The sequence below is a fragment of the Ranitomeya imitator genome, chromosome 4, assembly GCF_032444005.1.
Source record: "Ranitomeya imitator isolate aRanImi1 chromosome 4, aRanImi1.pri, whole genome shotgun sequence".
Classification (NCBI taxonomy): domain Eukaryota; kingdom Metazoa; phylum Chordata; class Amphibia; order Anura; family Dendrobatidae; genus Ranitomeya; species Ranitomeya imitator.
The window spans coordinates 252,032,111-252,320,468 of NC_091285.1; the positions used below are offsets into that span (position 1 = coordinate 252,032,111).

The window sequence follows — 288,358 nt, forward strand, 5'->3', positions numbered from 1 at the left end:
GTCTATAAGCTTCCTTTGGTGGATGAGAGTGGTACTGCGGCTTCTGAGTTTCCTTCCTCAGGTGATGAGGTTAAGTCGTTAGGTGCTGCTCTATTTAACTCCACCTGGTGCTTTGATCCTGGCCTCCAGTCAATGTTCTAGTATTGGTCTTGCTTCCTCCTGGATCGTTCCTGTGGCCTGTCTATCCTGCATAGCTAAGTTCTGCTTATGTTATTTTTGTTTGCTATATTTTCTGTCCAGCTTGCTATATTGGTTTTTTCTTGCTTGCTGGAAGCTCTGAGACGCAGAGGGAGCACCTCCGTACCGTTAGTCGGTGCGGAGGGTCTTTTTGCCCCTCTGCGTGGTTGTTTGTAGGTTTTTGTGTTGACCGCAAAGCTATCTTTCCTATCCTCGGTCTATTCAGTAAGTCGGGCCTCACTTTGCTAAATCTATTTCATCTCTGTGTTTGTATTTCATCTTAACTCACAGTCATTATATGTGGGGGGCTGCCTTTTCCTTTGGGGAATTTCTCTGAGGCAAGGTAGGCTTATTTTTCTATCTTCAGGGCTAGTTAGTTTCTCAGGCTGTGCCGAGTTGCATAGGGAGCGTTAGGCGCAATCCACGGCTACCTCTAGTGTGGTATGATAGGATTAGGGATTGCGGTCAGCAGAGTTTCCACGTCTCAGAGCTCGTCCTATGTTTTTGGTAAATGTCAGGTCACCTTGTGTGCTCTGAACTTCAAGGTCCATTGTGGTTCTGAATTACCTGTTCACAACAACATACATACACACACACACACATACACACACACATTCAGCTTTATATATTAGATAAGTTGGCCTCTTGTTGCTAAGTTAGGACAGAGGAGGAATCACCATTAATAAAATCCAATATTTGAAAAAAATGTTCATGCGGTTAGTGCTTGTAAAGTTTGACGTAAGTACATGGGGTCCATTGATGACGGAAGATCTGGCAGGAAAAGGTCCCTCTCCCACAGCCCCAGGAACAGGTTGGCATAAGCTGGGAACTTGCACGCCCCCTGACTTAGATGGTTCTCTGAAACGCGCATTGGGGCGGAGGCGCGCCCCCTGGACATCTAGACTGCACTCACTGACGGGTTTTATGCCGTTAATTTATTATATGTACCGCAGGGTATATTGTCCCGAAGGAGAGATTATGGTGGATTTTGTCACTTACTGAGTAGCAGCAGACTTTGCATTTGGATTCTGCCTCTCCAGGTCTTTTTGCAATATGTCTCCACTGTGACACATGATGGAGGCTATAAATCATTGTATGTCCATTATTAGATGCTCAGGGTACGCGCTTCTTTTGCCCAGCACTTTTATGGTTTATGGTTCTATATTTCACTTCATTTCACTAGTGTCTGTAGATTTTAACAATAAAGTTTGGTCATGTTTTGATATTTTGGACATCAGTATCATCTTTTTTTGGTGTGGATGTTATAAGCTATAGTGATGATAGGTCAGTTAGTCCTTTATGCATATGAGTACCGGATATAATAAATTGGATAGTGTGTACCATGAAGAAACGTCATATCAGCTGCTATTTAGATTGAACTGAAAAGCATGGCTACCTTCTTTTTTTTCTTTTTTCTCCCCCCCAGCCTCTGTTCCTAACTCGTAGGAGCCAATTTATTCCGTAGGCATGCAAAATATGGTTGCCATGACCCCAGGGACTTACCCTAACAGGTTCTTATAGGCTATAAAAGCTTCTGGAAACCAGGGGGCCATACCATGATGGTCACCCCTCCACACCAGGGGGCCACACCCGAGATAGTTACACCTCCACTAAATAACAATAAACAACATTAACTTGACTCTGAAAAAGAGAAGGGGAATTGAAGATTAAACCATTTTAAAAACTGCAACAAACAGCTCCACCATGCCACCCCTAGCCGCACCGCAACTGGCCCTGTGGGACTCAGCTGACTGTTGCAATACCAAAAATGTCCCGCTGAGACCTCTTTCAGTAAGGACCCATTTTCAATTGTAACAACAAACAGCTCCACCATGCCACCCCCAGCAGCACCACAACCGGCCCAGTGGGACTCAGCTGACTGTTGTCCATACCAAAGATGTCACACTGAGACCTCACTTAGAAGGGACCCATTTCCAATTTTAACACCCGCTTAACACCGATGGGAGTAACCCATCCCTGCAGTGGCCTCTCCCATCCTCCTTTGCTGTAAGCAACCTCCTTTAAAACCCCCCTCTTTTTCTGCCAACAGATAGATACACCTCAACACAAAGGGTCCATAACTGAGATGGTTACCCTTAGCGACCAAATTATAAGGAACTTCAAGGACCCACTAAAAAAGAAAAACAAATAATTGCTATTTTTTTTTTATTTCTAATTCAGTTCGTGAAACGTGTAAGATGTGGGATAAGTGAGGATGAAACAACATGTATGTACATATAAGTTAGAGTTTACAACCAAGGTATACAACAGGTTGATACTGGAAAATCTCCCATCATAAGGTCAGATATAGTCACATGATGGTCAATGCTGTGTTATATGCTATAACAATAAATGAGAAGAAGCCACCTGCTCCTCTACAGCAGTTACAAACAGACATGGCTTTGCTGTGTGTGAGGCAACTTGTAGCAGCCACATAAGGGAACATGGTGGCTACAAGAATTTCTGAGGTAATATTAATCCCATATATGATGTAGGAGCTGATGCTACACTAATACACGATGTCTGAGATGAATGTGCTCCTATCATCTGTAATGTGAGGTGATGACTCCAGTATTACACTCCCTGAGACTGCAGACATGAGGGATCATGGTGGCTACATGAATTTCTGAGATAATATTAATCCCATATATGATGTAGAAGCTGATGCTACACTAATACACGATGTCGGAGGTGAATGTGCTCCTATCATCTGTAATGTGAGGTAATGACTCCAGTATTACACTCCCTGACACTGCAGACATGAGGGAACATGGTGACTACATGAATTTCTGAGGTAATATTAATCCCATATATGATGTAGAAGCTGATGCTACACTAATGCACTATATCTGAGGTGAATGTGCTCCTATCAACTATAATGTGAGGTAATGACTCCAGTATTACACTCCCTGACACTGCAGACATGAGGGAACATGGTGGCTACATGAATTTCTGAGGTAATATTAATCCCATATATGATGTAGGAGCTGATACTACACTAATGCACTATATCTGAGGTGAATGTGCTCCTATCAACTATAATGTGAAGTGCTAACCCTAGTATTGCTGTTTTCTCCATTTCATCTGATGAAAGAAACAGGTAGAGATACAGATTCACTTTCTCTATATAAGCCCCCACCCCCTCACATAGAGACCAGCCCACACCCTCCTCTCAGAGAGAGACATAATTACCTCCCCTATATAAGCTCCACTCTCCTCACAGTAAAACGCCAGGCACAGACATACTGTGCTCCTTTGTCTTAAAGCAACATCACTCTTGCTTAAAATCTACACTGCTATACAAACAAAACTGCAGGAGTTAAAAGGTCCAACCCCTCCCAAAGTCATGTCCTCCTCCGCTTAGTGCTCAGGTGGTTTCTTTCCCACTCACTTCAGCTCTCTCTTCCTTTCTTCTCTCCTTCCTATCTCTCAATTTCTTTCCTTCCTTCCTTCTTTCTTTCTTTGTTTCTTACTCTCTGTCTTCTTTTTCATTTTCCTTAGTTTTGGAGAGGGAGGCTTATGCTATGAATAGATTTAAAAGAAGCTAGAAACATATGGTAGTTTTTCAAAGTGTTCTTTTTTCTTCTTTTTTCTTGCAGTACCTGAGGAGGGATGCAAAGCAGCTGCTCCTGTATTTGCAGTCAGGGACTGATGTTTATTTAGTGCTGAGCATTTAGCTTGGAGACAGGACATTTTTGTCAGCTGTTGAACAGGACAAGTAATCCTAATAAAACTTTATACACATTTTATTGCATATTTTTATTTTACTTTTTTTTTTTTACAAATATATTGGCAATGGTATACTTATATTAATGATTCCACCGACCCTGTGAACATCATCGATACTGGAGCCCAGGTAAGTTGGCATCTGTATGGATCATTGGTTTGGGCACTTCCTTGTATATGATTTGAAAAGAGGCCTAATGTAAATGCTTCGAAAGCACTAATCATAATCCATATACATTTGTCTGCTCTTGTATAAAGGCTTCTTTGTAAGAAATAGGGAAAACAATAGCTTGTGCTTTGTTTTAATAACAATAAAAATTACAGACCTCTCCGTTCTTTGTTGGTGGGAAACTTTGCACAATCGGTAGTGTGTCAAATACTTATCTTCCCCACTGTATGTATGAAAAAGGAATCAATGATGCCATCAACTGCAACATTTTCACTGCCGTTCAACCTAATCTGACTTAAGTAGAATGTTCCCATGGCACTGTATCTGTTAATACATGCTATGGAGTTGGCGGCAACTAGTACTGGCACTTATGCCAAAGCAGCAAAAGTAAGGTACAAGGTAATAGAGCTGCTTACAATATAACAATAGATTGCTGTAAAGATGCAGGTTTGCTTTCTCCAAATAATCAGAGTTGTAGATACTTCTCTATGTGACAGAAGCTAGTAACAGAATATTGATGTTCTTGGTAATTCTTTATGTATTGAGAATATACACTGGGGTTATAGGTTCAGTAGGAGCTGCCCATAACTGCTTGGTTTTTACATGTTCTTTTTTTTAGGTGTTCTAATTGTACAGGAGCTGAACTGAATGTGTTCTTTGTGCAGCACTACGTAGAATAAATATTCTATATGTATATTTACATATTTGACATTTTGTGCGGTATTGGTCAGCTTTTTCTATCATGCAGTGCAGATGTCTTATTTGGTACATTACCCATGAGGAAGGGCTGGGTTGGGTTGGCCGCCCTGGGCATAAGTGAGAAATCTGCTATGAATCACAGTAAGCAAGCCAGCATCTGCAGGACCAGCTCAAACCGCTCTTAACCCCTCCCATTCCTTCAGTAAGATCATTGTCAGCCCACTCCTCCTACGAAACATTTCAAACGTCAGTGAAATACTCTAGTGTATCCATTCATACTTCTAAAAAAAAAGACGTGAGTAGGAATCCCAGCATTTCTCAGGTAATCAGCTTGAGCTTATTTTTCTCCTCTTGTTACATGATGTGTGTTCAGATTTTAGCATATCACCTTTCCACGTATGCTTTCTCCTGTACTACACCATGGAATTAGTAATGTGTAGTGTAATGGCTTTTTTGCAGTCTTGGCCAATTGTTCTACAGGTTATTCAGGTTGCTTGTGTGCCTTTGGTGTTCCTTTGTTAAATATGTGGAATATGTAACTTGCATTAGATATCCAGACTGCCCTGACTCTGCTGGGAATTATCTGTGTCCTACATTATGGGGGTGGTGAGCGTCTTCCCTTCTGCCAGTGGAGAGGAATAAATGTGTCATTGTGACGTAGAGTAGTCTACACACTCTGCCTCGGTTATACCCAGGAGGTAGTGTAGTATGCAATTTGCTGACTGTATTAACCGAGAATTCATACACTACATGAGAACATCCAAACTACTGTAGATACAGAGCTACCTGCAAATGAGAACCTACAGAAAACATATATACATAAATAGGTGTAAATGAGAACCCATACATACCCGACTTCCTAAATTACACCTCATACATACATGACTATGTCTAAATCAGAATACATATATACCTATGTCTAAATTACAACTCACACCTAAAAGAGAACCTATAGATACATGACAACATCTGACTCAAAACCCATACATACCTGTCTAAATGAGAAATGCATACATACATGACTACATCTAAACTAGAAACGCATACATACATGACTACATCTATACCAGAAACGCATACATACATGACTACATCTAAACCAGAAACACATACATACATGACTACATCTAAACCAGAAAAGCATATATACATGACTACATCTAAACCACCTACTGTATCCTCACCCATCCTTTATAGATTGTGAGCCTTCGCGGGCAGGGTCCTCTCTCCTCCTGTACCAGTTATGACTTGTATTGTTTAAGATTATTGTACTTGTTTTTATTATGTATACCCCTCCTCACATGTAAAGCGCCATGGAATAAATGGCGCTATAACAATAAATAATAATAATAATAATAAACGCATACATACATGACTACATTTAAACCAGAAATGCATACATACATGACTACATCTAAACCAGAAATGCATACATACATGACTACATCTAAACCAGAAATGCATAAATACATGACTACATCTAAACTAGAAACGCATACATACATGACTACATCTAAACCAGAAATGCATACATACATGACTACATCTAAACCAGAAATGCATACATACATGACTACATCTAAACCAGAAACGCATAAATACATGACTACATCTAAACTAGAAACGCATACATACATGACTACTTCTAAACCAGAAATGCATACATACATGACTACATCTAAACCAGAAACGCATACATACATGACTACATCTAAGCCAGAAACACATACATACATGACTACATCTAAGCCAGAAACGCATACATACATGACTACATCTAAACCAGAAGCGCATACATACATGACTACATCTAAACCAGAAATGCATACATACATGACTACATCTAAATGAGAATCTATACATATAATAATAATAATAATAATAATAATTTTATTTATATAGCGCCAACATATTCCGCAGCGCTTTACAAATTATAGAGGGGACTTGTACAGACAATAGACATTACAGCATAACAGAAATCACAGTTCAAAATAGATACCAAGAGGAGTGAGGGCCCTGCTCGCAAGCTTACAATCTATAGGGGATAATCATTTATAAAAACACCTTCCTTCTTATCGGGCGCTATGAAACCTGTCAATCAAAGGAGAGGAGGTGGAGACTGAGAGAAATCAAGCAGGTGGGGAGGAGTATATAAAGGACTGGCTGCACCGTGAAGCACCGAGGAGTGGGACTTAGTTTGAACAGTCATCATGTACGGACAGAGACCCTTTACATAATAATTAAAAAAGTTTATTCCCACCTTATGTGTTGTGTGAGGCCGTTCTCCTTCCTTCACTATTGAGTTCTCTGTGTGCATTCAGGAGAGGGTTGTTAGTCATTTATCAGGCTAGGCTTGCTTCCCATGGCAGGGACAGAGCGCCGGCTGCCCTCCCGCGCCCAAGGCAAGGACAGAGCGCCGGCTGCCCTCCCGCGCCCAAGGCAAGGACAGAGCGCCGGCTGCCCTTCCGCGCCCAAGGCAAGGACAGAGCACCGGCTGCCTTCCCGCACCCAAGGCAAGGACAGAGCGCCGGCTGCCCTCCCGCGCCCAAGGCAAGGACAGAGCACCGGCTGCCTTCCCGCACCCAAGGCAAGGACAGAGCACCGGCTGCCTTCCCGCACCCAAGGCAAGGACAGAGCACCGGCTGCCCTCCCGCGCCCAAGGCAAGGACAGAGCGCCGGCTGCCTTCCCGCACCCAAGGCAAGGACAGAGCGCCGGCTGCCTTCCCGCACCCAAGGCAAGGACAGAGCGCCGGCTGCCTTCCCGCACCCAAGGCAAGGACAGAGCGCCGGCTGCCCTCCCGCACCCAAGGCAAAGACAGAGCGCCGGCTATACATACATTACCAAGTCTAAATGAAACATGCATACATACATGACTATGTCTAAATAAAAACCTATACCTATCTACTATATAATTGTCTAAGGGTCACTTCCGTCTGTCTGTCTGTCTGTCACGGATATTCATTGGTCGCGGCCTCCTTCTGTCATGGAAATCCAAGTCGCTGATTGGTCGTGGCAAAATGCCCACGACCAATCAGCGACGGGCACAGTCCGGTGGCAAAATGGCCGCTCCTTCCTTCCCGCAGTCAGTGCCTGCTCCATACTCCCCTCCAGTCAGCCACCACACAGGGTTAATGGCAGCGTTAACGGACCGTGTTATGCCACGGTGTAACGCGCTCCATTAACGCAGCTATTAACCCTGTGTGACCAACTTTTTACTATTGATGCTGCATATGCAGCATCAATAGTAAAAAGATCTAATGTTAAAAATAATAATAATAAAAAAAAGGTTATTCTCACCCTCCGAGGTCACGCGCTGTCCTCAGCAGTGCAAGCGGCAGGTTTCGGTGCCAAGGATGCTATGCGAGAAGGACCTGCCATGACATCACGGTCCTGCGCTCATACCAACCCTGGGACCGGAAGCTGTCGCATGCACCGCACACAGGTGACAGGACTTCAAGGGGCCTTCGGAAGGTGAGTATATGTTTATTTTTTATTTTAAGTCGTTTTTAACCACGCATATAGTGCCCACATTGCTATATACTACGTAGGCTCTGTTACATATTTCATGGGCTCCGTATTGCGCAAAAAATACGCCAATGAAAGTCTATGGGGGCGAGAAAAATACAAATTACACACGGACCAACAGTGTGACTTGCGAGAAATACGCAGCGGCGTTCTATAGAAAAGCCGGCAATTCAGTTCGGTGTACAGTAAAATCACACTGACAGGTTGGAATAGAATAGCTAAGATAAATGTCTACACATAGTATAGGGGTATATATATATATATATATATATTGTAGCATGGCTAAAGGGTGTGTAGTCGATGGGAGGTATGTGCCACATAAGTGCCTTGTTGCTGTAATGTAGCCCGGAATATTGCGTTGTTTTATATAACCATATGTTTGTGTTTCAGGACCTGTGGTGATGTCAGACCACATGGCTAATCATGTGATAGATTACTGGGTGTGGTTAGTCCTATATAAGACTGGCTAATCCTTTACACAGCAGATATGTGTGGAGGTGAAACCCTCTTGAGTGTGTTCGGCTTCAGGACTGAGCCGGATGAACTGGACACTTGTTTTCCTTTGCCTGAACCAAAGGCTATTTTGCTTTCTGTTGTTTTGCCACATGGTTTATGAAGCAATAAACCCAGTGAACTTTAAAGGAACACGTCTCCTGAGTGTCAGCCGTCGCAGCTGAGTGAGTGAAATCGCTACAATTGGTGGAGAATGCGGGCAGCGTTCCCAGCGGAGACGAGACGTGAGTTTATTTTTGAATGTCCTGGGTCAAGGCTGTTGCAAGCCAGCAAGCATTGCCGTAGAAAATGGAGGACCTGCTGAAACACTTGGTCCAGCAGGAGCAAAGGCAGCAAGAGACCAACAGGCTGTTGATGCAGCAGATACAACAGAGCCAGCAGCAGATACAACAGAGCCAGCAGGAGCAACGGCAGCAGATGCAGCAAAGCCAGCAGGAGCAACGGCAGCAGTTACAACAGAGCCAGCAGGAGCATCAGCAGCAGATGCAGCTTCTGGCAACCGCCATCCAGGGCAAGGCGAGCGCCCCAACTCCAGGTTTGGCTGATGACACCCACGTCCGGAAGACGGTAAGACGTGCATTGCAGAAAATGACTCCCGGGGATGATGTTGAGGCCTTCCTGACGGTGTTTGAGAGGGTCGCTGAGAGGGAAAAACTTCCGCCAGAGCAGTGGGCAGAGGTACTTGCGCCATACCTGACGGGAGAACCCCAGAAGGCGTACTATGATTTGACCTTGCAGGATGCCAAAGAGTATCACAAATTGAAAGCCGAGATTCTCGCACGTCTGGGGGTGACACTGACTGTCAGGGCACAGCGAGTTCACTCCTGGGGCTATCACCGGGACAAACCACCTCGTTCCCAAATGTTTGATCTGTTGCACCTGGTCCAGAAATGGCTGCAGCCAGAGACCTCTGCGCCTGCACAGATGGTAGAACGGGTGATGATGGATCGGTTTGTCCATTCCCTCCCGAGGCCTATACAGTCTTGGGTTGCCCAGGGTGATCCCCAGAATGCCGACGAGCTGATCGGACTGGTTGAGAGATACCAAGGGTTGGAAGGCTCCTTCGGGAGGCAGCCCATGCCGTACTGGGGGTCCCAGAGGGCAGCTGAGTCCCAAAAAGGGGTGGTGCGTCCAAGGTCACAAAGGGCGGGGGAGGTGGTGCCCAAGGTCCCCACGGGTGATGTTATTTGTTGGAGGTGCCACAAGCCAGGACATATAGCTGCCCGTTGTTCCCAAGCCACTGAGCAGATGGACTGCAGCATGGGACGCCGTTGTTCATACTATGCGTATCCAGTCTGTAGTGTGAACTCTCCATCCAACGAGGGACCTCAAGCGTGTCCCGTAAAGGTGAACGGTCGAGCAGTAACGGCACTGTTAGACTCGGGGAGCCTAGTGACCCTGGTGAGGGCCACTTTTCCTCTTCATCTGCTCCCAGGAAAGAAGGTCGGAGTGCGGTGCATACATGGTGATGCAAAGGACTACCCTATGGCCAGGGTGGACATTGAAACGGTATGTGGCACTGAATCCCACATAGTCGGCGTAGTTCAGGACTTGTTGCACCCTATAATTATTGGCCGGGATTTCTGTTTGTTTTGGGATTTGTGGGGAAAGGGTTCTGAGCTCCCTGGCAGGGAACCAGTGAACCCTGGAACGGTATCGCCACACCCAGAGGCAGACAGCTTTCCTTTTTGTGTTCTGGTTGGGGATGAGGAGGAAGTATCCCCTACATCTGACATTCTGGAGTTAGAGGTTACCGGTGAAAATTTTGGGACTGCCCAACATAGGGACCCCAATCTGAGGGAAGCCTTTAATAATGTCACAGTTATTGACGGGGTGGTACAGGAGCCGGGGGCAGACAAAAGATTTCCCCATTTTCTGTTGAGGGGGGAATTGTTGTACCGGGTCACAAAAATAAGGGAGGAGTTGGTAGAGCAGTTGATAGTGCCGGGTCCGTATAGACGGAAAGTGTTGGACATGGCCCATTCACACATCTTGGGTGGACACCTAGGGGTGGAAAAAACGCAGGAACGGGTTGTGCAGAGGTTCTATTGGCCTGGGTGTCACCGGGAAATAGTGAACTATTGCAGGTCCTGCCCTACATGTCAGCTAACTGCTCCTACTCCTCATTTCCGGAACCCCCTTGTGCCACTGCCCATTATTGAGGTACCGTTCGAGAGAATTGCCATGGACTTGGTCGGTCCCTTAGTTAAATCAGCTCGGGGCCATCAGTATATATTAGTCATCCTGGACTATGCCACACGCTATCCTGAGGCAATTCCCTTGAGGAATTCTTCCTCAAAGAGCATAGCCCGCGAGTTGGTCCATGTCTTTTCCCGGACAGGTCTGCCAAAGGAGATCCTGACTGACCAGGGTACACCTTTCATGAGCAAGGTGATGAGGGAGTTATGCAAAGCCCTGAAGATCTCCCAGTTGAGGACCTCGGTGTACCATCCCCAGTCAGATGGTCTTGTTGAGAGGTTTAACAAGACTCTAAAGAGCATGCTGAGAAAAGCTATAGAGAAAGACGGTAGAGACTGGGATTGTCTCTTACCCTATCTGATGTTTTCCATTCGTGAAGTTCCACAGGCCTCCACAGGGTTCTCACCGTTTGAGCTTCTATATGGCCGACATCCACGAGGACTCCTGGATATAGCCAAGGAAACCTGGGAAGCCGAAGTCACGCCCCACAGAAGCGTCATTGAGCATGTGGCCCTGATGCAGCAGAGGATTGCAAAGGTGATGCCTATCGTGAAAGAACACCTTCTCCAAGCACAAGAAGCTCAAGCCAGGGTCTACAACCGGTCTGCAAGAGTGAGGCAGTTCAATTCGGGAGACCGAGTTCTGGTGTTAGTTCCAACGGTGGAAAGCAAGTTCTTGGCCAAATGGCAAGGGCCATATGAGGTTGTCGAGAAACTTGGTGAGGTAAATTATAAAATTCACCAACCAGGAAGACGGAAACCATTCCAAGTTTACCATGTCAACCTCATCAAGCCATGGCAAGATAGAGAGCCGACAGTTACTCCGTCATTGTTAAGCAACCCAGAAGGTGAGGTTGGAGCGGTTACTATAGCAGAGACGCTATCGAAAACCCAGAAACAGCAGTGCCGGGAGTTACTCCAGGAAAACAGGGACCTGTTTTCAGAATTGCCAGGATACACGAAGGTCATAGAGCACGAGGTCCTAACAGAGCCCCATGTGCGGGTGAATGTGAAACCTTATCGTATTCCTGAGGCTCGTTGAGAAGTTATCTCCAAGGAAGTGGAGCGTATGTTGAGGCTTGGAGTCATTGAGGAATCCAAGAGCGGTTGGTCAAGCCCAATTGTCCTGGTCCCAAAACCTGATGGAGAGTGGAGGTTTTGCAACGACTATCGGAAGTTGAATGAGGTCTCCAAGTTCGACGCTTATCCCATGCCCCGTATTGATGAGCTCATCGAAAGGCTTGGGCACGCCAGATATATATCCACCTTGGATCTGACAAAGGGGTATTGGCAGATCCCCATGGCGCAGGAAGCCAAGGAGAAGACAGCCTTTTCGACACCTGATGGATGCTTCCAGTATGCCCGGATGCCGTTTGGCCTACAGGGAGCTCCGGCGACCTTCCAGAGGGCTATGGATAGAGTTCTTGCACCCCATAAGGCCTACGCTGCTGCGTACCTAGATGATATCGTCATCTTTAGCCCGGACTGGGAGAGTCATCTGGAGAAAGTCCAAGCGGTGTTGGATGCTATAAGAGAGGCCGGATTTACTATAAACCCAAAGAAGTGTGCCTTGGGTAAAGAAGAAGCTAAGTACCTTGGATACATAGTGGGTCACGAAGAAATAAAACCCCAAATCAGTAAAGTGGAGGCAATTCAAACGTGGCCAAAACCAGTTTCCAAGAAGCAAGTTAAAGCCTTCCTGGGAATCGTGGGATATTACAGGAGGTTCATCCCAAACTTCGCCACGATGGCTGCGCCTCTGACTGACCTGCTAAAAGGGACAAAACCAGTAATGGTTAAGTGGTCCGAAGAAACAGAGTCAGCCTTCCAAGAAATGAAAAACGCTTTGTGTAAGCAACCCGTTCTGATGGCCCCAAACTTCAAGAAAGAGTTTATTCTTCAGACAGATGCCTCAGATGTTGGGGTGGGAGCAGTCCTTTCCCAAGAACTACATGGGGAGGAGCATCCTGTTCTCTATCTGAGTAGGAAGCTGTCCTCATCTGAAAAGAACTACTCAGTCGTTGAGAAGGAGTGCTTGGCCATAAAATGGGCAGTGGACACATTACGGTACTATCTGCTGGGACGTAAATTTAGACTGATATCCGACCATGCCCCACTTAGGTGGATGAGGGAAACGAAGGGTAGAAATGCTAGGGTCACCCGTTGGTTCTTATCCCTGCAGGACTTCAGTTTCCATGTGGAACATCGGGCCGGAAAGCTGCACGGTAATGCGGATGCCCTATCAAGAATCCCTTGTTTAGTGGGAGAAAGTGCCAAGCCCCACGGCTTTAGGCAGAGGGGGGAGGTATGTAGCATGGCTAAAGGGTGTGTAGTCGATGGGAGGTATGTGCCACATAAGTGCCTTGTTGCTGTAATGTAGCCCGGAATATTGCGTTGTTTTATATAACCATATGTTTGTGTTTCAGGACCTGTGGTGATGTCAGACCACATGGCTAATCATGTGATAGATTACTGGGTGTGGTTAGTCCTATATAAGACTGGCTAATCCTTTACACAGCAGATATGTGTGGAGGTGAAACCCTCCTGAGTGTGTTCGGCTTCAGGACTGAGCCGGATGAACTGGACACTTGTTTTCCTTTGCCTGAACCAAAGGCTATTTTGCTTTCTGTTGTTTTGCCACATGGTTTATGAAGCAATAAACCCAGTGAACTTTAAAGGAACACGTCTCCTGAGTGTCAGCCGTCGCAGCTGAGTGAGTGAAATCGCTACAATATATATATATGTACCGTATATACTCGAGTATAAGCCGAGATTTTCAGCCCAAAATTTTGGGCTGAAAGTGCCCCTCTCGGCTTATACTTGAGTCACGGTGGGCGGCAGGGTCAGCGGGTGAGAGGGCGCTGAGGCATACTCACCTAGTCCCGGTGATCCTGACGCTCCCTCTGCCGTCCCACGGTCTTCGGTGCTGTAACTCTTCCCCTGTTCAGCGGTCACGTGGGACCGCTCATTAGAGAAATGAATATGCGGCTCCACCTCCCATAGGGGTGGAGCCGCATGTTCATTTCTCTAATCAGCGGTGCCGGTGACCGCTGATAGAGGAAGAGGCTGCGGCACCGAAGACCGTGTGACAGGCAGAGGGAGCGGGACGCCGGGAGCAGGTAAGTATGTAATATTCACCTGTCCCCGTTCCACACGCCGGGCGCTGCTCCATCTTCCCGGCGTCTCTCCGCTCTGACTGTGCAGGTCAGAGGGCGCGAAGATGCATATAGTGTGCGCGGTGCCCTCTGCCTGATCAGTCAGTCCGGAGAGACGCCGGGACCGGACGCTGGGAGCTGCAAGCAAGAGAGGTGAGTATGGCGTTTTTTTTTTATTGCAGCAGCAGCAATGGCAGAGCTTTCTATGGCACAGCTATGGGGCAATACTGAACGGCGCAGAGCACTATATGGCACAGCTATGGGGCAATAATGAATGGTGCAGAGCACTATATGGCAGCTATGGGGCAATAATGAACGGTGCAGAGCACTATATGGCACAGCTATGGGGCAATAATGAACGGTGCAGAGCACTATATGGCACAGCTATGGGGCAATAATGAACAGTGCAGAGCACTATATGGCACAGCTATGGGGCAATAATGAACGGCGCAGAGTACTATATGGCAGCTATGGGGCAATAATGAACGGTGCAGAGCACTATATGGCAGCTATGGGGCAATACTGAACGGCGCAGAGCACTATATGGCAGCTATGGGGCAATACTGAACGGCGCAGAGCACTATATGGCAGCTATGGGGCAATACTGAACAGCACAGAGCACTATATGGCAGCTATGGGGCAATAATGAACGGCGCAGAGCACTATATGGCATAGCTATGGGGCAATAATGAACGGTGCAGAGCACTATATCGCACAGCTATGGGGCAATAATGAACGGTGCAGAGCACTATATGGCACAGCTTTATATGGCACATCTATGGGGCAATAATGAATGGCGCAGAGCACTATATGGCACAGCTTTATATGGCACATCTATGGGGCAATAATGAACGGTGCAGAGCACTATATGGCACAGCTTTATATGGCACATCTATGGGGCAATGATGAACGGTGCAGAGCACTATATGGCACAACTTTATATGGCACATCTATGGGGCAATAATGAACAGTATGGAGAATTATATGTGGCACAGCTTTATATGGAGCATCTTCTGGGGCAATAATGAACGGTATGGACCATCTATTTTTATTTTTGAAATTCACCGGTAGCTGCTGCATTTCCTACCCTAGGCTTATACTCGAGTCAATAAGTTTTCCCAGTTTTTTGTGGCAAAATTAGGGGGGTCGGCTTATACTCGGGTCGGCTTATACTCGAGTATATACGGTATATTTATATATGTCAGTGAGACACATATATGTATATATATTAATATTTCATACAGCGCTAGATAGCTTAAAAGCCGGTAATTCAATTGCCGGCTTTTCCTATCTCCTTCGCAAACCCGACATGATATGAGACATGGTTTACATACATTAAACCACCTCATATCCCTTTTTTTTTTTTTTTTGCATATTCCACACTCACTATTAGGCTATGTTCACACGTTGCGTACTGTCCCTGCGGGTTCTCCCGCAGCGGATTTGATAAATCTGCAGGGCAAACCCGCTGCGGTTATCCCTGCATATTTATCGCGGTTTGTCCTGCGGGTTCCGCTGCGGGATTTTACCCCTACTATTGATGCTGCATATGCAGCAATATGCAGCATCAATAGTAATGTTAAAAATAATAAAATCATGATATACTCACCCTCTGACGTCCCGATCTCCTCGGCGCTGCAGGCGGCGGTCCGGTTCCAAAGATGCTGTGCGACCAGGACCTTCGTGACGTCACGGTCATGTGACCGCGACATCACCGCAGGTCCTGGTCGCATAGCAAACCTGAGACAGGACGGCCGCGCGCAGCGCTGAGACTTCAGAGGTGAGTATATCATTATTTTTTATTTTAATTCTTTTTTTTTTTCTCAAATATGGTTCCCGGGGCCTGGAGGAGAGTCTCCTCTCCTTCCTTCCCCCCCCCCCCCGAGTACCACCCGCACATTATCCGCTTACTTCCTGCAAGGTGGGCACAGCCCCATGCGGGAAGTAAGCGGATCAATGCATTTCTATGGATGCAGAATCGCTGCGATTCTGCACAAAGAAGTGACATGCTGCGGGTTTTTAACTGCTGCGTTTCTGCGCGTTTTTTCCCGCAGCATGTGCACAGCGGTTTGCGGTTCCCATTGGTTTACATGTAAATGTAAACGCAATGGAAACTGCAGCGGACCCCTAGCGGCAAAATCGCTGCGGTTCTGCGGTAAAAACCGCAACGTGTGAACATGGCCTTAATGTTAGTAGTGTGTATGTGCAAAATTTGGGCATTCTAGCTATTAAATTAAAGGGTTAAATCGCGGAAAAAATTGGCGTGGGCTCTGCTGTATGATATATTTATATATATATATATATATATATATATATATATAGACAGTATATATGTTGTTACGATTTTATGAGCACATGGATCCATTGTATGCCCGTATGTCCGTTTTGCAAGCCTGCGAGGAAATCTCGCCGTACGGATGCCATACGGATTACATACAGAGGATGCCATGCGCAAAATACGCTGACACACCCTGCCTACGGAGGAGATACGGATCACTGTTTTGGGGACTTTTCTGCGTATTACGGCCGTAAATAACGGACCGTATTTTTATACGCTGAGTGTGAGGCCGACCTTAGATTTGAATGTTTAAGTCTCATCCGAGACTCAGTAGAAAGTAGTGCATGCTGCGATTGTCTCATTCATCTGAACATCCCTAATAAATTACCATGGGTCAGTGTGCTGTCCGATTAAAAATCAGATATACTGTATATGACTGATATACCTGGCTACTTCTAAATCAGGACCCCTATATACATAATTGCCTTTCAATGTCATGAAATGATTCATTAACAAGAAGAAAAAAAAATGTTCGTAATTTCCAATTTGGCTTCATAAAATGCTGAAAAAATAAACTAATGATATGTATTGATTTTTGGCTCTATGTACTCTATGCATGATTTAGTTTGGGTGTAAATTGTAAAAAAAAAAAAAACCACACATTTCATTGTACAGTATGTTCCGCTTATGCAATATACAAGGAAATATGTGGCCATATGGCATCATCTAAACTGCTGTTCAGAGGTTGAGAACGGCATGAGAAATACCCCGAATCTGGTAATGCAGCTGTAATGAATTGAATGAAGTATGGCATGGCTTTGCTTGGTTAATCATACCCTTATGTAGGATAATCAAATACAGCTCTCAGACAGCATGCAAATGAGGCAACAGGACCAGATTGCATCAGAGATGAGAGCACAGCGAAAACCGCTCACCTCCTCATTTTCCGAAAGGTTCTGCTGTTGTGATTATTATATGAACTCAGCTCTACGATACTGATAAATGTCACTATATTGTTTCTATGGTGTCTTTAGTTCACCCTTAACTAATGTAATGTAATTAATAGTCTGATTAACTTTATTCAGTTAATCGCTGTAAAAGGAAAATCTAAAGTGCCAGATACAATCAATAACATATTAGCGTTCTATACAATTATTAATAACTCATTGAATGGGGAGCTATTCATGCTTCTTCTACTTAATATTTAGCAGGAGCTCGTTGATTACAGTTTTGAGCTTATAAACAACTATTTCTTTATGCTGTTTTTCACCATTTTATTGCAAAACTGTGCTCTGCCATCTTTTATCTCTTCCACATTAAGTTAACCCAAAGTTGCTTTTATATAAATAACATAATAAGCAGAGCGGTTACTGACTGTCCCCGTGTTCAGTGCCAGAGCTCCGCTGCCGCTCCAGTTTAGTGTTTTGGTTGCAGCTGTGAAGTCATGTTGACAGTTCACATCCCTGCTGCAGTCAATCACTGGGCTTGTTAACTTTTGCCATCTCCATCAATTTTTTCTGCGCACACAAAAAAAATTATATGTGTTTTTTCTAGCTTTTTTTGCTTGCATTTTACACCAATATAGTGGAATGGGTGAAAATAGCGGCAAAAACACTGAAAGAATCGAAATGCTGCGTCTTGGCACAACGCAGCAGGGTTCAAAACCCATGCGAAAAATAAACCCAGCATGGGCGTAAGATTTCAAAAATCTCAGTGACTAAAGAATATTGTAAAAGGCACCATATTTTAGGAACCAAATATGTTGCTGTGTATTTTAGGCACCAAATATGCCGCAGCATACTTTAGGCACCAAATATGCTGCTGTGTATTTTAGGCGCCAAATATGTCGCTGCGTATTTTAGGAACCAAATATACCGCTGCGCATTTTAAGCACCAAATATGTCACTGCGCATTTTAAGCACCAAATATGCCACTGCGCATTTTAAGCACCAAATATGCCACTGCGCATTTTAAGCACCAAATATGCCACTGCGCATTTTAAGCACCAAATATGCCACTGTGCATTTTAAGCACCAAATATGCCACTGTGCATTTTAAGCACCAAATATGCCACTGCGCATTTTAAGCAACAAATATGCCACTGCGCATTTTAAGCACCAAATATGCCACTGTGCATTTTAAGCACCAAATATGCCACTGCGCATTTTAAGCACCAAATATGCCACTGCGCATTTTAAGCACCAAATATGCCACTGCGTATTTTAAGCTCCAAATATGCCGCTGCGTAGTTTAGGCACCAAATATGCCGCTGCATATTTTAAGCACCAAATATGCCACTGCTTAGTTTAGGCGCCAAATATGCCACTGCATAGTTTAGACACCAAATATGCCGCTGCGTATTTTAGGCTCCAAATATGCCGCTGCGTATTTTAAGCATCAAATATGCCGCTGCATAGTTTAGGCGCCAAATATGCTGCTGCATATTTTAGGCACCAAATATGCTTCCACGCATTTTAGGCACCAAATATGACACTGCGTATTTTAGGTACCAAATATGCTGCTGCGTAGTTTAGGCCCCAAATATGCCGCTGCGTAGTTTAAGCACTAAATATGCTGCTGCGTATTTTAGGCTCCAAATATGCCGCTGCGTATTTTAAGCATCAAATATGCCGCTGCGTATTTTAGGCACCAAATATGCCACTGTGTAGTTTAGGTACCAAATATACCGCTGTATAGTTTAGGCACCAAATATGCCGCTGCATATGTTAGGTGCCAAATATGCCGCTGCATATTTTAAGCATCAAATATGCCGCTGCGTAGTTTAGGCACCAAATATGCCACTGTGTATTTTAGGCACCAAATATGCCGCTGTGTATTTTAGGTGCCAAATTATGCCGCTGCGTATTTTAAGCATCAAATAGGCCACTGCGTAGTTTAGGCACCAAATATGCCGCGGTGTAGTTTAGGCACCAAATATGCCGCTGCGTATTTTAAGCATCAAATATGCCACTGCGTATTTTAGGCACCAAATATGCCGCTGTGTAGTTTAGGCACCAAGTATGCCGCTGTGTAGTTTAGGCACCAAATATGCCGCTGCGTATTTTAGGCGCCAAATATGCCACTGCGTAGTTTAGGCACCAAATATGTTGCTGTGTATTTTAAGCGCCAAATATGCTGAGTAAAAAATGCTACAAAAACCCCATGTATAAACATACACTAAAAGGTAGGTCCACATGAGCATATAAAAAATTGCTCAGAGGTTCGTTCAGAAAAGTGGGATGACTTTTTTCTCACTTGTCGTTGGTGTGTAATCTGCGTGTAATCCTTTTTTTTTTTTTTTTTTTAAAGCAGCATCTTTTAATCATTTACAAGACCATTTACATAATTGTAATGTACCTGTAAAATCAGATGTTATATTGGATCTCTGTATAGCATCCAGTTTTTTTTCACATACTTGAGTGGATAAGCCTCATCCAATTTGTGGAACATACTAGTGCATACTGCAATTTTTTTCACACTCAAATTCCATCAGAGAAGAAAATGTGCACTGTCCTATTGAATAACATTGGTCCGAGTGCTGTCTGTTTTTTTTCACGGACAAAAATGCGGTCATGTGAACAAGCCTTAAGGGTTGCTGGGTTTAAGGTTGCGCCAAAAAGCCAATTTAGCCCAGATTAGATACAGCTCTATGGCAGGAGAGAGAACCTAATAACTGGGTGGAATTAAGCAAAGCAGTCACTTTGGTCCATTTACCAATTGAGGCCTATGGGGACATAAACATGTACTGTATGTAAGAAAGTTCTATCACTGCGTATGCTGAATGTATGTCACACATATTATGGGTATATGGGTATACAGCCATTACTCACTATCTTGCCACAAAGTAAGTCCTTGCCCAAGGGTTAGACATATTTTATAGACAGTGCATTTAATCAATGTACATGTCTTCAGTAGCATCAGTTGTAAAGGCATCCCAAGGATTGAAGTCACAGATGAAACGTTCCTCACTGATGATAATTACATGCTTTCTTCTGTAATTTTAAGAGGTGTATGTTTTGCTTAAGCAGGTATCAAAACTGCTTTATGTGATTTTTAAATCAGCAAGTTTATTACATGAGTACGAGCACTCTATCTGTTCTTGATGAGTAAAAAGATTGCGGATCAAGTTGATAAATGACAAGGTGCACAACATCTAAGCATCTTAAAAATAAGCTGTGTATTACTATGATTGACATCTTCAGGAAATCTAGTCAGTGCTTTCAGTCTTCAAAAACGCACATTAGTTAATTTTTTGTCAGCCAATAATATACTTTAAAGCTTAGAGATTTACAATATGTTCCTATCATGCAAGGTCTAGGATAGCATCAAGGTGAGAATTAATCGGATTAACATAACATTGTCAATATGGCTTGTAAGGACAAGTATAACATTTAGGTAGCAGCTATGGCTTCAAGCAAAAGGCACGGAGCAGCTCAAGATTTTCTACATCTATAGCCCATGTTGGCATGGAACAGTACAGAGAACGTCACAGTGTTCTTCCCTGCGAGGTATTGATAGAGATTGGCAAGTACTGACAAGCGCATAACTACCATAGTCACAGCGTGGTCTTGGAATCTGAGGGGCCCACCGACTCCAGCAAATACATCAGCTGAAGTGTATTGCTTCACACAGACCTATCGGGTCCGTGCACAGCAATACACGCTGCTGGCCAATCAGAGGCCATCAGCTGACATCGGTGTGCTTGTGACCGGGGGCGCATGGCAGTGACATCATGCGCTCCTGTCGCTTGCACTCTGAAGTCAGCTGCCTACTTCAGATTTATATATTTGCTTTAAATTTGTGAGTACACAGTAATAATAATAATCTTTATTTTTATATAGCGCTAACATATTCCGCAGCGCTTTACAGTTTGCACACATTATCATTGCTGTCCCCGATGGGGCTCACAATCTAAATTCCCTATCAGTATGTCTTTGGAATGTGGGAGGAAACCCGAGAACCCGGAGGAAACCCATGCAAACACGGAGAGAACATACAAACTCTTTGCAGATGTTGTCCTGAGTGGGATTAGAACCCAGGACCCCAGTGCTGCAAGGCCGCAGTGCTAACCACTGGATGACTATGGACTGTGCATTATACTGTATGTATGACTATGGGCTGTGCATTATACTGTATGGAGGACTATGTGTTGTGCATTATACTACATGGATGACTATGAGCTGTGCATTATACTGTATGGAGGACTATTGGCTGCACATTATACTGTATGGATAACTATGGGCTGTGCATTATACTACATGGATGACTATGGGCCATGCATTAGACTGTATGGAGGACTATGTGCTGTGCATTATACTACATGAATAACTATGGGCTGTGTATTATACTGTATGGAGGACTATTGGCTGCGCATTATACTGTATGGATAACTATGGGCTGTGCATTAGACTACATGGATGACCATGAGCTGTACATTATACTACGTAGATGAATATGGACTGTGAATAATGATGAGCGAATATACTCGTTACTCGAGATTTCCCGAGCACCCTCGGGTGTCCTGCGAGTATTTTTTAGTGCTCGGAGTTTTAGTTTTTAATGCCGCAGCTGATTGATTAACATCTGTTAGCCAGCATAAGTACATTTGGGGGTTCCCTAGCAACCAGGCAACCCCCACATGTACTTAAGCTGGCTAACAGATGTAAATCATTCAGCTGCGGCGCTTGGGGCTATTTAGTTTGGAAAAATGAAGACTAAAGGGTGATCTTATTTTAATGTATAAATATATGAGGGGACAGTACAAAGACCTTTCTGATGATCTTTTTAATCATAGACCTGAAACAGGGACAAGGGGACATCCTCTACGTTCGGAGGAAAAAAGGTTTAAGCATAATAACAGACGCGGATTCTTTACTGTAAGAGCAGTGAGACTATGGAACTCTCTGCCGTATGATGTTGTAATGAGTGATTCATTACTTAAATTTAAGAGGGGACTGGATACCTTTCTGGAAAAGTATAATGTTACAGGGTATATACACTAGATTCCTTGATAGGGCGTTGATCCAGGGAACTAGTCTGATTGCCGTATGTGGAGTCGGGAAGGAATTTTTTTCCCCAAGGTGGAGCTTACTTTTTACCACATGGTTTTTTTTGCCTTCCTCTGGATCAACATGTTAGGGCATGTTAGGTTAGGCTATGGGTTGAACTAGATGGACTTATAGTCTTCAACCTTAATAACTATGTAACTATGTAAAAACTAAAACTCAGAGCACTAAAAAATACTCGGAGGACACCCGAGCGTGCTCGGGAAATCTCGAGTAACAAGTATATTCACTCATCACTAGCTGTGAATTATACTACATGGATGACTATGGGCTGTGCATTATACTGTTTGTATGACTATGGGCTGTGCATTATACTGTTTGTATGACTATGGGCTGTGCATTATACTGTATGGAGGACTATGGGTTGTGCATTACAGTATACTACATGGATGACTATGGGCTGTGCATTATACTGTATGTATGACTATGTGCTGTGCAGTATACTGTATGGAGGACTATGGGCTGTGCATTATACTACATGGATGACTATGGGCTGTGCATTTTACTGTATGTATGACTATGGACTGTGCATTATACTGTATGGAGGACTATGGGTTGTGCATTATACTACAGTACATGGATGACTATGGGCTGTGCATTATACTGTATGTATGACTATTTGCTATGCAGTATACTGTATGGAGGACTATGGGCTGTGCATTATACTACATTGATGACTATGGGCTGTGTATTATACTGTATGGAGGACTATGGGTTGTGCATTATACTACATGGGTGACTATGGGCTATGCATTATACTGTATGTATGACTATGGGATGTGCATTATACTGTATGGAGGACAATGAGTTGTGCATTATACTACATAGATGAATATGGGCTGTAAATTATACTATAATGATGACTATGGGGGTGCATTATACTTTTTCTATGGAGCCCCATGACTTTTATGTATACCCCTGGTGAGTATAATGGTTTATTTTTTTTTATACTTTAAAGAATATCGGTAGAACAGGATAAAGGATATATATATATATATATATATATATATATATATATATATATATATATATATATATATATATAAAAGAAAAAAAGGAAAACAGCACACAAAAAAATAGAAAAAAGTGGGCTTTAATGCCTGGACGGCGTGGCAACATTTCGGATTTCCAATCCTTTTTCAAGCAAATTTCTATTTTTTTGTGTGCTGTTTTCCTTTTTTTCTTATATTATTGGAACCACTTAGATACTGGTTTGGAAAGCTTTGCACCGCAAGTTTGGTAATATGATGCTGTTCTAATTTTTTTCTTTATATATATATATATATATATATTGTAGATTGTGAGCCCTCGCGGGCAGGGTCCTCATTCCTCCTGTACCAGTTATGACTTGTATTGTTTAAGATTATTGTACTTGTTTATTATGTATACCCCTCCTCACATGTAAAGCGCCATGGAATAAATGGCGCTATAACAATAAATAATAATAATAATAATAATATATATATATATATATATATATATATATATATATATATATAATCATGGGGCAGTACAAATTGCACTGGAGGCCATCAGGCTCTACTTACGCAACTGGATGTGCAGGAAAAAAAATTTATGATTGTCTCTATTTCTATACCATCTCTTGATGACATGATTTAGAGATTTTAACCCCTTAAGCCCCGAGGGTGGTTTGCACGTTAATGACCGGGACAATTTTTACTATTCTGACCACTGTCCCTTTATGAGGTTATAACTCTGAAACACGTCAACGGATCTTGGCGATTCTGAGATTGTTTTCTCGTGACATATTCTAATTCATGATAGTTGTAACATTTCTTTGATATTACCTGCATTTATTTGTGAAAAAATGGAAATTTGGCGAAAATTTTGATAATTTTGCAATTTTCCAACTTTGAATTTTTATGCCCTTAAATCACAGAGATATGTCACCCAAAATACTTAATAAGTAAGATTTCCCACAAGTCTACTTTACATCAGAACAATTTTGGAAAAAACATTTTTCTTGTTAGGGAGTTATAAGGGTTAAAAGTTGACCAGCAATTTCTCATTTTTACAACAAAATTTACAAAACCATTTTTTTTAGAGACAACCTCACATTTGAAGTCACATTTAGGGGTCTATATAGCAAAAAATACCCAAACGTTACACCATTCTAAAAACTGCACCCCTCAAGCTGATCAAACCCACATTCAAGTTTATTAACCCTTCAGGTGCTTCACAAGAGCTAAAGCAATGTTGCAGGAAAAAATTTAAATTTAACTTTTTAGTCACGAAAACGATCTTTTAGCAACAATTTTTTTGTTTTCCCAAAGGTAACAGGAGATATTAGACGCAAAAGTTGTCCAATTTTTCCTGAGTATGCTGATACTCCATATGTGGGGGGGGGGAACCACTGTTTGGGCGCATGGCAGGGCTCGGAAGGGAAGGAGTGTTGTTTGATTTTTCCAACCTACAATTGGTTGGAATTGCGATCAGACTCCATGTTGCGTTTGACGAGCCCCTGATGTGCCTAATCAGTGGAAACCCCCCCAAAAGTGACCACATTTTGGAAATTAGACCCCCTAAGGAACTTATCTAGATGTGTTATGAGCACTTTGAACCTCCAGGGGCTTCACAGAAGTTTATAACGCCAAGGCGTGAAAATAAAAAAATCATATTTTTTCCACAAACATGATCGTTTAGTCCCCAATTTTTTATTTTCCCAAAGGTATCAGGAGAAATTGGACCCTAAAAGTTGTTGAACATTTTGTCCTGAGCACACTGATACCCATATGTGGGGGAAACCACTGTTTGGGCGCATGGCAGGGCTCGGAAGTGAAGGAGCACCATTTGATTTTTTCACAATAAAATTGGCTGGATTTGTGATCGGACGCCATGTTGTGTTTGATGAGCCCCTGATGTGCCTAAACAGTGGAAACCCCCCACAAGTGACCCTAATTTGGAAACTTGACCCACTAAGAAACTTGTCTACATGTGTGGTGAGAACTTTGAACCCCCAAGTGTTTCACTAAAGTTTATAACGCCCGGGTGTGAAAATAAAAAATCCTATTTTTTTTCCACAATAATTATCTTTTAGTCCCCGGTTTTTTTAATTTCCCAAGGGTAACAGGAGAAATTGGACAACCAATGTTGTTGTCCAATTTGTCCTGAGTATGCTGGTTCCCCACATGTGGGAGAAAACTACTGTTTGGGCACACATCAGGGCTCGGAAGGGAAGTAGTGACGTTTTGGAATGCAGGCTTTGATGGAATGTTCTGCGGCCATCATGTTCCGTTTGACGAGCCCCTGATGTGCCTAAACAGTGGAAACCACCCACAAGTGACCCCAATTTGGAAACTAGACCCCCTGAGGAACTTGTCTAGATGTGTGGTGAGAACTTTGAGCCCCCAAGTGTTTCACTAAAGTTTATAACGCCCTGGTGTGAAAATAAAAAATCCTATTTTTTACCCACAAAAATTATCTTGCAGTCCCCAATTTTTTAATTTCCCAAGGGTAACAGGAGAAATTGGACCACAAAAGTTGTTGTCCAATTTGTCCAGAGTTTGCTGGTACCCCATATGTGGGAAAAAACTGTTTGGGCACACGTTGGGGCTCGAAAGAGGAGTACTGACATTTTGAAATGCAGACTTTGATGGAATCGTCTGCGGGCGTCATGTTCCGTTTGCAGAGCCCCTGATGTGCCTAAATAGGAAAAAACCCACAAGTGACAACATTTTGGAAAGTAGACCCCCAAAGAACTTACATAGATGTGCCTCCTTTGGAATAAATCTGTATCCTGTAAATTAGTAGTGCATGGAGGTGTGGTACAATTTAAAGCAATCCTTCATACACAAGCCAGGTTTTTCGGGGCAGGTGTCGCATTGATAGATTGTGTCCTTGCGTATTCTCCTTTTGTAGCACACTCGGCACCTTTTATGCAGCTTACCTTTTCTTCCAGTTGGCGGGACCACCCCGGGAAAATCCTGACCTGGTACGATACGTGCACCTTCAGTTCCAGAAGAACTGGGGTCCGCTCCCTCCCTCGTGCCAAACATCAGGGCCTTAACAACTACTTCCTGGAATTGAAGGTACGACGTATCGGTGTTGCGTGCACATCGTGACAGCAGGAAAGCGTTGAGCATTGCCATTTGTACAATGTGCACAGACAGCTTTTTATACCACACTCTGGCCTTTCTCAAAGCACTGTATGGTTGGAGGAGTTGATCAAAGAGATCAACGCCCCCCATGTTTTTGTTGTACCCCAGTACACAGGTCGGTTGCTGACCTCTGTAGAGGTACCCCTTACAGTGCTGAGGGCACTGCCATCACCGTGTATGGTGGTCAATAGAAGGACATCTCTTTTGTCCTTGTACTTGACCACCAGCAGGTGGTCGCTACATTGGGCTTTGCTCTCACCTTTTCTGAGAGTCTGCCCAAGTAGCATCTTTGGGAGGCCTCTCTGATTTTTGCGGACAGTACAGCAGGCTGCGGTACCTCGTGCAGAGAGAAATTTGTAGAGTGGGATGCTGGTGTAAAAGTTATCGGTATAGAGGTGATAACCTTTATCCAGCAGTGGGTGCACCAAATCCCACACAATTTTCCAGCTCACTCACAGGGTGGAAGGACACTCAGGCGGTTCAATCCTGGTGTCCTTCCCTTCATACACTCTAAAGCTGTAGGTGTACCCGGAGGTACTCTCACACAGCTTGTAAAGTTCAATTCCATACCTGGCCCTCTTGCTGGGCAGGTATTGACGGAATCTGGGCCGCCCCATAAAATGAATTAAGGACTCATCCATGCAGATGTCCCTTGAGGCACATACACTTCAGCAAACTTTTTGTTGAAGTGTTCGATGACCGACCGAACTTTGAACAGACAGTCAAAGTTGGGGTCATCTCGTGCGGGACACCGTGCATTATCATTGTAATGCAGGAACTTATGGATGGCCTCAAAGCACGTCCAGGTCATGACCATTCAGAACACTGGAGTGTTATATAAAATATCAACACTCCAATATTGGCGAAGTTCAGGCTTCTTCAGGAACCCCATGTGGAGGACCAGGCCCCAAAACTGCATCATTTCAACTGCATCTACAGGAGACCAGTTAGAATATGATGAACCCGAGTTTTGGTCAAAAATTGCCGAGCATACAAGTTAGTTTGCTCCACCATGAGGTTAAAGAAAGCCTTAGAGAAAAAGACTTTGAAAAAGTCTAGTTCTGTGAGGCCGGTTGTGTCAACTTGATTCCTGATTCTGCCACAAAATCAGGAATCAGTGGCTCATAATTTTCGGGTGGCGAGGTCCATATGGGGTCCACAGTGGGGTGCGCTGGTTCGTCATCAGAAATGGTGGGAGCTTCATCATCTTTATCAATAATGGGCGCTGCCTCATCTTCTGTCTTGTGGCATCTGCGTGGTGGTTCTGTAGGGCCGGAGGAGAAAGATGAGGAGTGGGAAGAGGATCAGGAAGAATTGGAAAAATAAAGAAAAGTGGGCTCCTCTCCCTCGCTATCAGTGTCGGAGGCAAGGAAAGAATTTGTCTCCTCTGCTGAATAGTGCTGTTGGGACAAACGGGACGAACAGGACTTTTTATTGTTAGTATGGTGCTTGGGTGTACTTTATTGGTAACTATATGTAAGTGTGGGGGGATAGTGCTTGGTGCAAACTACTCTGAAAATGAAAAGCTAAAGGAAAAAAAAGCAAATAAGGAAAAAAAAATACCTGTGAAAGAAAAGTCTAAAACAGCAGGCCTAACTCTGATAATTGAACCATCACTTATCAAAGTTCGGCTGCTGCTGGGTGTGCGAACGGGAATGTGAAAAAAAACAGCAGGCACGAGAGCTCTGATAAGTGAACCACGTCACTTATCAAAGTTCAGCGGCTGCTGGGTGTGTAAACCAAGATGTGAAGAAAAAAAAGAAAACGGCAGGCACGAGAAGTGAACCGCGTCACTTATCAAAGTTCGGCGGCATAGTTGTGGTGAAAAAAAAAAGGAAAACGGCAGGCACAAGCTCAGATAAGTGAACTGCGTCACTTATCAAAGTTTGGCGGCTGCGGGATGGGTGTACGGAATTGGGCGAAGGGGGCTGAAGAAAAAAAAGCGAGCACGAGTGTTGATCGGTGAACTGTGTCACCAATCAATGCTCGGCGGCTGCTAAATGTGCGCATGGAGGTGGCGCAAAGAGGGATGGAGGAGATAAAAAGGGGGAAGGAGGGGACTAGGGGGTGAAGAGAGATCGGGTAGGGGCTGATAACACTTACATTTGCAGTCTCTCTTCTTTCTTCTGTCTTCTTTCTTTTTTTTCTAATACATTGATGCAGGGACTGTGGTGTTACAGGCTTCTGTAGCACCACAAGGCCCAGCAAGACTAGATTTCACTGTGTGACCGCTCTGCAGGAGTCATCAGCTAGAGTGGGGACCCCTGCAGAGCAGTCAGACAGGTCACCTGCAGGTGACAGACAGGTCACAGAGCGGTCACACCACTGCTGTGAGCTGTCATTGGTGGGATCGAATGATAACATCGATCCCACCAATTCCTGCAGGCCCTGGTGACCATGGCCACTGCCCTGGATCCCTCCGATCCTAGGCAGGACACAGCAAGGTCAGCAGCAGGGCACACAGCGGTCGTGCCAATCCGGGGGGGGGGGGGCTGTTGGTGCAAAGACCCTAGGATCGAGTACATCGATCGAGTACACCCTAGCCTTGGTCCTCATTGTTTCAGCCAACCTGATTGGCTGAAACAATGAGAAACACTGTAATTGGCTGTTCAGAATTCAACAGCCAATCACAGCGATCGAGAGCCCTGATGGGCGGAGCCAGGCCCTGGGATGCTGACGCCATCTTCCTCCAGGTAAGATGGTGCCAGAAATTTAATGCGATCACCGCGACTTAAGTTGCGATGTCGCATTAAACAGTAAGACGTACCATCCTGTCACTGGGAAGTACGTCATATGGGATTAAGGGGTTAATGCTACGAAACACTTATCACTATAAGGCCATGTTCATTTGGCATATTTAATATATAGGGACCACAATGACCTGACTGACTATAAGTCACCGACCCAAGCTTACAGCCGCATATTTGACTATTAGGCTGCCATCACACTAGCAGTATTTGGTCAGTACTTTACATCAGTATTTGTAAGTAGTGTTGAGCGATACCTTCCGATATCGGAAAGTATCGGTATCGGTTGGGACCGGCCGATATTCAAAAAATATCGGATATCGCCGATACCGATACCCGATCCCAATGCAAGTCAATGGGACCAAAATATCGGAATTAAAATAAACCCTTTCTTTCCTTGTAGGTTCATTCTACATCAAGGAAAACAACTAAGAATAATGTAGGATGTATTGTGGGAGGTGGCGGAGACATTAAAGGCAATGAGGTTTAGCCCAATCAAATAGAATAGCATGTTTTTGGTTTTTTTTAAGACGTTCGGAGTGAAAAAGATATTGAGTATGTAAATATTTTTTTATTTTGTCAGATATTGATGTTTCACTATTCCACGCCCTTCCCCTTCTTTTTTTTTCTTTTTTTTTTTTACTTTTCCCACACTTTCATCTTCATCATCATCAGCATCTTTGACATCAACTTCTTCTTCACCTTATTCATCTTCTTCTTCATCTTCTACCTATTTTTTTTTTATTACATTCTTCATATTCATTTTATTCAACTATTATTATTCTTCCTATTCTACATATTCTTTTTATTCCACTGTTATTATTCTTCCTATTCTACTTCTTCATCATATTCTCATTTGTGACAGGCATTCCCGTAGTTGTTATCTATAAAAGTTGGAAGATTACACCTTCCGTTCTGCCAGTCACAAAAGTTACATTTGTCCGCGTTCAGTTTGGCCTGCAGCATCAGGCTTTATCCAGGGGCACCACGAGGAGGAACGGACTCACCCCCATACACTGCTTAGTCTTCTTCTGCATATAATTTAGATAATATCTTTTGCTCTGATATTAAGTCTTATGCTTAATGTTCTTCTGCTCTTTGTTCTGCAGCCTCTTGTTCTTCTGCTTCTCGGTCTTCCATGTCGTCGTCTCCAGGGTCGTCATCTCCAGTGTCGTCATCTCCGCCGTCGTCGTCTCAGCCGTCGTCGTCTCCGCCGTCGTCGTCGTCGTCATCGGGGTGGTCTTCCGGGTCGTCGTCGTCGTCATCGGGGTGGTCTTCCGGGTCGTCAACTTTAGGGTCTTCAACTTGGAAATGTAGCAGAAGGTACAAGAAGGCTGAGAAAATGCCAAGAACCAGCTGATGGAACTGGAACTCGGATGGCTACCCGAAGGTTCAAGAGCCTATGGAACTACCGAGGACCAGCTGACGTTACTGGAACCCGGTTACTAAGCAGGAGGTACCCGTGCTAAAAAGCACTACCAAGGACCGCCTGACGTTGGCGGAACTCGGATACCCAGAAGGAGGCACCTAAGCCAAAGGCTCTGCCCGGAACCAGCTGACGGTACTGGAACCAGGATGGGGAGCAGAAGGTACAAGAGCAAAAGACACTGCCGAGAACCAGCTGACGGTACTGGAACCCGGATGGGTAGCCGAAGGTCCAAGAGCCAATGGAACTACCGAGGACCAGCTGACGTTACTGGAACCCGGTTACTAAGCAGGAGGTACCCGTGCCCGAAAGCACTACCAAGGACCACCTGACGTTGGTGGAACTTGGATACCCAGAAGGAGGCACCTAAGCCAAAGGCTCTGCCCGGAACCAGCTGACGGTACTGGAACCAGGATGGGGAGCAGAAGGTACAAGAGCAAACGACACTGCCGAGAACCAGCTGACGGTGCTGGAACCAGGTGGTGGACCTGAAGGTCCACAGGAGAGGAGAGAACAGCTAGGCCGCGAGGCAGCCGCAGTTACCGAACCCCAACAGTCCTACAGGGGGAGCTGGGCCTACTGGCACTACAGAACCAGCCTTGACTACCAGTTCACGCAGCCCACATAGGAAGCTCCTAAACTGGAGGCACCCTGGAGTTGGCTAACCCGACCGCACCACGACGGGGCAAGCATAGGCGTCTCAGTGAGCTTGACACAACCCGGAAACAGCTGGCGGTGCTGAAACCAGGCTTGGCACGAGGGAGTACCTGTGTCAAGAACACTGCCGAGAACCAGCTGGCGGTGCTGGAACCCAGATGCGTTGCCCCAGTGTGCAAGAGCCAATGGCACGACCGAGGACCAGCTGGCGGTGCTGGAACCCGGTTACTAAGCTGTAGGTGCCCGCGCTTAAAAGCACTACCAAGGACCGCCTGACGTTGGCGGAACTCGGACACCCAGGAGGAGGCACCTAAGCCAAAGGCTCGGCCTGGAACCAGCTGACGGTGCTGGAACCAGGTGGTGGACCTGAAGGTCCACAGGAGAGGAAAGAACAGCTAGGCCGCGAGGCAGCCGCAGTTACCGAACCCCAACAGTCCTACAGGGGGAGCTGGGCCTACTGGCACTACAGAACCAGCCTTGACTACCAGTTCACGCAGCCCACATAGGAAGCTCCTAAACTGGAGGCACCCTGGAGTTGGCTAACCCGACCGCACCACGACGGGGCAAGCATAGGCGTCTCAGTGAGCTTGACACAACCCGGAAACAGCTGGCGGTGCTGAAACCAGGCTTGGCACGAGGGAGTACCTGTGTCAAGAACACTGCCGAGAACCAGCTGGCGGTGCTGGAACCCAGATGCGTTGCCCCAGTGTGCAAGAGCCAATGGCACGACCGAGGACCAGCTGGCGGTGCTGGAACCCGGTTACTAAGCTGTAGGTGCCCGCGCTTAAAAGCACTACCAAGGACCGCCTGACGTTGGCGGAACTCGGATACCCAGGAGGAGGCACCTAAGCCAAAGGCTCGGCCTGGAACCAGCTGACGGTGCTGGAACCAGGTGGTGGACCCGAAGGCCCACAGGAGAGGAGAGAACAGCTAGGCCGCGAGGCAGCCGCAGTTACCGAACCCCAACAGTCCTACAGGGGGAGCTGGGCCTACTGGCACTACAGAACCAGCCTTGACTGCCAGTTCACGCAGCCCACATAGGAAGCTCCTAAACTGGAGGCACCCTGGAGTTGGCTAACCCGACCGCACCACGATGGGGCAAGCATAGGCGTCTCAGTGAGCTTGACACAACCCGAAAACAGCTGGCGGTGCTGAAACCAGGCTTGGCACGAGGGAGTACCTGTGTCAAGAACACTGCCGAGAACCAGCTGGCGGTGCTGGAACCCAGATGCGTTGCCCCATTGTGCAAGAGCCAATGGCACGACCGAGGACCAGCTGACGGTGCTGGAACACGGTTACTAAGCTGTAGGTGCCCGCGCTTAAAAGCACTACCAAGAACCGCCTGACGTTGGCGGAACTCGGATACCCAGGAGGAGGCACCTAAGCCAAAGGCTCGGCCCGGAACCAGCTGACGGTGCTGGAACCAGGTGGTGGACCTGAAGGCCCACAGGAGAGGAGAGAACAGCTAGGCCGCGAGGCAGCCGCAGTTACCGAACCCCAACAGTCCTACAGGGGGAGCTGGGCCTACTGGCACTACAGAACCAGCCTTGACTGCCAGTTCACGCAGCCCACATAGGAAGCTCCTAAACTGGAGGCACCCTGGAGTTGGCTAACCCGACCGCACCACGATGGGGCAAGCATAGGCGTCTCAGTGAGCTTGACACAACCCGGAAACAGCTGGCGGTGCTGAAACCAGGCTTGGCACGAGGGAGTACCTGTGTCAAGAACACTGCCGAGAACCAGCTGGCGGTGCTGGAACCCAGATGCGTTGCCCCATTGTGCAAGAGCCAATGGCACGACCGAGGACCAGCTGACGGTGCTGGAACACGGTTACTAAGCTGTAGGTGCCCGCGCTTAAAAGCACTACCAAGGACCGCCTGACGTTGGCGGAACTCGGATACCCAGGAGGAGGCACCTAAGCCAAAGGCTCGGCCCGGAACCAGCTGACGGTGCTGGAACCAGGTGGTGGACCCCAAGGCCCACAGGAGAGGAGAGAACAGCTAGGCCGCGAGGCAGCCGCAGTTACCGAACCCCAACAGTCCTACAGGGGGAGCTGGGCCTACTGGCACTACAGAACCAGCCTTGACTACCAGTTCATGCAGCCCACATAGGAAGCTCCTAAACTGGAGGCACCCTGGAGTTGGCTAACCCGACTGCAACACGACGGGGCAAACATAGGCGTCTCAGCGAGTTTGACACACCCCGGAAACAGCTGACGGTGCTGAAACCAGGTTTGGCACGAGGGAGTACCTGTGACAAAAACACTGCCGAGAACCAGCTGGCGGTGCTGGAACCCAGATGCGTTGCCCCAGTGTGCAAGAGCCAATGGCACGACCGAGGACCAGCTGACGGTGCTGGAACACGGTTACTAAGCTGTAGGTGCCCGCGCTTAAAAGCACTACCAAGGACCGCCTGACGTTGGCGGAACTCGGATACCCAGGAGGAGGCACCTAAGCCAAAGGCTCGGCCTGGAACCAGCTGACGGTGCTGGAACCAGGTGGTGGACCCCAAGGCCCACAGGAGAGGAGAGAACAGCTAGGCCGCGAGGCAGCCGCAGTTACCGAACCCCAACAGTCCTTCAGGGGGAGCTGGGCCTACTGGCACTACAGAACCAGCCTTGACTACCAGTTCACGCAGCCCACATAGGAAGCTCCTAAACTGGAGGCACCCTGGAGTTGGCTAACCCGACCGCACCACGACGGGGCAAGCATAGGCGTCTCAGCGAGCTTGACACAACCCGGAAACAGCTGACGGTGCTGAAACCAGGCTTGGCACGAGGGAGTACCTGTGACAAGAACACTGCCGAGAACCAGCTGGTGGTGCTGGAACCCAGATGCGTTGCCCCAGTGTGCAAGAGCCAATGGCACGACCGAGGACCAGCTGGCGGTGCTGGAACCCGGTTACTAAGCTGTAGGTGCCCGCGCTTAAAAGCACTACCAAGGACCGCCTGACGTTGGCGGAACTCGGATACCCAGGAGGAGGCACCTAAGCCAAAGGCTCGGCCTGGAACCAGCTGACGGTGCTGGAACCAGGTGGTGGACCTGAAGGTCCACAGGAGAGGAGAGAACAGCTAGGCCGCGAGGCAGCCGCAGTTACCGAACCCCAACAGTCCTACAGGGGGAGCTGGGCCTACTGGCACTACAGAACCAGCCTTGACTACCAGTTCACGCAGCCCACATAGGAAGCTCCTAAACTGGAGGCACCCTGGAGTTGGCTAACCCGACTGCAACACGACGGGGCAAACATAGGCGTCTCAGCGAGTTTGACACACCCCGGAAACAGCTGACGGTGCTGAAACCAGGTTTGGCACGAGGGAGTACCTGTGACAAAAACACTGCCGAGAACCAGCTGGCGGTGCTGGAACCCAGATGCGTTGCCCCAGTGTGCAAGAGCCAATGGCACGACCGAGGACCAGCTGACGGTGCTGGAACACGGTTACTAAGCTGTAGGTGCCCGCGCTTAAAAGCACTACCAAGGACCGCCTGACGTTGGCGGAACTCGGATACCCAGGAGGAGGCACCTAAGCCAAAGGCTCGGCCTGGAACCAGCTGACGGTGCTGGAACCAGGTGGTGGACCCCAAGGCCCACAGGAGAGGAGAGAACAGCTAGGCCGCGAGGCAGCCGCAGTTACCGAACCCCAACAGTCCTACAGGGGGAGCTGGGCCTACTGGCACTACAGAACCAGCCTTGACTACCAGTTCACGCAGCCCACATAAGAAGCTCCTAAACTGGAGGCACCCTGGAGTTGGCTAACCCGACCGCACCACGACGGGGCAAGCATAGGCGTCTCAGCGAGCTTCACACAACCCGAAAACAGCTGACGGTGCTGAAACCAGGCTTGGCACGAGGGAGTACCTGTGACAAGAACACTGCCGAGAACTAGCTGGCGGTGCTGGAACCCAGATGCGTTGCCCCAGTGTGCAAGAGCCAATGGCACGACCGAGGACCAGCTGGCGGTGCTGGAACCCGGTTACTAAGCTGTAGGTGCCCGCGCTTAAAAGCACTACCAAGGACCGCCTGACGTTGGCAGAACTCGGATACCCAGGAGGAGGCACCTAAGCCAAAGGCTCGGCCTGGAACCAGCTGATGGTGCTGGAACCAGGTGGTGGACCTGAAGGTCCACAGGAGAGGAGAGGACAGCTAGGCCGCGAGGCAGCCGCAGTTACCGAACCCCAACAGTCCTACAGAGGGAGCTGGGCCTACTGGCACTACAGAACCAGCCTTGACTGCCAGTTCACGCAGCCCACATAGGAAGCTCCTAAACTGGAGGCACCCTGGAGTTGGCTAACCCGACCGCACCACGACGGGGCAAGCATAGGCGTCTCAGTGAGCTTGACACAACCTGGAAACAGCTGGCGGTGCTGAAACCAGGCTTGGCACGAGGGAGTACCTGTGTCAAGAACACTGCCGAGAACCAGCTGGCGGTGCTGGAACCCAGATGCGTTGCCCCAGTGTGCAAGAGCCAATGGCACGACCGAGGACCAGCTGGCGGTGCTGGAACCCGGTTACTAAGCTGTAGGTGCCCGCGCTTAAAAGCACTACCAAGGACCGCCTGACGTTGGCAGAACTCGGATACCCAGGAGGAGGCACCTAAGCCAAAGGCTCGGCCTGGAACCAGCTGACGGTGCTGGAACCAGGTGGTGGACCCCAAGGCCCACAGGAGAGGAGAGAACAGCTAGGCCGCGAGGCAGCCGCAGTTACCGAACCCCAACAGTCCTACAGGGGGAGCTGGGCCTACTGGCACTACAGAACCAGCCTTGACTACCAGTTCACGCAGCCCACATAGGAAGCTCCTAAACTGGAGGCACCCTGGAGTTGGCTAACCCGACCGCACCACGACGGGGCAAGCATAGGCGTCTCAGTGAGCTTGACACAACCCGGAAACAGCTGACGGTGCTGAAACCAGGCTTGGCACGAGGGAGTACCTGTGACAAGAACACTGCCGAGAACCAGCTGGCGGTGCTGGAACCCAGATGCGTTGCCTATTAAAGATTGTCTTCCTAGAGCCCCAACTAGCGGTGTTGGAGCAGGGGGAGCAGAGTGTAGGCCGAAGCCTGCACTGGAGGCAGCTTTGTGTCTGCGTTGCGTTTGCAGGACACTTTGCCGGCTACACAGTGGGGGAACAGCTGGCGTTGCTGAACCCCACTAACACAATGGCGTGTGTTTTTCTCTGTGCAGCTAGCACTTGCGGTCAAAAACTAGCGATGTTAGAGCCCGTGTTGAAGCAGGAGGAGGAGGAGAGGAGCAGAGTGTAGGCCGAAGCCTATTTGAACCAATTTCAAAGGAAACCTTTAACCCCCCCTCAGGTGTTACAAAGTACAAGAGACACACCTTGTGCAGTATTAATGCTGCACAAGTGAAAGGTTGCTCTATTAATTTGTCTACTTGCACATGCTGAATGAAAGATGTACACAATTTAGCCCATTCTACAGTCAAACTGTAGTGGATGCGTGACTTGGCTTTTTAAGGAGACGCAGCACAGGTGTCCCAAATAACGCCTTGGTGCTTGGCGCAGCTTCCTGAGCGTTGTTATTTGCTGTACAGGAGTCTGCGCTCTTGTGTTATCCCTTGGCAATGCCCTGTTAGAGCTGCCCGTCTTATGACCTCATTTCATGTTGGCCGGTGCGGTTAACGATGGCCATAAATCCAAGACCCACAGTGCCTTTTCATAAAGTCACACTGCGGTGCTGTGATTCGTGGCCTTGAGCAGTAAATATTTTGGCCGCTCACACACGTCCTTACACCTGCTTCAGACTGGGCGGCCTCTGCTGATCCCTTCTCGCATGCCGCGGCCATGAGGCTGCACAGTCTGAAGAAGGCGGAAGGAGATGAGTTAAGACAGGTGAAGATATGCACTGCTCGTGCCCATCAATCACACCCTCGCAGTCAAAATAAGACAACGAGGAGCATTGTTTCAGGCAGGGCGGACGCACAGGCGCAACAAGCCAACCAATAATGAATGATGTCAGAAGACGGGAAGCGCTACCAAGGGGGTTGCTGCGTATCATTAGAAAGGAAAGTCACACCAGGAAAGTCACACCTCAGGGACAGTGGAATGGTCTCAATGAGACACATTTTGTACGTTTTGAGTTCCACGTGGGCAAGGACAAAAAGTCAGCCACCTTGTACAAATGCAGCAGTACTGCTGTACAAGGTGGCTGTTATACATAGAAACACCTGGGGGTGGGGGGCAGGCTCCCTTCAATTTCAGTTCATGTGCCTGCGTGGCGTTTGCAGGACACGTTGCCAGCTACACAGCAGGGGAACAGCTGGCGGTGCTGAACCCCACTAACACATTGGCTGGTGTTTTTCTCTGTGCAGCTAGCATGTCCGGGCAGAAACTGGCGTTGTTTGAGTCCAGGGTCAGCAGGAGGAGGAGAGGAGCAAAGTGTAGGCCGAAGCCTGCACTGGTGGCAGCTTTTGTTCAGTTGTGCCAGCGTGGCTTGTGCTGGACACGATGCCGACTAAACAGCAGGGGAACAGCTGGCGGTGCTGAACCCCACTAACACATTGGCTGGTGTTTTTCTCTGTGCAGCTAGCATGTCCGGGCAGAAACTGGCGTTGTTTGAGCCCAGGGTCAGCAGGAGGAGGAGAGGAGCAAAGTGTAGGCCGAAGCCTGCACTGGTGGCAGCTTTTGATCAGTTGTGCCAGCGTGGCTTGTGCTGGACACGATGCCAACTACACAGCAGGGGAACAGCTGGCGGTGCTGAACCCCACTAACACATTGGCTGGTGTTTTTCTCTGTGCAGCTAGCATGTCCGGGCAGAAACTGGCGTTGTTTGAGCCCAGGGTCAGCAGGAGGAGGAGAGGAGCAAAGTGTAGGCCGAAGCCTGCACTGGTGGCAGCTTTTGTTCTGTTGTGCCAGCGTGGCTTGTGCTGGACACGTTGCCGACTACACAGCAGGGGAACAGCTGGCGGTGCTGAACCCCACTAACACATTGACTGGTGTTTTTCTCTGTACAGCTAGCAGTTCCAGGCAAAAACTAGCGGTGTTTGAGCCCAGGGTCAGCAGGAGGAGTAGAGGAGCAGAGTGTAGGCCGAAGCCTAGTTGAACCAATTTCAAAGGTTACCTTTAACCCCCCCCTCAGGTGTTGCAAGGTACAAGAGCCACACCTTGAACAGCATTAATGATGCACAAGTCAAAGGTTGCTCTATTTAATTTTGCTCCTTGCACACGCTGAATTAAACACGTACACTATTTAGCCCATTATACTGTCAAACAGTAGTGGAGGCGTGACTAGTCTACTAGTCTTTTTAAGGAGACGCAGCACAGGTGTACAAATTTACACCTAGGTGCTGTGCGCAGATTCCTTACCGTTGTTATTTGCAGTACAGGAAACTGCGCTCTTGTGTTATCCCTTGGCAATACCCTGTTAGTGCAGGCCGTCTCATGACCTCATTTCATGTTGGCCGTTGCGGTTAACGATGGCCATAAATCCCAGACCCACAGTGGCTTTTCCTAAAGTCACACTGCGGTGCTGGGATTCGTGGCCTTGTGCAGTAAATATGTTCGCCGCTCACACATGTCCTTACACCTGCTTCAGACTGGGCGGCCTCAGCTGATCCCTTATCGCATGCCGCGGCCATGAGGCCGCACAGTCAGAAGAAGGCGGAAGGAGGGGAGTGAAGACAGGGGAACATATGCACTGCTCGTGCCCATCAATCACACCCTCGCAGTCAAAATATATGAGACAACGGGGGGCGTTGTGTCGGGCAGGGGGGACGCACAGGCACAGCCAGCCAACCAATGATGTCAGGAGACGGGCAGCGCTAACAATGGGGGTGCTGCGTGTCATTAAAAAGGAAAGTCACACCTCAGGGACATTGTAATGGTCTGTAATGAGACACATTTTGTACTTGTTGAGTTCCACGTGTGCAAGGAGAAAAAGTCAGCCACCTTGTACAAATGCAGCAGTACTGCTGTACAAGGTGGCTGTTATACATAGAAACACCTGGGGGGGTGGGGGGCAGGCTCCCTTCAATTTCAGTTCATGTGCCTGCGTGGCGTTTGCAGGACACGTTGCCAGCTACACAGCAGGGGAACAGCTGGCGGTGCTGAACCCCACTAACACATTGGCTGGTGTTTTTCTCTGTGCAGCTAGCATGTCCGGGCAGAAACTGGCAATGTTTGAGCCCAGGGTCAGCAGGAGGAGGAGAGGAGCAAAGTGTAGGCCGAAGCCTGCACTGGTGGCAGCTTTTGGTCAGTTGTGCCAGCGTGGCTTGTGCTGGACACGATGCCGACTACACAGCAGGGGAACAGCTGGCGGTGCTGAACCCCACTAACACATTGACTGGTGTTTTTCTCTGTGCAGCTAGCATGTCCGGGCAGAAACTGGCGGTGTTTGAGCCCGGGGTCAGCAGGAGGAGGAGAGGAGCAGAGTGTAGGCCGAAGCCTGCACTGGTGGCAGCTTTTGGTCGGTTGTGCCAGCGTGGCTTGTGCTGGACACGATGCCAACTACACAGCAGGGGAACAGCTGGCGGTGCTGAACCCCACGAACACATTGACTGGTGTTTTTCTCTGTACAGCTAGCAGTTCCGGGCAGAAACTAGCGGTGTTTGAGCCCAGGGTCAGCAGGAGGAGTAGAGGAGCAGAGTGTAGGCCGAAGCCTAGTTGAACCAATTTCAAAGGTTACCTTTAACCCCCCCTCAGGTGTTGCAAGGTACAAGAGCCACACCTTGAACAGCATTAATGATGCACAAGTCAAAGGTTGCTCTATTTAATTTTGCTCCTTGCACACGCTGAATAAAACACGTACACTATTTAGCCCATTATACTGTCAAACAGTAGTGGAGGCGTGACTACTAGTCTTTTTAAGGAGATTCAGCACAGGTGTCAAAATTTACACCTAGCTGCTGTGCGCAGATTCCTGAGCGTTGTTATTTGCTGTACAGGAGTCTGCGCTATTGGGATCCCTTGGCCATGCGCTGTGAGCGCTTCCTGTCTTCTGACCTCATTTAATGTCGGCCGTTACGGTTAGCGATGGACATGAATCCCAGACCCACAGTGTGTTTTCAAAAAATCACACTGCGTGGCTGGGATTCGTGGCCTTGTTCAGTAAATATGTTTGACGCTCACACATGTCCTTACACCTGCTTCAGACTGGGCGGCCTCATCTGATCCCTTATCGCCTGCCGCGGCCATGAGGACACCCAGTCTGAAGAAGGCGGAAGGAGATGAGTGAACACAGGCAAACATATGCACTGCACATGCCCATCAATCGCACCCTCGCTGTTCAAAAAAATAAGACACCGAGGGGCGTTGTTTCGAGCAGGACAGACGCACAGGCGCAGCCAGCTAACCAATGTTGTCAAAAGACGGGCAGCGCTAACAAGGGTGGTGCTGCGTATCATTAGAAAGGAAAGTCACACCTCAGGGACAGTGGAATGGTCTCAATGAGACACATTTTGTACGTGTTGAGTTCCACGTGGGCAAGGAGAAAGTCAGCCACCTTGTACAAATGCAGCAGTACTGCTGTACAAGGTGGCTGTTTTACATAGAAACACCTGGGGGTGGGGGGCAGGCTCCCTTCAATTTCAGTTCATGTGCCTGCGTGGCGTTTGCAGGTCACGTTGCAAGCTACACAGCAGGGGAACAGCTGGCGGTGCTGAACCCCACTGACACATTGACTGGTGTTTTTCTCTGTGCAGCTCGCATGTCCGGGCAAAAACTGGCGGTGTTAGAGCCCAGGGTCAGCAGGAGGAGGAGAGGAGCAATGTGTAGGCCGAAGCCTGCACTGGTGGCAGCTTTTGGTCAGTTGTGCCAGCGTGGCTTGTGCTGGACACGATGCCGGCTACACAGCGGGGGAACAGCTGGCGGTGCTGAACCCCACTAACACATTGGCTGGTGTTTTTCTCTGTGCAGCTAGCACTTCCGGGCAGAAACTGGCGGTGTTTGAGCCCAGGGTCAGCAGGAGGAGGAGAGGAGCAGAGTGTAGGCCGAAGCCTGCACTAGTGGCAGCTTTTGGTCAGTTGTGCCAGCGTGGCTTGTGCTGGACACGATGCCGACTACACAGCAGGGGAACAGCTGGCGGTGCTGAACCTCACTAACACATTGACTGGTGTTTTTCTCTGTGCAGCTAGCAGTTCCGGGCAAAAACTAGCGGTGTTTGAGCCCAGGGTCAGCAGGAGAGGAGCAGAGTGTAGGCCGAAGCCTAGTTGAACCAATTTCAAAGGTTACCTTTAACCCCCCTCAGGTGTTGCAAGGTACAAGAGCCACACCTTGTGCAGCATTAATGCTGCACAAGTAAAAGGTTGCTCTATTTGTTTTGCTCCTTGCACACGCTGACTAAAACACGTACACTATTTAGCCCATTATACTGTCAAACAGTTGTGGAGGCGTGACTTGTCTTTTTAAGGAGACGCAGCACAGGTGTCAAAATTTGCACCTAGGTACTGGGCGCAGATTCCTGAGCGTTGTTATTTGCTGTACAGGAGTCTGCGCTATTGTGATCCCTTGGCCATGCGCTGTGAGCGCTTCCTGTCTTCTGACCTCATTTCATTTCGGCCGTTGCGGTTAGCGATGGACATGAATCCCAGACCCACAGTGTGTTTTCAAAAAATCACACTGCGTGGCTGGGATTCGTGGCCTTGTGCAGTAAATAGGTTTGCCGCTTACACATGTCCTTACACCTGCTCCAGACTGGGCGGCCTCAGCTGATCCCTTATCGCCTACCACGGCCAGGAGGCCGCACAGTCTGAAGAAGGCGGAAGGAGATGAGTTAAGACAGGCGAACATATGCACTGCTCGTGCCCATAAACCACACCCTCGCTGACAAAATAAATATGACAACGAGGGGCGTTGTTTCTAGCAGGGCGGATGCACAGGCGCAGCCAGCTAACCATGATGACAAAAGACGGGAAACGCTACCAAGGGGGGTGCTGCGTATCATTAGAAAGGAAAGTCACACCTCAGGGACAGTGGAATGGTCTCAATGAGACACATTTTGTACGTGTTGAGTTCCACGTGGGCAAGGAGAAAAAGTCAGCCACCTTGTACAAATGCAGCAGTACTGCTGTACTAGGTGGCTGTTATACATAGAAACACCTGGGGGGGTGGGGCCAGGTTCCCTTTAATTTCAGTTCATGTGCCTGCGTGGCGTTTGCAGGTCACGTTGCCGGCTACACAGCAGGGGAACAGCTGGCGTTGCTGAACCCCACTAACACATTGGCTGGTGTTTTTCTCTGTGCAGCTAGCACTTCCGGGCAAAAAATAGCGGTGTTTGAGCCCAGGGTCAGCAGGAGGAGGAGAGGAGCAGAGTGTAGGCCGAAGCCTGCACTGGTGGCAGCTTTTGTTCTGTTGTGGCAGCGTGGCTTGTGCTGGACACGTTGCCGACTACACAGCAGGGGAACAGCTGGCGGTGCTGAACCCCACTGACATATCACCTAGTGTTTTTTCTGTGTAGACAACACTTCCAGGTGGCAACTCACAGTGTTGAAACCCAGGGAATCAAAGAGGAGCAGAGTGTAGGCCGAAGCCTGCAGTGGAGCAAGTTGAAAGGGAACCTTTAACCCCCCCCCAGGCGTTTGTTGCTGAAAGAGCCATCTTGTACAGCAGTAATACTGCACATGGAAAATGGTGGCTCCGAAAATTATGCTCCTTGCAAACGCTGAAGTACACACTCATATAATGTGTCCCCTCACACCGTCAAACCATCCCGGAAGTGGGACTTTCCTTTGTAATGTGACACAGCACAGCCGTCATTCCAACCCCCTTGGTGCCGGGCGCCACCTCCTCAACGTTGTTTGGTTCTGTCACGGAGCCCGCGCTGTAATGTTATCCCTTGGCCATGCACAGTTAGCGGTGCCCGTCTTCTGACATCATGTAGGTGTCAGGCTGGCAGTGCCTGTGCGTCCAAGCTGCCCGAGATCCAACCTTGCAGTGTCATCTAATGTAGTCCCACTGCGGGCCAGGGATCCATGGGCATGCGCAGTGCATATCATCGCCTCTCACTCTCCTCCTTCCTGCTTCTTCAGACTGTGCGGCGTCACGGCCGTGGCATGCTATTAGGGATCAGCTGACGCCGCCTAGTCTGAAGAAGCGTGAAGAAGGGGAGTGAGAGGCTAGTATATGCACTGCGCATGGCCATGGATACCAGGCCCACTGTGGGATCACATTAGACGAAACTGCGAGGTGGGATTTCGGGCAGCGTGGACGCACAGGCGCAGCCAGGACGACAACAAATGATGTCAGAGGACGGGCAGCGCAAACTGTGCATGGCCAAGGGATAACATAACAGCGCAGGGTCCATGACGGAATCAAACAACGCTAAGGAGGCAGCGCACGGTGCCAAGGGGGTAGCAATGACGGCTGTGCTGCGTCACATTACAAAGGAAAGTCCCACCTCCGGGACGGTTGGACGGTGTGAGGGGACACATTACATGAGTGTGTAGTTCAGCGTTTGCAAGGAGCATAATTTCAAGAGCGACCTTTCCCTTGTGCAGTATTAGTGCTGCACATGGTGGCTCTTTCAGTAACAAACGCCTAGGGGGGGGGGGGGACAGGTCCCCTTACATTTTAGTTGTGCCAGCGTGGCGGTCGCATGACACGTTGCCGGATACACAGCTGGGGATCAGCTGACGTTACTGAACCCCAATAACAGAGGAGCGACTGTTGACTGTGCACACAGCACTTCCAGGCACCAACTGGTGGTGTTAGAGCCCAGAGACAGCAGAAGGAGCAGATTGGAGGTATTGCCGCACACACAGCTGGGGATCAGCTGACGTTACTGAACCCCAATAACAGAGGAGCGACTGTTGACTGTGCACACAGCACTTCCAGGCACCAACTGGCGGTGTTAGAGCCCAGGGACAGCAGGAGGAGCAGATTGGAGGTATTGCCGCACACACAGCTGGGGATCAGCTGACGTTACTGAACCCCAATAACAGAGGAGCGACTGTTGACTGTGCACACAGCACTTCCAGGCACCAACTGGCGGTGTTAGAGCCCAGGGACAGCAGGAGGAGCAGATTGGAGGTATTGCCGCACACACAGCTGGGGATCAGCTGACGTTACTGAACCCCAATAACAGAGGAGCGACTGTTGACTGTGCACACAGCACTTCCAGGCACCAACTGGCGGTGTTAGAGCCCAGGGACAGCAGGAGGAGCAGAGGATCAGAGTGTAGGCCGAAGCCTGATTGGAGCAAGTTGAAAGGAAACCTTTAACCCCCCCCAAGACGTTTGTAGCTGAAAGAGCCATCTTGTGCAGCACTAAGGATGCAAAAGGAAAAGGTTGCTCTTTTAATTATGCTCTGTTGTGAATTCTGTGACTGAATTCACTCCTGTGGTCACAAGTGGTACTGCAGCTTCTGAGCTTCCTCCCTCAGGTGTTCTGGTGAGCTCGTTAACTGCTTCATTACTTAACTCCGCCTGATGCTGCTATCCTTGCTCCTTGTCAATGTTTCAGTGTTGGATCTGAGCTTCTCCTGATTGTTCCTGTGACCTGCTGCTCTGTATAGCTAAGTGCTTTTTGCTTTTTGTTGCTTTTTTTCTGTCCAGCTTGTCTTTTGTTTTGCTGGAAGCTCTGAGACGCAAAGGGTGTACCGCCGTGCCGTTAGTTCGGCACGGTGGGTTTTTTTTGCCCCCTTTGCGTGGTTTTGCTTTAGGGTTTTTTGTAGACTGCAAAGTTCGCTTTACTGTCCTCGCTCTGTCCTAGAATTTCGGGCCCCACTTTGCTGAATCTATTTCATCCCTACGTTTTGTCTTTTCATCTTACTCACAGTCATTATATGTGGGGGGCTGCCTTTTCCTTTGGGGAATTTCTCTGGGGCAAGTCAGGCCTATTTTTCTATCTTCAGGCTAGCTAGTTTCTTAGGCTGTGCCGAGTTGCCTAGGTAGTTGTTAGGCGCAATCCACAGCCGCTTTTAGTTGTGTTTAGGATAGGATCAGGTGTGCAGTCTACAGAGTTTCCACGTCTCAGAGCTCGTTCTTGTATTTTTGGGTATTTGTCAGATCACTGTGTGCGCTCTGATCGCTAAGCACACTGTGTTTCTGGATTGCCTTCATAACACCTGTCATTAGCAAACATAACAGTACAAGGAGCCCAAACTAATGATTCTCAATAGAGGGAAAGAAAAAGTTCTGACATCATTTTTTTTTTTTTTTTTTTCTGCTCTGTGTTCACTTTTTTTTTTTTCTCCTAGACATTTGGGTGATTCTGGACACAGGTGTGGACATGGATATTCAGGGTCTGTGCTCTTCAATGGATAATCTCGTTATAAATGTACAAAAGATTCAAGATACTATTGATCAGAAATCTATGTTAGAACCAAGAATTCCTATTCCTGATTTGTTTTTTGGAGATAGAACTAAGTTTCTAAGTTTCAAAAATAATTGTAAGCTATTTCTGGCCTTGAAACCTCATTCTTCTGGTAATCCTATTCAACAGGTTTTGATTATTATTTCTTTTTTGCGCGGCGACCCTCAAGACTGGGCATTTTCTCTTGCGCCAGGAGACCCTGCATTGAGTAGTGTCGATGCGTTTTTCCTGGCGCTCGGATTGCTGTACGATGAGCCTAATTCAGTGGATCAGGCTGAGAAAAATTTGCTGGCTTTGTGCCAGGGTCAGGATGATATAGAAGTATATTGTCAGAAATTTAGGAAATGGTCAGTACTCACTCAGTGGAATGAATCTGCGCTGGCAGCTTTGTTCAGAAAGGGTCTCTCTGAGGCTCTTAAGGATGTCATGGTGGGATTTCCTATGCCTGCTGGTTTGAATGAGTCTTTGTCTTTGGCCATTCAGATCGGTCGACGGTTGCGCGAGCGTAAATCTGTGCACCATTTGGCGGTACTGCCTGAGGTTAAACCTGAGCCTATGCAGTGCGATAGGACTATGACTAGAGTTGAACGGCAGGAATACAGACGTCTGAATGGTCTGTGTTTCTACTGTGGTGATTCCACTCATGCTATTTCTGATTGTCCTAAGCGCACTAAGCGGTCCGCTAGGTCTGCCGTCATTGGTACTGTACAGTCCAAATTCCTTCTGTCCATTACCTTGATATGCTCTTTGTCGTCGTTTTCTGTCATGGCGTTTGTGGATTCGGGCGCTGCCCTGAATCTGATGGATTTGGATTATGCTAAACGTTGTGGGTTTTTCTTGGAGCCTTTGCGGTGTCCTATTCCATTGAGAGGAATTGATGCTACACCTTTGGCCAAGAATAAACCTCAATACTGGGCCCAGCTGACCATGTGCATGGCTCCTGCACATCAGGAAGTTATTCGCTTTCTGGTGTTGCATAATCTGCATGATGTGGTCGTGTTGGGGTTGCCATGGCTACAAACCCATAATCCAGTATTGGATTGGAATTCCATGTCGGTATCCAGCTGGGGTTGTCAGGGGGTACATGGTGATGTTCCATTTTTGTCGATTTCGTCATCCACCCCTTCTGAGGTCCCAGAGTTCTTGTCTGATTATCAGGATGTATTTGAAGAGCCCAAGTCCGATGCTCTACCTCCACATAGGGATTGTGATTGTGCTATCAATTTGATTCCTGGTAGTAAATTCCCTAAAGGTCGATTATTTAATTTATCCGTGCCCGAACACGCCGCTATGCGCAGTTATGTGAAGGAATCCCTGGAGAAGGGACATATTCGCCCATCGTCATCACCACTGGGAGCAGGGTTCTTCTTTGTAGCCAAGAAGGATGGTTCGCTGAGACCGTGTATTGATTACCGCCTTCTTAATAAGATCACTGTTAAATTTCAGTATCCCTTGCCATTGTTATCTGACTTGTTTGCTCGGATTAAGGGGGCTAGTTGGTTCACTAAGATAGATCTTCGTGGTGCATATAATCTGGTGAGAATCAGGCAAGGAGATGAATGGAAAACTGCATTCAATACGCCCGAGGGTCATTTTGAGTATCTAGTGATGCCGTTCGGACTTGCCAATGCTCCATCTGTGTTTCAGTCTTTTATGCATGACATCTTCCGTGAGTATCTGGATAAATTCCTGATTGTTTACTTGGATGACATTTTGATCTTCTCAGATGATTGGGAGTCTCATGTGAAGCAGGTCAGAATGGTTTTTCAGGTCCTGCGTGCTAACTCTTTGTTTGTGAAGGGATCAAAGTGTCTCTTCGGTGTGCAGAAAGTTTCATTTTTGGGGTTCATCTTTACCCCTTCTACTATCGAGATGGATCCAGTTAAGGTCCAAGCCATCCAGGATTGGATTCAGCCGACATCTCTGAAAAGTCTGCAAAAGTTCCTGGGCTTTGCTAATTTTTATCGTCGCTTCATCTGTAATTTTTCTAGCATTGCCAAACCATTGACCGATTTGACCAAGAAGGGTGCTGATTTGGTTAATTGGTCTTCTGCTGCTGTGGAAGCTTTTCAGGAGTTGAAGCGTCGTTTTTGTTCTGCCCCTGTGTTGTGTCAGCCAGATGTTTCTCTTCTGTTCCAGGTCGAGGTTGATGCTTCTGAGATTGGAGCAGGGGCGGTTTTGTCACAGAGAGGTTCTGATTGCTCAGTGATGAAACCATGTGCTTTCTTTTCCAGGAAGTTTTCACCCGCTGAGCGTAATTATGATGTGGGCAATCGAGAGTTGCTGGCCATGAAGTGGGCATTCGAGGAGTGGCGTCATTGGCTTGAAGGAGCTAAGCATCGCGTGGTGGTATTGACTGATCATAAGAACTTGACTTATCTCGAGTCTGCCAAGCGCTTGAATCCTAGACAGGCCCGTTGGTCGTTATTTTTTGCCCGCTTCGACTTTGTGATTTCGTACCTTCCGGGCTCTAAAAATGTGAAGGCGGATGCTCTGTCTAGGAGTTTTGTGCCCGACTCTCCGGGTTTATCTGAGCCAGCGGGTATCCTCAAGGAAGGAGTCATTGTGTCTGCCATCTCCCCTGATTTGCGGCGGGTGCTGCAAAAATTTCAGGCGAATAAACCTGATCGTTGTCCAGCAGAGAAACTGTTCGTCCCTGATAGGTGGACTAATAAACTTATCTCTGAACTTCATTGTTCGGTGTTGGCTGGTCATCCTGGAATCTTTGGTACCAGAGAGTTAGTGGCTAGATCCTTCTGGTGGCCATCTCTGTCACGGGATGTACGTACTTTTGTGCAGTCCTGTGGGATTTGTGCTAGGGCTAAGCCCTGCTGTTCTCGTGCTGTGGGTTGCTTTTGCCCTTGCCGGTCCCAAAGAGGCCTTGGACACATATTTCGATGGATTTCATTTCTGACCTTCCCGTTTCTCAAAAGATGTCAGTCATTTGGGTGGTCTGTGATCGCTTTTCTAAAATGGTCCATCTGGTGCCCTTGGCTAAATTGCCTTCCTCCTCTGATTTGGTACCTTTGTTCTTTCAGCATGTGGTTCGGTTGCATGGCATTCCTGAGAATATTGTTTCTGACAGAGGTTCCCAGTTTGTTTCAAGGTTTTGGCGAGCCTTTTGTGGTAGGATGGGCATTGACCTATCCTTTTCCTCGGCTTTCCATCCTCAGACTAATGGCCAGACCGAACGAACTAATCAGACCTTGGAAACATATCTGAGATGTTTTGTTTCTGCAGACCAGGATGATTGGGTGTCCTTTTTGCCGTTGGCTGAGTTCGCCCTTAATAATCGGGCCAGCTCGGCTACCTTGGTTTTTCCATTTTTTTGCAATTCTGGGTTCCATCCTCGTTTCTCTTCAGGACAGGTTGAGTCTTCGGACTGTCCTGGTGTGGATTCTGTGGTGGATAGGTTGCAGCAGATCTGGACTCAGGTAGTGGACAATTTGATCTTGTCCCAGGAGAAAGCTCAACTTTTCGCTAATCGCAGACGCCGTGTGGGTCCCCGACTTCGTGTTGGGGATCTGGTTTGGTTATCTTCTCGTCATATTCCTATGAAGGTTTCCTCTCCTAAATTTAAACCTCATTTTATTGGTCCGTATAGGATTTCTGAGGTTCTCAATCCTGTGTCTTTTCGTTTGACCCTCCCAGACTCCTTTTCCATACATAATGTATTCCATAGGTCGTTGTTGCGGAGATACGTGGCACCTATGGTTCCATCTGTTGAGCCTCCTGCCCCGGTTTTGGTGGAGGGGGAATTGGAGTATATTGTGGAGAAGATTTTGGATTCTCGTGTTTCTAGACGGAAACTCCAGTATCTGGTTAAATGGAAGGGTTATGCTCAGGAAGATAATTCCTGGGTTTTTGCCTCTGATGTTCATGCTTCCGATCTTGTTCGTGCCTTTCATGCGGCTCATCCTGGTCGGCCTGGGGGCTCTGGTGAGGGTTCGGTGACCCCTCCTCAAGGGGGGGGTACTGTTGTGAATTCTGTGGCTGAATTCACTCCTGTGGTCACAAGTGGTACTGCAGCTTCTGAGCTTCCTCCCTCAGGTGTTCTGGTGAGCTCGTTAACTGCTTCATTACTTAACTCCGCCTGATGCTGCTATCCTTGCTCCTTGTCAATGTTTCAGTGTTGGATCTGAGCTTCTCCTGATTGTTCCTGTGACCTGCTGCTCTGTATAGCTAAGTGCTTTTTGCTTTTTGTTGCTTTTTTTCTGTCCAGCTTGTCTTTTGTTTTGCTGGAAGCTCTGAGACGCAAAGGGTGTACCGCCGTGCCGTTAGTTCGGCACGGTGGGTTTTTTTGCCCCCCTTTGCGTGGTTTTGCTTTAGGGTTTTTTGTAGACTGCAAAGTTTGCTTTACTGTCCTCGCTCTGTCCTAGAATTTCGGGCCCCACTTTGCTGAATCTATTTCATCCCTACGTTTTGTCTTTTCATCTTACTCACAGTCATTATATGTGGGGGGCTGCCTTTTCCTTTGGGGAATTTCTCTGGGGCAAGTCAGGCCTATTTTTCTATCTTCAGGCTAGCTAGTTTCTTAGGCTGTGCCGAGTTGCCTAGGTAGTTGTTAGGCGCAATCCACAGCCGCTTTTAGTTGTGTTTAGGATAGGATCAGGTGTGCAGTCTACAGAGTTTCCACGTCTCAGAGCTCGTTCTTGTATTTTTGGGTATTTGTCAGATCACTGTGTGCGCTCTGATCGCTAAGCACACTGTGTTTCTGGATTGCCTTCATAACACCTGTCATTAGCAAACATAACAATGCTCCTTGCAAACACCGAAGTAAACACTAAAAATGTGTCCCTTTATACCGTTAAACCGTTCCGGAGGTGCGAATTTCCTTCGTAATGGGACACAGCACAGCTGTCATTCCTATCCCCTTGATGCCGTGCGCTGCCTCCTCAGCGTTGTTTTAAGCTGTCACGGAGCCTGCGCTGTTCTGTTAGCCCTTGGCCATGCCCAATTAGCGCTGCCTGTCTTCTGACATAATTTGGTGTCAGGCTGTCAGTGCCTGTGCGTCCACGCTGCTCCAGATCCCACCTCGCAGTCTCGTCTAACGTAATCCCACTGCGGGCCTTGGAACCATGGGCATGCACAGTGCATAACCTCGACTCTCACTCCCCTCCTTCCCTCTTCTTCAGACTGTGCGGTGTCACGGCCGTGGCATGCTAGGGATCAGCTGACGGCGCACAGTCTAAAGAAGGCGGAGGGAAATGAGCGAGAGCCCGAGGGGAAGATATGCACTGCGCATGCCCATGGATCCCAGGCCCGCAGTGTGACTCAATCAGAAGACACTGCGAGGCGGGATCTCGGGCAGCGCGGCCGCACAGGCGCAGCCAGCCTGACACCAAATTATGTCAGAAGACAGGCAGCGCAAATAGGGCATGCCCAAGGGATAACAGAACAGCGCAGGCTCCGTGACAGCTTAAAACATCGCTGAGGAGGCAGCGCATGGCACCAAGGGGGTAGGAATGACGGCTGTGCTGCGTCACATTACGAAGGAAAGTCCCAGCTCCGGGACGGTATAACGGTATCAGTGAACACATTTTATAAGTGTTAAGTTCTGCGTGTGCAAAGAGCTAAAAAAAAAGAGCTACCTTTTCCTTGTGCAGCATTACTGCTGCACAAGATGGCTCTTTCAGTAACAAACGACGGGGGGGGGGGGGATGGGGACAGGTTCCCTTACATTTAGGTTGTTGTGCCAGCGTGGCGGTCGCAGGACACATTGCCGGCTACACAGCTGGGGATCAGCTGACGTTACTGAAACCCAATAACACTGGGTCGTATGTTTTTACTGTGCAGCCTGCACTTCTGAGCCGCAACTGGCGGTGTTGGAGCCCAGGAATAGCAGTTCAGGTGGTAGAAAGATGAACACAGCAGGAGACCTGGATGACACCCAATTACTTAATCAGGCAGAGGAGTGGCAAATTCCTGCGAGATCCAGGCCTGGTTCATTTTCAGGAAAGTAAGCCGGTCAACGTTATCGGAGGATAGTCGCATGCGACGGTCTGTTAGTACACCACCTGCGGCACTAAAGACACGTTCCGATAAGACACTAGCCGCAGGGCAAGCCAGCACCTCCAATGCATACTGGCTTAGCTCTGGCCATGTATCCAGCTTAGAGACCCAAAACTTGAACGGGGAAGAGCCGTCTGGGAGTACAGTAAGAGGGCAAGCCATGTAGTCTGTCACCATCTGACGGAACCGTTGCCTCCTGCTGACTGGAGCCGCCGGTGATGGTGTAGACATTTGGGGCGGGCACACAAAAGTGTGCCAGAGTTGTGCCATACTGGGCTTGCCTTGGGCAGAGGCACTGCTTCTGCTCCCTCTTTGGGCAGAGCCTCCCCCACTGCCTCGACGCACTGAGCTGCTTTGTAAAGCACTAGCAGAACTCCTCTCAGTTGGACAGGAGAAGATGATGGAATTCACCAGTGTGTCGTGGTACTCCCGCAATTTACGTTCCCGGGTCAACGCAGGGATGAGGTTTTGGACGTTGTCCCGGTAGCGAGGATCGAGGAGGGTGAACACCCAATAATCAGGCATGTTGAGAATGTGGTCGATGCGGCGGTCGTTTCTCAGGCACTGCAGCATGAAATCCACCATGTGCTGCAGAGTGCCAACTGGCCCAGAAACGCTGTCCCCTGCTTGAGACATGATCTCTGCCCGCTCGTCATCACCCCACCCTCGCTGTACACACTGACCACTGGACAATTGTGTCGCTCCCTCCTCTGGACGGAGCTCTTCCTCCTCCATTGACTCCTCCTCATCCTCCTCACAAATTGGCCCCTGCGTACCCCTTTGTGAGGAACCACGTGGCGCTGACTCTCCAGAAGCTGATGGAAAAGGTGACTCCTCATCCTCCACCTCTTCCACCACATCATCCCTTAACCCTTGCAAAGTTTGCTGAAGCAGGCAGATAAGGGGGACAGTCATGCTGACTAGTGCATCATCTGCACTTGCCATCCGCGTGGAATAATCAAAAGGACGCAAAACCTGTCAGACGTCCTTCATAGTGGCCCACTCTGTGGTTGTGAAGTCTGATCGGCGCTGACTGCGACTTCTTTGCACCTGATGCAGCTGGTACTCCATAACTGCTTGCTGCTGCTCACACAACCGCTCCAACATATGTAGCGTGGAATTCCACCGGGTAGGTAGGTCACATATGATGCGGTGTTCCGGAAGGTGGAATCGGCGCTGCAGAGCAGCAATGCGGGATCTGGCCAAGCTGGAACGCCGCAAGTGAGCACACTCTAGGCGGACCTTGTGCAGCAGGGCATCAAGATCCGGATAGTCCCTCAGAAAACTCTGCACAACCAAATTGAGCACATGTGCCAGACATGGGATGTGAGTGAGGTTGCCAAGGGCCAAAGCTGCCACCAGATTTCGGCCATTGTCACACACTACCATGCCTGGCTGGAGATTCGCTGGCAGTAACCACACATCGCTCTCCTGCTTGATGGCATTCCAGAGCTCCTGCGCTGTGTGGCTTCGATGCCCCAATGAAACTAGTTTCAAGACGGCCTGCTGACGTTTGGCCACGGCTGTGCTCATGTCGGTCATAGGTAAACGTTCACGGGTCCATGTGGAGGTGGACTGTGACGGATCCTGCAGAGAGGAATCAGAGGAACTGGTGTAAGAGGAGGAGTCGATGCGTACAGACTGGATTCCTGCAATCCTTGGAGTGGGCAGGACACGTCCTGCGCCACTCGCACGATCTGTACCTGGCTCAACAACATTAACCCAATGGGCAGTGAGGGAAACATATCGCCCCTGTCCATGCTGACTGGTCCACGCATCGGTGGTGAGGTGGACCTTGCTACTGACGGCGTTCAGTAGCGCATGTTTTATGTTTGCCTCAACATGCCTGTGCAGGGCAGGGACAGCCTGCCTGCTGAAGTAAAAGCGGCTGGGCACCTTGTACTGTGGGACTGCCAATGCCATCAAGTCACGGAAGCTGTCAGTCTCCACCAGCCTGAACGAGAGCATTTCCAGGGACAACAGTTTGGCAATGCCTGCATTCAGAGCCTGTGCTCGGGGATGGTTGGCCGAGAATGCCCGCCTTTTCTCCCATGCCTGGACTACCGATGGCTGTAGAGTAGACTGGGAGTGTGAGGATGACTGGGAAGGTGGTGCTGTGGGTGGAATTACACTAGGTCTCTGGACAACAGTGGAGGAAGAGGCAACACGAGATGAAGAGGTGGTAGCTGCCGCTGTTGGTTGGCCTACGTCTTCACTGTGTTTCTGTAACTCCACCGCGTGCCTGTTCCGCACATGTTTCCACATATTTGTGGTATTGAGGTTGCTGACACTTTTACCTCTTTTTACTTTCTGATGACACAGCTTGCATTTGACAAAACAAATGTCATCTGCAACTGTGTCAAAAAAGGACCAGGCACTGCAAGTCTTGGGAGCGCCCTTTTTGGCTTTGGAAAGAGACAGGTTCCTAACGGGTGCCAAAGTGGAGGCTACAGGCTCCGCAGTCTTCCCCCTCCCTCTCCCTCTTTGGCCCGTAAGGGGAAGCTCTTCCTCAGAGCTGCTCCCACCACCTTCCTGTTCCTCACGCCACGATGGGTCAAGGACCTCATCATCTCCACTACCCTCTGCCACCAACTGCTCCTCCTGGGTAGTCTCGGCAGCACAGTACGCATCAGAAAGCGGCACCTGAGTTTCATCATCAGATGCGTACTGCGCTGTGGTCACCGGAGGCACTGGCCCACCTGCCTCTTCAGAGTCAGAGAGATAAAGCTTTTGGGCATCACTGCACACTGCCTCTTCTTCCATTTCTCCAATGCTGCTTGGCTGGCCCCCTGTTTCCAAGCCAAGAGATTCAGAGAACAGAAGTAGAGACGGCTCCTGTCCTGGGGTCTCTGACTGCCTGGCCAATTTGGCAGGTGGTGAAGAGACAGATGGCTGCTCTCCAGTGCTCTGTGCCTGAGAGGATGTGGCACTAACTGAAGTCGATGCCGAGGCGTTAGCTGCCATCCACCCGACAACGGCTTCAATTTGGTCTTCACGTAGCAGCGGTGCACGGCGCTCTCCGACAAAGCTGCGCATGAAGGACTGTTCCCTGCTGAAACTGAGTGACGACGAGTCACCGGCGCACGCAGCAGGCACAGAATCACCACGTCCTCTCCCTGCTCCTCTCCCTGCTCCGCGCCCACGCCCACGTGCCTTACTCACTGCCCTCTTCATCTTGGTTGACAGATAAAGATAAGCAGAAAAGTACTAAGGCCTTAGTGTGCTTATTCCTGAAATGCTCCTCCTAACAGGTGTAAGAAACACTAATATTGTAAATTGTGGACTAAACTTTATTATTTTTCAAATGTGGCCTACACAAGTGTTAAGTTGTGTTTGGTGAACTTAACTTTTTTTTTGGTGCAGATCGGGCTACAGAGCTAGTTTAAATCACACGGAGACCGTGTAGACAGCCGTAAACGGCGCTGCAAGGCCAAAAACCCTCCTCTCGGTTATCCTATATAGTGTTTTTCCACTATTTAGCTGGATACGAGTGGAAAGACACTAATAGGAAATTTTTTTTTCAAATTTTAAACAGGCTGCACTATTTGAAAAAAAGTAAAATTTTTCTCAAGGTATGAGGCAGTAACGAACCCTGAGCTGAATCCAACCGGCTATGGCTGCACACAGACTACAGGGCGAGCTGGGCTCACACGGAGACCGTGCAGACAGCCGTAAACGGCGCTGCAAGGCCAAAAAAACCTCCTCTAGGTTATCCTATATAGTGTTTTTCCACTATTTAGCTGGATACGAGTGGAAAGACACTAATAGGAATTTTTTTTTTCAAATTTTAAACTGGCTGCACTATTTGAAAAAAAGGAAATTGTTTTTCAAGGTATGAGGCAGTAACGCACCCTGAGCTGAATCCAACCGGCTATGGCTGCACACAGACTACAGGGCGAGCTGCGCTCACACAGAGACCGTGCAGACAGCCGTAAACGGCGCTGCAAGGCCAAAAAACCCTCCTCTAGGTTATCCTATATTGTGTTTTTCCACTATTTAGCTGGATACGAGTGGAAAGACACTAATAGGAATTTTTGTTTTTCAAATTTTAAACAGGCTGCACTATTTGAAAAAAAGTAAAATTTTTCTCTAGGTATGAGCCAGTAACGAACCCTGAGCTGAATCCAACCGGCTATGGCTGCACACAGACTACAGGGCGAGCTGGGCTCACACGGAGACCGTGCAGACAGCCGTAAACGGCGCTGCAAGGCCAAAAAACCCTCCTCTAGGTTATCCTATATAGTGTTTTTCCACTATTTAGCTGGATACGAGTGGAAAGACACTAATAGGAATTTTTTTTTTTCAAATTTTAAACAGGCTGCACTATTTGAAAAAAAGTAAAATTTTTCTCAAGGTATGAGCCAGTAACGAACCCTGAGCTGAATCCAACCGGCTATGGCTGCACACAGACTACAGGGCGAGCTGGGCTCACACGGAGACCGTGCGGACAGCCGTAAACGGCGCTGCAAGGCCCAAAAAACCCCCTCTAGGTTATCCTATGTAGTGTTTTTCCACAATAGAGCTGGAGACTGGTGGAAAAACACTAATAGGAAATTTGAGAAAAAATGTGCAGCAGGCTGCACTAAGAGCAAAAAAGGACAACTGTGTGAGGCAGTGTGAACCCCCCCTGAGCTGAATACAACCGGGTATATGGCTGCACACAGACTACAGAGTGAGCTGCACACACACACACACAGAGACCTTGCAGAACGCTGTTAAAACAGCGCTGCAAGGCAAGAGCAAGGTGAACAGTGAAGAACACACAGCGTTTTGCTAAATTAGCCTTTGGAAAGGAAAATAAAGCAATTAGCTAGCTCGACTGGCCCTCAGTTAGAACACAGCGTCCTGTCCCTAACTGAAATCACAGCAGAGTGAGCGCAAAATGGCGGCAGCGTTTTTTATAGTGCAGAGTGACATCATTTCAGCAGCCAATCCAAGCCTTGCCAGTACTTACATGCCCACCATGCTAAACAGGATGTGCCCACACTTCCAATCATTCCTCATTGGCTGCTGCGTTCAGTTTGAATTCTGGGAACTTCCGATTCCGGTATCCGATACGCGGGAAGTATCGGAATTCGGTATCGGAATTCCGATACCGCAAATATCGGCCGATACCCGATACTTGCGGTATCGGAATGCTCAACACTATTTGTAAGCCAAAACCAGGAGTGGAACAAATAGAGGAAAAGTATAATAGAAACATATGCACCACTTCTGTATTTATGACCCACTCCTGGTTTTGGCTTGCAAATACTGATGTAAAAAACTGACCAAATACTGCTAGTGTGACGGCAGCCTTAAACTGTAAGTTCAGGTCTGGACAGTCACGGTCAGTCGGGACATTGTGGTTTATATACAGGCCGTGAAATGCGCCTGTCTAAACCTGGCCTAAATAGGAGACATTGATCTTCATAAAACTACTGATCGATAAAAATACATATTTAGCAGGCATATTTCAGACTTTTTCTTCTAACTAATTGTGAATATCAGCACTGGAGAATCCTTGACACTTATTTGGTCCTGACTTTCTTTCCAGCTAATCACTCGTTTACTGACACAAACCATGCACCTAAATACACAGACAGAAGCCATGCATCCTAAGGAGCAGATTTTCCACTCCATTTTAGCTTTGTATTGTTGTTATGGCTAGATGCCAAAAACTAATATCTTTAGTCCCTCGCTAGCTGTCATTGCAAGGTCAATCATGTAAGGTATTCAGGTTAATGGTAGTGTGCCTTGTCCTGTCTGTACTGTGGTATAATGACTACTCAACAGTTGCATTCTACATAACAATTCATCTTTTAGAGGTGTTTCCCTGTGACATGCTTTGGTATATTACATGTCTTAATAGTATGGTCGATGGGATCCTTGCAGGCTGCAGCTGTGCATTGTCAACATTGGGGTAAATAAGGGATATAAGATCGCTAAGTGAGCATTATAAGGTCATTAACCCCTTCCTGACACTAGACGTACTGGTATGTCCAATTTAGGGTACCTGTCTTTGATGTGGGCTCAGGAGGTAAGCCTGCATATTTCCCTATAGATGATAGCAGTGTTGTTCAGGCGGTATCTGCCTCTAAAAGCAAAGTTCCCATAATCAGTATTTGGTATGTTTTTGATGTTGAAAATTTTCTGCAACATTTCTGCACCAATAAGCTAAATTAGTTTACCTGCAGTTCTTCATTGTGTTTTTGAGTATGTTATTTTGACATGTTTGTATTGCTTTTATTTTAAGCTGCTGCTTTTGTTTCCTTTTTGTTTACTTTTGTTTCCGCGCACTCTGTCCCGGAAGTATTTCCCTATGTTGCGGGACATATTGCGCGGGCACATGTGCAGTAATGCTTTTTGGCTTTGCCTGCAGTTGGGCAAAGCATACTGCGCGTGCGCAACCGAAGATTGCATTGCGCACGCGCCAGCTATGGAGCACACGTACTCTAATTCACTAACATATTGGGGACAACAGGGACGGACGGGTTGGAGAAATGAAGATGAAATGCCGCCCATCAGGCCTGTAAAAAGTCATTTCAATATCCCGTCAATTTGAGGTGACAGGTTCCCTTTAATAACCGGGACGGTCATTATGAGTGCTTAGTAATGCCATTCCGTCTCTGTAATGCTCCTGCAGTCTTTCAGGATTTTGTGAACGACATCTTTCGGGAGATGTTATCCACATTTGTGGTGGTATATATGGAAGACATTTTAATCTATTCTCCAGATATCGACTATCACCATAGGGATGTATGTAGGGACTTTGAGCTACTATGCGCAAATTCCCTTTATGCCAAACTTGAGAAGTGTATGTTTGAGCAGGAGTCCCTACCATTCCTGGGGTATATCATCTCTTCCCAAGGCCTAGCTATGGATCCTGCCAAACTGGTGTCGGTATTGAACTGGCAGGAGCCTCATTTTCTTAAAACGGTGCAGCGCTTTATTGGATTCATTAACTATTGCTGCCAGTTCATTCCCCACTTATCCCCTCTGGCGACTCCCTTGGTAGCCCTCACCAAGAGGGGAGCTAATCCTAAGCAGTGATCTGAGGATGTCTCCAAGGCCTTTACTTCCCTGAAGGCCCATTTAGCTAAGTGCCAGTTCTGCATCGTCCCGATGTTGATAAACCTTTTATCTTGGAGGTGGATGCCTCCTCCAGTGGGGCTGGAGCAGTCCTATATCAAAAGGATGCTCAAGGTCGGAAACATCCATGTTTCTTTTTCTCCATATGCAAATTGCCTCTTCAGAGAAAAAGAGGACTTAAACTCTATAGCGCCACCTGTTGGAAGTAGCGATCATACAAGTCACAATCAACCCTTTAACGAGTCATGCAATATGACTTAGGATAAAAGCCAAATCAGTATCTCAATTTGCAGACACGGTGTTTTGGGCTGTTGGCCCTCGTCAGTGCGAAGCATGAGAACTAATTTGGCTAGATGAGAGGCTCTGGACTGGGGTCTAAGGGGCAATAAAGAGGAAATTTGCATATTATATTTCCCAGAGGAGCATTGCATGGCGAGTAAGCCTCCTTACCTTGACAAGCAAGAGCTGGTATGTCACTCTCCATAAGGAGAAACGTTGCCCCTTTGACCCCATCTTTTTCTCCAAGACCTTTTCTCCTGCGGAGAGGAATTATTCCATCGGGGACATGGAATTGCTCGCCATGAGGTTGGCCTTTGCGGAATGGAGACATCTCCTGAAGGGAGCTAGGCATCCCTTTAAGGTCTTTATGGACCATAAAAAACCTGCTTTACCTCCAGACAGCCCTGCGGCTAAATTCTCGCCAGGCTACATGGTCCCTATTCTTCTCCCGGTTCAATTTTACCATTCATTTTTTGTCTGAGGAGAAGAATTTACGTGCCGATGCCCTGTCTCATTCAGTAGTCTCATCCGAGGATGGAGACAAGCCACGTCTGATAGTCCCTTTGGAGAGTCTTCAAACGGTGACCCCAGTGTCCCTTGAGCAGGTACCTCCGGGCAAATCATATGTACCACCCAATCTGCACCCAGAGGTACTCTCATGGGCACACACCTCCAAATTGGGTCGTGATTTCAGCATCAAGAGGACTACCAAGTTGCTTGAGAGATCTTATTCGTGGCCTCAGATGGCTTGTGACATCAGGGATTACGTGCAAGCCTGTGTATTGTGTGCCAGGAATCGGTCTTCCAGGCAGAGATCTGCGGGCTTGTATATATTTCACCTTCATGGGATGCCTGACAAGATTGTCAGTGACCGGGGCCTTCAGTTTGCGTCTCGTTTTTGGAGGAACCTGCTCAGTATTGAGCTCAATTTGTCTTTCAGGTATCATCCCAAAATGAATGGGCTGGTGGAAAGGACCAAGCAGACTCTGGTCACTTATCTATGGGCATTTTGTGTCCGCCAGGCATGACATCTGGTCATGTTTACTGCCGTGGGCAGAGTTTGCCCTAAACAATGCCATCTCCTGACTCCACGGGACAGACTCAGTTTATCTTAAACTACGGCCAGCATCGGCGCCTTCCTGTGCCCTTGCCCTTTTCGTCTTGTAACCGAAGGGTGGAGGACTGGGCTGTGGAGGCTAGTGATATCTGGGACCGCACACAGGATGCAATTAAATTGTCTAAGGAGAGAATGAGGGCTTCCACCGATGCGCATCGTGGTCCTGCCAATGTCTTCACCCCGAGAAATTTGGTGAGGTTGTCATCTCGTAGCATCAGGTTGCGTGCGGAGTCCACTAAATTTGCTCCTTGCTGTTTAGGTCCTTTCAAGGTTATTGAGCAGGTGAATCCTGTAGTTTATCGCTTCAGTCTTCCACCATACTTGAACATTACCAACACTTTTCATGTGTCTCTTTTGAAACCCGTGTATATGGCCCGGTTTTCAGGGACTCCTGCTAGGAGTTCAGATACATCCTCGGATGATTTTGAGGTCAACGTTTTTGTTGGGTTCAAGGCGGTGCGTGGTAAAAAGTTTTACTTGGCCGACTGGAAGAGAGGATAGGACCTGGGAGCCTGTTGAGCACATTGATGCCCCTCAGCTTATTGCGGCCTTCGAGCGTGACTAAGGTCGCTGGGGGGATGCGAGCAGGGGGAGATGTTAGGTGTCAGGATTGTCCTGTTGCACGGGATAGATCCCAAGTCTTATCTGCCTCTGCGGTCTCCCAGTCTGACTCGGCCACTGCAGGTCCTGCCCAGCATAGATGTCAGTCCCAGCATCTTGCTCAGGCTCACAGTGTTCATTTGGTTAGTGCTGGCTCTCCAGCCAAGTCTATGGCAATTAGTGATAGGCAGCTGAATCTTGACGCTCTGGAGCCTAAGTCCATAAATCACCTTACGGAGCATATCCGTGATATGTCATCGGCCGAATAGGTGTGAGTGTTTGGGGTGGAGCCTTTTTTATAAAGATCCCCAATGGCACAGGTGGGCGTGCTAGTATCATTTATGTATGGCTATGTGAATGGAGACTCTACCACTCTGTCTGCATGTATTGTGTGTCTGTCTAGTTTCGGGACTGTACACGTAGGCAGGCAGCTAGCGTCAGGGGTGGCAATTAGCCGTTTGGCTTAGCATCTGTTACCTACATGTGTGCGGTTAGCACAGTAGAGTCTCTGAGCCAGCTCAACCCTAGTCAGGGTATTATACGCAGCATCTGTTTAGTTTCCGTGTGCGATTGACACGGTTTGGTTGCAGTGCTAGTTCTATCCATTTGCTTTAGTTCTGTGACATATAACAGGGTACTGCACTTAGTAATCTTCTGTTCAGTACAGTTCTGGTAATTAACACAGCAGGGTACTCTGCGTTCCATTCACACTGTGTGGCCTTAACTCAGTGTGCACGAGCAATCGCTCGCTGTTGCACTTCCAGCATTGTTCACTAGCAGCAGTTTTCCATCTCTTTACGGTGGACCCCGGGTTGCGATTACACTTTATCACTTATATTTATTTAGTGCAATCCGCCAACCCTAACCACAAGTAACCTAATTTACTTAATAGAGTAAGAAATTCTGAAACATCAAAAATTCACTAAACGCTCATTGTGGAAACAAAAATGTTTTTTCGCATATGCAAATTAGGTCTTCTCGGTGCATGACCAAGAGTTCAAGGCACTTGTCACGGGGCAATAATGGGAAAACAGGAGATGAGGAATCTGGGCCCCTGGACTGCCCCTCAGTCTAGGGGGAGCCCTGTCTTTCCTTAACTAGGGGGTACCCTTCAAGGTAGGGAGGCACAAGTCATGGACCTGTCCCTATCTCCTGTTAAACCCTGAGCTAAACCCCCAACCCCCACCCCAGGAGGTTAACAATGTAAACAGCACCACAAATTAAATAAACAGGAAGACACAATATGAGAGTGAGGGGAACACAATACCAAAAGGGAATGCACAAACAACGAAGGGACAAGGTAACAAAAACTCAGCAATTAGCTTGTGCACACCGCTGCTAAACTCCACACCACAGATAGCACAGCAACAGGACTCCAAACTCCAGACTTGACTGACACCAGGGAGCTACTCCTGCTAGGTTGGTCTCCAGAAAGGACCTGTATCATCATCGGTCAGCTGAAGCACCAGGTGGCCTTTTACAGAATGTGGGAGTGGTCACCAGCAACATCAGCTGACCCAGCAACACTGCAGTAACACCAGGTTGCCAGCTGGGAAAACTGCATTTAACCCCCAATGGCCTGAAAGGAAAAAAGTTTTAATGTGTGTGGAACCAGAGCTGCCACAAATCCAAAAATGGATCGTCACAGCACTGTTCCACCCTATCATCAACATGTGCACACCTCCCCTTTGCTTGATTGACAGCACTCGCTTGCCCACAGTGAGCACTGGGTGAATTGAGTCCCCTTCCTTGCACATCCGCACTGACACTGTAAGAGCCTTGCAAGCACCAGTTGCCCTGTGCTAATACATGCTTACTTTCATTACAGCACCATGGAATTAATGGTGCTACATAAACAAATAATAATAATAATTCCTCACTACTGGGCTATCCAATGTGCAGAGAGCAAGTGCAGCAATCAGCAGAGAGGAATAAGTGCACGCCTGCACTGACATTATGCTCGCACCTGTTCCGCTACTGCAGTGTCAGTGCGCATGTGCAGTTCCTTGATTCAAATCAGGAAGCTCACTCTGAACTGGAATTATAATTTCCAAACTGCTTGAGGGGGTGGAACAGTGCAAAGAACCTTTGATTTCGCCCAGTCTTCAGTGAAGAACCTCATTTGCACATGCAATAAAGCCATTTACAATTAAAGAAGATTAATCAATGCTGCAGGTATCAATTTTTATAGGAGCTAATTTCCCTACAGATCTGTATAAGTAGTTCAAATTAAAAGCTGAGGGTGATAGACTCCTTTAAATAATTACTATAGCTACCTGTTGGATTATGGGGGCACAGTTTCATGGACAAGTATATACAGATTACAGAATGAAATGATTTTGACAGCTTGGCCTTGATATATGAATATATAAAGGTTATTTCTGTACTTATAAATCACATGTACTATGTAACTTAAGAAGGAATGCAATGTCTTTTCTTCAATCCAGCTAAAAGGTTTGCATTAGCTTTGAAATATACAAGTTCAATGTGAAATCTGCAGTAAAGGTCATTCTCTTAATAATAGTTTGGCACTTTAATGGAAACAATGAACAGGGGTGTGAGTGATAGCAACCAATGAGCAGCACGAGAGTGCAATGAATTCAACGCACTCTTCTTGCTGTGACTCGTGCCCTATAGGACATTTCAGGGATATCCTTGTTCCTGCTCCGTTACCAGGTGCTGTATTGTTTGCTTTCTTAAAGTTTAACTCTTGTATTGCGTCAAATATAAGATGTGGTTTACTATGTTCTGTTACCTTGTTCTCTACATTCGTACACAGTGAGAAATCAGCTGCAAGCAACTCTATGTATTTCTCAGCCATTGTACAGTCAGTGGTGTATACTGTTACTGTTATATCATGTTACAGGCTGTCGTTCTTTTTGTCTCTTTAAATATGACAGTATTTTTCATATATACCATATGAAACATTGGCACAAATCTTAGAAAATACATACGGTATATATATTTGCTGCTATGTGCAAATGTTTGAGCCAGTTGTGGAAAGAATGCTGCTGAGAGTAAGGATGCTTTCATAAATAGAAGTGTTAATAGTTTATTTTTAACAATTAACAAATGAACCAAAAAGAAATCTAAATCAAATCAATAGGTGTTGTGAGTGCCCTTTGCCTTCAAAACAGCATAAAAGCATGAATTCCTCTAGGAACATTTGCACAAAGTTTTTGAAGGCACTCGGCAGGGAGATTGTCCCAAACATCTTCTAGAGCTAGCCACACATCTGTGCGTGTAGACTTGTGCAAATCCTGACGTTTCGTCATGTAATCCAAGACAGATTTGATTATGTTGAGTGCAAGGTTCGGTTGGGATTATATCATCACTTCCAGGACTCCTTGTTCTTCTCTACACTGAAGATAGTTCTTAATGACATTGTATGTTTGTGGATTTTGTCCTGCTGCAGAATAAATTTGTAGCCAGTCATACACCTCCCTGCTTATATTGCATAACAGATTAGTATCTTCTTGTATTTCTCAGCATTGAGGACACCACTAATAATGAACAAGGCTCCAATTCCATTTGCTTAAATGCAGGCACAAACTTAGAAAGTGCCTCCACCATCCTTCACTGTTACCCGCAGACACTTATTACTGTAAGGGTATGTGCACACGTTGAGTATTTGCTTGCTGAAATACTGTATCTACAAGGTTTCTGCATCTCTTGGCAGCAAAAACACTTTCGCCAAAAAGCGCATTTTGGTGCGTTTTTGCCACGATTTTGTATGTGCTGTCTGGATGCGTTTTTGTACAGCAATGGAGTCTTTTTTTAGCTAAATAAAAATATTTGAAAAAAAGTCTTGTGATGTAATTTCTTGGTTCAACGCCCCTTTTTTCATTCTGATGCAGTGTGGTATCAGGCTAATGGGATGAGGGCTTGGTGTCAGCAGCTGTCATTGACACCAAGCTTTAGGTTTAGTAATGAAAAGGTGTCAGCCAGACACCCTCATTACTAAGCCAGTAAATAAACACACACAAATACACATTGTAATCAGCCTATGTAGGAGCCTTAACAGACTGAACCTACATTGGCTGTAACCAAACAACTGTTAATTTAAAAAAAATAAATTAATTGCACAGGCTCCCATGTAATTTTCATGACCAGCAGAGGGAAAACCGATGGCTGTGGGCTGATGTTAATATTCTGGGAAGGAGCCAATAGCCTTGAAGGTTCCCAGACTATTATCAGTTCACAGACATTTGCTTAGCTTTTACCGGCTTGTTTACAGGGGGACCCGAGAAAAAAATTGACATAGAGTCCCACAATAAAATATAACCAGCAAGGCTAGGCAGACAGCTGCCGGCTACATTAATAGGAAGGGGTCACGGATATTGGCCCCCTCCAAGACTAAAAACATAAGCTCTCAGCAGTCCCAGAAAGGCGTATCTATAAAATGCTCCAAATCTGGCACTTAGCTTCACTTTTGCCACTTGCCCTGGTGTAGTGGCAAGTGGGGTAATGGTTGGGGGGGTTCATGTTACCTGTGTATTGTCAGGTGACATCAAGCCCACAGGTTAGTAATGGAGAGGCGTCTATAAGTCACCCCCATTACTAACCCCATAGTGATATTATAAAAAACACACGCAGAATAAAGTCCTTTATCTGAAATAATGACATTCCTTTATTGAATCTAAATAAAACCATACTCCCCAAATGCATAAATAGTGTTTCAACCTACATATGAAATGTTGATCATTATCACCTGTGTGGTATCATTGGTTACTCATGCACCTGGGTATAACCCTACAGTATACCTGACTTTGTGCAAGAGTACCTGGGATAGTAACAGCAAATAATCATCTGATTTAGATTTCTCATTTGTTCATTCACTTTCCATTTTGTTAGCTGATAAAAATTGATAAAGATATGTTGCACAATACTAATATAGAGATGTATATACTTCATATATATTTTATATACCTTGGGTTTTATGGTACATTGCATTGTGCTCTCCCACATACTCAAATTACCTGTTTCTGACACCCTGAATAGTATGCTTCCTCTATAGCCAACCTTGGCATAGAGGCTTATTTGATAGGCTGTAAGTCTGGGCATTGTGAATGCCTCTGTTTAGTTCTGATTTTGTCATACTATTATAGGGCTATGTTCACACGCACAGATTTGACATGGTTTTCAAGTGCAATCTGTTTCCAGATATGCTTGGGAACTTTTCTGAATATTTTCCCACGCTCGAGTTTATATGAGGACATCCAGCATAGGGCGCATCACCGCGACTCGAGGTAACTACAGGTCATTCCCCTGCATTCCATTCATTCCCTGGGATTTTACAGCCACAAGCACAGCTGCATTAGCAGAGCTCCTGGGTGTAAAATGATTTAACCCCTTCAGATGCATTTACAGCGTGGGACATGACTGAGCATCGGAGAGGTATGGAATATTGTTGTTTGTTTTGTTTAACTTTGTTTCAGGTGACAAGGGTCTTCAGGTGGATTAAGAGTATAATAAAATATTAAAACACCCTGTGTCTTTATTTCACTAAAACACATTTGTAATAATGTGTGTGTTTTATTAACCATTTTGTACTATTGGATTAATAATGGATAGGTGTCATAATTGACGCCTCTCCATTATTAATCTAACTTAATGTCACCTTACAATAGCAAGGTGACATTAACCCTTCATTACCCCATATCCCACCACTACAGGGGAGTGGGAAGAGAGAGGCTAAGTACCAGAATAGGCGCATCTTCCAGATGTGCCTTTTCTGGGGTGGCTGGGGGCAGATGTTTTTAGCCAGGGGGGACTAATAACCGTGGACCCTTTCCAGGCTGTTAATATCTGCCCTCAGTCACTGGTTTTCCCACTCTGGCGGAGAAAATTGCGCGGGAGCCCACGCCAATTTTTTCCGCGATTTAACCCTTTAATTTAATAGCTAGAGCCACCAAATTTTACACCAAGACACTTCTTACATTACTAAAGAGGAATATGTAATAAAAGAAGGAATATGAGATGGTTTACTGTATGTAAACCATGTCTCATAACATGTCGGGTTTGGGAAGGAGATAGCAAAAGCCGGCAATTGAATTACTGGCTTTTCTGCTATCTAGCGCTGTATGAAATATTAATATATATATATGTGTCTCACTGACACATATATATATATATATACCTCTATAATATATATATATATATATATATATATACCGAATTGCCGGCTTTTCTATAGAACACCGCTGCGTATTTCTCGCAAGTCACATTGTTGGTCCGTGTGTAATCCGGATTTTTCTCGCCCCCATTGACTTTCATTGGCGGATTTTTTGCACAATACGCTGACAAATGCAGCATGCTGCGATTTTCTACGGCCGTAGAAGACCGTATAATACGGATGCGTAAAATACCGCAGATAGGAGCTGTGCCATAGAGAATCATTGTACCATGTGCAATCCGTATTTTCTGCACCTCTCATACGTCCGTAAAACTCGCTAGTGTGACGCCAGCCTTAGGGTTGGGATTAGGGTTAGGGGTGTGTTGGATTAGGGTTTTGGTTAGAATTATGGGGGTTCCACTGTTTAGGTACATTTGGGGGGTCCCAAACCCGACATGGTGCTCCCTCCCTTCTGAGCCCTGCCATGCACCCAGTGGTTTTCCTCCACATATGGGGCATCTGCGAACTCAGGAGAAATTGCAAAACAAACGTAGTGGTCCATTTTCTCCTGATACCTTTGTAAAATGAAAAAAAATTGGTTCCAAAGTAAAATTTTTTGTGAAAAAAGTAAAATATTCATTTTTTCCTTCCACATTGCTTTAGTATTTGTGAAGCACCTGAAGGGTTAATAAACTTCTTGAATGTGGTTCTGTGCACCTTGAGGGGTGCAGTATTTAGAATGGTGTCACTTTTGGGTATTTTCTGCTATATTTACCCCCAAACTCACTTCAAATGTGATGTGGTCCCTAAAAAAATGGTTTTGTAAATTTTGTTGGAAAATGAGAAACCGCTGGACAACTTTTAGCGTCCTAAGAAAAAAATTATGTTTCCAAAATTGTGCTGTAAATTTGACATGTGGGAAATTTTATTTATTAACTATTTTGGGTGACACCACTCTCTGATCTAAGGGTACAAAAATTAAAAGTTTGAAACTTGCAAAATTTTCAAACTTTTTGCCAAATTTCCATTTTTTTCATAAATAAACGCAAGTTATATCGAAGAAACTTTGCCATTAGCATGAAGTACAATATGTCACAAAAAATTATCAGAATCAGTGGGATACGTTGAAGCGTTCCAGAGTTATTACCTCATAGGCTATGTGCACACATCAGGATTTTCTGCAGAATTTTCCTGAACAAAACTGGACTTTTTCTGCAGGAAATCCGCATGTGGTTTTTTTGCATTTTTTTTTTGTGTTTTTCGTGCTTTTTTGTGCATTTTTTGTGCGTTTTTGCCGGAGCTTCCCAAAGCATTAAATAGCAGCAAAAACACGAAAAACCTGCAAAATTAATAAACATTCTGCGTTTACTGAGATGCAGAAAAAAACACATCATGTGCACAAAAATTGCAGAATGCATTAAAAATGATGGGATGCTTATGTATGTATTTTTTAAGTGTTTTTCTGCAGAAAATGGCCGAAAAAAACACGAAAAAAACGCGAAAAATCCTGAATGTGTGCACATAGCCTCAAAGTGACAGTGGTCAAAATTGTAAAAACTGGCTTAGTCATTAAGTACCAAATTTGCTCTGTCACTAAGGGGTTAAGGTCGCACTCTCTATTAATAGGAACCATTAAAGATACTTCTTTTTTATGTAATGTATTTACTTATATGTATTTATTTAGTCCCTTAACTAGCAAAGGTATTTTTGGTTTTGCATTTTAATTTTTTGCTCACCTTTTTCCCAGAGCCATAACTTTTTTACTTTTTGGTCAAAATGGCCATGTGAGAGCTTGTTTTTTGCAGGACGAGTTGTGCTTTTGAGCATCTCCATTGCTTTTACCATTGTTGTGTATTCAAAAACAGGAACAAAAATTCCAAGTGCGGTGAAATTGCAAAAAAGTGCAATCCCACAGTTGTTTTTTGTTTTGCTTTTTTACTAGGTTCACTAAATGCTAAAACTGACCTGCCATTATGATTCTCCAGGTCATTATAATTTCATAATGGAGAACCATATGCACTACTAAGGCCAGTCTCACACGTCCAGATAATTCCAGTACCGGAAAAATCGGTACCGGAATTATCCATGTCCGTGTGTCCGTGAGCTCACGTAGGCCATCCGTGTGGCACCCAGTTTGTCCAGCATATTGCCCCCACTGTGTCCAGCATATCGCTACCAGTGTGTCCAGCATATTGCCCCCAGTGTGTCCAGCATATTGCCCCCAGTGTCTCCATCATACTGGCCCGGGCTCCCCGGATTGCCGTTCGCAATAAAAAAAGTTCTCCTCACCTGTCCGTGCTCCAGCGGTGATGCTCCCTCCAGCAGCGCGCACTCGCCGGCAACTGACAATGACATCAGATGCCGGCGACATGCGTGCTGTGGATGATGTCAGCTGCCAGCCTCCGATTGGCTGGCGGCTGTTAACTATTGATGTGTGGGCACGCGCCTGCACATCAATGGCGTTTAACTGCCGCAGAGCTGGTAGGGGCCTGGTGAGCAGATGAGACGGGGCCCGATGCGGGCCCCTTCTGCCCACCGGGCCTATATGCCAGTCAGGGCAGTAATGCCCTGATGGTGGCGGGCAATCTGAGAGGTAGCCCAGGGTCCCCACACCACTATGCCCTGGGCTACCACCCAGATTGACCCTATAATAATCTGCCCCTGAGTGTGACTCCAGGCTTATGCCGGGGGTCACACTTGCGAGTTCAATGCGAGAATCTTGCGTCAATACCTGGCACAGCCGCTGGCACTCAGGATTGGAGCATTATTTCGTAGAAATATATGCAGCTGAACGCTCCAGTTCCGAGTGCTGATGGCAGTGCCGGGTATTGATGCGAGAGACTCGTGCAAGTTTCTCGCATTGCACTCGCAAGTGTGACCCCGGCCGTAGTCAGTATTTCACATCAATATTAGTAAAGCCCAAATCAAGAAAGGAATAATAAAAGGAAAAATATAATGGAAACACGTCACCACTTCTACATTTTTCGCCCACTCCTGGTTTTGGCTTGCAAATACTGATATAAAATACTGACCAAATACTGATCTTTTGAACCTGGCCTTAGGCTATGTTAACTTGTTCAGTATTTGGTCAATATTTTACCAGGAGTGGGTGAAAAATGTAGAAGTGGCGACATGTTCCTATTATACTTTTCCTCTGATTATTCCACTCCTGATTTTGGCTTACAAATACTAATGTGAAATATTGAGGAAATACTGAACTTGTGAACATGGCCTAACTGGCAGTATCATCCTATGGCCGGAATCAGACTAAACGTATGAAAAATTGGTCCGAGCTTCCCTGACGAAAGTCGCACAAGTGTTCTCCATATGGTAATCCATGTGTAATGTGTTTGCAGTGCAATGATTTCCTCTCAGCCATGTAGCCGTATGCCATGCGTATAACATCCGTATGACATGCGTATGGCTTTACATTTCTCACTGACTTTCCCCATTGAATTAAATGGTTCAAAGGGCTGAAGTGAATAAAAACCTAATCAAGGAGCCTATATATTGTCTCCACAACAAGTTCCCTCCTCTAGTCTTTCAAATAGAGGCTCTGCTGGTGTATTGGTTTTGTTGGTTTGTGTCAAACATGTGTGACAGGCTAACCTTTAACACAACTGATCGGTTTCTTTTCCACTGGGTCTTGTTTCAACCTTTTGGGGAGTCTTACCAGTGATTGTGGATCCCTTGAGGTGTGTCCCTTGCTTTTTTACAGATTACGAGGAAAATCTGCATGCTAAGCTTCCTGTTCTTGGTTGATGCAATTTCCTGTCATCAGGAAAATGTGTGCGTATTTGTCGCAAGCTACACGGATGCTCTGTGTGGTGTCTAAGTTTTTCTTGCACCCATAGGCTTGCATTGGCAAGTCTCGGACGATATACGCGAACAATCGCAGCATGCTGCAAAGTTAACACGTAGGTCAAATAGACCTGAGAAAAAATACGGTGATGTGAGCTGCCCCATAGATTAACAGTGAGTGCTCGCATAGCACTTGCCTGTATACTACGGTAGTGTAACGCTGGCCTATCTCAGGCTTACCATATGTGTCTTCCACCAATTTTCTCTCCACTAGATCTTCTCTTCTTTCAGGGCTATGCACAAAAGCCACAATTTCAAGACTGTCTCTTCATAGCTGTTTGCTACACTTGGTATCAAAGCACAAAGTTAGTAGACAACCGCAAGACACATCATGACTCGGGAGCCACATCTGGCGGCTGCCAAGCAATAGGTTGGGGGACCTCTGCCCTAAGATATCATTGTAAAATGGTGCAGGAATGGAGCACATTTCACTCTTTGCACTATATTCACACGATTCATTGACATGCTGCAGATTTAAAATACACAGTGTTGGTCACTTTATGGCGTGGGCATTTTATGTGCATGAAATATCTTAAAATATTATGCACAATGTTGGCACTGTGAAACACAGTGGACTTTTTTGCATATGTGAACATATCCATAATGTATGAGTTCCTTCAAAAGACTGGATTACAAAATTCCAGTTGTAAATAAGGCTGTATGTTTAACATCCCTCTGACTACCATGACATACATGTTGACTAGCCTGCTTCATGAGAAAAACTGCTACTAGTGTCCTTTCCTATCATAATTCCCCAGTATGTTATATCCCACTTCTATATAACAGCAGTTTAATCCACTATGAACTAAGAACTAGAAGGGGACACCGTTCCAGATTCTGCTATTGGGCTCTGTTACAACCATGTGTGAAATGCATGAGCTCGTGTTCTACTAAATTGGCACAGATGCTGAAATAATATCCTATTTTTAGCATTTCATTATCAAAGTCATGCGGAAAGTTCATTAAAAACTCCCCAAAAATATACTGGTAACATACTGTAGCCTTTGTATTCGGTATGATCTGCCAGCAGTGGCGTAACTACCGCGGTCGCAGCGGTCGCCAGTACGACCGGGCCCGGCAGGTCAGGGGCCCGGGCCCGGCAGGCAGGCTCGGACTGGCAGTGCCTCCCCCCGCTCCAGGGCCTCCCCCCCCTTCCCCGCCGCCGCCGCTGCTGCCTTGAATACTCACCCTGCTCCAGCGATGGTCTCGGCGTCTGCACTTCAGCTCGTTCCTGCTTGAGCGGTCACGTGACACCGCTCATTAAGATCATGAATATGCGCATATTCATGATCTTAATGAACGGTGTCACATGACCGCTCAAGCAGGAAGAAGGTGCTGCGCCGGCGCCGCCGTCTGGAGTCGGGACAGAGCGCGAGGGATGTCGGCACGGCCGTGCAGTGGGAAGACAGGTGAGTATGAGGGACGGGGGGGCGGGGGAACGGGGGGGGGGATGAAGGAGGACATAAGCCGGCGCGCCGAGCAGGAGCGGAGAGCTAAGCCTGCATACAGGGGGAATATGAGCCATGCAGGGGGGAATATGAGCCATGCAGGGGGGGATATGAGCCATGCAGGGGGGAATATGAGCCATGCAGGGGGGAATATGAGCCATGCAGGGGGGAATATGAGCCATGCAGGGGGGAATATGAGCCATGCAGGGGGGAATATGAGCCATGCAGGGGGGAATATGAGCCATGCATACAGGAGGGGTAATATGAGCCATGTATATGGGATAGGAGGGAGATGAGCCATGCATACAGGAGGGGGGTCATTATACAGTATTGAGCATCATGTGTGGCCGTTATACAGTATGCAGCATCATGTGTGGCCATTATACAGTATGGAGCATCATGTGTGGTGGCCGTTATGCAGTATTGAGCATCATGTGTGGCCATTATTCTATGGGGGTTACATTGAGTTGTATGGCAGGGCTGCAGGGGGGGGCCCCATTTGGAAGTTCGCACCGGGGCCCCTAACTTTGTAGTTACGCCACTGTCTGCCAGAGTTATGTGCGTGCTGCTTATGATCAAAATGAATGAATGGGGGTACAGTGTGGTGTGGTTTTAGGCAGAGGAATTAAGCGACCTGTCCTATCTATACATCTATTTGTTTTCAAGCCTGATTGCAGTATCCTTCTGTTGGATTAAAAAGGAAATCTGCTGTTTATAAAAAAAATCCTCCTCCATAGTCTGTGAATCTCATGTGCAATGTTTCATTTAAGCTTTGAAATTCATAATAGGGTAACATGACATTTAGTTTTGCTTTTGGGTGCATTAAATATCTATGTGAAAGAATAATTTGAGTGAAATATTAGAAAATCTATAACTGAATTAGAACTATTACATGATCATAAAACCACTTAAGTAGACAGTTTTTGGTGTTAAGGACGCAGTGATTTATTTTTTATTTTCCATTATTACATTCCAAACTCCATCACATTTTAATTTTTAAACCATATTGAGACTTTTTTTGTGGGACAGTTTGCATTTTTTACATCATCATTTTGGGAACCTTTACATTCTCTAACTTTTATAAATGTGTTTTAATTTTTGCACAGTAAAAATAAAACAGCTGTTCCAACACTATTTTGGGGGTTTGATTTAGGGCTCTGTCCAATTGGGTCAATACAATTATAGAAATAGCCTTCCTAGAGTCCTTTGGCAACTGCTCAGTGACCCCTTGGGACCTCATACTCAGCCCAATTATTGTTCTCTTACCCTTCTTTTGAGTGTCAGGCTCCTTCTGGGTACCCCAGGATGGGGATGCAACAACACCCTGTTTACTTAAGGTATTCTCAACCAGGTGGTACCTTTCCACTAGGCCAACTAGGTTGTCCATATTCCAGGGGTCCCCCTGGGAAACCCAGGTCTTCACTGGACTAGACAGGGAGTGGATAAATCTGTTCATAACAACACGCTAAACTATCTGGGCTGGGGGACTCCTCCTGCAACCACTTCTGTATGAGATGAAGTACGTCCAACATTTGAGAGTGAGGGGGTTTGTCACAGCAACATGCCCAGTGGTGGATTCTTTGTGCTCTGACTGACATAGTCACTTCTGAGCGTGCTAATATTTCAATTTTTTTTAAATTTGACATACTCCTATGCATCCTGTAAGGCCAAGTCATAATAAAGGTACCTTCACACTGAGCAACTTTGTAACGATAACGATACCGATCCGTGACGTTGCAGCGTCCTGGATAGCGATATCGTTGTGTTTGACACGCAGCAGCGATCTGGATCCTGCTGTGACATTGTTGGTCGGAGCAGAAAGTCCAGAACTTTATTTCATCGCTGGATCTCCCGCAGACATCGCTGAATCGTCGTGTGTGACGCCGATTCAGCGATGTCTTCACTGGTAACCAGGGTAAACATCTGGCTACTAAGCGCAGGGCAGCGCTTAGTAACCCGATATTTACCCTGGTTACCAGTGTAAATGTAAAAAAGACCAAACACTACATACTTACATTCCGGTGTCTGTCGCGTCCCCGGCGTTCTGCTTCCCTGCACTGTGTCAGTGTCGGCTGGCCGTAAAGCAGAGCACAGCGGTGACGTCACCGCTCTGCTTTACGGCCGGCGCTTACACAGTGCAGGGAAGCAGAGCGCCCGGGGGACGCGACAGACACCGGAATGTAAGTATGTAGTGTTTGTTTTTTTTACAGGGCAGGGCCACACTTAGTAACCTGATGTTTACCCTGGTTACCAGTGGACTTCGGCATCGTTGGTCGCTGGAGAGCTGTCTGTGTGACCGCTCTCCAGCGATCACACAGCGATGCTGCAGCAATCGGCATTGTTGTCTAGATCACTGCAGCGTCGCTAAATGTGACGGTACCTTAAGCCTTTTGGGACTTGCCAGTTGGATAGGGGGCCAGCACCTCCGGCATCTTCACCTGGGGTCATATATCCAATGGCTCGTCTTACTGCTTTCCAGATGTATGAGTCATCACTTGAACTTGAGGGAAGGGCTGCTGGCCTTCCACAAACTGCCTCTGCGAGGAGTTCCATCTGCTGCATAAGCAACTCCTGTTGTCATTGCTGCTGCTATTGTTGGAGCTGCTGCACCAACAGTTTGTTTCCTGCTGTGCTAGCTGCTGGTGCTGTTGGGATTAGATCAAATGCTTTATCAACTCCTCCATGCTGTCAGACTTTGCTTCCTCACTCACCACTGCCGTCACCCAAGACATGCAGGTTATCCACAGGCAACGCACATGCTCCCTAGTGAAGTTGCTTGCACTTTTAGCATCAACTTTGATAGATTGGCTCACTCGGCAGCACATAGGGATAGACACAGGAATGCTGTCTCTTTAAACCTTCCACTGGTTTATTAAAAAGTACTGAATAAACCAGTGCTGAGTTAGCAAAAATAAACCCTTCTTTTCTGGCCACTGAGAAAACAAAACATAGCATATGGCCCAGTCTGTGTTGCTATGGGGATCCACTTGCTCAAAAATCAAACATAAAAAAGCAAGGTTTAGCTTTCTTTGTCACAAATACAGCTCTGGAGCTGTCAACTCTCTAGACACTGAACCCTGAATGAGCTAGAAGGCTGTGTATTTACCTTCTGTACATATATTTCTATGGCTGCTATACACTATGTGGCTGCTACATACCATATGGCTGCTATATACTACGTGGCTCTGCTATATACTATGTGGCTGTCTGTGTTATATCGTATGTGGGTGGTGCTATATACTACGTGGCTGTGCTATATACTATGTGGCTGTGCAATATACTACATGGCTGTGCTATATTCTACGTGGCTGTGCTATATTCTATGTGGCTGCTATGTACTACGTGGCTGTGCTATATACTACGGGCTGTGCTAGATACTACGTGGCTGCTATATACTACGTGGCTGTGCTATATACTACGTGGCTGTACTATATACTATGTGGCTGTGGCCATGAACAATCAGCGATATTGGCACGGGATTTAGACAACGCTTCGGTCATTGGTCGTGCCCGGCCGGCCGCGACCAATCAGCGATATTGGCACAGGATTTAAACACCGCTTCAGTGATTGATCGCGGCTGGCCATGAGCTACCAATCAGTGATATTGGCGCAGTATTTAAACACCGCTTCAGTCATTTGTCATGCCCGGCCGGCTGCGACCAATCAGCGATAGGCGCAGTCCGGCTGTGAAATGGCGCCAGATTTGAACCACGCTTCACTGATCGGCCAGCCGGGCGCGACCAATCAGCTATATTGGCGCGGAATTTAACCCCCACTCACAGTGCGACGTACATACATACATACATATTCTAGAATACCCGATGCATTAGAATCGGGCCACCATCTAGTACCTAATAAGTGCAGTCTGATATTTTTATATTATGACCAGTATGGTGATCTACATTTGCTTTTCCATTTCCTGTACATAGTAGGCACATGCACCTTAATAGACGGACTGTCAATGTGACACTGACCTGAACAGGTCATTATGGTTTTTATTGTTAACTAAAATTATTTTCCATCTAAAATCCATTATTTGCTTTACGGTGCACTCTACCAAGAAAGATTGTGTTTGCTGAATAAATCTACTTTACTTAAATGATGGAAATATGGGCAGTCTGCCAATGTAAATGATGGTGTATGTGTGTAAACTGCTTTGTTAGAAGCCGTCAAAAAGGCAGAAATGCTTTTAGTTGCTGCGCCGTGTCACAGTGTGGTGCCACCGCTGATTAGTCAGTTCGGATGTTCTGTTGATACTATGATACTTAACACAACATTTACTAAAATGTTCAGCTTCACACAAAAATATGTGATAAAATGCAGAATATAGATCTGCAAAATGGCCCAGTATAGGGAAAATCTGTGTGCATTGTTATTTCATCTCTGTAATGTACACAAAACACATCAGACATTCCCTTTGAAATGCAATAAAAAATCCATATATTTATCACCTGAAATAGAGTTTTAGGGTCATTTTTTCCTCCTCAAATTTGACAAAAGTAGCCTGTGCTGCTTACAATCACATTGGTTCTGTATTACACACTAAAAAATACAATTAGAATTCGGTCACAATTATTCTAAACATTTGCATATCCCTGAGCTTGTGTTCTCTGAAGTTATGCTTGCTTGACTTAGTAGAAGAAACTGTCCTGTCTAAGACCGGCGTCACACTAGCGAGTTTTACGGACGTATGAGAGGCGCAGAAAATACGCATTGCACACGGACCAATGATTTTCTATGCCACAGCTCCTATCTGCTGTATTTTACGCATCCGTATTATACGGTCTTGTACGGCCGTAGAAAATCGCAGCATGCTGCATTTGTCAGCGTATTGCGCAAAAAATCCGCCAATGAATGTCAACGGGGGCGAGAAAAATACGGATTACACACGGACCAACAGTGTGACTTGCGAGAAATACGCAGCGGTGTTCTATAGAAATCACACTGACAGGTTTTATTAGAATAGATAGAATAAATGTATACACATAGTATTGGGGTATATATATTTATATTTAATACAGCGCTAGATAGCAGAAAAGCTGGTAATTCATTTGCCGACTTTTGCTATCTCCTTCCCAAACCCGACAGGATACGAGACATGGTTTACATACAGTAAACCATTTCATATCCCTTATTTTTTACATATTCCTCATTAGTAATGTTACAAGTGTATGTGTGTAAAATTTGGGATATCTAGCTGTTAAAATAAAGGGTTAAATCACGGAAAAAATTGGCGTGGGCTCCCGCACAATTTTCTCCACCAGAGTGGGAAAGCCAGTGACAGTAGGCAGATATTAATAGCCTAGAGAGGGGCCATGGTTATTCCCCCCGCCCCCCCCGGCTAAAAACATCTGCCCCCAGCCACCCCGGAAAAGCCACATCTGGAAGATGCGCCTATTCTGGCACTTAACCTCTCTCTTCCCACTCCCCTGTAGCAGTGGGATATGGGGTAATAAAGGGTTAATGTCACCTTAAGACAATAAGCCAGGTTAATAATGGAGAGGTGTCAATAAGACACCTATCCATTATTAATCCAATAGTAGTAAATGGTTAATAAAACACACACATTATGAAAAAAGTATTTTATTGAAATAAAGACACATGGTGTTGTAATAGTTTATTATACTCTCAATCCAATTGAAGACTCTTGTCACCTGAAACAAAGTTAAAATAAAAAAACAACAATATCCCATACCTTCCGTCATTCAGTCTTGTCCCACGCTGTAAATCCATCTGAACGGGTTAACTAATTTTACAAGCAGGAGCTCTGCTAATGCAGCCGCCCCAGCCTGTAAAAACCCGGGCAATGAATGGCAAGCAGGGGAACGTAGCTACCTAGACTTGCGGTGCTGCGCCCCTTGCTGGTATAACCTCAGATGAACTCGAGCGTGAGAATTTTTGTGAATATCTTCTCAAATATGTCCAAATCGACAGAGCATCACATGTCTATATTCCTTATAGGACAGAGACACTCCAAGGAAAAAATTGTAACATGCCTGAGTTTGATCTGATAATAAGATCATACTTGCTCATGCAAGGCAATGAGTGTGTGAAAAACCTCAGACTGCACTCGGACGACATCTGAGTGCAGTCAGAGTTATGTGCACTCTCAGAATAGAGGAAATGGAGACATTTTTTTCCTCCATCTTCTAATCCGTGAGAATTGGATCCCACTCAGAGTTTGATCAGAGTCATTTGAATAATCAGCCCGATTCTCCTGGATGAGAGAATCTATGGCCGCTTCACAGATGCTATATCTGTATTTGGAAGAAAGTCCTATTTAATAATAATAATTGACTTTGTAGTTTAAAGATAATCTAGCAATAAAAAAGTATAATTGATCGAGAAACATTGAATTTGGTGGACCTATGCTTTTTTCATTTTGTGTAATAATGAGATAACAAGTGCCAACTGACAATATAGGGAGGTGATCAGCGCTCAATTATTTCATTTTTACCACACCATTTTTTAGGGACCACATCACATTTGAAGTCACTTTGAGGGGTGTACATGACAGAAAATACCCAAAAGTGACATTATTCTAAAAACTGCACCCCTCAAGGTGCTCAAAACCACATTCAACAAGTTTATTAACCCTTTAGTTGCTTCTCAGGAACTGAAGCAATGTGTGAAGGAAAAAATGAACATTTAACTTTTTTTCACAAACATTTTATTTCAGAACGAGTTTTTTTTATTTTCACAAATGTAAAAAAGAAAATGAACCATAAGTTTGTTGTGCAATTTCTCTTGAATACGACGATACCCCATATGTGGGGGTAAACCACTGTTTGGGCGCATGGCAAAGCTCGGAAGGGAAGGAGTGCTGTTTGATTTTTTTCAATGCAGAATTAGCTGAAATTGAGATTGGGTGCCATGTTGCGTTTGGAGAGCCCCTGATGTGCGTAAACAATGGAAACCCCCCACAAGTGACCCTATTTTGGACACTAGACCCCCAACGAACTTATCTAGATGTGTGATGAGAACTTTGAACCCCCAAGTGTTTCACTAAAATTTATAACGCAGAGCCGTGAAAATAAAAAATTGGGGGCTAAAAAATCATTTTTGTGGAAAGCAATATTTTTTATTTCACAAGGGTCACAGGAGAAATTGGACTGCAAAAGTTGTTGTCCAATTTGTCCTAAGTACACCAATAACCCATATCTGGGGGTAAACCACTGTTTGGGTGGACAGCAGAGCTTGGAAGGGAAGGAGCACCATTTTACTTTTTCATCGCAGAATTGAGATCCGACGCATGTCACGTTTGGAGAGTCCTTAATGTGCCTAAACAGTAGAAATCCCCAAATTCTAACTCCAACGCTAACCCCAACAAACCCCTAACCCTAATCCCAACCCTAAACATAACCCTAACCCCAACACACACCTAACCCCAACACACCCCTAACCATAACCCTAATCCCAACCCTAACCCTAATCCCAACCTAACTCTAATCCCAACAGCAAACATAATCCATACCTAAAACCTATCCCCAGCTCTAGCCCCAACCCTAGCCATAGCTTTAGCCCAAACCCTAACTTTAGCCCTAACCCTGTCCCTAACTTTAGCTCCAACCCTAACCCTAACTTTAGCCCCCAACCCTAACCATAGCTTTAGCCCCAACCTTAACTTTAGCCCCAACCCTAACCCTAACTTTAGCCCAACTCACTTTAGCCCAACTCTAACCCTAATGGAAAAATGGAAATAAATATATATATATATTTATTTCATTATTTTTTCCTATTTAAGGGTGTGATAAATGGGGGATTCTCTTTTTTATTTTGAGCACTGTGAGAGGGTCCATCATAGGGATAAAAATGAACCAATAGGAACAAATCTCCTATTGTTGCCGGGTGCCGTCCGGCAGATCTCGGCGAGCACGCAGCGCAAGAGCCCACCATTTTCTTACCAAATGAAGAAACTAGCGGCCATGGGGGTAAGCAGGAGGACCCAGGGACACTGGTAAGTATCTGGTGGGGATTGGGGACTCTATTTCTTTCTCCACTTATGTACGATCACATCCAAGGAGAGAGAAATAAAATCACAAATCGGACTTCTTTTTTGTGGTCAGCGTTATACGATTAATAACGGTGATCGCAACCCCGAGGTCAGTAAAAACCGACCTGAATCATGTTCTCTGGGGTCTCAGCTACCCCCGGCAGCCGAGAGCCTGGCAAAAATCTGACTCTGGGGGGCGCTATACACATTTTCCACAGTGTCATTAATTGCCGGCGCTGTGGTTTAAATACCCTTAACTACCGCCATTAAAAGGCTTATTGGTGGTTGTTAACGGGTTAATTTGTTTACACAGTTAAAGGGTATCTGTCAGCAGGATTTTGCTACCCCATCCGGGCATAATTTAGGAGCACAGACCTTGATTCCAGTGATGTTCATTTCTGTACTTCTTGCTGCAGTTGTGAAGCAATCATTAATATATTTGCTGCAGATCTAGCAGTGCTCTGAATGCTGAGTCTGTATAGCTCCGCCCATAACAAGTGCAGGAGAACCTGTCATATTTACATTATATAATAGTAAGTGCCTCAAAATCACGTCCTCAGCACATTTGGTAAAATAAAAATAAGATGGATAAATCTTTTGGTGTCTCTTATGCCGACATGTTTTCTGCTGCATTAAATACTTCCTTCACCTCCTGTTCCGAAATGCTGCCATTAGTAACATTTGAATTTGCTTCTTACTCCTCCAAAGATACTTTGGTTATTTTGTAAAATTTGGGATCCTTAGTTAGATTCTAGAACAGGCGTTCATACTAATGGGTGAAAACATTTTTTGTAAAGTGGTCCTTTCTAAAGGTGTGTCCTGGTGGGAATAAAATAACAGTGGCAACTTATAAATCATTGGGACGCCCTCTGATGGGAAGAACTGGGCACAAGTACATTAAAACGGAGCAGCTGTGCGCATGTCCGACCGCCACCCTATTAAAACAGAGCAGCTGTGAGCATGTCCGACCGCCACCCTATTAAAACGGAGCAGCTGTGCGCATGCCCGACCACCACCCTATTAAAATGGAGCAAGTGTGAGCATGCCCGACCACCACATCCATTCTCTATGGGAATGTCAAGTGCAGCACCTGTCGTGGGACACATGAATCATTATCTTCTCAGTGGACTGGTGTGGGTTAATGAGGGGATAAAAGTGCACTGTTCTGCCGATTGATGTTCTGCCTATCCTGTAGGTATTGGATAACTTTTCCTCACATAACAGCCCCTTTAATGACAGATATAGTGTTTTGATAATAACTTGGCTTTGTGATGTCTGCAGTCCCATGATACATCTGAAGCTGATTGGACATAAATACAACGCTATAATCATTAGGAGGCCATCATCTAAATTGCTGAGACTGAAAGTTGTTTGTTTTCATAACATGAATTAGAGAACCAGAACAACTTGCTCTTCTGTCACGTACGGTGAATGTGTAATATTGGCAATAAGTCATCACTTAGTGGGGCAACTCGCGTAAACTGGTTTATCTGCTTTGAACGTTACAGAACGTTTAAGAACATAAACTTTTTCACTTTCCGGTTCAAATTTTAAGACTCTCTGATGATAATATAAAACGGCTACTCAAGACAAGTATACATAAAATAAAAATTAACAGTTGAATAGTTTTCTTTGGGTCACGTTAATAACAAACAAAAATGAATGGTAGGCAAGCATTTGTCTGGTGGTATATATTAAAAGTCAAAAATGTTCTGAAGACGATTACCATGAAATTGGCAGAATTTTACTACAAGTTTCCCAAATATGTCAATACTTTACAATTAGCAAGTTCAATATAATAATAATAATAATAATAATAATTTATGCTGCTGTTTTCTGCCAAGAGACCAGATTTTGATGCAGAAATGTCTGCAGCGTGTGCACATGCCATGATGCTCTTGTCGTACTGAAGTTAGCCTGACTAGACTATTTGGCAAATGTTTTATGGATTGTCTCTATCTTGATTGCTAGGCTCTAACATGCATTAGACAAAAATCACCCTAACATGGCTACTGGATTCCCCCTGCCCAACAGCCCGAAACACCGTGTCTGCGAATTGAGATACTGGTTTGGCTTTTATCCTAAGTCATATTGCATGACTCGTTAAAGGGTTGATTGTGATTTGTAGGATCGCTACTTCCAACAGGTGGCGCTATAGAGTTTAAGTCCTCTTTTTCTCAGAAGAGGCAATTTGCATATTATAGTTTCTGATACAAAGTCTTTTATTCCCCCTGATTGAGTGATGCCATAGCTGTAATGCATGCCCATGTGTCCGCGCAGAACGTCATTAGCCTCTCACATGCTTCCGCAGTGAGTGAAATTGGCATTTTTTCATTGTTGCACAATGAATCGCAAAGTGTTCAAACTTTCAGGTTTCGGTGAATTTCAGGAAATTCGACTTTGTAATTGATCCTCTGTAGATAGATCCCCTCACCTTAGTTAATTTAATTAAAAGTCACGTCTTACCCCAGTGCACCCTTCATCAAGACCGGCATGGAAAATGCCACTCTGGACTAATCCGGGCCAATATCTGAATATGAATAATAAATATTTACTGCTTTTTACAAATATTAATCTCAGATTTATTTAAAAAATTGAGACTTTGATGTTCAAATTCTATCTCATAGATTGTAGAAGAGTTGTTTTATATTCTGGCATTTTTCATGAGATATTTTTCTTTTACGCTCTTCGAAGACTGAGCTCAGCGGTGAGACACAAGAAATCTCTACTTTGTAATGCAGCATTTGATGTTAAACCTCAGCTTCTACAAAGTTTTAGTAATTCCACTCACTCCCTCATCACAGGGTCACGGCCAGTCATGTCATTGAAAAGGCAAACTGCAGTCACAAGCTTGAACTAGTTTGACATGTCACCTGATGTGTGCTGCACGTCTGTAGATATAAATGGCGAGGGTGACTCAGCTTCTCAACTCATTGTTATGTTGCCTTCCAGTTTCCATTCCGTGTAAGTTGCTGCTGTCTGAAGATCCTGGGCAGTGATGATCTGTTACTCGGCCTGTTTTAAACCCTGATACAGATTTCTGGAATGTCTTTATTGTTTCAGGGAAGGTGTATATAGTTTAGAGAGCAATGGGAATTGGCTGATGTCTGAACAGAGCCCTATTTGATAGCAGTCAGCAGAACGGGTAGGTAGTAGTTGAATACACATACAGATCACAAGATAGCATCTTTCCTCTACTATTACTCACAATATTATGCTAATGTCTCTGTCTCCTCACTAAGACACTGTGAATTAATTTTAAAGAGGTTTTCCAAATACATAAAAGTGACGTGACTGCTGGCCTCTGCTCACAGACAGAGAGAATGAATGGAGAGGCTGTCACCTCATCATGCGGAATAGAAAATTGATAGCAGCTGATATCTCTGCTGGTTTCATGCTATATTTTTTGTGGCTTGCCATCCTTGTGGAGTGCATTAATGACTGCCTTCTGGACATCTGCTAATTCAACAGTCTTCCCCATGATTGTGGAGCCTACTGTTAGGTGTCGAGTTCCCGCCGCTGCACAGGGGGAATCTCAAACCATGTCCTCTGTGGTCTCCTATTTTTCCCCAGCTGCAAAAGAGCCTGCTCAGCAAAGATGTCGGTCCCGCATCTTGCTCAAGCTGATGCTGTGCGTCTGGTTACTGCTGCTATCCCAGATCCAGCTATTGTAACCAGCATTAATCAGCGGCGAGCAGACCCTCCAGGGACTGTCCTGCTTTTTCGCTACTGAGCATGCCTGTGGGACGACCTCTCATTGGAGGTCGGAGGTCACATTCTCAGGTCCTCTAGTGTCTCTGATTGGACCACTGGCAAGGTCCCGGAAGGCTGCAACAATAAAGGGATCACATGGCTTCTCAGCTTGTGTGGTTGTGTGTTTGATATCTGGTGAAAGCTCCTAATCATCCCCCTCCATAGTGTTGTTATATGTGGTTTGGGTGTTGGAGCTGACTAGTGGCAGTTTGCGCCATCCTGCACAAGGCATGATCATACTGCGTCAATTCAGCAGTGTCCGCCAGTGCGGCGCTGTGAGCATCTAGTGCGCTTTCCGGTCCCTAGCTAGGGCGGTTAGTGGCATCCACCAGAACGGTGCTGCATGCACTCAGTGCGCTAAATCTTTATTAGTTAGTTTACTCCCTGGCACCGCAGTTGCGGCTAGTGTGGCTGAGTGCTAGTGGGTCTAGTGGGACTCTAACCCTGTCTCCTTGGGGCAGAGTCCTGTGACCAAACATCAGTGTTTACTCTGCGGTATTGCAGCCCTGTGACACAACGGGGTTCATCTCCGTGCATACCCAGTGAAATTAACCCGTGTGTGTTCTCATTATACCACCATATAATGTCCACCATAACTGAGCAGCAGATGTTATATCTGCACGGTGGACCCTGGGCTGCAAATACACCTTACAGCTTCCTTTATATTATTTGGCATGTTCCGCCACCCCTAACACCTACTGAATCAGACTAAGGGATCTTGTTAAATGCTTAGGAAGTCTTTGCAGGTGTTTTTTGTTAATTATACTAATTCACTGAGATAATCATCAAAATTAACAGAAATAAACACTTGAAATTGATCACTCTGTTTGTAATGACTCTATATAATATATGAGTTTCAATTCAATTTTTGTATTGACGAACTGAAATAAATTAACTTTACGATAGGGTTAAGGTTAATGTCACCTTTGTATTGTCAGGTGACATCAAGCCCAGGGGTTAGTATTGGAGAGTAGGGTTGAGCGACTTTTACTTTTATAGGATCGGGTCGGGTTTCACGAAACCCGACTTTTTCAAAAGTCGGGTCGAGTGAAATCGGCCGATCCTATAAAAAAGTCGGGGTCGGGGTCAGCCGAAACTCGAAACCCAATGCAGTGCATTGGGTTTCCAATGGTTCCCAGGGTCTGAAGGAGAGGAACCTCTCCTTCAGGCCCTGTGATCCATATTTAAGTGTAAAATAAAGAATTAAAATAAAAAATATCGCTATACTCACCCTCGGACGCGCCCTTGTACTAACCGGGAACCTTCCTTCCTTCGAATCAGCGCTTGCAGGACCTTGCGGTGACGTCGCGGCTTGTGATTGGTCGCGCGACCGCCCAATTTTACACTTAAATATGGATTCCGATACCGATTTCCGATATTGCAAACATATCGGAACTCGGGATCGGAATTCCGATACAAGATTCAGAAGATCGCTGACTTCATGGCCGACCCCACACAGTCGGACAGTTGGACTCATCAGACCAAAGCACAGATTTCCACTGGTCTAATGTCCATTCCTTGTGTTCTTTAGCCCAAACAAGTCTCTTCTGCTTGTTGCCTGTCCTTAGCAGTGGTTTCCTAGCAGCTTTTTTTTTACCATGAAGCCTGCTGCACAAAGTCTCCTCTTAACAGTTGTTGCAGAGATGTGTCTGCTGCTAGAACTTTGTGTGGCATTGACCTGGTATCTAATCTGAGCTGCTGTTAACCTGCGATTTCTGAGGCTTGTGACTCGGATAAACTTATCCTCAGAAGCAGAGGTGACTCTTGGTCTTCCTTTCCTGGGGCGGTCCTCATGTGAGCCAGTTTCTTTGTAGCACTTGGGGACACTTTCAAAGTTTTCCCAATTTTTCGGACTGACTGACCTTCATTTCTTAAAGTAATGATGGCCACTCGTTTTTCTTTACTTAGCTGCTTTTTTCTTGCCATAATACAAATTATAACAGTCTATTCAGTAGGACCGTCAGCTGAGTATCCACCAGACTTCTGCTCAACACAACTGATGGTCCCAACCCCATTTATAAGGCAAGAGATCCCACTTATTAAACCTGACAGGGCACATCTGTGAAGTGAAAATCTTTTCCGGTGACTACCTCTTGAAGCTCAGCAAAAGAATGTCAAGAGTGTGCAAAGCAGTTATCAAGGCAAAAGGTGGCTACTTTGAAGAACCTAGAATATAAGACATATTTTCAGTTGTTTGACACGTTTTTGTTAAGTATATAATTCCACATGTGTTAATTCATAGTTTTGATGCCATCAGTGTGAACTTACAATTTTCATAGTCATGAAAATACAGAAAAATCTTTAAATTAGAAGGTGTGTCCAAACTTTTGGTCTGTGCTGTGTATGTACGTTCATGTGTGTATGTGTGTGAGCATATATACACACATGGTCAAAATTGTTGGTACCCCTCGTTTAATGACAGAAAAACCCACAATGGCCACAGAAATAAGTTGAATCTGACAAAAGTAATAATAAATTAAAAATATATGAAAATTTACAAATGAAAGTCAGACACTACTTTTCAACCATACTTCCACAGAATTAAAAAAAAAATAAACTCATGAAATAGGCTTGGACAGAAATGATGGTACCCTTAACTTAATATTTTGTTGCACAACCTTTTGAGGCTTTCACCGCAATCAAGTGATTTCTGTAACTGCTGCACCTCTCGACAGGCCCACTCCTCAAAAGCAGACTGCACCAGTTGTCTTGTGTTTGAAGGTTGCCTTTTCCAGATGGCATGTTTCAGCTCTTTCCAAAGATGCCAAATAGGATTTAGATCAGGGCTTAAAGAAGGCCACTTCAGAATAGTCCAATGTTTTGCTCTTAGCCATTCTTGGGTGTTTTTAGCTGTGTGTTTTGGGTCATTATTCTGTTGCAAGACCCATGACCTGCGACTGAGACCAAGCTTTCTGAATCTCAGCAGCACATTTCTCTCTAGAATCCTTGTGATTTCATTGTACCCTGTACAGATTCTAGACACCCTGTGTCAGATGCAGCAAAGCAGCCCCAGAACATAACAGAGCCACCTCCATGTTTCACCGTGGGGACAGTGTTCTTTTCTTGATATGCTTCATTTTTCCATCTGTGAACATAGAGCTGATGTGCCTTGCCAAAAAGTTCCAATTTTGTCTCATCTATCCATAGGACATTCTCCCAGAAGCTTTGTCGCTTGTCTACATGTAATTTGGCAAATTCCAGTCTGGCTTTTTTTTTATGATTTTTTTTTCAATAATAATATCCTCCTTGGTCGTCTCCCATGAAGTCCACTTTGGCTCATATAACGACGGATGGTGCGATCTGACACTGATGTTCCTTGAGCTTGAAGTTCACCTTTAATCTGTTTAGAAGTTTTTCTGGGCTCTTTTGTTACTATGCGCATTTTCTGTCTCTTTGATTTGTCATCAATTATCCTCCTGTGGCAATGTCCATGGAGGTTGGCAACAGTCATCTTAAATTTCTGAATAATATGTGAAACTGTAGTCACAGGAACATCAAGCTGCTTGGAGATGGTCTTAGGGTACCGTCACACAGTGCAATTTTGATCGCTACGACAGCACGATTCGTGACGTTCGAGCGATATAGTTACGAGATCTCAGTGTCTGACACGCTCCTGCGATCAGGGACCCCGCTGAGAATCGTACGTCGTAGCAGATCGTTTGAAACTTTCTTTCGTCGTCTAGTGTCCCGCTGTGGCGGCATGATCGCATGGTGTAACATATATTGTATACGATGTGCGCATAGTAACCAACGGCTTCTACATCGCACATACGTCATTAAATTATCGCTCCAGCGTCGTAGATTGCAAAGTGTGACAGCAGTCTACGACGCTGGAGCGATATTGTTACGACGCTGGAGCGTCACGGATCGTACCGTCGTAGCGATGAAAATTGCACTGTGTGACGGTACCCTTACTGTATATCTTTTACCTTTAACATGTTAGTCTATAATTTTTTTTCTAATCTAACGCGACAACTCTTTCCTTCGCTTCCTCTGGTCCATGTTGAGTGTGATACACACCATGTCACCAAACAGCACAGTGAGTATCTGTAGCCCTATATACAGGTCCACTCACTGATTCCAAGATTGCAGACACCTGTGATGCTAGTTAGTGGACACACCTTGATTTAATATGTCCCTTTTGTCACATTATTTTCAGGGGTACCATCATTTCTGTCCAGGCCAATTTCATGAGTGTTATTTTTTTTAATTCTATGGAAACATGGTTGAATAGCACTTCATTTGTTCATTTACATAGATCTTTTATTTATTATTACTTTAGTCAGATTCAAGTTATTTCCATAACCATTATGGGTTTTTCTGTCATTAAACGAAGGGTACCAACAATTTTGACCAAGTATGTATATCTCAAAAGACTAACCGTCACTTCCAAACAGAAATATGTTGGACATATATATATATATATATATATATATATTTATAGATATTTATATATATGTACGTATGTATTGAAGAGTATTTCCTTGGAGAACTACGTTTAAAAGACAAAGAGAAGTACTCTATTTAAAATGAATGTTAAAATCACATTGCATACGGATTTCATTCTTCATTCGCTTGTCATTCGAATATCAATCGGATGTGGTGTTATAAAAATCGGATTGTAAAATGCTTGAAAATCACATGACACTTGCATAACACTTGTCTGACATTTCAGCAACAATGTCCAAAAAGAAACAAAGGACCAGCGCTCCATCCGGGTGTAGTATTCCAAAAAGCAAACTTTATTGAGCCATGTTACAGCAACGTTTCGACCCGGAGGTCTTTGTCAAGCATGTCTGATCATGCAAGGGAGCAGCCTTAAATAGCGTGGATGCCACACATTGCACCAATCGCCATCAGGTCAGCCCCCTGCCTCATAATACCACATAGAAATAACAAAACACACATCAGATACATATCATATAAAAGTCCACCACCGCAGATACAAACACCATAGGGGAGACATGGAAAAGATCTATATTATATAAAATCCACAAGTTGTTTACCTTTACATCGACCAATTAGACAGATGCATCAATCGTTGCTATAGAGATGTAAACCAATCATAGGTGAATCAGGCTCCACCAATACCTAACTGCTATCAACGGCGCCTAAATACACAAATGGCCTATCAGATAATCCAGGCTTCCTGAGCGTACACCTATCCACCAACCAGCCCCCCTGTTACATGCCGCACTACTCACGTCACACCCCACTCTAGTCTCCACAGCTTCCTGAGCTGATCACCGTCGCTGGCGATATCAGCGTCATCACAGAAGCGCGCATGCGTACATTGAGCCGCGAGAACACATCGCGGATATCAGGGAAAACCAATCAGCAGAGGTAACCGCCCATACATCCAGTGGCGACGTCACATGACCTAAGGTAAGACGTGTAACCAAGGTGATATCAACAAAAACAATTCTCCTTAGCTGCCTCCTCCGAAGCAGCATAATAGGAGTCCTACACGCAGCCTCTGCATGAGTGAGTGTACCCGCAACTAGCACAGCCAGTGCCCCGTCACCAGACAGTGCAACTCGCCGGTCAGTGCGCGCACCCCCACAAAAAACAGAAGCGCAGTGAGGACACGATCAGCAACAATATCAGATCTTTTTTTTTTTTACGGTGATGGGTATGAGCCCTAACCCTCAGTCTGGATCACAGAATTTCCAGAAAGAAAGTATGTCCCATTACAGTGGTAGTTCATAGCAAAGTTTTCAAATATAAAAAGATTTCCCATAATTTGATTTTACATATATTTATGAAATATACAGACAAGTAAATAACATCACACATTCCCTTAACATTTGCTTATTAGGTACAACTCTTCAAGCAATGTTTTCATTTCATATTTAGGGCTACTGCTAAACCAAGAACAAAAAAAAAAAGTTCCCGAGTCTGGGTAACAGTCTGTGCTTTCATTCAGAATGTTGTTCTGACTTGTCAGAGCCTCAGCAACAGAGCAGGTTGGTTAAGGACATACCGTATTTTTCCGACCATAAGACGCACTTTTTTTCCTCCAAATTTGGGAGGAAAGTGTGGGTGCGTCTTATGGTACGGATGTAGCATGTGGGGAGGGGGGCAGCAGTGAGTGGGATCGCACTGTTATCCCACTTCAGGATGTCCCCGCTGCCCAGAATCAGCGCTGGAGAAACCATGTGCTCCCGATGATTAAGTGCAGTGAATATTCATTAGCGGCTCCCCGCCCACCTATCAGCTGAGCGGTGAGCCGGGAGCAGCAAATGCTTAAGCAGGGACACACATGGCTTCTCCAGCGCTGATTCCTGCAGCAGCTGGGCAGGTCTGTGTGTCCGGGGGAGAGGAGGCAGCAGCAGGGGCCAAGGGAGAGAGGAGATGGCTGCATACCTGCCTGCCATGCCTGGGCTGGACGCTGAGTTCTGTGCAGGAGGACCTGTGATGATGTCAGGAGTGGGTGGGCTGGAGCATCACATGGCAGCTCAGAGCCCTCCCTCTTCTTGACATCATCACAGGTCCTTCAGGCTCTCCAGTCTCCACTGCAGCTTCCTCATAACCTGTGCTATGGAAATGAAAGAGGGACTGCTCTGTGTACAGTAATGGGATGCTCCAGCTTTAACCTCACCATAGTGTGGCTGGCTGCCACATTTAAGAGGTTAGTCTTTACAAAACACAATAAAGCACTCTGCCACTCCTTTGGTGAACTATAACTCCCAGCATGTCATAGGATCTGCAGGACATGCTGGGAGTTATAGTTCTCCCATGGGATGTTAAAGCAGCACTCCAGTGTTATTTTGCAGTGCTGGAGAGGTGCTTTAAATATAAGCCCTGTGCCCCCATTCTTATACTCACCCTCCAGCATCTTCATATAGTACTGTACAGACACCACACTTGTCCCGCAGCATCCAACATAATAACATACTATTATATATAATAACACCACATATAATAGTATGTCATTTATGTTATTAAATATTTTACCACATTTTTTAGCTTCAAATATTTTTTTTCCCTATTTTCCACCTCTAAAACCTGGGTGCGCCTTATAGTCCGGTGCGTCTTATAGTCCGAAAAATACGGTAATTGTAATATGTAATTTAATTTTATACATGGATACATAATTTCCTAAGAAAAAATTGCATGGAGTTTAGAGTTGATTTTTTTTTATACTGAAAGTGTTCAGTATGAAACAGTCCTTCATAAGGGCCTTAAGGTACCGTCACATTTAGCGATGCTGCAGCGATCTAGACAACGATCCCGATCGCTGCAGCGTTGCTGTGTGGTCGCTGGAGAGCTGTCACACAGACAGCTCTCCAGCGACTAACTATGCAAAGTCCACTGGTAACCAGGGTAAACATCGGGTTACTAAGCGCACGGCCGCCCTTAGTAACCCGATGTTTACCCTGGTTACCAGTGCTAATGTAAAAAAAAACAAACACTACATACTTACATTCCGGTGTCTGTACCCCGGCGCTGTGCTTTCCTGCACTGACTGTGAGCGCCAGCTGGCCGTAAAGCAGAGCGGTGACGTCACCGCTGTGCTCTGCTTTACGGCTGGCTGGCGCTGACAGTGCAGGGAAGCAGAGCGCCGAGGGACACGGCCCTGCGCTTAGTAACCCGATGTTTACCCTGGTTACCAGTGAAGACATCGCTGAATCGGCGTCACACACGCCGATTCAGCGATGTCTGCGGGAGATCCAGCGACGAAATAAAGTTCTGGACTTTCTGCTCCGACCAACGATGTCACAGCAGGATCCAGATCGCTGCTGCGTGTCAAACACAACGATATAGCTATCCATGACGCTGCAACGTCACGGATCGCTAGCGATATCGTTGTGAAGTTGGTCAGTGTGAAGGTACCTTTAGATCTAGACTGCTTCACTATTTTGTGGATCAACTGCAGCTGGGGGCCCTTCATGATAATAAACAATGCAAATGCGACCTTACAAGATATACAATCTGATGCTATCAGAGTGCAGGATCACAAGAATGCTAGGTGAGTGGGGGTTAACTCTCACATGGGTGTCTTTAGGTCTAAAGGTACCTTCACACTGAACAACTTAACAACGATATCGCTAGCGATCCGTGACGTTGCAGCGTCCTGGATAGCGATATCGTTGTGTTTGACATGCAGCAGCGATCTGGATCCTGCTGTGACATCGTTGGTCGGAGCAGAAAGGCCAGAACTTTATTTCGTCGCTGGATCTCCTGCAGACATCGCTGAATCGGCGTGTGTGATGCCGATCCAGCAATGTCTTCACTGGTAACCAGGGTAAACATCGGGTTACTAAGCGCAAGGCCGTGCTTAGTAACCCGATGTTTACCCTGGTTACCAGTGTAAATGTAAAAAACAAACAAACACTACATACTTACATTCCGGTGTCTGTCGCGTCCCCTGGCGTTCTGCTTCCCGCACTGACTGTGAGCGAAGGGCTGGCCGTAAAGCACAGCGGTGACGTCACTGCTTTGCTTTACGGCTGGCGCTCACACAGTGCAGGGAAGCAGAACCCGGGGGACGCGACAGAAACCGGAATGTAAGTATGTAGTGTTTTTTTTTTTTTACATTTACACTGGTAACCGGGGTAAACATCGGGTTACTAAGCGCGGCCCTGCGCTTAGTAACCCGATGTTTACCTGGTTACCCGGGGACTTTGGCATCGTTGGTCGCTGGAGAGCTGTCTGTGTGACAGCTCTCCAGCGACCACACACATCGACGCTGCAGCGATCGGCATCATTGTCTAGATCGCTGCAGCGTCGCTAAATGTGACGGTACCTTAAGTAGTAAGGTTTCTCATTGTGAAGAGTGACATACCGCCTCTGGGGTACCAAGGTAAGGAGGCTTATTGCGTCTTTAGGGAGGAAGAGGACTTGAACCCAATAGCGCCACCTGTTGGAAGAAGCAGTCCTTCAGTTCATTATCGATCCTTTACTGATTCTTGCAATATGCCTTAGGATAAAAGCCAAATCAGAATCTCAATTTGCAGACCGTGTTTTAGGGTATTGCCCCTCATCATTACAAAGTATGAGAACTGATTTGGCTAGGTGAGAGGCTATGGACTGAGGTTTAAGGGGTAACTTTTCTTGCCATATCGGCTCTGGCATGTCAAGGTAAGGAGGCTTATTCGCCATGCAATGCTCCTCTGGGAAATGTAATATGCAAATTGCCTCTTCTGGGAAAAAGAGGACTTGAACTCCAGACACTAAATGGGTATTTTAATGCACTGTTATCTTTTAAAAGTATGACACATGCACAATGTGACACTATATAGATACATGACAGCGTGCTATGGACACAAGCACTTTATGAGCAATGGGCGACACAATATATGTATTGTATGTCTACCACTGAGTGCTGTATGTTCCATGTGGGCAACGTATGGCACTAAGTGAGTATTATTCGGCTCAACAAGGGCACAGTATTATAATGAGGGGGAGTAATTTGGCTATAAGTGGTTAGATTATACTGATGAGATCAGTATTTGGCTTTCCATCTAATCTGCATGACACTATTTTATTAGAGCACTTTACTCTGGGCAATGAAGTAAAGTTACCGTCACACTGAGCAACTTTTGAACGAGAACGATAGTGATCCGTGACGTTGCAGCGTCCTGGATAGCGATCTCGTGTTTGATACGCAGCAGCGATCAGGATCCTGCTGTGACATTGCTGGTCGGAGCTAGAAGTCCAGAACTTTATTTTGTCATCAGGTCACCCGCTGTCATCTGTGGATCGGCGTGTGTGACGCCGATCCAGCGATGAGTCCCCAGGTAACCAGGGTAAACATTGGGTTACTAAGTGCAGGGCCGCGCTTAGTAACCCGATGTTTACCCTGGTTACCATTGTAAAAGTAAAAAAAAAAACAGTACATACTCACATTCCGGTGTCTGTCACGTCCCTCGCCGTCAGCTTCCTGCACTGACTGTGAACGCCGGCTGTAAAGCACAGCGGTGACGTCACCGCTGTGCTGTGCTTTACGGCCGGCGCTTAGTAACCCGATGTTTACCCTGGTTACCCGGGGACTTCGGCATCGTTGGTCGCTGGAGAGCTGTCTGTGTGACAGCTCCCCAGCGACCACACAAGGACTTTCCAACGATCACGGCCAGGTCGTATCGCTGGCCGTGATCATTGGAAAGTTGATCAGTGTGAAGGTACCTTAAGCAATGTGTAACTGGGAAGTGTATGGCACTATTTATTTACTGACATTGTCGGAGAATGTTATGTATAAATATGGCTGATACTAGCGTGAAGCCGATGTCTAAAGAAATACCCTGATGTCTCTTTCTCCAGTCTGAAATATGGGTAGTCTAACTAAATGTAAGACATGTTATCATCATGTTGAAGACAAATCTCATACAAATTATCATTTGGTTTCTGCAGCGTACGTACAGGTCTGATGGGAAATCTCAGCAGATGCTTTTATCTTGCTGCTCACACTACAAACATTCAGTGACTGCAGCATATGTAAAACTTTCAGACCAGCTGCAGTCCACCCCTGAGTATATTGTGGAAAACAAGAGCCTTCATACAGAGATTTATTTATAGCTATCTAGCTATACGAAAAAGGCTTTATCGTGAAGTTGAAAACTGATTCATGCTGCCCAAACCCAATGCAGCCATGTTTTTTGGGGGGCAGCATGGTGACTGTTCCTGATCACTGGCTAGCGCACTGTTCCCTTATGGATATGCAATCCTGGGAACATCTGAAAGAAGTTTATATTTTCTCACCATGTTTGCTTGGGTCTCCTCAGGTCAACTCAGGTTTACTACCACATTTCATAGAAATAACTGATATGAATTTAGTTTGTGAGCCTCAAAGTGGACAGTGATGACAATGTCTCTAAAGTAGTATGTTGCGTTAATATAAGAGAGCATAATAAACATGTAAGTACTCTAAAATGCTGCTGCTTTTCATAGAAAACATACTTTGCAGGGTTGACTTGGCCCTAGGCTTCTAGGATAATTAGTCCAAGAGTCAGGACTCTCAGTCTAAAGATGCAAGATGGGTAGAAGCTGTCAGGGACCTGCCTCTTGGACTAGCCATCTAGTTTGGTCTCGATAGCTGTCAGGGTCCTACCTCTTGGACTAGCCATCTAGTTTGGTTTCAACAGGCTTTTCAAAGTATATCTTCTCTGAAAAGCTGCAATGTCAGGTAGACTTTAGCTATTGTCAGCATTAGAAGAATGACTCCTCCTGACATTTATTTTTACATATGTGGATTTGAATATGAAATAAGTGTATAAATAATGTTTACTGCCTTTAGCTATCATTACAGTTATGGAATGTTTTTATAAACATGACATCAGGAAAGGTTCATGTCACAAGCTAAGGGCAAAATAGAGATGAGTTAATGGATGGAAAATTCAATTTGAATTTTGTTAATTTTGCAGGTCCTGGCAAATTGAAATAATTTTTGCATCTGATTAGTGTAAATCGCCAAAAAATAATGCCCGACTGCTTTTTACACATTGCAGAAGAGTGCATTAGCCACAAAAGGCATAATGCATTGAAGCTATCTCATCTAGCACAGTCAATCAGGAGGACTATCATGACCTGTATGATAGCTTAGCCAGAGAATTCAGCAGTCAGTTTAAGGCAATTTAGAATAGTGCGAGTACATCAGAGCTCACAGCTCAGCAATGGAGATGGGAAGTAAAAAACATTGGACAAATACTCCAGACAGTAATGTGTTGTACAACGGCAGCAGTGAAGAAGATGAGAGCAGAAGTTTGTGAAAACTACAGAGATTCAATTGATAGAAGAGAGGCCAGCAGCAGTGTCAGACTCGGTGTGATTGATAAGTGATAATAATAATCTTTATTTTTTATATAGCGCTAACATATTCCGCAGCGCTTTACAGTTTGCACACATTATCATCGCTGTCCCCGATTGAGCTCACAATCTAGATTCCCTATCAGTATATCTTTGGAATGTGGACGGAAACCCACACAAACACAGGGAGAACATACAAACTCCTTGCAGATGTTGTCTGTGGTGGGATTTGAACCCAGGACCCCAGCGCTGCAAAGCAACAGTGCTAACCACTGAGCCACCGTGCCACCAAAGTGATAATATGTAACTGCTATTAGTCCTGCTGTATTTGAACAACAATTACACATTTTTCTTTTTCATTCATAATGAACTTAAAAGCAGAAGTCAGCACCATATTTAAAAAAAAATCTGAAATCATTGTCATTTAGATAAGGTGTAATTGTTTGGGTCATGGAAACCCCTTTTCTGGGACAGCTAATTTGGGGCAAGACACAATAAGAGATACATCTGAGATACAGCAGAGATAAGAACACACGCAACCATTATTTTGTCAGTCTTTAAGGGTACCGTCACACTGAAACGATGCTGCAGCGATACGACAACGATGTCGATCGCTGCAGCGTTGCTGTTTGGTCGCTGGAGAGCTGTCACACAGACAGCTCTCCAGCGACCAACGATCCCGAGGTCCCCGGGTAACCAGGGTAAACATCAGGTTGCTAAGCGCAGGGCCGCGCTTAGTAACCCACTGTTTACCCTGGTTACCAGCGTAAACGTAAAAAAAACAAACACTACATACTTACATTCCGTGTCTGTCCTCTGGCGCTGTGCTTTCCTCTGCACTGTCAGCGCTGGTCATCCGTAAAGCAGAGCGGTGACGTCACCACTGTGCTTTCTGGCTGGCTAGCGCTGACACAGGATGCAGGAGGAGTGCAGAGAAGCACAGCGCCGGGGACAGACAGCTGAAGGTAAGTATGTAATGTTTTTTTTTTAAAAATTTACACTGGTAACCAGGGTAAACATCGGGTTACAAAGCGTGGCCCTGCGCTTAGTAACCCGATGTTTACCCTGGTTACCAGTGAAGACATCGCTGAATCGGCGTCACACACGCCGATTCAGCGATGTCAGCGGGAGATCCAGCGACAAAATAAAGTTTCAGACGATCTGCTATGACGTACGATTCTCAGCGGGGTCCCTGATCGCAGTAGCATGTCAGACACAGCGAGATCGTAACGATATCGCTGGAACGTCACGGATCGTGCCGTCCTAGCGATCAACGTGCCACTGTGTGACGGTACCCTAAGGCTTGTCTGCTTTCAGATCCCAAGCCACAAGTACTTTATTATACCCACAGGAAGATAAGGGGTATGGTTAGTACTTACCTAAAGGATATGTAAGTTTAGAGACAAAGGACCATAAATCTGCTTGCTACCTTCCTTGAAGACCTAACTAAAACCAACTGTCAATGTAGCAACACTTTTTTTAAGCAAAACCTGCCAACATCCTGTCTCATTGTTTCTATGACTGAAAGATATAAAGCTAATACAAACACAAAGTTATTAAGGATAGATATATAAATATAAGTTGTGTAAATGATAATCAAAGCAAGATATAAAATATTAACCATAACACTTGTCATAAGAGACAGGCTTGAGTTTTTGCAATTTTTGTGTCATCTTTTCTGTGAAGGAGAAGATAAAAAAAATTTCAAAATAGAATACAAAATTCCCTGAATTCTAAAAACTTAACTGCAACAATCCACCTTACAAGGTTGCATGATGAAATTATATACCTATACTTGTACTTGCAGTTTATTTGCTGACTCACAGTGAATTTATAGTGCAGGTTGATGAATACTCCCATCAGCTGCACCTGCTCTTGTTGTTATTAGAGGCAGCAGGCGTAGGCTGTTGGGAGTAGTACTCACATCAGTCGACGCCTCTGTGACCCGAGGTAAACTTTTTACAGCCGGTCATAGCTGCTAGCGCTCTGACCAGTGGTAATAATCTTACAGCCGAACAGAGCTGGCAGTGTTTCTCGCAATGTCGAGCAGATTACAGCATGGCAAAAACCTGATGTTTGGGGTGCCGAACCTGAACAGTAACACGGAATGCTTGGAGAAGTCCATGTTCATGGTCCGAGCCCGAACAGTAGGTGTTCTGTACGGACCCCGAACTTTACTGTTCGGGTTCTTCCATCACTAGTTATAATTCTACGTTGAGGTCATGTTGTCATTAAAACAAAGGCTATATTTGTGTTAAAGTATTGTTGTCAATGGGGAAAAAGCCTAATTTACTTTGTTAGAAACTATTTTGGGAACATAAGTAATCTCATTCATAGACATTCATGTGCTATTCACTGTAATGCATACATCCATATATCTACTTAGAATAACCTCCTTATACATGGTTGTCTTACATTATCTTGTCTTTATGAAAAGACATGGGTAAAAATTTACTATCCTAAATGTGCCAGAATTCTAGTATCATTTTTGAAAATAAAAACTGTTAATTCAATGCATCATATTTGTTATGTGTTTTAGACACTTTCTATTGATTGCACAATATTGGTGTGTGGCTTCATGAAAAAAGATCTTAGTTCGTGGAAACTTGGATGGTCTATTATGTGATACTTTGTGCCAAAAATGAGCCAAAATTTGGGCACAAATTTCTGGCACAAAGTAAGCCAACTAAAGCATGATATAAATTTAGGCTAGGTAGTGTAAGCAGTATCAAATTTATAAACCGGAATATGCCACTGTGATCAACCTAGTGCAGTTAAACACTTTCTAGGCTAAATTAACACAGACTAAAAAGCCAGCAGTTTTTATTTAATAAATCTGTCGCCTATTTTAAAAAGGAGCCAGGCACAGGAAGAAGACTTTGAGCCTAGCAAGATGCAATAGAAATAAAGAGAAATTGCCCATTGGATAACTCATTCAAGGACTGTTCTCCACGTGCTTAGTCCCCTTATACACCATATATCTTCCGAAATAACTACCGTAAATGCTTTCGTGGTGAAGCATAGCGCTGTGATGAGGAACCCTATCTGGATTTCATAGTGCTGTGGTTTGAGCAGCCTGAAACTGATGACACATTTCCTTCATGGAATTCTTCACTCTTTTCTAGAGGTTATAATGAATTGTCTATTGTTTAGGCTAAATATTAAATAACACAGTTTTGCTAATGTTTCATAGTGTTTCTTAACATAATTTAGCACATTGCCATCATTTTATTTTTCTGACTTTACATCATCCACATTCGTCCACCACCACACTGAATATTAGATCAAACTTTAATTTATCTTCTTAAATTAATATAGATAAAAGGCTGTTTCATGTCATTCTAATTAAAGTTTTTAATAATCTTTTTCAGAATATTCCTGCTTTAAAGGATGCCGGATATGCCAGTGGTGCTACAACATACCCCTCCAGATGGAGGATGGGGATGGGTAATAGTTTTTGCATCTTTCATTTCTATCGGGTTTTCATATGCATTTCCCAAAGCCATTACAGTTTATTTCAAGGAAATTCAGGAGATATTCAACACTTCATACAGTGAGATTGCATGGATATCGTCTATTATGCTGGCCGTTATGTACGCTGGAGGTAAGTTATTTTTATGAGACGAGCAGTTTGAAAAAAACATATCAATTGATTTAATTTTAAGTGGAAAAAATCATTTTAGCTACCAATCTACATTTACATTATGGTCTGGATTATTTCATTTTTTCATTTATATTCTTTTTTTATCCTTTCGTCGCTTTGCCCTTGCGTTCAAACAGCCTCTATACCACCAAGCTTAAGCAAATGTATGAGTTTCATATAACTTAATCCGATTATATTTTTCTGTGCCATGAGACTCTAGTTGGATGAAGTTAATCATGTTCTGCTGTTTGAGAGCAAAGATAGTCCTTTAACAAAATGTAATATGCTGGTAATTAATATGACTGCTTACTTAAAAAAATAACTAGAGATGATTTTGTAATACAATTAGATTACTTTTCAGGCACAATGTAAAGTCCAGATGGGAAGAGGAGCCATGTTAGAGTGCAGATTTTGCTGGAATGGTATAAAATGTCATGTCACATTAGTAGAGATCCGGCAGTGCTATAACAGCAGAATCCTCCCATAAGTGACCCAATTTTAAAAAGTACACTCCTGAATGAAGTCATCCAGGGGTGTAATGAGCAACCTAACATCACAGGTGTTTCACAGAATTTTATACCAAGAAGAAAATGTAATTACCGTACATTTTTTGGCCACTTAAATGTTGTTTTAGCCCCAGATTTTACATTTTCACAAGGGCCCATAATTTATTGCACAATTTCTCCTTAATGTGGCAAAAACCATATGTGGCTCTACAGTAATGTTTGACATGGGTGGGAAGAAGTGCTACTTGACTTTTAGAAAAAATATGTATCTAAAATAGTTTGCAGACTCAATTTTCCGCTCCAGAACAAAAGAAACTCCCCTCAACCAACATCATTTTGGAAATTACATACCTCTGGAATCTCATCTACAAGTGTAGTGGAAATTTTGACTCCATGGTTGCTTTTCAGAAATAAGTACGCAGTTGAAAAGTGAAGGAAAGTGAAAATTGCAAATATACCATTGTAGTGCCCAATACATGCTGCTTGTTTTCAGTGGGTTGAGTTGAAGTTTTTATCAGTACCATTTGGAGATACATAACATTTTGGATGGCTTTTTAAGCTAGGTTCACATTTCTCCTGTCGTCTATACTCAGCACTTACATCTGGATTTCCATTTACATATCAAAATACATAACAGACAGAATCCTGGAAGAGCCATTCATTATAATGAGGCAGGCAAAATTAAGAGGTAATTACACTAAAAGATAATCATGAATGAGTAAATGAAAGAATGAAAGTGGCACTCACCCTTCAAAGCAGTGGAAGTGCTGTCCTTTATTTGCAGTTAGCGAATTACAGACATATTTCTGGGGCGGCAGGTAAGGAGAGGGGTGTGGGGAGTGAAAGACTGAACGACGGCAATTTCACGCACTTGCGCCTCTACGGGTCCATGTGTGTCTCTGCAGTGATGTCACTTCCTTATATATACGGTGTGACTACTACAGGTGACAAATCACAATATACAATGAATATGCAACATTCATAATTAAAAACAATATTTCTAATTCTAAATAGCAGACTGCACATAATTACAGTTTATATGAATTATATGAAAACTGCCATATCCAATTTATCATTCAAGCCCATTGGGCCCTGGGCATTGGCACGCATAATCCATTTGGCCACACACTGTAGTAGTGGTTTGTTGTGATCTCCACCTTGCGGTGGATACTTGATTATTTCTAAGCCTGCGAATCGCAGCTGGCTGGGATCGCTGCAATGTTTTTCCTGTATATGTTTAATAAACGGTACGTGTCCTTTACCTGTTAATACCGAATTATAGTGTTCCGTAGAAGCGCAAGTGCGTGAAACGGCCGTCGTTCAGTCTTTCACTCCCCGCACTCCTCTCCTCACTTGCCGCTGCAGAAATATGTCTGTAATTCGCTAACTGCAAATAAAGGACAGCACTTCCACTGCTTTGAAGGGTGAGTGCTACTTTCATTCTTTCATGTACTAAATGGACTGTGGTTTTCTTATATTGAGCACCGCCCATGTCAGCAGTTAGCTTTGGAATGCCCTGATCTCTAAAGGATCCAATAAATCTATACATCTCTACGAAACACACAGTATTCTGTGCCGTTCATACCCACTTTTTTCTTGAAGAAGTTTGTTACATAATCATGAATGAGCACTGTTATAGTCAATTGTTTCACGATTATCTTGCCGTGTAAAATGCTTGTTCAGCAGGTGAAATGATCTTTTGCACAATGTAAAAGATCATCATTCTCGGCAGTGCATCATTGAGTGTAAACAGGACTCACACTGCCAAGAACCACAACAGCCTATGTGCAATGAGCAATCTAGTAGAGATTAATCAGTTCAGACCGTTTGCTGATAAAAGTTACCGATTGGCATCCATATAGTGCCGTCAGTCGGGCCGTATAAACAGACCTTAATTCCCGATTCTGAATGGCCTTTTTTCAAAGTTGTCCGTCTTTACAGAGGTGCGCTGTGGTCGTCCGCGCTATTTTGCTTGCCTAACAAGATGGTACACAGCTGTGAAAGAGGTCATATGAAGTGACAAGAGTTTTTATCTGTCTCATTGCAGTAATGGTCCATGGAGGGTTCTGTCTGAATCATGTTTTTCAGAGATTTGGACAAAACCCCTGGAGTAAGTGTGTAGTGAAGATAGCAGGGTAAATGTGAGATGAGCCTTACTTTTGGAGGCAGAATGAACAAATCAACAACAGGTGACAAATTTGTTTATTTTATTTACATCACTTGCCATGCAATATAAATGAAAATACTGCTTTATTGTTCAGGTCAGTATAATTGCAATGATACTAGATTTATATCGTTAGTTTTATGCTTTGTTACTTTTATGCGCTAAAGACACTTTTAAAAATATATTTTTTATTTGCATTACCAAATATTGAGAGCTATAATTTTTCCATTTTTCTGCCAAAAGCGTCATATGAGGGCCTGTTTTTGTGACATGAGTTGAACTTTTTACTCGCTCCATTTTGCGAGGCAGTATGAACAAAAAATTTAGTAATTGTATTTAATATTTTTCATGCCATTCACAATGTGATAAAAGTGACAAGACAGCTTTTTTTTATTAAGTATGATTACAACAACAGATTTATTTACAGTGGGGAAAATAAGTATTTGATACGCTGAAGGTTTTACAAGTTTTCCCACCTACAAATAATGGTAAATCTGTAATTTTTAGATACACTTCAACCGTGAGAGTCAAAATCTTTAAAAAATTCACATAATCTCATTGAAGGATTTTTAGATAATTAATTAGCATTTTATTGCAGGAAATAAGTATTTGACAAAATAGAAAAACAAAACTTAATATTTGGTACAGAAACCTTTGTTTGCAATTGCAAAGGTCAGAAGTTTCCTGTAGTACTTTCCAAGTTTGCACATACTATAGCACGGATTTTGGTCCACTTCTCCATAAAGATCTGTTCCACATCTTTCAGGTGGCTAGGCCACTCTAGAACCTTAAAATGATTCTTACTGAGCAACTACTTAGTTGCCTTTGTTGTGTGTTTTGGGTCATTGTCATGCTGGAAGACCCAGCCACCACCCATCTTCAATGGTCTTACAGAGGGAAGGAAGGAGGTTGTTGGCCAAATTGTTTGATGTTGGTCCCATCTAACCACATAACCTTCACAAATGCCTCATATTTATCATCCAGATGGTCACTGGCGAACTTCAAGAGGGCCTGGATATGTGTTTGCATGTGCAGGGGGACCTTGCATGCGCTGCAGGATTTCAATCCATGATGATGTAGTGTGTTACTAATGATATTGTTTGAGACTGTGGTCCCAGTTCTTTTCACGTCATTGACCTGGTCCTCTTGTGTAATTCTGGGCTGATTCCGGACCTTTCTCAGTGTCATCCTTACCCCATGAGGCAAGCTCTTGCATTGATCCCCTGATTAAGGATGATTGACAGCCATCTTGTGTTTCTTCCATTTTCTAATAATTATGCCAGCAGTTGTTGCCTTCTCACCACATTGCTTGTCTATTGTCCTGTAGCCCATCTCAGTCTTGTGCAGGTCTACAATTTTGTCCCTGGTGTCCTTAGACAGCCATTTATTCTTGGCCTTGGTGGAGAGGCTGGAGTGTGATTGATTAAGTGTGGACCGGTGTCTTTTATACAGGTAACGAGTTCCAACAGGTGCAATTAATACAGGTAATGAGTGCAGAGTGGGAGGGAATCATAAAGAAAAATTAACAGGTCAGTAAGAGACAGAATTCTTGCTGGTTGGTAGGTGATCAAATACCTTTTTCTTGCAATAAAAAGGACAATTTATTATGTAAAAATTATACAAGGTGATTTTCTGGACTTTTTTTGAAAATTCTGTCTCTCACAGTTGATGTGTACCTACGATAAAAAATACAGACTTCTCTATTCTTTGTAGGTGGAAAAACTTTCAAAATCATCAGTGTATCAATTAGTTGTTTTCCCGACTGTAGATTTTTTTGTTTTGCTAGTTTTGCACGCTAAAAAAAATATATATTTTTGCATGACTATTCTCTTAGAGTCATTCTTTATTTTTCCACTAGCAGAGTTGTCAGAGCTTGCTATTTGCAGGATGAGATAACATTTACAGGGATACCATTTTTATTCATGTACATCTTTTTGATCACATTTTGTTTCACTTTTTATTTAGCGTTAGTGCATTTGAACAGCAAGGTTGATTGCTGTTGAGGGGAACTAGAAAAAAAAATCTATAAATCTTCAGCAGAGCGAGTGTGAGCGAGCTGAGTGTGGCCTGAGCGTAAGTGTGGACGGCGGTAAGTGTGACTTGTGATTCAGTGAAGAGGTATTTGGAAAGCCTTTAACAAATACCAGTGTGAATTGGTGTGAGTTGCTGAATTGGGGGTAGCTATATTCATAAGGGTTAACTTAGGGTGGGGGCTCATAGTTAAGGGTTTATAAGGGGCAGCTGTTTGGGGCTCAAGTCCTTTTTGGAAGTGCATTTGAACAGCAAGGTTGATTGCTGTTGAGGGGAACTAGAAAAAAAAAAATCTATAAATCTTCAGCAGAGCGAGTGTGAGCGAGCTGAGTGTGGCCTGAGCGTAAGTGTGGACGGCGGTAAGTGTGGACGGCGGTAAGTGTGACTGGTGATTCAGTGACTTTGGAGTCAGGGAGTTTCCAAGGGAGGAATTACTGAATTGCTGTCTGATTTTTATTAATACTTTGCATTTATTTTTATTTTTTTTATTGAACTGTTCTGTCTGGTGCAATCCCCATTAGGAAATGTGCTCCACGATTGTTAATGCCATCCAGTGCACATCTTGCCACATGTATGCAGTCCTTGAGCAGCCGATCGAGGGTGCATACTGCTGTGCGAGATGTGAGCACGTTGTGCATTTGGAAACCCAGATTCTGACTCTAAATGTGAAGCTGGCAACACTGAGATCCATAGACAATATGGAGAGGAGTCTTCTGCTCACGGAGCAGACGCTCAATGGGACAGATGAGGGGGGGGATGGTGGGATGGAGCTGCAGGACAATGAAGTAGCAAGCTGGGTGACAGTTAGGAAGCGGGGTAGAGGGAAGAGTGCCAGGGAGGCTAGTCCTGATCTGGAACACCCCAATAAGTTTGCTAAGTTGGCAGATGAGGGGGGTGCCAGTACAGGGGTAGCACTGCTGCAGCCAGGCATGTCCTCTGAAAGCCGGAGGAGTGACTGCTCCTGTAAGGAGGGAAATAGGAGAGCAGGGCAGGACAGACAGGTGCTGGTAGTGGGCGACTCAATTATTAGGGGAACAGATAGGGCAATCTGTCACAAAGACAGGGATCGTCGAATGGTGTGCTGCCTACCTGGCGCTCGAGTCCGACACATCGCTGATCGGGTGGACAGATTATTGGGAGGGGCTGGTGAGGACCCAGCGGTCATGGTGCACATTGGCACTAATGACAAAGTTAGAGGTAGGTGGAAGGTCCTTAAAGATGATTTCAGGGAATTAGGCTGCAAGCTGAAAGCAAGGACCTCCAACGTGGTATTTTCCGAAATACTGCCGGTACCACGTGCCACGCCAGAGAGGCAACGGGAGATTAGGGAGGTTAATAAGTGGCTCAAGAATTGGTGTAGGAAAGAGGGGTTTGGGTTCCTGCAGAACTGGGCCGACTTCTCAGTTGGCTACAGGCTCTACGCTAGGGACGGGCTGCACCTCAATGGGGAGGGTGCAGCTGTGCTGGGGGAGAGAATGGCTAGAAGGTTGGAGGAGTGTTTAAACTAGGAATTGGGGGGGGAGGGTATTCATTTTATAGGAGGGGAAGATAGTGCAGACAGAGACCTGGGCACAAATAAGGAAGTTGGGGGTGGCGGTGGCATGGGGGGTGGGGTCAGAACAGTTAATAATTTAAGAAATAGAAGTACAGAGAGGAACATAAAGTGCATGTATACTAATGCCAGAAGCCTCGCCAACAAAATGGACGAATTAGAACTAATGTTGTTGGAGCATAATTATGACATGGTGGGGATATCTGAAACGTGGCTGGATGAGAGCCATGACTGGGCTGTTAACTTGCAGGGCTATAGCCTGTTCAGAAATGACCGTACAGATAAGCGAGGGGGAGGGGTGTGTCTATATGTAAAATCATCCTTAAAACCCATCCTGCGCGATAATATAGGTGAATTTAATGAAAATGTAGAATCCCTGTGGGTGGAGATAAGGGAGGGGGAAAAATAATAAATTACTGATAGGGGTTTGTTATAAATCTCCAAAAATAATGGAAGCAATGGAGAATATCCTCGTAAAGCAAATAGATGAAGCTGCGACTCAAGGAGAAGTCATTATTATGGGGGACTTCAACTACCCTGAAATAGATTGGGGAACAGAAACCTGCAGTTCCAGCAAAGGTAATCAGTTTTTGACAATTATGAGAGACAATTACCTTTCACAACTGGTTCAGGACCTAACAAGAAGGGGGGCACTGCTAGACCTAATATTAACCAACAGGCCAGACCGCATAGCAAATATAAGGGTTGGGGGTCACTTGGGAAATAGCGATCACAAAACAATAAGTTTTCATGTATCCTTTAAAAAGATGTGTAGTAGAGGGGTTACAAGGACACTAAACTTCAGGAGGGCAAATTTCCAACGGATGAGAGAGGATCTTGGTGCAATTAACTGGGACGATATCCTGAGACACAAAAATACACAAAGAAAATGGGAGACGTTTATTAGCATCCTGGATAGGACCTGTGCACAGTATATACCGTATGGGAATAAACATACTAGAAATAGGAGGAAACCAATATGGCTAAATAGAGCTGTAAGGGGCGCAATAAGTGACAAAAAGAAAGCATTTAGAGAATTAAAGGAAGTAGGTAGTGAGGAGGCATTAAATAAATACAGAAAATTAAATAAATTCTGTAAAAAGCAAATCAAGGCAGCAAAGATTGAGACAGAGAGACTCATTGCCAGAGAGAGTAAAAATAATCCTAAAATATTCTTTAACTACATAAATAGTAAGAAACTAAAAAATGATAGTGTTGGCCCCCTTAAAAATAGTCTGGGTGAGATGGTGGATGAGGATGAGGAAAAAGCCAATATGCTAAATGACTTTTTTTCATCAGTATTTACACAAGAAAATCCCATGGCAGACAAAATGTCTAGTGATAAAAATTCCCAATTAAATGTCACCTGCTTAACCCAGCAGGAAGTGCGGCGGCGTCTAAAAATCACTAAAATTGACAAATCTCCGGGCCCGGATGGGATACACCCTCGAGTACTGCAGGAATTAAGTACAGTCATTGATAGACCATTATTTTTAATCTTTAAAGACTCCATAATAACAGGGTCTGTGCCGCAGGACTGGCGTATAGCAAATGTGGTGCCAATATTCAAAAAGGGAACAAAAACTGAACTCGGAAATTATAGGCCAGTAAGCTTAACCTCTACTGTGGGTAAAATCCTGGAGGGTATTCTAAGGGACGCTATACTGGAGTATCTGAAGAGGAATAACCTCATGACCCAGTATCAGCACGGGTTTACTAGGGACCGTTCATGTCAGACTAATTTGATCAGTTTCTATGAAGAGGTAAGTTCCGGATTGGACCAAGGGAACCCAGTGGATGTAGTGTATATGGACTTTTCAAAAGCTTTTGATACGGTGCCACACAAAAGGTTGATACATAAAATGAGAATAATGGGGATAGGGGAAAATATGTGCAAGTGGGTTGAGAGCTGGCTCAGGGATAGGAAACAAAGGGTGGTTATTAATGGAGCACACTCGGACTGGGTAGCGGTTAGCAGTGGGGTACCACAGGGGTCAGTATTGGGCCCTCTACTTTTTAACATATTTATTAATGACCTTGTAGGGGGCAATCAGAGTAGAATTTCAATATTTGCAGATGACACTAAACTCTGCAGGGTAATCAATACAGAGGAGGACAATTTTATATTACAGGATGATTTATGTAAACTAGAAGCTTGGGCTGATAAATGGCAAATGAGCTTTAATGGGGATAAATGTAAGGTCATGCACTTGGGTAGAAGTAATAAGATGTATAATTATGTGCTTAATTCTAAAACTCTGGGCAAAACTGTCAATGAAAAAGACCTGGGTGTATGGGTGGATGACAAACTTAAATTCAGTGGCCAGTGTCAGGCAGCGGCTACAAAGGCAAATAAAATAATGGGATGAATTAAAAGAGGCATAGATGCTCATGAGGAGAATATAATTTTACCTCTATACAAGTCACTAGTTCGACCACACTTAGAATACTGTGCACAGTTCTGGTCTCCGGTGTTTAAGAAAGACATAGCTGAACTGGAGCGGGTGCAGAGAAGAGCGACCAAGGTTATTAGAGGACTGGGGGGTCTGCAATACCAAGATAGGTTATTACACTTGGGGCTATTTAGTTTGGAAAAACGAAGACTAAGGGGTGATCTTATTTTAATGTATAAATATATGAGGGGACAGTACAAAGACCTTTCTGATGATCTTTTTAATCATAGACCTGAAACAGGGACAAGGGGGCATCCTCTGCGGTTGGAGGAAAAAAGGTTTAAGCATAATAACAGAAGCGGATTCTTTACTGTAAGAGCAGTGAGACAATGGAACTCTCTGCCGTATGATGTTGTAATGAGTGATTCATTACTTAAATTTAAGAGGGGACTGGATACCTTTCTGGAAAAGTATAATGTTACAGGGTATATACACTAGATTCCTTGATAGGGCGTTGATCCAGGGAACTAGTCTGATTGCCGTATGTGGAGTCGGAAAGGAATTTTTTTCCCCAATGTGGAGCTTACTCTTTGCCACATGGGGTTTTTTTGCCTTCCTCTGGATCAACATGTTAGGGCATGTTAGGTTAGGCTATGGGTTGAACTAGATGGACATATAGTCTTCCTTCAACCTTAATAACTATGTAACTATGTAACTATGTTATGATGAAAGAGTATTGTTTTTGCCGTGTTTCCTTTTTTTAGTGTTCACTTTTTCCTTATACATTTTAACCCCTTTCTGACATGGGACGTACTATCCCGTCGAGGTGGGGTTTGCCCCTATGACCATGGACGGGATAGTACGTCCAGCGCGATCGGCAGCGCTCACGGGGGGAGCGCCGCCGATCGCGGCCGGGTGTCAGCTGCCTATCGCAGCTGACATCCGGCACGATGTGCCAGGAGCGGTCACGGACCGCCCCCGGCACATTAAGCCCTGGCACACTGCGATCAAAGATGATCGCGATGTGCCGGCGGTGCAGGGAAGCATCGCGCAGGGAGGGGGCTCCCTGCGGGCTTCCCTGAGCCCCCCGCAGCAACGCGATGTGATCGCGTTGCTGCGAGGGTCTCCTCACCTCCCTCCCTGCTCGAGCCCCGGATCCAAGATGGCCACGGATCCGGGTCCTGCAGGGAGGGAGGTGGCTTCACAGAGCCTGCTCAGAGCAGGCACTGTGAAGCAGCCTGCACTCCTATCAGATCGGTGATCTGACAGAGTGCTGTGCACACTGTCAGATCACTGATCTGTGATGTCCCCCCCTGGGACAAAGTAAAAAAGTAAAAAAAAAATTTCAAATGTGTAAAAAAAATAAAAAAAAATATTCTAAAATAATGAAAAAAAAAATATTATTCCCATAAATACATTTCTTTATCTAAATAAAAAAACAAACAAACAATAAAAGTACATATATTTAGTATCGCCGCGTCCGTAACGGCCCGACCTATAAAACGGGCCCACTAGTTAACCCCTTCAGTAAACACCGTAAGAAAAGAAAAAAAAAAAAACGAGGCAAAAAACAACGCTTTATTATCATACCGCCGAACAAAAAGTGGAATAACACGTGATCAAAAAGACAGATATAAATAACCATGGTACCGCTGAAAGCGTCATCTTGTCCCGCAAAAAATGAGCTGCAATACAGCATGATCAGCGAAAAAATAAAAAAGTTATAGTCCTGAGAGTAAAGCGATGCAAAAATATTTATTTTTTCTATAAAATAGTTTTTATCGTATAAAAGCGCCAAAACATAAAAAAATGATTTAAATGAGGTATCGCTGTAATCGTACTAACCCGAAGAATAAAACTACTTTATCAATTTTACCAAACGCGGAACGGTATAAACGCCTCCCCCAAAAGAAATTCATGAATAGCTGGTTTTTGGTCATTCTGCCTCACAACAATCATAATAAAAAGCGATCTAAAAATGTCACGTGCCCGAAAATGTTACCAATTAAAACGTCAACTCGTCCCGCAAAAAACAAGACCTCACATGACTCTGTGGACCAAAATATGGAAAAATTATAGCTCTCAAAATGTGGTAACGCAAAAAATATTTTTTGCAATAAAAAGCGTCTTTTAGTGTGTGACGGCTGCCAATCATAAAAATCCGCTAAAAACCCGCTCTAAAAGTAAATCAAACCCCCCTTCATCACCCCCTTAGTTAGGGAAAAATTAAAAAAATGTATTTATTTCCATTTTCCCATTAGGGCTAGGGTTAGGGTTAGGGCTAGGGTTAGGGCTAGGGTTAGGGCTAGGGTTAGGGCTAGGGTTAGGGTTAGGGTTAGGGCTAGGGTTAGGGCTAGGGTTAGGGCTACAGTTTGGGTTGGGGCTAAAGTTAGGGTTCGGGTTGGGGCTAAAGTTACAGTTAGGGTTTAGATTACATTTACAGTTGGGAATAGGGTTGGGATTAGGGTTAGGGGTGTGTCAGGGTTAGGGGTGTGGTTAGGGTTACTGTTGGGATTAAAGTTAGGGGTGTGTTTGGATTAGGGTTTCAGTTATAATTGTGGGGTTTCCACTGTTTAGGCACATCAGGGGCTCTCCAAACGCGACATGGCGTCCGATCTCAATTCCAGCCAATTCTGCGTTGAAAAAGTAAAACAGTGCTTCTTCCCTTCCGAGCTCTCCCGTGTGCCCAAACAGGGGTTTACCCCAACATATGGGGTATCAGCGTACTCAGGACAAATAGCACAACAACTTTTGTGGTCCAATTTCTCCTGTTACCCTTGGGAAAATACAAAACTGGGGGCTAAAAAATAATTTTTGTGGGAAAAAAAAGGATTTTTTTTTATTTTCACGGCTCTGCGTTATAAACTGTTGTGAAACACTTGGGGGTTCAAAGTTCTCACAACACATCTAGATTAGTTCCATGGGGGGTCTAGTTTCCAATATGGGGTCACTTGTGGGAGGTTTCTACTGTTTAGGTACATTAGGGGCTCTGCAAATGCAATTTGACACCTGCAGACCATTCCATCTAAGTCCTCATTCCAAATGGAGCTCCTTCCCTTCCGAGCCCTCCCATGCGCCCAAACAGTGGTTCCCCCCCACATATGGGGTATCAGCGCACTCAGGACAAATTGGACAACAAATTGTGGGGTCCAATATCTCCTGTTACCCTCGGGAAAATACAAAACTGGGGGCTAAAAAATAATTTTTGTGGGAAAAAATTTTTGTTTTATTTTTACGGCTCTCCATTATAAACTTCTGTGAAGCCCTTGGTGGGTCAAAGCGCTCAGCACACATCTAGATAAGTTCCTAAGGGGGTCTACTTTCCAAAATGGTCACTTGTGGGGGGTTTCTACTGTTTAGGTACATTAGGGGCTCTGCAAACGCAATGTGACACCTGCAGACCATTCCATCTAAGTCTGCATTCAAATGGCACTCCTTCCCTTCCGAGCCCTCCCATGTGCCCAAACAGTGGTTCCCCCCACATATGGTGTATCATCGCACTCAGGACAAATTGGGCAACACATTTTGGGGTCCAATTTCTCCTGTTACCCTTGGGAAAATACAAAACTGGGGGCTAAAAAAATAATTTTTGTGGGAAAAAAATTTAGTTTTATTTTTACGGCTCTGCATTATAAACTTCTGTGAAGCACTTGGTGGGTTAAAGTGCTCACCACACCTCTAGATAAGTTCCTTAGGGGGTCTACTTTCCAAAATGGTGTCACTTGTGGGGGTTTCAATGTTTAGGCACATCAGTGGCTCTTCAAACGCAACATGGCGTCCCATCTCAATTCCTGTCAATTTTGCATTGAAAAGTCAATCGGCGCTCCTTCCCTTCCGAGCTCTCCCATCCGCCCAAACAGTGGTTTACCCCCACCTATGGGTTATCAGCGTACTCAGGACAAATTGTACAACAACTTTTGGGGTCCAATTTCTTCTCTTACCCTTGGGAAAATAAAAAATTGGTGGCGAAAAGATAATTTTTGTGAAAAAATATGATTTTTTATTTTTACGGTTCTACATTATAAACTTCTGTGAAGCACTTGGTGTGTCAAAGTGCTCACCACACCTCTAGATAAGTTCCTTAGGGGGTCTACTTTCCAAAATGGTGTCACTTGTGCGGGGTTTCAATGTTTAGGCACATCAGGGGCTCTCCAAACGAAACATGGCGTCCCATCTCAATTCCAGTCAATTTTGCATTGAAAAGTCAAATGGTGCTCCTTCGCTTCCGAGCTCTGTCATGCGCCCAAACAGTGGTTTACCCCCACATGTGGGGTATTGGCGTACTCAGGACAAATTGTACAACAATGTTTGGGTTCCATTTTCTCCTTTTATTCTTGGTAAAATAAAACAAATTGGAGCTGAATTAAATTTTTTGTGAAAAAAAGTTAAATGTTCATTTTTATTTAAACATTCAAAAAATTCCTGTGAAGCACCAGAAGGGTTAATAAACTTCTTGAATATGGTTTTGAGCACCTTGAGGGGTGTAGTTTTTAGAATGGTGTCACACTTGGGTATTTTCTATCATATAGACCCCTCAAAATGACTTCAAATGAGATGTGGTCCCTAAAAAAAAATGGTGTTGTAGAAATGAGAAATTGCTGGTCAACTTTTAACCCTTATAACTCCCTAACAAAAAAAAATTTTGGTTCCAAAATTGTGCTGATGTAAAGTAGACATGTGGGAAATGTTACTTATTAAGTATTTTGTGTGACATATCTCTGTGATTTAATTGCATAAAAATTCAAATTTGGAAAATTGCGAAATTTTCATAATTTTCGCCAAATTTCCGTTTTTTTCACAAATAAACGCAGGTACTATCAAAGAATTTTTACCATTGTCATGAAGTACAATATGTCTCGAGAAAACACTGTCAGAATCACTGGGATCCGTTGAAGCGTTCCAGAGTTATAACCTCATAAAGGGACAGTGGTCAGAATTGTAAAAATTGGCCCAGTCGTTAACTTGCAAACCACCCTTGGGGGTAAAGGGGTTAAGCTTGTGAGCAGGGCCCTCATTCCTCTTGTAACTGTTGAAATCTATTACATTGTATTGTTTTTAATGTTTCTACATGTTCCTGCTTAATTGTAAAGTGCTGCAGCAGGTGTTAGTGCTATAAAAATTATTATTATTATTGTTGGGTTAAAATGAGTGGCAGTATTATGTATCAGGCCATTCTAGACACGAGGATACCAACATAAAAATATGCATTTCTTGGAAAAGCATTTTTTTATGATATTTTTTATTTATTTTAAAATATGAGTTTATTTCTACTCAGGCCTTCTATGGGACGTCAAACTTTTATTGGCCTGATTGTTGGTTTAACCCCTTTATGACCTTGGTCTTATACGTCCAAGGCCATCCCCCCTGTTTGCTATGGGATCCGGCGATGAGCCCTCAACTTTTCAGGCACATATCAGTGCCTGACTAATCCACCTGTCCTCCCGCTATTCTCTGGCCTCTCCCCTCTGTCAATCCCTTCACTTGCTCCCCATTGACCAGAGACTCCAGTACAAAACCCTAACCATGACATACAAAGCCATCCACAACCTGTCTCCTCCATACATCTGTGACCTCGTCTCTCGGTACTTACCTGCACACAACCTCCGATCCTCACAAGATCTCCTTCTCTACTCCCCTCTTATCTCCTCTTCCCACAATCGTATACAAGATTTCTCTCGCGTATCACCCCTACGCTGGAACCCTCTATCACAACGCATCAGACTCTCACCTACCATCGAAACCTTCAAAAAGAAACTGAAGACCCACCTCTTCCGACAAGCCTACAACCTGCAGTAACCACCGATCGACCAAACCGCTGCCTGACCAGCTCTGCCCTCACCTACTGTATCCACATTCATCCCTTGTAGATTGCGAGCCATTGCGGGCAGAGTCCGCTCTCCTCCTGTACCAGTTGTAACTTGTATTGTTCAAGATTATTGTACTTGTTTTTATTATGTATACCCCTCCTTACATGTAAAGCGCCATGGAATAAATGGCGCTATAATAATATATAATAATAATAATATCAGCTGATCTCATCAGCTGACATGTGCCCCTAACAGCCACGGGGTATACATTGCACTTCTATACCCATTCTACATCGCTTTAGCATTTAAGGCCAGCTTTTCTATAGTTTTTAAAAACTCTGTCTGTAGAAAATAAAGTGTGTTGATAACAATAGGCTCAGAGTACTGCTCAAAATTGTTCATATCTTACGTACCTACCTTATTAACCTCATAATTAGGGATGAGCTACCCGTGGAAATTCCAAAGTTCGGTTTGGGTACTAGAATTGTACCCGAACTAGATCCCGATCCCCATGCAAATGAAGGGGACCTGAACTTTGGATCTGGAAAATCTCTCTCCTTCCCGAACTGTAAAACTGACTCCCATGTTAACTTAGTGTTTCGAGTTCAGCACGAGACAATAACTGTACAGTACAAACCATAGTCTTTACAGTTCGTGTTCACTCATCTCTACTCATAATAAGTTCAGATTCTCATGGAGAATTTATGGTGTTGATCCTCAGGCACTTCTTCCTGCATATCACATATCCCTGACCCGAGTGTAATCTCAAGGACAAGTTTAGAGTACATCAGGCACTGCAGCGTTTATGCAGAGCAGAATGTTAAGGAGCTCCTGATAATGTTTTACATTTACATTATTGGTCCAGAAACTAGGTATCTTGAAAGGCAAGAACATCTGTATCACATGCATTTTATTCCCAGTTTCACGGAAGGAAATGAGCTCTTCTAGGAACTGTAAAAATCAGCATTACACTATGTCACATGGTTGAAATGTTCTGTTACTTGCAATATAATATTCATGCAGCCATTTAGAATGAGATTTAAGTTTGAGATTGCATTTCTGAACAAAGGATTAAGTGAAATTATGAAACAAATAGTCCATTGCTTTATAAGGATAATATTTGCAATAACCATTATGTTTAAACAAGAAATACAATTTATTATATCAAATATTCTGCACCTATTCCACAATCATGAAGATCACAGAACGGCTGATATGACTACTTGAGGGACCATTGAGTCGACTCGCTAGTTTACACTATAACTGGTTATATGGCTGGAAGTGTCAACCTCATATTAAACTCAACCTCAAGGAAGTAGATAGTGTACAGGCTGCTAGCTCTAAAAAGCATTGTTCAGTGGGTGTGCATATTGATAGCCATTTCAGGCAAGCGGAAAGACACACAATAGAATCCATTAATTATAATATATGCTTTCCAAACAATAGTTTACAAAGAGACAATTGCTTAATCATGGAAGCAAATAAAACACGGAGTAATGCAATGTTTGTCAAGAAACCTCTGTTTCCATAATTTGTATAACATCAGCTGTTAACATGAATGCGCTAGCTCGAATAGTACATTTTGGATCTGGCGTATGGGTAGGCCCAGGGGTGGATTAAGGGTAGCCAGGGCCCCGGGCTGTTCAGACACTGTGGGCCCCCTGGTCATGTGATGGGGTCATGTGACGGGGTCATCACATACCTGAACCAGATTATTGCAGAAAAATAGTTGCTGTATGAAACTATGACCTGTCAAACATCCATTGATCTAGTCAATTTACCCTTCAGTTAGGAAGAAAAAAAAAACACAATACTATCACCATAAGTGCCAGTATTCACAGGAGATCTGTACTTAGTATGCAGTGTCTGTGTAGAGGTAATAATGATCACCGGTGACATTATACACAGGAGCTCTGTATATAGTATACAGTGTATAGTGTCAGTGTATAGGTAACACTGACTCACCAGTGATGTCTCTAGGTGAAGTCCTTCATCTTTCATCCAGCACAGACCGCCATCACTTCATCCAGCCAGAACATGTCTCTGCAGGAAATAACACAGTTATCTCGAGCTCCGCTTGCAGAACACATTACTTAAAGGGAAGGTGCCATAAAAAAAAAATTTTTTTCAGAAATTGTAAAAATGTAAAGAATTAATGATTACATTTTCTTAAAAAATATTATCATTTGTTTATAATTTAGTAAAATATGAAAAATAATTTGAAAAGTTTTGGAATTTCCACTTTTCAACACTAGGGGGAGCAGCTGCTGAAATTTCAGAAAAACCTAGTGTAGAAATAGCTCACATTACAGCACTGCAGTAATTATGGGCGGAGTCTGCTGACATGTGATGTCTCCTCTCCTCTCCTTCTGGGTGTTTGCTAAGGGATTAGAGAGGATGAGATTCAGGAACCCAGTGAGCAGCCATTTTGTTTGTGACTGCAGAGTATGGCTGCCGTCACACTATCAGTATTTGGTCAGTATTTTACCTCAGTATTTGTAAGCCAAAACCAGGAGTGGAACAATTAGAGGAAAAGTATAATAGAAACATATGCACCACTTCTGTATTTGTCACCCACTCCTGGTTTTGGCTACAAATACTGAGGTAAAATACTGACCAAATACTGATAGTGGACGGTAGACTTAGGCTACTTTCACACTAGCGTTGTTGGCTGTACGTTGCAATGCGTCATTCAGGAGAAAAAACGCATCCTGCAAAGTTGTCTGCAGGATGCGTTTTTTCCCCATAGACTAACATTACCGACGCATTGCGACGTATTGCCACATGTCACAACTGTCGTGCGACGGTTGCGTCATGTTTTGGTGGACCGCCGCCACAAAAAAAGTTACATGTAACGTTTGTGCGTCGAGTCCACCATTTTCGAACGCGTACGCCCCCTCATGCCCAGACCTAACAATGGGGCAGCGGAAGCGTCGTAAGACTGCTTCTGCTGCCCACGTCGGACATTTCTTTCACAGCATGCGTCGGTATGACGCACTGCTAAAGGCTCGTACCGACGCTAGTGTGAAAGCAGCCTTATACTGACAAGTAGACAGTCACCGAGGATGGCAGGCAGCAAGGATTCTGGGAGATATGTGGTGGAGGGAGCAGGGTGACAGCAGCACAGAGTATTTCAGGAGAGCAGTGTGCTGGTCTATGGGGGCCCCTTGTTTGGTGCGCGGAGCAGCCAGGGATTATACATAAAGCGCTGTCTTATACACACCTGGATGGACCGTCTGCTCCACAGAAATCCAGGAAACATTTCTGCGGATTGATGGCCTGTTCTGATCCAGACTTTGCATGCAGACCCCATTCCCCTCCTCAGATCCTGTCTTCTCCATCCTGTCCTGGCGATGTGTGAAAGGGAGGCGACAGGCGAAGTAAGGGGTGACGCTGGGAAGGAAATGTAGCCATATAGTAATGATAAAAATGAGACCCCTCTCTTCAGCTGCCTCACCAGCCCTGACTGCACCTAACTGGAGGTCATGCTGCCCCCTCTATTACCCCAGACCAGCGTGCAGGTGCTCAGCCAAAACCACCATAGAATGGGTCCGCTTTCTGAAGATAATACTGCCATAGTGTTCTCACATAATACCGCCATATAGATCACACACAATACTATCAAATAGATCACACAATACTGTCATACAGTTCTCACATAATACCACCATATAGATCACACATAATACCGCCAGTGTTCTCACATACCGCCATATAGATCACACATAATACTGCCATAGTGTTCTCACATAATACCGCCATATAGATCACACACAATACTATCAAATAGATCACACAATACTGTCATACAGTTCTCACATAATACCACCATATAGATCACACATAATACCGCCAGTGTTCTCACATACCGCCATATAGATCACACATAATACCGCCAGTGTTCTCACATACCGCCATATAGATCACACATAATACTGCCATAGTGTTCTCACATAATACCGCCATATAGATCACACATACCGCCAGTGTTCTCACATACCACCATATAGATCACACATAATACTGCCAGTGTTCTCACATACCACCATATAGATCACACATAATACTGCCATAGTGTTCTCACATAATACCGCTATATAGATCACACATAATGCTGCCAGTGTTCTCACATAATACCGCCATATAGATCACACACAATACCACCATATAATTCTCACAATACTGATCAAGCATAATACCACCATACAGATCACATAATACCGTCATATAGATCTCACATAATGCCATAATACAGCATGACGCTCGCAGCTCCTGTTATCGTACACATTGAGTTGCGTGTGCAATGGGGAAAGATATGCAGGGGGGAGAGGAGTGCATAGAAGTGGATTAGATACACGGTTCACCAGACAGTATCACACAGGAGAGGATTAGATACACGGCTCAGCAGTCAGTATTTCACAGGATTAGGCTATGTGCACACGTCAGGATTTTTTCCTGACATAATCCTGAGAATTCTGCCAGAAATCCGCGTGCTTTTTTTGCGCGGATTTCTTGCGGAATTTGCGCGTTTTTTGCGCGGATTTTTTGCTTTTTTTTTTATCTTCCGGAATGTCCTTTTTGATAGGAAATCCGCAAAAAGATAGAGCATGTCCGGATTTTTTGCGGTATGCGTTTTTTTTGCGGAAAAAAACGCTAACATCTGCACAAAAAATGCGGAATGCATTCTAAATGATAGGATGCATAATGTTAGCGTTTTTTTAGTGGATTTATAGCGTTTTTATGGCGAAATTCCGCAAAAAAAAAAAACTAAAAATCCGGACGTGTGCACATAGCCTTAGATACACAGGTCAGCACAGGATAGGATTAGATACACGGTTCACCAGACAGTATCACACAGGAGAGGATTAGATACACGGCTCAGCAGACAGTATCACACAGGAGAGGATTAGATACATGGCTCACCAGACAGTATCACACAGGAGAGGATTAGATACACGGCTCAGCAGTCAGTATTCCACAGGAGGATTAGATACACGGCTCAGCACAGGATAGGATTAGATACACGGCTCAGCAGACACTATCACACAGGAGAGGATTAGATACACGGCTCAGCAGACAGTATCACACAGGAGAGGATTAGATACACGGCTCAGCAGACACTATCACACAGGAGAGGATTAGATACACGGCTCAGCACACAGTATAGGATTAGATACACGGCTCAGCAGACAGTATCACACAGGAGAGGATTAGATACACGGCTCAGCAGACAGTATAGGATTAGATACACGGCTCAGCAGACAGTATCACACAGGAGAGGATTAGATACACGGCTCAGCAGACAGTATCACACAGGAGAGGATTAGATACACGGCTCAGCACACAGTATTACACAGGAGAGGATTAGATACACGGCTCAGCAGACAGTATCACACAGGAGAGGATTAGATACACGGCTCAGCAGACAGTATCACACAGGAGAGGATTAGATACACGGCTCAGCACACAGTATCACACAGGAGAGGATTAGATACACAGGTCAGCACAGGAGAGGATTAGATACATGGCTCAGCACAGTATAGTGATAGATAGAGTTGAGCGACCTTGACCTTTTTAGAGTCGAGCCGGGTTTCGCGAAACCCGACTATCTCAAAAGTCGGGTCGAGTGAAATCGGCCGATTATGGCGAAAAGTCGGGATCGACCGAAACACGAAACCCAATGCAAGTCAATGGGGCAGCATAGTCGGCAGTGAGTGGGGGCCAGGAAAACACCTAGAGTGCCCATTTTAATGTCAAAACCATCCATTCTTCTTAATGAAGCTTGTCAAGCGTAATTTACCTTATAATAATTGGAAGGCATTTGAAATTGGGGGTCATTTGGCTAAAGTTGTGTGGGGTAGGGCTGGTTCAAGTAATTAGTGGGCCCAGGAAATCTGGACCACGTCACGGCAGTGGAGCAGGGAGAGGTAAGTATTTCAACTTTGCAAGTGCTGTGATCCTGAGCAAGCAGGGGGGGCCCACTTGTTGGCATTGGCACTGGCACAGGGCCCCTCAAAGTACAGCGGTGTGTTTGCACGGCGGGGGCGCCTCCCACCGGCAGCAACACTTTTGCGTACTATGAGAGGCCCTGTGCCAGTGACGTCGCCAACTAGTATTCCTCCCCCCACCTGATGAAGGAACCTGCACTTTCATCTGCACCTTCCTCTTTGTCCCCGTGTAAGGTGGTATGGTATGCGGGAAGAGCAACCTGACTTTCAGCAGGGTCACAATGTTGTTGTGTAGCATGCACGGGGAATGTTGCGTTATGGGTCAATGTACCAGCAGACTCATCTATCACTGGCTGGGCAATGGGCACGATGAAGTGGAAACACAGATATAGGCCCAAAGAATAAAGTGGGCTAAATGCAGTTCAAAATTGGTAACACAGGAATAACCAGGGGGCATTGCAGTGGAGGACAACTGGAATGAGAGGCTGACACAGAGAGTAGGGCCAAATCAGTAAGTAGTCGAAATGCAGTTCAAAATTGGCAACCGTAGTAAACAGGCGGCACAGCTTTGTTCAGTGGAGGAGAACAGCAAGGAGTGGCAGACACCGATAGTAGGCCCCAACCCAACTAGTAGGCCAAATGCAGTCTAACATTAACAACTACTTAACGAGAGCCTGAAAATGGAATTTCAGGACAGGAAACCAGGAGAACAGCAAGGAGTGGCAGACACCGATAGTAGGCCCCAAACCAACTAGTACGCCAAATGCAGTTGTTCCATTTAACCACAATTTAATGAGAGCCTGAAGATAGAAGCTCAGGAAAGGCAACCTGGGGAACACCTTGGAGTGTAACACACCATCTCTCTCCACCCCATACCCATTTTGTAGGCCTAATGCAGTGTACTTTTCTACAACTACTAAACGAGAGTCGGAAGACCGAAGCAATGGCAAGGAAACCTGGGGAACACCTTGGAGTGTAACACACCATCTCTCTCCACCCCATACCCAATTTGTAGGCCTAATGCAGTGTAGTTTCCAAGAACTACTAAACGAGAGCCGGAAGATCGAAGCTCAGGAAAGGCAACCTGGGGAACACCTTGGAGTGTAACACACCCTCTCTCTACACCCCATACCCAATTTGAAGGCCTAATGCAGTGTAGTTTCCAAGAACTACTAAACGAGAGCCGGAAGATCGAAGCTCAGGAAAGGCAACCTGGGGAACACCTTGGAGTGTAACACACCCTCTCTCTACACCCCATACCCAATTTGAAGGCCTAATGCAGCGTAGTTTCCAACAACTACTAAACGAGAGCCGGAAGATCGAAGCTCAGGAAAGGCAACCTGGGGAACACCTTGGAGTGTAACAAACCCTCTCTCTACACCCCATACCCAATTTGTAGGCCTAATGCAGCGTAGTTTCCGACAACTACTAAACGAGAGCATGAAGATCGAAGCTCAGGAAAGGCAACCTGGGGAACACCTTGGAGTGTAACACACCATCTCTCTCCACCCCATACCCATTTTGTAGGCCTAATGCAGTGTACTTTTCTACAACTACTAAACGAGAGTCGGAAGACCGAAGCAATGGCAAGGAAACCTGGGGAACACCTTGGAGTGTAACACACCATCTCTCTCCACCCCATACCCAATTTGTAGGCCTAATGCAGTGTAGTTTCCAAGAACTACTAAACGAGAGCCGGAAGATCGAAGCTCAGGAAAGGCAACCTGGGGAACACCTTGGAGTGTAACACACCCTCTCTCTACACCCCATACCCAATTTGAAGGCCTAATGCAGTGTAGTTTCCAAGAACTACTAAACGAGAGCCGGAAGATCGAAGCTCAGGAAAGGCAACCTGGGGAACACCTTGGAGTGTAACACACCCTCTCTCTACACCCCATACCCAATTTGAAGGCCTAATGCAGCGTAGTTTCCAACAACTACTAAACGAGAGCCGGAAGATCGAAGCTCAGGAAAGGCAACCTGGGGAACACCTTGGAGTGTAACAAACCCTCTCTCTACACCCCATACCCAATTTGTAGGCCTAATGCAGGGTAGTTTCCGACAACTACTAAACGAGAGCATGAAGATCGAAGCTCAGGAAAGGCAACCTGGGGAACACCTTGGAGTGTAACACACCCTCTCTCTACACCCCATACCCAATTTGAAGGCCTAATGCAGTGTAGTTTCCAAGAACTACTAAACGAGAGCCGGAAGATCGAAGCTCAGGAAAGGCAACCTGGGGAACACCTTGGAGTGTAACACACCCTCTCTCTACACCCCATACCCAATTTGAAGGCCTAATGCAGTGTAGTTTCCAAGAACTACTAAACGAGAGCCGGAAGATCGAAGCTCAGGAAAGGCAACCTGGGGAACACCTTGGAGTGGAACACACCATCTCTCTACACCCCATACCCAATTTGAAGGCCTAATGCAGCGTAGTTTCCAACAACTACTAAACGAAAGCCGGAAGATCGAAGCTCAGGAAAGGCAACCTGGGGAACACCTTGGAGTGTAACACAACGTCTCTCTACACCACGGAAGGGCTGATTCTTAGGAAGGAAGGCTGTTGGAAATAAGCATTGCGCGTCCGAGGGTGATTATATTCTTATTAGGTATATACTCACCCTCGGACGCGCCCTGCTTCTTTATTTGGAATGAATGTTTATTTGCAATGTGGTGTTGACTTTCTCTATTATTTTGGTAATTAATGATTTTATTATTTTCATTGTTTTGCATCTTCTCGGCAATAATATAAAGAAGACGCGACAGGACAACACTCGGTGGATGCCATATCTGTGTTTTCAATTTAAAAAACCTTTCAGTTAAATACTTGCAGGATAAAGTAATTGTAGCTGGTGGCCATTTTTAGTACTGTACCAGATTTTAGTTGTGTGTTTGTTTTTAATGTTAAAATGTCTGCATTTGATATCTCACCAGTATTTTCTTTTTTATAAGCAAAATACTTTTTTTTTTATTTTATGATGTTGGTTCAAGGGGTACACGGGCAGCAGTAGACAGGTCAGTGGAGGCCTAGTGGAAGGAGGGACCGCAGACAGGCTTCGAAGCCCTAACATAATAAATTGGGCTGCCTGTAGGCAGTTTAAAATTGGTTCCAGGGGAACACGGGCAGCTGTAGACAGGTCAGTGGAGGCTTAGTGGAAGGAGGGACCGCAGACAGGCTTTGAAGCCCTAACATAATAAATTGGGCTGCCTGTAGGCAATTTAAAATTGGTTCCAGGGGAACACGGGCAGCAGTAGACAGGTAAGTGGAGGCCTAGTGGAAGGAGGGACCGCAGACAGGCTTCGAAGGCCTAACATAATAAAATGGGCTGGCTGTAGGCAATTTAAAATTGGTTCCAGGGGAACACGGGCAGCAGTAGACAGGTCAGTGGAGGCCTAGTGGAAGGAGGGACCGCAGACAGGCTTCGAAGGCCTAACATAATAAAATGGGCTGGCTGTAGGCAATTTAAAATTGGTTCCAGGGGAACACGGGCAGCAGTAGACAGGTAAGTGGAGGCCTAGTGGAAGGAGGGACCGCAGACAGGCTTCGAAGGCCTAACATAATAAATTGGGCTGCCTGTAGGCAATTTAAAATTGGTTCCAGGGGAACACGGGCAGCAGTAGACAGGTAAGTGGAGGCCTAGTGGAAGGAGGGACCGCAGACAGGCTTCGAAGGCCTAACGTAATAAAATGGGCTGGCTGTAGGCAATTTACAATTGGTTCCATGGGAACACGGGCAGCAGTAGACAGGTCAGTGGAGGCCTAGTGGAAGGAGTGACGGCAGACAGGCATCAAAGGCCTAACATCATAACATTGGGCTGTTGGCAATTTAAAATTGGTTCCAGGGGTACACGGGCAACAGTGGTCTGGTCAGTGGAAGTCTAGTGGAAGGAGTGACGGCAGACAGGCATCAAAGGCCTAACATAATAACATTTGGCTGTTGGCAATTTAAAATTGGTTCCAGGGGTACACGGGCAACAGTGGTCTGGTCAGTGGAAGTCTAGTGGAAGGAGTGACGGCAGACAGGCTAAGAAGGCCTAACATAACAAAATTGGGCTGGCTGTAGGCAAGTTTAAATTGGTTCCAGGGGAACACGGCCAGCAGTGGCCTGGTCAGTGTAGTAGTTGTAGAAAGAACGGACCGCAGACAGGCTTCGAAGGCCTAACCCAACAAAAATGTCAAAACAATGGTATTGTCAGTGCCAGGCATTGAAGGATGTCAGCGCATAGACTAAACATTGGTGAAGCTGTGAGAGATAATTTTGCTAGTGGTAGAGCACTGTTTGAGCTGGGGGGGGGAACTGTCTTGTGGCCGGCGGTACAGGCCCAGAGCCCCTCATATTACAATGGTGTGTCTGACGTTGGGTGCGCACCACCACCGCCAGAGACACTTTATTGTACTATGAGGGACCCAGTGGCAGTGCCGTCGACCAAAAGCGGGCACACCCACCTCTTCAGACAAACAGCACTCTCACGGGTGCTGGCGCAAAGTGGCGATACCACGGCCCCGTGTGGGGAGTTTGGCCATTTTGTTAGGAGTAAACATGTCGTATGCTGGACAATCAGGTGCAGAAAATTACGAGATTGGAAAAGTCATTCAGAAGAGTCCACAGGCAAGACCTTTTCATAGGAAAGTTAGGTGTCAGCCGGGCAAGGTGGGGCAAAAGATTTCGAAATCCAGTTGTGGTTCATTTTAATGAAGGTTAGATCATCTACATTTTGGGTAGCCAGACGAGTCCTTTTTTCAGTTAGTATTGAACCTGCAGCACTGAATACTCTTTCTGATAGGACACTAGCTGCCGGGCAAGCAAGCTCCTGCAATGCATATTCTGCCAATTCTGGCCAGGTGTCTAATTTGGATGCCCAGTAATCAAATGGGAATGACGGTTGAGGGAGAACGTCGATAAGGGATGAAAAATAGTTTGTAACCATACTGGACAAATGTTGTCTCCTGTCACTTTGAATTGATGCTGCAGTACCTGTCCTGTCTGCGGTCATAGCAAAATCACTCCACAACCTGGTCAGAAAACCCCTCTGGCCAACGCCACTTCTGATTTCTGCCCCTCTAACACCTCTGGTCTGCTGGTCCCTGGAGCTCGTGTGAGAACGATCACGGGCGCTGTGTGCAGGGAATGCCAGAAGCAAACGGTCAACAAGAGTTGATTGTTTTGTTGCTAATATTAGTTCCAAGTTCTCATGTGGCATAATATTTTGCAATTTGCCTTTATAGCGAGGATCAAGGAGGCAGGCCAACCAGTAATCGTCATCGTTCATCATTTTTGTAATGCGTGTGTCCCTTTTGAGGATACGCAAGGCATAATCCGCCATGTGGGCCAAAGTTCCAGTTGTCAAATCTGCGGTTGTGCTTGGTTGAGGGGCAGTTGCAGGCAAATCTACGTCACTTGTGTCCCTCAAAAAACCAGAACCCGCCCTTGCCACGCCACCAATTTCCAATGACCCCGGGAAAGCTTCCTCATTAAAAATATACTCATCCCCATCATCCTCCTCATCCTCCACCTCCTCTTCGCCCGCTACCTCGTCCTGTACACTGCCCTGACCAGACAATGGCTGACTGTCATCAAGGCTTTCCTCTTCCTCTGGTGCAGACGCCTGATCCTTTATGTGCGTCAAACTTTGCATCAGCAGACACATTAGGGGGATGCTCATGCTTATTATGGCGTTGTCTGCACTAACCAGCCGTGTGCATTCCTCAAAACACTGAAGGACTTGACACATGTCTTGAATCTTCGACCACTGCACACCTGACAACTCCATGTCTGCCATCCTACTGCCTGCCCGTGTATGTGTATCCTCCCACAAAAACATAACAGCCCGCCTCTGTTCGCACAGTCTCTGAAGCATGTGCAGTGTTGAGTTCCACCTTGTAACAACGTCTATGATTAGGCGATGCTGGGGAAGGTTCAAAGAACGCTGATAGGTCTGCATACGGCTGGAGTGTACAGGCGAACGGCGGATATGTGCGCAAAGTCCACGCACTTTGAGGAGCAGGTCGGATAACCCCGGATAACTTTTCAGGAAGCACTGCACCACCAGGTTTAAGGTGTGAGCCAGGCAAGGAATGTGTTTCAGTTGGGAAAGGGAGATGGCAGCCATGAAATTCCTTCCGTTATCACTCACTACCTTGCCTGCCTCAAGATCTACAGTGCCCAGCCACGACTGCGTTTCTTTCTGCAAGAACTCGGACAGAACTTCCGCGGTGTGTCTGTTGTCGCCCAAACACTTCATAGCCAATACAGCCTGCTGACGTTTGCCAGTAGCTGCCCCATAATGGGAGACCTGGTGTGCAACAGTGGCAGCTGCGGATGGAGTGGTTGTGCGACTGCGGTCTGTGGACGAGCTCTCGCTTCTGCAGGAGGACGAGGAGGAGGAGGAGGAGGAGGGGGTGCGAACGGCTACAGCCAACTGTTTCCTAGACCGTGGGCTAGGCAGAACTGTCCCAAACTTGCTGTCCCCTGTGGACCCTGAATCCACCACATTTACCCAGTGTGCCGTGATGGACACGTAACGTCCCTGGCCATGCCTACTGGTCCATGCATCTGTTGTCAGGTGCACCTTTGTGCTCACAGATTGCCTGAGTGCATGGACGATGCGCTCTTTAACATGCTGGTGGAGGGCTGGGATGGCTTTTCTGGAAAAAAAGTGTCGACTGGGTAGCTCGTAGCGTGGTACAGCGTAGTCCATCAGGTCTTTGAAAGCTTCGCTTTCAACTAACCGGTAGGGCATCATCTCTAACGAGATTAGTCTAGCTATGTGGGCGTTCAAACCCTGTGTACGCGGATGCGAGGCTAAGTACTTCCTTTTTCTAACCATAGTCTCATGTAGGGTGAGCTGGACTGGAGAGCTGGAGATCGTGGAACTAGCGGGGGTGCCGGTGGACATGGCAGACTGAGAGACGGTGGGAGATGGTATTGTTGCCGCCGGTGCCCTAGATGCAGTGTTTCCTACTACGAAACTGGAGATTCCCTGACCCTGACTGCTTTGGCCTGGCAAAGAAACCTGCACAGATACTGCAGGTGGTGCAGAAAATGGTGGCCCTACACTGCCGGAAGGGATGTTGCGTTGATGAGTAGCTTCATTGGCCGAGGGTGCTACAACCTTAAGGGACGTTTGGTAGTTAGTCCAAGCTTGCAAATGCATGGTGGTTAAATGTCTATGCATGCAACTTGTATTGAGACTTTTCAGATTCTGCCCTCTGCTTAAGGTAGTTGCACATTTTTGACAGATTACTTTGTGCTGATCAATTGGATGTTGTTTAAAAAAATGCCAGACTGCACTCTTTCTAGCATCGGATACCTTTTCAGGCATTGCAGACTGAGCTTTAACCGGATGGCCACGCTGTCCTCCAACAGGTTTTGACTTTGCCACGCGTTTTGGCCAAGATACGGGCCCGGCAGATGGAACCTGTTGCGATGTTGATGCCTGCTGCGGCCCCTCCTCCTCCGCTTCAGAACTGCTGCCGCCTGCACCCTGTTCCCCCAATGGCTGCCAATCGGGGTCAAGAACTGGGTCATCTATTACCTCTTCTTGTAGCTCGTGTGCAACTTTGTCTGTGTCACCGTGTCGGTCGGTGGTATAGCGTTCATGATGGGGCAACATAGTCTCATCAGGGTCTGATTCTTGATCAGCACCCTGCGAGGGCAATGTTGTGGTCTGAGTCAAAGGACCAGCATAGTAGTCTGGCTGTGGCTGTGCATCAGTGCACTCCATGTCAGATTCAACTTGTAATGGGCATGGACTGTTAACTGCTTCACTTTCTAAGCCAGGGACGGTATGTGTAAAGAGCTCCATGGAGTAACCCGTTGTGTCGCCTGCTGCATTCTTCTCTGTTGTTGTTTTTGCTGAAGAGGACAAGGAAGCGACTTGTCCCTGACCGTGAACATCCACTAACGACGCGCTGCTTTTACTTTTACCAGTTTCACGAGAGGAGGCAAAAGAGCTAGAGGCTGAGTCAGCAAGATAAGCCAAAACTTGCTCTTGATGCTCCGGCTTTAAAAGCGGTTTTCCTACTCCCAGAAAAGGGAGGGTTCGAGGCCTTGTGTAGCCAGACGACGAACTTGGCTCCACAGCTCCAGACTTAGGTGCAATATTTTTTTTCCCACGACCAGCTGATGCTCCACCACTACCACTACCCTCATTACCAGCTGACAATGAACGCCCCCGGCCACGACCTCTTCCACCAGACTTCCTCATTGTTTTAAAAATGTTACCAAACGAACGGTATTTGTTGCTGTCACACAACTTACACGGTGAGCTATAACTTCAGTATGATTTAGCTACCCCTTTACAGGTGGGTGAGACCACAACGAAAATCAGCCACAATGTTACACACTCTGTTGTTGTTGGCAACAAATGAGATGGCACACACGCAGGACTGTCACTGAAGCGCAAATGTAAATATTTATCTCCCACTGATTTGTGTTTGTTTTTTTTTAAAGGGAGACTTCAGAAAAAAAAAAATTAAAAAAAAATTATTTTTTACAGAAGAATTTATAAAACAAATAAAATGAAATGATTGTTTCAGGGAGAATTTAGGAAAAAAAAAAAAAAAAGGCTTTGTAGGGCCCACTGAGTGAGAGAGGACGCACACAGGAGTCAGGAGTGGCACACAAGCCCAGAGGCCAATATTAATCTCCCACCGATTGATTTAGTTATTTTTTTTGGTAGATTTTGGAACCCAAATCAAGCAAAAAAATTAATAGGCTTTCTATGGCCCACAATTGGGGAGAGAGAGAGAGATGGCACACCCAGGAGTCAAGACTGGCACACAAGCAGAAGGGGCAATATGAATCTCCCACAGATTTTTTTTTTTTTTTTTTTTTTTCAGGGAGACTTGAGAGAAAAAAAAATACAAAAAAAATGATTTTTTTCAGGAATAATTTAGAAACCAAAGAAAATAAAATGATTGTTTCAGGGAGAATTTAGAAAACAAATAAAACAAAAAATAGGCTTTCTAGGGCCCACTGAGTGACAGATGACGCACACAGGAGTCAGGAGTGGCACACAAGCCCAGAGGCCAATATTAATCTCCCACTGATTGATTTAGTTATTTTTTTTGGTAGATTTTGGAACCCAAATCAAGCAAAAAAATTAATAGGCTTTCTATGGCCCACAATTGGGGAGAGAGAGAGATGGCACACCCAGGAGTCAAGACTGGCACACAAGCAGAAGGGGCAATATGAATCTCCCACAGATTTTTTTTTTTTTTTTTTTTTTTCAGGGAGACTTGAGAGAAAAAAAAATACAAAAAAAATGATTTTTTTCAGGAATAATTTAGAAACCAAAGAAAATAAAATGATTGTTTCAGGGAGAATTTAGAAAACAAATAAAACAAAAAATAGGCTTTCTAGGGCCCACTGAGTGACAGATGACGCACACAGGAGTCAGGAGTGGCACACAAGCCCAAAGGCCAATATTAATCTCCCTTTTTTTTTTCAGGGAGAATTTATAAAACCAAAAAAAAAAAAAAAAAAATAGGCTTTCTATGGCCCACTATTTGTGAGAGAGATGACACGCTCAGGACTGGCACACAAGCCCAGAGGCCAATATTAATCTCCCACTTTTTTTTTTTTTCCAGGGAAAATTTATAAACCCAATAAAATAATAAAAAAATAGGCTTTCTATGGCCCACTATCTGAGAGAGATGGCACGCTTAGGACTGGCACACAAGCCCAAAGGCCAATATTAATCTCCCACTGATTGATTTATTGATTTTTTCAGGTAGAATTTAGAACCCAAATCAAGCAAAAAAATTAATAGGCTTTCTATGGCCCACTGAGTGAGAGATGGCACACACAGGAGTAAGGAGTGGCACACAAGCCCTGAGGCCAATATTTTTCTCCCACTGATTGATGTTGTGATTTTTTCTGGTAGATTTTGGAACCCAAATCAAGCAAAAAAATAAATAGGCTTTCTATGGCCCACTGAGTGAGAGATGACACAGACAGAGATGGCACTCTAGCAGAAATGTCAATCTTAATCTCCCACAAAAAAAAAAAAAAAAAAAAAAGGAACTGTCCTTCAATTACTATCTCCCTGCAGTAATCTCAGCCAGGTATGGCAGGCAGCAATAAGGAGTGGACTGATGCACAAATTAAATAAAAAGTGTGGACAAACAAACAAGATAGCTGTGCAGAAAGGAAGGAACAACAGGATTTGTGCTTTAAAAAAAGCAGTTGGTTTGCACAGCGGCGTACACACAGCAATGCAGCTATCAGGGAGCCTTCTAGGGCAGCCCAATGAGCTACAGCGCTGAGGAAAAAAAAAAAAAAAAGGAGCTTCCACTGTCCCTGCACACCGAAGGTGGTGTTGGGCAGTGGAAATCGCTACAGCACAAGCGGTTTTGTGGTTAATGGACCCTGCCTAACGCTATCCCTGCTTCTGACGAAGCGGCAGCAACCTCTCCCTAAGCTCAGATCAGCAGCAGTAACATGGCGGTCGGCGGAAATTCCCCTTTATAGCCCCTGTGACGCCGCAGACAGCAAGCCAATCACTGCAATGCCCTTCTCTAAGATGGTGGGGACCAGGACCTATGTCATCACGCTGCCCACACTCTGCGTTTACCTTCATTGGCTGAGAAATGGCACTTTTCGCGTCATTGAAACGCAACTTTGGCGCGAAAGTCGCGTACCGCATGGCCGACCACGCACAGGGGTCGGATCGGGTTTCATGAAACTCGACTTCGCCAAAAGTCGGCGACTTTTGAAAATGTTCGACCCGTTTCGCTCAACCCTAGTGATAGATGCAGGGTCTAATGTCCTGTGAGGAGCTACAGTGAGGTCCGAGCAGCACAGAGATTCTCCCCCATCCCCCTCTGTTACCTCTCTGCAGCTCCAGATAAGAGGACATCAGACCACAGCACTTCACCCTCTCTAGCGATTCTAGAGATTACAGGCAGCAGAGGAAAGGGAATGGCCGCTGAGTGTGAGAGGAGACAGATGGAGCTGCTCCTCCAACAGCACGGCTCTACAGTGGAGCTCACAGGTACACTCCACTGTGGGCTAAAGCAAGATGGCGCCGACTTCCTGCCTCTGCTGTGATGTGGAGACAGCCCAGGGAGCGTGGCCACATCAGAGCAGAGAAGCTTATAATGGTAGCTATGGGGTCGGACGCCGACTGCTGAGTCCTATGCCCAGGGCAGCCGTATGTGAAGACTGTAAGTGTCGTGCAGCTACACTTACAGTCCTGCAAATGAAAATGGCGGCGCCCAGTGGCAGAAAAAAAAATGAATAAAAAAAAACAATAAATACTTTGCACTTGAAAATAACTTATGAAAATAAGAAATTAAAGAGGTTTGTTTTTTTTTTTACAATATTAAAACGCGGCACCTTCCCTTTAATTTTTCCCAACTTCTACATTATACCACGTGAAGAAAAAGAGGTGACAATGACATCAGACGCCGGCGACGTGCTCGCTGCAGCTGACTTCAGCTGCTAGCCTCCAATTGGCTGTCAGCTGTTAACTATTGACATGCGGGCGCGTGCCCGCACGTCGATAGCGTTAAACTGCCGCAGTGCCGGTAGGGGCCCAGTGAGCACATGAGACGAGGCCCGATGCGGGTCCCCTCTGCCACCAGCCCATACGCCAGTCAGGGCAGTAATGCCCTGATGGCGGCAGTCAATCTGAGCGGTTGCCTAGGGCCCCCCCACACCACTGGGCCCTGGGCTACAGCCCAGATTGACCTCATTATAATCCGCCACTGGGTAGGCCATTAAAAAATGCCTTTACAAAAAAGAGTCATACAGTGGCACTTGCTAAACACCAATCTACTTTATTGTTTCACACTAAACAATGGCTATTTTGTGCATCCTTTAGACCCACAACAAGTCTGAGGCAATATGGCAACTCTGGCCAGTACACAAATCACATGCCTGTAGATCACTTATTCTACTGTGACTTCGCAGCATAATGCAAGTGAATAGGTTACCACAACCGCGACATGCAAGTTACAAAAAAATTTGACTGGGTTCAACTTTCTGTCACTTACTTATTGTGGTTGCAGACCCATTGGGTCTCAATGAGATAACATTCACCTGAATTATGCTACCATCTAGTGGCAGCAAATTGCGATCTTTGGCTATGTGACCCGTGTCCCTGTAAAAGTCCTCATGTAGCCCAAGCCTTAACCCTGCTGTTCTGTTGGTCAAAAATGACCGACTTTGAACTTCAATATTCTTTAAATACCAAAGTTCAAAATAGGTCTCCCCAGACCGAACAGAACAGCAGGGTTAATGGGTTTGACTTTCACCAGTTAGGAGTGCAGCTATTTGAAAGGTTTACTTTATGGATGGCTGAACCCCCTAGATATAAAATTCCTCCATTATATGTCCTTAATTCATTTTGACGCGTGAGGCAATGCCAACTACCTGTCATTCTGCTATTGTCTTTGTCATTCAGTGACACTCCCTTTGATGTCATGTGTGTGTATACATCGTGTGTGTATAAGAGAAATCTTATATAATGAAGACCGGAGGCAGTCTTATTTTTCTGGGAAGCCTTCACCCCATAGCCTGGAAGATTGAAGGTATAAAATATGAGTTTTACTACAAAAGGCATCATCCAGGAGGCACACATGTATGACTAATTTCAGCCGTTTACAACCTATATGCTCATATTAGTAACTCAGAAAGCTCAAAAGGGTGACAGGATTCCCTTTAAAAGGTGATAGGGGCAAATTTTGGGGGGTTATTTCAACTTCAATGAGTCCATACTAGTATCATACCTGCTTGCACAATGATACTACACTTAGGAATAAGTGATCCTATGCCATTTTTACTTATTACATGACCTATATTACAGTAAGTGGGAAGTTTATGGGAAGTGCTGAATTGCGTTACCGACATACACTATATAACTAAATTTATGCAACAGTTCTCTTGTATAAGAACATTTTCATAAATCTTTTCAATGGGATAACCACATGTACAGTCATGGCCAAAAGTATTGACACCCCTGCAATTCTGTCAGATAATACTCATTTTCTTCCTGAAAATGATTGCAAACACAAATTATTTGGTATTATTATCTTCATTTAATTTGTCTTAAATGAAAAGACACAAAAGAGAATGAAGCAAAATGCAAAACATTGATCATTTCACACAAAACTCCAAAAATGGGCCAGACAAAAATATTGGCACCCTCAGCCTAATACTTGGTTGCACAACCTTTAGCCAAAATAACTACGACCAACCGCTTCTGGTAACCATCAATGAGTTTCTTACAATGCTCTGCTGGAATTTTAGACCATTCTTCTTTGGCAGACTGGTCCAGGTCCCTGATATTTGAAGGGTGCCTTCTCCAAACTGCCATTTTTAGATCTCTCCACAGGTGTTCTATGGGATTCAGGTCTGGACTCATTGCTGGCCACCTTAGAGGTCTCCAGTGCTTTCTCTCAAACCATTTTCTAGTGCTTTTTGAAGTGTGTTTTGGGTCATTGTCCTGCTGGAAGACCCATGACCTCTGAGGGAGACCCAGCTTTCTCACACTGGGCCTTACATTATGCTGCAAAATTTGTTGGTAGTCTTCAGACTTCATAATGCCATGCACATGGTCAAGCAGTCCAGTGCCAGAGGCAGCAAAGCAACCCCAAAACATCAGGGAACCTCCGCCATGTTTGACTGTAGGGACCGTGTTCTTTTCTTTGAATGCCTCTTTTTTTCTCCTGTAAACTCTATGTTGATGTCTTTGCCCAAAAAGCTCTACTTTTGTCTCATCTGACCAGAGAACATTCTTCCAAAACGTTTTAGGCTTCTTCAGGTTAGTTTTGGCAAACTCCAGCCTGGCTTTTTTATGTCTCGGGGTAAGAAGTGGGGTCTTCCTGCGTCTCCTACCATACAGTCCCTTTTCATTCAGACGACGACGGGTAGTATGGGTTGACACTGTTGTACCCTCGGACTGCAGGGCAGCTTGAACTTGTTTGGATGTTAGTCGAAGTTCTTTATCCAACATCCGCACAATCTTGTGTGGAAATCTCTTGTCAATTTTATCTTTCCGTCCACATCTAGGGAGGTTAGCCACAGTGCTATGGGCTTTAAACTTCTTAATGACACTGTGCACGGTAGACACAGGAACATTCAGGTCTTTGGAGATGGACTTGTAGCCTTGAGATTGCTCATGCTTCCTCACAATTTGGTTTCTCAAGTCCTCAGACAGTTCTTTGGTCTTCTTTTTTTTCTCCATGCTCAATGTGGTACACACAAGGACACAGGACAGAGGTTGAGTTAACTTTATTCCATGTCAACTGGCTGCAAGTGTGATTTAGTTATTGCCAACACCTGTTAGGTGCCACAGGTAAGTTACAGGTGCTTTTAATTACACAAATTAGAGAAGCATCACATGATTTTTCGAAAGGTGCCAATACTTTTGTCCACCCCCTTTTTTATGATTGGTGTGGAATTATATCCAATTTGGCTTTAGGACAATTCTTTTTGAATGAATTGAATGAAGATAATAACACCAAATAATTTGTGTTTGCAATCATTTTCAGGAAGAAAATGAGTATTATCTGACAAAATTGCAGGGGTGTCAATACTTTTGGCCATGACTGTATAGGTAGAAGCGAAGTTATTTGAGTTTCTGGTGGAAGGAATTACACATAGTTTGTGCAGACAGTATAGACATATGCTATATGACACGTCAGTTTGTTATAGACATTGCTAATTCTTTCTGCAGCCAGGAAAGGCCGTACTGGGCCCCTGGCCCTCAAGGGAGGCCAGCATGACGGGGTCACGGGGAATGGCGGAGCCTCAGGGTGGGCAAGGGCAAGTCAGGGTTAAATAGTTTGCTTGGGCTGTGTACTTTTGAATTTGGACAGAGGGGGGTGGGGTTTGGATGAGGCAGGGAGGAGCAAGCAGGGGGAGCTTACTGAGGGGGTGATTTGGATAAGAAACCGAAATCTCACCTCAGCAACTGCCACGCTCACCTGCTGGTCCGGTGATGGCTGAAATCCCCAGTGATGGAAGTGGAGGCCTTATTGCAGAGACTGCGTGAACAGGCCAGCACACAGGGCACCGAATGTCTGCAGCAGTCCATAAGCAGCCTTCTGGATGAAGCGGTGATTGGACCAGCCCAGGTACCTGCAGAGGGACGCCGGCCGTGGAGGTCCAGGCCCCTGGCGCGCTTGAGCCCCGACGTCACCCCTCGGGCCCGGCGCCATATCAGGAGTCCCTCTAGGGACCCTCCGGCAGGAGACGCAAGCGGCGGTGCAGCAGCGGCCTGCGGCAGAGCCGGAAGGAATCCAGCAGCACGGCAGGGCCTGCAGCAGGGGGAGGTGTCGGCCTCCTCCTCGGCACGTGTGACTCACCAGGTGTTGGGACCAGGAGCGGCAGGCTGCACCAGGTCAGGTGAGCCTGCTCGGCGCGGAGTAGCGGGCGCTTCCAGGAGGCGGGGGCCTTATTCCCAGGTCTCTCAGCGTGTGGCATCTAACGGGCGGCATTCTGCCGGCCCTGTCAGCAGTGCTCTGCCTGGGACGGGGCAGGGAGCTGGAGGGCTGACTTCCTCTAGCCAGCGCAGGCCGGGGCTCAGTCCATCCAGGGGGTCTGGCCATGTCACAGCTGCAGATAGGAGCACTTCCCAGCACGGGCAGCGTTACGCTGGCTCAGGCATCTTCACAGCGGCGGCGTCAGCAGCTTCGGATGGGGTGTCACAGGACGGCAGTCGGCTGTCTGACTTACCCGGGGACCAACGGATGGAGAGCTCAGTAGAGGAGCACGTACGTCTGGCTTCAGGATCTTCGGCTGTCGGGTCCACAGCGCTCGGGCAGCTAGGTGAGGACAATCCTTTCCTTTCATGTACACCTGTGTTAGCTCCCTCTGTCAGTGTTAGTAGGGATGTATTTATGGGGGAAGTCGGGGGGTTAGTGCTTATCATGCACGGGCTTAGAGATCTGGCAGGGCTATGGGGATCGGGGGGTTCAAACCTGGGGTCTTCTCCTTCTGCGGCATGGCTTGGGAATCCGGGGGAAGTTACGGGTTTGAGGGGTTCTCTGGGGCAGTTCACTGATATGAGTCCTAGGAGTATGTTGTCAGATAACGTGGGGAATGATGTTGCGGCGACGTGTACCGCCGTACCTTCAGTTAGCGTGTATGTTGCCAGTCAGGCAGGGGAAGCAGAAAAAGATACCTCAGTGCGTTTGGATGACGCGGCCCGTGGGGAGGTATACGTTTGTTTCGAGGGACCGTTGGGGGCACACTTAAAAAGAGAAACTAGGGAAAAAATTTGGAAAGGGGAATACGTGGAAATATTCTCCTTATTACCACTAGAGCGTTTTCAATTGGACAGGCTGCGCAAAGATGATTTAAAAAAAGAGGAGGAAGAAAAAAGGCGTTTTAGGCTGATTCTTAGGACGTTTTCTAATTGGTTACAGGCATTCCCCATTTCGGCAAGTGTGATTGGTGAGAGGTCCCCCGAGATCTGCTCGGGGGTTTTTTGTTACATGGATGCGATTGGGGAAGCTTATCGGACTTACAGGGGCCAAGGTTAGCTCAGATACGATGAGCAATTCCGGCAACGGAAGGCCATTAGGCCCAGTATTTGGTGGGATCACAAAGATATAGCTTTGTGGATGAAGGTTATGGTCCCGTCACGCTTCAGGTCAGGCAGCCAGTCGTTTCCTGGAAGCGCTGGGGGTTCAGGGCAGTCGGGATACTCAGCGGCAATGCAGAGAGGACTGTGCTTTGCATTCAATGAAGGGTCATGCTAATTTGGGGGAAAATGCAAATTCAAGCATGAATGTGCAACTTTTGGGGGACCGCACGGGTCATCCAAATGTTTTAAGGTTGTCAGACAGAGAAGCGGAGACTGCTCTGAAAAAAGGAATGACGCCACTTTGTCTGGACGTGATGGTGCCATTTCTAAATAGGTACCCTGATTCACCAGCTGCAGCTTTGTTAGAAGGAGGTTTTCGGGATGGTTTCCGTATTCCATTCGTGGATGCGGAACATAAATTTTCCCCCCAAAATTTGAAATCGGCTCTGCAATTTCCTGTGGTTGCTAAAAAGCTGGAAAGCGAAGTTAAATTGGGTAGGATGGCTGGCCCTTTTCCAGTGGCGCCTATACGCAATCTGAGGGTTTCCCCGTTGGGTGTGGTACCAAAAAAGGAACCCAATAAATTCAGATTGATTCATCATCTGTCCTTTCCGAAAGGGTCCTCAGTAAATGACGGAATTGACCCTCAGTTATGTTCGGTGATTTACACTTCATTTGATGTGGCTATGGATTGGGTGCGGGTATGTGGGGGTGGCGAACTATTGTCGAAAACGGATATCGAAGCGGCTTTCAGGCTACTACCAGTTCACCCGGAGAGTATGCATCTCCTGGGTTGCTATTGGGATGGAGGTTTTTACATTGATTGCTGTCTCCCCATGGGTTGTTCCCTTTCCTGCGTGTACTTCGAAACTTTTAGCACCTTTTTGGAGTGGGTGGTGAAAGACGTGTCGGGCTTGAAATCCTGCATTCACTATCTGGATGACTTCCTGTTTATAGGCCCGGCTCAAAATACCGATTGCTCGGTGCTATTGCACACTATGGAGAGAGTGTGCAAGATTTTCGGGGTTCCTTTAGCTCCAGACAAAACTGTGGGTCCAGTCACTGTTCTGAGTTTTCTGGGTATAGAAATCGATACCTTAGAAATGGTGTGCAGGCTGCCTGGGGATAAGGTTAGCGCTCTGAGTGAAGAGGTGTCTAGGGCATGTAGTGCTAAAAAATTGAAGCTGAGGGAGGTGCAATCTGTGCTTGGCAAATTGAACTTCGCTTGCCGTATTATGCCGATGGGAAGGGCATTCTGCCGCAGGTTGTCATTGGCGACCAGGGGCGTTCGATCTCCGGTTCATTTTATCAGACTAAAGAAGGAATTGCGTGAAGATTTGGCAGTATGGGCACATTTTTTGGAGAATTACAACGAAAGTCTATCTGGATAAAACCGGTTGTGAATTCAGATGATTTGGGTTTCATCATTGCCGTGATGGATGATCGTGGTTTTGGTTTGTTTTTTCAAGGCAGTTGGTTGTTGGCTGAATGGCCTGGTTTCTGGCGGGAGCAAGGTTGGCTACAAAATCGGGTTCCTCCTCATTTGTTCCCTATTGTTGTTGCGTTGTCATTATGGGGTAACAGAGTGCAAGACAGGAAGATTCGTTTTCCATGTGGGTCCGATGCAGTTGCCATGGCGATAAATTTACTGTCAGCTGAGTCACCGGCGGTAGTAAAACATTTTCAGCGTTTGGTGTATTTGGGCTTATCTTTGAATTTGTGGATTGTGGCGGAGGTCAGGTCGATGGCTTCTAACCCTGTCTCTGTTGCTCTTTCTCACTTGCAGGGAGATCATTTTCGAGAATTGGTACCTCAGGCGGAGTCGACAGGCCGGGAGTGCCCAGCGGAGTTATGGAAGCTTCCTGGCAGGCAGTAGATTATCTGTTTCAGAACTCTTTATCGGCTAGGTTGTGGAGTCAGTATCAGCAGGCATGGGGTACTTGGGAAGAGTGGGGTGTTTCTTTAGGGGCGGGACTACAGGATGAGAGCACATCATTGTTGTTGATCGCGCCTTTTAAAGAGTCAGGTTGGTCCGTGTTTAGACTGAACAAGTTGTTGGCGGGCATTGCATTCGGTTTCAAGGCTCGGGTCTTAAGGACGTCACAAAGTCTTTTTTGGTAGTTCAGACGTTAAAGGGATGGATAAAAGGTTGGGCGGTGAGCGATAAAAGACGCCCGGTATCATATGAGGTATTGTTAATTTTGGGCAATCAGTTAGCCTCGGTCTGTTCATCGCAATGGAAAATAATTATTTTTAAGGCGGCCTTCGCATTAGCGTTCTTTGGAGCCTTTCGGTTAGGGGAGTTGGTCAGCCCCTCTAAAAGAACCAAAGGTGGTTTGTTGAGGGATGACGTGGACGTGTATAATGATAGGATAGTCATTCGGCTTCGATTTTCTAAGACAGACAGTCAAGGTAAAGGCTGTAAAGTGGTGTTATTTAAGGTGGCCGGTTCTCCGTTATGCCTGGTCCTGTGTGTCAATGCTTTCATGGGGATGGGCGGAGGATTGTCCAACCCCCTTTTTGGTCCGTGAGGACGGTTCCTTTTTATCTCGATTTCAGTTCATAGCGGTTTTTAAGAAATGTTTGATCACAGGGGGAATTTCACCGGGGGATTACAGTGGGCACTCATTTAGAATTGGCACAGTGACAGAAGTTGCCAGGAGGGGCCTGGGCGAGGAGGTGGTAAGAAAGATCGGTCGGTGGGAGTCGAGGAGATTCATTTCCTATATCCGCCCAAACTTGGTCTAATGGTTTAATAGTTGAATTGTTTTTTTCTTATCGTTGTGTTATCTATTTCATGCCGCGAGCACCGGCTGGTGTGGATCATGGGCCACTCTTTCATTTTTTGGGCAGCTTTGCGGGCCGCAATTCGGCCGGACGGGTGGCAACTGGGGTTCTCAAGAGAGACAGCGATTCTGCGGTGGATCAGGAAACGCGGAATGATATGGAGCCAGCTTTTGCCGGAGTTCCACCAGTTTGTTCGTTTGGATCAAGCTCTGGATGTGGTAGTAATTCATTTGGGCGGGAATGACTTGGGCAACAGGCCCTGTAGGGAATTGATAAAGGACATAAAGTTTGACATTTTAAGACTTTGGGCGGGGTTTCTGAAGTTGTTAGTTGTCTGGTCGGATATTATCCCGAGGAAGGTGTTGGCGAGGTGCTTGCTCAATTGAGGTGATAAATAAGGCAAGAATAAAAGTAAATAGGGCGGTATCTCAGTTCATGGCGCAGAATGGGGCATTGGTAGTGCGTCATGTAAATTTGGAATCCGGAAAGGGCGAATATTGGAGGGAAGATGGCGTGCATTTAAAGGCAATCGGGGTTGACATGTGGTGTCTCGCTGTTCAGGAAGGAATTGAGACGGGTTTGAAGGTTTGGAGGGACACAAATGTTTGAGGTGTCAAAACATTTATGTTGGTGGCAGGGGAGGGAGGTCCTCGAAGTTGGCGGAAAGAGGGGAATGGCGGATTCTAGGGGGGACCTCTAGTGGTCCTGGACTCCCCCGGAGTGGATTGCGAGTGGATGTGGTAGATCAGCCCGTGGAGGGCCTGATTAAAGGATTTGGTAATCAGTTGGTTTGGCCGGGTTGATCATTATCTGCCTCCGAGCTGGTGCTTAGCGGCTGGAGGCAAGACTAAGCCTGGAGGCCAAGGTACACAATTTGAATTTCTGCAAGGTTATTTTTGAGGCTTCGAGGACCACCACTCCCTGGGGGGATATTGTTTACATGTTGTATTTATGTTTAATAAAAGGCTGCTGTGCCCATTTAATCCAAATCTGGTGTAATGTCATTATTCAGGAGGGGATCTTACGATAAAGGCAGTTTACAAGAGATCTGATGCAGTAAGTAATTAAGGTTAGGCGTTAAGTCAGTAAAGGCGGTCATGAGTCACGTGTACCCCTTACGTCATGAGGAGTAACAGGATATTGTGCCTCCCTGTAACAGTTAACGCATTGCATCTATATAAAATACTAGCAATAATATGCTTGACAGCTTTTTTTTTCAGGTGGATTTGGAGTGGGTTACTCTAAAATCATCTGAATATGAGCCCAGAAAACACTTAAAAGAATGAGCAAGTTAATTTCTATGTAATTAACCCCTTAATCCCATATGACGTACTATCCCTTCGAGGTGGGGTGGGCTTTAATTCCCACCGACGGGATAGTACGTCATAGGAGATCGGCCGTGCTCACGGAGGGAGCGCGGCCGATCGCGGCCGGGTGTCAGCTGCCTATCGCAGCTGACATCCGGCACTATGTGCCAGGAGGGGTCACCGACCACCCCCGGCACATTAACCCCCGGCACACCACGATCAAACATGATCGCGTTGTGCCGGCGGTATAGGGAGGCATCGGGCAGGGAGTGGGCTCCCTGCGGGCTTCCCTGAGCCCCCCGCTGCGATCGCGTTGCTGCGAGGGTCTCCTACCTCCTTCCTCCTTGCTGGACCCGGATCCAAGATGGCCGCGGCATACGGGTCCTGCAGGGAGGGAGGTGGCTTCACAGAGCCTGCTCAGAGCAGGCACTGTGAAGCCTGCAGTGCTGCATGTCAGATCGGTGATCTGACAGAGTGCTGTGCAAACTGTCAGATCATCGATCTGTGATGTCCCCCCCTGGGACAAAGTAAAAAAGTAAAAAAAAAATTTCCAAATGTGTAAAAAAAAATTAAAAAAAATATTCCTAAATAATAAAAAAAAAAAAAGTATTATTCCCATAAATACATTTCTTTATCTAAATAATAATAAAAAAACAATAAAAGTACACATATTTAGTATCGCCGTGTCCGTAACGACCCAACCTATAAAACTGGCCCACTAGATAACCCCTTCAGTAAACACCGTAAGAAAAAAAAAAAAGAGGCAAAAAACAACGCTTTATTATCATACCGCCGAACAAAAAGTGGAATAACACGCGATCAAAAAGACAGATATAAATAACCATGGTACCGCTGAAAGCGTCATCTTGTCGCACAAAAAATGAGCTGCCATACAGCATGATCAGCGAAAAAATAAAAAAGTTATAGTCCTGAGAGTAATGCGATGCAAAAATATTTATTTTTTCTATAAAATAGTTTTTATCGTATAAAAGCGCCAAAACATAAAAAAATGATTTAAATGAGGTATCGCTGTAATCGTACTGACCCGAAGAATTTAACTACTTTATCAATTTTACCAAACGCAGAACGGTATAAACGCCTCCCCCAAAAGAAATTCATGAATAGCTGGTTTTTGGTCATTCTGCCTCACAACAATCATAATAAAAAACGATCTAAAAATGTCACATGCCCGAAAATGTTACCAATTAAAACGTCAACTCGTCCCACAAAAAACAAGACCTCACATGACTCTGTGGACCAAAATATGGAAAAATTATAGCTCTCAAAATGTGGTAACGCAAAAAATATTTTTTGCAATAAAAAGCGTCTTTCAGTGTGTGACGGCTGTCAATCATAAAAATCCGCTAAAAAACCCGCTATAAAAGTAAATCAAACCCCCCTTCATCACCCCCTTAGTTAGGGAAAAAATAAAAAAATGTATTTATTTCCATTTTCCCATTAGGGTTAGGGCTAGGGTTAGGGTTAGGGTTAGGGCTAGGGTTAGGGTTAGGGCTAGGGCTAGGGTTAGGGCTAGGGTTAGGGTTAGGGCTAGGGTTAGGGCTAGGGTTAGGGCTAGGGTTAGGCTGGGGTTAGGGTTAGGGCTAGGATTAGGGCTAGGGTTAGGGTTTGGGCTAGGGCTAGGCTTAGGGTTAGGGTTGGGGCCACAGTTAGGGTTGGGGCTAAAGTTAGGGTTAGGGTTTAGATTACATTTACAGTTGGGAATAGGGTTGGGATTAGGGTTAGGGGTGTGTCAGGGTTAGAGGTGTGGTTAGGGTTACTGTTGGGATTAGGGTTAGGGGTGTGTTTGAATTAGGGTTTCAGTTATAATTGAGGGGTTTCCACTGTTCAGGGGCTCTCCAAACGCGACATGGCGTCCGATCTCAATTCCAGCCAATTCTGCGTTGAAAAAGTAAAACAGTGCTCCTTCCCTTCCGAGCTCTCCCGTGTGCCCAAACAGGGGTTTACCCCAACATATGGGGTATCAGCGTACTCAGGACAAATAGGACAACAACTTTTGGTGTCCAATTTCTCCTGTTACCCTTGGGAAAATACAAAACTGGGGGCTAAAAAATATTTTTTGTGGGAAAAAAAAGATTTTTTATTTTCAAGGCTCTGCGTTATAAACTGTAGTGAAACACTTGGGGGTTCAAAGTTCTCACAACACATCTAGATGAGTTCCCTGGGGGGTCTAGTTTCCAATATGGGGTCACTTGTTGGGGGTTTCTACTGTTTAGGTACATTAGGGGCTCTGCAAACGCAATGTGACACCTGCAGACCATTCCATCTAAGTCTGCATTCTAAATGGCGCTCCTTCCCTTCCGAGCCCTCCCATGCGGCCAAACAGTGGTTCCCCCCCACATATGGGGTATCAGCGCACTCAGGACAAATTGGACAACAACTTTTGGGGTCGAATTTCTCTTCTTACCCTCGGGAAAATACAAAACTGGGGGCTAAAAAATAATTTTTGGGGGAAATTTTTATTTTTTTATTTTCACGGCTCTGCGTTACAAACTGTAGTGAAACACTTGGGGGTTCAAAGCTCTCACAACACATCTAGATGAGTTCCTTAGGGGGTCTACTTTCCAAAATGGTGTCACTTGTGGGGGTTTCTACTGTTTAGGTACATTAAGGGCTCTGCAAACGCAATGTGACACCTGCAGACCATTCCATCTAAGTCTGCATTCCAAATGGCGCTCCTTCCCTTCCGAGCCCTCCCATGCGGCCAAACAGTGGTTCCCCCCACATATGGGGTATCAGCGCACTCAGGACAAATTGGACAACAACTTTTGGGGTCGAATTTCTCTTCTTACCCTCGGGAAAATACAAAACTGGGGGCTAAAAAATAATTTTTGTGGGAAAAAATTTTTGTTTTATTTTTACAGCTCTGCATTATTAACTTCTGTGAAGCCGTTGGTGGGTCAAAGCGCTCAAAACACATCTAGATAAATTCCTTAGGGGGTCTACTTTCCAAAATGGTGTCACTTGTGGGGGATTTCAATGTTTAGGCACATCAGTGGCTCTCCAAACGCAACATGGCGTCCCATCTCAATTCCTGTCAATTTTGCATTGAAAAGTCAAACGGCGCTCCTTCCCTTCTGAGCTCTCCCATGCGCCCAAATAGTGGTTTACCCGCACATATGGGGTATCAGCGTACTCAGGACAAATTGTACAACAACTTTTGGGGTCCAATTTCTTCTCTTACCCTTGGGAAAATAAAAAATTGGGGGAGAAAAGATAATTTTTGTGAAAAAATATGATTTTTTATTTTTGCGGTTCTGCATTATAAACTTCTGTGAAACACTTGGTGGGTCAAAGTGCTCACCACACCTCTAGATAAGTTCCTTAGGGGGTCTACTTTCCAAAATGGTGTCACTTGTGGGGGGTTTCAATGTTTAGGCACATCAGTAGCTCTCCAAACGCAACATGGTGTCCCATCTCAATTCCTGTCAATTTTGCATTGAAAAGTCAAACGGCGCTCCTTCCCTTCCGAGCTCTCCCATTCGCCCAAACAGTGGTTTACCGCCACATATGGGGTATCAGCGTACTCAGGACAAATTGTACAACAACTTTTGGGGTCCAATTTCTTCTCTTACCCTTGGGAAAATAAAAAATTGGGGGAGAAAAGATAATTTTTGTGAAAAAATATGATTTTTTATTTTTACGGTTCTGCATTATAAACTTCTGTGAAGCACTTGGTGGGTCAAAGTGCCCACCACACATCTAGATAAGTTCCTTAGGGGGTCTACTTTCCAAAATGGTGTCACTTGTGGGGGGTTTCAATGTTTAGGCACATCAGGGGCTCTCCAAACGCAACATGGTGTCCCATCTCGATTCTAGTCAATTTTGCATTGAAAAGTCAAATGGCGCTCCTTCGCTTCCGAGCTCTGTCATGCGCCCAAACAGTGGTTTACCCCCACATATGGGGTATCGGTGTACTCAGGACAAATTGTACAACAACTTTTGGGGTCCATTTTCTCCTGTAACCCTTGGTAAAATAAAACAAATTGGAGCTGAAGTAAATTTTTTGTGAAAAAAAGTAAAATGTTCATTTTTTTTAAACATTCCAAAAATTCCTGTGAAGTACCTGAAGGGTTAACAAACTTCTTGAATGTGTTTTTGTGCACCTTGAGGGGTGCAGCTTTTAGAATGGTGAAAGGGGGGTTTGATTTACAATTTATAGCGGGTTTTAATATTTGGCAGCTATCACATGCTAAAAGACGCTATTTATTGCAAAAAATAGTTTTTGCATCAGCACATTTTGACAGCTATAATTTTTCCATATTTTGGTCCACAGAGTCATGTGAGGTCTTGTTTTTTGCAGTTGAATTCTTTATTGGTACAATTTTGGGGCACATGACAATTTTTGATCACTTTTTATTATGATTTTTGTGTGGCAGAATGAACAAAAACCAGCAATTCAATAATTTCTTTTGGGGGGGCGTTTATACCATTCCGTGTGGTAAAATTTATAAGGCAGTTTTATTATTTGGGTCAGTATGATTACAGTGATTCCTCTTTTTTATGTTTTGGTGGTTTTTTACAATAAAAAATATTTTATATAAAAAATAATTTTTGCATCTCTTTATTCTGAAAGCAATAACTTTTTTCTTTTTTGCTGACGATGCTGTATGGCAGCTCATTTTTTGCGGTACAAGATGACGTTGTTTGTGGTACCATGTTTATTTATATCCGTCTTTTTGATCACGTGTTATTCCACTTTTTTGTTCGGCGGTATGGTGATAAAGCATTGTTCCTTTTGCCTTGTTTTTTTAATGGGGTTTACTAAAGGGGTTAACTAGTGGGACAATTTTATAGGTTGGGTCGTTATGGACGTGACAATACCAAATATGTGTACTTTTATTTTTTTATTTACATAAAGAAATGTATTTATTGGAAATATATATATATATATATATATATATATATATTTTTTTTTTTTTTTTCTTTATTTAGGAATTTAAAAAATATATATTTTTACACGTGCTAATATTTTTTTTCTTTCCTTTTTTACATTGTCCCAGGATGGGACATCACTATATAAAGTCAGATCGCTGATCTGACACTTTGCACTGCACTGTATCAGATCAGCAATCTGACAGGCATTGAGAGACTTGCTGATGCGTGCTCTCAGCAGGTACTGAGAAACCACCTCCAATTACCAATTACAGTGTTCCCCCATGTAGAGTGAAAACACTTTATACTCATCTCTGGTGCCAGCGCCGTCCTAGTGACTTTGGGATGGGGTCTCCAAAGGCTTGCATGAAATTGTTTTGTCACATGAGTCCTACAGCCAATCAGTGGGTGCTAATGGGCCACTTACTCTTGAGTTAGATTACTTTGGGAGAGTGGCACCAGAGATGAGTATGAGGCTTTATTTTTATAGGCTTTATTTAGTCTTTATTATTATGAGGTGTTTTTACTCTACATAAATGAATATCGTAATTGAGAAGGGGGTTGTCCACTACTCGAGGCCAGCCAGAGGAAGATAGAGCAGTTTAGAACAAAATTTAATCTTTTGCCAGCAGCTTATTTACTCAAGCTATATAAAATATGTGAACGCTTGTCCCATCATTCATGTGTATTGAGGTGTGGGGAGAGACAGCTATCAGCCAAAGGAATGTTTGACCAACATTTTATCACAATAGTATCATATGAAAGCCCTGTGACAGTGTAACTGGCATAGTATGTGAAGCGAGCTATGTGTAACTGCGCATACCACTGTCAGTGATGTAAAACCAGAGTGTTTTTACCTCCAGCATGCTAAGTGCTGAGATGGATAATAGGAACCTATGTTTGGGCTGGTTTTAGTGGATCTCCATAGAGCAGGTGGGCGGTGGTCCACCGTATCTCCACCTGCAGAGTCCTGACAGGACCTGTGTGATGTCATGGTCATGTGACCATCACATAGGATGTTAAATACCTGGGCCATGAGAGTCAGGGGGTGTCGTGTCTTCAGAGAGCAGGAACTCCCTGATAGTTTCCGGAGGAGCTAAGGAATGTGCCGGATAACTGCAGGTTGAAACCTGCAGAGAAAGGACTCTGTGATACTTTATTTGTTTTGCATTAAATCAGGAAGGCTCTGCTTTTATTTTTCTGAACCCTGCCTTGGTGTATGCTGATGTTAATAAACCAACAGGTGTTTCACCACCAAACCACCAAAGTGTTCCTGTGTCTACCTGAAGAAGCAGCTAAGCGTAGCAATCCCTCACAGCCCAGACACATGAGATACAGTGGGGCAAAAAAGTATTTAGTCAGTCAGCAATAGTGCAAGTTCCACCACTTAAAAAGATGAGAGGCGTCTGTAATTTACATCATAGGTAGACCTCAACTATGGGAGACAAACTGAGAAAAAAAAATCCAGAAAATCACATTGTCTGTTTTTTTTAACATTGTATTTGCATATTATGGTGGAAAATAAGTATTTGGTCAGAAACAAAATTTAATCTCAATACTTTGTAATATATCCTTTGTTGGCAATGACAGAGGTCAAACGTTTTCTGTAAGTCTTCACAAGGTTGCCACACACTGTTGTTGGTATGTTGGCCCATTCCTCCATGCAGATCTCCTCTTGAGCAGTGATGTTTTTGGCTTTTCGCTTGGCAACACGGACTTTCAACTCCCTCCAAAGGTTTTCTATAGGGTTGAGATCTGGAGACTGGCTAGGCCACTCCAGGACCTTGAAATGTTTCTTACGAAGCCACTCCTTCGTTGCCCTGGCGGTGTGCTTTGGATCATTGCCATGTTGAAAGACCCAGCCACGTTTCATCTTCAATGCCCTTGCTGATGGAAGGAGGTTTGCACTCAAAATCTCACGATACATGGCCCCATTCATTCTTTCATGTACCCGGATCAGTCGTCCTGGCCCCTTTGCAGAGAAACAGCCCCAAAGCATGATGTTTCCACCACCATGCCTTACAGTAGGTATGGTGTTTGATGGATGCAACTCAGTATTCTTTTTCCTCCAAACACGACAAGTTGTGTTTCTACCAAACAGTTCCAGTTTGGTTTCATCAGACCATAGGACATTCTCCCAAAACTCCTCTGGATCATCCAAATGCTCTCTAGCAAACTTCAGACGGGCCCGGACATGTACTGGCTTAAGCAGTGGGACACGTCTGGCACTGCAGGATCTGAGTCCATGGTGGCGTAGTGTGTTACTTATGGTAGGCCTTGTTACATTGGTCCCAGCTCTCTGCAGTTCATTCACTAGGTCCCCCCGCGTGGTTCTGGGATTTTTGCTCACCGTTCTTGTGATCATTCTGACCCCACGGGGTGGGATTTTGCGTGGAGCCCCAGATCGAGGGAGATTATCAGTGGTCTTGTATGTCTTCCATTTTCTAATTATTGCTCCCACTGTTGATTTTTTCACTCCAAGTTGGTTGGCTATTGCAGATTCAGTCTTCCCAGCCTGGTGCAGGGCTACAATTTTGTTTCTGGTGTCCTTTGACAGCTCTTTGGTCTTCACCATAGTGGAGTTTGGAGTCAGACTGTTTGAGGGTGTGCACAGGTGTCTTTTTATACTGATAACAAGTTTAAACAGGTGCCATTACTACAGGTAATGAGTGGAGGAAAGAGGAGACTCTTAAAGAAGAAGTTACAGGTCTGTGAGAGCCTGAAATTTTCTTTGTTTGTTTCTGACCAAATACTTATTTTCCACCATAAAATGCAAATAAAATGTTAAAAAAACAGACAATGTGATTTTCTGGATTTTTTTTCTCAGTTTGTCTCCCATAGTTGAGGTCTACCTATGATGTAAATTACAGACGCCTCTCATCTTTTTAAGTGGTGGAACTTGCACTATTGCTGACTGACTAAATACTTTTTTGCCCCACTGTAGCTGGTGTTAGACTGTGTTGGAAGGACACTTTCTACTACCTCATGCTGGTTGCCACTATAATAACTTTTTGGGTGGGTGTCTGTAGTAGTGGTGGCTCCCAAGTCCTAACAATTCCCTTTAAAATTGACATGGAGCAAAAATCACATTTAATGGACATGTACCATTCTGTTGTCACATTGCTATAAATTGCTAATGGTAGACTAAATGAATGTAAGGTTTTGTTCTTTTGTGCTTGTGTGTAACTATTTTACAAAGTCAGTCGTGTGAATCTCTACTTGGGTATATTGTCAGAGACATTTACAATGTAGCCAACACTATGTTTGTTATCTTTGGCCTTAGTCTTTGCAAATATATGGCCTTGCCTTTTTCTATGTCATGATTTCAGCTATTAGCTTCCCTTTTGACATGTTTAATTTACTTAACTGGTAAGAAAAATAAAGATTACAGAGACATAAGAAAAAACCTCAGATGAACTTCTGTAGTAGAACATTAATGCTAATGTGCTATTTCTTCTAGCTATTTTGTTTTTTAACTGTTTTTTTATTATTACGTTTTGTACTTTATTTTTTTACTTGTTTCTGAAAAGGTGACAAAATACATCTTAGGCTGGGTCCACATTTACACCCTGTTCTATGCTAAGAACTGTGTCGGAGTTTCTGTCTGAATACCTGAAAAACATGATTCAGACAGAGCCATTCAGTATAATGAGACAGATGAAGTCACTTTAGGCTCCATTAGATCTCCATTCCATCAGTGACTGTCTTTTTTAGATGAACAGAAAAGAATAAAGAGAATAATCTACTATTGCTCCAATCTAAAAAAGATATACACTGCTAGAATAGAGGCCAAATGGAGTCCAAAGTGACTGTCTACTTCATTGCACTGAATGGCTCTGTCAGGGGTTTCTTCTGAATCACATTTTCGATGCAATCCCAAGCACAGTTGTAGAGTGCTATGTTATAGTTATAGTTATTATATAGGAAGACTATAAGTCCATCTAGTTCAACCCATAGCCTAACCTAACATGCCCTAACATGTTGATCCATGTAACTGTGAACCAAGCCTTGGTGGTATTATTATTTCAAAATTTTATTTTTTATGCTAGTAGGGGATTTCCCATTTAGAAACTCTTATGTATTAGGTAGAACAGAGAATAGCTTTAAAAGACATCTGTCACCATTATTTTTCCTTTTTAATCATCTATTACACAAACAGCTCACTGATTTCATTGAGATTTTTGTATTTCTTCAATTTTCCTTTCATGGTGCTGCAGGAAAGTTGAACACTTATTCCCGGGTACTGCTAGGCTTGATTCAGACAAGCAAATTCAAAATTGTCAGTTTCCTTTCCAGAAAAACACAGACAATATTTCATTTGTATGTACTTTATATTTAAATCTTATGTCCATTTTTTACAACCATGTGATAATCAGTATGGCATCTTTTTTTCCATGATAAATGTATTAAATAATATAAGGCCAAATATAACATAGTAACATAGTAACATAGTTAGTAAGGCCGAAAAAAAGACATTTGTCCATCCAGTTCAGCCTATATTCCATCATAATAAATCCCCAGATCTACGTCCTTCTACAGAACCTAATAATTGTATGATACAATATTGTTCTGCTCCAGGAAGACATCCAGGCCTCTCTTGAACCCCTCGACTGAGTTCGCCATCACCACCTCCTCAGGCAAGCAATTCCAGATTCTCACTGCCCTAACAGTAAAGAATCCTCTTCTATGTTGGTGGAAAAACCTTCTCTCCTCCAGACGCAAAGAATGCCCCCTTGTGCCCGTCACCTTCCTTGGTATAAACAGATCCTCAGCGAGATATTTGTATTGTCCACATATATACTTATACATGGTTATTAGATCGCCCCTCAGTCGTCTTTTTTCTAGACTAAATAATCCTAATTTCGCTAATCTATCTGGGTATTGTAGTTCTCCCATCCCCTTTATTAATTTTGTTGCCCTCCTTTGTACTCTCTCTAGTTCCATTATATCCTTCCTGAGCACCGGTGCCCAAAACTGGACACAGTACTCCATGTGCAGTCTAACTAGGGATTTGTACAGAGGCAGTATAATGCTCTCATCATGTGTATCCAGACCTCTTTTAATGCACCCCATGATCCTGTTTGCCTTGGCAGCTGCTGCCTGGCACTGGCTGCTCCAGGTAAGTTTATCATTAACTAGGATCCCCAAGTCCTTCTCCCTGTCAGATTTACCCAGTGGTTTCCCGTTCAGTGTGTAATGGTGATATTGATTCCCTCTTCCCATGTGTATAACCTTACATTTATCATTGTTAAACCTCATCTGCCACCTTTCAGCCCAAGTTTCCAACTTATCCAGATCCATCTGTAGCAGAATACTATCTTCTCTTGTATTAACTGCTTTACATAGTTTTGTATCATCTGCAAATATCGATATTTTACTGTGTAAACCTTCTACCAGATCATTAATGAATATGTTGAAGAGAACAGGTCCCAATACTGACCCCTGCGGTACCCCACTGGTCACAGCGACCCAGTTAGAGACTATACCATTTATAACCACCCTCTGCTTTGTATCACTAAGCCAGTTACTAACCCATTTACACACATTTTCCCCCAGACCAAGCATTCTCATTTTGTGTACCAACCTCTTGTGCGGCACGGTATCAAACGCTTTGGAAAAATCGAGATATACCACGTCCAATGACTCACCGTGGTCCAGTCTATAGCTTACCTCTTCATAAAAACTGATTAGATTGGTTTGACAGGAGCGATTTCTCATAAACCCATGCTGATATGGAGTTAAACAGTTATTCTCATTGAGATAATCCAGAATAACATCCCTCAGAAACCCTTCAAATATTTTACCAACAATAGAGGTTAGACTTACTGGCCTATAATTTCCAGGTTCACTTTTAGAGCCCTTTTTGAATATTGGCACCACATTTGCTATGCGCCAGTCCTGCGGAACAGACCCTGTCGCTATAGAGTCACTAAAAATAAGAAATAATGGTTTATCTATTACATTACTTAGTTCTCTTAGTACTCGTGGGTGTATGCCATCCGGACCCGGAGATTTATCTATTTTAATCTTATTTAGCCGGTTTCGCACCTCTTCTTGGGTTAGATTGGTGACCCTTAATATAGGGTTTTCATTGTTTCTTGGGATTTCACCTAGCATTTCATTTTCCACCGTGAATACCGTGGAGAAGAAGGTGTTTAATATGTTAGCTTTTTCCTCGTCATCTACAACCATTCTTTCCTCACTATTTTTTAAGGGGCCTACATTTTCAGTTTTTATTCTTTTACTATTGATATAGTTGAAGAACAGTTTGGGATTAGTTTTACTCTCCTTAGCAATATATAGTTTCCTATGTTAATAATTACAATTAATACGTGAAAAATACATGACATAAAGATGGTAACTCACATGTGATCTATTTTTTAAATTCATGTTGACTTATAATTAGGGAGTCTAATATTCAAAATGGTTCAAAGAAATGCATGTTACAACCATAGGTCCATTCGAAAAACCATTAAAGTGAACTAACACATTGTCTTGCATTGGTCCTTGTGCTGTCCATATGCTAGCCATTTTGCATACAGACAGCAAAAAATGTTTAACATGCTCAGCTGAATGAAGAAATTAATGTGATCCCAGCAATAAGACCTCTTAAAATTTTTCAATTTTTGGGAAACCTTCAAACAATCCGAATCCATACATTCCTTTATCAAGAATCTGCAAAAACACTAGTCCATGCACTCATGCCTCGACTACTGCAACCTCCTGCTTTATGGAGTCCCTTCTAGCAGCCTTGCATCCCTCCAATCTATCATAAAATCTGCTGCCCGACTAATCCACCTGTCACCCCGCTATTTCACGGCCTCTCCTCTGTCAATCCTTTCACTGACTCCCCATTACCCCGAGACTCCAGTTCAAAACCCTAACCATGGCATATAAAGCCATCCACAACCCACCTCCTCCATACATCTGTGACCTTGTCTCCCGGTGATACTCACAAGATCTCCTTCTCTACTCCCCTCTTATCTCCTCTTCCCACAATTGCATTCAAGATTTCTCTCGTGCATCACATCTACTCTGGAACTCTCTGCCACAACATATCAGACTCTCACCTACCATCGAAACCTTCAAAAAGAACCTGAAGAACCACCTCTTCCGACAAGCCTACAACCTACAGTAGCCATTGTTCCACCATATCTCTGCTCAAGCAGTTCTACCCTCACCTATTGCATCCTCACCCATCCCTTATAGACTGTAAGTCCTCATAGGGTCCTCTCTCCTTCTGTACCAGTCAGTGACTTGTATTGTTTAAGATTATTGTACTTGTTTTTATTATGTATACCCCTTTTTACATGTAAAGTGCCATAGAATAATTGGTGCTATAACAATAAATAATAATACAGCTGTGCGGCTGCCAAAGAAAGGGAGTTGAGTAGCCTGTCCAGTAACAGTAGTTGTCAAAATGCTAAGCAATTATACTATTTTTAGTCTGTGGAAATTGATGCCACTTTAGTGATGTGTGGCAATAATTTTTTGAATGTGGGGACTCCAAGTTGGGTCTCCATCTTGTGGGTTGCCTGGAAGGGGTGTCAGAGCCCCATTATACTATTTCTACTCTGGGAAAATTGATGCCACTTTAGTGGTGTCTATCCCTAATTTATTTTTAGAAATGTTTGAACTCCAAGTTTGGTCTCCTTAATAGGTGTTGCCTGAATTTGGCAAGGCTCTCAGAGCACCAGGAATACACCTGTTATTCATCCACCTGTTACTCATCAATGTTTAAGCTAGAAATGCTTGTCAATTATACTATTTATATTCTGGGTCAATTGATGCCACTTTTCCTGGTGTCTGCCCCTAATTTGAGCTGTTTTGGCAGCTTCCTCCCCCCCAAAGGTGTTCTCTATGCATTTGCTTTTGCCTCCCATTGAATGGGGTTCGGGCATGTTCGAGGAACCAAACCTTGAAAGGTTCGCTCATCTCTCACCTATAATGAAAATACCTTTTATTTAGATATTTATTATGACAGTTATGAGAAATTTACCAAAGAAGCAATATGCAAATAGGTCACTGGGAGAGGTGTCAATACACTTGTACTGTTTTTTCCAAGTGCAGTGACACGTCCCAATCGCATTTCCAGCCTTATTTGCATATGACTTCAACACTAGATTTCTCGTGACTCAATTTTTTTACAAAACAGATGTCATTTCATTGGGGGACTTAACCTTATATCTACATACCACTAATTTCATATGTAGAGACGCTGTTAGGCGTCGGGATTCTTCTGCTGTGCAGGATAGATCCCAAGCCTTATCTGTCTCTGTGGTCTCCCATTTAGCTCCGACCGAGGCGGGTGCTGCTCAGCACAGATGTCAGTCCCAGCGTCTTGCTCAGGATCATGGTATACATTTGGCTACTGCTGGCTCTCCAGCTATGGCAATAGGAACCAGTGATGTTCTGGTGCAGTTCTATGCTCCAGAGTCTAAGTCCAGAGATCTCCTTACTGAGCATGTCCGTGATGTGGCATCTTCTCATTGGTGGTCAGACGTTATCTGCTCTGGTGATGTGGCGAATACGGATTGGCCCTTGGGCGATGCCACGGCCGGCTAGGCGTGAGTGTTTAGGGTGGAGACTAAGTTATAAAAGACCCCCAGCAGCACACGCAGTGGTGCTAGTATCATTTGTTTGTGGCTATATGAGTGAAGACTAGTGTTGAGCGATACCGTCCGATACTTGAAAGTATCGGTATCGGATAGTATCGGCCGATACCCGAAAAGTATCGGATATCGCCGATACTGATATCCGATACCAATACAAGTCAATGGGACACCAAGTATCGGAAGGTATCCTGATGGATCCCAGGGTCTGAAGGAGAGGAAACTCTCCTTCAGGCCCTGGGATCCATAGTGAGGTGTAAAATAAAGAATTAAAATAAAAAATATTGTTATATTCACCTCTCCGGCGGCCCCTGGAACATCACCGCGAGGAACCGGCGTCCGGCAGGCTTCTTTGTTCAAAATGAGTGCCTTTAGGACCTGCGGAATGACGTCGCGGCTTCTGATTGGTCGCGTGCCGCCCATGTGACCGCCACGCGACCAATCAGAAGCCGCGACGTCATTCCACAGGTCCTAAAGGCGCTCATTCTAGGAATTTATATGAGCAATGACGTCGCGGCTTCTGATTGGTCGCGTGGCGGTCACATGGGCGGCACGCGACCAATCAGAAGCCGCGACATCATTCCGCAGGTCCTAAAGGCGCTCATTTTGAACAAAGAAGCCTGCCGGACGCCGGTGACTCGCGGTGATGTTCCAGGGGCCGCCGGAGAGGTGAATATAACAATATTTTTTATTTTAATTCTTTATTTTACACCTCCGATACCGATACCACAAAAATATCGGATCTCGGTATCGGAATTCCGATACCGCAAGTATCGGCCGATACCCGATACTTGCGGTATCGGAATGCTCAACACTAGTGAAGACCCTACCGCTCTGTCAGCAAGAGTTGTATGTCTGCCTAGTTTTTGGACTGGAAACGTAGGCAGGCAGCTAGTGTCAGTGGGGACAATTAGCCGTTTGGCTTATCATCTGTTACCTACATGTGTGCGGTTAGCACAGTAGAGTTTCAGAGCAAGCACAACCCTAGTCAGGGTATTATACTTAGTATCTGTTTCGCTTCTGTGTGCGATTGACACAGCTCAGTCGCAGAACAAGCTTTTTCCTCGTGTTCTCTCTGTGACGTTTAACAGGGCATAGCACTCAGTATACATTTGTTCTGTACCTCTCTGTGGAGTAACGGAGTTTGGTGCTTAGTGTTCCATTCATACTGAGTGGCCTTAACACAGTGTATCCAGGCAATCGCTCGCTGTGTGTTCCGTCATTTCTCACTAGCAGCAATTTATCATATCTGCATGGTGGACCCCAGGTTGCGATTGCACTTTATTATTTATTTTATTTAGTGCAATCTGCCAACCCTAACAGACACGCTGACAGGTAACCTTTAATAATCCCTTTGAACACACTTTGGAATAAAGCTTTAGGAAAAAGATTTATATTGGTAATATAGGTAGCTTGATGAAGCAGTCTGTTAGCTGCAATACTACTTCACAATTTATGATATATTGCACTGCATTCTGTTAGAAGGAGTATTACTAGTTTTTTTTGTTTACACAAAATTACTTTTAACCCCTTAGCGACCGCCGATACACCTTTTAACGGCGGCCGCTAAGGGTATTTAAACCACAGCGCCGTTAATTAACGGCGCTGTGGAAAAAGTCAATAGTGCCCCCCAGAGGCCGATTTTCTCCGGGGTCTCGGCTGCCGAGGGTAGCCGAGACCCCAGAGAACATGATTCGGGGGTTTTTTAACCCACCCCGCATTTGCGATCGCCGGTAATTAACCGTTTACCGGCGATCACAAAAAAAAAAAAAAAAGCGATCTCTTTTTAATTTCTCTGTCCTCCGATGTGATCGCACATCGGAGGACAGAGAAAAGGGGTCCCAGGTGGCCCCACAATACTCACCTAGCTCCCCCGATGCTCCTCGTGTCTCCCGGTGGGCGCCGCCATCTTCAAAATGGCGGGCGCATGCGCAGTGCGCCCGCCGGCCGGCACCGGGAGAATCTTTGGGATCTCGGCTGCCGGGGGTAGCCGAGACCCCAAAGAGCACGATCGGGGTCGGTATTACCGACCCCTGTTTTGCGATCGCCGGTAATTAACTGTTTACCGGCGACCGCAAAAAAAAAAAAAAAGTAAAGTGTAATTCTCTGTCCTCTGATGTGATCGCACATCAGAGGACAGAGAAATAGGGGGATTCGGGGACCCTAGCATACTCACCTAGGTCCCTGGATCCTCTTGCTGCTCCTCCTGGCCGCCGGCAGCAGAACATGGCGGACGCATGCCCAGTGCGCCCGCCATCTGTCTCCATCTGCCGGCCGGCAGGAGAACAGCAGTTGGGGCTAAAATTAGGGTAGGGTTAGGGGTAGGGTTAGGGTTAGGGGTAGGGTTAGGGGTAGGGTTAGGGTTAGGGTTAGGGTTAGGGTTAGGGGTAGGGTTAGGGGTAGGGTTAGGGTTAGGGGAAGGGTTAGGAGTAGGGTTAGGGTTAGGGGTAGGGTTAGGGGTAGGGTTAGGGGTAGGGTTAGGGTTAGGGTTAGGGTTAGGGGTAGGGTTAGGGGTAGGGTTAGGGGAAGGGTTAGGAGTAGGGTTAGGGTTAGGGGTAGGGTTAGGGGTAGGGGTAGGGTTAGGGGTAGGGTTAGGGTTAGGGGTAGGGCTAGGGTTAGGGCTAGGGTTGGGGCTAAATTTAGGGTTAGGGTTGGGGCTAAATTTAGGGTTAGGGTTGGGGCTAAACTTAGGGTTAGGCTTCTTTCACACTTACGTCGGTACGGGGCCGTCGCAATGCGTCGGCCCGACATACCGACGCACGTTGTGAAAATTGTGCACAACGTGGGCAGCAGCTGTAGTTTTTCAACACATCCGCTGCCCAATCTATGTCCTGGGGAGGAGGGGGCGGAGTTACGGCCACGCATGCGCGGTCAGAAATGGCGGATGCGACGTACAAAAAAACGTTTCATTGAACTTTTTTTGTGCCGACGCTCCGCCAAAACACAACTGATCCAGTGCACGACGGACGCGACGTGTGGCCATCCGTCACGATCCGTCGGCAATACAAGTCTGGGCAAAAAACGCATCCTGCGGGCACATTTGCAGGATCCGTTTCTTGTCCAAAACGACGGATTGCGACGGAATGCCAAACGACGCAAGTGTGAAAGTAGCCTTAGGGCTAGGGTTAGGGTTGGGGCTAAAGTTAGGGCTAGGGTTGGGGCTAATGTTAGGGTTAGAGCTGGGATTAGGGTTAGGGTTTGGATTAGGGTTGGTATTAGGGTTAGGGTTGGCATTAGGGTTACGCTTGGGATTAGGGTTAGGTTTGGGATTAGGGTTAAGGTTAGGGTTGTGATTAGGGGTGTATTGGGATTAGGGTTAGGTTTGAGGTTAGGGTTGAGATTAGGATTAGGGGTGTGTTGAATTTAGGGTTTTGATTAGGGTTATGGTTAGGGTTGACATTAGGGTTGTTTTGGGGTAAGGGTTGTGATTATGGTTAGGGTTAGTGATTAGGATTATGGATGAGGTTGGGATTAGGGTTAGGGGTGTGTTGGGGTTAGGGTTGGAGCTAGAATTGGGGGGTTTCCACTGTTTAGGTACATCAGGGGGTCTCCAAACACGACAGCCAATTTTGCGCTCAAAAAGTCAAATGGTGCTCCCTCCCTTTGAGCTTTGCCGTGCGCCCAAACAGTGGGTTACCCCCACATATGGGGCGTCAGCGTACTCGGGATAAATTGGACAACAACTTCTGGGGTCCAATTTCTCTTGTTACCCTTGTGAAAATAAAAACTTGGGGGCTACAAAATCTTTTTTGTGAAAAAAAAAATATTTTTTATTTTCACGACTCTGCATTCTAAACTTCTGTGAAGCACTTGGGCATTCAAAGTTCTCACCACACATCTAGATAAGTTCCTTGGGGGGTCTAGTTTCCAAAATGGGGTCACTTGTGGGGGGTTACTACAGTTTAGGTACATCAGGGGCTCTGCAATCGCAACATAATGCCCACAGACCATTCTATCAAAGTCTGCATTCCAAAAAGGCGCTCCTTCCCTTCCGAGCTCTGCCGTGCGCCCAAACAGTGGTTTACCCCCACATATGGTGCATCAGCGTACTCGGGATAAATTGGACAACAACTATTGCAGTCCAATTTCTCCTGTTACCCTTGTGAAAATAAAAATTTGGTGGCTAAAAAATCTTTTTTGTGGAAAAAAAAAATATTTTTTATTTTCACGGCTCTGCATTATAAACTTCTGTGAAGCACTTGGGCATTCAAGGTTCTCACCACACATCTAGATAAGTTCCATGGGGGGTCTAGTTTCCAAAATGGGGTCACTTGTGGGGGATTTCTACTGTTTAGGCACATCAGGGGCTCTCCAAACGCAACATGGCGTCCGATCTCAATTCCAGCCAATTCTACATTGAAAAAGTAAAACGGCACTCCTTCTCTTCCAAGCTCTGCGGTGCGCCCTAACAGTTGTTTACCCCCACATATTGGGTATCAGCGTACTCAGGAGAAATTGCACAACAACTTTTGTGGTCTAATTTCTCCTGTTACCCTTGTGAAAATAAGAATTTGTGGGCGAAAAGATCATTTTTGTGTAAACAAAAGCGATTTTTTATTTTCACGGCTCTACGTTATAAACTTCTGTGAAGCACTTGGGGGTTCAAAGTGCTCACCACACATCTAGATAAGTTCCTTAAGGGGTCTAGTTTCCAAAATGGTGTCACTTGTGGGGAGTTTCCACTGTTTAGGTACATCAGGGGCTCTCTAAATGTGACATGGTGTCCGATCTCAATTCCAGCCAATTCTGCATTGAAAAAGTCAAACGGCGCTCCTTCACTTCTAAGTTCTGCGGTGCGCCCTAACAGTGGTTTACCCCCACATATGGGGTATTGGCGTATTCAGGAGAAATTGCTTAACAAAATTTATGGTTACATTTCTGTTTTTACACTTGTGAAAATAAAAAAAATGGTTCTGAATTAAGATGTTTGCAATAAAAAGTTAAATGTTCATTTTTTCCTTCCACATTGTTTCAGTTCCTGTGAAGCACGTAAAGGGTTAATAAACTTCTTGAATGTGGTTTTGAGAACCTTGAGGGGTGTAGTTTTTAGAATGGTGTCACACTTCATTATTTTCTATCATATAGACCCCTCAAAATGACTTCAAATGTGATGTGGTCCCTAAAAAAAAATGGTGTTGTAAAAATGAGAAATTGCTGGTCAACTTTTAAGCCTTATAACTCCCTAACAAAAAAAAATTTTGTTTCCAAAATTGTGCTGATGTAAAGTAGACATGTGGGAAATGTTATTTATTAACTATTTTTCATGACATATCTCTCTGATTTAAGGGCATAAAAATACAAAGTTTGAAAATTGCAAAATTTTAAAAATTTTCGCCATATTTCCGTTTTTTTCATAAATAATCGCAAGTAATATCGAAGAAATGTTACCACTAACATGAAGTACAATATGTCACGAAAAAACAATCTCAGAATCAGCGGGATCCGTTGAAGTGTTCCAGAGTTATAACCTCATAAATTGACAGTGGTCAGAATTGCAAAAATTGGCCTGGTCATTAAGTACCAAATTGGCTCTGTCACTGAGGGGTTAAAGTTTGCCCTGGAGTTTTTACTGTCAACATCATCTCATAAGTCTCTCCTAAAGTTGATTTCATTCATGTGTCAGTGCTCTGTACAATTAAGCTTTTATTATTCCTTGCCGTGCTCCAGCTGGCCATGTAAGCCGGGATGTCCCTCTTGTATATGCTGTCAGTGATAGATAACACAAGTGTTGAGCCGCTTGCTGCCACGAAGTGTGAGAAATATAAGCAGGCTCATCATCATTGCTTGTGAACGAAAGCTTCTCGATAAGGCAACGGAAGGTTTACATTAACGGCCTGCATGAGACAATGGAACAAGAAGGCATTATTGATGTTTTCATCTATTGATTATGAGGTTTTACAAAAAACCTTCTTGTCTGGTCTACACATGACATAACAGAGGTGAGGCTAAGTTTGGTGGCCCCCGCTCTTCCTTACCCTCCTACTATATGTGTGTAAGACATTTTACAGTGCATTGTAAAAAACTGGGACACATACCTCTGACCTTATTCCAACTTTCAGTCTCTATAGCATAGACACATATAGGCACTCAATCGAATTGCTGAAAATTGCTACGGTCAACTGAATTAGAAGAAGGCTGTCCTGAAGAAGGAGTCAGAGTGACTCTGAAACGTGTTGACAATAAACCAACCATTCATTCTTCATCGTAGCTTGTCATTTATTTGTCAGAGCAGGATAATTCCATCGTCCATGGCAATTTTCGTATAAAACTCCTATGAGGCTGCAGCAGCTGGAATTTATATATGTGTAGTGGTTGTGTTTCACACAACCCTATAAAGATGAGCATAATTGCCCATTGCTTCCATCTTTTTTAATTGGATAAGATCCTGTTGCGCTTTTCCACCGTTTATCGGTTTTTTAACTATGTCAGCTTGGTTAGGAAAACTTCAAATCAACGATTTATAAGTGTGTGCTTAGGTCTACCACACAAATCTACTAGCAGTGAGGTTTTCTACACTATGTACATCATTCCCTACACATTTGACGGGTATGCTTGAACATGCTAAGTTTATTGCGGGCAGTTTATCCCTATTTCAAAAAGCGCTCCATTGACATCACAATGCACAGTAATACAGCCATTACTGTGACAATGCATCCCATGTAATAAATGTCTTATTAAATACTAACATATATACACTATGCATTTCTACTTACAAGTGTAAATGTAAGTGTATTGGCCTGCAGCCACAACAATCATCTTTTTTCTTTATCTGAAAGTGGTGGATGGTGCACTCCTCGTGCGCTCAATCCGCAGCCGACAGGTGACATGTGCTGTCTGTCTCCTCCCACCTCCGCTACACCACTACACACAGTGTCAGACAAAATCTGATAACGTCTTGTCTCTTCTAAAGGTACCATCACACATAACGATATCGTTAACGATATTGTTGCTTTTTGTGACGTAGCAACGATATCGTTAAGGAAATCGTTATGTGTGACAGCGACCAACGATCAGGCCCCTGCTGGGAGATCGTTGGTCACTGAGGAAAGTCCAGAACTTTATTTCATCGCTGGATCTCCCGCTGACATCGCTGGATCGGCGTGTGTGACGCCGATTCAGCGATGTCTTCACTGGTAACCAGGGTAAACATCGGGTTACTAAGCGCAGGGCCGCGCTTAGTAACCCGATGTTTACCCTGGTTACCAGCGTAAACGTTAAAAAAACAAACACTACATACTTACCTTCAGCTGTCTGTCACCGGCGCTGTGCTTCTCTGCACTCCTCCTGCATCCTGTGTCAGCGCCGGCCAGCCAGAAAGCACAGCGGTGACGTCACCGCTCTGCTTTACGGCTGACAGTGCAGAGGAAAGCAGAGCGCGGGAGGACAGACAGCGGAAGGTAAGTATGTAGTGTTTGTTTTTTTAACGTTTACGCTGGTAACCATGGTAAACATCGGGTTACTAAGCGCGGCCCTGCGCTTAGTAACCCGATGTTTACCCTGGTTACCGGGGACCTCGGGATCGTTGGTCGCTGGAGAACTGTCTGTGTGACAGCTCTCCAGCGACCAAACAGCGACGCTGCAGCGATCGGCATCGTTGTCGGTATCGCTGCAGCGTCGCTGAGTGTGAAGGTACCTTTACCCTATTTAGGACATGTACTATGTTGTTCATGCCTGTCAGGCATTCCTGTCACTTGTAATTCACAGACTATGATAACATGAATAGCCTAATCGCTCCCTCTTGTGGCTATGAATGCAAATAGTTTGCAAGTTCTAAGTAGTCTGGTATCCTGGACAGTTATGGACAATTTACCAGCAGCCATAATTCTAGCATAACTGAGCCGGTAAAAGATAAAGCACTTGAGCAGCATTTGTTTAATTTTTTTTCCTGTTTTATGTTTTATTTTCCTTTTTTGAATGAAAATACTTCTGACTTAAAAGGCTTGTCCACTTTCAAGAAAGTGGGCCCGAAATTATGTAAAACACATGAATTAACTCAGAAGGTACTCACCCTTCTTGGACTTGGTGCTTGCTCCCCATCGCTGCTCTGGACCCAGTGGTTTCAATACAGCTGTGAAGTCATGTTAGAAGTGCGAGTCACCGCTCTTGTCAGTCACTGCGGTCAGTGCTTATACATGTAACAAAAGACTGACTGGCGCATCCAAACTAGTGTAAATAGTGGGGTTAGGGGCTCTAAGGACTGATACCCACCCCTACCCCTTTAAGAACCTACCCGGTTCTCATTGTAATGTGTGGATGTTTTATTATTATTTTATTATTATTGTAGTTGCTGTTATGTTCCTGTATGTTGCTATGTATATCCATTGTGTCTTGTTATATATTATAGGGACAGTGCTGTAATATATTTTGGGGTACCTTAAAATAGTGTACATAATTTTGTAATAGGAGGAGTCTGCTGTGGGTAAGTAAGGAGCATTTCCTGACTTTAGTCAGGGAAGACAGGGAGCTGCTACAGATCAGAGGGGCCAGGGAGCCCCAGGCGTCCGGCAGGGCTTTAGAGCCTGGGACAGCACAGCAGGTCTGCAACGTTTTAAGGAAAGGGCCCAGCCGTCCAGTGCTAGTGGGGCAGAAGGTTACAGCCAAAGAATTGCAGCAGGATAAGGATGCAGGTTGCTCCAAAATGTGGCAGCTTTCTACATGGGCAGATGTCCTTCTGTCTGGCGCGAAACAGACAAGGCAATTCCTAAGAGTAGTCATACTGAGCAGGGAGGATGCTGCAGTACCAGTCAGATCGGGACAAGCCGGGTACAAAGTTAAAGACATAGAAGAGAGCACAGGGAAAGTACAGGATGTGAACAGTGCCGTACTCTGTGTTGACTGTTGTGAATTCTGTTGTCGAGCTCCCTCCTGTGGTCATGAATGGTACTTCGGTGACTTCGGTCCGTGGGCTCCCTCTGGTGGCTGTGAGTGGAGCTGCTGCTTCTGAGGTTCCTTACACAGGTGACGTGGTTTATCCTTTGGTTGGCTTCTCTATTTAACTCCACTCAGATCGTTTCTCCATGCCAGCTGTCAATGTTTTAGCATTGGTTCAGTTCGCTCCTGGATCTGTCTGGTGTCCTGTCTTCTCCTGCAGAAGCTAAGTTCCTGATTGTTATTATTGTTCTTGTTTCTTTGTCCAGCTGGTTTCTTGATTTTGTCTTGCTAGCTGGAAGCTCTGGGAGGCAGGGTGGCACCCCCGCACCGTGAGTCGGTGCAGAGGACCCTTTTGCACACTCTGCGTGGTCTTTTGTAGGTTTTTGTGCTGACTGCAAAGATTCCTTTCCTATCCTCTGTCTATTTAGTAAGTCGTGCCTCCCTTTGCTGAAACCTATCTCATTTCTGCGTTTGTGACTTTCATCTTTACTCACAGTCATTACATGTGGGGGGCTGCCTATTCCTTTGGGGAATTTCTCTGAGGCAAGGTAGGCTTTATTTTCTTCTCTAGGGCTAGCTAGCTCTTAGGCTGTGACGAGGCGCATAGGGAGCGTCAGGAGCGCTCCACGGCTATTTCTAGTGTGTGCGATAGGATTAGGGCTTGCGGTCAGCAGAGCTCCCACATCCCAGAGCTCGTCCTGTATGAGTTTAACTATCAGGTCGGGTGCTCCTAACCACCAGGTCATAACAGTACAGCTGGCCAAAAGTATTAATGCATCTCAATAGAGGGATAAGAGAAGTTCTGAGACCATTTTTTTTTCTTTGCACTGTGTTTTGTCTTTTTTTTCCCCTAGACCTTTGGGTGGTTCAGGACACAGGTGTAGAGATGGACATTCAAGGTCTGTCCTCTTGTGTGGATCATCTCACTGCAAGGGTACAAAACATTCAAGATTTTGTGGTTCAGAATCCGATGTTAGAGCCTAGAATTCCTACTCCTGATTTATTTTCTGGAAATAGATCTAAGTTTCTGAATTTCAAAAATAATTGTAAACTGTTTCTAGCTTTGAAACCACGCTCCTCTGGTGACCCCGCTCAACAAGTAAAAATCATTATTTCTTTGTTGCGTGGTGACCCTCAAGACTGGGCATTTTCCCTTGCGCCAGGAGATCCTGCATTGCGTGATGTTGATGCGTTTTTTCTGGCGCTAGGATTGCTTTATGATTAACCAAATTCCGTGGATCAGGCAGAGAAAATCTTGCTGGCTTTGTGTCAGGGTCAGGATGAGGTGGAGGTGTACTGTCAGAAGTTTAGAAAGTGGTCTGTGCTTACTCAGTGGAATGAATGTGCCCTGGCGGCAATTTTCAGAAAGGGTCTTTCTGAAGCCCTTAAGGATGTCATGGTGGGATTTCCCACGCCTGCTGGTCTGAATGAGTCTATGTCATTGGCCATTCAGATCGATCGGCGCTTGCGTGAGTGCAAAGCTGTGCACCATTTGGCGGTGTTCTCTGAGAATAGGCCTGAGCCTATGCAGTGTGATAGAACTTTGACCAGAGCTGAACGGCAAGAACACAGACGTCGGAATGGACTGTGTTTTTGCTGTGGTGACTCCACTCATGCTATCTCCGATTGTCCTAAGCGCACTAAGCGGTTCGCTAGGTCTGCCACCATTGGTACGGTACAGTCAAAATTTCTTTTGTCCGTTACTCTGATTTGCTCTCTGTCGTCATATTCTGTTATGGCATTTGTGGATTCAGGCGCTGCCCTGAATTTGATGGACTTGGAGTTTGCCAGGCGCTGTGGTTTTTCCTTGGAGCCCTTGCAGCATCCTATTCCATTGAGAGGAATTGATGCTACGCCTTTGGCCAAGAATAAACCTCAATACTGGACGCAATTGACCATGTGCATGGCTCCTGCACATCAGGAGGATATTCGCTTTTTGGTGTTGCATAATCTGCATGATGTGGTCGTTTTGGGGTTGCCATGGCTATAGGTCCATAATCCAGTGTTGGATTGGAAATCTATGTCTGTGTCCAGTTGGGGTTGTCAAGGGGTGCATGGTGATGTTCCATTGTTGTCAATTTCGCCTTCCACTCCTTCTGAAGTCCCTGAGTTTTTGTCGGATTACCGCGATGTATTTGAGGAGCCCAAATCCGGTGCCCTACCTCCTCATAGGGACTGCGATTGTGCTATTAATTTGATTCCTGGTAGTAAGTTTCCTAAGTGCCGACTGTTTAATCTATCTGTGCCAGAGCACGCTGCTATGCGGAGTTATATAAAGGAATCCTTGGAGAAGGGTCATATTCGCCCGTCTTCGTCACAATTGGGAGCAGGGTTCTTTTTTGTGGCCAAGAAAGAATGCTCTTTAAGACCTTGTATTGATTACCGCCTTCTTAATAAGATCACAGTCAAATTTCAGTATCCTTTGCCGCTGATGTCTGATCTGTTTGCTCGAATTAAGGGGGCTAGTTGGTTCACCAAGATAGATCTTCGAGGGGCGTATAATCTGGTGCATATTAAACAGGGCGATGAATGGAAAACAGCATTTAATACGCCCGAGGGCCATTTTGAGTACCTGGTTATGCCATTCGGGCTTTCTAATGCTCCATCTGTGTTTCAGTCCTTTATGCATGACATCTTCCGAGAGTACCTGGATAGATTCATGATTGTATATTTGGATGACATTTTGGTCTTTTCGGATGATTGGGAGTCTCATGTGAAGCAGGTCAGAATGGTGTTCCAGGTCCTTCGTGCTAATTCCTTGTTTGTGAAGGGGTCTAAGTGTCTCTTTGGAGTTCAGAAGGTTTCATTTTTGGGTTTCATTTTTTCCCCTTCTACTATTGAGATGGACCCTGTTAAGGTCCAGGCCATTTATGATTGGACTCAGCCGACATCTGTGAAGAGCCTACAGAAGTTCCTGGGCTTTGCTAATTTTTACCGTCGCTTCATCGCTAATTTTTCTAGTGTTGCTAAACCGTTGACTGATTTGACCAAGAAAGGTGCTGATGTGGTCAATTGGTCCTCTGCGGCAAAGAAGTTCTGATGGCTCGGTGATGAAACCATGTGCCTTCTTTTCTAGAAAATTCTCGCCTGCTGAGCGCAATTATGATGTTGGCAATCGAGAGTTGTTGACCATGAAATGGGCATTCGAGGAGTGGCGACATTGGCTTGAAGGACCTAAACATCGCGTGGTGGTCTTGACGGATCACAAGAATTTGACTTATCTCGAGTCTGCCAAACGGTTGAATCCTAGACAGGCTCGATGGTCGCTCTTTTTCTCCCGTTTTGATTTTGTGGTTTCATACCTTCCGGGATCTAAGAATGTGAAGGCTGATGCCCTGTCAAGGAGTTTTGTGCCTGACTCTCCAGGTGTTCCGGAGCCGGCGGGTATTCTTACAGAGGGGGTAATTTTGTCTGCCATCTCCCCTGATTTGCGGCGCGTGCTGCAGAAGTTTCAGGCTGATAGACCTGACCGTTGTCCTACGGAGAAACTGTTTGTCCCTGATAGATGGACTAGTAGAGGTATCTCTGAGGTTCATTGTTCGGTGTTGGCTGGTCATCCTGGAATCTTTGGTACCAGAGATTTGGTGGCTAGATCCTTTTGGTGGCCTTCTTTGTCACGGGATGTGCGTTCTTTTGTGCAGTCCTGTGGGACTTGTGCTCGGGCTAAGCCCTGCTGTTCTCGTGCCAGTGGGTTGCTTTTGCCCTTGCCGGTCCCGAAGAGGCCCTGGACGCATATTTCCATGGATTTTATTTCTGATCTCCCTGTTTCTCAAAGGATGTCGGTCATTTGGGTGGTTTGTGATCGCTTCTCTAAGATGGTCCATTTGGTACCCTTGTCTAAATTGCCTTCCTCCTCTGATTTTGTGCCATTGTTTTTCCAGCATGTGGTTCGTTTGCATGGCATTCCGGAGAACATCGTCTCGGACAGGGGTTCCCAGTTTGTTTCGAGGTTTTGGCGGTCCTTTTGTGCTAAGATGGGCATTGATTTGTCTTTTTCTTCGGCTTTGCATCCTCAGATTAATGGCCAAACCAAACGAACTAATCAGACTTTGGAGACATATCTGAGATGCTTTGTTTCTGCTGATCAGGATGATTGGGTGTCCTTTTTGCCTTTGGCTGAGTTCGCCCTTAATAATCGGGCCAGCTCGGCTACTTTGGTTTCTCCTTTTTTCTGCAATTCTGGTTTCCATCCTCGTTTCTCTTCAGGGCAGGTTGAGCCTTCGGACTGTCCTGGTGTGGATACTGTGGTGGACAGGTTGCAGCAGATTTGGACTCATGTGGTGGACAATTTGACATTGTCCCAGGAGAAGGCTCAACGTTTCGCTAACCGCCGGTGCTGTGTTGGTCCCCGACTTCGGGTTGGGGATTTGGTTTGGTTGTCATCTCGTCATGTTCCTATGAAGGTTTCCTCTCCTAAGTTTAAGCCTCGTTTCATTGGGCCATATAAGATTTCTGAAATTCTTAATCCTGTGTCATTTCGTTTGGACCTTCCAGCTTCTTTTGCCATCCATAATGTGTTCCATAGGTCGTTGTTGCGGAGATACGTGGCGCCTATGGTTCCCTCCGTTGATCCTCCTGCCCCGGTGTTGGTCGAGGGGGAGTTGGAGTATGTGGTGGAAAAGATCTTGGATTCTCGTGTTTCGAGACGGAAACTCCAGTACCTGGTCAAGTGGAAGGGTTATGGTCAGGAGCATAATTCCTGGGTTTTTGCCTCTGATGTTCATGCTGCCAATCTAGTTCGTGCCTTTCATTTGGCTCATCCTGATCGGCCTGGGGGCTCTGGTGAGGGTTCCGTGACCCCTCCTCAAGGGGGGGGGGGGTACTGTTGTGAATTCTGTTGTCGAGCTCCCTCCTGTGGTCATGAATGGTACTTTGGTGAGTTCGGTCCGTGGGCTCCCTCTGGTGGCTGTGAGTGGAGCTGCTGCTTCTGAGGTTCCTTACACAGGTGACGTGGTTTATCCTTTGGTTGGCTTCTCTATTTAACTCCACTCAGATCGTTTCTCCATGCCAGCTGTCAATGTTTTAGCATTGGTTCAGTTCGCTCCTGGATCTGTCTGGTGTCCTGTCTTCTCCTGCAGAAGCTAAGTTCCTGATTGTTATTATTGTTCTTGTTTCTTTGTCCAGCTGGTTTCTTGATTTTGTCTTGCTAGCTGGAAGCTCTGGGAGGCAGGGTGGCACCCCAACACCGTGAGTCGGTGCGGAGGACCCTTTTGCACACTCTGCGTGGTCTTTTGTAGGTTTTTGTGCTGACTGCAAAGATTCCTTTCCTATCCTCTGTCTATTTAGTAAGTCGTGCCTCCCTTTGCTGAAACCTATCTCATTTCTGCGTTTGTGACTTTCATCTTTACTCACAGTCATTACATGTGTGGGGGCTGCCTATTCCTTTGGGGAATTTCTCTGAGGCAAGGTAGGCTTTATTTTCTTCTCTAGGGCTAGCTAGCTCTTAGGCTGTGACGAGGCGCATAGGGAGCGTCAGGAGTGCTCCACGGCTATTTCTAGAGTGTGCGATGGGATTAGGGCTTGCGGTCAGCAGAGCTCCCACATCCCAGAGCTCGTCCTGTATGAGTTTAACTATCAGGTCGGGTGCTCCTAAACACCAGGTCATAACAGTTGACGCTGTAACTGATGTGGATATGCTGCGATTTAAACCAAGTAAAGTTCTACGTTTACAGTTTCAATTGGACTCTGTCTCTTTGTGCTCAACAACAACAGCAGCCAAACTTCAGCTGCCCCGATGGGACCCTGATGGTGCAGACAGTGCACGAGAAGGTATGCAAGAAAAGGGACATTGATTATATGTAGCAGGAGGTCAGATATGCTCAGCCATGACTATGGCCCTGGCGCTGCCCCCACAGATGCATACCATTAGCATCCACCTTCATAATTAATATACAAGAAAAGTTGCACTCTATCGTGCTAAAGCATGTCAATGTGAAATATATGAAATATGAATAGCAATACGGCTTTTGAATATTAGGAAAACAATTAGGCGCTTTGCGCATAATTTGGCCAAACTTTGCCTGCCATCAGCCAAGGTCAAGGTGGTCTCAAAATACTGATGGTCCCTACTTTGGAATATGAATACCTCTCCTAGGCTTTACTGAGAGAGGTATCCACATTCAACCAGGAATTCAGACAGTGCTTATACATGGACGCTGAGTTCAGTGCATGAGCACTGAGCTCTGATGCTAGTCAGAGTGCTCTTGATGTGACGTCATCGCTGTAGCCAAAACACTGAGACTGGAACAGCGGCACGGAGCAGGTACTGGACTCAGACAGGGAGAGTAACTGCAGGGTTTGTTATTTTATGTGTTTAACACTTAAGTTTAGTGTCCACTTTCATCTTTAAGGGAGCTGTAGGAGCAAAATAAAACTCTGCCATAGGTTACACGATATGCAAAAAATAACAAGCACAGCCATACTAACCTACCGGCATCAAACTGTATTAAGCACAGGCCTGTGATTGGCTGCAGTAATCAGGTGACCGGCATGTCATTGGATGTTTTATGATGACTCGCTTCTCAAATTGACCTTACCGCTACAGCCAGAGGCCGCGCCACAGCAGTCCAGAGGCTGGTGGGACGGTGACATCACCACTTTGTCTCTTTGTGGACCACCGTGCTTCCTGTGTGGATCCAGTTGGGTGCTGAGAGATGAATTGACAGAGTTTATTTTTTTTACATATCTGCTCCCCTAGGCAAAGATTTTGTTTTGCTTCCACAGTCCCATTGTAATCAGGAGAATAATTATACACCATTCCAGAATATCTAGGGCATTTTTTAGCATTGGGAAATATATTTAGCGGAACAATTTCAGCCTCTTTCATTCTCCTTGTTGACATGGACAGATTTACTGTCATTTTTCGAACTTTATATCCTAAGGGATTGGGGAATACATTATGCCAGTATTGTTTTTGCAAATGTTAACATTTATTCTTTTCAAGGCTTTCTGCAATGAGCCAAATGTCAGGACAAATTGTTTGTTGAATGACAAACTTAATAAAATAAAAAATGTGTCATCTCATGCAATAATAATAAAAATAATCTAGTATAAATATATAGTTAAACTTTCAAAACATTTAGAGACATTTTGAAAATGCAGATTAGAGATAATGCTTATCAACAGTAACCTAGGACCGTCGGAATGCACCAAGTAAAAGGTGAAATAATATTGGTGCGTTTGCAGTCCGGGGTTCACCATGCAGGTGAAAACCTGCTGCTAGTAAATGGCAGCGCTATATGGCAGTGGAAGCGAACCCTGTAAAGCCACAGGTCCGCAATACTGCACTAATGAGTGCAAGCAAGGAGTGAGCGAACTCAATCCCAAGACTCAGGGTTGAAGTCCGTACAGACTACTTCCGCACAACACCGCAACTGGGTGTGATAGGTATAGTTAGAGCACTGAAGTGCGAACTGTGCCGTGCTGGCAGACACCACTAAGCACCCGGACGTGGGTTAGAAAGCGCACTACTGGCGCGTGGCGCCGCACTGGCGGTCACAGCAATAGACGCTGATTCGTGTGTAACACGTTGAGTGGTTAGTCGGGCGCTAGGTAGCAGCCATATTCCTTACGCGAACAGTCATACAATAGGGAAGGGGTATTTAAAGAACGACTTGCACTCACAACAAACACACGTATACGATTGTACACTAGCGCATGGCTGTGCGGTCATGCGAAGCTTATATAGCTGCAGCACGTTCAGGACCTTCCAATAAAGGACCAATGGGAAGCTGCCACAGAAGTTAGCACCTTCAGGAACTTCCAGGAGGACCAAGGGGAACCGCTGCAGCATCTGAGCATGTGACCCTCGATCTCCAACAGGAGATCTCACCCTGGGCATGCTCAGAAGGGAAAAAGCAGAACTTAGTCCCAAAAGCGTCCGCTTGCTGCTGCCCAGCACTGGCTTTAATGGCAAAAGCTGGAAAAGCAACAGCAAGCCTAAGCACAGAGTGAGACTGAGCCAGACGCAAGGACCGACGTCTCCGCTGAGCAGGTGCCACTGCGGCAGGAGAAGAATGGGAGACCACAGCAGAAACAGCCCGAGATTCCCCTTGTGCAGAAGCGGGAGCTCGACCCCCAACACCTAATCTATACAACTTAACGAAAATAATGAACTGGAGTATAAGTTGATATGCATGCAAAATATAGCAGCATGTTCACACTGGCCACTAAACATACAAAACCTAATATAGAAACAAAATAAACATATACCCTGCTGTAAGAATCTAAGTAAAAGCAATAGTGTAAATAAATAACAATGGGTACTTAGTAAACATATTTGCCGATACAGTTCATAGCAATGATGGAGGAGAGAACGTCAGCTGACGCTCCCTCTCCCATCATTCCCCACTCTGCCTCTGACACTGCGGGTGTGCGATGACGTTATTGCACACTCACTGTGTGCCAGGCAGTGCAGCTGCTGAGACAGCAGCAGTGGGGCACGAGAAGAGGTGGGGAGTGTGTGTTTTTTTTTTTTTTTACTATAACAGTGAGTACTGGACTGTGGGGCCATTCTAAGGGTTGAAATGCGGGCTGTGCTATATATTACATGGCTGTGCTATATGCTATGTGGGCTGTGTTATATACTACATGGCTGTGCTATATACTGCATGGCTGTGCTATATGCTACTTGGGCTTTGTTATATACTACGTGGATGTGTTATATGCTACAGGGGCTGCTATATGCTATGTGGGCTGGGTTATATACTACGTGGGTTGTGTTATATACTACGTGGCTGTGTTATATACTACGTGGACTGTGTTATATTGTACATGGCTGTGTTATATGCTATGTGGCTGTGCTATATACTATGTGGGCTGTGCTATATACTATGTGGCTGAGCTATATACTACTTGGCTGTGCTATATACTGTGTGGCTGTGTTATATACTATGTGGGCTGTGTTATATACTACATGGCTGTGTTATATACTATGTGGCTGTGCTATATACTATGTGGCTGTGCTATAAACATACGTGGACTGTGTTATATACTACGTGGTGTGGCTGAGCTATATACTATGTGGGCTGTGTTATATGCTACGTGGGCTGTGCTATATACTATGTGGGCTATGTTATATACTACTTGGGCTGTGTTATATACTATATGTGCTGTGTTATATACTACGTGACTGTGCTATATACTATGTGGCTGTGCTATATGCTACCCATTTTGCACTTTTGCAAATGTTCTACATTAATAATTTCAAATGTTTACTTTATAAAGTTTTCCATTAAAAAATTGTCATACTTAATGTATGCAATTTTTTCTTTGCAGCAAGTTCAGCTAACAATAAAATGCCTACTGGTAACAGAGGAAGAGGGAGTAGATCACAAAAATTGGTATAAAAGAGGTTGACTTATATAAAGTCCCTCTGCTGTATGGTATTGTAGAATTTACAATAGCTATCACTCATGTAAGAAGTGAAATCTGCCATTGTACTATACCTATATTTCTCTGCTGTATCTGTGCATCATGAATTGTGGTATGTGTTAAAGGGGGGCCCACTGAGATTCTTTTGCCCGGAGCCCTCAAAAACCTGGAGCCGGCCCTGGGTATGCATGCAAAATAGGAACATGTTCACACTGATCATTAAAATTATGCTAAGTACCCTATGTTATTTATATGCACTTTGCTTTTACTTATTTACTTACAGCAGAGTTTATGCTCACTTTGTTCCTACCTTAAGGTACCATCACACTAAGCGACGCTGCAGCGATACCGACAACGATCCGGATCGCTGCAGCGTCGCTGTTTGGTCGCTGGAGAGCTGTCACACAGACAGCTCTCCAGCGACCAACGATGCCGGTAACCAGGGTAAACATCGGGTTACTAAGCGCAGGGCCGCGCTTAGTAACCCGATGTTTACCCTGGTTGCCATCGTTAAAGTAAAAAACAACCACTACATACTTACCTACCGCTGTCTGTCCCCGGCGCTCAGCTTCTCTGCTCTGGCTGTGAGCGCCGGGCAGCCGGAAAGCACAGCGGTGACATCACCGCTCTGCTTTCCGGCCGCTGTGCTCACAGCCAGAGCAGAGAAGCTGAGCGCCGGGGACAGACAGTGGTAGGTAAGTATGTAGTGGTTGTTTTTTTTACTTTAACGATGGTAACCAGGGTAAACATCGGGTTACTAAGCGCGGCCCTGCGCTTAGTAACCCGATGTTTACCCTGGTTACCAGCGAAGACATCTCTGAATCGGCGTCACACACGCCGATTCAGCGATGTCAGCGGGAGATCCAGCGACGAAACAAAGTTCTGGACTTTCTTCCCCGACCAGCGATGTCACAGCAGGGGCCTGATCGTTTTGTCTAATCTATAAAACGTTATCTACAGTTACTTTGGGAAATGTCTCCACTGTCTCTGAATACTGTATCAGATATACTACAGTTGGTCCATGGGAGAGGGGGCCCAGTCACACACCATATTGCTGATATGTTGTGTTTTTTCCTTTCCAGTGGGGGAGGGACCCCAGAATTTGTCTGTTTTCGTTACTTGCTGTTACAGGTAGTCAATCAATTATTTACTTTTCTTGACTATTGGCTTTCCTTAGGATTCAAGTTACAACCTTCAGCATGGTAGGCAGCAGCCATGAGCCACAGGCAGCACTGCTCAGTAGAAGAGAAGATTCTCTGTCTAAGACCACTTTCACATGTTCAGTATTTGGTCAGTTTTTTACCTTAGTATTTGTAAGCCAAAACCAGGAGTGGGTGATAAATACAGAAGTGGTGACTTGTTTCTATTACACTTTTCCTCTGAATGTTCTGGGCCTGATTACACAGAAACACAGTGTCTGCAAATTGAGATTCTGGTTTGACTTTTATCCTAAGTCATATGGCTAGGCTCGTTAATGGGTTGATAATGACTTTTAGGATTTCTACTTCCAATATGTGGCACTAGAGTTCTAGTCCTCTTCCTCTCTGAAAAGGCAATCTCCTTAATTTCCTAGAGGAGCATGCATGGCGCATAAGTCTCCTCACTCTGACATGCCAGGCCTGGCTTGTCACTCTCCACAAGGAGAAATGTTACCCCTTAGATCTCATTTAGGCTGTGGAATACTGACTTTGTGTAATATCTGAGATAAAACATGGCGCCACAAGACCAACCTCATTCTAGATTCCAGAAGATCCGGTCTTGTGTCAACTAGTTTGGCGATGCTTGTCTTCTGTGCTGAGACTGGTAACTGGAAATAGTAGCATGAAATTACGGTGGATGGGTGCAAGCCAATGGGCTATGATATAAAGAGTGCTGTAATAATAATAAAAAAAACTAAACAAGACTGGCAGCGCTCTGTTGTGAATTCTGTTGTCGAACTCCCTCCTGTGGTCGTGAATGGTACTTCGGCGAGTTCTGTCCATGGACTCCCTCTGGTGGCTGTGAGTGGAGCTGCTGCTTCTGAGGTTCCTTCCACAGGTGACGTGATTTATCCTTTGGTTGGTTGCTCTATTTAACTCCACTCAGATCGTTACTCCATGCCAGCTGTCAATGTTCCTGCATTTGTTCAGTTCGCTCTTGGATCTTTCTGGTGACTTGTCTACTCCAGCAGAAGCTAAGTTCCTGCCAGTTATTATTTGTTCATTGTTGCCTTGTCCAGCTGGATATCATGATTTTGCCTTACTAGCTGGAAGCTCTGCGATGCAGAGTGGCATCTCCGCACCGTTAGTCGGTGCGGAGGTCTTTTTGCACACTCTGCGTGGTCTTTTGTAGTTTTTTGTGCTGACCGCAAATATACCTTTCCTATCCTCTGTCTGTTTAGTATGTCTGGCCTCCCTTTGCTGAAACCTGTTTCATTTCTGCGTTTGTGACTTTCATCTTTACTCACAGTCAATATATGTGGGGGGCTGCCTTTTCCTTTGGGGAATTTCTCTGAGGCAAGGTAGGCTTTATTTTCTATCTCTAGGGCTAGCTAGCTCTTAGGCTGTGAAGAGGCGTCTAGGGAGAGTCAGGAACGCTCCACGGCTATTTCTAGTTGCTGTGATAGGACTAGGGGTTGCGGTCAGCAGAGCTCCCACATCCCAGAGCTTGTCCTGTGTCAGTTTAACTATCAGGTCGTGCCGGGTGCTCCTAACCACCAGGTCCATAACAGTACAGCTGGCCCAAAGTATTAATGCATCTCAATAGAGGGATAAGAGAAGTTCTGAGACCATTTTTTGTCTTTGCACTGTGTTTTGTCTTTCTTTTCCCCTAAACCTTTGGGTGGTTTAGGACACAGGTGTTGATATGGACATTCAAGGTCTGTCCTCTTGTGTGGATCATCTCACTGCAAGGGTACAAAACATTCAAGATTTTGTGGTTCAGAATCCGATGTTAGAGCCTAGAATTCCTATTCCTGATTTATTTTCTGGGGATAGATCTAAGTTCTTGAATTTCAAAAATAATTGTAAACTGTTTCTAGCTTTGAAACCCCGCTCCTCTGGTGACCCCGTTCAACAAGTAAAAATCATTATTTCTTTGTTGCGTGGTGACCCTCAAGACTGGGCATTTTCCCTTGCGCCAGGAGATCCTGCATTGCGTGATGTTGATGCGTTTTTTCTGGCACTTGGATTGCTTTATGATGAACCAAATTCAGTGGATCAGGCAGAGAAAATCTTACTGGCTTTGTGTCAGGGTCAGGATGAAGCGGAGGTGTACTGTCAGAAGTTTAGAAAGTGGTCTGTGCTTACTCAGTGGAATGAGTGTGCCCTGGCGGCAATTTTCAGAAAGGGTCTTTCTGAAGCCCTTAAGGATGTCATGGTGGGATTTCCCACGCCTGCTGGTCTGAATGAGTCTATGTCTGTGCACCATTTGGCAGTATTCTCTGAGCATAGGCCTGAGCCTATGCAGTGTGATAGGACTTTGACCAGAGCTGAACGGCAAGAACACAGACGTCGGAATGGGCTGTGTTTTTACTGTGGTGAATCCACTCATGCTATCTCCGATTGTCCTAAGCGCACTAAGCGGTTCGCTTGGTCTGCCACCGTTGGTAAGGTACAGTCTAAATTTCTTTTGTCTGTTACTCTGATTTGCTCTCTGTCGTCCTATTCTGTTATGGCATTTGTGGATTCAGGCGCTGCCCTGAATTTGATGGACTTGGAGTTTGCCAGGCGCTGTGGTTTTTTCTTGGAGCCCTTACAGTATCCTATTCCATTGAGAGGAATTGATGCTACGCCTTTGGCCAAGAATAAGCCTCAGTACTGGACTCAATTGACCATGTGCATGGCTCCTGCACATCAGGAGGATATTCGCTTTTTGGTGTTGCATAATCTGCATGATGTGGTCGTTTTGGGGTTGCCATGGCTACAGGTCCATAATCCAGTGTTGGATTGGAGATCTATGTCTGTGTCCGGCTGGGGTTGTCAGGGGGTACATGGTGATGTTCCATTGTTGTCTATTTCGCCTTCCACTCCTTCTGAGGTCCCTGAGTTTTTATCAGATTACCGGGATGTATTTGAAGAGCCCAAATCCGGTGCCCTACCTCCTCATAGGGATTGCGATTGTGCTATTAATTTGATTCCTGGTAGTAAGTTTCCTAAGGGCCGACTGTTCAATTTATCTGTGCCAGAGCACGCCGCTATGCGGAGTTATATAAAGGAATCCTTGGAGAAGGGTCATATTCGCCAGTCGTCGTCACCATTGGGAGCAGGGTTCTTTTTTGTGGCCAAGAAGGATGGCTCTTTGAGACCTTGTATGGACTACCGCCTTCTCAATAAGATCACAGTCAAATTTCAGTATCCTTTGCCGCTGCTGTCTGATTTGTTTGCTCGGATTAAGGGGGCTAGTTGGTTCACCAAGATAGATCTTCGAGGGGCGTATAATCTTGTGCGAATTAAACAGGGCGATGAATGGAAAACAGCATTTAATACGCCCGAGGGCCATTTTGAGTACCTGGTTATGCCATTCGGGCTTTCTAATGCTCCATCGGTGTTTCAGTCCTTTATGCATGACATCTTCCGAGAGTACCTGGATAGGTTCATGATTGTATATTTGGATGACATTTTGGTCTTTTCGGATGATTGGGAGTCTCATGTGAAGCAGGTCAGAATGGTGTTCCAGGTCCTTCGTGCGAATTCCTTGTTTGTGAAGGGGTCAAAGTGTCTATTTGGAGTTCAGAAAGTTTCATTTTTGGGTTTCATTTTTTCCCCTTCTACTATCGAGATGGACCCTGTTAAAGTTCAGGCCATTTATGATTGGACTCGGCCGACATCTGTGAAGAGCCTGCAGAAGTTCCTGGGCTTTGCTAATTTTTACCGTCGCTTCATCGCTAATTTTTCTAGTATTTCTAAACCGTTGACTGATTTGACCAAGAAAGGTGCTGATGTGGTCAATTGGTCCTCTGTGGCTGTAGAGGCTTTTCAGGAGCTGAAGCGTCATTTTTCTTCTGCCCCTGTGTTGTGCCAGCCAGATGTTTCGCTCCCGTTTCAGGTCGAGGTTGATGCTTCTGAGATTGGAGCAGGGGCTGTTTTGTCGCAAAGAAGTTCTGATGGCTCGGTGATGAAACCATGTGCCTTCTTTTCTAGAAAATTCTCGCCTGCTGAGCCCAATTATGATGTTGGCAATCGAGAGTTGTTGGCCATGATGTGGGCATTCGAGGAGTGGCGACTGGCTTGAAGGAGCTAAACATCGCGTGGTGGTCTTGACGGATCACAAGAATTTGACTTATCTCGAAGTCTGCCAAACGGTTGAATCCTAGACAGGCTCGATGGTCGCTCTTTTTCTCCCATTTTGATTTTGTGGTTTCATACCTTCCGGGATCTAAGAATGTGAAGGCTGATGCCCTGTCAAGGAGTTTTGTGCCTGACTCTCCGGGTGTTCTGGAGCCGGCGGGTATTCTTAAAGAGGGGGTAATTTTGTCTGCCATCTCCCCTGATTTGCGGCGCGTGCTGCAGAAGTTTCAGGCTGATAGACCTGACCGTTGTCCAACGGAGAAGCTGTTTGTCCCTGATAGATGGACTAGTAGAGTTATCTCTGAGGTTCATTGTTCGGTGTTGGCTGGTCATCCTGGAATCTTTGGTACCAGAGATTTGGTGGCTAGATCCTTTTGGTGGCCTTCTTTGTCACGGGATGTGCGTTCTTTTGTGCAGTCCTGTGGGACTTGTGCTCGGGCTAAGCCCTGCTGTTCTCGTGCCAGTGGGTTGCATTTGCCCTTGCCGGTCCCGAAGAGGCCCTGGACGCATATTTCCATGGATTTTATTTCTGATCTCCCTGTTTCTCAAAGGATGTCGGTCATTTGGGTGGTTTGTGATCGCTTCTCTAAGATGATCCATTTGGTACCCTTGTCTAAATTGCCTTCCTCCTCTGATTTGGTGCCATTGTTTTTCCAGCATGTGGTTCGTTTGCATGGCATTCCAGAGAACATCGTCTCGGACAGAGGTTCCCAGTTTGTTTCGAGGTTTTGGCGGTCCTTTTGTGCTAAGATGGGCATTGATTTGTCTTTTTCTTCGGCTTTCCATCCTCACACTAATGGCCAAACCGAACGAACTAATCACACTTTGGAAACATATCTGAGATGCTTTGTTTCTGCTGATCAGGATGATTGGGTGTCCTTCTTGCCTTTGGCTGAGTTCGCCCTTAATAATCGGGCCAGCTCGGCTACTTTGGTTTCTATTTTTTCTGTAATTCTGGTTTCCATCCTCGTTTCTCTTCAGGGCAGGTTGAGCCTTCGGACTGTCCTGGTGTGGATACTGTGGTGGACAGGTTGCAGCAGATTTGGACTCATGTGGACTCGCTACACTCATCAGGAGGGCGTTAAACTAGAAGAAGAGGGGACGGGAAGAAAAACATTAGACTCGAACAAAGACGACCCAGGAAAACATACTCAGAAGGGAGGTAAGAACATTTCTAAAACAATCCACACTGAGGAGATTGGAACAAAACAAAATCCTCTAAACTGCATGCTCGCAAACGCCAGAAGCCTGACAAACAAGATGGAAGAACTAGAAGCAGAAATATCTACAGGTAACTTTGACATAGTGGGAATAACCGAGACATGGTTAGATGAAAGCTATGACTGGGCAGTTAACTTACAGGGTTACAGTCTGTTTAGAAAGGATCGTAAAAATCGGAGAGGAGGAGGGGTTTGTCTCTATGTAAAGTCTTGTCTAAAGTCCACTTTAAGGGAGGATATTAGCGAAGGGAATGAGGATGTCGAGTCCATATGGGTTGAAATTCATGGAGGGAAAAATGGTAACAAAATTCTCATTGGGGTCTGTTACAAACCCCCAAATATAACAGAAAGCATGGAAAGTCTACTTCTAAAGCAGATAGATGAAGCTGCAACCCATAATGAGGTCCTGGTTATGGGGGACTTTAACTACCCGGATATTAACTGGGAAACAGAAACCTGTGAAACCCATAAAGGCAACAGGTTTCTGCTAATAACCAAGAAAAATTATCTTTCACAATTGGTGCAGAATCCAACCAGAGGAGCAGCACTTTTAGACCTAATACTATCTAATAGACCTGACAGAATAACAAATCTGCAGGTGGTTGGGCATTTAGGAAATAGCGACCACAATATTGTGCAGTTTCACCTGTCTTTCACTAGGGGGACTTGTCAGGGAGTCACAAAAACATTGAACTTTAGGAAGGCAAAGTTTGACCAGCTTAGAGATGCTCTTAATCTGGTAGACTGGGACAATATCCTCAGAAATAAGAATACAGATAATAAATGGGAAATGTTTAAGAACATCCTAAATAGGCAGTGTAAGCGGTTTATACCTTGTGGGAATAAAAGGACTAGAAATAGGAAAAACCCAATGTGGCTAAACAAAGAAGTAAGACAGGCAATTAACAGTAAAAAGAAAGCATTTGCACTACTAAAGCAGGATGGCACCATTGAAGCTCTAAAAAACTATAGGGAGAAAAATACTTTATCTAAAAAACTAATTAAAGCTGCCAAAAAGGAAACAGAGAAGCACATTGCTAAGGAGAGTAAAACTAATCCCAAACTGTTCTTCAACTATATCAATAGTAAAAGAATAAAAACTGAAAATGTAGGCCCCTTAAAAAATAGTGAGGAAAGAATGGTTGTAGATGACGAGGAAAAAGCTAACATATTAAACACCTTCTTCTCCACGGTATTCACGGTGGAAAATGAAATGCTAGGTGAAATCCCAAGAAACAATGAAAACCCTATATTAAGGGTCACCAATCTAACCCAAGAAGAGGTGCGAAACCGGCTAAATAAGATTAAAATAGATAAATCTCCGGGTCCGGATGGCATACACCCACGAGTACTAAGAGAACTAAGTAATGTAATAGATAAACCATTATTTCTTATTTTTAGTGACTCTATAGCGACAGGGTCTGTTCCGCAGGACTGGCGCATAGCAAATGTGGTGCCAATATTCAAAAAGGGCTCTAAAAGTGAACCTGGAAATTATAGGCCAGTAAGTCTAACCTCTATTGTTGGTAAAATATTTGAAGGGTTTCTGAGGGATGTTATTCTGGATTATCTCAATGAGAATAACTGTTTAACTCCATATCAGCATGGGTTTATGAGAAATCGCTCCTGTCAAACCAATCTAATCAGTTTTTATGAAGAGGTAAGCTATAGACTGGACCACGGTGAGTCATTGGACGTGGTATATCTCGATTTTTCCAAAGCGTTTGATACCGTGCCGCACAAGAGGTTGGTACACAAAATGAGAATGCTTGGTCTGGGGGAAAATGTGTGTAAATGGGATAGTAACTGGCTTAGTGATAGAAAGCAGAGGGTGGTTATAAATGGTATAGTCTCTAACTGGGTCGCTGTGACCAGTGGGGTACCGCAGGGGTCAGTATTGGGACCTGTTCTCTTCAACATATTCATTAATGATCTGGTAGAAGGTTTACACAGTAAAATATCGATATTTGCAGATGATACAAAACTATGTAAAGCAGTTAATACAAGAGAAGATAGTATTCTGCTACAGATGGATCTGGATAAGTTGGAAACTTGGGCTGAAAGGTGGCAGATGAGGTTTAACAATGATAAATGTAAGGTTATACACATGGGAAGAGGGAATCAATATCACCATTACACACTGAACGGGAAACCACTGGGTAAATCTGACAGGGAGAAGGACTTGGGGATCCTAGTTAATGATAAACTTACCTGGAGCAGCCAGTGCCAGGCAGCAGCTGCCAAGGCAAACAGGATCATGGGGTGCATTAAAAGAGGTCTGGATACACATGATGAGAGCATTATACTGCCTCTGTACAAATCCCTAGTTAGACCGCACATGGAGTACTGTGTCCAGTTTTGGGCACCGGTGCTCAGGAAGGATATAATGGAACTAGAGAGAGTACAAAGGAGGGCAACAAAATTAATAAAGGGGATGGGAGAACTACAATACCCAGATAGATTAGCGAAATTAGGATTATTTAGTCTAGAAAAAAGACGACTGAGGGGCGATCTAATAACCATGTATAAGTATATAAGGGGACAATACAAATATCTCGCTGAGGATCTGTTTATACCAAGGAAGGTGACGGGCACAAGGGGGCATTCTTTGCGTCTGGAGGAGAGAAGGTTTTTCCACCAACATAGAAGAGGATTCTTTACTGTTAGGGCAGTGAGAATCTGGAATTGCTTGCCTGAGGAGGTGGTGATGGCGAACTCAGTCGAGGGGTTCAAGAGAGGCCTGGATGTCTTCCTGGAGCAGAACAATATTGTATCATACAATTATTAGGTTCTGTAGAAGGACGTAGATCTGGGTATTCATTATGATGGAATATAGGCTGAACTGGATGGACAAATGTCTTTTTTCGGCCTTACTAACTATGTTACTATGTTACTATGTGGTGGACAATTTGACATTGTCCCAGGAGAAGGCTCAACGTTTCGCTAACCGCCGGCGCTGTGTTGGTCCCCGACTTCGGGTTGGGGATTTGGTTTGGTTGTCATCTCGTCATGTTCCTATGAAGGTTTCCTCTCCTAAGTTTAAGCCTCGTTTCATTGGGCCATATAAGATTTCTGAAGTTCTTAATCCTGTGTCATTTCGTTTGGACCTTCCAGCTTCTTTTGCCATCCATAATGTATTCATAGGTCGTTGTTGCGGAGATACGTGGCGCCTATGGTTCCCTCCGTTGATCCTCCTGCCCCGGTGTTGGTCTAGGGGGAGTTGGAGTATGTGGGGGAGAAGATTTTGGATTCTCGTGTTTCGAGACGGAAACTCCAGTACCTGGTCAAGTGGAAGGGTTATGGTCAGGAAGATAATTCCTGGGTTTTTGCCTCTGATGTTCATGCTGCCGATCTAGTAACATAGTAACATAGTTAGTAAGGCCGAAAAAAGACATTTGTCCATCCAGTTCAGCCTATATTCCATCATAATAAATACCCAGATCTACGTCCTTCTACAGAACCTAATAATTGTATGATACAATATTGTTCTGCTCCAGGAAGACATCCAGGCCTCTCTTGAACCCCTCGACTGAGTTCGCCATCACCACCTCCTCAGGCAAGCAATTCCAGATTCTCACTGCCCTAACAGTAAAGAATCCTCTTCTATGTTGGTGGAAAAACCTTCTCTCCTCCAGACGCAAAGAATGCCCCCTTGTGCCCGTCACCTTCCTTGGTATAAACAGATCCTCAGCGAGATATTTGTATTGTCCCCTTATATACTTATACATGGTTATTAGATCGCCCCTCAGTCGTCTTTTTTCTAGACTAAATAATCCTAATTTCGCTAATCTATCTGGGTATTGTAGTTCTCCCATCCCCTTTATTAATTTTGTTGCCCTCCTTTGTACTCTCTCTAGTTCCATTATATCCTTCCTGAGCACCGGTGCCCAAAACTGGACACAGTACTCCATGTGCGGTCTAACTAGGGATTTGTACAGAGGCAGTATAATGCTCTCATCATGTGTATCCAGACCTCTTTTAATGCACCCCATGATCCTGTTTGCCTTGGCAGCTGCTGCCTGGCACTGGCTGCTCCAGGTAAGTTTATCATTAACTAGGATCCCCAAGTCCTTCTCCCTGTCAGATTTACCCAGTGGTTTCCCGTTCAGTGTGTAATGGTGATATTGATTCCCTCTTCCCATGTGTATAACCTTACATTTATCATTGTTAAACCTCATCTGCCACCTTTCAGCCCAAGTTTCCAACTTATCCAGATCCATCTGTAGCAGAATACTATCTTCTCTTGTATTAACTGCTTTACATAGTTTTGTATCATCTGCAAATATCGATATTTTACTGTGTAAACCTTCTACCAGATCATTAATGAATATGTTGAAGAGAACAGGTCCCAATACTGACCCCTGCGGTACCCCACTGGCCACAGCGACCCAGTTAGAGACTATACCATTTATAACCACCCTCTGCTTTCTATCACTAAGCCAGTTACTAACCCATTTACACACATTTTCCCCCAGACCAAGCATTCTCATTTTGTGTACCAACCTCTTGTGCGGCACGGTATCAAACGCTTTGGAAAAATCGAGATATACCACGTCCAATGACTCACCGTGGTCCAGTCTATAGCTTACCTCTTCATAAAAACTGATTAGATTGGTTTGACAGGAGCGATTTCTCATAAACCCATGCTGATATGGAGTTAAACAGTTATTCTCATTGAGATAATCCAGAATAACATCCCTCAGAAACCCTTCAAATATTTTACCAACAATAGAGGTTAGACTTACTGGCCTATAATTTCCAGGTTCACTTTTAGAGCCCTTTTTGAATATTGGCACCACATTTGCTATGCGCTATGATCTAGTTTGTGCCTTTCATTTGGCTCATCATGATTGGCCTGGGGGCTCTGGTGAGGGTTCGGTGACCCCTCCTCAAGGGGGGGTACTGTTGTGAATTCTGTTGTCGAACTCCCTCCTGTGGTCGTGAATGGTACTTCGGCGAGTTCTGTCCATGGACTCCCTCTGGTGGCTGTGAGTGGAGCTGCTGCTTCTGAGGTTCCTTCCACAGGTGACGTGATTTATCCTTTGGTTGGTTGCTCTATTTAACTCCACTCAGATCGTTACTCCATGCCAGCTGTCAATGTTCCTGGATTTGTTCAGTTCGCTTTTGGATCTTTCTGGTGACTTGTCTACTCCAGCAGAAGCTAAGTTCCTGCCAGTTATTATTTGTTCATTGTTGCCTTGTCCAGCTGGATATCATGATTTTGCCTTACTAGCTGGAAGCTCTGGGATGCAGAGTGGCATCTCCGCACTGTTAGTCGGTGCGGAGGTCTTTTTGCACACTCTGCATGGTCTTTTGTAGTTTTTAGTGCTGACCGCAAATATACCTTTCCTATCCTCTGTCTGTTTAGTAAGTCTGGCCTCCCTTTGCTGAAACCTGTTTCATTTCATGTCTTCCTGGAGCAGAACAATATTGTATCATACAATTGTTAGGTTCTGTAGAAGGACGTAGATCTGGGGATTTATTATGATGGAATATAGGCTGAACTGGATGGACAAATGTCTTTTTTCGGCCTTACTAACTATGTTACTATGTTACTATGTTATTTCTGCGTTTGTGACTTTCATCTTTACTCACAGTCAATATATGTGGGGGGCTGCCTTTTCCTTTGGGGAATTTCTCTGAGGCAAGGTAGGCTTTATTTTCTATCTCTAGGGCTAGCTAGCTCTTAGGCTGTGAAGAGACGTCTAGGGAGAGTCAGGAACGCTCCACGGCTATTTCTAGTTGTTGTGATAGGATTAGGGGTTGCGGTCAGCAGAGCTCCCACATCCCAGAGCTTGTCCTGTGTCAGTTTAACTATCAGGTCGTGCCGGGTGCTCCTAACCACCAGGTCCATAACAGCGCTCCAAATATGGGTCAATAAAGCACCCTCTCCTTTTTAATATCTTATTCAATACTTTGACTTAAAAAAATACAATAAGTCTTTCTCAATCATGCTTGAGAAAGGCCCACTACATTTGCGAGCTGAAACGTTGCACATGGGTGACGTTATTGATTTTTCATTTACCGTAAGACTTGTATGGGTCATTTTGATCCATGACTTGGACATGTGAATAGCCCCATAGACAAACATAGATGTAAATAACACGGCTAAAACATGTGCATGATTCTAGGACGTCTGAATGAAACATATAGCATATTTATAACAATTTCGGCTGGTACGTTATCACAATTCTTCACACACATTCAGAGAACAGCGACACTACGCAATTATCGTGTCTATTACCGCTGCTGCTGTATAATAGTTTCATGGTCATCTTGTTTGTGTTCAGAGCTGTTTGGCATTTATTAATATTTTAATCTTTGCTAAAGATATATTTTGGGATGAGCCAGAACACCATATGGGCAAGCAGATGGTTTACTGTAATTTTATATAATGAATTCTCAATATGAAATAAGCGCTAAACATAATTACCATTCTTTTACATAGTTATTGGATGACTTTTGTTTGTATATTTATTTCCGCGGAGAGAGAAATGAAGGTGGAAAGTATGTAAAGGTCACCAAAGTCAAATCATTAATGCAATTTATAGCTAACTTCAGTTTTCAAAGAGGTCCCTATAATTTGTTCTAAAGGTGTGGGACTACAAACACTGGGGTGTAGGCAGGAAGCAATCATTGCTGTTATTGTGTTTGTTAAAATACTGATAATCTGTGCATGCAGCAACTTTCAAGGATACAAAAAGCGAACAATAAACTTTAAGGTATCATTACAGTGTTCTGCTGATGTAAGGAGGATAGCGATGAGCGCCTAGGGGATATAATTGGAAAAGTTCAGCTAATGGCTAATGGGTACTTAGCACGCTTGTTATTATTTCCTACCATTCAGAGACAGAAGATTATTTGATTATTAAAATACTGAAATACTTTTGAAATTAAACGGTTAAATGTCTTTCTTTTTAGGTAGTATACAGACAATTTATATAGACTTCAATTAGAAGGACTTGGCAATACAGGAGCTTTTACTACATACCAAGCAGTTATTAATATGCAATTATCACGTCATGTTACTACATATTACTCCATGTTAACATATTACAGTAATGAATGATGCAAATATGCTTTCTTCACTTTCACAAGAAAATGATTATAGTATAAGTCTCTGCAGTATAATCATTTCTCTAAAGGCTATGGTCTCGTGGCAGTAAAACGCCAAACACTCAAAACGCCAATTTTTCAGCGTTTTCACCTTTCGCATCATTTTTCACTGACTTTTTAATTTTTTTCTTGCAGTGTATTTTGGTGCGGATTATGTGAATACAGTACCTGTTTATTAAAGTTAGTTTTATGCACTAAAAACGCTTCAAAAATGCCACGGAAAACACTATTATGATTAAAAGACTGAAAAGTTCAGAATGGTAATGTCATGATATGTACTTTTGCCCTGTCCTGTATTTGAATAATATGCCATTTGATGTATGTAACTGTTCTCTGGTTTCTATTAGCTGTAATTTATGTATTTTCTTGTGCTGGGAGTTCACCTGTAACAATATGTCTCCTTCCCCCAATACTTGCAGCCCTCAGCTCTAATGTAATTAAGCTTTGTCAACATCACTAGTGGAGGAATAGCCATTCTTCCTCACAGCGGGTGGCTAGTCAAATGTACATACTACATAGACTACGTGGAGCCCACCAGTCTAGAATCTTCTGGTGGACCCAACCATTGAATAGAAGGTGTGACCCCTACCCCCCTTCATGGGCGGATCCCAGGAGCTCAGACAATCCATTCTTATTTTGAGATCAGATGTGAGTAGATCCTTGAAGGAGAAGGAGTGGGGATTCTTAGCTGAGGCAAGACCCCATGTCCATCTGGGACTGCGGAAGAGAACGGGGCGAGACTTGAGCTGAGGACATATCTCGTCGCTCGTGGGATTGTTTTGGGATCCCTAGGACTCGTGTGGACTATTGCTTTGTTAGCTGGCACAAGGATTATCGGGAGGTGCCCCCGAACCTGTTCTGTTGGACTAATTGTGGACTCTGTAGATCTACCTGCATGTGTTGTTCCAGCGTTCTTGATAATAAATCTGTTGAATCATCCCTCGGCCTGTTGTCCCTTCTTGCTCTGCCGTACACCCCGTCACAAACTGGTTGGCAGCAGAGGGACCAGAGCAGAAGGAATGGAGGACAAAGGCCCATCAACATCGGGAACCAACACCGCAAAGTACAAGAACTGGACTTTGGGGAGCCTACAATCAAAGGCCCGTGAAGTAGGAGTCCGTTTTAAGGGACTCTCCAAGGAGCAGCTTATTGAGGCTTTGGAAGGAGTTCGCCTGCAAGATGACGCTGAGGAAGGATCCTCACAGCAAATGGAGGAAAGACTGCAGCCGGTGGTAAATACCCAAAAAAGTCAGTGGGTTATGTGGTACGAGGAGGAGTTGGCATTGCTGGGAGAAGAGGCCACCATAGACTATAAGAAAGAGGCCATTCACCGAGCTCAAGAGAGGGAGAGGGAGGCCATTCACAGAGCTGAGGAGAGGGAGAGGGAGGCCATTCACAGAGCTGAGGAGAAGGAGAGGGAGGCCATTCACAGAGCCGAGGAGAGGGAGGCCATTCACAGAGCCGAGGAGAGGGAGGCCATTCACAGAGCTGAGGACAGAGCTCAGGAGATGGCATTGCTGGAGAGGCAGATTGCTTTGGAAGCAGCTAGAAGCTCCAGACAGACTCTAACCCCAGCACCCACCATGAGGGAACTCCCCAGAGTGTCTCGCAAAGACTTCAAGCCCTTTAATGAGGCTGCAGGTGACATTGAGGGCTTCTTCCAGGACTTTGAGCATCAGTGTCGATTAATGGAAGTCCCAGAAAGGGACCGAATCCGACATCTGGTGGGGCTCTTAGAGGGTGGAGCTGCCGCAGCCTATAGAGCTATGGACCCTCAGGGGAACTGTGCGTATGCGGAGATTAAACGGACTATTCTAGAACATTATGCTGTTACCCCAGACACTTACAGGACTCAGTTCCGTACTTTAGCCTGTGATGAGGAAGTGTCTTTCAAGATGTATGCCCACAGACTCAAACAGATATGTCGTCGCTGGCTGGAGGCAGAGGGGGCCTTAACCTGGGAGACCTTCCTCCAGGTTATCCTAAAAGAGCAGTTTTACTTCAAGTGCCCTGCTGAGATCCGGGAATGGGTGCGTGAAAGGAGACCAGCCACTGTGGAGGAAGCTGCAGCTCTAGCTGATGAGGCTCTCACCATCAAGCCTCAGTGGAGGATTCTGTTGGAGGATGGAGAGAGGCCTACCAGCTCCACAACACCGGTGGCCCCCTGTTCTTCTGTCCCCATTGTTCCCCGTTCCTCTAAGCCACCACCTCATGCTGATACCCGTGTAAATGTGCCTCCAGTTGCTTCTACTGCGTTTTCTGGAATACGACGAGGAGAGGAAGTAGCAGAGCGCAGGTGTTATGGTTGTGGGCATCTGGGGTATCTGCAGGCCTCATGCCCAGCCAGCCCATGGAGGAGTCGTCCTCAAAACCCTACAGCACCTTCAGGTGGGGGCCGGCCTCTAGGTTCCCTTACCCCTCGCCCAAGAGGACGCCTTGGATGGAGTGAGACCCAGCACAGATGCTATCGATGTGGACAGCCGGGGCATCTGCAAGCCTCCTGCCCAGCTGTTCAAATGAGGATTGATCCTGTACCCAGTCGTATTATTAATTATGTACAGCCAAGTGCCATGGAGGACGACGTGTCACCACTACGGGAGGACTGGCCTTGTGCCTCACCTACCCATGTTGCACCACTAGGAGTTTATGGTGTGCGACCTGCAGCTATGACGACTTCTGCTCATCGAGGTAAGCACTTGCAGGAGGTCGTGCTGGATGGACAGAGACTTATTGGATTTTGTGACTCAGGGGCTTTCCTCACACTGGCTGATCCCCGAGTGGTTCGGCCTGAGGCAATCCATCGAGGTCCTGGGATTGTCATTGAACTGGCTGGTGGACAATGGAGGACTATTCCCACAGCCACTGTGGATCTGAACTTTGGTTTTGGGGTCAGGCGATGTGTGGTTGGGGTGATGGGTGGTCTGCCTGCAGATGTTCTCCTGGGTAATGATGTGGGAGAGCTACGATGCCAATTCGTGGCTGCATGAAGCCACATGTAAGTTACGCTCTGCCTGTGTGTACTTAACCAGCGACCTGTAGAGGTCCCTGGTACGTACACAAATTGGGAGGGGAAGGGATTGTCATGATATGTACTTTTGCCCTGTCCTGTATTTGAATAATATGCCATTTGATGTATGTAACTGTTCTCTGGTTTCTATTAGCTGTAATTTATGTATTTTCTTGTGCTGGGAGTTCACCTGTAACAATATGTCTCCTTCCCCCAATACTTGCAGCCCTCAGCTCTAATGTAATTAAGCTTTGTCAACATCACTAGTGGAGGAATAGCCATTCTTCCTCACAGCGGGTGGCTAGTCAAATGTACATACTACATAGACTACGTGGAGCCCACCAGTCTAGAATCTTCTGGTGGACCCAACCATTGAATAGAAGGTGTGACCCCTACACCCCTTCATGGGCGGATCCCAGGAGCTCAGACAATCCATTCTTATTTTGAGATCAGATGTGAGTAGATCCTTGAAGGAGAAGGAGTGGGGATTCTTAGCTGAGGCAAGACCCCATGTCCATCTGGGACTGCGGAAGAGAACGGGGCGAGACTTGAGCTGAGGACATATCTCGTCGCTCGTGGGATTGTTTTGGGATCCCTAGGACTCGTGTGGACTATTGCTTTCTTAGCTGACACAAGGATTATCGGGAGGTGCCCCCGAACCTGTTCTGTTGGACTAATTGTGGACTCTGTAGATCTACCTGCATGTGTTGTTCCAGCATTCTTGATAATAAATCTGTTGAATCATCCCTTGGCCTGTTGTCCCTTCTTGCTCTGCCGTACACCCTGTCACAGGTAATGTTCCCAACACAGAGGACACAATTGAAATCCCACTAAACACCCCATTGTGTGTTTCACAAAAGGTTCTTCAGGGGTACTGTAAAAAGTAGCTTTTAATTTACATAAAAAACTGCAGTAAGCAAATGCTGCAAAAACGCTGCATGTGAACATCGCCTTAGTGGTTTTTGCTGATAATCTGAAACAAGAACCACCGAAAATCTGTGTTGCGTGCTACACTGAAATGATCGGCATCCTTTTGCTGCTGCTAGGCTACCATCTTCAGTGTGGGAGTGAGCATCATCTTTATTTTACAGCATACAGTAGACAGTAGCCTAGGAACAGAATTACGCTACTTAGTTTACAGTATCCGACCGAGCAGCGTAGACTTTGGGCAGTCATTTTCTTGTGAAAGTGTATGTGCAGCGCCCCAGAGATCTGGTCGTTGCAGTATGACACTCTGCCACTAAGGGGAGTGATGGTACGTCTGATGGCACTGAAGGAATTCTCCTGACCAGGTATCACCAGCACACATTACACTTCACACTCTGGCCACTAGGGGGAGAAAAAGGCTTTATTTATTGGGCCACTCCTCAAACTGGTAAAACTAGGGGTTGGGGAGGAAGTTAGTCAGAAGCTGACTGGGTTGGATTCAGGCAACATCCCGTGGCAGTGGGTGTTGCAGGGAGAAGACACAGGGGGTCCCTGTCAGGCGTGGGAACCTGGCAGGTGCCTAGCGAACAGAACAGAACGTTACGGAACCGCACCTGCACCTCCTTGCGGCGGTATCCGGGCCCCATGCTCGCAAGCCTCTTCCACATTGGGACCGAGCCACCGGCATGGAGCATTTCTATAAGGCCCCGATCTCACCGACCGTCATGCCAGGCGAGGTCCACACTGAGTGCACCACCTGTCGCTGGGTGAACCCGGGGTCGAACATTATGGGGTTCCCCGGGGTGGGGACATGAGAAGGGGAGATGGTGGAGGCCCTTAGCTGGGAAGAGTACCAGTCCCAGCTGGAGCGGCAGTGGGAGGAGCAGGAGAAACAGCACCAGGCTCAGCGAGAAGCCCACTAGCTGCGGGACCTCGAGGTGAAGGATCGGGCCCGCAAGGACCGCACCACCCACCAGGCCCCGCGCAGGCAGGGCACCGTTGTGGACTTCACGCTCCGTGGGGGATGGGGCTTCATTCAGGAGTCGGATCTATATTCCAAGGTGTTCGTAAACCGGAGGGATGTGGAGTCCCATCTCAAGGAAGGCCACCCGGACCGGGATCTATACAAGGGGGACGAAGTCACCTACACCCGACATTTTGGGGAGAGGGGGTGGTTCGCCCTGAACGTACGCAAGCGACCAGTCTCCATGACATCACCAGTCAAAGCGGCGGAGAAGCCGTCCCCCATAGCGAGGGTGCCCCCTTGTGACCGGACCACGACCGTCGCCAAGACCACGGTGGTGACCCCTACTTGCACCATGGTGAAAACCACCACTTGCACCGTGGACACTGCTACTACGGCGGTGGCAGAAGGCTCGACCTCAGGAGTGGTTGGCACCTCGTTGCTGCGAGGACCAGGACAATTGCCACACAGACCCCTGACTGGAGCCCGGGATCTCCTGTGACCACGCCGAGTGCCTGCAAGTACCCGGCGGGGTGGCCCCGCCCACTGCTGCCGGTGGGGTTGTCACGACCACTAACGCTGAGGAAATAAACCTCGGAAGCCCGCAATTGTAAATACTTAACTGTTTCCTGTTGCTACCTTAAACCCGTCCAGGGTTAACTCCTAGGGATCCCTTTGTTTACCCGGGATCCCTCTTCCTTTTGTTTGTTCATCATTGTTCCAAAGACTGCCGGATCATGGATGGTGAATGATTCAAAACTGTTTTTGTCTTAAAGGTGCTCCCTACTGGTTTTACAAGTGAAAGAAGACTTTGCCAAGATAATGCTTCTGGACATGACGCAGAAGGTCTCGCTTTCAGTGGACTTGCAGACAGAGAGAATCTGCACTACTTTCTAGAGACTGGGGTCCCTCTTAAAGGGAATGTTTACATGGTTGCCTTTATAAAAGTTGAAACGTTAATTATGTTGATAGAGACTGAGGACAGGAAAGCTTTAAAGTGAACCCGTAGGGGTTAGAGAGAGAGTCCTCCTGAGAACTGTAGAAAGATGGTCGGCACAATGACAGTAGGCCCAGCCAAGGAGCTAGGTGGTCCTGCATTGGGGAAGTTAGAACGGAAAGAAAAGTTGAGTTATTTAGTATTTTATGGTAGGACTTTAGTGGGTTCAGCGTATACGCCCTTAAAGGAAAAGTTAACTTATTGTTCAGAGTTTGCACTTGGTAGAATACCCGGCTGGGTACTGAGAGTTATTTATAGTCAACATGTTATTTAAAAATATTTAATTTTGTTTGTAACGTTCAAGTGTCCTCACCTCCCATAAAGGGAAGCATTGTTCTATTTACTTGTTTTAGCATTTCAAAAATGTTGTATGTCTTTTGCTGCTATGTATTGTTGTTCTTCCCAGTCCAGGAGTACTGGATTTAACCGGGGGGGAGTGCAGCTCCCCAGAGATCTGGTCGTTGCAGTATGACACTCTGCCACTAAGGGGAGTGATGGTACGTCTGATGGCACTGAAGGAATTCTAATGACCAGGTATCTCCAGCCAGCACACATTACACTTCACACTCCGGCCACTAGGGGGAGAAAAAGGCTTTATTTATTGGGCCACTCCTCACACTGGTAAAACTAGGGGTTGGAGAGGAAGTTAGTCAGAAGCTGACTGGGTTGGATTCAGGCAACATACCATGGCAGGGGGTGTTGCAGGGAGAAGACACAGTGGGGTCCCTGTCAGGCGTGGGAACCTGGCAGGTGCCTAGCGAACAGAACAGAACGTTATGGAACCACACCTGCACACCTTGCGGCAGTATCCTAAGAAAGAGACAAGAAGGGAAGGATATTGTGGAACAGTGTAAATGAGATCTAGCAAAAAGGAGTACCAGTAGGAGTCGTGCCGTGAGACCGAGGCAACATCCTACTGAGGCGCGTAGCCGGTGGCCGGAACACCGGGAGTAACTGACTTCAGGCCTTACTTCAAACTCCGCAGGACAGTTAATTATAGGTTGGCTGTCTACCTTAAATTTCCTAAGAAGACATAGGGGCAACATTGGGAGAGGGGCGTCTCTAGGGTCCCGGAAGACCTCCAAGCCTTCCCGTCATACGGGTTCGTCCTAGCCAAAACATACTTGGGGACGAGAAACTACCAACATCTGGAACTAATGAGAGAGAGAGAGCTGTAGAGAATGAACGAAACGAGAACAGCAGTTGTGAGGACTATTCCGAATGCTTAGCAGGGTAGAACTACAACACACAGGTGCTAGTGGTGGGCAACTATTTCCATCTGCGAGGAAAACTCTGGAAGTGCCCATCAGACCGGCCTGTCTCTGATAGCCCTGTTAAACATGCTCTGTATTGAGGATCTTGAAGTCTTCAGTAAAGAGGTAAAGAGACTGCAACCTTGTGTCCTCGTTATTGCCTGCATCTCACACCATCACTATCCACCTTCCTGGGAAGCCCTGGGGACATACTTCACCTGTGGGAAGGTATACCATCCAGCTGCTATTCCATCACCCCAGCGGACCCCACAGCAGCGTCGGTCACCCTGACCGAACACCACAGGTGGCGTCACGAACCTCTGACAGACTATACCACCTTTATTGGAGGGCAACAAAATTAATAAAGGGGATGGGAGATCTACAATACCGAGATAGATTAGCGAAATTAGGATTATTTAGTCTAGAAAAAAGACGACTGAGGGGCGATCTATTAACCATGTATAAGTATATAAGGGGACAATACAAATATCTCGCTGAGGATCTGTTTATACCAAGGAAGGTGACGGGCACAAGGGGGCATTCTTTGCGTCTGGAGGAGAGAAGGTTTTTGCACCAACATAGAAGTAGAATCTTTACTGTTAGGGCAGTGAGAATCTGGAATTGCTTGCCTGAGGAGGTGGTGATGGCGAACTCAGTTGAGGGGTTCAAGAGAGGCCTGGATGTCTTCCTGGAGCAGAACAATATTGTATCATACAATTATTAGGTTCTGTAGAAGAACGTAGATCTGGGGATTTATTATGATGGAATATAGGCTGAACTGGATGGACAAATGTCTTTTTTCGGCCTTACTAACTATGTTACTACGTTACTATTGGACGCCCCTTAGCAGGGTCGCGGACCGGGTCTAGCCACCGTGACAGCCTCAGAACCGAAGCAGAGAGGCCCTGTGTCTGGGGGCGATCCATATGTATGCTTTGATTGCACATTTTTTTCTTTTATAGTTTTGTTGTATGTTCTACATACACTTTATAACAGGCCTGCTCAACATATGGACCGCGGGATACATGTCAAAGGATTTGTTGTTGCCCGCATAGCTGTCATGGAGTGGCTAAAGATGAAATGTGTATTCATTTTAGATGAGAGGGCTGAGGGGAGAGGAGTATTGGAGTTACTGCCAAAGCACATTATGGGCGGGGGATTGTGAAAGGGGTTCAGTGTCGGGGGCACATATTATGGAGTGGGGCACTGTGTGTGTGTTTGTGGGGGGTAGACATTTTGGAGAGGCTTTGTATCAGAGGAGATATTATGGAGAGAATCATTGTGGGGGCTATATTATGGAGAGGCTCAATGTGGGGAGGATACTATGGAGAGGTTCAATGTGGGTGGATATTATGGAAGGGCTCAATATGTTAGGGATATTATGGTAAAGATCATTGTGGGGCAGCATGGAAACAGGCAATGTGTAGGGAATATTATGGAGAAGAGCTGCATGAGGGGACATTACAGAGGGGGACATGTGGGAATGTAGTATTAATAGGGACTGTGCAGGGGGTATATTATAGAGAAGGAAAGTGTGGGGAGACATTACAGAGAGAGGCTGTGTATGGAGACATTATGGACAAGAGCAGTGTTGGGGGATATTTTGAACATGCACAGGGACATTTACTTATTTCAGGGTGCAGCATGGGAAGTATTTAAATGTATGGGGCAGTATAACAATACTTTTATTTTTAAGGACACAGTGTCGGGATGTACTGTTGAAGATCGAAAAGAGGGAAGTCTACAGAGACGAGATTTGGGCATGAAAGACAAAAGGGATGGGAACGACAACAACCAGAGAAGATGTCACCTGAAGTAACTGGATGTAAATGTTTCACTAGTGCTGTGGTTCCTGTATGGTCTGTAGTTGGATGATTGGTAACAACAACTCCCAGCATCTCCTTATCATTGTTAAGGGCATACTGGAAATTGTAGGTTCAAGTAATAAAATTATATATGGGGCTAACCTGACATTACATTTGATCGCTGCACTGCTGTATACATGTACTGCTGGTGTTTCTGGACCTGCTTTCATGTACTTACGGTGGTACTAGTGTTGCATTCATGTACTGACTGTAGTTCTGACAATGCATTCATGCACTGATGGTTGTTCTGTCACTGCATTCATGTACTGATGATGGTTCTGACACTGCATTTATGTACTGATAGTGGCTCTGGCACTGCATTCATGTATTGACTGAAGTTCTGATGCTGCATTTACATACTGACTATGATTCTGATGTTGCATTCATAACCTAACAGTGGTTCAGGTGCTGCATTCATGTACTGTTGGTGGTTCCGATTTTTTGCTCATGTAGCAATCCATAACATACTTAATGTCTATATTATAACTTAATCTCAAATCTCTTAGTTTTTAGTGAAGATAATTTGGTGAATTTCTGCTTCAAAAACGTAATGTTAGCTTGTGTTCATACTGACTTTTTTGGAGCAGAAACTCTACCCAATCCTCTACCAAATACTTAAAACTTGGTTTTGGTGATGTAATAATGTACTGATGGTTGTCCTGATGATATATTGATGTAAATACCTCTTTACATTTTGTTGCGACCCTTGGGATTGTTTCAACATGACAATGTAGTCCTTATACCAAAATAGGGTGTACACCCCTGCTATATATCTTTATTTTGGGGCTTAACTGATTTCGATGGCTCCAATTTAATATGGCTGATAAGATTATTCCGGGAGCGCTGCTGGGAGCCACTGCTTTGTGTCATTGTATGCTTATTTGATAAGCTTCAATGCTATATATTGTCAAAAATTAAATATCACTATGTATATAAAAATAAAAGTATTGCATATATTAAACATTGACGACTGAGGCAATCACATAATTCTACTGTGTAGTGATAACTGTTAAATAGTTATAATCACAATGAAAAGTAACATCTTCAGTATTTAGATAGAGGCATATAACATACTGATGCACATTATGGGGCACTATCTAATTTTTTTGAGAGTACACACAGTATGGGAACTGGTACCGCTAATTATGACATCTATACTTTTGAAGTATAGTATTTGGTGCCCCTCAGGTGCCTCTGGTGTTCTTATCTTCACACTGTTTTAAATTTGGGGCCAGCAAGTTCCTTACCATGGATGGCGCTTGCTCACATTCTACGTGTGGTATTCTTCAGTAAAATGGTGCCGGTGTCATTTTACTGAAGACTGCCGGAAGGTCAATGGGCGCCTGTGCACACACTGGCCCAATTTTACTGAATCCCACAACCAGCTCATTCAGCTCAAAAGCTGCCCATGGCCAGTACGCTGCCACATTTTAAACAGTATGAAGAAATGAACACCAGAGGCAGCTGAGGGTCCTTGGCGGAAACGAAGAACCTGCCCACAGCCCCACCCCACAGGCCCACCCCAATACACAAACCACTTATTGCACTCAAACTTCTAATGATTATTAAAGAGCAACCAGGCTGAGGATTTCTACACTAATGGTAGCTATTACATCAGTAGAACAGCGCCTTTATATGCCCATACTTTTAGCTTAACATGCCTAATCCTGAAGACAAGTTCTGTTTAAAGAGTTTGAAAGGGGATGGATACAGTCATAGGAGACTTCAGTGGGTTACACACATGTTTTAAAGGTAAATGGAGGCTTTGTAGTATTAAGATTTGTGGTGAATTGATTTCCTGCAAATCTAATTTTTGGGAAAAATATATCAAACCTGGTGAATTTAAATTTAAAAAAATTCAGTTATTTTTTATGTTGAAATATGTTCACTGCTGGAACTAATGACAGTAGACCAATAAGAGTGCTGATTTTCAGACCTCTACCGCTCTTGTAAATCATCAAAATCATATGCCTGCGTAACTCCTATTAATATAACCCATCCTCACAACCATTCTAAGACATCCTTTCATTGTTCTCAAAAGAATCTAAATGCAAGAATTAAAATAAAAAAAAAAATAAAAAAAAAAAAATATATATATATATATATATATATATATATATATATATCAAAAAATAAGAGGATCTTTCTTCCTTGCTACTGCTTTAGGGAAATTAATCATGAAACATGCATTTATCATAGTTCAATTTTTCACTTGATCTTTATTAAGAAATGTCAGGATATCCAAAGATTCTTCATTTCAAAATACAAGTTCTAAACTTTTTCATTGCTTCAAGTTACTAAAGACTATATTACAGGTTTTATTGCAGCCATATATCATTTTATATGTCAGGTTACTCAGAACAAGTGTCATGGGTCACAGTGTTTGATACATTTTTATAATGATTTGACAGTTTTCTCAAGACTCCATCCTTGGAAAGGAAAGATGGAATAGAACTTGATTTAGAAATAAACACATTTTCGAAGTACACAGCAGTTTAGCACATTTCTGATGTCTCAGACTTGGGAATTGTATCTAGTATACACATGGCTGCGAAAGCATATACAGCCTACAAATATACAGTTTAACAATCCTTTAGGGTTTTGTAGTGTAACATAGGGTATGACGGCTGAGGACAATGTACAGTGCAGCGGAGAAGGAATCATGAGCAGTTTATGGATTCCAGAAATGTAGATGAGCTACACTATAGAACTATTTCTACTAGTCTGGGGGCTGCTACTCATGCCAGGAACCTTTACTTAGTTTTAACGGGGAGGGGGTTGACCAAGATCAGGAGACAGCGTACATTCTCTGGATCTTGGCAATGTAACCTTCGCATGTTTGACAACCACTCCAAGACAACAACGATGACCAATCTTCTCGGCAGTAAGCTGTAAAGAACAGATCACAAAGCATCAGAAAGCCGGGGAATGGAGACTGTTAGAAAAAACAAGACAATAGCAAACTTGGATCGTTAAATTACCGTATACCTTCCTTCCTATAACTGCGTAGTTCATAACATAATAATAACCCTTTAACATTTGTCCTGATTATAAACCTATGCCACATTATTAATGTTCATAGTAAAGTTCAGAAAAATGGGCCGCTGTCTGGAAGAGTGTTATTAGTATTAACTCACATGATAAAATATATATTTTCTCTAGCATGGAAAGTGCACATTTTTCAGTGCAATTTGTTCAATATATTTTAATTCGAACTGAGTTTTTAGGCTTACAAAATGTACGAATGTTTATGTTTACCCACAGTATCATATAAGACAAAACCTCGAATATAAGCAATTCATATAGGACAAAACCTAGCATAAAAACAATGAGTAATTATCTTGCATTAAATAAACAAATAAATAAATAGTAGTAGTACATATACCGTAAATAACATTATGTATTATTTTACTTATTTTGCTCATTTATGTAGCACCATTAATTTCACAGATCTTTACAGACATTATCATCACTGTTCCCATTGGTGCTCACAATCTAAATTCCATATTAACATGTCTTTGAAGTCTGAGGGGAAAATTATACAACCACAAACACAGGGAGAACAATGTAAACTCCTTGCAGATGTTGTTCTTGGTGGGATTTGAACTCAAGACCTTGGATTGCTACTTCCAATTAGTGGCACTAGAGTTCTAGTCCTCTTCCTCTCTGAAGAGACAATTTGCATATTTCCCAGTGGAGCATTGCAGCTCTTAGTCTCCTCATCTTGGCATGCTTAACATGTCACTCTCCGCAAGGAGAAACAATACTTCTTGGTTCCTGGTCAGATGCCACTCTCACAGCCAAATCAAATCTCACACTTTGCACTGTTGAGGGGCAGTACCCCGAAACACAGTGTCTGCAAATTGAGATTCTGGTTTGGCTTTTATCCTAAGTCATGTGACAAGGCTCGTTAAAGGGTCGACATTGACTGTTAGGATTGCTATTACCAATAGGTTGCACTAGAGTTCTAGTCCTCTTCCTCTCTGAAGAGGCAATTTGCATATTTCCCAGAGGAGCATTGCGGCTTTAAGTCAACTCATATCGGCATGCTTAACATGTCACTCTACGCAAGGAGAAACGATACTTCTTGGATCCCAACTCAGGACCTTAAAGTAGATGGGGCAGAGAAGGAACTAGATTTAATAATTTTGCACCTGCCAAAGGAAAGCAAAATAGAGAAGCTTAACAGCCCAACAAGGAGTGGCCAGTCCCATAATTGTATTAAATACACAAAATAGAACAAAACCAAAGACATGATCAAGTACATATGCTAACATAAGTTCTATGTGTGGGTTCACATTCACATGGTGGCCATTAATAGACAAAACCTAAAATAAAAAAATGAGCAAAATCTGCAATAAGTAAATAAATGAATAGCAGTAGTACTTGTAAATCACATAGGTTACATAGCTGACACTATTTTGTTCAAAAGAGCAAATAAAATGTCTTATGGTAGTATATTTATGCAGCCTATCCATGGAGTTAAAGTAAAGACAGCACGTGCAATTAATATAGGTTGTTTTCTCCAGGATTAGTGATGGGCGAACCCGTGGATATTCGGCTGAAAATCTAAAAAAAGTTCTGCTATCTGATCCTAATCCAAGACTCCATTCAGATGAATAGTGAGCCCAAACATCTGTTGTTTGCCACGATGTCATCTGCGTAACAGCACAGCAAACACAGGCTCTGAACGGTGGTAAGATCATTACTGCCAGTCAGAGAACTGCAGTCCCCACTCTGTCAGATGACAACGTGAACCAGCAGCTGTGACTGGCAATAAAATTGTTACCACTGTTCACAGGTGTTGGCTGATCAGATAATACTACTCTCTTCAGTGTTTGTCTGCTGTCACTGATGGGAGTATTCATCAGCCGGCACCTGTGCTATAAATAAATACATTTTTAAAAAACTTACGTTGGGTCTCTGTTATTTATGATAACCAGAGCAGGCAACACTGACAGCAGCTGGCTGCAATCCTCAGCTGTCAACGTTACCATGACTGGTTTTCAAGAATAGAAGGGTGACACCCACCACACATTTTTTTATATTATTTAAATAATTTTTAAAAAACGGAGTAGAGTCTCTCCATTTTTGACAACCAGCCAAGCAAAAGCAGACAGCTCGGGACTGGTATTCTCAGACTGGTAAGGGGCCATGGATATTGGCCCCCACAGTTTAAAAATAGCAGCACACTACATCTATTAGATGTGACAATTTTGGCACTTTCTCCTGCTCTTCCTACTTGCCCTGGTGCGATGGGGTAATAAGTTTGAGGTTAATGTCAGCTGTTTTATGTCTGCTAACATCAAGCCCAGAGGTTAGTAATGGGAGGCGTCTGTTAGTCACCCCCATTACTAACCACATGGATAGATTATAAAAAAACACAGCCAGAATACATTCCTTTAATTGAAATAATGGCACAGACTCCTTATTTGAAGGAAAAAGAAAAAAGCACATTTTATGCCTAATCCACTGAAGCCCATGTCCCCTATAAAAAATATAAAATAATTAACAACCATAATACTCAGCTTTACAGCCCCTAGCTGCTTGCTTTAGCTTGACAGGTTATCGAAAATGAGGGGACCCCATGGCGTTTTTTAAATTTATTTATTTCAATAATTTTAAAAAATGATGTGGGTCCTCTCTATTTTTCATAACCAGTCATGATAATGCTGAAAGCTGAAGGTTGCAGCTCGGAGCTGTCGGTTTTGCCTGCACTAGTTATCAGAAATAGAAGAGACCCCATAAAATTTTTTTTCAATTTTTGCATTTATTTATAGCTCAGGCGCCGGCTGAAGAATACTCCCATCAGTAGCACCTGCTCTCACTGTTATCAGCAACAGCAGGCATACACTGATGAGAGTAGTACTCTCTCATCAGCCAATGCCTGTGATCGGCAGTAGCCTTTTTACCAACAGTCCCAGCTGATAGCTCATGCTTTCATCTGACTGCATGGGAATTGCAGCTTCCTGACCAGCGGTAACTGACTTGCTGCTGGTGTTTGTCTCTCTGTCACACAGATGACAGCGTGGAAAACAGCGAATATTCTCTCTGGAGAAACCTGTGTTGGGGGTCTGTGACGAAACACTAGGTGTTCAGTACTGACCCCAAACCTTACTGTTTGGGTTTGCCCATCTCTACCAGGAATGCTTGCTAGGGCTCCAAGCATACATGTAGAGTTAATTTCTGAATTTACTAGCTTCTGGACAACCACGGTGAGACTTTGTTCACAGCCCATTTTCTTAAGTCCTTCATGAGCTTTTCTTGATATATGCATTAAGCTAGTTTCACACATTTTATATCAATGGTCTGAGTGATATTCAGATGACTCATTGGTCTCCTGATCTCAAATCAATAGCCTCATGGGAATAAAGTCTTTTAGGTTAGGTAAGTTCTGGTTAGAACACCATTGCCTATAATTGGACCGATAATTTTGAATGTGTGAATCCAGCTTTAAAAGTATATCATTACAGTCTATTGGTGCTGAAGGAGAGCCTATTTTTTACGGTATGTAGATATTTACCAGCTAGAAAAAGTCCAGTATGATATTATGACTAATGAAAACCTATAAACTCATTATGCTTTTGGCTTACCCAGCATACTAGATAAGAGGATCACTCCAGTAGGTTTGGATTCCGATATACTATGCTTGCAATATTTTCACAATTTATGTAACAGACGAATGATTCCGAAGCTACTTCCAAGTACATTCCCTTTTTTTAACCACAGAATCTTCAATCATACATATGTATCTTTTTTCTTTTGTTCTAAAGGTATTATCTTGCTAATTGTATTCATAGTATATCAGAAGCATTCCTGGTGTCGTAGCTGTCTGGTTCCCAAATGTAATTTTAGTGTCTTTGTTCCCCTCTGTCTTCAGTGAAGAGATACATTTAACAGTACACTGTCTGTCATGTAACCATGTTAACTTTGCCTTGTGAATCACTCTATTACTGTGCTGATAGAAATATTTCCAAAGTTTATATATTTGCTATGTTGTCTGGATAAATTCCACTGGAAATAATCAGGCAATCCAAATGAATATGTTTTTACTCAATTGAAATTGAAAAAGTGTGTAGACATTCAAAATTAATTATTCATTAAATGTGTAGGTGCACTTAGTAATGTAGTGTGTAATGTATGACGTTACTGCCTTGTAAACTGTCCTGGTCACACTGTGCTATGCGAGACCTAGAAGTAACTTTTACAATGTAAGCGCATAGAGCGAAACTTCATAGGCTTCCATTATAAAAGGGACTTCTGGCTCATGCACAGAGCATAGAGTGAGCCGAATAGTCCCAATTGTGATAACGTCACTGAGAAGTGGAGCAGAACAGCGCTGGAGAGAGCAGGGGAATATTAATTCACTCACACTACATTACATGCACATACACACACATTGAATAAAAAATTAGTGTGAGAGCTTCTTTAATTTGGGTTTAACTTTTTTTTTTTTTTTTTTTAATCTATTTGATATTTTGCATATAAAAAATTATTTGTTTTATTGCTTTGTGTTTTTGAATGGTTTTCTGAAAGGTAGAATATCTATTTACACATTTTTATACCAAATTTGTTGTCTCAAAAGGACCCTCCTGATATTGGATTGGCATTTACTCTTCAAAAGGGGTTATCTTGATGTAACAAGCCCTTTAACCCTGCTGTTCTGTTGGTCAAAAATGACCGACTTTGAACTTCAATATTCTTTAAAATATTCAAGATGCGGCTCTGAAACCCGTGGCCGACCGACCCATCCTCATTTAAGTCAATCAACCACAAGTTTCAGAACCGCATCTTGAACACCCCAAAAAATACCAAAGTTCAAAATAGGTCTCCCCAGACCGAACAGAACAGCAGGGTTAATTGCATACTTATTTATCTTTTTATAGATCAAATGCAGTAAATGAAAAACTCTTTATTATTTACATTACAGGTCCAATAAGTAGTATCATGGTAAACAAATATGGCAGCCGGCCAGTCGTAATAGCAGGAGGTTTGCTCTGCTCATTAGGAATGGTTTCAGCATCGTTCTGCAACAGCGTGCTTGAACTGTACATTTGTATTGGTGTCATTGGTGGTAAGTAAGTAGAACCAATGTTTCATATATTACAGTGGCTTGCAAAACTACTCACACCCTTGGCTTTTTACCTCTTTTGTTACATTATAACCTGTATCTAAATATTTTTATAATCCGATTTGTGTGTGATGCATCAGCACTAAACAGTCTAAGTTGATAAAATGAAGTGAGAAATATATAGGCAAGAATGACATTTATGAGATAAAAAAAAACTAAAAATTGTCATGTACATATGTATTCACCCCTGTGCTCTAAAGCCCCTAAAAATGTATGGTGCAAGCAATTACCGTATATACTCGAGTATAAGCCGAGATTTTCAGCCCAAATTTTTGGGCTGAAAGTGCCCCTCTCGGCTTATACTCGAGTCAATGTGGGTGGCAGGGTCGGCGGGTGAGGGGGTGAGGGCGCTGAGGTATACTTACCTAGTCCCAGCGATCCTCGCGCTGTCCCTGCCGTCCCACGGGCTTCTGTGCTGCAGCTTCTTCCCCTCTTCAGCGGTCACGTGGGACCGCTCATTAGAGATATGAATAAGCGGCTCCACCTCCCATAGGGGCAGAGCCGCCTATTCATTCCTCTAATCAGCGGTGCCGGTGACCGCTGACAGGAAGAGCTGCGGCACCGAAGACCAGGCAGAGGGACAGCGCGAGGATCGCCAGGACTAGGTAAGTATAGCATATTCACCTGTCCTCGTTCCAGCCGCCGGGCGCCGCTCCATCTTCCCGGCCGGCGCCTCCATCTTCCCGGCGTCTGCGCTCTGACTGTTCAGGCAGAGGGCGCGATGACGCATACAGTGTGCGCGGCACCCTCTGCCTGATCAGTCAGAGCAGAGACGCCGGGAAGATGGAGGCGCCGGAACGAGACGCCGGGAGCTGCAATCAAGGGAGGTGAGTATGTGGTTTTTTTTTTTATTGCAGCAGCGGCGGCAGAGATTTCTATGGGGCACAATGAACGGTGCAGAGCACCGTATATGGCACAGCAATGGGGCACAATGAACGGTGCAAAGCACCGTATATGGCACAGCAATGGGGCACAATGAACGGTGCAGAGCACCGTATATGGCACAGCAATGGGGCACAATGAACGGTGCAGAGCACCGTATATGGGCACAGATATGGGGCACAATGAACGGTGCAGAGCACCGTATATGGCACAGCAATGGGGCACAATGAACGGAGCAGAGCACCGTATATGGGCACAGATATGGGGCACAATGAACGGTGCAGAGCACTGTATATGGCACAGCAATGGGGCACAATGAACGGTGCAGAGCACCGTATATGGCACAGCAATGGGGCACAATGAACGGTGCAGAGCACCGTATATGGCACAGCAATGGGGCACAATGAACGGTGCAGAGCACTGTATATGGCACAGCAATGGGGCACAATGAATGGTGCAGAGCACCGTATATGGCACAGCTATGGGGCACAATGAACGGTGCAGAGCACTATATGGGGCACAGCTATGGGGAAATAATGAACGGTGTAGAGCACTATATGGCACAGCTATGGGGAAATAATGATCTATTTTTATTTTTGAAATTCACCGGTAAATGCTGCATTTCCACCCTAGGCTTATACTCGAGTCAATAAGTTTTCCCAGTTTTTTGTGGCAAAATTAGGGGGGTCGGCTTATACTCAGGTCGGCTTATACTCGAGTATATACGGTACCTTCATAAGTCACATGCTTAGTAAAAAAGGTCCAAGTCAGGGTTGGGTTATAAAAAAATATTCCAATCTCTGATAATTCCCCCCAAATACCATAAAATCCACTATCATCAAATGGAAAGAACATGGTACCACAACAAACCTGCCAAGAGAGGGCCACCCACCAAACCTCTCAGCCCGGGCAAGGAGGTCATTAAACAGAGAGGCAGCACAGAGGCCAAAGGTAACCCTGAATTAGCTGCAGGGTTCCAAAGCAGTGACTGGAGTCAAGGTGAATGCTATGTTTCGTGCCAAATCAACACAGCTCATCACACCAAGAACACCATTCCCACAGTGAAACATGTGGCAGCATCATGTTGAGCAACAGGGACAGGGTAAAGGGACATGGTAAATTGTCCCATTTGAGGGCAAGATGGATGGAGTGAAATATAAGGATATTCTGGAGCAAAATCTGTTTAAGTCTGTCAGTGATTTGAGACTGGGATGGAGGTTCACCTTCCAACAAAACAATGACCACAAGCATACTGCTAAAGCTACACTCGAGTGGTTAAGGGGAAACATGTAAATGTTTTGGAGTGGCCTAGTCACAGCCTTACTCTAATTGAGAATCTGTGGTTAGACTTGTTAAACATTATTGTTCACCATAGGAAACCATCTAACTTAAAGGAACTGGAGCAGCATGTGGAAAGCTCATAGAAACTTATCCAAAGAGACTTGCAGCTGTAATTGCTGCAAAAGAAGGATATACAAAGTATTGATTTTAGGGGGGTGAATAATTATTCACACTGACGTTTTTAGTAATTTTGTCCTATTTTTTGTTAGCTTCACAAATCACAATACAAACAAAACCAGATGTTCACAGTTGAAGGCATGTTCTTTACATGATCTAATGCAAACCCTCACAAAACAGTGAAATTCCAGGTTGTGAAGTAGCAAATCATGAAAACTGTCAAGGGGTTGAATACTTTCGTAAACCACTATATATTTCCTGTACTGATAAACTGCTTCGTATATAGCAGAGTAGGTATCATATACCATAAGACATTCAACCACTAATTGTAGCTGTTGGGATAGAGTTTCACTTTATGTCTCTTACTCTTTTATATAGAGCCAATAATTTCCACAGTGCTTTACAGATATTATCATCACTGTCCCCACTGAAGCTCCCAATCTAAATGCCCTATCAGTATATCTTTCAAGTGTGGGAGGAAACCAGAGCACCCGGAAGAAACCAACACAAACTGTTGTCCTCGGTGGCTTTTGAAAAAAGGCCCCCAGGGCTGTAAGTCTATAGTGCCAACCACTGAGCCATCAAACTACCCACTTAACCACAGTAATCAACTTAAATTTCAATAATTGGAAAGTCCTCTATTGAAGATGTATTTCTAAATTGACTTTCACTTTGAGACAACCACTGATATTAATAATTGCAATAGAAAGATATTTTACTATTTTAAAGCAGATATTTTACAAGATAGAAATAAGACATAACACAGGTCTGCTTCTGATCTGCAGAAATTGCTTGATGCCTTAAGCTTGCATGTCAACATTTTCTTTAACTTTGCTCTGATTAATACTTATTGATGTTACATTGAGTGTTTTCTTCTCTGTGTAGGTTTTGGATTGGCATTTAATCTTCAACCTTCTTTAACAATTATTGGGAAGTATTTTTTTAAAAAGCGTCCTATTGCGAATGGACTTGCTATGGCAGGAAGCCCAGTGTTTCTAAGCACATTGGCTCCTCTTAATCAGTTTCTGTTCAATAAATTTGGATGGAGAGGAAGCTTTTTAATTTTAGGAGGTCTTTTATTAAACTGCTGCGTGGCTGGATCCCTCATGAGGCCCCTCGGACCAAAACCCATAAAGAGAGATGAGGAAAAAGCAGAACAGAAACCCCTTGATAAAAAGACAGAGAAGCTAACAATATGCCAAAGCATTAACAAGTATTTAGACTTGTCGCTTTTTAAGCACCGAGGTTTTCTCATATATTTATCTGGAAATGTCATCATGTTCATAGGATTCTTTGCTCCGATTGTTTTCCTCGCTCCCTATGCTAAGCATATGGGCATTGACCAATATTCGTCTGCATTTTTATTGTCTATCCTAGCTTTTGTAGACATGGTTGCAAGGCCTACCATGGGAATGGTCGCAAACTCCAAGTACATACGACCAAGGATACAATATTTTTTCAGTTTTGCCATTCTGTATAACGGAATTTGCCATATTTTGTGTCCTTTTGCAAATGATTACACTGGACTGGTCATATATGCAGTATTTTTTGGCTTTGCTTTTGGAATGGTAAGCAGTGTTTTATTCGAAACTCTGATGGACATTGTTGGAGCAACAAGATTCTCCAGTGCTGTTGGACTTGTGACTATTGTGGAATGCTGCCCTGTTCTTATTGGGCCTCCTTTGGGAGGTAAGATTTTCATATACTTCTAAAACATATACATTAAGTTCCTTGACAGAAGCAGAAATGGAAAATGACATTACCATTAGTATATGTTAATATGTCAATATTGTAACAGTCTGATCACTTTATTAGACTTACTTGAAAGGTCTAAATATTTAATGGAAGAGAAAATAGTTATGGTGGTGCTGCATTAAGAGATGAAAAACTAAATGTATGACTCTTGTATGTGTTTGTGTAGTATGTGTAATTTATTAATGTATTTATTCATTTATAACAGGAAAATCCTATTCTATAAAGGGACTAATATTACCAATAAAGACTACGCATCGATATCTGGAGAAATACACTATCTTCAAATTTTCCCAGTTCTCTGTGTCTAAAACATTACTGAAAATCCTGAAATGTAAAGACCATGAAAAAACTATAGAACTATGGAAAAATACTAGTTATCATAGCTCATATTTATTCTATTAAACAGAGATACGCCACTACTGCTTAGCACTGTTCAATTTCATTCTATATTAGACGAGGAATAAAAGCTTCCAAATTGCCTTCGAAAATCCAAATGTTAAATTAGAAAACTGTAACTTTTCATACATTTTTTTCTTTTCTATTGAAACCTACTTTTGTTCACTTAAAAGGAAAAAAAAATCTCTACTTTTCAGAGCTACACATATATTGCTATCCTGTCAATTTTTCCAGTTAGTAATAAATTGATATTACAGGCTTTAAATAATATATATCATCTCCGATTTCTTAGAAGACAGCAGTCATTATTTTTTTCTAAAATGCAGCCAAGATTGCCAATAATACTTTAAGGGGTATTCACCAGATGGGTTTGTTTGGTATCTCCTCAATACAGACAAAAGAATTTTTTTTTTTAATTATTATCTAAAAATGTGATAGAAATTAATTTAATAACATCGAAATGCAGCGTAGCCATATGTCAGGTGCTGAGTCCTGGCAATGGAGGCATCTGTTATATTCCAATTGTATCAATTGAAGCTATAACAGTTGCGACAGCACTACATTTCCATTTTACTTGACACCATCATTAAGAAGGTAAAAATTAAAAAAATATATTTATTAGAGGGATTGTATTCTTAACGTAGAAGTCCAGTTACGTTTTAATTGGCTAAACCTGTGTAAATGTTAGTCTATTGTAAGAGTGTTAATACACTCACCGATTGTCGTCTTCTCCAGTTTCCAGCACCACTCCACTCCTCTGGGCCTGGTGATGACTAATCCGACTCTCCGGATCACATTACACTCTATGGGCCAAATTGATCAAGAGCGGTATTGTTGATTTTGTGACGCCCAGGAGACCGGGATACCCAGCACCGGACCAATGGAGTCTGTCTCTTGAGGGGGATGTCACGGGTGGCTTGACCCGGTGCTGTGGCCTCAGGCAATGCACAGTGTAAGGGGTATCGTGAGGGGACAGGCACTTACTTGATCAGCAGCAGGTTCTCCCAGCGGTGACGATCTCGATCCTGGATAGATGGCTATTGTCCAAATGAAAGACTGAGGCACTGAAACGTTTAACCAGTTTACTTTAACATAAAAGGATTTACAACCAGTCCTGTCACCGGAGTCTGTATGGGAACTCTGAGTTACTTTGACCCTGCCGGGGTCTTCGCCTCTTATTGTGCGCAATTTCTGTGTGGCCCTGCTGCTGTATGTGAACTGGCTGCCGGCCCAATCTGTCCCCTCTGGGTCCTGGTTCGACGGGCAACCCGAGTCCTTTTATCGGTTTACCCCCTCTGGGAGTACCGCTGAACTCTGTGTCTGTTGCTGCATCCGACCCTAGTGAAGCTGATATCACCTCATGTTTTTCCGGTTGCTGTATTATATATAATGAATACAGCCACGGATCCGGTATCCGTCTTTGCGCCTGTTCTGGGTAGTGATTAATGCTACCCGGTTCTCACAATATCCTTTTTCTCTATCCCTCTTCTCCTCAGGCCGGTGATTTAGGCCTGGTAACAGTCACAGGGCTGTTAGAGATTCAACTGTATGACCTCTCACTATCAGCTCCTTGGCCCAACTGCCATTTCTTCTCTCAGACCAGAATGGATCAAGGGGAGTCTCTGGAGCTCCCCCTTCTGGCCGGAGGTGGTAGTGCAGTCTTGCTATTTTAGTATTTGTACTTACTGTCAGTAACTATTTTTGTGGCAAATACCCCTAGGGGTGCCACAATTTCATTCTTGGAAAGGAGATGTTCCTGAGTCAGACATTTCTGATTCTTGAAGTGGTGTACTTTTCATGAATTAGGAGTGTTGAACAAGTGGCTTGCATCTCTATGTGCGCCTTGCCAAAAATTCTATTCCAGTTCCTTCTGGAGTAAGATTTGTTGCATAGCAAACACCGCCGCTCATCATGAATTTGACTAGTGTCAGTCGCCTTGGGCCCGTCCCACCCAAAATCCACCATCTTTGTCAAAGCTGGGAAAAAATGGCATGAAAATGTCAAAAATTGCATAATTTTAACACAGCTCCATCATTATATGACTTTTCAAAACGCTTTACGCCAGAATACCTTCTTATATATTTTTATATATTATATTTTATATAACAAGCTAAGCATGGTCTCCACATTCCCAGGTCAGGCAATTACAATGATATTTAGGAGTGTACAATACACTGCGCAGAATTATTAGGCAAGTTGAATTTTGATCACATGATACTTTTTATACAGGTTGTCCTACTCCAAGCTGTTCAGGCATGAGAGCCAACTACCAATTAAGTAAATCAGGTGATGTGCATCTCTGTAATGAGGAGTGTTGTCTAATGACATCAAAACCCTATATAAGGTGTGCTTAATTATTAGGCAACTTCCTTTCCTTTGGCAAAATGGGTCAGAAGAGCGATTTGACGGGCTCTGAAAAGTCAAAAATTGTGAGATGTCTTGCAGAGGGATGCAGCAGTCTTGAAATTGCCAAACTTTTGAAGCATGATCACCGAACAATCAAGCATTTCATGGCAAATAGCCAACAGGGTCGCAAGAAGCGTGTTGGGCAAAAAAGGCGCAAAATAACTGCCCATTAATTGAGGAAAATCAAGCGTGAAGCTGCCAAGATGCCATTTGCCACCAGTTTTGCCATATTTCAGAGCTGCAACGTTACTTAAGTATCAAAAAGCACAAGGTGTGCGATACTCAGGGACAATGCCAAGGTAAGGAAGGCTGAAAAATGACCACCTTTGAACAAGAAACATAAGATAAAACATCAAGACTGGGCCAAGAAATATCTTAAGACTGACTTTTCAAAGGTTATATGGATTGATGAAATGAGAGTGACTCTTGATGGGCCATAGGCTGGATCAGTAAAGGGCAGAGAGCTCTACTCTGACTCAGATGACAGCAAGGTGGAGGTGGGGTACTGGTATGGGCTGGTATCATCAAAGAAGAACTTGTGGGACCTTTTCGGGTTGAGGATGGAGTGAAGCTCAACTCCCAGACCTACTGCCAGTTTCTGGAAGACAACTTCTTCAAGCAGTAGTACAGGAAGAAGTCGGTATCATTCAAGAAAAACATGATTTTCCTGCAGGACAATGCTCCATCACATGCATCCAACTACTCCACAGCGTGGCTGACCAGTAACGGTCTCAAAGAAGAAAAAATAATGACATGGCCCCCTTGTTCACCTGATCTGAACCGCTACAGAGAACCTGTGGTCCCTCATAAAATGTGAGATCTACAGGGAGGGAAAACAGTACACCTCTCGGAACAGTGTCTGGGAGGCTGTGGTGGCTGCTGCATGCAATGTTGATCATAAACAGATCAAGCAATTGAGAATCTATGGATGGAAGGCTGTTGAATGTCATCATAAAGAAAAGTGGCTATATTGGTCTATAATTTTGGGGGTTTTGTTTTTGCATGTCAGAAATGTTTATTTCTAAATTTTGTGCAGTGATATTGGTTTACCTGGTGAAAATAAACAAGTGAGATGGGAATATATTTGGTTTTTATTAAGTTGCCTAATAATTCTGCACAGTAATAGTTACCTGCACAAACAGATATCGGCCCAAGATAGCCAAATCTAAAAAAAACCCACTCCAACTTCCAAAAATATTAAGCTTTGATATTTGAGTCTTTTGGGTTGATTGTGAACATAGTTGTTGATCAATAATAAAAACACACACAGTGTATATATATTAGTGTATAAATATTTCAGTTTGTAAATAGCATAGCCAATAATTTACTGTATAATATAGATATCATTACTTAAATTGATTTTTGACATCTGAAAATATGGCCCCAAATGCTTGTATACATATGAAATAACAAATACAGCAGGTACTCAACTTCTCCGGTCTCCATCGCCACTCCAGTCTCTGTTTCCTGAATCACCGCTGCAGCCAGTCACTGAGCACAACAGCTCTGTTATTGTAAAAAGCGCAAACTGCAGTGATGAAGTTCACTGTAGCCTTGAGGTCTCCTCTGTAGCCATTGTACAGAGACTGAAGAAGCAGCATATAGCATATACAAATGTTTGGGGTCATATTTTTAAAGGTAGAAAACATCTTTAGTCACAAAAATTGTTATAGATTACTCAAATTCTATTTGTTTTGCTAATTTCATTTTTTCTTATTTTTTATATGTTTATTTGCATTTTGTGTTTTAGGTTGGCTGGTGGATTTGACTGGGAACTATAAATACATGTACTTTGCATGTGGGGTGATTGTCATTGTTGCAAGCATATGGTTATTTATTGGAAATGCCATTAACTACAGACTACTAGCAAAAGAGAAATTGGCAAATGAAGAAAAAAATACAACAAAAGAGGCAGAACCTCTGAACAATCCGGAACCCATTGATGTGATCAAAAAATCCAATCGACAAACTAATTCATCAGACAGGGAAACTAGTATATAGAATGGACTATTATTTATTCAATCATATCCAAGTATTATATGGAACTGTCTGCTGATTCAGGGGTATTGTGGAGACTGACAGGTACACATTGCTGCATTTGTGTCTGATGATATTAATATTACAACGTCTAGAGACTCTTGCACTTGTCTGAATAACAAAAAAAAAAAACAAGTGACATGTTCTATATATTTAAAATGCTACAAAATGTTGTGAGCCATATTTGATATATATCTTATTTTGACATCAAGTATTTAATGATCCGAAACAAAATCAGCCTTTCAATGCCAATTATGAAATTGAACGGAATTATCCGCTGATTATTTGTACCATTGATATAGTGTAATAGTTTGAAGACGAGAAATATTTTGATATTGTTTGTTATTTCACATTTCAGTGGATTTTTCACATTTTCAGTTTTTTTTTAGCTATTTTGTATTATTTCTGTTACACCCTAGTAAGGAAATCCTGGACAAATGGAACATTTGCAAACAGAAGACATACATAAATGAAATATGATAGCTGTCAATACTGGTTATTTTTCTATGCTGCTGAGAAACCGGCTATTCTCTATAGAACTCCTGACAACAATTCTGGAATCACTGCACTAAGCAAATGTTTACCTAGGTTTTATTCTTTGTATGAAAATGCAGGTATGACATGAAACAAAATTTGCTTAAGAGCTGAACATTTTAGATTCATCAAATATGTTTGATGCAAATTAAAGTAAATTATTTCATTGTTGGCATATATTTTTCTTGATGAAATTGAAGACAAATTTGAAAATTACCCATGTGATTTGTTCCAGTTTTTTTTTTTACCATTGCCTAATTCTAGTCTGAGTGGAGCAACAGTCAAGCATGTGCACTACTGAAATTCATTCCATTGGGACTGCCTGTGATAGCCGAGCATAGAACCATAATTAAAGGGAATCTGTCACCGGGTTTTTGATGTAATGAGAGCACGATATTGTAAGAGCAGAGACACCGATAACAGGGATGTGTCACTTACGAAGCTGTAATTTGCTGTTCAATACAATTAAAGCACCACTCCAGGGCTGAAAAAGAAAAAAAACACTGGAGTGGTGCCACTAATCCATGTTTTCTGACCCTAGGCTTATACATACCAGCAGGTACGGACTGGGGCTGAAATTCAGCCCTGGCATTTGAAATCACACAGGTCCATGATGTCTCCATCCCCAGCACTAGATGGGATAAATTACTAATATTACCCTGGATGGAGGAAAGCAAGATTTACTACAAGATCAATATTTCTAATGATACCGGTGGCCTGTGGGGTAAGTGACTGAGTCAGCGATTTTGTGCTCCATCACAACTCTTAACAGTATGGGTGTCGAGAACACTAATTCTGTTAACAATGTTGCAAACAAGGCAGCCCACAACCAGACAGGCCCTTCTGGCATCTGACAGAATTGCCAGATGGCCAGTCTGGCCCTGCATACCAGCCACCATGTTCAGATCTTCCCAGGGCCACTCTAGTCCATGCTGCCATCTTGTGACCACAACATCTGATTGACCGTTATCTCTGACTTATAGTCGAAGTTCGCAACCATGAAAATTGATCACTTTTTTGCCCTGCATGTAAAAAATGTAAGGCATCTGTGATGTTTTTGAGAAGAAAACTTATACAGATTACTTTGACTGTAATTATCATCATCCTACAGTTCACAGTGAATGCAGATGAAGTCTTCATATCGGAATTATGGGCTGTAGGCATGTATCACTTATAATCATAATTATTTATTATGGTTTTTCAATATTTCTGTAAAATATATTGTCTGTGTGTGAATTTTTAAAAGCTGTCCAGTAGAAATAAAAAGTCAAGTTGGCAACGCTGGTAACGGTCACAAACTCTCAGCCTAAGTCTATCAGAACCTTGTTGTGCCTCTCATACACTTACAATGAGCTTTGACTTCTGTATCGCCCAGCAAACACTGGAGCGATCTGGCAGGTCACAAACTGCTGGAGATTATCTGAGCGGTGGTGATAAATTGTGAAGGCGGCAGCTGGTAAGCATAATACAAGAGGAACGGAACTTAGACTAGTAGCACCACTCATTGCTTCAACTAAAAAATGCTGGAGTGGTGCTTAATGTTTTATCAGCACAAATTTTTCTCTAGAGGACAACTGACCTCATGCATCCTAGTCTAACCTCTCCCCCAGTATTGATTAGCAGCTGTCTGTTGTTATACATCCTGCTGCCAGATTACATGGCAAAAAATAGCTGACTGCTTCCCTTTAATGAAGTGATCGTGCCTATTTTCGATTGAGCCGTTTCCTCAGGGTCAGTGAGAGTTCCAGCAGTGGGGCTTCCAGCCTTCAGAAAAATATAACCTAACTTATGGATAAATGCTGACTTTCAAACATGGTAAAAATCAATGTTTGTGAAAAAATTATAAAAATCATTACAAATAGTATAAAATTATGAAATCATCATAAACAGTTTGTTTCATAAAGATAGAATTTGATATTTGGTAAAAAAAAAAACAACTACTGCTCTGTATAGTTTAAAGATTGTACCAAGCTTTAAGACTAGGTTTACATGTTGTGTCTTTGATGCGGAACTTAGGTGTAAATTTATAATTTGATATCCATGCATATTTCCACACCTAATCATGTCTTCTTATTTGCATTTTTATTGAGGAAATGCTCCAAAACCTCCCAAAAGAAATCAATGGACAGGCCAGGAGTTTAAATACAGATTTAGAGTCACTCACCATTGAAATAATTGGGTAAAATCGACATTTAAAAGGTTTGTTTCTGGAGCAGAAATTGATTGAAACAGTTTTATCAATTTATGCTCAGATTTTGCACAAAATAATTCAAACTAAACACAGCGTTTTGATGAGATTAAGTTCAAACTCATCCAATTTGTTGGTACTGTGAAATGATTTTGCATGCAGAAAATCTCTAAGTAAAACCCACACCATGATGACACGTGAATTCCTAGCCACAAAAGTCCAAGTACATAAGCACTGAGCCATATAATGGAAACATTTTTAAAAACGAAAATATGACAAATTTACCACTGTCTGTATTATTATTAAATTTGTGTTGATTGTTTTTGTTTGAGCGCTGAATTTTGCCTGTTGTTTTAACAGAATTTTCTTGAATTTTACAATAGCGTAGGGAATGTTCCAAAATAATGAAATAACCATTACTTACCCTTTGAATTTCCACCCTCCACTTCTCCAACTCCAGCACTGGCACCTCGAAGATCCCGGCTAGTAGTGCAGTGATGATGTCATGTCCATCTTTCTTTTGATGGGTAATCACTGGCCTCAGCAGACACGTTCTGTACATGAAAATGTCACAGTTGAGGCCAGTGGCTGCTTGTAGTGGGCAAGTGACTGATTTATGAGGAATGTTTGCTGCATGCTGGAGAGCAGGCGATTTAAAGAGCATGTAAATGGTCTGAAGTTTATAACATTAAATTCAGGAAAACCACTTAAAGTCAATTATGTTAAAGTGAATCTGTCATCAGAATTAGGTGTCCTATTTAAAGGCAGCACATTATATTGACAGATCCACTCTACTATTATCCTAAATGGCTTCAAAAATATTGTACGGCGTACATAATGGCAACTTAGAAAAAATACAGATGTCTCATAATTATAAGTCCTTTGTATTCATTTTCTCCACTTGCTTATTTACCAATGATTGACAACCACTGTGGCTACAGGCAATTAATAATTGAGGATAAGAAATAGAGGAGATGGGGAGCACCTGGCTGTATCCTTTCTGAACATCATTTGTTTACCGATTAGTATAATAGCCCAACATACCCATTATATAATATTTTATTTTTCTTTAAATTAGGCAGTATTTTCTATATTATAATTGTAAACTATAGAAAGGCAAAAAGGTTTCCTTCAAATTATTCCATTTGCTTGTCATATTCTTTTGAAAAGATTCTTTAATCAGACGCATAAAGTGAAAGCAAAAGGCAAATTAATACGTTGGTCTCTTGACGTAACGTTCAATGAGTTAAACCAAGCCATGAACCCATCAATGCCCATGTTGCCTATTTTTCATCTATGTAGATGGATGAAGTTAAGACCAACATACAAATAGATGAAAATGGGTCAAACATGACCATCGACTTACCATGAAACGGGTATGGGGGCCTCCTTATTCTCAATTGACGGGAGAAAACAAAAGGATCCATTTCCGGGAAGAAAAGAAAGGGACCCCTAGCAGCTTTCTCATCTCTTCACCAGGGTTGCCAACAATACAAAAATTGCAGGAAAATCCGTAAAAATAAGGCCCCGTCCGAAAAATGTTTTTAAGGCGTCTTTGATTTTTTTTGGAAGCTAAACTTATGCAGATTGTTTTGACTATAATTGTCATAATTTTACAGTTTATAGTAAATGCAGCTCATGTCTTTGTATCATAATTCTGGGATGTGGACATGATGTAGACATGAATCACTTATATTCATAATGATTTATTATAAGTTTCCATTGTGTCCATAAAAAATATTGTCTGTCCCTGATTTTTTTTTGATAAGCTGTCCAGAAAAAAAATAAATATCAAGTTGAAAACCCTGCTGTTTGCATTGAAAACAAATGACTTCTGTGCCAGGTGTCCATGGGTTTTGGGGAGCTGGGAGAGATAGCCGTCATTCATTGAAAGTTTTCTCAAGGATATTGCCTGCTTTAGTGACAAAGGAAGATTAGTACGGAAGAGCTTGAATCAATAACAGAATGGAGGATACAGATTAGATTGCGTAAAGCGTATACATTTAAAGATATTAATGTTTCTCATGTGGTCCTTCTATTCTTTTCTTTTGCTCCAAACCTGATTAGAAATATATAATGCTTAGCAAAGCTCATCATTAACGCTTCATTTTTATGCGATTTAGATATATCACTCCGTTCACATTTCAGTCATTTCCACTTTTTCTAACTTGTGATGCATTAAGTACTTGTGGAATATTCAGAGAGTTTCTTCTCAGTAATAAGTTATTTAATTTGACCAAATTAACATGTATTCTCCCCCGCAGCTACAGACTTGGCTAGTCACATCTTTCAATAATGCGCTTCTCTTCTATAATCACTGAATCTAGCTAGCGCAATTATTCTTAGCCTTGTCTGCAGGCCTTATTCATATTGCACGCCTTGTGCGATCCCTTTCAAGGGCACAGGTGGAGCCATGACACTAAAGAAGGGTTTAGATTAGAAGTTTCTTCTCCTTAAACCCCATTAGGATGCAACCAGTTTTAGTTTTTTGAGATTTTCATTTTTTCTTCCTCTTTTTCAAAGAGCAAAGAGAAAACGGCAAAGAAAAATTCCAGTTGCAGTGAAATGGTGAAAAAACTCCATTGAGTTTTATTTTTGTGCTGCTAATTGTGCAGTAGAAATGACCTGACAACACATTTCTCCAGTTTAGTACAATAAGGCCGGAGTCGCACAAGAGTATGGCATCCGATATGTCACCATCTGATGCCATATGCTAATGGTACTCGGCTCTGCTGCAAGTGGGAGCCGAGTGTCAGTACAGAGGAGATGGAGAAATTAATTTCTCCATCTCCTCTGTTGCCGACATCCGCAGGAATTACATTGCGCTTGGGTTATATCCGAGTGCAGTGCAATGTTTCACATGTACACATAGACTTGTATGGGTGGTTGCAATCCGAATTTTGCAAGCAATCGCAGCACGCCACTTCTTTTTTTTTCAGTCTGATCTAAATCCAATAGGAGCTGAAAAAAACACAGATGAGCATCGGATTGCATTCGTCTTATTTACTTGCAAGTATGAGCAAGCTCTTATGTTGATACCGACATGTATAGGGTTTGTTATACTATTTAAAGGGAACCTGTCATCTGAATTTGGCGGGACTGGTTTTGGGTCATATGGGCGGAGTTTTTGGGTGTTTGATTCACCCTTTCCTTACCCGCTGGCTGCATGCTGGCTGCAATATTGGATTGAAGGTCATTCTCTGTCCTCCATAGTACACGCCTGCGCAAGGCAAGATTGCCTTGTGCAGGCATGTACTATGGAGGACAGAGAATCAACTTCAATCCAATATTGCAGCCAGCATGCAGTCAGCGGGTAAGGAAAGGGTGAATCAAACACCCAAAAACTCCACCCATATGACCCAAAACCAGTCCCGCCAAATTCAGGTGACAGACTCCCTTTAAGTGGCTTAAAAAATGAACATCGTAACAAAAAAAAAGTATTAGGTTTGTGCCACCACTTTACAAGTCCTGTGATTTTTTATTTTTCCATCCATGGAGCTGTCTGAGGGCTTGTTTTTCCATACTATTTGGGGGTATATATTATATTTTCACCACTTATGGCATTTTTTTAAAAATGTTGTGGTAATTGAAAAACTGCAGTTGTGATGTTTAAATATTTTTTTCCTCTCAATAGCTTTTCTGATTGGTTAGCTAATTTCATATTTTGTCAGCTCGGACTTTTATGGATGTGATGATACCAAATATGTTATATATATTTTAGATTTCTTAATTCTTAACTGTAAAGGAGCAGGAGTAAGATTTTTATTTTTTTCATATTTTATTATTTGAAAAACTTTTTTTCAACATTTCACTTTATTTTAGTCCCCTTAGAGGACTTGAACTTGTGATCATTTGATAGATTGCACTACATACAGCATTGCCATTGTTTTGCTGTACATAGCAACAATCAGTGTTTCTTGGATACCACAGCAGGATAAATTACAAATGGCTAGTGGCTTTCAGAGCAACCCATCAGCTCCCTGAAAACACATTGTGGGAGGCCAATGGACACCTTAATGGAAGCTCGGACCAAATCGTGGTACCTAGTTACCACTGTCAGTGGTTGACATTGGCATTAGCAGTGATTGGTGGTAGTGCTGATCACTACTGTCAAATGCTGATACCAGCTATATAATATAGCCAGCATCTGTTATTAGTGGAGCTGGCTATGCTCCTGAGTAGCAAACACCCTGATACATTCCATGGCGTAATATTACGTCATGGAGCGTAAAGGGGTTAAACAGACTTTTTGCTTAATTTATATATTTGTGAAATGACCCAATAAGTATGTTTGTATATATTTACCTTTAATCGCTTTTATTTTTTAACACTATTTACAATGAATCTAAACAGTTTTAAGGGGTGTATACCCATCTTAGCTATTTATGGCATATTCACATATCTGCTGAGGGAGTCACAGGATTCCAATTCTAGAGATAGGTACAGGTGTCACAAGTGGCACTTACATCTTTGCGACATTTATGGCATATCATGTGGATGAGTCGTAAAATTACCCCTTTAAGGCAATTTGCTGCCTAAAAGTTATGATCACTTTAATATGTGCTCTTTCTGTTGGAGGTTCCCCCTTTTGCTAACAAGGATAGTGCAGCTTACAACAGTTTAACTGCCATCAATACTGTGGAAGCCATGAGTAAATTCATTTGAAATCATTTCGCTCCATCATACGACCATCCATCATGAAACCATGGTTAAGGCTCGGGCTACATGGACAGTTTGGCTACAAAATTCTACAAACAAAGATCGCACTATACTTTGGCTACATTGCAGCATAATGCTGGTGAAGAGGTTGCATTGAGACTGTCTTGTTTCAATACTGAAAGCATAGCATTTCTTTTTAATTGATTGTCTATTGGAGCTTGCCCTGGAAACCTCCATGTTTTTTAACCAATCACTTTTTTTTTAGTTAGTATTATTATTATTAGTAGATTTAGTAGGAGTAGTAGTACTATCTAACTCAACAACGTTATTACAGGAGCACAGACCATGTCTCAGGGTCATCACAAAGTAAGGCTACATTCACATTTGCGTTGTGCGATGTTGCGTCGGCGACGCAATGCACAACGCAAACAAAAATGCACAAAAACGCATGCTAAAACGCATAGTTTTGTGACGCATGTGTCCTTTTTTGCCGAATTTTGGACGCAAAAAAAATGCATCTTGCTGCGTCCTCTGCACCCTAACGCTTGCGGCAAAAAAAATGCATGCATCGCAACGCGCATGCAAACGCATGTCCATGCGCCCCCATGTTAAATATAGGGGCGCATGGCGCATGCGTCGCCGCGGCTGTGCCCGACGCAGCCCGGCAGAACGCAAATGTGAACGTAGCCTTAGTAATGTATTTCCCAAGTTATTCATCTTTGTATGTAATTCAATACAATAACCAACGCCAGATTCACATGAGCATTGAAAAAATTGTTCATAGTTTCATCCAAAGAACTCGGAGAATTTTTTTCTCACTTGTGTGCAGTCAGAATGCAATTAGTTTTTTTTTACAGCATCAGCCATTTCATTTACAACACCATTTACTAATTTCTATGTTATAGAATTGCAATGTATCCTCAAAAATTGGATGCTATACTGTTGCTCCGAAAGGCATCTGATTATCTTTATGTACTCATAGACTTGAACAAGTCAGTCTCATCCAATGTAGAGATAAAACTAGTGCATGCTGAGAGATTTCATGCACAGATTCATCTGCACTGCCCCATTGAATTATATTGGTCTGAATGCTGTCGATTTTTTCCACAGACAGCACTTGGATAAAAATACTGTCATTTGCACGCGCCATAAGCCACATAGTTATTTTTAAGGCCTCTTTCAACCATCCAAAGCTGACACTGTGTCACGATACGGTTCTCAGATAATCCATGGTCAAGGGCTACTGCCCTGTCCCTGACACTAGGGGTGCCCTAGCCATCCCTGCTCCCCAGGTTACTTCTGATGGTAAAGATGCTGGGGCCACGTATCTTGCTGTACTCCTGAATCAGCCCTTATCTTTCCCCTCCACTTCCCAGAGAAGCGGGGAGGAATAGAGTATGTACAGGTGCTTCTCACAAAATTAGAATATCATCAAAAAGTTTATTTATTTCAGTTCTTCAAAACAAAAAGTAAAACTCATATATTATATAATGTCATTGCAAACAGAGTGATCTATTTTAAGTGTTTATTTCTGTTAATCTTGATGATTATGGCTTACAGCCAAAGAAAACCCAAAAATCATTATCTCAGTAAATTAGAATAATTAACAAAAAACACATGCAAAGGCTTCCTAAGCTTTTACAAGTTTCCTTAGTCTGTTTCAGTTGGCTCCACAATCATAGAGAAGATGGCTGACTTGACAGATATCCAGAAGGCAGTCATTGACATACTCCACAAGGATGGTAAGCCACAAAAGGTCATTGCTAAAGAAGCCGGCTGTTCGCAGAGTGCTGTATCCAAACATATTAATGGAAAGTTGAGTGGAAGGAAAAAGTGTGGTAGAAAAAGATGGACAAGCAGCCAGGATAATCACAGCTTTAAAAGGATTGTAAAGAAAAGGCTGTTCCAAAATTTGTGGGAGATTCACAAGGAGTGGACTGCTGCTGGAGACTTTGCGCCAAGAGCCACCACACACAGACCTATCCTGGACTTGCGCTACAAGTGTCGCATTCCTTGCGTCAAGCCACTCACGAGCAATAGACAATGCCAGGAGCGTCTTACCTGGGCCAAGGAGAAAAATAACTGGACTGTTGCTCAGTGGTCCAAGGTGTTGTTTTTATATGAAAGTAAATTTTGCATTTCATTTGGAAATCATGGTCCCAGAGTCTGGAGGAAGAGTGGAGAGGCCACAGTCCAAGCTGCTTGAGGTCTATTGTGAAGTTTCCAAAATCAGTGAAGGTTTGGGGAGCCATGTCATCTACTGGTGTAGGTCCACTGTGTTTTATCAAGACCAAAGTTAGCACAGCCATCTACCAGGAAATTTCAGAGCACTTCATGCTTCCCTCTGCCTACAAGCTTTTTGGAGATGGAAATATTATTCTCCAGCAGGACTGGGCACCAGTTCACACTGCCAAAGTACCAACACCTGGTGTAAAACAACAGTATAACTGTGCTTGATTGTCCAGCAAACTCGCCTGACCTTAACCCCATAGAGAATCCATGGGGCATTGTCAAGAGGAAGATGAGAGACACCAGACCCAACAATAGAGACAAGATGAAGGCTGCTATCAAAGCAGCCTGGGCTTCCATAACACCTCAGCAGTGCCACAGACTGATCGCCTCCATGCCACGCTGCATTGATGCAGTAATTGATGTAAAAGGAGCCCACACAAAGGATTGAGTGCATTTACTGAACATATATTTCAGTAGGCCAACATTTCGGTCTTTAAAATTATTTTTAAAAGCAAGTGTTATAATGCATTCTAATTTACTGAGATAATGACTTTTGGTTTTCCATTGGCTGAAAGCCATAATCATCAACATTAACAGAAATAAACTTGAAATAGATCACTCTGTCTGTAATGACTTTCTATAATATATGAGTTTCACTTTTTGTATTGAAGAACTGAAATTAACTTTTTGATGATATTCTAATTTTGTGAGAAGCACCTGTATATACACAAACCAGATTAACAAGGAAGGACGTACACGGATAAATGAATATGCACTCACAGACAACAGACAGGAACAACACTGGGTAGAAAAGGTAGGGAAACTAAATAAGAGAGAACAGGGATTGTACACAGCCGAAACACCTAGCAACAGTCACAGAACAACTTTCTAAAACGCCTCTACCGAACATTGAATACTGCACTCTTTCATCAGGCAGTACAAGAATTAACACTGGTAATTCCGATTGCCGGAGGTGAGAATATATAGGAGAGTGGCTGATACTGCACAGCCCAGAGATCATCCAAGCAGTAAGCTACAGAGATTTCAAGCTGAACAGTTTAACCCCTGCACTGCTGAAAGAAACCTGCATGACAAAACACTGATGAAAATGGAATCCATTACAGTGGTGTAAATAACGCTATACGTTCATAAACAAGAAAAAAAATGTCTGAATGGGATTAAAGTGAACATCTCCTTTAACATTTGGCATAATTTAAAGGGTTTCTTTGGGATATAAAGACAATTAATATATGATAAAATGCATTTATAAATTTGTGTTGTCGGTGGTCAGTTATAAGACGTTCAGAATACCTGCCATCACATTACTGAGCACAAAACCCTGATTTTGTAGATGCTCTCCCTGACTGCTAGTTACTGTATGAGGAGAGATATAAGGGAATGTGTGTATATCAAAGCTGAGATAACTCAGCTGAAGCACAGTCAGCCAGGTCGGACGTTATGAAGACTGAGGAGGATAGATGAGATTGGATGGAAGCTGTGGCTTTCTAAGAAAAATGTTGAATTCTAAAAGAGTGTATTCGAGCAGCAGTACTTACACTATGTTAGAAAATGACATCTCGCACAGTCTACAACGTGTCTTCCCATAACTTATGACTCAGCTGAGATGTCTTAGTTTTGATTTACACACATTTCCTCATGTCTCTCTTCATATGTAATAGTTAGAGATTGCAGGAGCACTATCTCTACTCTCAAAACCCATCTTGCTGTGTGTTTAGGATCGGTTTTGTGTTCAGGGATGTGACGGAAGCCATTTAAAAAACCTTTTAATAAATAATTAAAAGTATTTCCTTATAATGTATTTTCACTACGAATTTCCCAGGAGATTAATCAGCTAAATTTGCCGCATTTGGCCACACCATCTCTTGTGTCATACAGAACTTATGACATGCAAATGTCTTCCAATGAGGAATATCATCCCAGCAACTTGTTCTGTCACCTACATTTACCTATTTTCCCCTACCTTTATATACTCGGGGTCTTTTGAGTGTCTACTATTCAGGAATATCATATATAGACTTTTATATCGATTTGGTGACTTTCTTAGGGCTGATGAAGGGTTAAAATCCAAAACATTGCTGTCACTATGCTGTTTGCCACATTATATCAAACAGCTGCAATAATGTGAAAACTGGTTATGAGAAATAACCAATAAAATTACTGATCTATGCCTATGATCTATGTCTGCTGGTGTGCGGATTCTCCAAATGCGTTTACAATACATAATCACACAACTCATCGTACTGTATTTTAACCCCTTAGTGACAGAGCCAATTTGGTACTTAATAACCGAGCTAATTTTTACAATTCTGACCACTTTCCCATTATGAGGTTATAACTCTGGAACGCTTTAATGGATCCCGCTAATTCCGAGAATGTTTTTTCGTGACATATTGTACTTCATGATAGTGGTAACAATTGTTTGATATTACTTGTGATTATTTATGAAAAAAATGGAAATATGGCGAAAGTTTTTAAAATTTTGCAATTTTCAAACTTTGAATTTTTATGCCCTTAAATCAAAGAGATATGTCACACAAAATAGTTAATAAATAACATTTCCCACATGTCTACTTTACATCAGCACAATTTTGGAAACAAAATTTTTTTTTTGTTAGGAAGTTATAAGGGTTAAAAATTGACCAGCGATTTCTCATTTTTAAAACAAAATTTACAAAACCATTTTTTTAGGGACCATCTCACATTTAAAGTCACTTTGAGGGGTGTACATGACAGTAAATACCCAAACTTGACACCATTCTAAAAACTACACCCCTCAAGGTGCTCAAAACCACATTCAAGAAGTTTATTAACCCTTGAAGTGCTTCACAGCAACTGAAACAATGTGGATGGAAAAAATTTAACTTTTTTTTGCAAACATTTTATTCAGAATCAATTTTTTTATTTTCACAAGTGTAAAAAGAGAAAATGAACCACAAAATTTGTTGTGCAATTTCTCCTCAATACGCCAATACCCCATATGTGGGTGTAAACCGCTGTTTGAGCGCATGGCAGAGCTTGGAAGAGAAGGAGCACCGTTTGACTTTTTCAATGCAGAATTGGCAGGAATTGAGATCAGACGCCATGTTGCGTTTGGTGAGCCCCTGATGTGCCTAAACAGTAGAAACCCCCCACAATTGACACCATTTTGGAAACTAGACCCTTTAAGGAACTTGTCTAGATGTGTGGTGAGCACTTTAAACCCCCAGGTGCTTCACAGAAGTTTATAACGTAGAGCCTTGAAAATAAAAAATCACATTTATTCTACAAAAATGATCTTTTTGCTCCCAAATCTTTATTTTCAGAAGGGTAACAGGAGAAATTAGACCCGAAAAGTTATTGTGCAAATTTGTCGTGAGTACGCCGATTCCCCATATGTGGGGGTAAACCACAGTTTGGGCGCATGGCAGAGCTTGGAAGAGAAGGAGTTCCGTTTGACTTTTTCAATGCAGAATTGGCTGGAATTGAGATCAGACGCCATGTCGCGTTTGGAGAGCCACTGATGTGCCTAAACAGTGGAAACCTCCAACAAGTGACACCATTTTGGAAACTAGACCCCTTAGGAAACTTATCTAGATGTGTGGTGAGCACTTTTAACCCCCAAGTGCTTCAAAGAAGTTTATAACGTAGAGCAGTAAAAATAAAAAAAATCAGATTTTTTACACAAAAATGATCTTTTTGCCCACAAATTCTTATTTTTCCAAGGGTAACAGGAGAAATTAGACCATGAAAGTAGTTGTGCAATTTCTCCTGAGTACGTTGATACCCCAAATGTGGGGGTAAACTGCTGTTTGGGCGCACGGCAGAGCTTGGAAGAGAAGGAGCACCGTTTGACTTTTTCAATGCAGAATTGGCTGGAATTGAGATCAGACGCCAAGTCGCGTTTGGAGAGCCCCTGATGTGCCTCAACAGTGGAAACCCCCCACAAGTGACACCATTTTGGAACTTATCTAGATGTGTGGTGAGCACTTTGAACCCCCAAGTGCTTCACAGAAATTTATAAAGTAGAGCCGTGAAAATAAAAAATCCTTTTCTTCCCTCAAAAATGATTTTTTAGCTCGCAATATTTTATTTTCTCAAGGGTAACAGGAGAAATTGGACCCCAAAATTTGTTGTCCAGTTTGTCCTGAGTACGCTAATACCCCTTCTGTGGGGGGACCACTGTTTGGGCACACATCGGGGCTCGGAAGGGAAGTAGTGATGTTTTAAAATGCAGACTTTGATGGAATGGTCTGCGGGCGTCATGTTGCATTTGCAGAGCTCCTGATGTACATAAACAGTAGAAACCCCCAAAAGTGACCCCATTTTGGAAACTAAACACCCCAAAGAGGTTATCTAGATGTGTGGTGAGCACTATGAACCCCCAACTGCTTCACAGAAATTTATAATGAAAATAAAACAAATCATATTTTTACCACAAAAATTATCTTTTCACCCCCAGATTTTTACTTTCACAAGGGTAATAGGAGAAATTGGACCCCAAAAGTTATTGTGCAATTTATGCTGAGTATGCTCATACCCCATATGTGGGGGGACCACTGTTTGGGCGCATGGCAGAGCTCGGAAGGGAAGGCACGCCGTTTTGGAATGCAGACTATGATAGAATGGTCTGCGGGCATTATGTTGCATTTGCAGAGCCCCTGATGTACCTAAACAGTAGAAACCCCAAACAAGTGACCACATTTTGGAAACTTGACCCTCCAAGGAACTTATCTAGATGTGTAGTGAGCACTTTTAACGTCCAAGTGCTTCACAGAAGTTTATAATGCAGAGTCGTGAAAATATATATATTTTTTCCACAAAAAATTATTTTTTTAGCCCCCAATTTTTTATTTTCCCAAGGGTAACAAGAGAAATTGGACCCCAAAATTTGTTGTACAATTTGTTCCGAGTACGCTTATACCCCATATGTGGGGGGGACCACTGTTTGGGTACAAATCATGGCTCGGAAGGGAAGTAGTGATGTTTTAAAATGCAGACTTTGATGGAATGGTCTGCGGGTGTCATGTTGCATTTTCAGAGCCTCTGATGTACCTAAACAGTACAAACCCCCCACAAGTGACCCTATTTTGGAAACTAGACCCCCAAGGAACTTATCTAGATATGTGGTGAGCATTTTGACACCCCTAACACTAATCCCAACCCTAACCATAACCCTAATCACAACCCTAGCGCCAAAACACGCCTAGCCCTAATCCTAACCCTAACCCTAATCAAATTCCTAAGACCAATACACCCCTAATCATAATCTCAACCCTAACCTCAAACCTAACCCCAACCCTAACCTTAACCCTAATCCCAAACCTAACCCTAATCCCAAACGTAACCCTAATGCCAACCTGAACCCAAATACCAACCCTAACCCTAATCCAAACTCTAATCCCAACCCTAACTTTAGCCCCAACCCTAGCCCTAGCCCCAACCCTAACCCTAGCCTTAACCCTAACTTTAGCCCCAACCCTAACCCTAATTTTAGCTGCAACCCTAACCCTAGCCCTAGCCCTAACCCTAACACTAATTAGAAAATAGAAATACATACTTTTTTTATTTTATCAATTTTTCCTAACTAAGGGGGGGGGGGGGGTATTTACAATTTTTTTATTTTGATCACTGTGATAGGATCTCACAGTGACCAAAATAAAACAAGAGGAAGAATCTTCCTCTGCCTGCCGGCACATCACGGTGGGCGCATCGCTCATGCGCCCGCCATTTTCTTCCCGGAGGAAGAAGCCGACATCCAGGAGGGGACACAGGAGGACCCAGGGACACAGGTTAGTATGACAGGGTCCCCAAATCCGCTTATTTCTCTGTCCTCTGATGTGCGATCACATCAGAGGACAGAGAAATTATATGGGAAATCACGTTTTTTTATTTGCGGCTGCCAGTAAATGGTTATTTACCGGCAATCGCAACCCGAATCTTGTTCTCTCGGGTCTCGGCTACCCCTTGCAACTGAGACCCCAGAGAAATTCCAACTCTGGGGGGCGCCATATACTTTTTCCACAGCTCACAAACGGCGCTGTGGTTTAAGTACCCGTAACTGCCGCTGTTTAAAGGCGTATCGGCGGTCGTTAAGGGGTTAAGAATGGGTTTTGTGTTCAGCAATGTTATAAGCCATTTTGAAAAACCTTATAGCAAATGATTAAAAGCATTCATTTATCTAAATTGTATTTTTTCAATTATTCATTTTCTTTATTTCTCAGAAAACCCTTTCAATAAAAGAAACTATTAAATGGCATTCAAAGTGGAATATGCATCTCAGGATTTGAAAAAAAGAAATCAAATCAAATCTTAAAGTTACTTTCATTAGCAATGCATAAGAATCTTTAAACTCGAGGCAGGAAAACCTGTAGTCCGAACAAGCCATGATTTTTCTGTAAAGCACATAGTACTAGCAAGCTATTGTTAATGGGTTTGAGTCAAGTAAAATGTAATTTTGTCAAGAGGATTTTTAAACCTATTGTGTCATTATCTAATCTGTAATCGCCTATTTAAATTGGTCAGGTATTGCTTATTTCCAATAATGATGTCCTTGTCCAACTAAGAAGAAATTCATCATGAGATCCACACCAATGGCTTTACAAACTCATCATTCCTTGGTATTTTCAACAGTCATTGCCTATAATGGGAAATGCTGTGGTAGAACATGGAGTGAGAATGGATCTGTAACACAAATAGCTGTCTTGATAATGCATGCAAATTATAATGAAACAGAATTATGCTACATTTCATAACTTTCATTCTACCACAAGTGTTGGACTGGATTGGCAAAAAGCCACCAGTAATAGTGATTCTTAGGTGCCACTGTTTAGCTACATACAAAAATAACCTGACCTTAGTAAACAAATCCACTCTTGCTTCTATGTAATAGAAATGTTGCTAGCTTGAGTAATGAATAATCAGAGGATAATATTTTCAGAACTACTTATTAGCACTTTTTCACAGGGGCCTACTGGAGGATTCTCTTCTTCTACCGGCCAGTCCAGGCCTGTATACCATATTAGGTATTCTCACTATCAGCAGTAATAAGATATTATATACGGTTTATGATAAAAATGATATAGCTATTGTTTATTAGTAAACAGATTGTAGTTTAATTTATATAAATTGTCTGTTATACACTATTAGACCTTACGTGAACAAAGTGGAAAATCTTTACCATTCTACAGCAGTGCATCTCCTTGCACTGTGCCTTATGAAGACAATATTGCAAAAAGTCACGTAATGACATGTCTCATCTGGAACATTTTTCCTTTTAAAGGGGATTAGTTGAAGCAGCGGGGCCAGATGAAGCGTCCAGCTCCCAGTTGTGGTGTGGCCTCAACTTGCCTGAAAACTGCAATGGCATTTTATCTTCTGCTGTTTTGTAATTATTTAAAGGGAATCTGTCTACTATGTAAACTATCAAAAGCATGAGGTAGTTACAGAGATGCTGATTCCAGTGATGTATCACTTAGTTTACTTGGTGCAGCAGTTATGATAGAATTTTCTCTGTTGCAGTTTTAGCAGTGCTCAGAATGTTGTAATCCCACCCACACCACTGATTAGCAGCTTTTTGTGTACATTCTATGCTAATCAGTGCTGGGGGAGGGGTTTTACTAAAATGCAGGAAGGCAATTGTCCTGTAGTGATAAAGCACTGATCGTATTAAAACAGCAAAACACAGTCTAGTAAGTGACATATCACTTGATTCAGGGTCTCTGCCCCTACATATACAAATAAAACTTCTGACATATTCCATTTAATTAGCATGTTGTACGGAATAGCTAATTCACAAAACGGAGGTCACCTCCTCAACAACCTGATCACTCCATCAGGCTTTACCCCTAGCAAACAGCAGTTTTTGATTTTTTTCAGAGGTACTTGATTCCTTCTTCTTGTACTTTATTGGAAACAACCTTCTCGTCACTGTATATAAACATAAGTGATCCAGATGGTTAAATCACCAAAAATGATCCTTCAATGCTTGGGACACTTGCCAGCATATTGTAATCATTGCTTATTGGTATCTTGTTACAATACCTGCACACTATGTGTCCATGGTGCATTTTACTGGTGTAGTCATAGTGAAGCCACAGTGTTTTTCCCTTGATCGTTGAAACTCTCAGAAAAAAACAGGCAACGTGACTGCAGTGTGCGCGTGCAGATTAAAGCTGCCCAAACTATTGTTGCCGATATGTGATGTTGATGATGTGTGTTAACAATGAAAAAATGCCGGTGATTGTCGTACCAGTACTTTTTTGTGTGTATTTTGCAGCTACCACATATTACAGAAGATCTGTTATATTTAGAAATGCAGTCCACGTTGCCACGCTCTCGTGGATGATTAATACAAATTTAATCAATGAATATTTAAAGAGATCCTGGAGCATTACATCAAGATGAGGACAGTATTGTTTCAATATACCGATATACTAGAAATTATATCCAGATACAGGGTACGGCATATTTTCACCACTAAAGTTGTGGCACTAAACTAAGTTGAGCTGATGGAGAAGAATGTAAGATGTAAAACAAAGTAGTCATTATAGCATGCAAATTCTGGCAGCCCCATACTAGAATAATGTGACTCAGGGAAAAATATAATTATTATTAGCTTGACAGGTCAGACTTACGGGTTGTTACTGGTGCATATTTGTATGGGGTTTAGGGGAGGCAGTACCCTCTATCCTGATACTCACCTCACCGATACTCTCCGTTCCTCAACAACACCTATCCAATCCTCACCACATTGTCTTATAGAATTCGATTACACTCAAATCTGTTCGCTCATCTCTAATATTGAGCATTGAGGCTCAGAGCTTCAGGATATGCCTGGATAGTTATTTTAGTTAAAAATCTTGACATTTTAGTAAAATGAGCTAGCTAATGAAGACAACTTTTTCATATGCCTGCTAGGGCAACTGATTCCTAGAAAGACTTCTCTCTTTGAGCCAGAGAGAAGAGCTGTTAACAAAGAGTGATCCGTACGCTTCTTTCACACTTCCGTCTTCTGCTGGGCGTCGTCGTGCAGTAAAAAGACGTATCGACGGACGTTATGAAAATAGTGAAAAATGTGTGTGACGCATCCAGTGTAATGACAGCTGCGTCGTTTGTGTTTTCGCCACAATTTCAATGGAGAAATTTCAGGGAATGAAATGTCAGGAGACGAGAGAGAGAGAGAGAGAGACTTTTTCTCGGATTTGAAAACCCTTCCGGGCATGCTCAGAGGGGAAAAACGTGATAAGTCGTTGGATTCCTGTGTGTGACGGTCAGCGACGGATCCCACGTCCATAGGCTTCCATTATAGCCAACGACGGGCAGCGCAGGATGTGTCGCTGACCGATTTTCCGAAAAAGAAAAAGCGTTCCTCTGAACGTTTTCTCCGCACGACGGACCGCTATTTTCTGACAGATCCAGTACACAAAGGATGAAACGGATGGCCATCCGTCACAATCCATTGCTAATATAAGTCTATGGGAAAATGGATCCTGCAAATTTTTTTTTTTGCATTTTCAAAAATCGACGGATTGTGACGGAAGTTGAAAGACGGAAGTGTGAAAGAGGCCTTACTCTGACAGACCCAGACTGTCCATGGATTACATGGTCAGTCATCATTTGGATGGATGCAATGTAACACTACATTTGCCCCCTGTGGTCGCCATTGCAATGGACTATTTGGTATATGTATCAGAGTTTTAGAAGCTGAACCCACGGAGGTCAACTGATCATTATGCTGGCTCCTTTTTAAAAGAGGGTCCTCAGGTGTTAACCCCATTAATGGTGCTATTTATTATGATCACTTCAACCTAAAGAAACAAATCAAAGCCTGATTAGTTGTAATATATCACATACACTTTATCAGTATAGTGTCATGTGTTCTGCAATGTATAACTTTCTCGTCTTGTCTGTGGATTGCAAATACCATTTACGTTGGCTATTGTGTTGTATACTTTCACATTGCTCATATTATTCTGTAAAATTGTGACTGCTAAATTGTACAAGTTACTGCCTTAGACTAGAAAGACCCTCAGGTTTAGACTTGCAATGATATAAGTGGGACATGGTGATGTCACTTGAGAATGACTTGATCAGCAGTCTTGATCATTGTTGTGGCCACCAATTTTCCATAAGTGGGAAAATTGCTGCAAAAAGTGTACAAAGCAGTTGTAATGAGATAAACCGCCTTAGAAACTAGCAGTGGCATAGACGTTCGGAAGATCAACCATTTGATCATCAATAGCTTTTAGTGAGATGGAAATTAATCTGCCACTCACAGCCAGTGATCGTAATGCATATATTGCATATCTTTTCTCGAAGTCTGTAAATTCAGCCAACCTCTGCATATTTTCCACTGACCATAGGTTGTAGTTCCTGGTCACAGAGATTCACCTGGTTTCTGGCTTTCTCCACGCTTATCTTGCATTCCTCCATTGGAGCATAGCTTTACACACCTTTTGGTGCTTCAGATTGGGCTCTCCTGAATCCTGAGTTGTGTTTGTGCAGAAGCCTCTTAATTTACAGTCATCACCAGGAAACCCTCTTACCAAGTGGTAATATGACTTACTCTATGCAGTATGGTCACTGAATAATCTACTACTAATAAAGATCCAGATCTTGCTGATATGAATGTTGTTAATTAGAAAAGCAGAAAACAATGTTACCACGCTAAGAAAAGAAGACGGGCTGTCAATATGCTGCAACAATATCAATGCTGTTATAAATTGGGGCTGTTGAGTTGTCAGTATCAAGCAAGTCATAAAATAAGCAAACTGTCTGTGCGGTCAGTAAATGTCTTGCCATTAAAACATATCTCTTCTCTGTTGTTAAGTCCTGAATAGCTTCCACATGGAAATTAGGTATTTTTATAACCTGAAAATATTGAATTTATATTACTGTGCATAAACCAATCTATAAAATGCCAAAGAAACATATATTAAACATGGAAATAAATGTTTAAATGACGATCTGGTCTTAATTGTGTGGTATAATTCTTATTAACAGGATTTTATCCAATTAAGTGAATGTCATATTTGTGATAAAACTAAATATTGTATGACAATCATGGTCTAATAGCTATATGATTGGAGTCGCCTAAACTTCTTGAGTTTCACCAGAGGGAGAACACAGGACATGTAAACGTCATTTAAAAATCCTATTAAACCTATCATAATGTTTGTCATAAATCAATAGTGCATGTGAACTTATAGAACATTGTTATATTGTTTTACCAAGGAAATTTACATAATCTTTACTTTTGAACAAGTAATTTTCCATTTTCCTGCAGGCACCCAGTAATTAATCAGAAATCTCCTTACTCCCTAAACAATAACTGTAGAGTAAAACACCAATATCTTTAATTCAGTACAAATGTTAAATTTAAGAAAAAATGCCGAATACCAAGACGGTCCATCAGATTGACTCCAAGCTTACGTCACAGTTCTGAAATCACAAGAGAAGAGCCCAAGAAGAATTTGTCGACATTGCTCATGGCTCGGTAATAGGATGCCACCTCTGCCACAAGTTAGATCATGAAGTTGTTGATCTGTTAGATCTGCCTCGGACAATTGTTATTCTTACCATTGTGAAGTGTAAGCATTTAGAAATAACAGACAAATCATATGATAAACAAGAAAAGTTTAGCATGATGAGAACACCTCCAGTGCAACATATTGGACACACCAAATTACTGAAATGGATATTGTGGTGACCAACTCAATAGGAGATGATTATAGCAAAAGCTTAAAAATTTAAAAAAAAATTGACATTCGCCATCCATTTAAAAGCCATGTTTTATAACATCATTAAAAATTTAAATTGTAATGTCAGCTGACATCAAGCCCACGGGTTAGTAATGGATGGAGAGGCATCTATAAGACGCCTCCATTCCTAAACCCATAGTAAGATTGTAATAAAGACATAGCAAGAAGAATGCCCTTTATTTGAAATAATCACACAGACTCCTTCATTTAAAAAAAAAACTCCCCACGATCTTTTACCCATTATTTTCAGAAATAAAAAAATAATAAAACCCTATATTCCTCACCTGTCTGAGGAAAAGATAATCCATATCTGTCCGACAACGATCCGGATGGTTTGGAAAGCAGTCACATCAGTGATGTGTTCATTCTCCAAGCCAGCCGGAACACAATGAGCAGAGTGTAGTGTTTTATAAAATTTTTTATTTTTTATTTCAAATGGGTCAAAGAGGGAGGAGGGTTTTATTTCAAATAAAGGAGTCTGTGTGTTTATTTAAAATAAAGGTCTTTATTCTTGCTGTGTCTTTATTACAAATCTTACTATGAGGTTAGTAATGGGGGCGTCTTATAAACGCCTCTCCATTACTAACCTGCGGGGTTGATCTCAGCTGACATTAAAAAATATATCAACCCACAAATATTACCCAATTTGCCACTGCACCAGGGTAAGTGGCAAGTGGAAAAAGCCAGGCAAAGCACCAGAATTGGTGCATCTAAGAGATGCTCCTTTTCTGGGGCAGTTGCGGCCAGCTATTTTTAGAATGGGGGGCCAATATCCATGGCCACAGACCAGTCTGAGAATACCAGCCCCCAGCTGTCTGATTTAGCTTGGGTGGGTGAAAAAAAATGGAAACCATACACTGTTTTTTTAAATTACTTATTTAAATAATATAAAAAATGGTATGGGGACCCCTTTATTTTTGATAATCAGCCAAGCTAAACTTGACAGCTGGGAGCTGCAGTCTGTACCTATCAGTTTTGTATGGACTGGCTTTCAAAAAAAGAAGGGACACCACACCATTTTTTTTAAATTAACTTATTGCATAGGTGCTGGCTGGTGAATCCTCCCATTATTGTACACCTCCTCTCGCTGCTATCTGAGAGAACAGGCGTATGATGATGAGAGTTGTTCTCTCATCAGCCAATGCTTTTGACTGACGTAATCTTTTTACTGCTGGTCTCAGTGCTGGCTCATGCTGTCATCTGTGTGACAGCATGGGGACTACAGCACTCTGACCAGCCGTAAGTTCAGTGCTAGTAATTCTTGCACTATCACACAGATCACAGTGTGGGAAACATCTTATGTTCAGGCTGCCTAGCACGAACAATAACTTGGACTTCCTGGAGAATTCCGAGTTTGGGGTCGAAGCACGGACACTGGGTGTTCGGTACGGACCCTGAATTTCACCGATCGAGTTCGCCAATAACTAGTGTCAAGTAATTTTCAAAACATTTACTGTAGTTGTCTCTATACACCATCAGGGATCTTCATTGAAATTACCTCACCAGTTCAAACATTGGTGGAAAAAGTAGTCAACAGGATACAAGAGTCCAAATAAGCTCTTGAGTACCAAATAATTTTTGCTATGAAGATCAAACAAACCTGCACTATTTTTAGCTTTTCTTACAATGTAAAAACCCAATCCAAACAAGTTTTTTACAACCTCAACAAGCTCTGCCTGAAAACAGAATAATGTTGTGTGGTAGATCGGCTCACTCATCTGCACATAGAGATAGACACAGGAACTCTGTCTCTTTAAATCCTCCACTGGTTTAATAAAAGTACTGCATAAATCAGTGCTGAGTTGACAATATAAACACAGCTCTTATGGCCTAGTGGGAAAACAAAACATAACATATGGCACAGCCTGTGTTGCTGTGGGGATCCGCCCGTTCAGGAAACAAACATAAAAAGGTTCAGCTTTCCATATCACAAAAATACAGCTCTGGAGCTCTCATCTCCAGGCATACCCCAGGCTTAATGAACCAGAAGGATGTTTTTTTACCTTTTGCACTCTACCCTGTTGTGAAGATTTTGTGAACAGCCTCCCATCCACTCTTCAGCTGTTCATTAAACCTAGCTCTTAACATGGCCGATTAACCCCTCTTATCACTTTTTGTGCTGGAGAATTTTCCTAGGTTCATATCACTGAAGCTAACAACCTTAGTGACACATATCTCCCCTCCAGTACATTGTTAGTGAGTAGTGACTTTGTTACATATCTCCCCTTCAGTCACCAAACAGGGAAGCTTAGATTGGGCATCTGCATTACCATTTAGATTCCCAGGCTTGTGCTCCCCATGAAAACTGAAGTCATGGAGCTGTAGAAACCAGTCACCTGGGCTTTCGTCCTCTCCTTTCCCTCATCCAGCCCCGGTGCGCGTGATCTGACTCTAGCCTTAACTTATTGCCTAACATACCTAACAACACCTTAGGGTGTTAATTGCCAATTTAATGGCCAAGCATTCTTTTTCTACAATGGCATACATTTTCTCACATGAAAGGTTTCCCATTTAGATGCAGGATCAGATGTTCCTCCTAATTTATTTCCTGGGACAACATGGCTCCCAAATTGACCTCTGAATCATCCGTTTCGACCACAAATTCCTAACTGAAGTCAGGTGCAATCAAGACTGGCTGTTTACACAGGGCGAGCTTCAAATATTGGAACACCATCTCCACTTCAGAAGACCATTTGACCATTGATGTCTTAGTGCCCCTACCCCTAAGCAGGTCGATCAGAGGTGTGAATATTAGAATTGAGCGACCTTGACCTTTTTAGAGTCGAGCCGGGTTTCGCGAAACCCGACTATCTCAAAAGTCAAGTCGAGTGGAATTGGCCGATTATCGCGAAAAGTCGAGGATCGACCGAAACACGAAACCCAATGCAAATCAATGGGGGAGCATAGTCGGCAGTGAGTAGAGGCCAGGAAAACATGTACAGAGCCCATTGTATTGGCAAAAACATCCATTCTTGCTACTGAAGCTTGTCAATCGTAATTTAGCTTATAATAATTGTAAGGCATTTGAAATTGGGGGTCATTTAGCTAAAGTTGTGGGGGGTAGGGCTGGTTCAAGCAATTAGTGGGCCAAGGACATCTGGACCACGTCACGGCAGTGGAGCAGGCGAGAGGTAAGTATTTTAACTTTGCAAGTGCTGTGATCCTGAGCAAGCAGGGGGGGCCCACTCATTGGCATTGGCACTGGCACAGGGCCCCTCAAAGTACAGCACTGTGTTTGCACGGCGGGGGCGCCTCCCACCGGCAGCAATACTTTTGCGTACTATGAGAGGCCCTGTGCCAGTGACGTCGCCAATGAGTATTCCTCCCCCCACCTGATGAAGGAACCTGCACCTTCATCTGCACCTTCCTCTTTGTCCCCGTGTAATGTGGTATGGTATGCGGGAAGGGGGACCTGACTTTCAGCAGGGTCACAATCTTGCAGTGTAGCGTGCACGGGGAATGTTGCGTTATGGGTCAATGTACCAGCAGACTCATCTATCACTGGCAGGGCAATGGGCAGGATGAGGGGGAAACAGATATGGGCCCAAAGAATAAAGTGGGCTAAATGCAGTTCAAAATTGGTAACAGGACTAACCAGGGGGCATTGCTTTGTTCAGTGGAGGACAACTGGAATGAGAGGCTGACACAGAGAGTAGGCCCAAATCAGTAAGTATTCTAAATGCAATTCAAAATTGGCAACAGTAGTAAACCGGCGGCACAGCTTTGTTCACTGTAGGAGAACAGCAAGGAGCGGCAGACACAGATAGAAGGCCCCAACCCAACTAGTAGGCCTAATGCAGTGTTGTTTTCAACAACTACTTAAGAAGAGCCAGAAGATTGAAGCAATGGAGACGAAACCTGGGGAACACCTTGGAGTGGAACACACCGTCTCTACATCCCATACCCAATTTGTAGGCCTAATGCAGTGTAGTTTTCAACAACTACTAAACGAGAGTCAGAAAATCGAAGCAATGTAGACGAAACCTGGGGAACACCTTGGAGTGGAACACACCGTCTCTACACCCCATACCCAATTTGTAGGCCTAATGCAGTGTTGTTTTCAACAACTACTAAACGAGAGTCAGAAAATCGAAGCAATGTAGACGAAACCTGGGGAACACCTTAATAATCTTTATTTTTTTATATAGCGCTAACATATTCCGCAGCGCTTTACAGGTTGCACACATTATCATCACTGTCCCCGATGGGGCTCACAATCTAGAATTCCTATCAGCATGTCTTTGGAATGTGGGAGGAAACCGGAGTGCCCGGAGGAAACCCACGCAAACACGGAGAGAACATACAAACTCTTTGCAGATGTTGTCCTGGGTGGGATTAGAACCCAGGACCCCAGCGCTGCAAGGCTGTTGTGCTAACCACTGCGCCAACACCTTGGAGTGGAACACACCGTCTCTACACCCCATACCCAATTTGTAGGCCTAATGCAGTGTAGTTTTCAACAACTACTAAACGAGAGTCAGAAGATCGAAGCAATGGCGAGGAAACCTGGGGAACACCTTGGAGTGGAACACACCGTCTCTACACCCCATACCCAATTTGTAGGCCTAATGCAGTGTAGTTTTCAACAACTACTAAACGAGAGTCAGAAGATCGAAGCAATGGCGGGGAAACCTGGGGAACACCTTGGAGCGGCAGACACCGTTAGTAGGCCCTACCGAAGTAGTAGCCCCAATGCAGTTTTCAAATTCCTAGAGGCTGAAAACCAGACTATTGACTCTCAGCTTTTTTCAAAGGAGGACAGCTGTATTGAGTGGCGCAGACAGACACAGGTAGTAGGCCTTAAACCAAAAATGTGGCTCAATGCAGTTTAAAAATGGTTACAGGGGTACACAGGCAGCATTGGTCTGGTCAGTGGAGGACAATTTCAATTATGGACCGCAGACAGACTTTGTACGCCTACTATTAAAAAAAGGATGCTCTATGCAATTTAAAATAGGTTCCAGGGGTTCACGGGCAGCAGTGGTGTGGTCAGTGGACGAGTATTGGAAAGAGGGACCGCAGACAGGCGTAGTAGGCCTAACATAACAAAATTAGGCTGTAGGCACTTTAAAATTGGTTCCAGGGGTACACGGGCAGCAGTGGTGTGTCAGCGGAGGACAATTTGAATTAGGGACTGCAGACAGACTTTGTAGGCTGTCCCCTGTGGACCATGCATCCAACACATTAACCCAGTGCGCCGTAATGGACACGTAACTTTTTGTGGACATGCCCACTGGTCCATGCGTCTCTTGTCAGGTGCACCTTTCTACTGTTTGATTGCCTGAGTGCTATGACAATGCAGACTTTTTCATGCCGGTGGAGGGCTGGGATGGCTTTTCTCGCAAAAGAAGTGTCGACTGGGTAGCTTGAACCGTGGTACAGCGTAGTTCATCTGGGCTTTATAAATATAAAACAAAGAAAAAAAGTATGCTCCATGCACTTTCAGCTGGGTTCCAGGGGTACACGGCCAGCATTGGTCTGGTCAGTGGAGAACTATTGGAAGGAGGGACCGCAGACAAGCTTAGAAGGCCTAACATAATAAAATTGGGCTGTAGGCACTTTATAATTGGTTCCAGGGGTACACGGGCAGCAGTGGTCTGGTCAGTGGAGGCCTAGTGGAAGGAGGGACCGCAGACAGGCGTAGTAGGCCTAACATAATAAAATATGGCTGTAGGCACTTTAAAATTGGTTCCAGGGGTACACGGGCAGCAGTGGTCTGGTCAGTGGAGGCCTAGTGGAAGGAGGGACCGCAGACAGGCGGAGTAGGCCTAACATAATAAAATATGGCTGTAGGCACTTTAAAATTGGTTCCAGGGGTACACGGGCAGCAGTGGTCTGGTCAGTGGAGGACTAGTGGAAGGAGGGACCGCAGACAGGCTTCAAAGGCCTAACATAATAAAATTGGGCTGTAGGCACTGCACTTTAAAATTGGTTCCAGGGGTACACGGGCAGCAGTAGACAGGTCACTGGAGGACTAGTGGAAGGAGGGACCGCAGACAGGCGTAGTAAGCCTAACATAATAAAATATGGCTGTAGGCACTTAAAAATTGGTTCCAGGGGTACACGGGCAACAGTGGTCTGGTCAGTGGAGGCCTAGTGGAAGGAAGGACCGCAGACAGGCGTAGTAGGCCTAACATAATAAAATATGGCTGTAGGCACTTAAAAATTGGTTCCAGGGGTACACGGGCAGCAGTGGTTTGGTCAGTGGAGGACTAGTGGAAGGAGGGACCGCAGACAGGCTTCGAAGGCCTAACATAATAAAATTGGGCTGTAGGCACTTTAAAATTGGTTCCAGGGGTACACGGGCAGCAGTAGACAGGTCACTGGAGGACTAGTGGAAGGAGGGACCGCAGACAGGCGTAGTAGGCCTAACAATAAAATATGGCTGTAGGCACTTTAAAATTGGTTCCAGGGGTACACGGGCAGCAGTGGTCTGGTCAGTGGAGGCCTAGTCGAAGGAAGGCCCGCAGACAGGCTTCGAAGGCCTAACATAATAAAATTGGGCTGTAGGCACTTTAAAATTGGTTCCAGGGGTACACGGGCAGCAGTGGTCTGGTCAGTGGAGGACAAGTGTAAGGAGGGACCGCAGACAGGCATAGTAGGCCTAACATAATAAAATATGGCTGTAGGCACTTAAAAATTGGTTCCAGGGGTACACGGGCAGCAGTGGTCTGGTCCGTGGAGGCCTAGTGGAAGGAGGGACCGCAGACATGCGTAGTAGACCTAACATAATAAAATATGGCTGAAGGCACTTTAAAATTGGTTCCAGGGGTACACGGGCAGTAGTGGTCTGGTCAGTGGAGGACTAGTGGAAGGAGGGACCGCAGACAGGCTTCGAAGGCCTAACATAATAAAATTGGTCTGTAGGCACTTTAAAATTGTTTCCAGGGGTACACGGGCAGCAGTAGACAGGTCACTGGAGGACTAGTGGAATGAGGGACCGCAGACATGCGTAGTAGGCCTAGCATAATAAAATATGGCTGTAGGCACTTTAAAATTGGTTCCAGGGGTACACGGGCAGCAGTGGTCTAGTCAGTGGAGGACAAGTGTAAGGAGGGACCGCAGACAGGCGTAGTAGGCCTAACATAGAAAAAATATGGCTGTAGGCACTTTAAAATTGGTTCCAGGGGTACACGGGCAGCAGTGGTCTGGTCAGTGGAGGCCTAGTGGAAGGAGGGACCGCAGACAGGCTTCGAAGGCCTAACATAATAAAATTGGGCTGTAAGCACTTTAAAATTGGTTCCAGGGGTACACGGGCAGCAGTAGACAGGTCACTGGAGGACTAGTGGAAGGAGGGACCGCAGAAAGGCGTAGTAGGCCTAACATAATAAAATATGGCTGTAGGCACTTAAAAATTGGTTCCAGGGGTACACGGGCAGCAGTGGCCTGGTCAGTAGAGGCCTAGTGGAAGGAGGGACTGCAGACATGCGTAGTAGGCCTAACATAATAAAATATGGCTGTAGGCACTTTAAAATTGGTTCCAGGGGTACACGGGCAGCAGTGGTCTGGTCAGTGGAGGCCTAGTGGAAGGAGGGACCGCAGACAGGCTTCGAAGGCCTAACATAATAAAATTGGGCTGTAGGCACTTTAAAATTGGTTCCAGGGGTACACGGGCAGCAGTAGACAGGTCACTGGAGGACTAGTGGAAGGAGGGACCGCAGACAGGCGTAGTAGGCCTAACAATAAAATATGGCTGTAGGCACTTTAAAATTGGTTCCAGGGGTACACGGGCAGCAGTGGTCTGGTCAGTGGAGGCCTAGTCGAAGGAAGGCCCGCAGACAGGCTTCGAAGGCCTAACATAATAAAATTGGGCTGTAGGCACTTTAAAATTGGTTCCAGGGGTACACGGGCAGCAGTGGTCTGGTCAGTGGAGGACAAGTGTAAGGAGGGACCGCAGACAGGCATAGTAGGCCTAACATAATAAAATATGGCTGTAGGCACTTAAAAATTGGTTCCAGGGGTACACGGGCAGCAGTGGTCTGGTCAGTGGAGGCCTAGTGGAAGGAGGGACCGCAGACATGCGTAGTAAGCCTAGCATAATAAAATATGGCTGTAGGCACTTTAAAATTGGTTCCAGGGGTACACGGGCAGCAGTGGTCTAGTCAGTGGAGGACAAGTGTAAGGAGGGACCGCAGACAGGCGTAGTAGGCCTAACATAGAAAAAATATGGCTGTAGGCACTTTAAAATTGGTTCCAGGGGTACACGGGCAGCAGTGGTCTGGTCAGTGGAGGCCTAGTGGAAGGAGGGACCGCAGACAGGCTTCGAAGGCCTAACATAATAAAATTGGGCTGTAAGCACTTTAAAATTGGTTCCAGGGGTACACGGGCAGCAGTAGACAGGTCACTGGAGGACTAGTGGAAGGAGGGACCGCAGAAAGGCGTAGTTTGCCTAACATAATAAAATATGGCTGTAGGCACTTAAAAATTGGTTCCAGGCGTACACGGGCAGCAGTGGCCTGGTCAGTAGAGGCCTAGTGGAAGGAGGGACTGCAGACATGCGTAGTAGGCCTAACATAAAAAAATATGGCTGTAGGCACTTTAAAATTGTTTCCAGGGGTACACGGGCACCAGTAGACATGTCACTGGAGGCCTAGTGGAAGGAGGGACCGCAGACAGGCGTAGTAGGCCTAACATAATAAAATATGGCTGTAGGCACTTTAAAATTGGTTCCAGGGGTACACGGGCAGCAGTGGTCTGGTCAGTGGAGGCCTAGTGGAAGGAGGGACCGCAGACAGGCTTCGAAGCCCTAACATAATAAAATTGAGCTGTAGGCACTTAAAAATTGGTTCCAGGGGTACACAGGCAGCAGTGGTCTGGTCAGTGGAGGCCTAGTGGAAGGAGGGACCGCAGACATGCGTAGTAGGCCTAACATAATAAAATATGGCTGTAGGCACTTTAAATTCGTTCCAGGGGTACACGGGCAGCAGTGGTCTGGTCAGTGGAGGACAAGTGTAAGGAGGGACCGCAGACAGGCGTAGTAGGCCTAACATAATAAAATATGGCTGTAGGCACTTTAAAATTGGTTCCAGGGGTACACCGGCAGCAGTGGTCTGGTCAGTGGAGGCCTAGTTGAAGGAGGGACCGCAGACAGGCTTTGAAGGCCTAACATAATAAAATTGGGCTGTAGGCACTTTAAAATTGTTTCCAGGGGTACACGGGCAGAAGTAGACAGGTCACTGGAGGACTAGTGGAAGGAGGGACCGCAGACAGGCGTAGTAGGCCTAACATAATAAAATATGGCTGCAGGCACTTTAAAATTGGTTCCAGGGGTACACGGGCAGTAGTGGTCTGGTCAGTGGAGGCCTAGTGGAAGGAGGGACCGCAGACAGGCATAGTAGGCCTAACATAATAAAATATGGCTGTAGGCACTTTAAAATTGGTTCCAGGGGTACACAGGCAGTAGTGGTCTGGTCAGTGGAGGCCTAGTGGAAGGAGGGACCGCAGACAGGCATAGTAGGCCTAACATAATAAAATATGGCTGTAGGCACTTTAAAATTGGTTCCAGGGGTACACGGGCAGTAGTGGTCTGGTCAGTGGAGGCCTAGTGGAAGGAGGGACCACAGACAGGCGTAGTAGGCCTAACATAATAAAATTTGGTTGTAGACACTTAGAATTCTCTTGCAGGGGTACACAGGCAGCATTGGTGTTGTCAGCGGAGGCCAATTGTAATGAGTGTCTGCCAGTTAGTAACAATAAATACATGTTAATGTCTCGCATTACAACAAAACGAAAACACAAAAGGGTGCAATCATTAGGTACAGGGGTGGGCTCCTCTGCGTAGTTTCAGACCTAGTAATTTGGCGCAAAGTATTTACTTGGGTAAATATAGGACACTGCCCCTGACTATGTTAAGTACCATCATACATGTCAACACAATGGTATTGTCAGTGGCAGGAATTTAAGGATGTCTGCGCATAGACTAAACATTGGTGGAACTGTGAGAGATAATTGTGCAAGTGGTAGAGCAATGTTTGAGCTGGGGGTGGGGGAACTCTCTTGTGGCCAGCGGTACAGGCCCAGGGCCCCTCATGTTACAACAGTGTGTCTGACGTTGGGTGCGCACCACCACTGCCAGAGACACTTTATTGTACTATGAGGGACCCAGTGGCAGTGCCGTCGACCAAAAGCGGGCACACCCACCTCTTCAGACAAACAGCACTCTCACGGGTGCTTGCGCCAAGTGGCGATACCACGGCCCCGTGTGGGGAGTTTGGCCATTTAGGGAGGTGTAAACATGTCGTATGCTGGGCAATCAGCTGCTGCAAATTACGAGATTGGTAAAATCATTCAGAGTAGTCCACAGGCAAGACCTTTTCATAGGAAAGCTAGGTGTCGGCCGGGCAAGGTGGGGCAAAAGAATTCGAAATCCAGTTGTGGTTCATTTTAATGAAGGTTAGATCATCCACATTTTGGGTAGCCAGACGAGTCCTTTTTTCGGTTAATATTGAACCTGCAGCACTGAATACTCTTTCTGATAGGACACTAGCTGCCGGGCAAGCAAGCTCCTGCAATGCATATTCTGCCAATTCTGGCCAGGTGTCTAATTTGGATGCCCAGTAATCAAATGGGAATGATGGTTGAGGGAGAACATCGATAAGGGATGAAAAATAGTTAGTAACCATACTGGACAAATGTTGTCTCCTGTCACTTTGAATTGATGCAGCAGTACCTGTCCTGTCTGCGGTCATAGCAAAATCACTCCACAACCTGGTCAGAAAACCCCTCTGTCCAACGCCACTTCTGATTTCTGCACCTCTAACACTTCTGGTCTGCTGCCCCCTGCAGCTCGTGTGAGAACGATCACGGGCGCTGTGTGCTGGGAATGTCTGAAGCAAACGGTCAACAAGAGTTGATTGGTTGCTAATATTAGTTCCAAGTTCTCATGTGGCATAATATTTTGCAATTTGCCTTTATAGCGAGGATCAAGGAGGCAGGCCAACCAGTAATCGTCATCGTTCATCATTTTAGTAATGCGTGTGTCCCTTTTGAGGATACGTAAGGCATAATCCGCCATGTGGGCCAAAGTTCCAGTTGTCAAATCTGCGGTTGTGCTTGGTTGAGGGGCAGTTTCAGGCAAATCTACGTCACTTGTGTCCCTCAAAAAACCAGAACCCGGCCTTGCCACGCCACCAATTTCCAGTGGCCCCGGGAAAGCTTCCTCATTAAAAATATACTCATCCCCATCCTCCTCCTCGTCCTCCACCTCCTCTTCGCCTGCTACCTCGTCCTGTTCACTGCCCTGACCAGACAATGGCTGACTGTCATCAAGGCTTTCCTCTTCCTCTGCTGCAGACGCCTGATCCTTTATGTGCGTCAAACTTTGCATCAGCAGACGCATTAGGGGGATGCTCATGCTTATTATGGCATTGTCTGCACTAACCAGCCGTGTGCATTCCTCAAAACACTGAAGGACTTGACACATGTCTTGTATCTGCGCCCACTGCACACCTGACAACTCCATGTCTGCCATCCTACTGCCTGCCCGTGTATGTGTATCCTCCCACAAAAACATAACAGCCCGCCTCTGTTCGCACAGTCTCTGAAGCATGTGCAGTGTTGAGTTCCACCTTGTTGCAACTAGAGTTGAGCGACCTTGACCTTTTTAGAGTCGAGCCGGGTTTTGCGAAACCCGACTATGTCCAAAGTCGGGTCGAGTGAAATCGGCCGATTATGACGTAAAGTCGGGATCGACCGAAACACGAAACCCAATGCAAGTCAATGGGGCAGCATAGTCGGCAGTGAGTGGGGGCCAGGAAAACACCTAGAGTGCCCATTTTAATGTCAAAACCATCCATTCTTCTTAATGAAGCTTGTCAAGCGTAATTTACCTTATAATAATTGGAAGGCATTTGAAATTGGGGGTCATTTGGCTAAAGTTGTGGGGGGTAGGGCTGGTTCAAGTAATTAGTGGGCCCAGGAAATCTGGACCACGTCACGGCAGTGGAGCAGGGAGAGGTAAGTATTTCAACTTTGCAAGTGCTGTGAACCTGAGCAAGCAGGGGGGGCCCACTCGTTGGCATTGGCACTGGCACAGGGCCCCTCAAAGTACAGCGGTGTGTTTGCACGGCGGGGGCGCCTCCCACCGGCAGCAACACTTTTGCGTAATATGAGAGGCCCTGTGCCAGTGACGTCGCCAACTAGTATTCCTCCCCCCACCTGATGAAGGAACCTGCACTTTCATCTGCACCTTCCTCTTTGTCCCCGTGTAAGGTGGTATGGTATGCGGGAAGAGCAACCTGACTTTCAGCAGGGTCACAATGTTGTTGTGTAGCGTGCACGGGGAATGTTGCGTTATGGGTCAATGTACCAGCAGACTCATCTATCACTGGCTGGGCAATGGGCACGAAGAAGTGGAAACACAGATATAGGCCCAAAGAAGAAAGTGGGCTAAATGCAGTTCAAAATTGGTAACACAGGAATAACCAGGGGGCATTGCAGTGGAGGACAACTGGAATGAGAGGCTGACACAGAGAGTAGGGCCAAATCAGTAAGTAGTCGAAATGCAGTTCAAAATTGGCAACCGTAGTAAACAGGCGGCACAGCTTTGTTCAGTGGAGGAGAACAGCAAGGAGTGGCAGACACCGATAGTAGGCCCCAACCCAACTAGTAGGCCAAATGCAGTTTAACATTAACAACTACTTAACGAGAGGCTGAAAATGGAATTTCAGGACAGGAAACCAGGAGAACAGCAAGGAGCGGCAGACACCGATAGTAGGCCCCAAACCAACTAGTACGCCAAATGCAGTTGTTCCATTTAACCACAATTTAATGAGAGCCTGAAGATAGAAGCTCAGGAAAGGCAACCTGGTGAAAACCTTGGAGTGTAACACAACCTGTCTCTACACCCCATACCAAATTTGTAGGCCTAATGCAGCGTAGTTTCCACCAACTACTAAACGAGAGCCGGAAGATCGAAGCTCATGAAAGGCAACCCGGGGAACACCTTGGAGTGTAACACAACCTCTCTCTACACCACGAAAGGGCTGATTCTTAGGAAGGAAGGCTGTTGTAAATAAGCATTGCGCGTCCGAGGGTGATTATATTCTTATTCGGTATCTACTCACCCTCGGACGCGCCATGCTTCTTGATTTGTAATTAATGTTTATTTGCAATGTGCTTTTGACTTACTCAATTATTTTTTTAATTATTGATTTTATTAAATTAATAGTTTAACATCTTATTGGAAATAATTTAAAGGAGACGCGACAGGACAACACTCGGTGGATGCCATATCTGTGTTAACAACTCCAAAAAACTTTCAGTTAACTTCTTGCAGGAGAAAGAAATTGTAGCTGTTGGACCTTTGTAGTACAGTTCCAGATATTTGTTGTGTGTTTGTTTTGATTGTTAAAATGTCTGCATTTGAGATCTCAACACGATCTTATTTTTTATAATCAAATTAATTTTTTAAATATTTTATTAGGTTGGTTCAAGGGGTACACGGGCCGCAGTAGACAGGTCAGTGGAGGCCTAGTGGAAGGAGGGACCGCAGATGCGCCACTGTTTCACCCATACACAATTAGTAGGCCTAATGCAGCGTAGTTTCCAACAGCTACTAAACGAGAGCCGGAAGATCGAAGCTCAGGAAAGGCAACCTGGGGAACACCTTGGAGTGTAACACAACCTCTCTCTACACCACGGAAGGGCTGATTCTTAGGAAGGAAGGCTGTTGTAAATAAGCATTGCGCGTCCGAGGGTGATTATATTCTTATTCGGTATCTACTCACCCTCGGACGCGCCATGCTTCTTGATTTGTAATTAATGTTTATTTGCAATGTGCTTTTGACTTACTCAATTATTTTTTTAATTATTGATTTTATTAAATTAATAGTTTAACATCTTATTGGAAATAATTTAAAGGAGACGCGACAGGACAACACTCGGTGGATGCCATATCTGTGTTAACAACTCCAAAAAACTTTCAGTTAACTTCTTGCAGGAGAAAGAAATTGTAGCTGTTGGACCTTTGTAGTACAGTTCCAGATATTTGTTGTGTGTTTGTTTTGATTGTTAAAATGTCTGTATTTGAGATCTCAACACGATCTTATTTTTTATAATCAAATTAATTTTTTTTATATTTAATGATGTTGGTTCAAGGGGTACACGGGCAGCAATAGACAGGTCAGTGGAGGCCTAGTGGAAGGAGTGACGGCAGACAGGCATCAAAGGCCTAACATTGGGCTGGCTGTAGGCAAGTTAAAATTGGTTCCAGGGGAACACGGCCATCAGTGGCCTGGTCAGTGTAGTTGTAGTTGAAAGAACGGGACGCAGACAGGCTTCGAAGGCCTAACATAATAACATAGGGCTGGCTGTAGGCAAGTTAAAATTGGTTCCAGGGGAACACGGCCATCAGTGGCCTGGTCAGTGTAGTTGTAGTTGAAAGAACGGGACGCAGACAGGCTTCGAAGGCCTAACATAACAAACTTGGGCTGGCTGTAGGCACTTTTAAATTTGTTCCAGGGGTACATGGGCAGCAGTGTATGGTCAGTGGAAGTCTAGTGGAAGGAGTGACCGCAGACAGGCTTCCAAGGCCTAACATAACAAACTTGGGCTGGCTGTAGGCACTTTTAAATTGGTTCCAGGGGTACACGGGCAGCAGTGGTCTGGTCTGTGGAAGTCTAGTGGAAGGAGTGACCGCAGACAGGCTTCGAAGGCCTAACATAACAAACTTGGGCTGGCTGTAGGCACTTTTAAATTGGTTCCAGGGGTACACGGGCAGCAGTGGTCTGGTCAGTGGAAGTCTAGTGGAAGGAGTGACCGCAGACAGGTTTCGAAGGCCTAACATAACAAACTTGGGCTGGCTGTAGGCACTTTTAAATTGGTTGCAGGGGTACACGGGCAGCAGTGGTCTGGTCAGTGGAAGTCTAGTGGAAGGAGTGACCGCAGACAGGCTTCGAAGGCCTAACATAACAAAATTGGGCTGGCTGTAGGCACTTTTAAATTGGTTCCAGGGGTACATGGGCAGCAGTGTATGGTCAGTGGAAGTCTAGTGGAAGGAGTGACGGCAGACAGTCTTCGAAGGCCTAACATAACAAAATTGGGCTGACTGTAGGCACTTTTAAATTGGTTCCAGGGTAACACGGCCAGCAGTGGCCTGGTCAGTGTAGTAGTTGTAGAAAGAAGGGACCGCAGACAGGCTTCGAAGGCCTAACATAACAAAAATGTCAAAACAATGGTATTGTCAGTGCCAGGCATTGAAGGATGTCAGCGCCTAGACTACACATTGGTGAAGCTGTGAGAGATAATTTTGCTAGTGGTAGAGCACTGTTTGAGCTGGGGGGGGGAACTGTCTTGTGGCCGGCGGTACAGGCACAGGGCCCCTCATATTACAACGGTGTGTCTGACGTTGGGTGCGCACCACCACCGCCAGAGACACTTTATTGTACTATGAGGGACCCAGTGGCAGTGCCGTCGACCAAAAGCGGCCACACCCACCTCTTCAGACAAACAGCACTCTCAAGGGTCCAAGCGCAAAGTGGCGATAGCACGGCCCCGTGTGGGGAGTTTGGCCATTTCGTGAGGTGGAAACATGTCGTATGCTGGACAATCAGGTGAAGAAAATTACGAGATTGGAAAAGTCATTCAGAATAGTCCACAGGCAAGACCTTTTCATAGGAAAGCTAGGTGTCAGCCGGGCAGGGTGGGGCAAAAGATTTTGAAATCCAGTTGTGGTTCATTTTAATGAAGGTTAGATCATCTACATTTTGGGTAGCCAGACGAGTCCTTTTTTCTGTTAGTATTGAACCTGCAGCACTGAATACTCTTTCTGATAGGACACTAGCTGCCGGGCAAGCAAGCTCCTGCAATGCATATTCTGCCAATTCTGGCCAGGTGTCTAATTTGGATGCCCAGTAATCAAATGGGAATGACGGTTGAGGGAGAACGTCGATAAGGGATGAAAAATAGTTTGTAACCATACTGGACAAATGTTGTCTCCTGTCACTTTGAATTGATGCTGCAGTACCTGTCCTGTCTGCGGTCATAGAAAAATCACTCCACAACCTGGTCAGAAAACCCCTCTGGCCAACGCCACTTCTGATTTCTGCCCCTCTAACACCTCTGGTCTGCTGGCCCCTGGAGCTCGTGTGAGAACGATCACGGGCGCTGTGTGCAGGGAATGCCAGAAGCAAACGGTCAACAAGAGTTGATTGTTTTGTTGCTAATATTAGTTCCAAGTTCTCATGTGGCATAATATTTTGCAATTTGCCTTTATAGCGAGGATCAAGGAGGCAGGCCAACCAGTAATCGTCATCGTTCATCATTTTTGTAATGCGTGTGTCCCTTTTGAGGATACGCAAGGCATAATCCGCCATGTGGGCCAAAGTTCCCGTTGTCAAATCTGCGGTTGTGCTTGGTTGAGGGGCAGTTGCAGGCAAATCTACGTCACTTGTGTCCCTCAAAAAACCAGAACCCGGCCTTGCCACGCCACCAATTTCCCGTGCCCCCGGGAAAGCTTCCTCATTAAAAATATACTCATCCCCATCATCCTCCTCATCCTCCACCTCCTCTTCGCCCGGTACCTCGTCATGTACACTGCCCTGACCAGACAATCGCTGACTGTCATCAAGGCTTTCCTCTTCCTCTGGTGCAGACGCCTGATCCTTTATGTGCGTCAAACTTTGCATCAGCAGACGCATTAGGGGGATGCTCATGCTTATTATGGCGTTGTCTGCACTAACCAGCCGTGTGCATTCCTCAAAACACTGAAGGACTTGACACATGTCTTGAATCTTCGACCACTGCACACCTGACAACTCCATGTCTGCCATCCTACTGCCTGCCCGTGTATGTGTATCCTCCCACAAAAACATAACAGCCCGCCTCTGTTCGCACAGTCTCTGAAGCATGTGCAGTGTTGAGTTCCACCTTGTTGCAACGTCTATGATTAGGCGATGCTGGGGAAGGTTCAAAGAACGCTGATAGGTCTGCATACGGCTGGAGTGTACAGGCGAACGGCGGATATGTGCGCAAAGTCCACGCACTTTGAGGAGCAGGTCGGATAACCCCAGATAACTTTTCAGGAAGCACTGCACCACCAGGTTTAAGGTGTGAGCCAGGCAAGGAATGTGTTTCAGTTGGGAAAGGGAGATGGCAGCCATGAAATTCCTTCCGTTATCACTCACTACCTTGCCTGCCTCAAGATCTACAGTGCCCAGCCACGACTGCGTTTCTTGCTGCAAGAACTCGGACAGAACTTCCGCGGTGTGTCTATTGTCGCCCAAACACTTCATAGCCAATACAGCCTGCTGACGTTTGCCAGTAGCTGCCCCATAATGGGAGACCTGGTGTGCAACAGTGGCAGGTGCGGATGGAGTGTTTGTGCGACTGCGGTCTGTGGACGAGCTCTTGCTTCTGCAGGAGGACGAGGAGGAGGAGGAGGAGGAGGGGGTGCGAACGGCTACAGACAACTGTTTACTAGACCGTGGGCTAGGCAGAACTGTCCCAAACTTGCTGTCCCCTGTGGACCCTGAATCCACCACATTTACCCAGTGTGCCGTGATGGACACGTAACGTCCCTGGCCATGCCTACTGGTCCATGCATCTGTTGTCAGGTGCACCTTTGTGCTCACAGATTGCCTGAGTGCATGGACGATGCGCTCTTTAACATGCTGGTGGAGGGCTGGGATGGCTTTTCTGGAAAAAAAGTGTCGACTGGGTAGCTCGTAGCGTGGTACAGCGTAGTCCATCAGGTCTTTGAAAGCTTCGCTTTCAACTAACCGGTAGGGCATCATCTCTAACGAGATTAGTCTAGCTATGTGGGCGTTCAAACCCTGTGTACGCGGATGCGAGGCTAAGTATTTCCTTTTTCTAACCATAGTCTCATGTAGGGTGAGCTGGACTGGAGAGCTGGAGATCGTGGAACTAGCGGGGGTGCCGGTGGACATGGCAGACTGAGAGACGGTGGGAGATGGTATTGTTGCCGCCGGTGCCCTAGATGCAGTGTTTCCTACTACGAAACTGGTGATTCCCTGACCCTGACTGCTTTGGCCTGGCAAAGATACCTGCACAGATACAGCAGGTGGTGCGCTAAATGGTGGTCCTACACTGCCGGAAGGGATGTTGCGTTGATGACTAGCTTCATTGGCCGAGGGTGCAACAACCTTAAGGGACGTTTGGTAGTTAGTCCAAGCTTTCAAATGCATGGTGGTTAAATGTCTATGCATGCAACTAGTATTGAGACTTTTCAGATTCTGACCTCTGCTTAAGGAAGTAGAACATTTTTGACAGATGACTTTGCGCTGATCAATTGGATGTTGTTTAAAAAAATGCCAGACTGCACTCTTTCTAGCATCGGATACCTTTTCAGGCATTGCAGACTGAGCTTTAACCGGATGGCCACGCTGTCCTCCACCAGGTTTTGGCTTTGCCACGCGTTTTGGGCAAGATACGGGCCCGGCAGATGGAACCTGTGGCGATGTTGATGCCTGCTGCGGCCCCTCCTCCTCCTCTGCTTCAGAACTGCTGCCGCCTGCACCCTGTTCCCCCAATGGCTGCCAATCGGGGTCAAGAACTGGGTCATCTAATAACTCTTCTTGTACCTCCTGCGCAACTTCGTCTGTGTCACCGTGTCGTTTGGTGGTATAGCGTTCGTGATGGGGCAACATAGTCTCATCAGGGTCTGATTCTTGATCAGCACCCTGCGAGGGCAATGTTGTGGTCTGAGTCAAAGGACCAGCATAGTAGTCTGGCTGTGGCTGTGCGTCAGTGCACTCCATGTCAGATTCAACTTGTAATGGGCATGGACTGTTAACTGCTTCACTTTCTAAGCCAGGGACGGTATGTGTAAAGAGCTCCATGGAGTAACCCGTTGTGTCGCCTGCTGCATTCTTCTCTGTTGTTGTTTTTGCTGAAGAGGACAAGGAAGTGACTTGTCCCTGACCGTGAACATCCACTAACGACGCGCTGCTTTTACTTTTACCAGTTTCACGAGAGGAGGCAAAAGAGCTAGAGGCTGAGTCAGCAAGATAAGCCAAAACTTGCTCTTGCTGCTCCGGCTTTAAAAGCGGTTTTCCTAATCCCAGAAAAGGGAGCGTTCGAGGCCTTGTGTAGCCGGACGACGAACCTGGCTCCACAGCTCCAGACTTAGGTGCAATATTTTTTTCCCCACGACCACCTGATGCTCCACCACTACCACTACCCTCATTACCAGCTGACAATGAACGCCCCCGGCCACGACCTCTTCCACTAGACTTCCTCATTGTTTTAAAAACGTAACCAAACTAACGTTATTTGTTGCAGTCACACAACTTACACGGTGAGCTATAACTTCAGTATGATTTAGCTACCCCTTTACAGGTTGGTGAGACCACAGCGAAAATCAGGCCCAATGTTACACACTCTGTTTTTGGTGGCTGCAAATTAGAGAGATGCCCCACACGCAGGACTGTCACTGAAGCACAAATGTTAATATTAATGTCACACTATTATTTTTTTTTTATTTTTATTTTTTTCAGGAACACTTTAGAAACCCCAAAAAAAAAAAAAAAATAGATTTTTGCAGGGAGAATTTAGAAAACAAATGTAACAAACTATATGCTTTCTATGGGCCACTGAGTGAGAGATGACGCACACAGGAATCAGGAGTGGCACACAAGCCCAGAGGCCAATATTTTTCTACCAATGATTGATGGAGTTATTTTCTCTGGTAGATTTTGGAACCCAAATCAAGGAAAAAAAATATAGGCTTTCTATGGACCACAATTGGAGGGAGAGAGAGAGAGAGAGAGAGAGAGAGAGAGAGAGAGATGGCACACCCAGGAGTCAAGACTGGCACACAAGCAGAAAGGCCAATATTAATCTCCCATTTTTTGGGGGGGTTTGTTTTTTTTTTTTTTTTTTTTTTCAGGGAGACTTTAGAAAAAAAAATAATAAAAAAAATATGATTTTATCAGGAAGAATTTAGAAACCAAATAAAATAAAATGATTTTTTCAGGGAGAATTTATAAAACAAATAAAAACAAAAATAGGCGTTCTATGGCCCACTGACTGAGAGATGACGCACACAGGAGTCAGGAGTGGCACACAAGCCCAGAGGCCAATATTTTTCTACCAATGATTGATGTAGTTATTTTCTCTGGTAGATTTTGGAACCCAAATCAAGGAAAAAAAATATAGGCTTTCTATGGACCACAATTGGAGAGAGAGAGAGAGAGAGAGAGAGAGAGATGGCACACCCAGGAGTCAAGACTGGCACACAAGCAGAAAGGCCAATATTAATCTCCCACTGTTTTTTTTGGTTGTTTTTTTTTTTTTTTTTTCAGGGAGACTTTAGAAAAAAAAATAATAAAAAAAATATGATTTTATCAGGAAGAATTTAGAAACCAAATAAAATAAAATGATTTTTTCAGGAAGAATTTATAAAACAAATAAAACCAAAAATAGGCGTTCTATGGCCCACTGACTGAGAGATGACGCACACAGGAGTCAAGACTGGCACACAAGCAGAAAGGCCAATATTAATCTCCCACTGTTTTTTTTTTTTTTTTTTTCAGGGAGACTTTAGAAAAAAAAATAATAAAAAAAATATGATTTTATCAGGAAGAATTTAGAAACCAAATAAAATAAAATGATTTTTTCAGGGAGAATTTATAAAACTAATAAAACAAAAAATAGGCGTTCTATGGCCCACTGAGTGAGAGATGACGCACACAGGAGTCAAGACTGGCACACAAGCAGAAAGGCCAATATTAATCCCCCACTGTTTTTTTTGTTTGTTTTTTTTTTTGTTTTGTTTTTTTCAGGGAGACTTTAGAAAAAAAAATAATAAAAAAAATATGATTTTATCAGGAAGAATTTAGAAACCAAATAAAATAAAATGATTTTTTCAGGGAGAATTTAGAAAACAAATAAAACCAAAAATAGGCGTTCTATGGCCCACTGACTGAGAGAGAGAGAGAGAGAGATGGCACGCTTAGTACTGGCACACAAGCCCAAAGGGCAATATTAATCTCCCTTTTTTTTTCAGGGAGAATTTCTAAAACCCCAAAAAAAAAAAAATAGGCTTTCTATGGCCCACTATTTGTGAGAGAGATGGGACGCTCAGGACTGGCACAGATGGCACGCTCAGGACTGGCACAGAAGCCCAGAGGCCAATATTAATCTCCCTTTTTTTCTGGGAGAATTTATAAAACCAAAAAAATATTTAAATAGGCTTTCTATGGCCCACTATTTGTGAGAGAGATGGCACGCTCAGGACTGGCACAGATGGCACGCTCACAACTGGCACACAAGCCCAGAGGCCAATATTAATCTCCCTTTTTTTCAGGGAGAATTTATAAAACCAAAAAAAAAATTAAATAGGCTTTCTATGGCCCACTATTTGTGAGAGAGATGGCACACTCAGGGCTGGCACAGATGGCACGCTCAGGACTGGCACACAAGCCCAGAGGCCAATATTAATCTCCCTTTTTTTCAGGGAGAATTTATAAAACCCAAAAAAAAATAAAATAGGCTTTCTATGGCCCACTATTTGTGAGAGAGATGGCACACTCAGGACTGGCACACAAGCCCAAAGGCTAATATTAATCTCCCACTGTATTTTTATCAGGGAGAATTTATACACCCCACAAAAAAAATACAGAAAAATGAAAAGGCTTTCTATGGCCCACTATGTGAGAGAGATGGCACACACAGGGATGGCACTCTAGCAGAAATGCCAAATTGCCAATCTTAATCTCCCACCAAAAAAAAAAAAAAACAGGGAATGTCCTACAATTACTATCTCCCTGCCTGCAGTAATCTCAGCCAGGTATGGCAGGCAGCAATAAGGAGTGGACTGATGCACAAATCAAATAAAAAGTGTGGACAAACAAAAAAGATAGCTGTGCAGAAAGGAAGGAACAAGAGGATTTGTGCTTTGAAAAAAGCAGTTGGTTTGCACAGCGGCGTACACACAGCAATGCAGCTATCAGGGAGCCTTCTAGGGCAGCCCAATGAGCTACAGCGCTGAGGGGGAAAAAAAAAAAAAAAAACTTCCACTGTCCCTGCACACCGAGGGTGGTGTTGGACAGTGCAAATCGCTGCAGCACAAGCGGTTTTGTGGTTAATGGACCCTGCCTAACGCTATCCCTGCTTCTGACAAAGCGGCAGCAACCTCTCCCTAAGCTCAGATCAGCAGCAGTAAGATGGCGGTCGGCGGGAACGCCTCTTTATAGCCCCTGTGACGTCGCAGACAGCAAGCCAATCACTGCAATGCCCTTCTCAAAGATGGTGGGGACCAGGACCTATGTCATCACGCTGCCCACACTCTGCGTTTACCTTCATTGGCTGAGAAATGGCGCTTTTCGCGTCATTGAAACGCGACTTTGGCGCGAAAGTCGCGTACCGCATGGCCGACCCCGCACAGGGGTCGGATCGGGTTTCATGAAACCCCGACTTAGCCAAAAGTCGGCGACTTTTGAAAATGTTCGACCCGTTTCGCTCAACCCTAGTTGCAACGTCTATGATTAGACGATGCTGGGGAAGGTTTAAAGACCGCTGATAGGTCTGCATACGGCTGGAGTGTACGGGCGAACGGCGGATATGTGAGCAAAGTCCGCGCACTTTGAGGTGCAGGTCGGATAACCCTGGATAACTTTTCAGGAAGCACTGCACCACCAGGTTTAAGGTGTGAGCCAGGCAAGGAATGTGTTTCAGTTGGGAAAGGGAGATGGTAGCCATGAAATTCCTTCCGTTATCACTCACTACCTTGCCTGCCTCAAGATCTACTGTGCCCAGCCACGACTGCTTTTCTTTCTGCAAGAACTCGGACAGAACTTCCGCGGTGTGTCTGTTGTCGCCCAAACACTTCATAGCCAATACAGCCTGCTGACGCTTGCCAGGAGCTGCCCCATAATGGGATAACTGGTGTGCAACAGTGGCAGCTGCGGATGGAGTGGTTGGGCGACTGCGGTCTGTGGACAAGCTCTCGCTTCTGCAGGAGGACGAGGAGGAGGAGGAGGAGGGGGTGCGAACGCCTACAGCCAACTGTTTCCTAGACCGTGGGCTAGGCAGAACTGTCCCGAAATTGATGTCCCCTGTGGACCCTGCATCCACCACATTCACCCAGTGTGCCATGATGGACACGTAACGTCCCTGGCCATGCCTACTGGTCCATGCATCTGTTGTCAGGTGCACCTTTGTACTCACAGATTGCCTGAGTGCATGGACGATGCGCTCTTTAACATGCTGGTGGAGGGCTGGGATGTCTTTTCTCGAAAAGAAGTGTCGACTGGGTAGCTCGTAGCGTGGTTCAGCGTAGTCCATCAGGGCTTTGAAAGCTTCGCTTTCAACTAACCGGTAGGGCATCATCTCTAACGAGATTAGTCTAGCTATGTGGGCGTTCAAACCCTGTGTACGCGGATGCGAGGATAAGTGCTTCCTTTTTCTAACGAGAGTCTCATGTAGGGTGAGCTGGACTGGAGAGCTGGAGATCGTTGTACTAGCGGGTGTGCCGGTGGACATGGCAGACTGAGAGACGGTTGGAGACGGTATTGTTTCCGCCGGTGCCCTAGATGCAGTGTTTCCTACTACGAAACTGGTGATTCCCTGACCCTGACTGCTTTGGCCTGGCAAAGAAACCTGCACAGATACTGCAGGTGGTGCGGAAAATGGTGGCCTTACAGTGACAGAAGGGATGTAGCGTTGCTGACTAGCTTCATTGGCCGAAGGTGCTACAACCTTAAGGGACGTTTGGTAGTTAGTCCAGGCTTGCAAATGCATGGTGGTTAAATGTCTATGCATGCAACTTGTATTGATACTTTTCAGATTCGGACCTCTGCTTAAGGTAGTTGAACATTTTTGACAGATGACTTTGCGCTGATCAATTGGATGTTGTTTAAAAAAATGCCAGACTGCACTCTTTCGAGCATCGGATCCCTTTTCAGGCATTGCAGACTGAGCTTTAACCGGATGGCCACGCTATCCTCCAACAGGTTTTGGCTTTGCCACGCGTTTTGTGCCATCTACGGGCCCGGCAGATGGAACCTGTTGCGATGTTGATGCCTGCTGCGGCCCCTCCTCCTCCGCTTCAGAACTACTGCCGCCTGCACCCTGTTCCCCCAATGGCTGCCAATCGGGGTCAACAACTGGGTCATCTATAACCTCCTCTTCTAGCTTGTGTGCAACTTCGTCTGTGTCACCGTGTAAGTCGGTGGTATAGCGTTCGTGATGGGGCAACATAGTCTCATCAGGGTCTGATTCTGGATCAGTACCCTGCGAGGGCAATGTTGTGGTCTGAGTCAAAGGGCCAGCATAGTAGTCTGGCTGTGGCTGTGCATCAGTGCACTCCATGTCAGATTCAACTTGTAATGGGCATGGCCTGTTAACTGTTTCACTTTCTAAGCCAGGGACGGTATGTGTAAAGAGCTCCATGGAGTAACCCGTTGTGTTGCCTGCTGCATCCTTCTCTGTTGTTTTTGCTGAAGAGGACAAGGAAGCGACTTGTCCCTGACCGTGAACATCCACTAACCACGCGCTGCTTTTACATTTACCAGTTACAAAAGAGGAGGCAAAAGAGCTAGAGGCTGAGTCAGCAAGGTAAGCCAAAACTTGCTCTTGCTGCTCTGGCTTTAAAAGCGGTTTTCCTACTCCCAGAAAAGGGAGCGTTCGAGGCCTTGTGTAGCCAGACGACGAACCTGGCTCCACAGCTCCAGACTTAGGTGCTATATTTTTTTTTCCCACGACCACCTGATGCTCCACTACCACTACCCTCATTACCAGCTGACAATGAACGCCCCCGGCCACGACCTCTTCCACCAGACTTCCTCATTGTTTTAAAAACGTAACCAAAATAACGGTATTTGTTGCTGTCAAACAACTTACACGGTGAGCTATAACTTCAGTATGATTTAGATATCCCTTTAAAGGTGGGTGAGACCGCAAGGAAAATCAGGCACAATGTTACACACTCTGTTTTCTGTGGCACCAAATGAGAGAGATGCCACACACGCAGGACTGTCACTCAAGCACAAATGTCAATATTGATCTCCCACTGTTTTTTTTTATTTTTTCAGGGAGAATTTAGAAACCAAATAAAAAATAAATAAATAGGCTTTCTATGGCCCACTATTTGAGAGAGAGAGATGGCACACTCAGGAGTCAGGACTAGCACACAACCAGAAAGGCCAATATTAATCTCCCACTGTTTTTTTTTTAATTTTTTCAGGGAGAATTTAGAAACCAAATAAAAAAAAATAGGCTTTCTATGGCCCACTATTTGAGAGAGAGAGATGGCACACTCAGGAGTCAGGACTGGCACACAAGCAGAAAGGCCAATATTAATCTCCCACTGTTTTTTTTTTTATTTTTTCAGGGAGAATTTAGAAACCAAATATAAAAAAAAAATAGGCTTTCTATGGCCCACTATTTGAGAGAGAGAGATGGCACACTCAGGAGTCAGGACTGGCACACAAGCAAAAAGGCCAATATTAATCTCCGTATAGAAAATATATCAGTGGCGCTTGCTACACTTCTTCCTTGCAGCAGATATTGTCACAGTACCACTTATCTGTGTCGTATACTAAAAGTAATGTAAATAATTATATATCCGCACTAGGAATACTCCCCTTTAATTTATATAAAACAGTAAACCGAGGAACAGCCCTTTATATCCTAATTACCACTTAGTCCCACTTCTATCTATGGTTGTACCTTTTAGACACAGTGAAGACCTTCCGTTTCTGTTCAGTTTTACCCACTGGGCGCTTTTCAATATAGATTTCGTCAAAGTTTGGATACTATAATGTAGAAATACTTTAATGAGGGCGCACAAATCCTACCAGGTGGATACGTAAAATCTATATATAAAAGGAACACATAAAACTGCATAAAAGAACCAATACAGTTGCGCTGAAGATACTTGTCCAGGACGGAATTAGCTCCTATAATGCGGTTGTTTTTTCCTCTGTTTCGTTGCTTGGAGAAGTCCTCCTGATGTGACCTGACATTCAGGTAAACTCTCCAACTTCGGCGGGTGGTGAGCGCTGCTCCGGCCGGTAGCAACGCTCTAACGCAGCCGCTGTTTCTGCTTAAGCAGCGTGGGGTGGCTGTGCGCTGTAAAAGTTAGCCGCTCGGTCTCCCGACAATACAGGACCTAGCGTGACGTCACAGTCACGTGATCACACACGTGACTGGCTACGGGTAGCGCGATGGACCAAAAACCGACGCGTTTCGGAATAAACGTATTCCTTCTTCAGGGATGGTCCAGGTAGGGATGTATGCCCTTTTATTCACAGCCGCAGTCACTTAACCCCTTCATATATTAAAGGTGAACAGCTCAATCTCGCTGTTCAGACCTTTCGGCATAAAGGTATCCAATTCAAAAATCATCCTGCTCTCATCTCTTGACATTTGCTTAATATAATCTCCTTTCCTCCAGCTTCTGGTTACTACTTTAAGGCCCGTGATGATGGTATTTTTTATATCGCCTCCATGATGATCCAAAAAATACTTATCTGTTTAAAAGAATAGTAAAGAAACACTGGGATATTTTAAAAGACGATAAAATCATAGGAGAGAAAATATCGGAACATCCAGTGTTTGTATACAGAAAAGCGAACAATTTGGCTAATAAAATAGCCCCCACAGTTCCGAATCCAAGAGCTCTTAATACGCATCTCCCATATCGTACATATCCAGGATTTTTTCCATGTCTTAAATGCAAACCATGTAAACGACTAAACTGTAAGAAACAATTATCACTTACAAATGGGTTGAATGAATGGATTATCAAAGATCACATAACATGTGACACGAAAGGAGTTATTTATTCCATAAAGTGCCCGTGCAATAAATTATATATAGGAAGAACAAAAAGGCCATTATATATAAGAATGAATGAACATCTGAGTAACATAAAAAAGAAATTCCAGGGCCACCCATTATCGAAGCATTTTTTGGATCATCATGGAGGCGATATAAAAAATACCATCATCACGGGCCTAAAAATAGTAACCAGAAGCTGGAGGAAAGGAGATTATATTAAGCAAATGTCAAGAGAAGAGAGCAGGATGATTTTTGAATTGGATACCCTTATGCCGAAAGGTCTGAACAGTGAAATTGAGCTGTTCGCCTTTAATATATGAAGGGGTTAAGTGACTGCGGCTGTGAATAAAAGGGCATGCATCCCTACCTGGACCATCCCTGAAGAAGGAATACGTTTATTCCGAAACGCGTCGGTTTTTGGTCCATCGCGCTACCCGTAGCCAGTCACGTGTGTGAACACGTGACTGTGACGTCACGCTAGGTCCTGTATTGTCGGGAGACCGAGCGGCTAACTTTTACAGCGCGCAGCCACCCCACGCTGCTTAAGCAGAAACAGCGGCTGCACTAGAGCATTGCTACCGGCAGGAGCGGCGCTCACCACCCGCCGAAGTTGGTGAGTTTACCTGAATGTCAGGTCACATCAGGAGGACTTCTCCAGGCAAAGAAACAGAGGAAAAAAAAACGCATTATAGGAGGTAATTCCGTCCTGGACAAGTATATTCAGCGCAACTGTATTGGTTCTTTTATGCAGTTTTATGTGTTCCTTTTATATATAGATTTTACATATCCCCCTGGTAGGATTTGTGCGACCGTATTAAAGTATTTCTACATTATAGTATCCAAAACTTTGACAAAATCTATATTGAAAAGCGCCCAGTGGGTAAAACTGAACAGAAACGGAAGGTCTTCACTGTGTCTAAAAGGTACAACCATAGATAGAAGTGGGACTAAGTGGTAATTAGGATATAAAGGGCTGTTCCTCTGTTTACTGTTTTATATAAATTAAAGGGGAGTATTCCTAGCACGGATATATAATTATTTACAATATTAATCTCCCACTGTTTTTTTTAATTTTTTCAGGGAGAATTTAGAAACCAAATAAAAAAAAATAGGCTTTCTATGGCCCACTATTTGAGAGAGAGAGATGGCACACTCAGGAGTCAGGACTGGCACACAAGCAGAAAGGCCAATATTAATCTCCCACTGTTTTTTTTTTATTTTTTCAGGGAGAATTTAGAAACCAAATATAAAAAAAATAGGCTTTCTATGGCCCACTATTTGAGAGAGAGAGATGGCACACTCAGGAGTCAGGACTGGCACACAAGCAGAAAGGCCAATATTAATCTCCCACTGTTTTTTTAAATTTTTTCAGGGAGAATTTAGAAACCAAATAAAAAAAAAATAGGCTTTCTATGGCCCACTATTTGAGAGAGAGAGATGGCACACTCAGGAGTCAGGACTGGCACACAAGCAGAAAGGCCAATATTAATCTTCCACTGTTTTTTTTTTTATTTTTTCAGGGAGAATTTAGAAACCAAATATAAAAAAAAATAGGCTTTCTATGGCCCTCTATTTGAGAGAGAGAGAGAGATGGCACACTCAGGAGTCAGGACTGGCACACAAGCAGAAAGGCCAATATTAATCTCCCACTGTTTTTTTTTATTTTTTCAGGGAGAATTTAGAAACCAAATATAAAAAAATAGGCTTTCTATGGCCCACTATTTGAGAAAGAGAGATGGCACACTCAGGAGTCAGGACTGGCACACAATCAGAAAGGCCAATATTAATCTCCCACTAGGGGCTGGACAGGACCACCCAAGGTGCGGATAGGGCCGCGAAAATGGAACCAGGACAGCTGTGCAGTAATGACTAAATACCTACACTGATAGTGCAGTCGGCCCCTTACCAGATATAAAGTATAGGATGGTAAATGTAAAAATATAAAATGGGAACATACATATGTGGAGCTGGCGGACTTACCGGAACATGGATGCCGCAGCGGCAGCAGAATGGGCAAGCATGTAGTTCTACGGTGAGAAGCCCAGAACCTCGTGGATAGAATACCGTGCCGGCCAGCAAATCTGGAGGGGCTGCGGCGCTGAGCTGCACCGAGAGGAGGATCAATGAATGGATGCACGTGGGCGCTGTACTGGGAAGCCCTGAGGCGGGAAAGGGCTGAACGCGCAGGCGAACCTGCAGGGGAGCGGGCACAGAATCGCTGTGTGGTCGCTACGTAGAGCCAGGGAATGCCCCGGCCGGTGGCGTCCCTGGATACGAGCAGGGGGAAGATGGCCGACAGAAGACTCAGCGTGTGACGTCACAGCTACGGAGCGGTACTGGGACCAGAATTAACCAACGCGTTTCGGAGGCACTACGTCCTCCTTCGTCAGGGTTACCGGTCCCTGGATGCTCAGATGGTTTATGAAGGAGCCCTGTGGACCAACCCCCCAGAAACGAGCCGCCCCCATCCCAATAATATGGACTGCCCATATAGGGAAGCGGTGGCAGAATATGAAAGTATAGCGCCTAACGTCCCCCACTTAACCCCCTTAACCAAAAGGTACCAGACCACCCCCCTGAAGATAACACAAAAGGGGATAATAGATAGTGAATAAATACATAATGAATGAATGAATAAATAGTACAAGTGATCGTAGCAGCGTGTGGGTGTAGGAGAAAACATTATTCCCACCTAAATAAATATGATGCAATAAAATAACTTTTAATAAATAGATCTAAAATGCAGAATAATATAATATAAGATAAAATGAAAATATTAGGAAATAAATACGAGGAAACAAAAAATGCAAAGTGCATTATCCCGAAAAAAAAAAAAAAAAAAGGAAAAATTAGCGCTTGTGTGTTTCCTTCTTTTTATTAATCTCCCACTGTTTTTTTTTATTTTTTCAGGGAGAATTTAGAATCCAAATAAAAAATAAATAAATAGGCTTTCTATGGCCCACTATTTGAGAGAGAGAGGGCACATTCAGGAGTCAGGACTGGCACACAAGCAGAAAGGCCAATATTAGTCTCCCACTGTTTTTTTTATTTTTTCAGGGAGAATTTAGAAACCAAATATAAAAACAAAAAAAATAGGCTTTCTATGGCCCACTATTTGAGAGAGAGAGATGGCACACTCAGGAGTCAGGACTGGCACACAAGCAGAAAGGCCAATATTAATCTCCCACGGTTTTTTGTTTTTTTTTCAGGGAGAATTTAGAAACCAAATTTTAAAAAAAATAAATAAATAGGCTTTCTATGGCCCACTATTTGAGAGAGAGATGGCACACTCAGGACTGGCACACAAGCCCAAAGGCCAATATTAATCTCCCACTGTTTTTTTTTTTCAGGGAGAATTTATAAACCCCCCCCCCCAAAAAAAACCAGATAAATAAAAAGGCTTTCTATGGCCCACTATGTGAGAGAGATGGCACACACAGGGATGGCACTCTAGCAGAAATGCCAATCTTAATCTCCCACAACTTATTTTTTTAGGGACAATTAAAAAAAAAAAAAAAAAAAAGGACTGTCCTACAATTACTATCTCCCTGCAGTAATCTCAGCCAGGTATGGCAGGCAGCAATAAGGAGTGGACTGATGCACAAATTAAATAAAAAGTGTGGACAAACAAACAAGATAGCTGTGCAGAAAGGAAGGAACAGCAGGATTTGTGCTTTGAAAAAAGCAGTTGGTTTGCACAGCGGCGTACACACAGCAATGCAGCTATCAGGGAGCCTTCTAGGGCAGCCCAATGAGCTACAGCGCTGAGGAAAAAAAATGTAGCTTCCACTGTCCCTGCAAACAAAAGGTGGTGTTGGACAGTGGAAATCGCTACAGCACAAGCGGTTTGGTGGTTAATGGACCCTGCCTAACGCTATCCCTGCTTCTGACGAAGCGGCAGCAACCTCTCCCTAAGCTCAGATCAGCAGCAGTAACATGGCGGTCGGCGGGAACGCCTCTTTATAGCCCCTGTGACGCCGCAGACAGCAAGCCAATCACTGCAATGCCCTTCTCTAAGATGGTGGGGACCAGGACCTATGTCATCCCGCTGCCCACACTTTGCGTCCACCTTCATTGGCTGAGAAATCGTGCTTTTCGCGTCATTGAAACGCGACTTTGGCGCGAAAGTCGCGTACTGCATGGCCGACCCCACACAGGGGTCGGGTCGGGTTTCATGAAACCCGACTTTGCCAAAAGTCGGCGACTTTTGAAAATGTACGATCCGTTTTGCTCAACCCTAGTGAATATCATGGCGAAATTTGGGATAAATCACCAATAGTATCCCACAATTTGGAAGTGCCTTGAACAACAGGGTGGATTGCTGCTGAGGGGAGAAAAAAAAATCTCTTTAAATCTTCTGCTTAGCGAGTGTGAACGAGCTGAGTGTGACCGCAGCATAAGTGCGAGCGACGTTAAGTGTGTGACTTGTGACTCAGTGATTTTGGATTCAGGGAGTATCCAAGGGAGAAATTACTGAATTGCTATCTGTATTTTTTGTTAATACTTTGTATTTATTTTATTTAACTTTTCTGTCTGGTGCAATCCCCATTAGGAAATGTGTTCCACTATTGTTAATGCCATCCAGTGTACATCTTGTCACATGTCTGCAATCCTGAGACATAAAAATAAACCAAGAAAATGGGAGACGTTTGTTAGCATCCTAAATAGGACCTGTGCACAGTATATACCGTATGGGAATAAACATACTAGAAATAGGAGGAAACCAATATGGCTAAATAGAGCTGTAAGGGGGCAATAAGTGACAAAAAGAAAGCATTTAGAGAATTAAAGGAAGTAGGTAGTGATGAGGCATTAAATAAATACAGAAAATTAAAAAAATTCTGTAAAAAGAAAATCAAGGCAGCAAAGATTGAGACAGAGAGACTCATTGCCAGAGAGAGTAAAAATAATCCCAAAATATTCTTTAACTACATAAATAGTAAAAAACTAAAAAATGATAGTGTTGGTCCCCTTAAATATAGTCTGGGTGAAGTGGTGGATGAGAATGAGGAAAAAGCCAATATGCTAAATGACTTTTTTCCATCAGTATTTACACAAGAAAATCCCATGGCAGACAATATGATCAGTGATAACAAAAATTCCCCATTAAATGTCACCTGCTTAACCCAGCAGGAAGTATGTTGGCGTCTAAAAATCACTAAAATTGACAAATCTCCGGGCCCGGATGGGATACACCCTCGAGTACTGCAGGAATTAAGTACAGTCATTGATAGACCATTATTTTTAATCTTTAAAGACTCCATAATAACAGGGTCTGTACCACAGGACTGGCGTATATCAAATGTGGTGCCAATATTCAAAAAGGGGACAAAAACTGAACTCGGTAATTATAGGCCAGTAAGCTTAACCTCTACTGTGGGTAAAATCCTGGAGGGCATTCTAAGAGATGCTATACTGGAGTATCTGAAGAGGAATAACCTCATGACCCAGTATCAGCACGGGTTTACTAGGGACCGTTCATGTCAGACTTATCTGATCAGCTTCTATGAAGAGGTAAGTTCCGGACTGGACCAAGGAAACGCAGTGGACATAGTGTATATGGACTTTTCAAAAGCTTTTGATACGGTGCCACACAAAAGGTTGATACATAAAATGAGAATAATGGGGATAGGGGAAACTATGTGTAAGTGGGTTAAGAGCTGGCTCAGGGATAAGAACGAAAAGGTGGTTATTAATGGAGCACACTCGGACTGGGTCACGGTTAGCATTGGGGTACCACAGGGGTCCGTATTAGGCCCTCTTCTTTTTAACATATTTATTAATGACCTTGTAGGGGGTAAACAGATTAGAATTTCAATATTTGCAGATGAAACTAAACTCTGCAGGGTAATCAATACAGAGGAGGACAATTTTATATTACAGTAGGATGTATGTAAACTAGAAGCTTGGGCTGATAAATGGCAAATGAGCTTTAATGGGGATAAATGTAAGGTCATGCACTTGGGTAGAAGAAATAAGATGTATAACTATGTGCTTAATTGTAAAACACTTGGCAAAACCATCAATGACAAAGACCTGGGTGTATGGGTGGATGACAAACTCACATTTAGTGGCCAGTGTCAGGCAGCTGCTACAAAGGCAAATAAAATCATGGGATGCATTAAAAGAGGCATAGATGCTCATGAGGAGAACATAATTTTACTTCTATACAAGTCACTAGTATGACCACACTTAGAATACTGTGTATAGTTCTGGTCTCCGGTGTATAAGAAAGACATAGCTGAACTAGAGCGGGTGTAGAGAAGAGCGACCAAGGTTATTTGAGGACTGGGGGGTCGGCAGTACCAAGATAGGTTATTACACTTGGGGCTATTTAGTTTGGAAAAACAAAGGCTATGGGGTGATCTTATTTTAATGTATAAATATATGAGGGGACAGTACCGAGACCTTTCTGATGATCTTTTCAATCGTAGACCTGAGACAGGGACAAGGGGGCTTATTCTACATCTGGAGGAAAGAAGGTTTAAGCATAATAATAGATGTGGATTCTTTACTGTAAGAGCAGCGAGACTATGGAACTCTCTGCCATATGATGTTGTAATGAGTGATTCATTACCAAAATTTATTAGGGGACTGGATACCTTTCTTGAAAAGTATAATGCTACAGGTTATATATACTAGATTCCTTGATAGGGCGTTGATACAAAGATCTAGTCTGACTTCCGTATGTGGAGTCGGGAAAGAAATTTTTTCCCCAATGTGGAGCTTACTCTTTGCCACATGTTTTTTTTTGCCCTCCTCTGATTCAACATGTTAGGGCATGTTAGGTTACGCTATGGGTTGAACTAGATGGACTTAAAGTCTTCCTTCAACCTTAATAACTATGTTACTATGTCACTATGTTACAATTCACTGAAATGCCCAAACCTGTTTCTTGGAGACCGGTTGTACCCAATTTTTAATTGCCTCTAACTTATTCCCTTGTGGTTTATTTTTATTATTACCCTTCCAACGATGTAGCTCAAGTATTTTGCCTCCTCTTTCCCCATGGCACACTTCTTTGGGCTTATGGTAAACCTGTCCTTCCTCAGCGCATCCAGTACGGCGTGGAGCATCTGCAGGTGACTTCCTCAATCCGAGTTGAATATTACAATATCGTCTAGGTGAGCTGCAGCATACTTTTTGCAAGGTGCTAGGACCCAGTGAATGGCCCTTTGGAAGGTAGCCAGGTCTCCCTGCAGTCCAAAAGGCATTCTGGCATACCGGAATCAACCATCAGGTGAAGAGAAGGCTGTCTTCTCCTTGGCACTTTGGAACAGGAGAATTTGCCAGTACCCTTTCGTTACGTCCAGGGTGGTTATGTATCTGACTGAACCTAGCTTCCCAATGAGTTCATCGATTCAGGGCATTGGATATGCGTTGAACTTGGACATGTCATCTAGTTTCCTATAGTCATTACAGAAATGTCACTCTCTATCATGCTTCAGCATAAGGACAATGAAGCTGGACCAGAACCAGATGCTCTTTGACTTCTTGATGATGCCCAGGCTCAACATTGCCCTTAACTCCTTCTAAATCACATCATGGCAGGCTTTGGGAATTCAATATGGCTTTTAGTTCACCTGCACATGTGGTTCCATCAGTATTTCTTGCTCAACAACCTGCGTATGTCCTAGCAAATCCGAAAACAGGTCACAGAGAACAGGTTCTGCTGAAGCAGTTCTCGGCAATATTATTTCTGATCGGGGACAGTGTCTCTGCCACTGTGACATCTTGATCTCAGCTTCCAGATTAACCTCCATGCATGTAGCTTCCAACAGTCCTGTGTTTCTTCATGGTTTAAGTAGGTTGATGTGATACATCTGGTATGGCTTTCTTCTCTTTGGCTGGCAAACTTTGTTGTTGACGTCACTCAGCTTCTTGCCACCTCATATGGCCCATGCCAATTGGTCAGAAATGTACTTTCGATAATGGGCATCAACACCAACACTTGGTCTCCAGGGCTAAATTGTCTCAGCCTCACTCACTGATTGTAAACCCTTGCCTGGCCTCTTGTGCATGAAGGAGACTCTCCCTCACAATTGGCATCACCTTCGTAATCTTGTCCTGCATCTGGGCAACATGGTTGATGATGTTCCGTTGCGGTGTAATCTCTGCTCCCAGATCTCCTTCTCAGTATCTAGAAGTCCTCGATGGTGCCATACGTATAACAGCTCAAATGGTGAGAACTAGGGTTGAGCGAAACGGATCGTTCATTTTCAAAAGTCGCCGACTTTTGGCACAGTCGGGTTTCATGAAACCCGACCCGATCCCTGTGTGGGGTCGGCCATGCGGTACGCGACTTTCGCGCCAAAGTCGTGTTTCAATGATGCGAAAAGCGCCATTTCTCAGCCAATGAAGGTGGACGCAGAGTGTGGGCAGCGTGATGACATAGGTCCTGGTCCCCACCATCTTAGAGAAGGGCATTGCAGTGATTGGCTTGCTGTCTGCGGCGTCACAGGGGCTATAAAGGTGCGTTCCCGCCGACCGCCATGTTACTGCTGCTGATCTGAGCATAGGGAGAGGTTGCTGCCGCTTCGTCAGAAGCAGGGATAGTGTTAGGCAGGGTCCATTAACCCCCAAACCGCTTGTGCTGTAGCGATTTCCACTGTCCAACACCACCTTTTGTTTGCAGGGACAGTGGAAGCTACATTTTTTTTCCTCAGCGCTGTAGCTCATTGGGCTGCCCTAGAAGGCTCCCTGATAGCTGCATTGCTGTGTGTACGCCGCTGTGCAAACCAACTGCTTTTTTTAAAGCACAAATCCTGTTGTTCCTTCCTTTCTGCACAGCTATCTTTTTTGTTTGTCCACAACACTTTTGATTTAATTTGTGAAGCAGTCCACTTCTTGTTATTGCTGCCTGCCATACCTGGCTGAGATTACTGCAGGGAGATAGTAATTGTAGGACAGTCCCTGTTTTTTTTTTTTTTTTTAATTCTCCCTGAAAATAATAAATAAACAGTGGGAGATTAATATTGGCCTTTGTGCTTGTGTGCGCGCCAGTCCTATGTGCCATCTCCCAAATATTGGGCCACAGAAAGCCTAGTGTCTGTTTTTTTTTAATTTTTTTTTAATTTTGGTTTTAAAATTCTCCCTGAAAAAAAAAAACAGTGGGAGATTAATATTGGCCTTTGTGCCTTTTCTGGGAGTAGGAAAACCGCTTTTAAAGCCGGAGCAGCAAGAGCAAGTTTTGGCTTACCTTGCTGACTCAGCCTCTAGCTCTTTTGCCTCCTCTTCTGAAACTGGTAAATGTAAAAGCAGCGTGTCGTTAGTGGATGTTCACGGTCAGGGACAAGTCTCTTCCTTGTCCTCTTCAGCAAAAACAACAACAGAGAAGGATGCGGCAGGCGACACAATGGGTTACTCCATGGAGCTCTTTACACATACCGTCCCTGGCTTAGAAAGTGAAACAGTTAACAGGCCATGCCCATTACAAGTTGAATCGGACATGGAGTGCACTGATGCACAGCCACAGCCAGATTACTATGCTGTTCCTTTTACTCAGACTACAACATTGCCCTCGCAGTGTACTGATCCAGAATCAGACCCTGATGAGACTATGGTGCCCCGTCACGAACGCTATACCACCGACTTACACGGTGAAACAGACGAAATTGCACACGAGATAGAAGAGGAGGTTATAGATGACCCAGTTGTTGACCCCGATTGGCAGCCATTGGGGGAACAGGGTGCAGGCGGCAGTAGTTCTGAAGCGGAGGAGGAGGGGCCGCAGCAGGCATCAACATCGCAAAAGGTTCCATCTGCCGGGCCCGTATCTGGCCCAAAACGCGTGGCAAAGCCAAAACCTGTTGGAGGACAGCGTGGCCATCCGGTTAAAGCTCAGTCTGCAATGCCTGAAAAGGTATCCGATGCTAGAAAGAGTGCAGTCTGGCATTTTTTTAAACAACATCCAATTGATCAGCGCAAAGTCATCTGTCAAAAATGTTCAACTACCTTAAGCAGAGGTCAGAATCTGAAAAGTCTAAATACAAGTTGCATGCATAGACATTTAACCACAATGCATTTGCAAGCCTGGACTAACTACCAAACGTCCCTTAAGGTTGTAGCACCCTCGGCCAATGAAGCTAGTCAGCAACGCAACATCCCTTCCGTCACTGTAAGGCCACCATTTTCCGCACCACCTGCAGTATCTGTGCAGGTTTCTTTGCCAGGCCAAAGCAGTCAGGGTCAGGGAATCACCAGTTGCGTAGTAGGAAACACTGCATCTAGGGCACCGGCGGCAACAATACCGTCTCCAACCGTCTCTCAGTCTGCCATGTCCACCGGCACCGCCGCTAGTTCCACAATCTCCAGCTCTCCAGTCCAGCTTACCCTACATGAGACTCTCGTTAGAAAAAGGAAGTACTTAGCCTCACATCCGCGTACACAGGGTTTGAACGCCCACATAGCTACACTAATCTCGTTAGAGATGATGCCCTACCGGTTAGTTGAAAGCGAAGCTTTCAAAGCCCTGATGGACTACGCTGTACCACGCTACGAGCTACCCAGTCGACACTTCTTTTCCAGAAAAGCCATCCCAGCCCTCCACCAGCATGTTAAAGAGCGCATCGTCCATGCACTCAGGCGGTCTGTGAGTACAAAGGTGCACCTGACAACTGATGCATGGACCAGTAGGCATGGCCAGGGACGTTACGTGTCCATCACGGCACACTGGGTGAATGTGGTGGATGCAGGGTCCACAGGGGACAGCAATTTTGGGACAGTTCTTCCTAGCCCACGGTCTAGGAAACAGTTGGCTGTAGCCGTTCGCACCCCCTTCTCCTCCTCCTCGTCCTCCTGCAGAAGCGAGAGCTCGTCCACAGACCGCAGTCGCACAACCACTCCATCCGCAGCTGCCTCTGTTGCACACCAGGTGTCCCATTATGGGGCAGCTACTGCCAAGCGTCAGCAGGCTGTATTGGCTATGAAGTGTTTGGGCGACAACAGACACACTGCGGAAGTTCTGTCCGAGTTCTTGCAGAAAGAAACGCAGTCATGGCTGGGCACTGTAGATCTTGAGGCAGGCAAGGTAGTGAGTGATAACGGAAGGAATTTCATGGCTGCCATCTCCCTTTCCCAACTGAAACACATTCCTTGCCTGGCTCACACCTTAAACCTGGTGGTGCAGTGCTTCCTGAAAAGTTATCCGGGGTTATCCGACCTGCTCCTCAAAGTGCGCGGACTTTGCTCGCATATCCGCTGTTCGCCCGTACACTCCAGCCGTATGCAGACCTATCAGCGGTCTTTGAACCTTCCCCAGCATCGCCTAATCATCGACGTTGCAACAAGGTGGAACTCAAAACTGCACATGCTTCAGAGACTGTGCGAACAGAGGCATGCTGTTATGTATTTGTGGGAGGATACACATACACGGGCAGGCAGTAGGATGGCAGACATGGAGTTGTCAAGTGTGCAGTGGTCGAAGATACAAGACATGTGTCAAGTCCTTCAGTGTTTTGAGGAATGCACATGGCTGGTTAGTGCAGACAACGCCATAATAAGCATGAGCATCCCCCTAATGCGTCTGCTGATGCAAAGTTTGACGCACATAAAGGAGCAGGCGTCTGCAGCAGAGGAAGAGGAAAGCCTTGATGACAGTCAGCCATTGTCTGGTCAGGGCAGTGTACAGGACGAGGTAGCGGGCGAACAGGAGGAGGAGGAGGAGGACGAGGAGGATGATGGGGATGATTATTTTTGTAATGAGGAAGCTTCTCCGCGGCCAATAGCAACTGGTGGCGCTGCAAGGCCGGGGTCAGGTTTTTTTTAGGGAGACAAGTGACTTAGATGTGCCTGAAACTGCCCCTCAACCCAGCACAACCGCAGATTTGACAACTGGAACATTGGCCCACATGGCAGATTATGCCTTACGTATCCTCAAAAGGGACACATGTATTTGTAAAATGATGGCCGATGACGATTACTGGTTGGCCTTCCTCCTTGATCCTCGCTATAAAGACAAATTGCAAAATATTATGCCACATGAAAACCTGGAACAAATATTAGCAACCAAACAATCAACTCTTGTTGACCGTTTGATTCAGGCATTCCCAGCACACAGCACCGGTGATCGTTATCACACGAGCTGCAGGGGGCAGCAGGCCAGAGTTGTTAGAGGTGCACAAATCAGAAGTGGCGTTGGACAGAGGGGTTTTCTGACCACGTTGTGGAGTGATTTTGATATGACCGCAGACAGGACAGGTACTGCAGCATCAATTCAAAGTGACAGGAGACAACATTTGTCCAGTATGGTTACTAACTATGTTTCATCCCTTATCGACGTTCTCCCTCAACCGTCATTCCATTTTGATTACTGGGCATCCAAATTAGACACCTGGCCAGAATTGGCAGAATATGCATTGCAGGAGCTCGCTTGCCCAACAGCTAGTGTCCTATCAGAAAGAGTATTCAGTGCTGCAGGTTCAATATTAACCGAAAAAAGGACTCGTCTGGCTACCCAAAATGTTGATGATCTAACCTTCATTAAAATGAACCACAACTGGATTTCTAATTCTTTTGCCCCAACTTGCCCGGCTGACACCTAGCTTTCCTATGAAAAGGTATTGCTTGTGGACTGCTCTGACTGACTTTTCCAATCTCGTAATTTGCAGCAGCTGTTTGTTCAGCATACGACATGTTTACACCTCCCTAAATGGCCAAACTCCCCCCACGGGTCCGTGGTGTCGCCACTTGGCGGAAGCACCCGTGAGAGTGCCGTTTGTCTGAAGAGGTGGGTGTGCACGCTTTTGGTCGCCGGCACTGCCACTGGGTCCCTCATAGTACAATAAAGTGTCTCTGGTGGTGGTGGTGCGCACCCAACGTCAGACACACCGTTGTAACATGAGGGGCCCTGGGCCTGTACCGCCGGCCACAAGAGAGTCCCCCCCCCAGCTCAAACAGTGCTCTACCGCTTGCAAAATTATCTCTCACAGTTCCACCAATGTTTAGTCTATGCGCTGACATCCTTCAATGCCTGGCACTGACAATACCAATGTGTTGACATGTATGATGGTACTTTAAATAGTCAGGGGCAGTGTCCTATATTTACACCAGTAAATACTTAGCGCCAAATTACTAGGTCTGCAACTCAGCAGAGTAGCCCACCCCTGTACCTAATTATTCCATCCTTTTGTGTTTTCGTTTTGTTGTATTGCGAGGCATTAACATCTATTTATTTTTTGGGAGTACTAACTGTCAGACACTCATTACAATCGGCCTCCGCTGACAACAACAATGCTGCCTGTGTACCCCTGCAAGAGAATTCAAAGTGTCTACAGCCCACTTTTGTTATGTTAGGCCTACTAAGCCTGTCTGCGTCCATCCTTCCAATAGTCCTCCACTGACCACACCACTGCTGCCCGTGTACCCCTGGAACCTTTTTTAAAGTGCCTACAGCCTAATTTTATGTTAGGCCTACTAAGCCTGTCTGCGGTCCATCCTTCCAATAGTCCTCCACTGACCACACCACTGCTGCCCGTGTACCCCTGGAACCTTTTTTAAAGTGCCTACAGCCTGAGCCCACTTTTGTTATGTTAGGCCTACTAAGCCTGTCTGCGGTCCCTCCTTCCACTAGTCCTCCACTGACCAGACCACTGCTGCCCGTGTACCCCTGGAACCTATTTTAAAGTGCCTATAGCCAACTTTTTTTATATATTTTATAATTATAAAGCCAAGATGGACTACGCTGTACCACGGTAGGAGCTACCCAGTCGTCACTTCTTTTGCAACAAAAGCCATCCCAGCCCTCCACCATCATGTAAAAATCCGCATTGTCCATGCTCTCAGGCAATCTAATAGTAGAAACGTGCACCTGACAAAAGATGCATGGACCAGTAGGCATGTCCACGGAAGGTTACATGTCCATTACGGCGCACTGGGTTAATGTGGTGGATGCATGGTCCACAGGGGACAGCCTACTAAGTCTGTCTGCAGTCCTAAATTGAAATTGTCCTCCGCTTACCACACCAATGCAGCCTGTGTACCCCTGGAACGTTTTATAAACTGCATTGAGCCAAATTTTTGTTTTAAGGCCTACTACCAGTATCTGCCGCTCCAAGGTGTTCTCCAGGTTGCCTTAACTGAGCTTCGATCTTCAGGCTCTTGTTAAACAGTTTTTTAATCAAACTGCAGTAAGGATAGTACTTGGGTTGGGGCCTACTACCAGTGTCTGCCGCTCCAAGGTGTTCTCCTGGTTGCCTTTCCTGAGCTTTGATCTTCAGGCTCTCGTTAAATAGTTTTTAAATCAAACTGCAGTGGGGCTAGTACTTGGGTTGGGGCCTACTACCAGTGTCTGCCGCTCCAAGGTGTTCTCTGGGTTGCCTTTCCTGAGCTTCGATCTTCAGGCTCTCGTTAAATAGTTTTTAAATCAAACTGCAGTGGGGCTAGTACTTGGGTTGGGGCCTACTACCAGTGTCTGCCGCTCCAAGGTGTTCTCCGGGTTGCCTTTCCAGAGCTCCGATCTTCAGGCTCTTGTTAAACATTTTTTAAATCAAACTGCAGTGGGGCTAGTACTTGGGTTGGGGCCTACTACCAGTGTCTGACGCTCCAAGGTGTTCTCCTGGTTGCCTTTCCTGAGCTTCGATCTTCAGGCTCTTGTTAAACATTTTTTTAATCAAACTGCAGTGGGACTAGTAATTGGGTTGGGGCCTACTACCAGTGTCTGACGATCCAAGGTGTTCTCCGGGTTGCCTTTCCAGAGCTCCGATCTTCAGGCTCTTGTTAAACATTTTTTAAATCAAACTGCAGTGGGGCTAGTACTTGGGTTGGGGCCTACTACCAGTGTCTGACGCTCCAAGGTGTTCTCCTGGTTGCCTTTCCTGAGCTTCGATCTTCAGGCTCTTGTTAAACATTTTTTTAATCAAACTGCAGTGGGACTAGTAATTGGGTTGGGGCCTACTACCAGTGTCTGACGATCCAAGGTGTTCTCCTGGTTGCCTTTCCTGAGCTTCGATCTTCAGGCTCTTGTTAAACATTTTTTTAATCAAACTGCAGTGAGGCTAGTACTTGGGTTGGGGCCTACTACCAGTGTCTGCAGCTCCAAGGTGTTCTCCGGGTTTCCTCTCCATAGCTTCGAGCTTCTAGCTCTCGTTTAGTAGTTGTTGAAAACAACACTGCATTAGGCCTACAAGTTGGGTCTAGGTTGTAGAGACAGTGTCTTCCACTCCAAGGTGTTCCCCAGGTTTCCTCTCCATTGCTTCGAGCTTCTAGCTCTTGTTTAGTAGTTGTTGAAAACAACACTGCATTAGGCCTACAAGTTGGGTCTAGGTTGTAGAGACAGTGTCTTCCACTCCAAGGTGTTCCCCAGGTTTCCTCTCCATTGCTTCGATCTTCTAGCTCTTCTTAAGTAGTTGTTGAAAACAACACTGCATTAGGCCTACAAGTTGGGTCTGGGTTGTAGAGACGGTGTCTTCCACTCCAAGGTGTTCCCCAGGTTTCCTCTCCATAGCTCAATCTTAAAGCTCTCGTTTAGTAGTTGTTGAAAACAACACTACATTAGGACTACAAGTTGGGTCTGGGTTGTAGAGACGGTGTCTTCCGCTCCAAGGTGTTCCCCAGGTTTCCTCTCCATAGCTTCAATCTTAAAGCTCTCGTTTAGTAGTTGTTGAAAACAACACTGCATTAGGCCTACAAGTTGGGTCTTGGTTGTAGAGACGGTGTCTTCCACTCCAAGGTGATCCCCAGGTTTCCTCTCCATAGCTTCAATCTTAAAGCTCTCGTTTAGTAGTTGTTGAAAACAACACTGCATTAGGCCTACAAGTTGGGTCTGGGTTGTAGAGAAGGTGTCTTCCACTCCAAGGTGTTCCCCAGGTTTCCTCTCCATAGCGTCGAGCTTCTAGTTCTCGTTTAGTAGTTGTTGAAAACAACACTGCATTAGGCCTACAAGTTGGGTCTGGGTTGTAGAGACGGTGACTTCCACTCCAAGGTGTTCCCCAGGTTTCCTCTCCATAGCTTCAATCTTAAAGCTCTCGTTTAGTAGTTGTTGAAAACAACACTGCATTAGGACTACAAGTTGGGTCTGGGTTGTAGAGACTGTGTCTTCCACTCCAAGGTGTTCCCCAGGTTTCCTCTCCATAGCTTCAATCTTAAAGCTCTCGTTTAGTAGTTGTTGAAAACAACACTGCATTAGGCCTACAAGTTGGGTCTGGGTTGTAGAGACGGTGTCTTCCACTCCAAGGTGTTCCCCAGGTTTCCTCTCCATTGCTTCGATCTTCTAGCTCTTCTTAAGTAGTTGTTGAAAACAACACTGCATTAGGCCTACAAGTTGGGTCTGGGTTGTAGAGACGGTGTCTTCCGCTCCAAGGTGTTCCCCAGGTTTCCTCTCCATTGCTTCGATCTTCTAGCTCTTCTTAAGTAGTTTTTGAAAACAACACTGCATTAGGCCTACAAGTTGGATCTGGGTTGTAGAGACGGTGTCTTCCACTCCAAGGTGTTCTCCAGGTTGCCTTAACTGAGCTTCGATCTTCAGGCTCTTGTTAAACAGTTTTTTAATCAAACTGCAGTAAGGATAGTACTTGGGTTGGGGCCTACTACCAGTGTCTGCCGCTCCAAGGTGTTCTCCTGGTTGCCTTTCCTGAGCTTTGATCTTCAGGCTCTCGTTAAATAGTTTTTAAATCAAACTGCAGTGGGGCTAGTACTTGGGTTGGGGCCTACTACCAGTGTCTGCCGCTCCAAGGTGTTCTCCGGGTTGCCTTTCCTGAGCTTCGATCTTCAGGCTCTCATTAAATAGTTTTTAAATCAAACTGCAGTGGGGCTAGTACTTGGGTTGGGGCCTACTACCAGTGTCTGCCGCTACAAGGTGTTCTCCTGGTTGCCTTTCCTGAGCTTCGATCTTCAGGCTCTTGTTAAACATTTTTTTAATCAAACTGCAGTGGGACTAGTAATTGGGTTGGGGCCTACTACCAGTGTCTGACGATCCAAGGTGTTCTCCTGGTTGCCTTTCCTGAGCTTTGATCTTCAGGCTCTTGTTAAACATTTTTTTAATCAAACTGCAGTGGGGCTAGTACTTGGGTTGGGGCCTACTACCAGTGTCTGCAGCTCCAAGGTGTTCTCCGGGTTTCCTCTCCATAGCTTCGAGCTTCTAGCTCTTGTTAAACATTTTTTAAATCAAACTGCAGTGGGGCTAGTACTTGGGTTGGGGCCTACTACCAGTGTCTGACGCTCCAAGGTGTTCTCCTGGTTGCCTTTCCTGAGCTTCGATCTTCAGGCTCTTGTTAAACATTTTTTTAATCAAACTGCAGTGGGACTAGTAATTGGGTTGGGGCCTACTACCAGTGTCTGACGATCCAAGGTGTTCTCCTGGTTGCCTTTCCTGAGCTTCGATCTTCAGGCTCTTGTTAAACATTTTTTTAATCAAACTGCAGTGGGGCTAGTACTTGGGTTGAGGCCTACTACCAGTGTCTGCAGCTCCAAGGTGTTCTCCGGGATTCCTCTCCATAGCTTCGAGCTTCTAGCTATCGTTTAGTAGTTGTTGAAAACAACACTGCATTAGGCCTACAAGTTGGGTCTAGGTTGTAGAGACAGTGTCTTCCACTCCAAGGTGTTCCCCAGGTTTCCTCTCCATTGCTTCGAGCTTCTAGCTCTTGTTTAGTAGTTGTTGAAAACAACACTGCATTAGGCCTACAAGTTGGGTCTAGGTTGTAGAGACAGTGTCTTCCACTCCAAGGTGTTCCCCAGGTTTCCTCTCCATTGCTTCGATCTTCTAGCTCTTCTTAAGTAGTTGTTGAAAACAACACTGCATTAGGCCTACAAGTTGGGTCTGGGTTGTAGAGACGGTGTCTTCCACTCCAAGGTGTTCCCCAGGTTTCCTCTCCATAGCTCAATCTTAAAGCTCTCGTTTAGTAGTTGTTGAAAACAACACTACATTAGGACTACAAGTTGAGTCTGGGTTGTAGAGACGGTGTCTTCCGCTCCAAGGTGTTCCCCAGGTTTCCTCTCCATAGCTTCAATCTTAAAGCTCTCGTTTAGTAGTTGTTGAAAACAACACTGCATTAGGCCTACAAGTTGGGTCTTGGTTGTAGAGACGGTGTCTTCCACTCCAAGGTGATCCCCAGGTTTCCTCTCCATAGCTTCAATCTTAAAGCTCTCGTTTAGTAGTTGTTGAAAACAACACTGCATTAGGCCTACAAGTTGGGTCTGGGTTGTAGAGAAGGTGTCTTCCACTCCAAGGTGTTCCCCAGGTTTCCTCTCCATAGCGTCGAGCTTCTAGCTCTCGTTTAGTAGTTGTTGAAAACAACACTGCATTAGGCCTACAAGTTGGGTCTGGGTTGTAGAGACGGTGACTTCCACTCCAAGGTGTTCCCCAGGTTTCCTCTCCATAGCTTCAATCTTAAAGCTCTCGTTTAGTAGTTGTTGAAAACAACACTGCATTAGGACTACAAGTTGGGTCTGGGTTGTAGAGACTGTGTCTTCCACTCCAAGGTGTTCCCCAGGTTTCCTCTCCATAGCTTCAATCTTAAAGCTCTCGTTTAGTAGTTGTTGAAAACAACACTGCATTAGGCCTACAAGTTGGGTCTGGGTTGTAGAGACGGTGTCTTCCACTCCAAGATGTTCCCCAGGTTTCCTCTCCATTGCTTCGATCTTCTAGCTCTTCTTAAGTAGTTGTTGAAAACAACACTGCATTAGGCCTACAAGTTGGGTCTGGGTTGTAGAGACGGTGTCTTCCGCTCCAAGGTGTTCCCCAGGTTTCCTCTCCATTGCTTCGATCTTCTAGCTCTTCTTAAGTAGTTGTTGAAAACAACACTGCATTAGGCCTACAAGTTGGATCTGGGTTGTAGAGACGGTGTCTTCCACTCCAAGGTGTTCCCCAGGTTTCCTCTCCATAGCTTCGAGCTTCTAGCTCTTGTTTAGTAGTTGTTGAAAACAACACTGCATTAGGCCTACAAGTTGGGTCTAGGTTGTAGAGACAGTGTCTTCCACTCCAAGGTGTTCCCCAGGTTTCCTCTCCATAGCTTCAATCTTAAAGCTCTCGTTTAGTAGTTGTTGAAAACAACACTGCATTAGGCCTACAAGTTGGGTCTGGGTTGTAGAGACGGTGTCTTCCACTCCAAGGTGTTCCCCAGGTTTCCTCTCCATAGCTTCAATCTTAAAGCTCTCGTTTAGTAGTTGTTGAAAACAACACTGCATTAGGCCTACAAGTTGGGTCTGGGTTGTAGAGACGGTGTCTTCCACTCCAAGGTGTTCCCCAGGTTTCCTCTCCATAGCTTCAATCTTAAAGCTCTCGTTTAGTAGTTGTTGAAAACAACACTGCATTAGGCCTACAAGTTGGGTCTGGGTTGTAGAGACGGTGTCTTCCACTCCAAGGTGTTCTCCAGGTTGCCTTAACTGAGCTTCGATCTTCAGGCTCTTGTTAAACAGTTTTTTAATCAAACTGCAGTAAGGATAGTACTTGGGTTGGGGCCTACTACCAGTGTCTGCCGCTACAAGGTGTTCTCCTGGTTGCCTTTCCTGAGCTTTGATCTTCAGGCTCTCGTTAAATAGTTTTTAAATCAAACTGCAGTGGGGCTAGTACTTGGGTTGGGGCCTACTACCAGTGTCTGCCGCTCCAAGGTGTTCTCCGGGTTGCTTTCCTGAGCTTCGATCTTCAGGCTCTCGTTAAATAGTTTTTAAATCAAACTGCAGTGGGGCTAGTACTTGGGTTGGGGCTTACTACCAGTGTCTGCCGCTCCAAGGTGTTCTCCGGGTTGCCTTTCCAGAGCTCCGATCTTCAGGCTCTTGTTAAACATTTTTTAAATCAAACTGCAGTGGGGCTAGTACTTGGGTTGGGGCCTACTACCAGTGTCTGACGCTCCAAGGTGTTCTCCTGGTTGCCTTTCCTGAGCTTCGATCTTCAGGCTCTTGTTAAACATTTTTTTAATCAAACTGCAGTGGGACTAGTAATTGGGTTGGGGCCTACTACCAGTGTCTGACGATCCAAGGTGTTCTCCTGGTTGCCTTTCCTGAGCTTCGATCTTCAGGCTCTTGTTAAACATTTTTTTAATCAAACTGCAGTGGGGCTAGTACTTGGGTTGGGGCCTACTACCAGTGTCTGCAGCTCCAAGGTGTTCTCCGGGTTTCCTCTCCATAGCTTCGAGCTTCTAGCTCTCGTTTAGTAGTTGTTGAAAACAACACTGCATTAGGCCTACAAGTTGGGTCTAGGTTGTAGAGACAGTGTCTTCCACTCCAAGGTGTTCCCCAGGTTTCCTCTCCATTGCTTCGAGCTTCTAGCTCTTGTTTAGTAGTTGTTGAAAACAACACTGCATTAGGCCTACAAGTTGGGTCTAGGTTGTAGAGACAGTGTCTTCCACTCCAAGGTGTTCCCCAGGTTTCCTCTCCATTGCTTTGATCTTCTAGCTCTTCTTAATTAGTTGTTGAAAACAACACTGCATTAGGCCTACAAGTTGGGTCTGGGTTGTAGAGACGGTGTCTTCCACTCCAAGGTGTTCCCCAGGTTTCCTCTCCATAGCTCAATCTTAAAGCTCTCGTTTAGTAGTTGTTGAAAACAACACTACATTAGGACTACAAGTTGGGTCTGGGTTGTAGAGACGGTGTCTTCCGCTCCAAGGTGTTCCCCAGGTTTCCTCTCCATAGCTTCAATCTTAAAGCTCTCGTTTAGTAGTTGTTGAAAACAACACTGCATTAGGCCTACAAGTTGGGTCTTGGTTGTAGAGACGGTGTCTTCCACTCCAAGGTGATCCCCAGGTTTCCTCTCCATAGCTTCAATCTTAAAGCTCTCGTTTAGTAGTTGTTGAAAACAACACTGCATTAGGCCTACAAGTTGGGTCTGGGTTGTAGAGAAGGTGTCTTCCACTCCAAGGTGTTCCCCAGGTTTCCTCTCCATAGCGTCGAGCTTCTAGCTCTCGTTTAGTAGTTGTTGAAAACAACACTGCATTAGGCCTACAAGTTGGGTCTGGGTTGTAGAGACGGTGACTTCCACTCCAAGGTGTTCCCCAGGTTTCCTCTCCATAGCTTCAATCTTAAAGCTCTCGTTTAGTAGTTGTTGAAAACAACACTGCATTAGGACTACAAGTTGGGTCTGGGTTGTAGAGACTGTGTCTTCCACTCCAAGGTGTTCCCCAGGTTTCCTCTCCATAGCTTCAATCTTAAAGCTCTCGTTTAGTAGTTGTTGAAAACAACACTGCATTAGGCCTACAAGTTGGGTCTGGGTTGTAGAGACGGTGTCTTCCGCTCCAAGGTGTTCCCCAGGTTTCCTCTCCATTGCTTCGATCTTCTAGCTCTTCTTAAGTAGTTGTTGAAAACAACACTGCATTAGGCCTACAAGTTGGGTCTGGGTTGTAGAGACGGTGTCTTCCACTCCAAGGTGTTCCCCAGGTTTCCTCTCCATAGCTTCGAGCTTCTAGCTCTTGTTTAGTAGTTGTTGAAAACAACACTGCATTAGGCCTACAAGTTGGGTCTAGGTTGTAGAGACAGTGTCTTCCACTCCAAGGTGTTCCCCAGGTTTCCTCTCCATTGCTTCAATCTTCTAGCTCTTCTTAAGTAGTTGTTGAAAACAACACTGCATTAGGCCTTCAAGTTGGGTCTGGGTTGTAGAGATGGTGTCTTCCACTCCAAGGTGTTCCCCAGGTTTCCTCTCCATAGCTTCAATCTTAAAGCTCTCGTTTAGTAGTTGTTGAAAACAACACTGCATTAGGACTACAAGTTGGGTCTGGGTTGTAGAGGCGGTGTCTTCCGCTCCAAGGTGTTCCCCAGGTTTCCTCTCCATAGCTTCAATCCTAAAGCTCTCGTTTAGTAGTTGTTGAAAACAACACTGCATTAGGCCTACAAGTTGGGTCTGGGTTGTAGAGACGGTGTCTTCCACTCCAAGGTGTTCCCCAGGTTTCCTCTCCATAGCTTCAATCTTAAAGCTCTCGTTTAGTAGTTGTTGAAAACAACACTGCATTAGGCCTACAAGTTGGGTCTGGGTTGTAGAGACGGTGTCTTCCACTCCAAGGTGTTCCCCAGGTTTCCTCTCCATAGCTTCAATCTTAAAGCTCTCGTTTATTAGTTGTTGAAAACAACACTGCATTAGGCCTACAAGTTGGGTCTGGGTTGTAGAGACGGTGTCTTCCGCTCCAAGGTATTCCCCAGGTTTCCTCTCCATTGCTTCAATCTTAAAGCTCTCGTTTAGTAGTTGTTGAAAACAACACTGCATTAGGCCTACAAGTTGGGTCTGGGTTGTAGAGACGGTGTCTTTCGCTCCAAGGTATTCCCCAGGTTTCCTCTCCAAGCTTCAATCTTAAAGCTCTCGTTTAGTAGTTGTTGAAAACAACACTGCATTAGGCCTACAAGTTGGGTCTGGGTTGTAGAGACGGTGTCTTCCACTCCAAGGTGTTCCCCTGGTTTCCTCTCCATAGCTTCAATCTTAAAACTCTCGTTTAGTAGTTGTTGAAAACAACACTGCATTAGGACTACAAGTTGGGTCTGGGTTGTAGAGACGGTGTCTTCCACTCCAAGGTGTTTCCCAGGTTTCCTCTCCATAGCTTCAATCTTAAAGCTCTCGTTTAGTAGTTGTTGAAAACAACACTGCATTAGGCCTACAAGTTGGGTCTGGGTTGTAGAGACGGTGTCTTCCGCTCCAAGGTATTCCCCAGGTTTCTTCTCCATTGCTTCAATCCTCATGCTCGTCTTAAGTAGTTGTTGAAAACAACACTGCATTAGGCCTACAAGTTGGGTCTGGGTTGTAGAGATGGTGTCTTCCGCTCCAAGGTGTTCCCCAGGTTTCCTCTCCATTGCTTCGATCTTCTAGCTCTTCTTAAGTAGTTGTTGAAAACAACACTGCATTAGGCCTACAAATTGGGTCTGGGTTGTAGAGATGGTGTCTTCCGCTCCAAGGTGTTCCCCAGGTTTCCTCTCCATTGCTTCGATCTTCTAGCTCTTCTTAAGTAGTTGTTGAAAACAACACTGCATTAGGCCTACAAGTTGGGTCTGGGTTGTAGAGACGGTGTCTTCCACTCCAAGGTGTTCCCCAGGTTTCCTCTCCATAGCTTCAATCTTAAAGCTCTCGTTTAGTAGTTGTTGAAAACAACACTGCATTAGGACTACAAGTTGGGTCTGGGTTGTAGAGACGGTGTCTTCCACTCCAAGGTGATCCCCAGGTTTCCTCTCCATAGCTTCAATCTTAAAGCTCTCGTTTAGTAGTTGTTGAAAACAACACTGCATTAGGCCTACAAGTTGGGTCTGGGTTGTAGAGACGGTGACTTCCACTCCAAGGTGTTCCCCACGTTTCCTCTCCATAGCTTCAATCTTAAAGCTCTCGTTTGGTAGTTGTTGAAAACAACACTGCATTAGGACTACAAGTTGGGTCTGGGTTGTAGAGACTGTGTCTTCCACTCCAAGGTGTTCCCCAGGTTTCCTCTCCATAGCTTCAATCTTAAAGCTCTCGTTTAGTAGTTGTTGAAAACAACACTGCATTAGGCCTACAAGTTGGGTCTGCGTTGTAGAGACGGTGTCTTCCACTCCAAGGTGTTCCCCAGGTTTCCTCTCCATTGCTTCGATCTTCTAGCTCTTCTTAAGCAGTTGTTGAAAACAACACTGCATTAGGCCTACAAGTTGGGTCTGGGTTGTAGAGACGGTGTCTTCCGCTCCAAGGTGTTCCCCAGGTTTCCTCTCCATTGCTTCGATCTTCTAGCTCTTCTTAAGTAGTTGTTGAAAACAACACTGCATTAGGCCTACAAGTTGGGTCTGGGTTGTAGAGACGGTGTCTTCCACTCCAAGGTGTTCCCCAGGTTTCCTCTCCATAGCTTCGAGCTTCTAGCTCTTGTTTAGTAGTTGTTGAAAACAACACTGCATTAGGCCTACAAGTTGGGTCTAGGTTGTAGAGACAGTGTCTTCCACTCCAAGGTGTTCCCCAGGTTTCCTCTCCATTGCTTCAATCTTCTAGCTCTTCTTAAATAGTTGTTGAAAACAACACTGCATTAGGCCTTCAAGTTGGGTCTGGGTTGTAGAGATGGTGTCTTCCACTCCAAGGTGTTCCCCAGGTTTCCTCTCCATAGCTTCAATCTTAAAGCTCTCGTTTAGTAGTTGTTGAAAACAACACTGCATTAGGCCTACAAGTTGGGTCTGGGTTGTAGAGACGGTGTCTTCCACTCCAAGGTGTTCCCCAGGTTTCCTCTCCATAGCTTCAATCTTAAAGCTCTCGTTTAGTAGTTGTTGAAAACAACACTGCATTAGGCCTACAAGTTGGGTCTGGGTTGTAGAGACGGTGTCTTCCACTCCAAGGTGTTCCCCAGGTTTCCTCTCCATAGCTTCAATCTTAAAGCTCTCGTTTAGTAGTTGTTGAAAACAACACTGCATTAGGCCTACAAGTTGGGTCTGGGTTGTAGAGACGGTGTCTTCCACTCCAAGGTGTTCCCCAGGTTTCCTCTCCATAGCTTCAATCTTAAAGCTCTCGTTTATTAGTTGTTGAAAACAACACTGCATTAGGCCTACAAGTTGGGTCTGGGTTGTAGAGACGGTGTCTTCCGCTCCAAGGTATTCCCCAGGTTTCCTCTCCATTGCTTCAATCTTAAAGCTCTCGTTTAGTAGTTGTTGAAAACAACACTGCATTAGGCCTACAAGTTGGGTCTGGGTTGTAGAGACGGTGTCTTTCGCTCCAAGGTATTCCCCAGGTTTCCTCTCCAAGCTTCAATCTTAAAGCTCTCGTTTAGTAGTTGTTGAAAACAACACTGCATTAGGCCTACAAGTTGGGTCTGGGTTGTAGAGACGGTGTCTTCCACTCCAAGGTGTTCCCCAGGTTTCCTCTCCATAGCTTCGAGCTTCTAGCTCTCGTTTAGTAGTTGTTGAAAACAACACTGCATTAGGCCTACAAATTGGGTCTGGGTTGTAGAGACGGTGTCTTCCACTCCAAGGTGTTCCCCAGGTTTCCTCTCCATAGCTTCAATCTTATAGCTCTCGTTTAGTAGTTGTTGAAAACAATACTGCATTAGGACTACAAGTTGGGTCTGGGTTGTAGAGACGGTGTTTTCCACTCCAAGGTTTTCCCCAGGTTTCCTCTCCATTGCTTCGATCTTCTAGCTCTTCTTAAGTAGTTGTTGAAAACAACACTGCATTAGGCCTACAAGTTGGGTCTGGGTTGTAGAGACGGTGTCTTCCGCTCCAAGGTGTTCCCCAGGTTTCATCTCCATTGCTTCGATCTTCTAGCTCTTCTTAAGTAGTTGTTGAAAACAACACTGCATTAGGCCTACAAGTTGGGTCTGGGTTGTAGAGACGGTGTCTTCCACTCCAAGGTGTTCCCCAGGTTTCCTCTCCATAGCTTCGAGCTTCTAGCTCTTGTTTAGTAGTTGTTGAAAACAACACTGCATTAGGCCTACAAGTTGGGTCTAGGTTGTAGAGACAGTGTCTTCCACTCCAAGGTGTTCCCCAGGTTTCCTCTCCATTGCTTCAATCTTCTAGGTCTTCTTAAGTAGTTGTTGAAAACAACACTGCATTAGGCCTTCAAGTTGGGTCTGGGTTGTAGAGATGGTGTCTTCCACTCCAAGGTGTTCCCCAGGTTTCCTCTCCATAGCTTCAATCTTAAAGCTCTCGTTTAGTAGTTGTTGAAAACAACACTGCATTAGGACTACAAGTTGGGTCTGGGTTGTAGAGGCGGTGTCTTCCGCTCCAAGGTGTTCCCCAGGTTTCCTCTCCATAGCTTCAATCCTAAAGCTCTCGTTTAGTAGTTGTTGAAAACAACACTGCATTAGGCCTACAAGTTGGGTCTGGGTTGTAGAGACGGTGTCTTCCACTCCAAGGTGTTCCCCAGGTTTCCTCTCCATAGCTTCAATCTTAAAGCTCTCGTTTAGTAGTTGTTGAAAACAACACTGCATTAGGCCTACAAGTTGGGTCTGGGTTGTAGAGACGGTGTCTTTCGCTCCAAGGTATTCCCCAGGTTTCCTCTCCAAGCTTCAATCTTAAAGCTCTCGTTTAGTAGTTGTTGAAAACAACACTGCATTAGGCCTACAAGTTGGGTCTGGGTTGTAGAGACGGTGTCTTCCACTCCAAGGTGTTCCCCAGGTTTCCTCTCCATAGCTTCGAGCTTCTAGCTCTCGTTTAGTAGTTGTTGAAAACAACACTGCATTAGGCCTACAAATTGGGTCTGGGTTGTAGAGACGGTGTCTTCCACTCCAAGGTGTTCCCCAGGTTTCCTCTCCATAGCTTCAATCTTATAGCTCTCGTTTAGTAGTTGTTGAAAACAATACTGCATTAGGACTACAAGTTGGGTCTGGGTTGTAGAGACGGTGTTTTCCACTCCAAGGTTTTCCCCAGGTTTCCTCTCCATTGCTTCAATCTTAAAGCTCTCGTTTAGTAGTTGTTGAAAACAACACTGCATTAGGCCTACAAGTTGGGTCTGGGTTGTAGAGACGGTGTCTTCCACTCCAAGGTGTTCCCCAGGTTTCCTCTCCATATCTTCAATCTTAAAGCTCTCGTTTAGTAGTTGTTGAAAACAACACTGCATTAGGCCTACAAGTTGGGTCTGGGTTGTAGAGACGGTGTCTTCCACTCCAAGGTGTTCCCCAGGTTTCCTCTCCATAGCTTCAATCTTAAAACTCTCGTTTAGTAGTTGTTGAAAACAACACTGCATTAGGACTACAAGTTGGGTCTGGGTTGTAGAGACGGTGTCTTCCACTCCAAGGTGTTTCCCAGGTTTCCTCTCCATAGCTTCAATCTTAAAGCTCTCGTTTAGTAGTTGTTGAAAACAACACTGCATTAGGCCTACAAGTTGGGTCTGGGTTGTAGAGACGGTGTCTTCCGCTCCAAGGTATTCCCCAGGTTTCCTCTCCATTGCTTCAATCCTCATGCTCGTCTTAAGTAGTTGTTGAAAACAACACTGCATTAGGCCTACAAGTTGGGTCTGGGTTGTAGAGATGGTGTCTTCCGCTCCAAGGTGTTCCCCAGGTTTCCTCTCCATTGCTTCGATCTTCTAGCTCTTCTTAAGTAGTTGTTGAAAACAACACTGCATTAGGCCTACAAATTGGGTCTGGGTTGTAGAGATGGTGTCTTCCGCTCCAAGGTGTTCCCCAGGTTTCCTCTCCATAGCGTCGAGCTTCTAGCTCTCGTTTAGTAGTTGTTGAAAACAACACTGCATTAGGCCTACAAGTTGGGTCTGGGTTGTAGAGACGGTGACTTCCACTCCAAGGTGTTCCCCACGTTTCCTCTCCATAGCTTCAATCTTAAAGCTCTCGTTTAGTAGTTGTTGAAAACAACACTGCATTAGGACTACAAGTTGGGTCTGGGTTGTAGAGACTGTGTCTTCCACTCCAAGGTGTTCCCCAGGTTTCCTCTCCATAGATTCAATCTTAAAGCTCTCGTTTAGTAGTTGTTGAAAACAACACTGCATTAGGCCTACAAGTTGGGTCTGGGTTGTAGAGACGGTGTCTTCCACTCCAAGGTGTTCCCCAGGTTTCCTCTCCATTGCTTCGATCTTCTAGCTCTTCTTAAGTAGTTGTTGAAAACAACACTGCATTAGGCCTACAAGTTGGGTCTGGGTTGTAGAGACGGTGTCTTCCGCTCCAAGGTGTTCCCCAGGTTTCCTCTCCATTGCTTCGATCTTCTAGCTCTTCTTAAGTAGTTGTTGAAAACAACACTGCATTAGGCCTACAAGTTGGGTCTGGGTTGTAGAGACGGTGTCTTCCACTCCAAGGTGTTCCCCAGGTTTCCTCTCCATAGCTTCGAGCTTCTAGCTCTTGTTTAGCAGTTGTTGAAAACAACACTGCATTAGGCCTACAAGTTGGGTCTAGGTTGTAGAGACAGTGTCTTCCACTCCAAGGTGTTCCCCAGGTTTCCTCTCCATTGCTTCAATCTTCTAGCTCTTCTTAAGTAGTTGTTGAAAACAACACTGCATTAGGCCTTCAAGTTGGGTCTGGGTTGTAGAGATGGTGTCTTCCACTCCAAGGTGTTCCCCAGGTTTCCTCTCCATAGCTTCAATCTTAAAGCTCTCTTTTAGTAGTTGTTGAAAACAACACTGCATTAGAACTACAAGTTGGGTCTGGGTTGTAGAGGCGGTGTCTTCCGCTCCAAGGTGTTCCCCAGGTTTCCTCTCCATAGCTTCAATCCTAAAGCTCTCGTTTAGTAGTTGTTGAAAACAACACTGCATTAGGCCTACAAGTTGGGTCTGGGTTGTAGAGACGGTGTCTTCCACTCCAAGGTGTTCCCCAGGTTTCCTCTCCATAGGTTCAATCTTAAAGCTCTCGTTTAGTAGTTGTTGAAAACAACACTGCATTAGGCCTACAAGTTGGGTCTGGGTTGTAGAGACGGTGTCTTCCACTCCAAGGTGTTCCCCAGGTTTCCTCTCCATAGCTTCAATCTTAAAGCTCTCGTTTATTAGTTGTTGAAAACAACACTGCATTAGGCCTACAAGTTGGGTCTGGGTTGTAGAGACGGTGTCTTCCGCTCCAAGGTATTCCCCAGGTTTCCTCTCCATTGTTTCAATCTTAAAGCTCTCGTTTAGTAGTTGTTGAAAACAACACTGCATTAGGCCTACAA

General features: G+C 44.6%; 1 protein-coding gene across 5 annotated transcripts; it reads left to right on the top strand.

Moving 5' to 3' along the window:
• Window positions 1–3,409: 3,409 nt before the first annotated feature.
• SLC16A7 (solute carrier family 16 member 7) lies at window positions 3,410–216,331 on the top strand. 5 transcript variants are annotated; one of them, XM_069764499.1, is made up of 5 exons: window positions 3,410–4,033; window positions 99,077–99,309; window positions 202,679–202,822; window positions 206,105–206,908; window positions 211,527–216,331. In XM_069764499.1, exons 2-5 carry the CDS (start codon window positions 99,096–99,098, stop codon window positions 211,775–211,777), a joined length of 1,413 nt encoding a protein of 470 aa, XP_069620600.1. In that variant the 5' UTR covers window positions 3,410–4,033; window positions 99,077–99,095; the 3' UTR covers window positions 211,778–216,331. The 5 variants fall into 5 exon arrangements, with proteins under 5 accessions (XP_069620600.1, XP_069620598.1, XP_069620602.1 ...); XM_069764497.1 differs by lacking the exon at window positions 3,410–4,033 and adding an exon at window positions 4,966–5,093; XM_069764501.1 differs by lacking the exon at window positions 3,410–4,033 and adding an exon at window positions 9,220–9,377.
• The last annotated feature ends 72,027 nt before the right edge of the window (window positions 216,332–288,358 follow it).

What these genes read in the sequence shown, in the direction of transcription:
- SLC16A7 (XM_069764499.1), top strand. Translation starts at nt 99,096, where the DNA reads ATGCCGGATATGCCAGTGGTGCTACAACATACCCCTCCAGATGGAGGA. An exon ending in GGCCGTTATGTACGCTGGAG is followed by an intron (nt 99,310 to 202,678) that starts GTAAGTTATTTT and finishes TTTACATTACAG; the next exon opens with GTCCAATAAGTAGTATCATG. An exon ending in TATTGGGCCTCCTTTGGGAG is followed by an intron (nt 206,909 to 211,526) that starts GTAAGATTTTCA and finishes TTTGTGTTTTAG; the next exon opens with GTTGGCTGGTGGATTTGACT.